This window comes from Plecotus auritus, assembly GCF_963455305.1.
Source record: "Plecotus auritus genome assembly, chromosome: 6".
Classification (NCBI taxonomy): Eukaryota; Metazoa; Chordata; class Mammalia; order Chiroptera; family Vespertilionidae; genus Plecotus; species Plecotus auritus.
Window position 1 is genome coordinate 144,392,510 of NC_137773.1, and position 250,667 is coordinate 144,643,176.

Genomic DNA, 250,667 nt, shown 5'->3' on the forward strand with positions numbered 1-250,667 from the left:
TGACATTCCCTCGCTTTACCGTAGTCTGTTTTGTTAGAAGGGAATTACAGCCCACACTCAAGAGAAGGGACACAGGGCATGAGAACCAGGAGGCTGCCTACACACCAGAAAACAAGGTAACAGCACATTAAAGCTGGGAGCACAGTTAGACATGAGGAATTGTGAGTCTGAGGTGTTAGGGAGGTAGAGAACTGTGCTGTCTATAGTCGGAACTTGTTAAAAATCAAGAACATGGAGCTGCCTGAGTTTGGCAGCTATGACAGTCCTGTGAAGGGCCCTTGTGACTTAGCCTCATAAAGGGCCTTGCACATTTAACAAACATACTTCTCAGTTAAAATGTTGGTCACCACCCAGATGTTACTGATTTGGGGACATGTCATGGATCCCACTCATTCGATGCATTCAGGAAACCTCTACAGTTCCAAGTCCTAGGGACATGGGAAAACGAGTCATATGGTGCCTGCCTGCCTGCCTGCATAAAGTCAGCATTTACCAGAAAGAAGGAATGGATGGGTAGTGCGTGATGGCACTGGATTCTCAAGGTAGATTGTTTTCTTCTAGCAATGGTCATTTACAACAGACTCTCAAGCTGACTTTGCCTTGTCCACTTGGTTAGACAAAAGATTCCATTTTCCCCATTTTTCAATAGAAAAGCAACTTGGCAATAAGAGGTGCCCCCTGCATAAACAATGGAGAGTAGAATTTTTTATTGCAATTGACATACATTATTATATTAGTTTCAAGTGTTCAACATAGTGATTAGACATTTATATAACTTAGAATGATCACCCCAATAAGTCTAGTACCCATCTGACACCATAGTTATTACAAGGTTGTAATAACTAATTCCCAAGTTGTTATAGGAAAAACAAGGGACAGAGGAACATGTGAAATGACAATGGGATTCGATCAGCAAATTCCAAAACAAAACTAAAGAACAAAGGATGTGATTTTTTTTCACGAATAAATTGCAAGGAAAAACTTTTCATCAAGACGGCAGAGTAGGTAACTCTAGTTGTAATATTCCCTCTGCCTGTGACTGTTCGTTTATTTTGTTCTTTAGATTCCACATATAAGTGAAATTATATGGTACTTGTCTTTCTCTTGATTGACTTGTGTCACTTAGCATAACAGCTTCTAGGTCCATCATGTTATCACAAATGGCAAGATTTCATTATTTTTTATAGCTGAGTAATATTCCATTGTATACATGTACCATTTTTTTTGTTAATCCTCACCTGAGGATATTTTTTCCATTGATTTTTTTAAAAATATATTTTTATTGATTTCAGAGAGGGAGAGAGAGAGAAACGTTAATGATGAGAGGGAATCATTGATTGGCTGCCTCCTGCATGCCCCACACTGGGGATCGAGCTTGCAACCCAGGCATATGGCCTGTCTGGGAATCGAACCATGATCTCCTGGTCCATAGGTTGACGCTCAACCACTGAGCCACACCAGTCGGCCTCTGTTGATTTTTAGACAGAATGGCAGGGAGAAAGAAACATCAATTGATTGCCTCCTGCACGCTTCCCAACTAGGGCCGGAGATTGAACCTGCAAGCAAGGTATGTGCCCTTGACTGGAATTCAACCCAGGACCCCTTAGTCTAAGGCTCCAACCACTGAGCCAAACCAGCTAGTGCTGACCATCTTTTCTTTATCCACTTGTGTATCAATGGAAACTAATCTTGATTAGAGTGTTTAAACCATTTACATTTAAAGGATTTATTGGTAGGTATGCAAGCTGGGTGGGGAGAAGGTTAACAAACTTTCTATTCAGAGCAAGTGAGTCTGAGTAAATCTGTGCACCAGCCCCTTAAGGAGAACCTGGGATTCCGGCAAGCAGCACTCTCACTCAGCCACAATCCCTGCCGGTTTTTACAGCCAGAAGTTATGGGGATTTCTCTTCCTGGCACTGGCACCCCTCCCTCCTGTACCCTGCAGCCCTGATATCCCCCCACCATCGGGGGTTCCCGCCCCATTTCTTAACTGCCACACTGATTGTGGGGCCTGCCCCTTCCACACCTCCAACCCTCTTATCAGAATTAATATGGCCTCTGAATATCCTTAATTACATAGGACTTCTGTTTAGCTAGTCTTCAGGCTGTTCTGAGGGCTTTGTTCTTAGTTTACTTGTAATTTTGATGAACCATAGTACTGGGAGGAGGTGAGCATAGTGTTTACCTACTCTGCTGTCTTTTTTTTTTTTTTAATATATATATATTTTTTTTATTGATATTTTACAGAGAGGAAGGGGAAGGGATAGAGAGCTAGAAACATCGATGAGAGAGAAACATCGATCAGCTGCCTCCTGCACACCTCCCACTGGGGATGTGCCCGCAACCAAGGTACATGCCCTTGACCGGAATCGAACCCGGGACCCTTGAGTCCACAGGCCGACGCTCTATCCACTGAGCCAAACCGGTTTCGGCTACTCTGCTGTCTTGATGAAATTTTTTCTTTGCAATTTATCGTGAAAAATATCACATCCTTTGTCCTTTAGTTTTGTTTTGGAATTTGCTGATTGCATCCCATTGTGTCATTTCACGTGTTCCTCTGTCCCTTGTATTTCCTATAAACTGGTAGCTATGGGGAGCTTTTAAAACTGTACATGTGTCCAGGCTTCACCCTAAAAATGTATTCAGTAGGACTGGTGTGGGTGCTGGGAATCTCTGACTTTCCTAAGATCTCTAGATGAGTCAGAGTCTGTTTGCATCGTTCCGTGCACCAAAAGGAGGCGAGTTCAATTCCCAATCAGGGCACATACCCAGGTTGTGGGGTTTGATCCCCAGCAGGGGGCATCCAGGAGGCAGCCAATTGATAGGGTGCTTTCACATCGATGTTTCTCTCTAAAAAATAAACTATTCTTTAAAATAAATAAACAAATAGGACACTTAGAAATATGAACAGATAATTGAAAAGAAAAACTCCTCAAAAGTTTGAGATCAGGTTTAAACTGGTCACATCACCATTGGCCAATGGTTTAATTGATTATATCTGCATACCAGGACCTCCATAAAATCCCCAAACAATGGAGTTTGGGAGCTTCTAAATTGGTGCCAGGAGGGTGGCTCTACCAGCTCCATGGGGACTGAAGCATTTAGGACTCCTGCCCTATGCACCTCTTCATCTGGCTGTTCATTTGTATCATTTATAATGAAAACATACACTTTATAATCTATGTATATAAAAGCCTAAGTGACCGAACGACCGATCACTATTACATGCACTGGCCACCAGGGGACAGAAGCTCAACGCACAGGATCATCTCCCTCCTGTCTGGATCAGGCCTGTGGGGATTGGGCTCCCTCCTTTCAGGATCGGGCCCGTAGGGATCAGGCCGAAACTGGCTATCCGACGTCCCCTGAAGGGTCCCAGATTACAAGAGGGTGCTGGCCATGCCAAGGTACCCCACCATTGCATGAATCCATGCACCAGGCCTCTAGTAAACTAATAAGAGTATTTTTTTTTTTAAGTTTAAGCAGTTTGCAATTAAAATTAATTTGAAGATAGTACTTTACCAAAATGCAGCATAGTCTATATACAGAGATTTTTTTTTTAAAGAACAAGTATTAGATATTGAAAATATATTGGGCAATTTCAAAGTAAGTTTAATATAGACCTGAAAGAAATTAGAAAAGAAATAATGGAGGGAAATACACAATTACTGAAAGATTTTGTCATTAGGTAGACGTTGCACACAGTAGAGAAGCTACAGAAAAATCAAAGATAACGCAAAAAAATCTTATATATCTATCTACCACGGAAAGAAATAACTTTTCTAAAACGAATGTGTCTCATTTTGTCACAGTAAAAATGACAGTGGAAAGCAGATGACAGGAAATATATTGAGTAAGAACTTCAAAATGCAGAGGTATCATAGTATCTGGTAGTTCCCATTAGAACCTATATACAATTAAACTTCTAGGGACAGAAAGCACAGGAATATTTGCAAATATACAAATAATATGAAATCTTACTACTTACAGAGCCTGTTGGAAATTTAAAAAGAAATTTTAAAGGACATTTTTTTTCAAGAAGAAAAGTTCATTTAGTCAGGAGCAGCTTCTAAGCTTCTGTGTAAGTCTGTAAAACTTCTTGGCTCTAGTTTAGAGTTCGCTCTTTAATGGCAGATCAAATCACCACCAACTGTGCAGTCTGTCCTATGGTCCCTGCAGTTCATGTCATCCTATGGGACTAGGTGTGTGGGGACCTGACAACGTGCTGATCTGGCCTGAATCCATTTGGGCTTGTTGCATCCTCAGGCTGGCTCTATGGAAATGTGGCAAGCCAACCTTGCAGCCGCAAAAGTGATCCCTATGACGCTGAGAGCCACAATGCCGCTGCTTAGGGAGTGCTTGACAGCAGGTAATGGAGAATGACAAGGTTATTGTAAATGTAATCATGCGGTGATGAAATTTGTTACTGTGGTTCTAGGCACTAGAGGCTTGCTTGCAGGTGACAGCCAGTGGACCTGGGTCAGCTGTAGCGTGGGGCATGGGGGCGTTTGATCCAGGCATGTGCTGTATTTTTTGGCAGATGCTTTATTAATAACATTTTTTAAAGTTTGTATTTAGGTGGCAGAGTTAACAATTACCTTTACTATCTGGACCTGGTGCTATATCCACTCTCCTCTCTATCATAACAAAGTCTTGGTGAACTTGTTCATCTTTATATGCCCCAGATCATCATGTTGGTTCATGATACCTTGCTAATGGGATCTGCTGAGCAGGCATTAGGAAACACTCCAGACGCCTTATTAAGTAAGACAATAAGTGTGGCAGATGGTGGGAGATAAATCCTGCAAAAGTTCAGTGGCATTGTCAAAATGATTAGAGTATCCAGTCCAAAATTCTGGAGCATGTGGGATATTCATTGGAAAGTGAGAGGTAAGTTGCTGCATTTTCTACTCTCTGTAGCAAAGAAAGAGACATAATCTTGGTGGGCCTCTCCGGGTTTTAGCGGCAGCATATTTCACTTGGGGACATGCAGTGCTGACCTAGTTACTGGGTAATCCAGTTTGGAATGGGACTCAGAGCAAGAAAGTTCTCTGCAATAGGAGCAAGTTGTGCCAGCAACCTGAATTGTACTAGAGCAGTGGTCGGCAAACTGCGGCTCGCAAGCCACATGCGGCTCTTTGGCCCCTTGAGTGTGACTCTTCCACAAAATACCACAGCCTGGGCAAGTCTATTTTGAAGAAGTGGCATTAGAAGAAGTTTAAGTTTAAAAAATTTGCCTCTCAAAAGAAATTTCAATCGTTGTACTGTTGATATTTGGCTCTATTGACTAATGAGTTTGCTGACCACTGTACTAGAGGTGTTTGTGGCGGACAGACTGCTGTAGGATTCCTCTGGCAAATCATACAGTAGAATCATAGTGCTGACCACAAGGAGTGAGCCTTTCTTTGCTGTCCCCTATTCTGCATTTTAAGTTACTCCTGCTTCCTGTGAACGCTGGGAGTGACTAAATATCTGACCCTGGGGCCCTGACCGGTTTGGCTCGGTGGATAGAGCGTCGGCCTGCGGACTCAAGGGTCCCAGGTTCGATTCCGGTCAGGGGCATGTACCTTGGTTGCGGGCACATCCCCAGTAGGGAGTGTGCAGGAGGCAGCTGATCGATGTTTCTCTCTCATTGATGTTTCTGACTCTCTACCCTCTCCCTTCCTCTCTGTAAAAAATCAATAAAATATATTTAAAAAATATATATATATATCTGACCCTGGGATAGCAAGTGGCCTGAACTTTTTATCATTAACTGGGTATGATGGGACGCACTGAACCACAAAATTGCATGTTAAGGAAACAGAAGTTGATTTGGCAATTGTGCCCATGTTTGGGCCCATGCCATTTTGAAAGACACAACAAGCACACTTTATGGGCTGGGAGCTCAGACAATCAAGGTTCTTATCCATAGTGCTTTACACTCTCTCCCTCAGTTCATAGAGGAGTTCCCTATGATCAGCTAGCAGTAAAGGGAAAAGTCCAGGGCCTGATTTATACGTAGATTTTCACGGTTTGCCAGCACCAGCTGGAAGTGGTCAGTTTTAGTACTGCAGTGTCACATGGGTGGCCTCTGACATAGAGTAGTGTCTTTGCTGATCAAGGCCTTGGAAAAAAACAGATTTGAACAATTGGTGAGTAGGAGGCCTTGGGGGAGGAATGAGGGTCAACCTCCCAGAGTAGGCAGAATGTGATGATTTATTACCACACAATTGCCCACAGAGGCACCAGCTTCAGAGATAATTCTTCATAATCAGCAGACACGATGACCTGTCCAGTGAATGTCACTCAGTTTCTTTCATATTCATTGTGACCGTGCATAAAATGGCCATGGCAGCAGGGACAAAGGCTCTGTATGGAGTGAATTTCATGACAGTCCACTCACCAGGGCTGATCTGGCTACTACCTCTTCCATGTGCCCAGCCTTTCAACCACAGAAGTTGATATATAATTTTGATATAGAAATATTCCATGCTGACAGGTTGAATATATTGACCTCTCCTATCATGGGGAAGGTGATGCTTTAGTCCCTGGGGTAGATATATTCTGAGGATGGATTTGATCTCCCTGACCTGCACAACCATTTGTGAATTTCCAAAACCCTGTGGGCTTGGGATGTTGCCACACACACACAGTATTGTATGTTCAATATATGGAGCTGATGCCCTAACCGGTTTGGCTCAGTGGATAGAGCGTCAGCCTGCGGACTGAAGGTTCCCAGGTTCGATTCCAGTCAAGGGCATGTACCTTGGTTGCGGGCACATCCCCAGTAGGAGGTGTGCGGGAGGCAGCTGATCGATGTTTCTAACTCTCTATCCCTCTCCCTTCCTCTCTGTAAAAAAATCAATAAAATATATTTTAAAATATATATATATATGGAGCTGCTTACTTCAAAGCTAGAGTGCACCGATCTGGGAACCAAAGGTGAAAGGTGGGCCCCTCTTATAATTACACTTTATAGTCCACGTGAAGAATTTTTGTTTCCTGTTACCACAACGTTGGGCTTGATGGGCTTGGAGGTCTCAGTGCCTCTGTATTGGCTTTAGAATCAGGCTACAGAGAAGGGCAGGACCAACTCCTACACCCTTATAAGAGGTATATCTGGCTGAAGTAGGAAATATCTCTTTTTCAGAACATAATACAAAGTTCATTTCCATGATAGACTCGTGATTGGTTCACATGGTTATCTATTAATCAGTCAATGTAGATGAGATAAGCTTCCTGACTCTGACCTATTTACCTGTCCTCTTGAATTCAGTGGTGGAGTCAGCTCTACAGAATTACAAGGAGTGAGGAGGTTGGGAAGGATGGTTTTTCACTGAGGAATTGAGATACCTTTCATCTACTGTACTCTCTGGCTCTTTTAATTTCTATAAAATAGTATTGCCTACGGTTTCCTCTTCCAATCATCCATTTCTAGGCCAAGTCTATCTACATGAGGGTCATACTTTCTGGGATGTCCAAACACCACACTCTGCTCTCCCACATATGTCTCTGATCCTCATAGGCCATCACTCAAAATTCCTATAGTACCCTTTAAATACTGCATCTGGCCCTGGCCAGTGTGGCTCAGTTGGTTGGAGCATTGTCCCATGCACCAAAAGGTTGTGGGTTCAATTCCCAGTTAGGGCACATACCTAGGTTGCAGATTAGATCCACAGTCAGGGTGCCTATGGGAGGCAACCAATTGATGTTTCTCTCTCACATTGATGTCTTTCTTTCTCTTTCCCTCTTCCTCTCTCTAAAATAATAAAGAAATACTGCATCTGTACTTCATGGCATTCACCATATTTATCTTTTACATTTACTTGTGTGAATATCTTAATGTCTGGCTCTCCAAATAGGCTATAAGCATTACAAAGGCATTACTGCATGTATTTTGTTCACAAATTTATTCTGGTTCCACAGGTACATACATATGTTCAAACTCATCTAATTGGGTGCATTAAATATGTGCAGTTTTTTGTATGTTAATTACATCTCAATAAAGCTGTAAAAAAATAAAAATGAAAAAAAAGTATCCTTGAAAGCCTTACTCAGCAGGTGGCATATTGAGGACTTAAGAATATTGTATAAATACATACATAAATGGGGAAAAAATGAAAGGCTGAAAAACTGAAAATGATTTTATCTATATATATAAAAGCCTAAGCGACCGTTACGACCAAACGACTGGAACGACCGGATGACCAGCTGGTAGCTGTGATGCACACTGACCCAGACCTTGCTGCTGGGGCCCTGACAGCCCTGAATCTGGTTCACCCGCACCCCGAATCTAGCAGGAGGGATCCCACCCGTGCCCAAATTCATGCACCTGGCCTCTAGTTTAGAATAAGTAGGGAAGAAATATAGGGAAGTAGGTGAGTTATCAGTTTCTGTAAACTACGAGAGCACAGATTAAGGTATGTAGCCCAGAGAAATAATCCAAAGTAGGGTGGCTTGGCTCAGAGCTTCTAGACACGGACAGGCTGGCGATAACTAAGAGCAGCTATTGGATTCTCAGAGGGAAACCAAAGAAGGAGAAAATTCCTTCCTTACCTTTCTGACTTCATGAAGTAACTAGTCCAAGATCATGCTGTAAATGGATAAGATTATTATGTGGGATAATGAGAAATGATGTTCATGCCTTTGAGAACTAGGAATTTTAGAAAATTTTGGAGCCTTGGCTGGTGTGGCGCAGTTGGTGGAGTGTCACGGAAAGGTTGCTGATTTGATACCTGATCAGGGCACATGCCCAGGTTGTGAGCTCTATCCCCAGTAGGGGACAGGTGATTGATGTTCTACTCTTGCATCAATGTTTCTCTCTCTCCCTCTTCTTTCCTCTCTCTCTAAAAGTCAATAAAAATATTTTTAAAGCCTGGCCATCATGGCTCAATGGTTGAGCATCGAACTATGAACCAGGAGGTCAGGGTTTGATTTCCAGTCAGGGCACATGCCCAGGTTATGGGCTTGATCCCCAGTGGAGGTGGGGGGGGGCATGCAGGAGGCAGCCGATCAATGATTCTCTCTCATCATTGATATTTCTATCTCTCTCCCTCACCCTTCCTCTCTGAAACCAATAAAAATATTTTTAAAAGAATTTTTTTGAAATATTAATCCTTTTTCAATTATATGTCCTACAGATATCTTTTCCAAGCTTGCAACTTGTTTTTCACTGTTTATGAAATATTTTACCAACTTTTAAACTTTACATTATAGAAAATTTGAAATATAAAGGAAGCAGAAAATAGTATAACACCAGAAGAAATAGAATGCTATCTCTGCTCTGTTGAACATCTTTTCATGTGCTTTTTTGCCATCTGCTTATCCTCTTCAGTGAAATGTCTCTTCATCTCTTTTGCCCATTTGCTAATTGGGTTGTCTGCCATATCTTTAAAGTAATATTTTTTTAACTTAAAAAAAATCAGTCCAGTGACTTAAGAAGTCATTACATAGGACTTTCAAATCCTTCTAGGTAAAATATATATAGCATTTGAACATGATTACATAATGTGCTGAGCAGAAGAGTTCTCATATTCCTTCTGTACTCTGCGCTACTAATACTGTATGACAGCAAAAAGTTTCAAATACCTTTACTTAGAATCTTAAGTGGGCTGTACGCATATGTATTACATAACTACCATAATGTTTCTAAGCTTTTTTATTTAAAATAAAGTGATTTGTGCCCTGACCGGTTTGGCTCAATGGATAGAGCATTGGCCTGCGGACTCAAGGGTCCCAGGTTCGGTTCCGGTCAAGGGCATGTACCTTGGTTGCGGGCACTCCCCAGTGGGGAGTGTGCAGGAGGCAGCTGGTTGATGTTTCCCTCTCATTGATATTTCTGACTCACTGTCCCCCTCCCTTCCTCTCTGTAAAAAAAAAAATCAATAAAATATATTTTAAAAAATAATAAAATAAAGTGATTTGTATAAATGTTTCAGAATGATTTTGTGGAAAATTAGTTCAAAAATTTCCTGTTTGTATAAGACAGTATAGATCCCAATTCATATGCATCAATAAATTGATAATCTTATTTCTCTGAAGTTATTTACAAAATTTATAGTTTCATTAAATATTTATTGAGACCCTCATAAACCATTGCTAAAATCTATAGATAAAATCTAGGATGCATAGCAATAGAAATATTTCTCAGGTGTATGCGAATTTTTCCCTTACCTCTTTGTCTACTTTAACTTCTGAATTTGCTTTTTAAGTTTACATAGAAAATCTTACTTAAAACTATTTTCTGTTTGTTTTCCGCACTTTAAGAAGGGAGAGAAATAAGCATATGCTAACTACAGTTTTGACTCGAGATAAATTTGGGCTTAATATGTTTAGAGAAGAACATATGTAACTGTGTCTCTTTAGATCCTATTTAGGTTTATTATTCCATATTCCACATTCTTGCACAAGGGAAATTACTAGAGAAGAGCGTTAATTATTTGTAGTGGGGAAAAGATGATATAATCTGTTGTGAAAATAAAATGTATTTTTAAATATTTAGAAAGATTTAGAATCTGTAGGAAAGATAATTTCAAATGTGAATATGATGGGATTAGCCTAGCAGCTGTTAAAAATCCCTTCTGAAAATTATCATCTAAAATTATTTGGGAAACTACCACGAAACAGTGAATGATTGATCTATACAGGTTGTGCATTGAAGCCATTTTTATTTAGTGTTTCTCTGCTCATTCTTTGAGCTTGCCTGTCTGCATAGTGACCTCTGGGTGGTGGAGGATTCAGTCAGACATTGGGATTCTATTCCATGATCATAGTGGATCCCATTACTATTTCTGAGCCCATGGCATCATTCCATAGCAGGGGATTGGAAGGATGATAAGTTATTAGAAGAGAGAGATAGACTTGGTTTTTATTTTATTTTATTTTATTTCAAAGTAATATTAGTCTAATGAGAAGGACAAGGAAGGGGGAGGCATTATGGAGATATATGAAGCTTACTTTTCTGAAATTTATCTATTTTATAGCAATGTTTTTAAAGAATCTGGCTTATGTAAAAGAAATGGTAAGAAAAAAGAAGTGAGGATGATATGGAGTAATAGTGGGATTCTTTTTCTATTTAGAACCCATTAAGAGGTGGAGAATGTAAGGCAAATACATTAGATTTGCTAAGTTCCCTTATCTTCCCCCTCCTCCATCACTTGGGCAAAGAATATTATCTACCAGATCCTAAGGAATTGTCCTTTGGTCTAACCAACACTTGTCCTGTCTGTCCCAGCAAGTCCTATCTCTGTCAGCATCCCAGCTTCATCACCAAACACTGTCAAGAACTGACAAAAGTCTGAAAGTTTACTCTTCTTGGAAACCAACAAGTTAGCCTTTCACAGTTCCCTGGATCCTGGCAGAAGATATGAGACTCCTGGGTCAGAGATTACAGACTTTTTTTTTTTTTTTTTAATATATTTTTTATTGATATTTTACAGAGAGGAAGGGAGAGGGATAGAGAGCTAGAAACATCGATGAGAGAGAAACATCGATCAGCCGCCTCCTGCACACCTCCCACTGGGGATGTGCCCGCAACCAAGGCACATGCCCCTGACCGGAATCGAACCCGGGACCCCCCAGTCCGCAGGCCGACGCTCTATCCACTGAGCCAAACCGGTTTCGGCCAGAGATTACAGACTTTATTACTCAAGCCAAAGCAAACATCAGGATCTTCATATTTGCGTTGGTTCCCCTTACGTTTCAACTCCTACTGAGAGCAGTCCAAGTTAATGCTGTGCACACAGTAGGTCTGCAGTACAGCTGAGGAATCTCAAGCTTAGGAAACCCAAGTCTTCTGTAATGAACTGCAAGTAAACCTGCCCAATGCTTGCTCCAGAGGAAATAATTTTTATTATACTGGATGGTAAAGAAAACTGCCCTCTACTCTGGAGGGAGACACTCTCTATTTTATTTTATTTTATTTTATTTTTTTAAACAAACATATTTTTATTGATCTTAGAGAGGGAGAGAGAGAAACACTGATGATGAGAGACAATCATGGATCAGCTGCCTCCTGCACGCCCCCTACTGGGAATCGAGCCTGAAACCCCTGACCGGGAATCAAACCCGGGACCCTTCCATCCACAGGCTCATGCTCTAGCCACTGAGCCAAACCGGTCAGGGCCACTCTCTGTTTTATAACAAGGCCTCAGTGCCTCTCCTTGTAAGACAAGCAGAAATGAGAGAGCCGGGTAGGATTGGCTCCCAACAATAAACTCATTATCTTGATTGTGGCAATAGTTTCATGGATGTATACATATGTCAAAACTCATCTTTTTATTTTATTTTAACTATGTTTAGTTTATTGTATGTCAATTTAACCCCAATATAATGGGAGAGGGAAAAGCCTTGGTACTTAAATATGTTGTTGGGACCAGTAGCCTTACTGTCATCAGAGTGCTTTTCAGAAAAGCAGAATTTCAGGCCTCATTCCAGAGCTTCTGAATCAGAATCTGTGTTTTGATAAGATTCCCCAGTATTTAGTTTTTAAACTTTTTATTTTGAAACTAGTGACCAGGTGCACAAAATTCGTGCACATTAAAAGAGGATTAATTAGAGGAAATAATTTAATATTGCTATTTGCCCTTTCTCTAAATAGAAGTGTCAGAGATGAAAGGAAATTAGTAAAATGTATATGAAAACCTTCCTCCTGTCAGAGTCTGGGGCACACCATGGGACCCAGAGTCAAGTTCCCGCCCACCCACATGCACCTCAAAATCGTGTGAGACCCAAACCCGGCTGCGCCCCCCCCCCCCCGCCATGGGGCTAGATCAAGACCCAGCCAGTCCCACCCTTGTCAAGCCCTGCTGGGCAGGGGGCGTAGCCTCAGGTCCCCTGGCCTGGCACTGGGGCGGGGAGCACAGCCTGAGGTCCCCTGTCAAGGCCTGCCAGGTGGGGGGCGTGGCCTGAGGTACCCTGTCAAGCCCCATGGGGGTGGTGGAGGGTAGCCTCAGGTCCCTGCTGATTGCTCGTTAAGGCTCCTTATGGGAACTTGGCCTCAGCTGTGGGTGCAGCCATCTTTGTGATGGAGTGATGGTCAATTAGCATATTCCCTCTTTATTAGATAGTATAATTTTAGACTTACAGAAAAGCTGTAAAAGTTGTACACAGAATTCCCACTTCACCCAGCTTCCCCTAACTAACATCCTATATCACCACAATACAATTATGAAAACCAGGAAATTTACATTTATACAATAGTGCTAACTAATCTATAGGCTTCATATGAATTTTGTTAGCTTTCCAATTAAGGTCATTTTTCCGGTCCAGGAATCAATCAGGATCCACATTGCACTTAATTTTCATGTCTCCTTAGTCTTCTCCAATCTGTGACAGTTCCTCAGTCTTTCTTTTAGGACCTTGACATTTTTTAAGAATACTGGCAGTTATTTTATAGAATGTCCCTCAATATGGGTTGGCCTGATATTTTCTGGTGATTAGGTGAAGGTTTTGATTTTTTTTAAATCCTCACCAGAATCATGCTTCAAGACAGATGATTCTCTCAAACAAAATGTTGAGCAAAAAAAATAATTTGCAGATGAATAATAAAGTTTGAATCCAAATATATGTAGTTAAAAACATGTAAAACTAAGCAATATATTGCTTGAAGTTACCTACATATGTGTTAAAATTATAAAGAAAATCAAGGAAGCCCTGGCTGGTTTGGCTCAGTGGATAGAGTGTCGGCCTGCAGACTCAGGGGTCCCAGGTTCGATTCCGGTCAGGGGCATGTGCCTTGGTTGCGGGCACATCCCCTGTGCGGAGTGTGCAGGAGGCAGCTGATTGATGTTTCTCCCTCATCGATGTTTCTGGCTCTCTATCCCTCTCCCTTCCTCTTTGTAAAAAACCAATAAAATATATTAAAAAAATAAAAAAGAAAATCAAGGAAATTATAACTTAGGATGTGGTGGTCATTTTTTTGGGGGGAGGCAGAGGGTCACATTGGTGAGGAACATAAGGGGTTCCAGTGATGTTAATATTTTATTTCTTAAGCTAATACATGGGGGTTTTTCGTTATTCATTATTCCATATACCTCACATTTACTTTCTATTTTTAGGAAAAATAGAATATTTTTTCATAAAAAGAGTTTTAGATTTGATATGAAGAAAAGGTTGTTTTTATTAAGGGTGACTGAAATTTTTTCACTGCCCTAACCAAGTCATTCCAGAAATGAGCTGAGGAGAAGGTGTGTCCCTTGCTGAGGAAATTCCAAGGCTTTGATTCTACTTTGCCCTACTCATGTGATTAAACTGCCCATAACAGGGCTGTCTTGGAAAGGCAAGCCTTGATTTAACACATTTTTCTCTTAAGTGTTATTTCTTTTATCAGTCATTGGATGGATTAAGTATGAAAACTGGAGGCTTTTTTTTAAGTCATATATGCAACTGTCCAGATAACTACAGATGGTTTTGTTTGTATAATAAAAAGATGCCACTAACCATATAATTTCATTCATATGTGAGAGCAACAAATGAACAAGACAAACAGACAAAAACACATGGACACCGACAACAGTATGGTGGTTAGCGGAGGGGAAGGAGGCTGAAGGGAAAGGAGAATATGCACATGGTCTATTATAGAATTGTATACTCAAAACCTATGTAATTTTTTAAAAATATATTTTATTGATTTTTTACAGAGAGGAAGGGAGAGGGATAGAGAGCTAGAAACATTGATGAGAGAGAAACATCGATCAGCTGCCTCCTGCACATCCCCTACTGGGGACATGCCCGCAACCAAGGTACATGCCCCTGACCGGAATCGAACCTGGGACCTTTCAGTCCGCAGGCTGACGCTCTATCCACTGAGCCAAACCGGTTTTGGCAAAACCTATATAATTTTATTAACCAATGTGTCCCCAATAAATTTAATTTAAAAATTCACGGTGTGCAATTTAAAAAAAAGGGAGCTACACTAAGGACCTTGTTACTCAAAGTGTGGTGAAGCAGCATCAGCACCAGCTGGGAGCTTGTTGGCAATGCAGGCCATACCTACAACCTCTGACCTACTGATTCAGAGTGTCAATTTTAATAAGATCTCCAAGTGATTGCTGTGCACATTAAAGTTTGAGAGGTCCAGGAGTCCTACAGCTTTACCTACAGAGAGCAGCACCAAGCACCAGGAGAGGGGCAGCACGTGGAAATTCCTCAGGTTTAACTGTAACAGATCTGCTTCTTCCATGGCCCACTCTTTGGTGGCCTGCATATTTACAAGTAGAGACTTGATATATTTACTGGAGGCCCAGTGCATGAAATTCATGCAGGGGGGAGGGGGTGTCCCTCAGCCCAGCCTGCGCCCTTGAGGGATGTCTGACTGCCGGTTTCGGCCCGATCCCAGGGATGGGCCAGATCCATGATCACCGGCCTGCCCTCTGATTGCTGCCTCTGGTTGCCTCTGGTTGCCTCCGGTTACAGGACAGGGGCAGCTCCTGCGTTGAGCATCTGCCCCCTGGTGGTCAGTGCACATCATAGCGACCAGTCCTTCTGCTGGTCGTTCTGCCATTCAGTCGATTTGCATATTAGGGTTTTATTATATAGGATGTCTCTCTCCTCTTTCCAACTGTGCTAGGTTGTGGCACTCTCATTCATTCAATAAAAATGTACAGAACTTCTCTTAAGCACTGAGGATAGTGAATTGGATGATATGGCTCCGGATCTCAATGAGCTGACAGTTTAACAGGATACAGATACCAAATGAATAGTTGCAAGTTTGACGAGTGTTAAAAAGACAAACAGGATTTCATGGGAAAAGAGCTGGAGATGGAGAGTCAGAGTAAGCATTTCTGGAGAAAGTGTTGTTTAAGCTTATGTGAAGGCACATGTAGGTGAGGTGTGGGTGACCTGGGAGATTATTCCAGGCACAAAGAACACCACCCATGAATGGAGTTATTTGGACATTTATGTTTGTATTTCCAATGCCTTGCACTGTTCTTGGCATACAATAAGTGTTTGCTGAATCAATAAGTGTTCTGCCATGTTTCAAACATCTGCTCTCTGCGCTGGAGATGGTGGAAGCTTTATTTTTCTATTCAAAAGAAATAAGATCCCTTAAGGGGGAAATGAAAAGAAAGAGAGAAAGCTGACTGTTGTACAAATTGCTAAATTGGAACTGTGAGTGGGAATGAAAAATTGATTTACATGAATTTTCCTCCCTGAAGCAACTTGACAATTTATTCTGTTCTGGAGAATTTTCAGTTTTTAGCTTTCAAAACCAAGCTGTTTCTTATTCTAAATTTCTTGGCCTGCTGTGAAACTAGCATTTAGTGTCTTTTACAGCATACTCTGATTAGGTCATGGAAATTCACAGCTAGATCAAACTGGGAAACAGCTAGATCAAACACAGCTAAATCAAAATGGAAAATTTGGAACATTCACTGCCCATTTTACTTTGTGCATAGCATTGGAAGGTGTTATAAGACATTGACTTTTAAATCATTTTTTAAAAGAAATATTATCAAATGATCATAATTGCTATCATTTATTGAACACTTACTATATGCATTACATAGCAAAATCCTTGTTAACTCTATATGAGATTAAGTTGAGGAAAATGAAAATTGCCAAATATTAGCAATTTTATATTGTTCAACTTAATATTATCTTCAGACTATCATTTTAGGAACTTATAAAGAGGTCAGAGAATCCCTGATAGCTGTAGCCTTACTGTAAAATTTAGTACTGAATTTTCTTATAGACAAAGAGATTCTGAGAGAGTTATAGCTCCTTAATAACCCCCCCTCCCAACTCCTATTGGCCCAAGGGCTGTCTACTTCTATTATGGTTGTTTACAATGCCTTACACTGTTTGTTGAGGTGGTTTACAATCCATCTCCCCTGCTAGAGTGAGTTCTTTGAGGGTGGAGGTTTTACCTGTATTGCTCATTTTTTGTATCTTTGTGCCTAGAGTGTGTGAAAAGAATTTGTTACCTTGAAACCTTAACAAAAACTCTGTGGAAACTAAATAAATCATTTAAAAAGAAATCCTATTGATTTGTTACTGAACAATGCAAGGTAATCAGTCACTTCATTGGGGTTTTGCATTTTAGAATCAGTCCGAGGAGTGATGCATTTGGCATTCTTGGACTCCTAGGAATTTATATATGCCCAATGATGCAGGAATTGTCTCTCCAACCCACCCCAGAGAAAGGGCCAAAGGCGCTCTCTAACCTCCCTCACCTCCTTTTAATAAATGGTGCCTTTTCTGCGCCTTCTCTGAACACCCTATTGAACAGAAGCCATTCTACCTTCTCTGCTTATATATTTTTACCTATAGCACGTATCAGCATGTAACAGAGTTTATATTTTGCTTATTTCTTTTGCATATTGTCTTGTCCATTCCACTAGAATGTAAACTCATACATGATTTTTCACATAGGCACAGAATTAATAGACAAATGTTTTAATATTGAATTAAAGAGACAGGTATTTGGGGTTATGTGTCACGATTTTATCTTCAGCTTCCACTTGATATAGTGACTTGGCCTGGTTTGGATCTTACTTGCCTATTCAAGATCCCACATCTCCATGGTCTCTAAACCACTGTCTGAATAATTACAGGGTGCCCTACACTTGCCCCCACACGTGGCTCACAGTCACTCCTCCCTATTCCCCTGCTCACTGCTCCCCGAGGGCGATTCATCAAAGGCTGTTTACCCTCTTTCTAAACTTTCTAAAAGGACGGGGTTTCCCAGCTTCAGGGCCTTGGGGATGGCTGTGGATGGGAAAGTCAAGTCTGGAGGAGTGGATGGGAAAGTCAAGCCTGACGAAGGGCGTGTCTATAAATATTAGGCCTCAGGCCTGCAGCCCACCCGGGAAGGGGTTGGGGAGCCGCATGGCAGGGTCATTGTAGGGGATCCATTGGGAAGCTCCGCTGAGCAGCCAGGGGGTTGGAGCATTATATCCCTTCACCTCGCGGCCCCGCCCCTTCACCTCCGGCCCCCTCCTCTCTTTGGGAAGACTGGGGGCGGGGTTTGTTTACTCCTTGCACGCACCGCCGCCCCGGCCAATCCGTGAGGAGAAGCGCCTTACGTTATTCATCCCGCGGGCCAATCGGCGCTCACCGTGCTGCTCCGCCGCCAAAGCTCGCGCGGGGGAAGCGGGGCAGTGGCCGGGCCGGTGCGGGCGGACCTAGCAGCCAGCGATTTCTCCCGCGGCGGCGGCGGCGGCTGCTGCTTGGCTCGCGGGGCGCGCTCTGACTCTTCCTCTCTGGGCAGGCTCGGGGGCGCGCGCACTGTCGGCGTCCTGGGACCTCGAACTCCAGGGCCTTGACTGGACAGGCCGCGGATCTCCCACCCCTGCCCCGAGAGTGAGTCCGTCGAGACCGGGCCGCCGCCAAGCAAGGGTGCCCCAGGCTCGGAAGAACAGCCAAGCGGGGTAAGGTATGGGGCGAGGGCGCGGGCACTTATGTCGAGGGCCTCTAGACCCGGCCCGGCGTGCTCTTGGGCAGGCTTCCCTCCCTGCGCCTCGGGGGCCCCCCTTGTCACCCCAGTCCTATCTGATAACCACGCATCCTTCCAGGCCTGGCCGGGTAACCTGTGAGTGTCTGGAGGAGAACACCCTTCCCCCCCCCCCCACACACACACTGCAAACTAGGGGGGAGGCCACGTCCCTGAGTCACGCCTCGTGGAGGAGAGGAAGGGCCGCTTTCTACTTTCTCTGTCTTTCAGGGGAGAAGGATGGCTTCTAAGTCTCGTTTTCTGACTTTTCCTTCTTTCATGACCCACTCGCCTCCCTCTGTCTCTACTAGGTGTTTTTCAGAGTTCCAAAGGTTTGTGTTCTTAGGAGAACCTCATATCCCCCATAAAGGAACTTTTCTCTAAAGTCGAGGATCACTTTTTTGGACCCAAACTCCTTTGAGAAATTCCAGAGAGCCATGGTCCCCGTCCACAGAAAATACGAAGGTTTTTGTAGGATCTTGCAGGCAATTAGTTCAGTTAATTGATGAGCACTCAGACCCTGGTACCAGCTGTGTGGCCTTGCATTGCCTGGTCTCAGGTGCCTCACCTGTCAAGCAGTAGTAACAGCCTCTTCGGGGCGTTGCGGAGCTGCAGGGTGTTGTGAGGAGTAAAGGTACTAACCTGTGGGACGCATTTGGAACAAAGCTCACAACATATTAAGTGCCATGCCTGAGTTAGGCATTGTTGTTACCGACTACCGTGAATGCTGGTTCAGAAACGTTCCCTGTATGGTTTATATTTTTCTGTTGAAACAGTTAACAGGCTCACCCCTTTCCATATTCACTGCTGAAGCTCCCTTTAAGCCTTTGAATACTTTTCCTCATTCTATCTCAGGGGGCTCACACTCCCTGTCCCATTTATTTGTTCTCTTTTTATTAAGTCAGTAGCTCATTCTCTTCCTTATCCCTTTTCCCCCAAGCCCTAGTTTTTTTGTGTTTTTGTGTTGTTTTTTTTTCATTTGACTTCTACAGCCTAGATTTTCTGGGCCACTTTTTTGTTTCTCTTAATGGCTTGAAATCATTTTCACTTGATAAATATAAGTTGAAGTTACTCAGCTGTTCTCTAACCTGTCTGTTCAAAATTAAATATAAAATAATATAGTTGAGCTGATAGTACACGTTGCTTTTCCATTTCATTGATTGGCATATAATTTAGCTAAACCTTGATCATTATCCTATTACTATAATAAATTTTTCATAGCAGTGTCCATTTTCAAGTAGGACCAAGGAGAAAAATCAGATGCCTGGAGCCTGGAGTCCCTCATACTTGTGTGCTGGCTCTTGATGCATGTTATTTGCTAGAACATCTTGTGCCTGTATCTGGAGTCTAGTCTAAGGGCAGACATGGTGTGTACAGTGCTGTTCTGGCAGGAGAGGTGCAATTTCAGCAATGTGGCACTTAACGCTTGCTAATAAAGGCTCAAGACCTACTAAACTCATAACTTTTTAGTTCTCTATTTCTAGTGGTTTAAGAGAAAATGGGCTTTTCAAGCATGGAATACTTTTATGACCATTTTGTGATCATGTAACTTTCCCTCCAACTCTTGTAGATGTGTAGCCCCACTGGCACCTTCAAGTTTTCCCTTTGCTGCCAAAATTCTTAACTGTCTGAGCTTTGTCCTCTCAATACAATTTAACACTGCATGTACAAAGCATTTATGGATGAACATTATACATTAAAATACACTCGATTCAAAGGTTGCTTTTTATAATTAGGAATTGAAATGTGAACATTTGCTTTTTTTTTTTAACATAGCTTTGTTTTCTTGCTGTTGATAATACATGAGTTATTTATATTTACAGAGCACTTCACCATTTAAAAATCCTTTGAAAAAAATAAATAAAAACCCTTTTAGGCCCAGCTGGCATGGCTTAGTGGTTGAGCATCGACTTATGAACCAAGAGATCATGGTTTGATTCCGGCCAAGGAACATGCGTGGGTTGCAGGCTCAATCCCGGTAGGGGGCGTGCAGGAAGCAGCCAATCAATGATTCTTTTTCATTATTGATGTTTTTATCTCTTCCTCTCTGAAATCAATAAAAATATATTGTAAAAAATAAAATAAAAAGCCCTTTTAAGTATATGAAAGTTTATGGAACAAGATGAGGAGATGGACTAATACAATATTAAATTCGTGGTAAAGGTAGTGAATGAGAACCTAAGTGTTCTGACTTCTAGTCCATTGTTTGTTGGTCTGTCAGTCTTAACAGTTAGCCAGGAACAAAGGATGAAAAGGGAGAGTTTAAGAAGAAGTTTTAAAGCAGGGGAAGGAAATTTCTAGTTTGGGCATTAAATATTAGGTATTGAGTTGTACATGAGCATCTTATTTTTTATCTTTAAACTTAGGCATATATCTTTTAAAGGTTGAATAATGAGCCATACTATCTATGAATTTACTCATAGTTTATATTGTCGCTAGGCAAACTTGACTTTTTTTGACTGTCATATTTAAACTCTTATTGCAATATGTATCATAATGGATCTCAGAAGAAATTAGAAGGCATAGAGTTGAGAGTTAGAATTTTGAAGTTGTAATGAGTTTTAAAGATTATTTACTTATTTATTTATTGAGTGGGAAACTAAGTTTTATTTAGGTAGAGAAAAAGAAAAAAACCAGGATTCAGGTTCCTGGAGACAGGATAAGGGGGTAAGCTTGGGAGTGACTGGCACTGCTCCCCTGGTTTCAAGTCTCAGATCATGGCTGTGAGAGAAGCAAAACATGTCCAAGTGAACTCATGAGTTAGTTGCTAAGATTATTAAATATACTTGCCTCTTTAACCTTGACCTTTTCGTTTTAATCTGGGGTACATGGCTCTAGAGGTGATATGCATAGATTTAAAAGTAGATTTTTGAACCCTTGGAAATTTAAAGCAAAATTATATGCATTTGCATATTTTTTCCTGGAGAGAAGATTCATAGTTTCATACTTTCTAAGGTGAAGGTTTTGGACAACTCTGACTTTTATAAAATTATTTCTTTTACTGAGCTAGAAGTTACATCTTCACTGGTTCTAGTACTCTCTTCTGTATGTGGATTTTCAAATATTTGAAGACTAGAGGCCTGGTGCACGAAATTGTGCACAGTTGGGGTCCCTCTGGGTGGTCTGCAAGGATCGGGCCGAAACCCACAGTTCAACGCTGCCTGCAGCTCCTACCTGCTTCTGCTCCTGCTCATCCCGGCCCAAGTGTGCCTGCCACGGGCTCGCACCCAATCAGTCCCGATCTGGAGAGGCTCGCGCTGCCACAGCATCGCTTGCCAGCCATGAGCCCTGCATCTGGCACCCTCCCAAGGGGAGTGGCCTGCGGGATCGGGCTGAAACCAGCTCTCTGACATCCCCCAAGGGGTCCTGGATTGCAAGAGGGCTCAGGCCAGGCTGAGGGACCCCACCGGTACACGATTGGGCTGGGGAGGGACTTCGGGAGGGCGCCAGGGTGTGTCCAGCCCATCTCGCTCAGTCCCAATTGGCTGGACCCCAGCAGGAAGCTAACCTACTGGTCGGAGCATCTGCCCCCTGGTGGTCAGTGCACGTCATAGCGACTGGTCGACCAGTTGACTCTCTGCCCCCTGGTGGTCAGTGCACAACATAGTGAGCAGTTGAGCAGCCTTAGCATATTATGCTTTGATTGGTTGTTCGGTTCTGCCGTTCAGTCAATTTGCATATTATCCTTTTATTATATAGGACTAGAAGCCCGGTGCACGAAGATTCGTGCAGGAATGGGCCTTCCTTTCCCTGCCGGCTCTGCCTTTCCACTCCAGCCCTGGAGCTGCCTCTTTCTGCTCCAGCCCCGCCTTCCCATGCTGCCCAGAGGCCCTGAACGGCTGGGGTGGTGTGGAACACCTGTGTCATCGCCATGGTGACGACACAAGCATCCCACCTCACCCCTGACCGCTCAGTGCCTGTGTATGCAAATTAACCCACCATATTTGTTGGGTTAATTTGCATACTCACTCCTGGTTGGCTGGTGGGCATTGTGAAGGTACGGTCAATTTGCATATTTCTCTTTTATTAGTGTAGATACTTATATTCCACTGACTCTTCCCATTTCTAGCCATAATCTTCTCAGTCTTTTTGTTTTGATTTGAGCCTCCTCACAATACTAATGGCTTATTCATGGATTTATTTCAATTCATCCTTATTCTTTTTAAAAATGTGGTTCCCAATATTAGATATTAACCAGTAGAGACCACAAGTTACCTCCCTGATTTTAAACAAACATTTTTTTGTTAATCCTCACCCAAGGATATTTTTCCATTGATTTTTAGGGAGAGTGGAAGAGAGAGGGAAAGACAGAGAGAAACATCTATGTGAGAGAAACATGTCAATTGGTTGCCTCCTGCCAGGGCCTGAGGAACCTGCAACCAAGGTAAGTGCCCTTGACTGGAATCAAACCCAGGACCCTTGGTCTGCAGGCCAACGCTCTATCCACTGAGCCAAACTGTCTAGGGCCTCCCTGCTTTTAAAGCATGCAGTTTAAGATTAGAGTAGACTTGCTACTATGAATGAAAAAAGAAGTTACATGGAAAGAACCTCACAGAATGATCCTATCTAATAAAGAGGGAATATGCTAATTAACCATCACTCCTTCACAAAGATGGCTGCACCCACAGCTGAGGCTAACTTCCCATAAGGAGCCTTAACAAGCAATCAGCAGGGACCTGAGGCTACTCCCTCCCCTGCCCCCGTCGGGCTTGACAGAGGACCTCAGCCCACCTTCCACACCCGGCAGGGCTAGACAGGGGATCTCAGGCCATGCCCCCCAAACCGGCGGGGCTTGACAGAGAACCTTAAGGTGCGCTTCCCGTCCTGGTGCTGGGCTAGGGGACCTCAGGCTGCTCCCCCCGCCCCAGCGCCAGGCCAGGGGACCTCAGGCCGTGCCCCCCCACCTGGCAAGGCTTGACAGGGGACCTCAGGCCACGCTCCCCACCCCGGCACCAGGCCAGGGGACCTCAGGCCACACCCCCCGCCCCAAGCACCGAGCCAGGGGACCTGAGGCTGCGCCCTCCTGCCTGGCGGGGCTTGACAGGGGACCTCAAGGTGCACTCCCAGTGCTGGGTCAGGGGAACTCAGGCCACGCCCCCCGCCCAGGAGGAACCTGAGGCTGCATCCCCCCCCTGCTGATGGGGCTTGACAGGGGACCTGAGACTGTTCCCCCCTCCTGGTGCCGGGCCGGGGGACCTGAGTCTGCGTCACACCCCCCCCCCCCCGCCTGGAGGGGCTTGACGGGGGACCTCAGGCCATGCCCCCCACCCAGCGGGGCTTGACGGGGGACCTCAGGCCATGCCCCCCATCCTGGCGCCGGGCCAGGGAACCTGAGGCTACATTCCTTGCCCTGTGGGGCTTGACAAGGGTGGGATTAGCCAGGTCTGGATCTATCCCAATGAGCGCAGGGGCCGGCTGGGTCTGGGTCTCACGCGATTTTGAGGCGCATGTGGGTGGACGGGGACTTGACTCTGGGTCCTGTGGTGTGCCCCAGACTCTAACAGGAGGAAGGTTTTCATATACATTTTACTAATTTTCTTTCATCTCTGATACTTCTATTATAGAGAAAGGGCAAATAGCAATATTAAATTATTTCCTCTAATTAATCCCCTTTTAATGTGCATGAATTTCGTGCACTGGGCCACTAGTTTGATCATAAATTCCTAACTGGGCAGGTCATGGTGGATAGTATGCCCCAGACCTATAACTTCTTTAGTGAAAGGTTTTAAGCCACCCCTGTCTTGTTGTTGTGCATATAGGTTAATGCACCTTTGAAATACCAGAAATAATTACCCTCGAAAGGGGTACTAACCCTCCAGGAAGCACATAATCTATCCCAGTGGTCGGCAAACTGTGGCTTGCGAGCCACATGAGGCTCGCCTGCTGTGGTTTGCCGCTCTGTTGACCAATGAGTTTGCCGACCACTGACCTAGACTCTCGATTCCAATAATTACAGGCTGTTGTTGTTCCTTATGATTAAGCCCCTATCCCAGTGGTCGGCAAACTCATTAGTCAACAGAGCAGCAAACCTCGGCTCGCGAGCTGCCTGTGGCTCACGAGCCGCAGTTTGCCGACCACTGATCTATCCCATAATCCTATCCCTGCCTTGCCTTCTCCCACCTCTATGTAATTTTCCTTACATTTCCTCCTTAATTTCAAATGCATAAAAGAAGCTGCAAAACTGTTATTCTCCGAAGTATTTGAGATCTTGTTCCCCAGTATATGTTTTTAGTTTGGCTCAAATAAACTCTTTAAAAAAATTCCCTAACGATTTGGACGTTCTTATATCAACACTTTTTTGGCAACCACATTGCACTGTTAATTCATAAATAATGCCCTGGTTAAGACTAATTCTGGGACTAGCCTGCCTGGGTTTAAATCCTGGCTCTAGAGTTTATTAGCTAGATGACCTTGAGTAAATTATGTAAACATTTTTGGGCCTCAGTTTTCTCATCTGTAAATTGGGTTTTTTATACATATTTTTAAGTTGATTTCAGAGAGGAAGGGAGAGGGAGAGAGAGAGAGAAACATCAGTGATGAGAGAGAATCATTGATTGGCTGCCTCCTGCACTCCCCCTACTGGGGATTGAGCCTGCAACCTGGGCATGTGCCCTGATTGGGAATCAAACCGTGACCTCCTGGCTCATAGGTTGATGCTCAACTACTGAGGCACACCAGCCAAGTGTGGTTATGTGTTTTTTTAAGTTGAACAAATCAATATTCAAAGATAATAGAGAGCATGAGCTGTGCAGGCATTCTAAGGATGAATGAAAATCTTTGTGAAAAATTCCATCATAAATGAAAAGCAGTAGAATACCTGCTGATGATAACATTCTGCCTGCAGTTTTTCCATTAAGTTCATGCTCTTCAAGACATTGTACTATATCACAGTTGCTATAAAAGTAATTACTAAACATAGATCTTAAAAGAAAATAATTTGTGGAAGATTAACCATAGTGGTCAGAAAAATTATTTTGGAAAGGTTTTCCAAGAGTACTTAACTATTTTTGATCTTGAAAAACTTACTTGAAAAGCTTTTAAGTCAGTAGTTTTTCCAATACAGATTTTCATAAGAGAATTATTTTGGTTGAGAAAGTGGTGGTAAGGGCAGCTTAAATTCTTATCTAATGAAATTCAATTACAATATGAATTATTTGATTATTATGTGAAAAAAAAGAGCCTAGCTGATCTCTCAAAATTTTTGTGTTGTTATAATAAAAACTTTAGACAGATATGTCAGGCAACTAAGATCACTTATTAGGCTTACTTCAAAATTGTAAAAATGGAGAAGCAAAAGGCAAAGAGAATTATTTCAATAAAGGTACCAAAATGCTAATCATTACTCAGATTTTTGTCTTTTTTTTTTTTTTTAAGTGAAGTGTTTAGTGAAACATAGAGATAACTAGAGTAGATGCAGCTGTTGATATTTCAACTATAAGAAATCCATAGTTTCTGTAGAGGTGTTCTGCTTCTTTCAAGTTTCAGCTTTTCAAAGCTGGAACTCAGGAAGACAACACTGAACAGGATTAGTGTGGAAACAAGTAATGCAAAAACATCAAAGAAAAACTCAATACCGAAATAGTTCAGTATTATCAGCGAGTTACTTTAAACCTAGAAAATGCTTTCCATTAGGGGGTATCAATATTTATTTAGGTGTTAGCAGACGTTGGATTCTTTTCCAATTAATATCAGAATGATTTTTGGTCTGTTAGAGGTAATAGCTTCTTCCAGGGACCTTGGCAAATTTGAGCAAAGACTTGCTAACTCAATTAGTAAACTAGTTAATTATAATGTAAAAGCGGCTAAATGTTTTAATTAATGAGCTCTCTCTAAAAGAACTAAAAAAAGTCTTCCCTCTTCCCAAATCAGATTTTCTTTTATTGTCAGATTCAATGTTCTTGGGATGGTCTGGACTATCAGATGCTACCACTTTGAGAAAGGTCTGTTCTGAGTTATTAGTTTTCTTAGCTAAAATTACACTCTGGGGAAAGAGTTCAAGACAATTGCATTTCCTCTCTGGACATAAGTGACATAAAAGAAGAATAAATTTCAAGAAACTGAAACAGTAATCTAAAGCATGTGAAACTAATGCTAAAAAAAGACTTTCTAGAAAGGGGTCACCACATAAAAAACCCTTCTTCACCATAAACAGAAAAGAATTCCAAGATGAGAGAGGTCATAGTAAATAAAGAAAATAAGAGATTCTTTTATATAAGCAGGCCATGGATAAAAAGTGCAATCCTGTTTACAAGGCTGAGCTGCAACCCATGAAATATATATTAGAAAGGATTCATGGTTTTTCATTTTATAAATAAGGACACAAGTTGTTTTACTGGGATCAGAAAGACAGCAATGGCAGAACTGGAGCTCAAACGTGAATCTATATGGCTCGAGTGCTAGCCACTCCGCTATTGCCTGGCTAAAATATTGTCTTAGGCCTTCAACATTCAAGCAAAAATCCAAAAATCTTTAGAGATTCTTCTTAGTTGTGTCTTTCTAGTATAGTTTCTGTTTTATCTGGAGTGTTGTGAATTCATTCAAATATAAATGAGGGATTTGAAAATTTACCATTGTTCTTGATTGATCATCCTTTCACTAGGGTCACTGTTTACCATAACTGAACAAATAGACCATTTCTGTGTGATGTATGTGATATCTTAAATTCAGTTGTATTTCAGTTCATTGGTTAAATCATGATTATGAGCTGCATGAATCTATTGTATACTGACTAGGTTAGTGTGAATAGAAACACGTACATACTCAAGATGTTAACCTAACTTCTTCGTAACGTAAGTATTTTACTTTTATTGTCAGGCTTATATTATGTACTACAAGTCCTTTTGACTTGTTCAAAAATTAAATATATGTAATAGTTATAATGAAATTATGTCACATCTTAAAGTTGTGATGAAGAAGAGAAAAAGGCTAAAAGTGTTCCCAAAACACAAGAAGAATAAAAATATAATAGCAAATAATAGTGCCATCTATTGTTGGTCACAGAGCAGAAGCACCATGTATTTCAGTCAAAGATGCTGTGGCTAATGATGCTGTTATCACCAAGGGTGTGGGTATGTCTGGTAAGTTGAATATGCAACAGGAAAATAAGTTTCTTTGAAAATAATGATTGTACAAATCTTGTTATTAAAGTAGAAAATATAGCACAAAGGATTTTTTTTTTCTCTTCACCTTTAGCTCTAGGTATATATGGAAGCATTCTGACAAACTGCTCAACAGAGCTCAACTATCTATCTACCTATCTGTCTTAGTAGCAGAAGTCTCTGACTTATTTAATACTTCCCATTTGTGTAAAATTCACTCCAGTATTTCACCTTGGAAAAAAAAAAACAATTTGACTGGAGAAGATGCAGCCTACTGCATCTAATATAATAGAGAGCTATTATATTAATTTGACTTACTAATTTATGTAAAACTTTTTCTGATTATTTTTTATCATTTTAACTACCTCAAGGGTAGAGTAATTCTCAGCCCACCATCTACTTGTTTAGTAAACCTCCTAATGAATAACTAGGCAGAATATGAAGCAATTTTTCATGTTGTAACTAATAGCAACTTTGATGAATTTTGCATAGTTAATCCACATCTATTGTAAGTAACCAGACCTTGCTAAACTTTTTATGTGCAATGTAAATATTGTAAGCTGTGACAATTTACATTTTCTTGTGCTTAACGTGTGTGAATCTTATTGTGTTTGATATTCCCCATTAAGACACTCCCTACTCTCAGTCTTAGCGCTTGGTTATCTTGTACAAATCCCACATTTCCTCAAGAGGAGTATAGGAGATCAAGTGCTAAGGACAAGGAAATAAAGTAGGCCATTTGTGTTTTCTGGATTCTTCTGGGCTTAGGGTCTCAAATTTGCCTTTTCTGATTTCTTGTACTAATATTCAACTGTTACCGATTACTGCATTAATATCCGGCTGTTACCAATTTCAAAATTTTCTAGAATAAAAGCATTCCTCATAGAGGTAAAACCTCTATAGAGGTAAAACCATGTATAAAAACGACTTTTATGGACAGGTGACAGATTTAAAAATTGCACTTAAAGCCCTGCTGGCATGGCTCAGTGGTTGAGCTTCGAACTATGAACTAGGAGGTCATTGTTCAATTCCCAGTAAGGGCACATGCCTGGGTTGCGGACTTGATCCCCTGTACGGGGCATGCAGGAGACAGCCAATCAATGATTCTCTCTCATCATTGATGTTTCTATCTCTTTCCCTCTCCCTTCCTCTCTGAAATCAATAAAAATATTTTTTTTTAAATTGCACTTAAATTTTAATAACTAAATAGCATCTCTGTAACTTACACCCTAGTGTCCCTTTCCAGTTATGAATCCCTCTTCCCCAAGGGAATTATTCTGACTTCTAACAGCATGAATTGGTAAAACCACCTTTCACAGTATCTACTTTTAGTTCTTTTGATGATTATCACTCTTAATGGTATAATTATTGCTTTACTTTTTAAAATATTTTTTTATTGATTTCAGAGAGGAAGGAAGAGGGTGAGAGAGAAACATCAATGATGAGTATCATTGATTGGCTGCCTCCTGCATGCCCCCACTGGGGATCGAGCCCCCAACCTGGGCATGTGCCCTTGACCGGAATCGAACCCAGGACCCTTCAGTCCGCAGGCTGACGCTCTATCCACTGAGCAAAACCAGCCAGGGCTGCTTCACTTCTTTTTTAAAAAAAAAAAACTTATTTTGAACTAATTTTAGACTTACAGGAAATTTGTAAAAGTTGTACAGAGTTTAATTATATTTCTCAGCCAATTTCCCCTAATGTTAGTTTACATTTTATATAACCACTAGAGGCCCGGGGCACGAAATTCGTGCACGGCGGGGGGAAGGGGGTGTCCCTCAGCCCAGCCTACACCCTCTCCAATCTGGGACCCCTCGAGGGATGTCCGACTGCCCGTTTAGGCCTGATCCCGGTAGGATCAGGCCTAAACGGGCAGTCGGACATCCCTCTCACAATCCAGGACTGCTGGCTCCCAACTGCTCGCCTGCCTGCCTTCCTGATTGCCCCTAACCACTTCTGCCTGCCAGCCTGATCAACCCCTAACTATTCCCCTGCCAGCCTGATTGATGCCTAACTGCTCCCCTGCCAGCCTGATTGCCCCTAACTGCCCTCCCCTGCAGGCCTGGTCCCCCCAACTGCTCGCCCCTGCAGGCCTGGGTCCCCCCCAACTGCCTTTCCCTGCAGGCCCGGTTGCCCCCAACTTCCCTCCTCTGCTGGCCTGGTCACCCCTAACTGCCCTCCCTTGCAGGCTTGATTGCCCACAACTGCCCTCCCTTGCAGGCCTGGTCCCTCCCAACATCCCTCCCCTGCTGGCCATCTTGTGGTGGCCATATTGTGTCCACATGGGGGCAGCCATCTTTGACCACATGGAGGCAGCCATCTTGTGTGTTGGAGTGATGGTCAATTTGCATATTACTCTTATTAGATAGGATAGGGTAATTATCAAGAACAGGAAGTTAACATTGGTATAATATTGTTGACTCAACTCCAGCCAAACCTTATTTGAATTTCACCAAATTTTTTCACTAATGACATTTTTCTTTTACAGGATTCTATTCAGGATCCCACATTATACATTTAATTGCTATCTCTCCTTAGTTGTCTCTATTCTTTTTAAAAAATATTTTTATTGATTTCAGAGAGGAAGGGAGAGGGAGAGAGACAGAAACATCAATGATGAGAGGCAATCATCAATTGGCTGCCTCCTGCACACCCTACACCAGGGATCCAGCTTGCAATGCGAGCATGTGCCCCAACCGGGAATTGAACTGTGACTTCCTAATTCATAGGTCAACGCTCAACCACTGAGCCACGTTGGCCAGGCAGTTGTCGCTATTCTTTAACAGCCTTCAATTTTTCTTTGTCATATGACCTTGACACATTTGAAGAGTGCTGATATAAAATTTACAGAATTTTCCTCTATTTGGGTTTGTCCATTGTTGTCACTGGTTGGAGTGTGGTTATGCATTTTTAGTAAAAATATCACAAAAATAATGTCTTTCTGTTTTTCACAGAGCATCATATCAAGGGGTTCATCACGTTGTTATGTTTTAATCATTGGTGATGTTTATCTTTGTCTCTTGGTTAAGTTGATGGCTGCCTGGCACCCGGGACCCGGGCTTCCATCACAGCCTGGCAGCTGGCCTGGGCCCTCGGAGCCCCGGCTTCATCCTGAAGGACGTCTGTCTCGTCTAATTAGCATATTATGCTTTTATTGTTATAGATTGCTGATGGCTAACTTCCTCCTGCCCCCTCTTTAGTCCATTTTTTCACTGAAAATGTGTGAAAGAAGATAGGAGCCTTAATTCCAACTCTACTTCATGTCTCCTGTCACTCTAAACCATTAAAAGCCAAAAGTTTTGGTTATTTATAGTGACAAATTCCCCCATGGCAGCTGAAAGCTTTGTTCTCTTGTGACCTCAGCATTTGAGGGAATATTTACTTTATCTAATATTTCTAAGTGGTTTGTTAAGATAAAGTTTATTTAGTTCACTGTGTTGCCAGAAACAAAAATATCATTTTTTTGGTATCATTTCCTTCCTTTTCTGGGATTTCTTTTTAGTTGTACCTTCTGGATTGGTGTTCTAATTTTTTTTTCCAGTTTTTAAAAAACTTTTTGTTCTACTCTGTGGGAATTTCCAACCCTTCCTTTACGTTCTCTTCCTCTACCCCCTTCCTTTTTATTTTCTTTCTATTTTGTTTATTAATTTGGTTTACTGCTGTTTTGTTAAGTTGGTCTCTTCATTTCATATGAGAGGCTTTCCTCAGTTGTTCAGTAAACTTGGGCCATCTGTTCAGATTAAAGAGTGAGGCAGTAAAAAGCTCAGTAAAAACGTTGTCCATGGGGAGTTAACAGGAAGTCTTTTTTTTTTAATTTTTCAATAACAGTTTGACATTCAATATTGTATTAGTTTCAGGTGTACAACATAGTGGTTAGACAACCCCAATAAGTTCTGTACTCACCTGACACCATGCATAGTGATTACAATATATTGACTACATTCCCTATGCTGTACTTCACATCCCATGACTACTTAGTGACTGCCAATTTGTACTTCTTAATCTCTTTATCTTTTCACCCAGTCCCCCAACCCACCTCCCATCTGGTAACCATCATTTTATTCTCTGTATCTATGAATTTGTTTCTTTAACTGCAAATCTTAACACAGGGTGATTGAGTGGTTGTAGGTCTTTCCCCTTGGGTTACATTTTCCATGGAAGAATGTCCTAGCCCCCTGTTTGAACAGCCTGTGTTCTGGAAGCTGATTTGAGGAACAGAGGTGGGGTCCACTGTTCAGTATGTAAATCTTTAATCTCCATGTGGTATGATATGACAGACAACCCCTGTGTGTATCTGGTTTTTACATTCTATCTGGTTTAGTGTCTTAAGAAAGTAAACCACTTGTCTCTCGCTAGGGTTCAGGAGAGGCAGTTTCTTGGATACGTGGTAAGGCTTCTGGGTGAAAACTGTTCCTTACAAACATTCAACCAGTATTCCTATTTTCAGCCCAACCTTGACCCCTACCTTCAGATTCTTCAGCCTTTCTGTTGTGCTTGCTTCTTACTGGTTTCATACCCTCACCTGCCCTCACATGCATGCGGTTGGCGTGTTCTGTTTTACAAAGCCAACGAAGTGTTATAGTATTTATACTAGAGGCCTGGTGCACAAAAATGCATGCACTCGGTGTGGGGGGTCCCTCAGCCAGGCCTGCGCCCTCTTGCAGTCCGGGAGCCCCAGGGGATGTCTGACTGACTGCTTAGGCCCGCTCCCAGTCTGGTCTCCCTCTGTGGGAGGCGACCGGGCAGGCCAATCAGAGGACGGTGTTGGCCGGTGAGTGGCCAGCCGCACCCCCGCCTCTGTCACCCCTTTGCTGCCTGCTGGTCGCCGCCGGCCCCTCCCTCTGCCCATGCCTTGGCTGGCCTGGTGCTGCCTGCCGACCAGTAGTTCCGTGATTCGATTGATTTGCATGTTACGCTTTTATTATATAAGATCTCTCATCAGCTGTTGTCTCCTTTCATGTTATATATGTTTTTTTGTGAGTGATGCTTTTTTAGCATCATTTTAGTGTAGTTTTAGGAGAGAATGGATATTTAACAAAGATAATCTTACATTTTAATTGTGTCATATTCACTTAAAAATAGTATTGTTATAAATATTATTATAAATTCAGGATTTCTTTTATCTTCCCTTTCCACTAACATTTATTTCAGTGTTATATCACGAGTGAAGAGTAGAAGGATAGGTAAATATAGGAGGGAATGGAGAAGGGCAATAAGATACACAAAGAGGAAAAACAGGTTCCTTACTGACAAAGGATGAGAGGCTTAGCTATTGGTACCAGTGAGGCTGTAATGAAGTAATATCGCCATCTTCTGGCTTTTTAAAAACTGTTTCTGGAATTTTATCTGGGAATGTGAGTTACAAATACTTTTTTCCAGATTTTTCTTATGACTTGCATTGTGTTGTTTTCTTCTATATCTATGTATACATTATACTCATATCAGTTTTTTTCTTTGATGACTTCTAGGTTTGGACTTATATTTAGAAAAGTTTTCCACACACAAAGATTAAAAAATCTGACTCCCATGTTTTTTTCTAGTAACCTAAAAAATGGCATTGAATTCTTTGATCCATCTGGAATTTATTTTGAATGAGGGGTAAATTATGGCCCCGTTAATTTTTTTTTCAGATGGTTACTAGTTCTCAGTGCTACTTACTGAATAATTCACCTACTAAACCAATTATAACCGACTGATTTGAACTTTGATACATATTATGGATTTGGGTCTCTTCTTGTACTTGTTTTTCTATTCATCAAGCTATATGCCTTTTCATTTAACAAGTGTAATATTTTAATTATTGTAACTTTATAACTTACTTTAATAATTGGAAGGGGGCCCTAACTGGTTTGGCTCAGTGGATAGAGCATCAGCCTGCGGACTGAAGGGTCCCAGGTTCGATTCCGGTCAAGGGCATGTACCTTGGTTGTGGGCACATCACCAGTAGGGGGTGTGCAGGAGGTAGCTGATCGATGTTTCTCTCTCATCGACGTTTCTAACTCTCTATCCCGCTCCTTTTCTGTCTGTAAAAATCAATAAAATATATTTTAAAAAATAAAAGTAAAATAATTGGAAGGGGCTAATCCATACTCTATGTTTCCAGAATTTGTATAGCTATTCTTGTTTATTTTTTCACATAAACTTTTTTTTTCTTGCTCATTCCCTACTTTATTTTCTGTCCATTAAAGAAAAATTTTTATTATGTAAAGTACACATAACATAGGTCAGTGCTCAACCACTGAGCCACACCAGCTGGGCCAGAAGTCTTTTTAAGATAATTTTAAAGTATACATAAAATAATTTATATTCTTCAAAATTTATAAATAATATAAATTTCCAATAATAAATGAATTCCACAGCAATATTGGAACTGATCTTTTTATGATATGGAACATGTATATAGTAACATCTCATTTACTTAAACTTGATTGTAAATTTTGGTTATATATGACCTTGGACAAGTTATTTAAATTCTCTGACTCAATTTCCCCTCCTGAATAATGGAGATAACATCTATAGGGTTATTTGAGGAATTACCATAGTAAATAGCTCTTATGATGATGCTGATTATAAAATTGTTTCATTTTCATTTGAATACAGGTTAATGTACTTACATAAGTACGGTGGTATTCTAAATGAGAATTAGAAATTACCCTATTTTCATCACAGTTACTTCTTTTTTATTGTCTTCATTTTTCTCTTCTTGGACTTTTGGATAAATGGAACATTTATGCATAGTTCATTGTATAGTACTTTGTCTGCAAATTTATATTAACACCCCAATGATATTTTAAAAACTCATGTATCCTGTTGTGATAGGTCAAGTAAGGATAAATCTTAACATTTGTATTTCTAATCTAAAGCTACGTTGATCTGGAAATAAGATTTTGCTAAAGAGCATATGTGCAGCAAATGATGTAATCTATGTAGTCATTGTGCATAAGTGAATGAATGGTTTAAAATCTGGCTTGTACTGTTTGATCAAATAACCTTTTGTTAGGTTTTTGGCAGGATCTTGAAGTGTGATTTTGTTCTAAATTTGGACGATCTCCTAGATTCTAATGTTGCTTCTTTGGACAGGGCAGAAATAAGTTTTTTTTGTTAGACTTTTATTTTCAATAACTAAGAACAAATAATGTTATAATCTATGACAGTGTTTGAAACAAAAGTATCCTTAGGTTTTATTGTGGAAGCATGTATAGGAACATGTCATTAATCCAGTTTTGCCTGGGAACAAGGGAAGAATTCTACTTCTGTGGATATACTTGGTGAAATATAATTCTGTGTCTAATTTTCTTTAGTATTAAGCTAACAGTTGTCAACGTACTCATCTGTGCCTGGACCATTTACTCCCTTTCTACTGAGTTTAATTTGCTTCATTCCTGGAAAATCAAGTAAATTTAATAAGAATTTATCTTACATATATATAAAAGGTTAAGCGACCTATCGTGCGTTCGTATGTCCGACTGACCAGCCGGTACATATGACGTCACGCACACTGGGAATTTAAAAATAAACATTGACTCGCGCATGCACAATACATATAAAGTTCTCGTTGCTGCCAATCGCGTGCGTGTGCTAGTATTTCAATTTGTCATTGTTGATTGTGAATGTGGTTGTTTTTGTTGACATTTCTATTATAGAGCAAGGGCGAATAGTGATATTAAAATATCTCTTGTAATTAATTTCCTTCCAATGGTAATTGAAATTAAAATCCATGCACTGGGCCACTAGTGTTAAATAAAATCAGTGAGATGAAGGAAGGCCTAAGGTCTTAAGTGACTGACTAGTGTATGGGTTTTGTGAAAGCTAATTTAGGAACTGGGAATATTCTTTTCACTTATTTCTGAGCTTTGAGTGTTGTTGCAATGGGTGAAGGTTGTTTTTTTAGGTAAATGGATTTTAAATGGTGAATATAAACTTACCTGGTAATAGTTGAGAAATGAATATGGCTGATAATGCTGGCTTTTAAAGAATTAGGATGCAAATACTTTTACTTAATCTTTGGTGAACATAATTTAGTCTCTCTCTAGTTTAGATGTTCAGCTTTCTACTTAAAATCTTTCTGAGGCTTCCTGCTAATCTGATTTTTTAAAAAAATATATTTTATTGATTTTTTACAGAGAGGAAGGGAGAGGAAGAGAGAGTTAGAAACATTGATGAGAGAGAAACATCAATCAGCTGCCTCCTGCACACCCCCTGCTGGGGATGTGCCCGCAACCAAGGTACATGCCCTTGACCAGAATCGAACCTGGGACCCTTGAGTCCGCAGGCCGGCACTCTATCCACTGAGCCAAACTGGTTAGGGCTGATTTTTTTTTTTTAAGTAATGTCCTGCTTTACCTGGCATCCAACCTCATCTCTTAGAAGCCCTCCCTCTTGCCCTTTATTTTCAGGTACATAGATCTTCCTTCAGTTCCTGGTATTTCCCTTGTGCTTTTCTTCTGAACCCTGTGCTGGCTGCTCCCTCTGGCTGTGATGTACCCCTTTCTCTTTGCCAGTGGTTTACGTTGTTTATTTGTTTGTTGAGCTCAGCTCAAACCTTACTTCCTCCGAGAAATCTTCTCTAAAACCACCAGAATCCCAGTCTTTTATGTTACATTCTTCTTTTGCATCTTTTTGTCTCTGTAGTAGCACATATAGTTATTGTCATTAAGAGTTAATTTTGAGCCGAAACCGGTTTGGCTCGGTGGATAGAGCGTCGGCCTGCGGACTGAAGGGTCTCGGGTTCGATTCCGGTCAAGGGCATGTACCTTGGTTGTGGGCACATCCCCAGTGGGGAGTGTGCAGGAGGCAGCTGATCGATGTTTCTCTCTCATCGATGTTTCTAGCTCTCTATCCCTCTCCCTTCCTCTCTGTAAAATATCAATAAAATATATTTAAAAAAAAAAAGTTAATTTTGAAATTTATTGTCTAAAGCCTGCCTTCGTTTTTTGTGATAATGCTTTCTTTTTAAGTAAAAAATGAATCATTGTCAAAACAAAATGTTTTGCCTCCAAATAATTTTTATTTTTATTTATTTTTTATTTTTTTTAAAATATATTTTATTGATTTGTTACAGAGAGGAAGGAAGAGGGAAAGAGAGTTAGAAACATCGATGGGAGAGAAACATTGATCAGCTGCCTCCCGCACACCTCCTACTGGGGATGTGCCCGCAACCAAGGTACATGCCCTTGACCAGAATCGAACCTGGGACCCTTCAGTCCGCAGGCCGACGCTCTATCCACTGAGCCAAACCGGTCAGGGCTCCAAATAATTTTTAAAGCATAAGGGGAAAGGTCATTAATGAGGAACATATTTTCATTTTTCAATGTTTTTATTTTATTTTTATTTTTAAGCTACACAGTCACTAAGCAGTTTTTAAACATAGGTTTCATGATCCTTTTGACTTCATGCTTTTAAAAGGAGTCATTTATCTTCAAACATAACAAATTTCAGAATCCATTAAAATTATTTTATTCAAATTATGTTTTCCAAAAGGGAGGGTTCTATGCTAGTCATCTTTGAAAGTTCTCATACCATTTCAGAATGAACGTTTGCTAGAATGAACGTTCCAGATGGACTTGGTGTCATAAGGGTCTGAGAGATAGCAAATGATGACGCAGAATTGTAGCCATTGTCCAATATCTTTTGTGTGAATTGTGTGAATGAATCAATTGAAGATACAGCAGCATTACCTACAGGACTGTCCAGTGATTCTACTGAAATTCCAATCTGAGCAACAGATGAAGTTCAGACAATGTTCATGGCTCCAAATGAGTGCCGGCTTCCTTCTCCAGCTTTAGGACCTGACATTTTGAAGATGGCACTTGGTTTCCCACTCGTGACAAATCCTAGGAGTTGCTATACTGGCATTCCATTTGAATTAGGATAGGCAAAGTAGACAGATCCTCCCATCCCCTCAGGAAATGGGATTGTTCCCAGCATAAAAACCACAACATGGTTAATATTTTCATAATCAGGCAAATCAAAAATTAATTTATCGTCTGCCACTTGCTGTGCAGCTGTTTGCACCAGCTTCCCTTCACTAAGCAGCCAAACATGGTGGTGGCAGCCTAATGCCTGCCTTCTTAGTGAGTATGCAGACTCCATGGAGGCAGGGACTGTTATTGTTTCTCGCTATGTCTTTAATGCTCAGCCTAGTGTTTGACATGCGGTAGGCAGTAATACTGAACAATAAACAAATGAGCAGTGCTCAGACAACATGATTCATTATTTCACTGCACTTATGTAGAAGACTCTGTTAAAAGTTGTCATTAATTGCTTGTAATATTAACCGGTTTTCATCATTGTAGAGTCCGGAAAAATTATTTTTCAATTTAAAAAAGTGAGCAATGAATATAAAGCAATTATCTTTTTTTTTAAGTGTGAAATGTCAGTGGTTTCAGCTTTTAGTTTGTAAAAGTGTTTTTAAAATTTTACCCTTGCCTACTATTCATTTTACCTTAAAATTAGCGAAATTAAATTTACCCTATTAAGATTTTTCCCCCTAAAATATAAAAATATAGTTGTATTGATTTTTAGAAAGAGAGAAAGGGAGAGGGAGAGAAAGAAACATCAACCGACTGCCTGCTGCACATCCCCTACCAGGAATTGAGCCCACAACCTGGGCATGTGCCCTGACGAGGAATCGAACCAGCAACCTTTTGGTGCACAGGTTGACACCCAGCCAACTGAGCCACACCGGCCAGGGCAGTTCTAAAACACTTTTTGTTTATGATAGGAAAGTGATAATCAAAATTCAGCTGTATAGCTTAGTGATATTTCAGATGTGTGAATATGTTAAATGTTTACATTTCTTTTCATTTTCTGCTGCCAAGTCATAGTAAGTGGGATTATCATACATTACTAAAGGGTAAAAATAAATATAACATTGAGTATATAATTTACTAAATAGTTCTTTAAAAACAAACAAAAAAATATTACTTGAGTTCTAACGTGCCAGACACTGGTTATAATAGGTAGGTTCCCTACCTCAAGGAACTTACATTTTAGTTGGCAGAGATAGACAACATTTTGATAATACACAAATGACAACCCGATGTGTACTAAAAAAGGAGAAAGTAGGAGAGAGCATTAAGTAGAGACCTCTGACCTAGTCTGGGTAGTGGGAGAGGAACAGTTCTCTCAGAGGAAGTGATATTTGAGAAGAGATCCAAAGGAGGAGGAATTAACCATTGGTGAAAGTTCCAGGCAAAGGGAACAGCATGTGCAGAGGCCCTGAGGCAGGAGGAGCATGTGTTTGAGGAACTGACAGAAGGCCAATGGAACCAGATCAGAGAAGGGTATGGGAAAATGGTTCAACACAGACCTGGAGAGATAGTCAGAGACCAGATCAAACATGAAGGATTGAGTCATTAAAATGTGATTACTGCCAGCTGTTTAGAAACAGGAATTCTATAAAGTGTTCATCAGCCAGGGACTAGTTCAGTCAGTCCTATTTAATAGAAGGGTAATATGCAAATAGACCGAACGGCAGAGCCACCGGTCACTATGATGCGCACTGACCACCAGGGAGCAGACACTCAAATCAGGAGCAGGGGGAGCACAGCTCAACCACAAGCCGGGCTGACGGCTGGTGAGCGCAGCGGCCCGCCTCCACAGCAGTGTTAAGAATGTCTGACTGATGGCTTAGGCTACTAGTTGGACATCCCCCGAGGGCTCCCGGACTGCGAAAGGGTGCAGGCCAGGCTGAGGGACCCCCCACCCCAGTGCACGAAAGTCGTGTACCAGGCCTCTACTTATGATATAATGATGTAAAGGACTCCTATATAATAAAGAGGAAATATGCAAATTAACTGTCACAAGATGGCTGTGCCCACAGCGGAGGTGGGGTTCCCATAATGAGCGATCATCAGGGACTTGAGGCTGTGTGGAGCCAGGCCGGGGCAGGGGACCTGAGGCTGTACCCCCCGCCCAGTGGGCCTTGACTGGGGACCCCAGGCCGTGCCCCACACCCAGTGGGGCTTGATGGAGGACCTCAAGGCACGACCCCCCAGCCCAGGCTGAGGGACCTCAGGCCACACTGTCCACCCTAGCGCCAGGCTGAGGGACCTCAGGCCACAGCCCAGTGGGGCTTGATGGGGGACCTCAGGCTGTGCCCCCCACCCAGCAGGGCTTGACAGGGGACCTCAGGTCGTGCCCCCTGCCCAGCGGGGCTTGATGGGGTAGCTCAAGGCACGCCCCCCGCCTCAGTGCCTGGCCAGGGGACCTAAGGCCGCGCCCCCTGCCCCAGTGCCCGGCCAGGGGACCTGAGGCTGCGCCCCCCATCCTGGCGCTGGGCTGGGGGACCTCAGGCCGTGCCCCCACCCAGCACTGGCCCGGGGGACCTCAGGCCGTGCCACATGCCTGGTGGGGCTTGACAAGGGGACCTGAGGCTGCACCCCGCAACCAGTGAGGCTTGATGGGGGTGGGGCCGGCTGGGTCTGGATCTCGCCCAATGGGTGTGGGGCCAGCCGGGTCTGGGTCTCGGCATGATTTCGAGGCGCGTGTGGGTGGGCGGGGACTTGACTTTGGGTCCTGTGGCGCGCCCCAGACTCTGACAGGAGGAAGATTTTCATATACATTTTACTATTTTTTTCTCATCTCTGACACATTATAGAGAAAGGGCAAATAGCAATATTAAAATATTTTCTCTAATTCCCTTTTAATGTGCACAAATTTCATGCACTGGGCCACTAGTGAAACTATAAAAAGAAATGAGGAACTTACTAAGAAAATTTTAATTTAATATTGAAATTAATAAAAGAAGGAACTAAAAAGGGTGAAAATCTGATCTAATGATATATGACTTATCCTATATGAAATTCTGAAGGCTTCTTTTGGTATAGTAAGATATTCTTTTATATGGGTTTATTAAAATAATTACATTTTTTGCTATATCTTGAGGATATATTCATTGTATCTCAAGTCAGATATATTTTGTAATTTAGTATAGTAGGTAAGAACATGTCTGCTAGTTTTCTTTGTGTGCGTTTTTTTTTGTTGTTGTTGTTGTTTTTTGCTAGTTCTTGGGTTGATCTGGCATTGCCATTTACACAGTTGGTTAACTGGGCAAATTACTTCAACTGTAAAGTTCAGTTTGTCATCTGTAAAATGCAAATAGTATATTTACCTGATAGAGTTGTGGTACGAATTATGTGAGATCCTACATGTGAAGCACTTAAAAGAGTGCCTTAGTATGTATATTTTCCAAACTTTGAAACATGAATTTGTATTTAAAATTAATAATATCTTCCACATAAATATACTGCCTTTGCTGAAATTAAAGTTTTAGTAGCATCTTTTACAGCAGTGTTAGGAAGTCTACAAACTCGGATTCAAGTGACGTTAATTCTACAAATGTATTTATAACTTTGCTTTTTTCCTTCGTGGTATTTTGATTAATGGTGTACCGTTTTAAAAGGCTTTGTGGCCAGAACTACTAAATTGTGGTTGGAAAGGAAAAGGGCTTGCATTTTGAGACCATCTGTGGGAGTTATATTGTCTGAAACTGACAAGAGATCGTGGCAGATGGTGAGGTCACAAAGATTGACTTTTTGAGCTTGACATAATGTGTTCATGAAGATGGAAGAAGAAATCCGATTTAATTTTTTTTTAACCAACAGAAAACTTGGTGACAGGAAGAAGTGTACAATAGTGGAGTCTGGGTAAAACATAATGCATTAGCTTATCTTTGAGAATTACTAGTGCTGTCCAAAGATGGCAATTTCTTGAAACACTTCATGCCATGTTTATTTACTTTCTACTTGGTTTAAGTCATACATTTCAAATAATTTGTAGCTTAAAGACAATGTAAAAGTCAAAAGCTTTAAAAATACTTAGAAATGTATACTTTTTAGTTTAAGAGCTCTAACTCAAAGCCAATATAGCATACTTATTTATTTGTAATCGAATGAAGCAGATCTGTCACAGTCCCATTTCCTTTTGTAACATTATCTTACTATAATTTTATATAATTTAAATTACATTTGAAGGTATATGCTGTTTCTCTCATTTACTAGTATATCTCCAGTACCTGTATTAGTGCCTTACACATAGTGGGCATTCAATGATTTCTGGATGAATAAATACATTAATGAATGAAGTTATTGCCTCATCTTGTTACTTTTAGAAGTTTTTCTTAACCACAATTATTCCTGTTTTAAATTGGATTTATGTTGTGGTATTTTTCACTTGCACTATGTGTGAATTGTGTATTATTTATTTTAGAGGAATAAACCTTAATTTGTCATGAGAAATCAATGAACTGCTTTTTTCCCTAACATGGGTTGAGTGCTAACCTTGTGCTAGGCAGTATCCTAATAATTTTTCATACCTTGACTCATTTAATTAAGTAGATAAACTATTGCTGTTTTGCAGATGAAAAAAATTGAGGCACAGAGACATTAAGATAAATTTGCTCAAGAAATTCATGCACTTTGGCTCTCTTTCAATACTTACCTTTTAGGTAACATTTAGAGGTTCCAATCTGCTAGCTCTGGAGAGAAGATACAAAGGGAATACAGTACTAAACAAAATTAAGTGGCTAAAGCAGTATTTTTTTGTTGTTGTTAATTCTCACCTGAGGATATTTTTTTCCCATTGATTTTGAGAGAGGGTGGAAGGGAGGGGAGAGTGAGGAGAGAGAGAGAGAGAAGGGCAGAGAGAGAGAGAGAGAGAGAGGCATCGATGTGAAAGACACATCGATTGGTTGCCTCCCACATGTGTTCCAATCTGATATCCAATCTGTAACCCAAGTACATGCCCTTGACTGGGAATCAAACCTGTGACCCTTTGGTGTATAGGCCAATGCTCTAACCACTGAGCATACCAGCCAGGGCTAAAGCAGTATTTTAAAAAATATATATTTTTATTGATTTCAGAGAGGAAAGGAGATGGGGGGGGGGGGAGAGAGAGAGAGAGAGAGAGAGAGAGAGAAACATCAATGATGAGAGAGAATCATTGATTGGCTGCCTCCTGCACGCCCCTCACTAGGGATTGAGCCCGCAACCCGGCCGTGTGCCCTTGACCGGAATCGAACCTGGGACCCTTCAGTCTACAGGCTGACACTCTATCCACTGAGCCAAACCGGCTAGGGCAGGGGTGGGCAAACTTTTTGACTCGAGGGCCACAGTGGGTTCTTAAACTGGACCGGAGGGCCGGAACAAAAGCATGGATGGAGTGTTTGTGTGAACTAATATAAATTCAAAGTAAAGGAGCGGAGAGGAGAGCAAGAGAACCCTCTGCTCTTTCAGCTCCGCGGGCCGGATAGAACAGCCGAACGGGCCGGATCCGGCCCGTGGGCCGTAGTTTGCCCACAGCTGGGATAGGGCAAGCAGTATTTTTATTCGTAGCCCATCACTATAGTGTGCTGAAATAGTAACACTCTTAATATCTTTTATTTGGGAGAATAGTACAGTGCCACTGAATAACACAGTCCTTAGGAAATTTAATACACAAATGAATACTAAATATAGTAATGAAGCATATGCATGGAGACAAGCAGCTCTTGCTATTACAACCATATTCTGAACATGAAGAAATGGGGAGAAGGGAAAAAACAAGCCAAATCTGGTAGCCCAGCCCAATAATGTCTGCTTATATTTCACTAGAGGCCCAGTGTACAGATCTGTGCACCGGTGGGGTCCCTCAGCCTGGCCTATGCCCTCTCGCAATCTGGGACCCTTCGGGGGATGTTGGACTGCCGGTTCTGGCCTGATGGCCTGCAGGGATCAGGCCGAAACCAGCAGTCCAACATCCCCCGAGGGATATAGTAGTGCCCAAAGCGGCAGGTGGCGAGGGAGGAGCCCGAGCCTGGGCCGGGCACTGCTCCGCTCCCACTTATCCTGGCCCTGCTGTGCCTGCTGCCGCCACTGCTCAGTAGTGCTGCCACGGAGGCAGGAGAGGCTCATGCCACCACAGCTGTGCTCGCCAGCTGTGAAGCCGGCATCTGGCGCCCATCTGTCAGTTGAGCGCCACTCCCACTGTGGGAGTGCACTGACCACCAGGGGGCAGCTCCTGCATTGAGCATCTGCCTCCTGGTGGTCAGTGTGCATCATAGTGACTGGTCAACCGGTTGTTTGGTCACTTAGGCTTTTATAGATATAGACTAGAGGCCAGGTGCACGAATTCTTGCACAAGTGGGGTCCTGCCAGCCTGCTCTAATTGGGGCTGATCAGGCCGGGCCGGCTGGGGGTGGGGCCGCGGGCAGTTGGCCAGCTGGCCCCGCCCCTGATCAGGAGGGGGCGACCAGGGTGGGGCCGGCAAGGGGGAGGGGCCTGGAGCTGAGCATGGGCCCCAGGCTTTCCAGGGAGGATGGCCTCAGCAAGAAAACAGAAACCACCAGAAGGCTCTGCAAACAGGCCCTGAGCTCCCTTTGGCCAGGCGGACTCAGAGCTGGTGTCTCTGTGTGTACATTAGACATAGCTTGGCACTCGCCTTTCTCTGTTGGTCAAATCCATTGCATCGAAAAACTTGTTTCCCTTCTTCTCTTTGGGCCCTTACAACAAATACAGGCCAATTGGAAGATGCGGGCCCCAGTGGCAGAGCCAAGCCCCACAATCACTGGGAATTTAGGCCTAAGACAACCAGGTAGCAATCTCCCTGGAACAGAACACACTGTTTTAGAGTCTTTAATTCTCCCCTAAAATGTGCCCAGCTGCTCCTTTTTAACCAGGAAAGACTGAATTAAGGAACCAAAGACTGAGTTTCCTTTGAGGTGGGATCCACCAGGAACCAGCTGGTGGCAAGGCCTTCCCCCCAAGCTCAGTGTGCTCTGAGCCAGTCCGTTTCTGGCGCCGGGTCCTGGGCTGCTGGTCGGGCAGCAGGTCCACAGGGTTTCTCTCCACCGCCTTCCTGGCCTTCTGAGCAGTACCCTCCAGCCAGGCATGCCAGGCAGCTGTCGCTAGAACCAGGACTCAGAGAGCGAAGGAGCTGGCCCGCGCCAAGAAGGACCCATAGGTGGCCAGGCTGCACCCTTCCCCCCCGCTTCTCAGTCTCACTTGCGTGGATCAGGTCAAAGCCCATTGCCCCAGACTGGTGCCACATGGGGAGGGTCGCAGCAGGGAGAGGGGTGCCCTGACCTGCCAGTCTTGGTGACAATCATCTCAGTGCCCAGCTGATTGAATTCATCCCACAGAGCCTTCATCTCAAGCTGCACGCTCATGCTGGCCACCTTTGTGTTGTTCTTTTCTGGCGCATTGGCGGCGGCTGCGCAACTGGCCCCGGGGCCTTAGGGCTCAGCAGTGGCACTGGTGGCAGCCCCTCCGGCCGGCATGTCATAGTGGCCAGTTGTTCCGGTTGTTCTGCTGTAACAGTCACTGGGCTTTTATTATATAGACTAGAGGCCGGGTGCATGAAATTTGTGCATGGCGGGGGTGTGTGTCCCTCAGCCCAGCCTGCACCCTCTCCAATCTGGGACCCCTTGAGGGATGTCCGACTGCCCGTTTAGGCCCAATCCCACCAGGCCTAAACGGGTAGTCGGACATCCCTCTCACAATCCAGGACTGCTGACTCCCAACTGCTCGCCTCCCAGCCTTCCTGATTGCCCCTAACCGCTTCTGCCTGCCAGCCTGATCACCCCCTAACCACTCCCCTACCAGCCTGATTGATGCCTAACTGCTCCCCTGCCAGCCTGTTTGCCCCTAACTGCCCTCTCCTGCAGGCCTGGTCACCCCTAACTGCCCTCCCCTGCAGGCCTGGTCCCTTCCAACTGCTCTCCCCTACAGGCCTGGGTCCCCCCCAACTGCCCTCCCCTGCAGGCCTGGTCACCCCTAACTGCCCTTCCCTGCAGGCCCTGTCACCCCCAACTTTCCTCCTCTGCTGGCCTGGTCACCCCTAATTGCCCTCCCCTGCAGGTTTGATTGCCCCCAACTGCCCTCCCTTGCAGGCCTGGTCCCTCCCAACTGCCCTCCCTGCTGGCCTGATCGCCCACAACTGCCCTCCCTTGCAGGCCTGGTCCCTCCCAACTGCCCTCCCCTGCTGGCCATCTTGTGTCCACATGGGGGCAGCCATCTTTGACCACATGGGGGCAGCCATCTTGTGTGTTGGAGTGATGGTCAATTTGCATATTACTCTTTTATTAGATAGGATAGAGGCCTGGTGCACGGGTGGGGGCTAGCTGGTTTGCCCTGAAGGGTGTCCCAGATCAGGGTGGGGGTTACCTTGGGGTGTGGGGCGGCCTGGGCGAGGGTCCTGTGGTGGTTTGCAGGCCGGCCACGCCCCCCGGTGACCCAAGCAGAGGCCCTGGTATCTGGGATTTATTTATCTTCTATAATTGAAACTTTGTAGCCTTAAGCGAAGGCCTGGGCCGGCCAGGGTGTGTGGAAAGCTTGGCTTCCTCCATCGCCAGGGGCAACTCAAGCCTCCTGCTCTCTCCAGCTCCGTGGCTGCCACCATTTTTGTTGGGATTTATTTGTTTTCTATAATTGAAACTTTGTAGCCTTGGGTGGAGGCCTAGGCCAGCCTGGGTGTGCGGAAAGCTTGGCTTCCTCCATTACCAGGGAAACCCAAGCCTCCTGCTGGCTCCGTGGCGGCAGTTATCTTGGGTTAATTTGCATGCTCATTCCTGATTGGCTGGTGGGCGTGTCTTGTGGGTGTAGCAGAGTGATGGTTAATTTGCATATTACTATTTTATTAGATAGGACTAGAGGCCTGGTGCACAAATTCATGCATGGGTGGGGTCTTGGCCTGGCTGGTGATCAGGAATAATCGGGGCCATCTCGCCCAGTCCCAATTGGGCCAATTAGGGCCGGGGCCGGCCGGCTGCAGGGAGGGTCCACGCAAGGTTGGCTGGCCGCAGGAGGTTGGTTGTAGGAGTGCACTGACCACCAGGGGGCAGCTCCTGCATTGAGCATCTGCCACCTTGTGGTCAGTGCGCATCATTGCTATCATCCGGTCGTAACGGTTGCTTAGGCTTTTATATATATAGATTGGCCAGAATTAGTCAGAATTACATCGTATGGTCAGCATGTCTGAGAGGGAAACTGAGAATATAGTGTTTTTAGTTGGACACATGGCCACCTTCAACTTCTAAGGAAGAAGAAAATGATATTGGGTAGCAACAGTGTCTGCCTTAGACAGATATGGCAGGTTTCTAAAATTTAATAGGTACTTTGGATGGGAAAGACCTTATTGATTTTTGTCATAACTACATTTCAGTCAGTAATAAGGTTAGGAGTATTCAGTGTTTATGTATAAATTGGAGGCATTTGGCACATTGCCTTGGTGGATTTGATGATTTTCACTTCAACTGTATCTAATTTACTCCTAACATAACCCTAAAAAACTCAGTATACCTATTTTTCAGATGAGGATACTGAAGCTCAAAGAGGTTAAGTCACTTGGTCAGGATCACACAGCTTAAAGTTTCAGAGCTGAGACTGAGCCTAGATTAAAAAAAAAAAAAAATCCATGCACTTCCCCTCCGCTAACAATGCTACTTTACTTATTAGATTCGTACTTCAAGCAAGGCACTTAAAACCAGTTGTTATTTTGATTTTTTTCCTATTTCATTAGTTCCTGCCCTTTTCCTTCTTCCTTTGAATTCCCAATTTTTAATTTGGGAATGTTTCTCAGGCTTCTTTTGTTTCTAGTGACACCAATATTTTACAAGAATTCAGTCTATTCTTTTACAGAATGTTTCTCCATTTAAATTTTTCTATTTCCTTAAAATTAGATTTAGATTATGCATTTTGGGTGGAAAATCCCAGAAATTATATCCATCTCAGTCCATTTGAGGAGATGCAAATGTTGGTTTGTCTCATTGTTAGTGGTCATTTGGTAGCTTTGATCACTTTGGCTAAAATGGTGTGTATCAGGTTTTTTACTGTAATATTTGAATTAATGTGTATTTTGTGGGGAGATATTTCAAAAGTATGTAAATATAATCCTCACCAATTCTCATTGGCTAGTTTTAGTATTTATCAATGATTCTTTTTTTTTTTAAATTTATTGATTTTTTACAGAGAGGAAGGGAGAGGGATAGAGAGCTAGAAACATCAATGAGAGAGAAACATCGATCAGCTGCCTCCTGCACACCTCCCAATGGGGATGTGCCCGCAACCAAGGTACATGCCCCCGACCGGAATCGAACCCGGGACCCCTCAGTCCGCAAGCCGACGCTCCATCCACTGAGCCAAACCGGTTTCGGCTATCAATGATTCTTGCCCAATCCTTTATAGAAAACCACAAATGGGGGTTTTTCTAACTCCATCACTCCTTTATACAGGGCGGGACAAAAATAAGTTTACAGTTTTGAGTACATGAAACACAGTTTATTCCTTTATTCTTATCTATTAATGAACTTGTATTTTCCATATGAACAACTGTAAACCTACTTTTGTCACACCCTGTATTTATTACTTGGCATTGTATTACAAAGAAGAGCTTCCCCTTCTTCCTCGTTCTTTGTTCATATCACTGTGGACTCCTGGAATATTATTTTATTCATTGGGTTTATAGTCTGTTATAACCTGTTGCTAGCAATATGTACTTTGGTGTTCATTATCCAGTTGTAAGCTCATTTTTTGAGCCCTTCCTTACTTTAGATACAATAAAATGTTCTAGGTTTATCTTGCACATATCCTGCCCCAGCCCTGGAATTGGCTATTTTTCCAAGAAACCCTGTTTCTTTCAATGGGTTGCCTAAAGCAGCATAGTATAATATTTCAAAACCCAGGCCCTATCACTTGTTAGCTGAGTTGGTTTGATCAAAATATTTAACCTCTTTAAACCCCAATTTTTATTTGGAAAATGGGGATTAAAATGGTACATATCTTAGAGTTTTGTTGTGAGGATTAATTTAAATAATTTACTTAAAGAACTATATATATATCACATAGTAAATATGACATAAATGTTGCCTATTATTATTATTACATTACTATTCTCTCTTTTTTCCTTCTTTAACAGGATGCTTTTTTAAGGAATTATTGAAGACGAAGTTTTTTTATTTTCTTAATGGCTTTACAGAATTTTAAACCGAATACAATTTGACATGACGGCAAAAAATGTAAGTATTTGTAAATGTTTTAATGTAAGTATTTTTAAAGTGAGTTGTACTTTTTCCTACTGGCATTTTTTTTTTCACCACTCAGGTTCCTCAAATTTAATTTACTGTCATTGATTTATAATTGTTTTTTTTCATGCAAAGAGTGAGATAGTAAACTTGAATGCTACTGAATACAGTACGCTAATGGGCATGGTAGCATTCTTATAAATTGCTGCGAAGTTGTTCCTTCTCAACAGCTACCAAATTGCTGTCTCCAGAAAGTTTCCCACCCTGCTCCTTTGTTGGGTACTGTAATAAATTTGCTTTGGTATTGCTGGAGCCTTTCTTACCCTCACTATTTTCTTTGGTTCAGTGTTTTTCTTTGGATTTACTCAGGGAAATGTGTATACTCGTGTATAGTTCAGAAAAGCCTGCTATCCTCCATGACATGACTCCTGAGGTGACGTTAGGACTTAGATGTTTTGGAGAAATTACTCAATTTTTGTTTGTTTGAAACTATCATTTCTGAATCTACTTTCTTTGAAGTTACATTTTATTGTCACCCTCTATCAATGGATTTGTTCTCAGTTATGGTGAAGGATTATGCCAGAAAATAAATACTAAAGCATCCAGGAAATAACTTACTATAATAGCTTTACTGTTCCTAGATTATTATGTTGGAATCTTTGATTGCAGGTTACAGAATCAGCATAGACTTAAACAAAAAGGGAATTTATTATAAAGATACAGGGATGTCTCAAGGAATTCAAGACCAGGAATTTAGTGGGCCCTCAGAAAGACCTGGATCCAGGAACTTGAAATCTACCAGGAATTGAGGCAATACTTGGTTTCCAATTGTCATCTCTGCTTGTCTCTGTGCACCTGCTTCATTACTCTGGCTCTCTGCATATCATCTTTCTAGTTCTCCAGTTAGCATCTCAGTCGACATGTTACAGAGCCAGCCTGTTCAGAGAGAAGTGTGAAAGGGAGAGACGGAGGCAGCCCGGCAGGTTCTGCCTGCCTAGGTCAGCTCCGGATTCCTTGGGAAGGACCTCTGGCAGTGCTTCAGCTTGATACCCACTAGAGGTTTGCTTAGTTATGACCAGGAGAAGCAAGCATTATATTGAGTAAAAAGGTCTCCTTGTGAGCCAGACAAAATACTAAATACTACCATTATCCATCTAAAGAATGGCACTAAAAAAATAAACCCTTATTACTTATCCCTGGTTTGCTGTTATTAACCTTGCTTTAGCATGCATTAGTAGCTCTAAGCTGATACAGATTTTTCTTTATTAACATTTAGTTAATTTTGTTGGGATAAATGATCAGGAGTAGTTTGCTTTACTCTAAGACTCATAGATATTTGTTAAAGTGCGGTTTGGGGAAAAGAAGCAAAATTTTAGTCTGTGATTTGGGATTTTCTTATAGGATATTACCTTGATTTTTCTCTTCTTTAGGAAAAAAAAAAGGATGTGAAAGTTATGCTGAGCAACAAGATGGTTAACATTTAAATAGCAAAAGTATATTTTGGATTACAATGTACTTTGAATCAAATATAATCTTCCTAGCCGTATGTACAGTTTGTTGTATTAATAAGTTGTTTCCTGAAAGTAACATAAAGCATTTGATCTAGTGATAATTGCACTCCCATTATTTTGTCTATATAGTTGGATAAATCAAACAGTGAGCATCATGTTTCTCCTTCTGCTATAGCCACCTGGGGACAGGGGGAAGGGTAAGTGATGAGTTGAACCTCTTCTGAAACCCTGCAGTTAAGGACATGGAGAGACCGAGCCTCAGACTAGGCTGAAGCCTGTGTGAAAGGATTAAAATAGGCTGCCTGAAAATATCCAGTCATCAGGTTTACTAGCCATTCTGCAGTAGATAAGAACATTTCTGTGGCCTTTAGCAGGTTTTGTCAAGATACTTACTAAAAAGATTGTACTAGTTTATGATGCTATGAGCAATTCCTTCTCCTCTCTCCACTGTTCTCCAACAAATACTAGGTGTACCAGTTAATAATGCAGATTTTTTTCAATAGATGGAGTTACACATATGTTTATATATATGCGATTTGATATGTATGCTATTTTGTTGTATTGACAACAAGCTTCAAAACTTCATATGTCAAATTTTCTGAAGGTGTTAACATCATAGATATTTTTACACTTAAAAATGTCAAATTTCGTGCCAAAAAGCATTTGTGAGAAGTTTTAATTCATTCCTTTATTTTGAAGAAAAGTGCTGCTGAATACTTTGGGAAGCTTATGGTGAACATTCTCCATCTCAAGATACTTGTGAATGCTTGTTTAAACGCTTTAAAAGTGATGATTTTGGAGGGAGGAAAATGGTGGCGGAATAGACAGACATGTTCCGAGCCTTTTCCCGGAGTAGAAAGAAAGAACAGCTGAGGGTCGCATGAGGAGTGTTTGTTGGCAAGTTAAGGGACAGCTAAACTCCAGAAGAAGTTGGGGGACTGCTAGACGGGGTTCCCCTGACCTGGCAGCCCTCACTGCGGCTGGGTACCCTCCTGGAGCTACGGGCTCCGACGAGGCGTTTGCGCCATCTTGAACGGGAAAGTGGAGCTTATCGGAAGCCTGAAAATCCACAACTGCGGCACCCATGTAACAGCTGCGAGCCCTAGAACACCGGTCCCCAATTGGCTCAAACACATGGATTCAGAGGAGCCTCTACACTCCACCACGGAAAGGAGAGAGAGAACTACATAACCAGACATCCAGAGAAGAGAGATCATGGGGAGACAAAGAAACAGCCTGCATATGAAAGAAAAGCAGACATCACCAGAAAAGGAAGTAAACGAAATGGAGGCAAGCAACCTTCCAGAGAAAGAATTCAGAGAAATGGTCATAAGGTGGCTGAGAATGGAAGACAAATTCGACAATATGAACAAGAACGAAGAGGAAATGAAGAAGAACCAAGAAGAAATGAAAAATGACATCGCTGCTGTAAAGAACTCAATAGAAAGCATCAAGAGTAGACTAGAAGAAGCAGAGGACCGCATCAGTGAGCTAGAAGACAAGATGGGAAAAAATACTCAAGTAGAGCAGCTTCTAGAAAAAAAAATTAAAAGGCAGGAGGAGAGCCTAAGGGAACTTTGGGACAACACGAAACAAAACAACATCCGCGTAATAGGGGTTCCAGAAGGAAAGGAAGCTGAGCAAAGAATAGAAAACCTGTTTAAAGAAATGACAGAAAATTTCCCTGATATAAGGAAGAAAAACCCCACACAAATCCAAGAAGCTCACAGAGTCCCAATCAAAATGAACCCCAAAAGACCGACACCAAGGCACATTATAATTTAATTGGCAAACACCAACGACAAAGTAAGAATCTTAAAAGCATCCAGAGAGAGACAGAAAGTTACATACAAAGGAACCCCCATCAGACTAGCAACTGATTTCTCAACAGAAACTCATCAGGCCAGAAGGGAATGGAATGAAATATACAAAGTCATGCAAAGGAAAGGTCTGAATCCAAGAATACTGTACCCAGCAAGGCTATCAATCAAAATTGAAGGTGAAATCAGGAGCTTCACAGATAAAAAAGGACTAAGGGAATGTATTACCACCAAACCAGCAGTGCAAGAAATGCTAAAGGGTCTGCTGTAAAAAAAATAAAAAAAAAAGAAATAGGAAGTGAAGAAGGAACACAGGGGTAAAGAATAAAAATGGTGACAAATAAGTACCTATCAATAATAACTTTAAATGTAAATGGATTAAATGCCCCAATCAAAAGACAAGGGTAACGGATTGGATAAGAAAACAAGACCCATATATCTGCTGTCTACAAGAAACCCACCTCAGAAAAAAAGACGCACACAGACTGAGGGTGAAGGGATGGAAAAAGGTTTTCCAGGCAAATGGAACTGTAAAAAAAGCTGGGGTAGCAATACTTATATCTGACAAATTAGATCTCAAAGTGAAGGACATAACAAGAGATAAGGAAGGCCACTTCATAATACTAAAGGGAGCAATCCAACAAGAAGAAATAACTCTGGTAAACATATATGCACCCAATACAGGAGCACCAAAATACATAAAAAAAAACTCCTGGAGGATATCAAGGGAGAGATTGACAGCAATACAATCATAGTAAGAGACTTTAGTACCCCACTATGATCATTGGACAAATCCTCTAAACAAAAAATCAGCAAAGAAACATCAATCCTAAATGACTCACTAGACCAGATGGAATTAATTGACATCTTCAGAACATTTCACCCCAAAGCCACAGAATATACATTCTTCTCAAGTGCACATGGGTCATTTTCAAAGATAGACCATATGTTGGGACATAGGCAAAGTCTCTTCAAATTCAAGAAGATAGAAATCATATCAAGCATCTTCTCAGACCACAGTGGCATAAAACTGGAAATCAACTACAATAAAAACAACCCAAAGAAATCAAACACATGGAGACTAAACAGCATGCTATTAAACAATGATTGGGTTACCAGAGAGGTCAAGGAAGAAATAAAAAACATCATGGCAACAAATGACAATGAAAACACTACAATCCAAAATCTATGGGACACAGCAAAAGCAGTCTTGAGAGGGAAGTTTATAGCTCTACAAGCCTACTGCAAAAAACAAGAAACAATGGTAATAAATTACCTAACCCTACAACTCAAAGAGTTAGAAAAAGAGCAACAAGAAAAGCCCAGTGTAAGCAGAAGGAAGGAAATAATAAAGATCAGAGCGGAGATAAACGACATAGAGACCAAAGAAACAATACAAAAGATCAACAAAACCAAGAGCTGGTTCTTTGAAAGGATAAACGAGATTGATGAACCTCTAGCCAGGCTCACCAAGAAGAAAAGAGAGGACCCAAATAAACAAAATCAGAAATGAAAGAGGTGAAATAACAACAGATCCCGCCGAAATACAAAGAATTGTTAAAAAATACTACGAACAACTCTATTCCAACAAACTGGACAACCTGGAGGAAATGGACATATTCCTAGAAAAATATAACCTTCCAAAGCTCAATCAGGAAGAATCTAAACAGCTCAGTATTCCAGTAACTATGGAAGAAATTGAAGCAGTCATCAAAAAGCTTCTGGCAAACAAAAGCCCGGGGCCAGACGGCTTCACAGGAGAGTTTTACCAAACATTCAAGGACGAACTAAAACCTATCCTCCTCAGACTATTCCAAAAAATTTAAGAGGAAGGAACACTTCCAAGCTCCCTCTATGAAGCCAGCATCACCCTAATACCAAAACCAGATAAAGACAACACAATGAAGGAGAATTATAGGCCAATATCCCTCATGAATGTAGATGCCAAAATCCTCAACAAAATTCTAGCAAATCGGATCCAGCAGTACATCAGAAAAATCATACACCATGACGAAGTAGGGTTTATCCCAGGAATGCAAGGATGGTACAATATCTGCAAATCAATAAATGTGATACATCACAGGAGAAACCAAGATGGTTGCATAGGTAAGCACCTAAACTGCTGCCTCGCACAACAATTTCAAAACTACAACTAAAAGACAAATGGACACCATCCAGAACCACAGGAAAGCTGGCTGAGTGAAAATTCTACAACTAGAAGGAAAGAGAAAAGCTCACAGAGAATTGGAAGTACGGCAAAGGGTCTTTGTGCACGCAGAGAGGAAGGGCGGCTGAGAGCCTGGCTGACTTTCTCTGGCGGAAGGGGGAAGGAAGCCCCCGATCACACTGAACCCCAGTTCTGACTGCACTGAACCCCAGTCCCGGGCGAAACCACGTGGACCCAGGCTCATACAGGGGGAGTCTGGATTGTCAGGTAGAGAGAAAGGCACTCGGAGACCCAGGGAGACCCGGGGGAGCCCTGGCAGGCAGGGTTCTGGAGACGCGCGCGCCAGTGTGCACAAAGGCTGCGGAGGTTGCCACAGGCTTTCCCTAGCAGAAGGGAGTCCAAAGCTCCTGACTGCACTGAACCCCAGTTCCAGGCGAGCCCCTGGGTACCCGCGCTCTTACGGGGGGGAATCTGGACTCTCGGGCGGAGACCCGGGGGAGCCCCGGCAGGCAGGGTTCTGGAGACGCGCGCATGTCAGTGCGCACAAAGGCTGCGGAGGTTGCCACAGGCTTTCTCTAGTGGAAGGGAGTCAGAAGCTCCTGACTGCACTGAGCCCCAGTTCTGACTGCACTGAACCCCAGTTCCAGGTGAACCCCTGGGGACCCACGCTCTTGTGGGGGGAATCTGGACTCTTGGGCGGAGACTCGGGAGCCGGGGAAGGCAGCAGTCTGGAGGCGTGCACGTGTGCAAGGGCAAGGCTGACGGGAAGCCAAGACTATCTGCTCCGCCCTGAGACTCCACCCCATCCAAGCTGAGCACAGAGGCTATTGCAATTTGGCAAGTCTAATCCTATAAGGCTGTCTCCAGCACTGAACTTCTCCCAGCGTAGACACAGCTGATCCTTACAACTGGCCTGGAGGTCAATTCCTCCCAGTGATACCAAAAACAATCAAGACTTAATTACAACAAGGTTGTACACACAGTCCACAAAGGGGTGCACCAAGAGTGTCCACCTCAGGTTAACTGGGGAGGCTGACCCACTGGGCCATATAGGAAACCTAGCACACAAATCTACCGTACCAACTCAGGGAAGCAGTGAAAATGCGGCGTCAAAGAAACAGATCACAAACGAAAGAAATGGAGGAGAACAAACGACTGGATATAGAGTTCAAAACCACGGTTATAAGGCTTTTCAAGAATATCCTAGATAAGGCCGACAAACATAACGAGACCCTCGAAGATATGAAAAAGGACCAACTAGAAATTAAACATACACTGACTGAAATAAAAAATATTATACAGAGACCCAACAACAGACTAGAGGAACACAAGAATCAAGTCAAAGAATTGAAATACAAAGAAGCAAAAAACACTCAACCGGAAAAGCAAAAAGAAAAAAGAATCCAAAAATATGAAGATAGTGTAAGAAGACTCTGGGACAACTTCAAGCGTACCAACATCAGAATTATGGGGGTGCCAGAAGAAGAGAGAGAGCAAGATACTGAAAACCAATTTGAAGAAATAATGACCAAAAACTTCCCCCACCTGGTGAAAGAAATAGACTTACAAGTCCAGGAAGCGCACAGAACCCCAAACAAAAGGAACCCAAAGAGGACCACACCAAGAAAACATCATAATTAAAATGCCAAGAGCAAAAGACAAAGAGAGAATCTTAAAAGCAGCAAGAGAAAAACAGTTAATTACCTACAAGGGAGCACCCATACGATTGTCAGCTGATTTCTCAACAGAAACTATGCAGGCCAGAAGGGAGTGGCAAGAAATTTTCAAAGTGATGAATAGCAAGAACCTACAACCAAGATTACTCTACCCAGCAAAGCTATCATTCAGAATTGAAGGGCAGATAAAGAGCTTCACAGATAAGAAAAAGCTAAAGGAGTTTATCACCACCAAACCAGTATTATATGAAATGCTGAAAGGTATTCTTAAAGAAGAGGAAGAAGAAAAAAGTAAAGATAAAAATTATGAACAACAAATACATATCTATCAACAAGTGAACCTAAAAATCAAGTGAATTAAAAACCTGAGGAACAGAATAAACTGGTGAATATAATTGAATCAGGGGCATAGAAAGGCAGTGGACTGATAATTCTCAGGGGGAAAGGGGTATTGCGGTGTTCAGGAAGAGACTGGACAAAAATCATACACCCATGGATGAGGACAGTGCAGGGGAGGTAAGGGCAGAAGGTGGGGTGGGAACCGGGTGGAGGGGAGCTATGGGGGGAAAATGGAGAAATAATTGTAATAATCTGAATAAACATTTATTTAAAAAAAATAAAAAAAAATAATCTGAATAAAGATTATTTAAAAAAAGTAAAAAATAAAAAAATGTGATACATCACATAAACAAATTGAGAGATAAAAATCACATAGTCATATCGATGCAGAAAAAGCATTTGACAAAATCCAACACCCTTTCTTGATAAAAACTCACAACAAGGTGGGAATAGAAGGATCATACCTCAACATAATAAAAGCTGTATATGATAAACCCACAGCTAATATCATACTCAATGGGCAACAATTAAAACCATTTCCCCTAAGAACAGGAACAAGACAGGGATGCCCATTCTCACCACTCCTGTTTGACATAGTACTGGAAGTATTAGCCATTGCAGTTAGACAAGAAGAAGAAATAAAAGGCATCCAAATTGGAAAAGAAGAAGTAAAGCTGTCCTTATTTGCAGATGACAGGATATTGTACATAAAAAACCCCGAAAGACTCCATCAGAAAACTAACAGATTTAATAAATGAATTCGGCAATGTAGCAGGATACAAAATTAACACCAAGAAATCTATGGCATTTCTATACACCAATAGTGAACTTACAGAAAGAGAGACTAAAAAAGCAATCCCATTTACCATCGCACCAAAAAAAATTAAGATACTTAGGAATAAACCTAACCAAGGAGGTAAAAGACCTATACGTGGAAAACTACAGGACACTGAAAAAAAGAGATAGAGGAAGATGTAAACAGATGGAAGAACATACCATGTGCATGGATTGGTAGAATCAACATCATTAAAATGTCCATACTACCCAAAGCAATCTATAGATTCAATGCACTACCCATTAAAATACCAACAGCATATTTCACAGACCTAGAAAGAACTCTCCAAAAATTCATCTGGAATAAAAAAAGACCCCGAATAGCCACAGCAATCCTGAGAAAGAAGAATAAAGTATGAGGGATCTCAATACCAGATTTCAAGCTGTATTACAAAGCCACTGTCCTCAAAACAGCCTGGTACTGGCACAAGAACAGACATATAGATCAATGAAATAGAATAGAGAATCCAGATATCGACCCAAACCACTATGTGCAATTAATATTTGACAAAGGAGGCATGAACATACAATGGAGTCAAGACAGTCTCTTCAATAAATGGTGTTGGGAAAATTGGACAGATACATGCAAAAAAATGAAACTAGATCACCAACTTACACCATACACAAAAATAAACTCAAAATGGATACAGGACTTAAATATAAGATGGGAAACCATAAAAATACTAGAGGAATCCACAGGCAGCAAAATCTCAGACATATGCCGAAAGAACTTCTTCACTGATACTGCCCCTAGGGCAACGGAAGCCAAAGAGAAAATAAACAAATGGGACTACATCAAAATAAAAAGCTTTTTCACAGCAAAAGAAACCATCAACACCCGCCGAAATACAAAGGATTGTTAAAAAATACTACGAACAACTCTATTCCAACAAACTGGACAACCTGGAGGAAATGGACATATTCCTAGAAAAATATAACCTTCCAAAACTCAATCAGGAAGAATCTAAACAGCTCAACATGCCAGTAACTATGGAAGAAATTGAAGCAGTCATCAAAGAGCTTCCGGCAAACAAATACCCGGGGCCAGACGGCTTCACAGGAGAGTTCTACCAAACATTCAAGGAAGAACTAAAACCTATCCTCCTCAGACTATTCCAAAAAATTCAAGAGGAAGGAACACTTCCAAGCTCCTTCTATGAAGCCAGCATCACCCTAATACCAAAACCAGATAAAGACAACACAATGAAAGAGAATTACAGGCCAATATCCCTCATGAATGTAGATGCCAAAATCCTCAACAAAATTCTAGCAAATAGGATCCAGCAGTACATCAGAAAGATCATACACCATGACCAAGTAGGGTTTATCCCAGGAATGCAAGGATGGTTCAATATCCGCAAATCAATAAATGTGATACATCACATAAACAAATTGAGAGATAAAAATCATATAGTCATATCAATTGATGCAGAAAAAGCATTTGACAAAATCCAACACCCTTTCTTGATAAAAACTCTCAACAAGGTGGGAATAGAAGGATCATACCTCAACATCATAAAAGCTATATATGATAAACCCACAGCTAACATCATACTCAATGGGCAAAAACTAAAACCATTTCCCCTAAGAACAGGAACAAGACAGGGATGCCCACTCTCACCACTCCTGTTTGACATAGTACTGGAAGTATTAGCCACTGCAATTAGACAAGAAGAAGAAATAAAAGGCATCCAAATTGGAAAAGAAGAAGTAAAGCTGTCCTTATTTGCAGATGACATGATATTGTACATAAAAAACCCGAAAGACTCCATCAAAAAACTAACAGACTTAATAAATGAATTCGGCAATGTAGCAGGATACAAAATTAACACCAAGAAATCTATGGCATTTCTATACACCAACAATGAACTTACAGAAAGAGAGACTAAAAAAGCAATCCCATTTTCCATCGCACCAAAAAAATTAAGATACTTAGGAATAAACCTAACCAAGGAGGTAAAAGACCTATATGCGGAAAACTACAGGTCACTGAAAAAAAAGATAGAGGAAGATGTAAACAGATGGAAGAACATACCATGTTCATGGATTGGTAGAATCAACATCATTAAAATGTCCATACTACCCAAAGCAATCTATAGATTCAATGCACTCCCCATTAAAATACCAACGGCGTATTTCACAGACCTAGAAAGAACTCTCCAAAAATTCATCTGGAATAAAAAAAGACCCCGAATAGCCACAGCAATCCTGAGAAAGAAGAATAAAGTAGGAGGGATCTCAATACCAGATTTCAAGCTGTATTACAAAGCCACTGTCATCAAAACAGCCTGGTACTGGCACAAGAACAGACATATAGATCAATGGAACAGAATAGAGAATCCAGATATCGACCCAAACCAATATGCGCATTTAATATTTGACAAAGGAGGCATGAGCATACAATGGAGTCAAGACAGTCTCTTTAATAAATGGTGTTGGGAAAATTGGACAGATACATGCAAAAAAATGAAACTAGATCACCAACTTACACCATACACAAAAATAAACTCAAAATGGGTACAGGACTTAAATATAAGACGGGAAACCATAAAAATACTAGAGGAATCCACAGGCAGCAAAATCTCAGACATATGCCAAAAGAACTTTTTCAGTGATACTGCCCCTAGGGCAATGGAAGCCAAACAGAAAATAAACAAATGGGACTACATCAAAATAAAAAGCTTTTGCACAGCAAAAGAAACCATCAACAAAACAACAAGAAACCCCACTGTATGGGAGAACATATTTGCAAATGGTATCACTGATAAAGGTTTAATTTCCAACATCTACAGGCAGCTTATACAACTTAATAAAAGGAAGATAAATGATCCAATAAAAAAATGGGCAACGGACCTAAATAGAAGCTTTTCGAAAGAAGACAGAAGGAAGGCCAAGAGACACATGAAAACATGCTCAAAGTCACTAATTATCCGAGAGATGCAAATCAAAACAACAATGCGATACCATCTCACACCTGTCAGAATGGCTATCATCAACAAATCAACAAACGACAAGTGTTGGCGAGGATGCGGAGAAAAAGGAACCCTCGTGCACTGCTGGTGGGAATGCAGACTGGTGCAACCACTGTGGAGAACAGTATGGAGTTTCCTCAAAAAACTGAAAATGGAACTCCCATTTGACCCAGTAATCCCACTCCTAGGAATATATCCTAAGAAACCAGAAACACCAATCAGAAAGGATATATGCACCCCTATGTTCATAGCAGCACAATTTACAATAGCTAAGATTTGGAAACAGCCTAGGTGCCCATCAGCAGATGACTGGATCAGAAAACTATGGTACATCTACACAATGGAATACTATGCTGCCGTAAAAAAGAAGGAATTACTACCATTTGTAGGCACTTGGATGGAATTAGAGAACATTATGCTAAGTGAAATAAGCCAGTCAATGAAAGAAAAATGCCACATGATCCCACTCATTTGGGGATAATGAAAAACATTATAAACTGATGAACAAAAAGATAGTTACAGAGGCAGTAAAGCATCAAACAGACTGTCAAATTACAGTGGTAAGGTTAGGGAGAGGTGGGGGAAATAAGAGATCAACTGAAGGACTTATATGCATGTATATAAGAGTAACCAACGGATGCAAAACATTGGGGGGTGAGGGCATGTATGGGAGTGGGGTGGGGGTGGGGGGCAATGGTAAGATATGTACACATATAATACCTTAATAAAAATTTGAAAAAAAAAAAAAAAAATAAATAAAAAAATAAAATAAAAAAAAAAAAAAAAAAAAGAAACCATCAACAAAACAATAAGAAACCCCACTGTATGGGAGAACATATTTGCAAATGTTATCACTGATAAAGGTTTAATCTCCAACATCTACAGGCAGCTTATACAACTTAATAAAAGTAAGATAAATGATCCAATAAAAAAATGGGCAACGGACCTAAATAGAATCTCTTTGAAAGAAGACAGATGGAAGGCCAAGAGACACATGAAAACATGCTTAAAGTCACTAATTATCCGAGAGATGCAAATCAAAACGACAATGCGATACCATCTCACACCTGTCAGAATGGCTATCATCAACCAATCAACCAACGACAAGTGTTGGCGAGGATGCAGAGAAAAAGGAACCCTCGTGCACTGCTGGTGGGAATGCAGACTGGTGCAGCCACTGTGGAGAACAGTATGGAGTTTCCTCATAAAACTGAAAATGGAACTCCCATTTGACCCAGTAATCCCACTCCTAGGAATATATCCTAAGAAACTAGAAACACCAATCAGAAAGGATATATGCACCCCTATGTTCATAGCAGCACAATTTACAATAGCTAAGATTTGGAAACAGCCTAGGTGCCCGTCAGCAGATGACTGGATCAGAAAACCATGGTACATCTACACTATGGAATACTATGCTGCCATAAAAAAGAAGGAATTATTACCATTTGTAGGCACCTGGATGGAATTAGAGAACATTATGCTGAGTGAAATAAGCCAGTCAATGAAAGAAAAATACCACATGATCTCACTCATTTAGGGATAATGAAAAACATTATAAACTGATGAACAGAAAGATAGATACAGAGGCAGTAAAGCATCAAACAGACTGTCAAATTACAGTGGTAAGGTTAGGGAGAAGTGGGGGAAATAAGAGATCTACTGAAGGACATTGGGGGGTGAGGGCATGTATGGGAGTGGGGTGGGGGGGGTCAATGGTAAGATATGTACACATATAATACCTTAATAAAAAAAAGAAATAGACCTATGTTTCTATGAAAAAAAATAATAAAAGTGATGATTTCGATGTGAAAGACAAAGAATGTCCAGGTAAACCGAAAAAGTTTGAAGACCAACAGTTACAAGCATTATTGGATGAAGATGCGTGTCAAACTAAAAAACAACTTGCAGAAAGATTAAACATTGCTCAGCAAACAATTTCCGATCGTTTACAAGCAATGGGAAAGATTTTAAAGGAAGGAAAATGGGTGCCACATCAACTGAATGAAAGACAAATGGAAAACCGAAAAGTCATTGGTAAAATGTTGCTTCAGCAGCATTAAAGAAAGTTTTTATTTTTGCATCGAATTGTGATTGGCGATGAAAAATGGATTTATTTTGAGAATCCCAAATGCACAAAATCATGGGTTGATCCAGGTCAGCCATCAATATCGACTGCAAGGCCAGATCGCTTCGGAAAGAAGACAATGCTCTGCTTTTGATGGGATCAGGAAGGTGTGGTGTATTATGAGCTTCTAAAACCAGGTGAAACCGTTAATATTGATCACTACCAACAACAAATAATCAATCTAAACCACACTTTGATCGTGAAACGACCAGAATGTGCTAGAAGACACAGCAAAGTAATTTTACTTCATAATGATGCACCATCACACACTTCAAAACCAGTTAAAGACACGTTAAAAGATCTTGCCTGGGAAGTATTAACCCACCCGCTGTACTCACCAGACCTTGCTCCTTCAGATTACCGCTTGTTCTGATCGATGGCATGCGCACTTTCTGAACAGCACTTCAAAACATGTGAAGAGGTGAAAAATTGGGTCTCTGAATGGTTTGCCTCAAAACAAGAAAAGTTCTATTGGGACGGTATCCACAAATTACCTGAAAGATGGGGTAAATGTGTAGCTAACGATGGGCATTAATTTGAAAAAAGCACTTTACACGTTTCTCTTGAAATTATCGTGTTTTCTTTGATTACAAAATCTGCATTATTAACTGATATACCTAGTATATGTGCACATCACTATTCTAGGGTCTTACAGTGTAGTGAGAAAAGACAGTGTTAGGTAATGATAACTGTTGTGAAGAAAAACAGGGTAAAAGGAGAGATTGACAGGGATGAGGGAGTGCTCTTTCAACTAGATGATCAGAAGAGTCCTCTTTAAGAGGAAATAACATTTAGAGTAGTGCTCTTGAATCTCAATCCAAGGAGCCAGCCATGTGCATATCTGGGGAAAGAGCATTCTAGGTAGAGGTAGGTGAAAGTGTGGTTGTTCAAGGAACAGGAAAATGGCCAGTTTAGAGATGGAACAGAGTAAGCAAGGGAGAGTGGCAGGAGCCTGATCATGAGGAGCCTTGGAGATTGGGGTGGGGGTATGTATTTTAAATGTCAATGAGGAGCTGTTAGAGGTTTTGAGGATAGTTGCATGGCCTGACTTAACATTTTTAAAAGTTTGTGTTGGCTACTGAGTGAATAGACTGAAGATGGGGATAGTAGGAAGCAGGGATTTGTTTGGTACTAACCCTCGTGGTTCAGACAACAGAGTGTGGTGATTTGGGCTGGGTAATGACATATTGGAGATGGGGAAAAGTGGCTGGATCTAGGATGTATTTCAAGGGACAGCCATCAGGACCTACTCATTAGGACACAGGGTCAAAGGATAGGTTAAAGACTTTTCGTATTTGTCTTGTGCAACTTGGTAAAGAGGAACTTTTGGGGTAGTGCAGGATTTTGGGGTATACTGAAAAATTGTTTTGAATATATTAAAGTTGAGGGACCTAATAACATCACAGTAGAGATATTGGCTAGGCAGTTTGGTAAGTGACTCTGGAGCTCAGGGTAAGGCTTGGGACTGGATATAGAAATTTTGGAGTCATTTCATATTAAGTTATTTTAAAGCAGAGGGACTATATGAGATTACATAGTACATGCATGGTTAGAGAATACATGAGGACCAAGGAGACTCAAGGAATGGCCAGAAAAGAAGGAGGCAGTGTTATCCTGATGATCTGGACACCCAGTGAAGGAAGTGTTTCAAGAAGGAGAAGAGTGCCGAAACCGGTTTGGCTCAGTGGATAGAGCGTCGGCCTGCGGACTGAAGGGTCCCGGGTTCGATTCCGGTCAAGGGCATGTACCTTGGTTGCGGGCACATCCCCAGTGGGAGGTGTGCAGGAGGCAGCTGATCGATGTTTCTAGCTCTCTATCCCTCTCCCTTCCTCTCTGTGAAATATCAATAAAATATATTTAAAAAAAAAAAAAAAGGAGAAGAGTGATCAATTATGTCACACGTCAATGAAAAGTGACTCTTTGATATAGAAGATAACGCCTGGTCTTACGGCGGCATCCTTAGACATATATTGTTATTTATGTCTTAATTTTTGTTTCCCATTTTGCAGTTTTTTTATGAGAATAGTTTTTTTGTGAGGAGTTACTTGCATGTTTTCCATGCCATACTTGGTCTCTTATGGATGCAAGCAATAGAAAGCCTGTTCAAAATAGCTATGGCAAAAGTGGAATATTTTGGTTCACATAACTGAAAGTGTGGAGTACTCTGGCTTCAGACACTGCTGGATTCAGGGGATCAAATGATGGTGTCAGGGCTCTGTTTTTCTTTTCCATCTCTTGCCTCTCTATGGTGGCCTAACGGCCTACATTGGCCTTAGAATGTTTGTCTCAGAGGAAGAGAGGGAAGTTTTCTTTTTCAGCATTTATATTTCTAACTCCACACGGAAGCTTTGGTTGCTTTCGTTACCCTGCTTGGCCTACTGCTTAGACAAGTGAGTGTGAAGAAGGAAATTGGTACCATAAATGGCCAACTCTGGTACCAAGGCAAAATTGTGGCACGAAGATGAAGAGTCCTACCAGAACTACATGGATTGTGGCATGGATTACTCTACAAAAGGAAGCTCTGCTGAGATGGCAATATATTCTATGTGTCTGGGATAAAATTGTTACCCAGTAGTACCTAGTATCCAGTGATAATCTTCTAGACCCAAAATGCACATGTGTCTAACTTAAGCTCATTCATTATATAATAAAGAATTGGAAACTTAACATAAGGTGTGTTTTGGTTTTTTTGCCTTGTCAAGAATTTTTTTTAAAAGTATGAATGCCATAATGCTCATCACAAAAAAATTAGAAAATACAGATAAAGAAAAGAAACTAGCCTACAGATTATGAGCAAAAATTTGGCTGGTATATATACAAATGTATATATATATCAAATGTATGTATGTTACATATTTTCTTAATTTTTATATATTTTATTTAACTTAGTTTCTCCAAAATATTGTCATGTTGACATGTAATCTGTACAAAAACTTTTTTCCCCTTTTATTGAATTTATTGGAGTGACATTAGTTAATAAAATTATATAGGTTTCAGGTGTACAATTCTACATCATCTGTATGTTATATATTTTTAGTAAAAATGAGGTCATGCTGTTTTGTAATCTATTTAGCTTAATCTCTATGATGAATGTTTTTTCTTGTCTTGATAACTCTGCAACATCATTTTAAATGGATGTTTTGTGTTATATGGACATTATACCAGTTTTCTAATATTAACCATTAAATTATTTCCATTTTTCTTTAATTTTAAAAAATTTTTTACTTGTTGGATTATTTCCATGAGGCAGAGTCTTAGGAAATTATTGGCTCCAAGGGTGTGTGCTTTCTGGGGACTTTTTAAAAAAAAAACCCACATATTTTTATTGATTTCAGAGAGGAAGGGAGAGAGAGATAGAAACACCAGTGATGAGAGAGAATCATTGATTGGCTGCCTCCTGTACATCCCCCACTGGGATCAAGGCTACACATGTGCCCTTGACTGGAATCAAACCTGGGACCTTTCAGTCCAAAGGCTGATGGATCTATCCACCGAGCCAAACTGCCTAGGGCAGGGGTGGGCAAACTTTTTGACTCGAGGGCCACAATGGGTTCTTTAACTGGACCGGAGGGCCGGAACAAAAGCATGGATGGAGTGTTTGTGTGAACTAATATAAATTCAAAGTAAAGGAGCGGAGAGGAGAGCAAGAGAACCGGATAGAACAGCCGGATCCGGCCTGCGGGCCATAGTTTGCCCAAGGCTGGCCTAGGGCTTTCTGGGTAGGCTTTTGACTCATATTGCTAAATTGCATTTCAAAAAGATTGCACCGCCCTGACTGGTTTGGCTCAGTGGATAGAGCGTTGGCCTGTGGACTCAAGGGTCACAGGTTCGGTTCCGGTCAAGGGCATGTACCTTGGTTGCGGGCACATCCCCAGTAGGGAGTGTGCAGGAAGCAGCTGATTGATGTTTCTCTCTTATTGATGTTTCTACCTCTCTATTCCTTTCCCTTCCTCTCTGTAAAAAACCAATAAAATATATATTAAAAAAAAAAGATTGCACCAATTTATGTATACACCAGTAGAGTATTAAAGTGACATTTCCATTTATTTTCTTTTTAATCCTTGCCAATCTAGTCAGTAAAAATGGTATGTCACTTATTACAGTTCTCTGCACTGCTAATTAGGTCACACTGGTATTCTCTATGTTTATACATCATTGGCATTTCTCTTTTATAAATTGTCTAATTACTGTTGAAGTGTTAAAAGCCACTGTCATTTGAATAACTATCTATACTTGAACATTGCTTTGCTGTCAACAAACATGTTCACATAATTTTTTATTTCATCCAGGAGCTCTCTGAGTTTTTCGTACACATATGAATTATCCCCATTTTGCAGCTACTGTTCAAGATCACCCTGCTTGTGAATGGTAGAACTCTGATTTTTTTCCTTTCAGTTATATTGATCTGAAATGTTAAATATTAGTGCAGTTATAATGCTGTTATTGGGGAATATGGTTTGATTCTTAAAAATCTGGCTTGGAGCCCTAGCTGGTTTGGCTCAGTGGATAGAGCGTCGGCCTACGGACTGAAGGGTCCCAGGTTCAATTCCGGTCAAGGGCATGTACCTTGGTTGTGGGCACATCCCTAGTATGTGCAGGAGGCAGCTGATCTATGTTTCTCTCTCATTGATGTTTCTAACTCTCTATCCCTCTCCCTTCCTCTCTGTAAAAAATCAATAAAATATATATATTTTAAAATCTGGCTTGGATATTTTTAATTGAACAGTTTATGACTGATTATTGTATGCAACACAGTGTTTGAATATCCACATAGAAAACTTTCTCAGGACCTTATTAGATGAAAAATTTTACATAAAATGAGTTTACTTTTTTCTCTTGCTCTGTGAAACATTATAGAAAGATTCTTTTTAAATAAGGAAAGAATAGATAACATTTTTTCTTTTTTTAAATTTTATTGTGTAAGGTATTACAAATAGTAATACATATGTCTCCTTTTTTTACCCCCATTGACCTCCCCCCCACCGCCTCTCCTACCCCCTGACACGTGCCTTCACCCCCCCACCCCCCCAGTGTTTTGCATCTATTGGTTGTGCTTATATGCATGCATACAAGTCCTAACATTTTAAAATGCCTTTTCTAGCAACCCTTTCTACTCTCAAACAATCTACTTTTTCTTTGAGTCTTTAAACTATAAAGTGTTTATGAAAGCAGAAATTAATATACTTTTGAAGTTTTAGTAAATAAATTTTGGTAGTATTTATATAAGCTCTGAATACAAACACCTTCCCTCCATCTATGACAGCAAAATTAGTAGACAATATTGACTCACAATTGACCTATTAGAGTATAATTTGTTAATTATTAAGGTGCAGGTGTACAGCTCCTTAAAAAGGTTCTAAATTTGTTTGCTGCTTCTCTGCAGAAGTTGGACATTAAGAGCAGGTGTTTAAACCTAACAGTAACTCAATAACTGAACTCTCGACTGTGAATATGTGGTTTTACTTGAGGTTTTTACCGTTAACTTTGTATAATAACAAAAAGGGATAAACTTACGCTTTTGAAATACATGTACAACAGTCACATTGTATTAAGCATGGAATATGTTGAAGGCTGCCTTGGCCTTCTTTCTTTTTACAGTGGAACACCAACAGAAGTTTGACTTTCTTTTCTCTTTATAGCAGAAGAGTTTGAAAGTAGAGGCATGTTAGTGATGCCACAGTAAACTCTTGGCATTTACAAATTGAACACTTAATATTAGGATTTGTGAGCTACTGTGGAGATGTATGTGGTGGTAATTTGCAAATTTAGTTGCAAAGGTTTTTCTTTACTTCTAACAGAATACTTGTAAGAAGCTAGACAGAAGTAAGTCTCTACATCATTTATCTACATAGAATTAAAAAGCTATGTTTAGATATCTTCGCTCAGCTGGCATCATAAAAATTTAATATTAGATGCTAGAGATAGGTTTGCATCAGAATTACTTTTCCATGATTTGCATGATATTTAGAAATATTTCTGATAACATCTCTTGACAAAAATAGAAACAGTTAGTAGAGCATTTGAATTACCAAATAAGGAAATAACTACCCTTACATCATGAAATTGTGAAGTATCAAATGAGTGCTTATGTAGAACATATAAGGTAAAGCAGTGGGTAGTTTAACAATGTAAGACAGATGTGCAGATATAAAGTTATAAAGCTTTGTGTGCTTTGAAATCCTTTTAGTGTGATAGTACTTTGAAAGAATAATTGAAGTACCAAATTAGCATTTATGTTTCATGATTACAAATCTACAAGGATTAAAACAATAATATAAGAGTAATAGCAGAACCATTTATTAGATGCTTGCTTTGTCAAATTTTCCAAAATGGAGTGCCCCCCCCCAACTCTATAATAAATTGAATATGGTGGTATCATTGTGTTTCATACCACCATATTCATTTCTTTTTTTTTAAATATATTTTATTGATATTTTACAGAGAGGAAGGGAGAGGGATAGAGAGTTAGAAACATCGACGAGAGAGAAACATCGATCAGCTGCCTCCTGCACACCTCCTACTGGAGATGTGCCCACAACCAAGGTACATGCCCTTGACCGGAATCGAACCCGGGACCCTTCAGTCCGCAGGCCGACGCTCTATCCACTGAGCCAAACCGGTTTTGGCCCACCATATTCATTTCTGATCCAAGTGGTCCAGTAGACACCTCATTAAATGAAATAGATTGTCTGAAGGTGAATTTATAAACACACTTGCTATAGGTAGTCCCTCAAGTATCATACTAATAATGAATGTTAACCTAAGCATTGGACTTGAGCCAGTGGACTTCACCTCTGCGTTGTGTTGTTATATTTTTTGGTAACTTTTTTTAAAAATAAATTTTTATTGATTTTAGAGAGGAAGGGAGAGGGAGAGAGAGATAGAAAAATCATCAATGAGAGGGAATCATTCCTTGGCTGCCTCCTGCACACCCCACACTGGGGATCAAGCCCACAATCTGGGCATGTGCCCTAACCCGGAATCAAACCATGATCTCCTGGTTCATAGGTTGATGCTCAACCCCTAAGCCATGCCGGCCAGGCGTGGTAACTTTTTTTTTCTTTATTTAAGGTATTATATATGTGTCCTTATCCCCCCTTGCCCTCCAGCCCCCAACCCCTGCTCATGCCCTCACCCCCCTGGTGTGTGTGTCCATTGGTTATGCTTATATGCATGCATACAAGTCCTTTGGTTGATCTCTCCCCTTTACCCCCACCCTCCCCTACCTTCCCTCTGAGGTTTGAGGTTCTGATCGATGCTTTTCTGTCTCTGGATCTGTTTTTTTCCTTTTTTTAAAAATTTCTTTTTTGATTAAGGTATCACATATTTGTCCTCATCCCCCCATTCCCATCCCAAACACCTCCCCATGCATGCCCCCAACCCCCTGTTGTCCGTGACCACTGGTTAGGCTTATATGCATGCATACAAGTCTTTTGGTTGATCTCTTCCCCCCCTCCACTCCCACCCTCCCCTCCCTTCCCTCTGAAGTTTGACAGTCTGATCGATGCTTCCCTGTCTCCGGGTCTGTTCTTGTTCATCAGTTTATGTTGTTCATTATTTCCCCTAGATGAGTGAGATCATGAATCAGTCTGTAGTGAGTTTCTTTCTGGGCCAACAGTATTTTTGAGTCCCAATTTCAATGTCAAACAGTTCCTTATGTGTATATGTCAGCAATGATATTTCAGTTCTGGATGGTGGACAAATGGTGGTAATGCAGGTCCGAACCTCTCTGGTTTGGTCCTGGGCAACCTGCAGCTACGCACAGCTGCTGACTGCTAGTATGGCAAGGCATCGTCAGCGTCTTCCATCTCTGGACTGTTTCTCTTCTGTCTTCATGGCTGGAGCAGTCCTGTCAATTCCTCTCTGTTGCAGGAATCCACATGGTCTTGGAGTTGTTTTCTGAAAATATACAAACATATTCTCGACCAAAAGTTAATAAAGGAGTCTTTTCTATAAATTTGACTTGGGATCCTTTTTCATTTTTTGCCCAAACGATTTTCCTTTGGCTTGTTTTGACACCGTGTGTGTTTTTCATGGGTGTCTTGCTGTTAGCATTACAAATGTAAGTAAAAATTTTCTAGATGTAATTTACTTACAGGATGTTTTTCCTTACATGATATTCTTCTACTACCCCCCTTTTTGATTTAAATATTAGGAGGCTTTTGGAAATTGTATAATGTAGTCTTGATAGCTTTTAAATTTTATTTTTTTGCACTAAAATATGACTGCTTTAGGTTCATTACATGTTACGCAATTTTACCATGAGATGAACTACCAATAAAAATTTTAGTTAACACTTTAGGAACAGCTTTTTGTCCAGTACCATTAATTTTTCTTTCTTTTTTTTTTTTTAAATATATTTTTATTGATTTCAGAGAGAAAGGGAGAGGGAGATGGAAACATCAATGATGAGAGAGAATCACTGATTGGCTGTCTCCTGCAGGCCCCACACTGGGGATAGAGCCCACAACCGGGACATGTGCCCTTGACCGGAATCGAACCTGGGACCCTTCAGTCTGCAGGCCGACACTCTATCCACTGAGCCAAACCAGCCAGGGCCAGTACCATTAATTTTTCTAGAATATTCGCTTATTTCACTTAGCCAATTTAAATTAGTCTGAAAACTTGACTACTATTTTACTGTCAAATTTAATACTCTAACAACAATCTTATTTTACCCTGTAAATATTAGTGGAAAGGATTATTGGCCTTCTTGAGTAGGCCCTGAGCATTCCTGGTGCTAGGCTGGATTTAGATATCAAAAACCCACTTCCCCACACCATGGGTACAAGACAACTCAAACAAGTCTTGTTGCAGTGAGAGGGCAGCTGCTGTCGGCCAAGTCTCTGTCTGTTACCTGGGTCCCGATTTGAGCTGGGCATGGGAAGCGAAGCAGCCATGGGGGCAGGAGACCTCCCTCAGAAGGGGTGAGGGTTCAGGCCCCTGCAAAGTTGGTGGGGTGAGGGTCTGTGCCCCACCTCTGTTGACCCCCAAGTTCTCTCCTGATGGCCCCTCTGCGACTGTGCCTGTCTTAGGTTGTTCCTTCCCTGAGGAATCTTACCCGTCTCTGGCTAACCAGCCATCCTCCAGGGCCAAGCAGGGTGATGTGAGGTTCAGTTCTGTCTCCTTGGTAGCCTATGCCCCTGTGGCCTTCACACCCAGTACCTGCCTTGGGATCCCCTCGCCTGCTGGTGGGGCCCCAGCACTAATCACATATCTTGGGGAACCCAGGTTTCTTCTCCCGGGAGGGCCCAGCTCACCCCACTGGGCGAGAGACAGATCCATGGTACCAGCCACCACAAGGCTTCAACCTTGGCATGAACAGAAAGTTCAGGCAACAGCTGTGGGCAATTGGATTGTGAGAAGAGGGTCCCTCTTAGCCAAAAGGGCAAGAGGGGCCAATATAGAATGCTCAGGTGCCCTTCCAGGGGGCCCTCTACACAGTGGGAAGGGATTAAATCCTTTCATGTCCTTTTTAAATTGCTGCCAGACATTCAAAGAATTAGTTTGTAAGTTTGTTTGGGATAATTGTACATTATGCTGTTGTAATTCTAAAATATCAAGAGATGTGTTACCTTTGTCTCCAAGCACCATAAAGATGATTTTTTATTCCCAAGGGTGCGAGGTACTATTATAGGTAATGGGGGTAACACAAATCTGGGAAAAATTATAATGACATTGTAGAATAATACCATGTAAGGATATTCTTTGCTCTAGGCCATGGCAATTCCATTTCAAACTGGCTATCAATTTTTTTTTTTGTATAGACAAGGTCTTAGTTACATTTTCTGCACCTCTCCCAGGAGCAAGTAGTGATCGTCCCTTCCTTTGTTGTCCACGCAAGCCAGAAACCTCTCTTTAATTTTACACACAAAGGAGCAGTGGTTTGATTTTGTGTCATACAAAAGGGAAGTTCGGGAGAAACCAAGATGGCGGCATAGGTAAACACCTAAACTGCTGCCTCGCACAACAATTTCAAAACTACAACTAAAAGACAAAACGTCTATCACCCAGAACCACGGGAAAGCTGGCTGAGTGGAAGTTCTACAAGTAGAAGGACAGAGAAAAGAGCATTGAGACGTGCACAAGCGCTGAAAAGCTGAAGTACGGAGGCACGCGAATCAGGCTGGCGGCAGGTGACTGGGTGCATTGCTTTTTTCAACCCGAAGGGAGACAAGCTCCCTATTACTCCGAACTCCAGTTTCTGGGGAGACACTGGGGACCCAAACTCCTACGGGAAGAAGCTGTACTGTCTGCCATCGGGTCAGAAAGTGAGGGTGACTTTCTTGCAGAGGTGCGCCAAGCAATCACTGTTTACTGCGTTGGGGCGCGGGACGTGGGGACTTGGAAACACGGGGACTTGGAAATGCAGAAACGCAGAGACAGCTGACTGGTAGCCATCGCTGTTTGCCACGCCCTAGCCTAGTGACTCCCTGAGACCCCGCCCCACACAATCTACAAACCCTCTCAAGCTCCACACAGAGGCTTTTGCATGTAAATGGCCTGCCCTATCACAGCTTAACCTAACAAACTGCAACTCTGGTCAGACAGCCCCAAACCTCCAAACCGCAAGCAAAGAGGAGAAAACTGTAGTTCTCGCTGTAGCTCCTGCTGGGTGGCCTCAGACAGTAGCTGACCTGCACCCCATTGGAGATCCAGAAGCTAGTGTATCTAGTGGTCAGTGTGAGACGATACCAGATTTTAACTACTCACATCCATAAGTGACACATTCAAGAGGCAGACTCAGCACCAAAGCCCCACTGAAACAAATCCTGCCCCATAAGCGTGTCTCCAGCACAGCAGTTCTTCCATTATAGACACAGCGGATCCTCACAGCCAATTGGCCTGGAGGTCAATTCCTCCCAGTGACAACAACAACTATCAAGACTTAACTACAACAAGGCCGTACACACAGTCCAAAAGGGGTGCACCAAGAGTGTCCACCTCAGGTAACTGGGAGGCCGACCCACTGGGCCATATAAGACACTTAGCACACAAAGCCACCCTACCAACTCAGGGAAGCAGTGAAAATGTGGAGACAAAGAAACAGATCACAAACGAAAGAAATGGAGGAAAACAAACGACTGGATATAGAGTTCAAAACCACGGTTATAAGGTTTTTCAAGAATTTCCTAGAAAAGGCCGATAAATTTAACAAGACCCTCGAGGATATGAAAAAGGACCAACTAGAAATTAAACATACACTGACTGAAATAAAAAATATTATACAGAGACCCAACAGCAGACTAGAGGAACACAAGAATCTAGTCAAAGATTTGAAATACAAAGAAGCAAAAAACACTCAACCGGAAAAGCAAAAAGAAAAAAGAATCCAAAAATATGAAGATAGTGTAAGGAGCCTCTGGGACAACTTTAAGCATACCAACATCCGAATTATACGGGTGCCAGAAGAAGGAAGAGAGCAAGATACTGAAAACCTATTTGAAGAAATAATGACAGAAAATTTCCCCTACCTGGTGAAAGAAATAGACTTACAAGTCCAGGAAGCGCACAGAACCCCAAACAAAAGGAACCCAAAGAGGACCACACCAAGACACATCATAATTAAAATGCCAAGGGCAAAAGACAAAGAGAGCATATTAAAAGCAGTGAGAGAAAAACAGTTAATTACCTACAAGGGAGCACCCATACGATTGTCAGCTGATTTCTCAACAGAAACTATGCAGGCCAGAAGGGAGTGGCAAGAAATTTTCAAAGTGATGAATAGCAAGAACCTACAACCAAGATTACTCTACCCAGCAAAGCTATCATTCAGAATTGAAGGGCAGATAAAGAGCTTCACAGATAAGAAAAAGCTAAAGGAGTTCATCACCACCAAGCCAGTATTATATGAAATGCTGGAAAGGTATTCTTAAAGAAGAGGAAGAAGAAAAAATTAAAGATAAAAATTATGAACAACAAATACATATCTATCAACAAGTGAACCTAAAAATCAAGTGAATTAAAAATCTGAGGAACAGAATAAACTGGTGAATATAATAGAATCAGGGGCATAGAATGGGAGTGGATTGATAATTCTCAGGGGTAAAGGGGTGTGGGGGGTACGGGAAGAGATTGGACAAAAATCGTACACCTATGGATGAGGACAGTGGTGGGTAGGTAAGGGCAGAGGGTGGGGTGGGAACCAGGTGGAGGGGAGCTGTGGGGGAAGAAAGGAGAAACAAATGTAATAATCTGAACAATAAAGATTTATTAAATTAAAAAAAAAAAGGGAAGCTCGGTGTCGACCCCTGTGTAATTATCCTTCCTTGCCCCACCCATAGTCCTCCTAGATGACCAAGGTCTTTGGTATTATTGGTGATCTGGATCTGTTTTTGTTCATCAGTTTATGTTCATTATATTCCACAAATAAGTGAGATCATGTGATGTTTATCTTTCTCTGGCTGGCTTATTTCACTTAGTATAATGCTCTCCAGTTCCATCCATGCTGTTGCAAATGGTAGGAGTTCCTTCCTTTTTACAGAAGCATAGTATTCCATTGTGTAGATGTACCACAGTTTTTTAATCCACTCATCTGCTGATGGGCATGTAGGCTGTTTCCAAATCTTAGCTATTGTAAATTGTGCTGCTATGAACATAGGGGTGCATATATCCTTTCTGATAGGTGTTTCTAGTTTCTTGGGATCTATTCCTAGAAGTGGGATCACTGGGTCAAATGGAAGTTTGGGCATGGTAACTTTTTTAAACAGAGAAAAAAACATACTCCTTGGGGAAAGGTGAGGGATTGAGAAGACAGGTCCTGGGTAAAAATTATTATGATAGCAACTTGAGTTGCTAGGCCTGCCTAGGAGAGAAACAAAGGCACTAACTACCACAGGAAACAGCTACCATCTGAGGCTCATCAGACCAGTTCATGCGCCACATGAAGCTATAGAGATGCAAGCCATAAAAATCTTCCAGCTCATCCTGATACAAGTCCCACTCGTCTTCAGAGTGCATTATGTTATTAATGGTCTTTATTTGGTCCATTACATATCATAATGTTGAAAAGCATCAGAGGCAGTGATTCAGAATAGTAAAAAGAGAAGTAGTGAGGGTGAGAAATTTTGGTATATCTATTGGCAATTTCTTGGCTGCCACATTGTTTACAAAAACTGTCAGTAAAATCTATAGACCTTAGTTCTCATAAGTAACATTTTAAAATTTTTACTTTATCTAGACCAGCCATGGGCAAACTATGGCCCGCGGGCTGGATCCGGCCCGTTCGGCTGTTCTATCCGGCCCGCGGAGCCGAAAGAGCGGAGGGTTCTCTTGCTCTCCCCTCCGCTCCTTTACTTTGAATTTATATTAGTTCACACAAACACTCCATCCATGCTTTTGTTCCGGCCCTCCATTCCAGTTTAAGAACCCATTGTGGCCCTCGAGTCAAAAAGTTTGCCCACCCCTGATCTAGACAATTCATATTTTCCTCATTTCAAGCAATATGGCAACATTTTCTTTTTAATCTTCCTGTAGTTGTAATTCATTTTTATGTGGCTATATTAATATTTAATATGGACCTCTAGTGGAAGGTATAAAATGGCTTATTAAGTGATTATCTAATACTTAGATCTTTTTAACTTTTAAAAAACTATTTTATTCAGGTTGGTTTGAGTTCCACAAATGCAGAATTAAGAGGATTTACGGATCAGAATCTCAGTCCGTCTAAAGGTAAGGACAATTGAATAAAATTTTCTGCATTGAGCTAGTTTTATTGCATTTTCTTTATAAAACATGAAGGCACATGCATTACTTTATGTGTAATAATATTTATATACTATTACTGTGTTGTTATCATTCACCAAATAACTTGTATAACATGAAAATCAGTTACCTCTGACAGGTATAGAGAGTGTGTATCTTTCTCCAACTCTTTCCTAAGAGGCCTCTAAGACCATATTTGATCAGTGATCCTATTACAATTGAAACTTTTTAAGTAATTTCCTTCTTGATTTTCTTGTTTGAGAGCCCTTCTTAGTGAAGGAACTACAATAGAATGATTGGATGTATTATTATCCTGTGTCTCATATATGGCTTACTGGAAGAATATATCAGAAATCTGACCCACCAGTACAGGAACTTGGGCAGGACACTGGTCATCTTTCAATATGTATTTTTCAGCAGTATCTTTTAGTATGTAGAGATAACATACTGAAATATTTATGCTTGAAATGATTTGCTATTGGCTTCCAAATAATCCACTGGGAGAAGAAGAATAAAGTGGGTGGAATTATAGATAAAACAAAATTGCCTATGCGTTGATTAATTGTTTAAACTGTGTGATAACTATATGGGGTTTCATTATTTATTTCTCTCTTCCTTTATATATATTTGAAATTTCCCACTATAAAAGGTAGGAGCAAAATGCATGCCATTACAATACAAATAACTGTGAGAGAAACATCAGCTTCCTCAAGGGGTTAATGCAGCCGTGGGCAAACTACGGCCCGCGGGCCAGATCCGGCCCGTTCGGCTGTTCTATCCGGCCCGCGGAGCCGAAAGAGCGGAGGGTTCTCTTGCTCTCCCCTCCGCTCCTTTACTTTGAATTTATATTAGTTCACACAAACACTCCATCCATGCTTTGTTCCGGCCCTCCGGTCCAGTTTAAGAACCCATTGTGGCCCTCGAGTCAAAAAGTTTGCCCACCCCTGGGTTAATGTCTAAGGTGAGCTATATACCCTGAAGAGAAGGCTAGAAAAATCTGTATTTCAGTATAAAAATGCTTGGCTTAATAATAATGATTTGTTGAATTACTTTGAGAGCTTATATATATATACTAGAGGCCCGATGCACGAAATTCGTGCAAGAGTAGGCCTTCCTTCCCCTGGCTACCAGCGCTGGCTTCCCTCTGGCACCCAGGATCCGGGCTTCCCTCTGGCCCCAGCTTCGTCTGGAAGGACATCTGGTCTAATTAGCATATTACGCTTTTATTATTATAGATTTTAAAGCAATAAAAGACATACTTCAACCCTTCATGCTTCTCAGTCCCATACCCCCTCCCCCCCGCCAAATTTTTACTGTGGTAAAATGCACATATAAAATTTACAACTTTAACCATTATTACATATACTAGAGGCCCCGTGCACAAAATTCGTGCACGGGAGGTGGTGTCCCTCAGCCCAGCCTGCACCCTCTCCAGTCCGGGACTGCTGGCTCCCAACTGCTCGCCTGCCTGCCTTCCTGATTGCCCCTAACCGCTTCTGCCTGCCAGTCTGATCACCCCCTAACTGCCCTCGCCTGCAGGCCTGGTCCCCCCCAACTGCTCTCCCCTGCAGGCCTGGATCCCCCCCAACTGCCCTTCCCTGCAAGCCCAGTCGCCTCCAACTTCCCTCCTCTGCCGGCCTGGTCACCCCTAACTACCCTCCCCTGCAGGCTTGATCACCCCAACTGCCCTCCCTTGCAGGCCTGGTCCCTCCCAACTGCCCTCCCCTGCTGGCCTGATTGCCCACAACTGCCCTCCCTTGCAGACCTGGTCCCTCCCAACTGCCCTCCCCTGCTGGCCATCTTGTGGCAGCCATATTGTGTCCACATGGGGGCAGCCATCTTGTGTGTTGGAGTGATGGTCAATTTGCATATTACTCTTTTATTAGATAGGATAGTTAAGTAGTATTGAGTACATTCATATTGTGCAACCATTACCACCATCCATCTCCATAACTCTTCATCTTGTAAAACTAAAACTCTGTACCCATTAAACAATTAAATTCATATTTCCTTCTCCTCAGCCTTTGACAACCACCATTCTATTTTCTATCTTTATGCTTCTGACTACTCTAGATACCTCATATAAGTAGAATTACACAGTATTTGTTTTTTTGTGACTGCCTTATTTAAGTTAGCATAATGACCTCAAAGTTTATCCATGTTGTAGCACGTGTCAGCATTTCCTTCCTTTTGGAGGCTTAATACTATTCCATTGTATGTATATACAGAGGTGGGAAAAAGTAGGTTTACAGTAGTTTGGGAAATAATAATACAAGAACAAACTCTTTCATGTACTACTTTTGCCCACCCCGCATAGTAGTCCCCTCCTTATCTACAGTATGGTTTCAGTTACCCACAGTCTGAAAATATTAAATGAAAAATTCTAGAAATAAACAATTCATAAGTTTTGAATTGTGTGCTGAAATTAAATTTTATGCTGTTCTACCTGGAGCATGAATCATCCCTTTGCCCCACCCACTTTCTCTATTTCCATTGCTACTATCTTAGTTCAGACCACTATAAACCATTTTCTGTGTCACTGCAGCTGTTTTATTTACTTCCAGATTAATTTCTTTGTATTTTATTCACTGTACTATAGCTACATACTTTTTTCTCAAACACAAATCTTAATGAGTCTTTTCATGTTAAAAAAAAAAAAAGCAAAAAACATTTAGTAGTTTCTTATTACCCTCAAGGTAAAGTCAAACTCCAATTTAAAAGATATGGTTCTTGCTTTCACTTTAGCATTATCTTAGACACCTATGCTTCTGGCATACTGAGCTACATTCTGTGTCTCACTGTATGCTCTTCTCTGTGCCTGGAATGTCATGCCTCCCTACACCATCTTCCACTCCACTCCAGATACACACACACACACACACACACACACACACACACACACTCACACTCTCACTCACTCTCACTCTAGAGGCCCGGTGTACAAAATTCGTGCACTGGAAGGGGGCCCTTAGCCCAGCCTGCACCCTCTTGCAGTCTGGGAGCCCTTGAGGGATGTCTGACTGACGGCTTAGGCCCGCTCCCCCTGGGAGCCGACAGTCGGACATTGTTAGCACTGCCACGGAGGCGGGAGAGGCTCCCACTACCACCGCTGCACTCACCAGCCGTGAGGGTCTGCCCCCTGGTGGTCAGTGCGCATCATAGTGACTGGTTGTTCCACCATTCGGTCAATTTGCATATTAGCCTTTTATTATATAGGATTTCACCTGGGTAATTTCTGTTCATGCTTTGCATCTCAGTTTAGGTCTTATTTCATCTCGGCCCATAAATCTCTAATATTTATCACACTGTACTTTACCGGTTCACTTATTGGTCCCCACCTGATTCCATGAAGTCAGAGACTTTGTCTAATTCATCATTGTATCTCTAGGACAGTATTTCAGAGTATCTGTCCCATAGGATATGTCCCAAATTAGGAACTTTGTCAAAGTTCTTATTAAATTCCTTGAACATCCTTATAACCATTGTTTTGATCTCTGTATCTGGTAGTTTACTTGCTTCCGTTTCATTTATTTCTTTTTCTACAGATTTCTTTCATTTTGTACCTCCTTGTTAACTGTGCCTCCTTTGTGTTAACCTTTGGACTCTGTACGTATTTTATTATTGTCCTGATTGCATTATATTGTATTTCTTTATACTATTGTCATTTTATTTACTAGACTATGAGCTTCTTGAAGGCAGGGTTCTTTTTCATGTTTGATGTTATATATACTAGACCAGCCGTGGGCAAACTACGGCCTGCGGGCTGGATCCGGCCCATTCGGCTGTTCTATCTGGCCCGCGGAGCCGAAAGAGCGGAGGGTTCTCTTGCTCTCCCCTCCGCTCCTTTACTTTGAATTTATATTAGTTCACACAAACACTCCATCCATGCTTTTGTTCCGGCCCTCCGGTCCAGTTTAAGAACCCATTGTGGCCCTCGAGTAAACAGTTTGCCCACCCCTGCACTAGACTCTAGCTTGATGTTATATATACTCAGTAAATATTAAACTGCAAAAGCTTGTTTGGTCATAACATTCCCAGTTTGAGTTAATTTTATGAGTGAAGGTCTGTGTCTAGATTTATTTACTTTTTTTGCTTGTGGATGTCTGTGTGTCCCCAGTCTCATTTGTTGGAAAGACTCTTCTTTCTCCGTTGAATTGCCTTTGCACCTTTGTCAAAGTTGAGTTAAATATATTTGTGTAGGTCAATTTCTGGGCTCTCTGTTCTTTTGCTGATACTACACTGTAGATTTATAGTAAGTCTTAAAATTGAATACTCTCAGTCTTCCAACTTTTCATCAATATTGTGTTGGTAGCTTGGCCAATGTGGTTCAGTGGTTGAGCATCAACCTATGAACCAGGAGGTCACAGTTCAATTCCCAGTCGGGGCACATGCCCGGGCTGTAGGTTCCATTCCCAATAAGGGGTGTACAGGAGGCAGCCAGTTGATGATTCTCTCTCATTATTGATGTTTCTATCTCTCCCTCTCCCTTCCTCTCTGAAATCAATGAAAATATATTATTTAAAATATATATATTGTGTTGGCTATTCTGAATTTTTTTGCCTTTCTGTAAAAAGTTTAGAGTCAGTTTGTTGACATCCACAAGATAACTGACTGGGTTTTTTTGTTTTTGTTTTTTTTAAAATAAATCTTTATTCAGATTATTACAATTGTTTCTCCTTTTTCCCCCCATAGCTCCCCTCCACCCGGTTCCCACCCCACCTTCTACCCTTACCTACCCCCCACTGTCCTCATCCATAGGTGTATGATTTTTGTCCAATCTCTTCCTGAACCCCCCCTTACCCCTTTCCCCTGAGAATTATCAGTCCACTGCCTTTCTATGCCCCTGATTCTATTATATTCACCAGATTATTCTGTTCCTCAGGTTTTTAGTTCACTTTATTTTTAGGTTCACTTGTTGATAGATATGTATTTGTTGTTCATAATTTTTATCTTTAATTTTTTCTTCTTCCTCTTCTTTAAGAATACCTTCCAGTATTTCATATAATACTGGTTTGGTGGTGATGAACTCCTTTAGCTTTTTCTTATCTGTGAAGCTCTTTATCTGCCCTTCAATTCTGAATGATAGCTTTGCTGGGTAGAGTAATCTTGGTTGTAGGTTCTTGCTATTCATCACTTTGAAAATTTCTTGCCACTCCCGTCTGGCCTGCATAGTTTCTGTTGAGAAATCAGCTGACAATCGTATGGGTGCTCCCTTGTAGGTAATTAACTGTTTTTCTCTTGCTGCTTTTAAGATTCTCTCTTTGTCTTTTGCTCTTGGCATTTTAATTATGATGTGTCTTGGTGTGGTCCTCTTTGGATTCCTTTTGTTTGGGGTTCTGTGAGGCATAGAACCCCAAACAAAAGGAATAGGTAAGCACCTAAACTGCTGCCTCGCACAACAATTTCAAAACTACAACTAAAAGACAGAACGGACACCATCCAGAACCACAGGAAAGCTGGCTGAGTGAAAATTCTACAACTAGAAGGAAAGAGAAAAGCTCACAGAGAATTGGAGGTATGGCAAAGGGTCTTTGTGCGCGCAGAGGGAAGGGCGGCTGAGAGCCTGGCTGACTTTCTCTGGCGGAAGGGGGAAGGAAGCCCCCGACTGCACTGAACCCCAGTTTTGACTGCACTGAACCCCAGTCCCGGGCGAAACCCCGTGGACCCAGGCTCATACAGGGGGAGTCTGGACTGTCAGGTAGAGAGAAAGGCACCCGGAGACTTGGAGACCCGGGGGAGACCCGGGGGAGCCTCGGCACGCACCAGTGTGCACAAAGGCTGCGGAGGTTGCCACAGGCTTTCCCTAGCAGAAGGGAGTCGGAAGCTCCTGACTGCACTGAACCCCAGTTCTGACTGCACTGAACCCCAGTTCCAGGCAAGCCCCTAGGGACCCACGCTCTTGTGGGAGAATCTGGACTCTCGGGCGGAGACTCGGGAGCCAGGGAAGGCAGAGCTCTGGAGGTGCGCGCGTGCCAGTGCACACAAAGGCTGCGGAGGTTGCCACAGGCTTTCCCTAGTGGAACGGAGTCGGAAGCTCCTGATTGCACTGAGCCCCAGTTCTGACTGCACTGAACCCCAGTTCCAGGCGAGCCCCTGGGGACCCACGCTCTTGTGGGGGAAATCTGGACTCTCAGGCGGAGACTCGGGAGCCGGGGAAGGCAGAGGTCTGAAGGCGCGCGCGTGCTCGCAAGGGCAAGGCTGACTGGAAGCCAAGGCTGTCTGCTCCTCCCTCAGACTCCACCCCATCCAAGCTGAGCACAGAGGCTATTGCAATTTGGCAAGTCTAATCCTATAAGGCTGTCTCCAGCACTGAACTTCTCCCAGCGTAGACACAGCTGATCCTTACAGCCAACTGACCTGTAGGTCAATTCCTCCCAGTGATACCAAAAACAATCAAGACTTAATTACAACAAGGCTGTACACACAGTCCACAAAGGGGTGCACCAAGAGTGTCCACCTCAGGTTAACTGGGGAGGCCGACCCACTGGGCCATATAGGAAACCTAGCACACAAATCTACCCTACCAACTCAGGGAAGCAGTGAAAATGCGGCGTCAAAGAAACAGATCACAAATGAAAACAAACGACTGGATATAGAATTCAAAACCACGGTTATAAGGCTTTTCAAGAATATCCTAGAAAAGGCCGATAAATATAATGAGACCCTCGAAGATATGAAAAAGGACCAACTAGAAATTAAACGTACACTGACTGAAATAAAAAATATTATACAGAGACCCAACAACAGACTAGAGGAACACAAGAATCAAGTCAAAGAATTGAAATACAAAGAAGCAAAAAACACTCAACTGAAAAAGCAAAAAGAAAACAAAATCCAAAAAGTTGAAGATAGTGTAAGAAGACTCTGGGACAACTTCAAGCATACCAACATCAGAATTATGGGGGTGCCAGAAGAAGAGAGAGAGCAAGATACTGAAAACCTATTTGAAGAAATAATGACCGAATACTTCCCCCACCTGGTGAAAGAAATAGACTTACAAGTCCAGGAAGCGCACAGAACCCCAAACAAAAGGAACCCAAAGAGGACCACACCAAGACACATCATAATTAAAATGCCAAGAGCAAAAGACAAAGAGAGAATCTTAAAAGCAGCAAGAGAAAAACAGTTAATTACCTACAAGGGAGCACCCATACGACTGTCAGCTGATTTCTCAACAGAAACTATGCAGGCCAGATGGGAGTGGCAAGAAATTTTCAAAGTGATGAATAGCAAGAACCTACAACCAAGATTACTCTACCCAGCAAAGCTATCATTCAGAATTGAAGGGCAGATAAAGAGCTTCACAGATAAGAAAAAGCTAAAGGAGTTCATCACCACCAAACCAGTATTATATGAAATGCTGAAAGGTATTCTTAAAGAAGAGAAAGAAGAAAAAAGTAAAGATAAAAATTATGAACAACAAATACATATCTATCAACAAGTGAACCTAAAAATCAAGTGAATTAAAAACCTGAGGAACAGAATAATCTGGTGAATATAATAGAATCAGGGGCATAGAAAGGGAGTGAACTGGTAATTCTCAGGGGGAAAGGGGTAAGGGGGTTCAGGAAGAGACTGGACAAAAACCACACACCTATGGATGAGGACAGTGGGGGGGTAGGTAAGGGCAGAAGGTGGGGTGGGAACCGGGTGGAGGGGAGCTATGGGGGGAAAAAGGAGAAACAATTGTAATAATCTGAATAAAGATTTATTTTAAAAAATTATCTAGTAAGCTTTTATTTTATATTTCTTTGAATAATAGGTATAAGCAACATTTGGTAGATATTCTATAAAGTTTCTTTGGCACCCTTCTAAATCTCAGGTCATATTCCGTTGAGTGTGGCCTCTGTTACTGTGCTAGGTTTAGTAAGAGATTGTATTTTAATAAACATAGTGAATCATTCTGGCTTTGTCTTTTGAATCTGGATTTGGTTTCAGCCTATTTAAAAATAGCTTAATGATATGAGTATAGACAACTATCCCATTCTACAAATAGTTTCATTGACCTGTTCATTCCAGTAGCTTGCTTTTCCTGAAGGACCTGTGTCATGTGTCTTTTCTCTCTTGTATTTTTCCTGTGTTTATCTACAAGATGTTTTACGTAAATAAAGTGTTTAGTTTATCATATTAAATAACTAAATAATAGAATTAAATAAGAATTACCTTTTAAAAATAAAATTTAAGGAATTCCTGATTTTAAATAGAAAATAAAGGAAAAAATTAAAATGTTTTAAAATAGGCTATAGTTACCACATCTCTTACCTTCCTGTAATTTCTTTCACAATGTATATTGTGGTTAGGTAGAATTACATAACTTTGCTGAGTGTTTACATTGCATGTTGTAGATTTATAAAGTTTTAACCGTGCAATGTTATACCTGAGCCACAATGAAATGGCTCCCCCCCCCCATTTTTTGATATACATTTTTATTCTCTGTTCTTGTTCATCTAAGTTGCTTTATTATAAAGAGTATGACATGATGATACCTATTTTTTATAGTTCTTAAAATGTCCAGTTACTATTTCCTGAGCAAGGTTGATAAACTAATCTTCTTCTTTTTGGAGGAAAGGATGTCTTCACTCTTGTTTCTCTAAATTCATTTTCAGTGACTCAGCTTGTAACTCAGTTGGCAGAGTTGAATACTCCTGAGATTACAAGGGTCTGTTTTTATGTGAATTTTTTTTTTTGTGTGATTTCTTTTTATTGATTTTTTTACAGAGAGGAAGGGAGAGGGATAGAGAGTTAGAAACATCGATGAGAGAGAAACATCGATCAGCTGCCTCCTGCACACCCCGTCCTGGGGATGTGCCTGCAACCAAGGTACATGCCCCTGACCGGAATCGAACCTGGGACCCTTCAGTCTGCAGGCCGACTCTCTATCCACTGAGCCAAACCAGTTAGGGCTGTGATTTCTTATTTGCTTAGTATTTTGAAATGAAAACCATCTAGTTGTCTGTTTTTATTTTCTATACTCATATGGTCCATGTCTTCTCAGGAAGAAAACCTTCCCACACCTTTAACTTTAGCTAGTCTCTTGCTTACTATTGGTAACAACTATTTTTGCTGGTTAATTTCAAACTAAGGAAGAAGGTAATTTTGATCGCCAATTGGAATTCTAAAATCAACCTCTTAAATGTTATCTTTTTTGAATTTCTTTATTTAAATTTGTCTTGTCATGACCATAAAATTTGCATAAGTTGCCAAATCCAAAAGCAAAATACCCAAAAACATGCCATAAAGTTCAACAGCTTTATTGCCAAAACAGTGTTTTAAAAATTAAATAAAGCAATTTATTTATTTAGTTATTTAGTTATTTTATTTTTTGTTTATCCTCACTAGAGGATATTTTTCCATTGATTTTTAGAGAGAGAGTGGAAGAGAAAGGGAAAGACAGAGAGAAACAGCAATGTGAGAGATACACATCAATTGGTTGCCTCCTGCATGTGCCCCAGCCAGGACCCATGCCGGGAAGGAGCCTGCAACCAAGGTACGTGCCCTTGACCGGAATTGAACCAGGGACCCTTTGGTCCGCAGGCCGACACTCTCCACTGAGTGAAACCAGCTAGGGTTAAATGAAGCAATTTAAATCACAAATGTTTATTATTCAGGAGAGATTAATTTGTTTATCCTGACATTAATCTGGTTCCTCCTCTTCTTTATAAAATACATCATAAATAAAAATTAAAATGCTGGCTAAAATATTTTTTAAAGGCTGTATGTGTCTTTAAAAATTACTAATGCCCTATCAGGGGTCCTCAAACTATGGCCCGCGGGCCACATACGGCCCGCTGAGGACATTTATCCAGCCCGCCGGGTGCCGCTGCCTATCCTGCTTAGCAGCCGACTCGTCCTGGGCCCGCAGTGCGCATGTGAATTTGTTCATAGTTTTTTTTTTAAACTATAGTCCGGCCCTCCAACGGTCTGAGGGACAGTAAACTGGCCCCCTGTTTAAAAAGTTTGAGGACCCCTGCGCCTAGCTGGTTTGGCTCAGTGGATAGAGCATGGGCCTATGGACTGAAGGGTCCTGGGTTTGATTCTGGTCAAGGGCACATGCCCGGGTTATGGGCTCGATCCTCAGTAGGGGGCACGCAGGAGGCAGCCAATCAATGATTCTCTCTCATCATTGATGTTTCTCTCTCTCTCTCTCCCTCTCCCTTCTTCTCTGAAATCAATAAAAATAGGTTTTTTAAAAAAGAAGAAAATGGTGGCTAACCATAGGTAAGTCCAAGAACAGAAGAGAAGGGTTTACATTTAAGGAAAAAGAAGAGGTTGGGAGTGGTTATATGGAAGATCAGGGTGTTAATAGCTTTTCATTGACTGAACGTAGCAGTTACTCATTGGCTGGGCTGTAACCAGGAAACCAGACCTAAAGACAACCAACTAAAGAGGTTCTGATAATGATTGACAAAGGAGGAGTCTTTTGATTGACAAGGAGAAATTCTTCCTTCTGGTGTGGTATGTCCTCCTGTTTGGGGTCTGGGTGACAGTGTGTGAGAGCTCCCCCTTCACGGCTTCCCAACTGCATTTTAAATAAAGTCTTCTTTATTTTTAACAATGTAATAGGTGCTCAATAAAATATTAATCTCTTCCTCTTTGCTTTCTTAATTGTTTCTTTGATAGCAGAGCCTTCATCATTGGGAGGAGGAGGAGGAGGAGGAGAGGGAGGGGGAAGCCTTTATCATTGTATTACTAGGTGATTTTAAAGTCATGTGATAGCTAATTTTGTACTCAAATTTTGCTTACGAAGAGAAACATTTTATTTTAAAAAATACATTTTTATTGATTTCAGAGAGGAAGGGAGAGGGAGAAAGAGATGGAAACATCAATGATGAGAGAGTATTATTGATTGGCTGCCTCCTGCATGCCCCACACTGGGGATAGAACCCGCAACCCAGGCATATGCCCCAACCTGGAATCGAACTGTGACCTCCTGGTTCATAGAGTGACACTCAACCACTGAGCCAAGCCAGCAGGGCTGAAGAGGAACATTTTAAAGATAGAAAATGCTTAATATACAATAATTATTTTATTTAGGGATGATATTAACATGTATCAGTGAGAAAAATTCTGCAATATATGTAGGTTACTTTATGAACAAAGAGAACCATTAAAAACATGGTGCTGCTGAAACCGGTTTGGCTCAGTGTATAGAGCGTCGGCCTGTGGACTGAAGGGTCCCGGGTTCGATTCCAGTCAAGGGCATATACCATGGTTGCGGGCACATCCCCAGTGGGAGGTGTGCAGGAGACAGCTGATCGATGTTTCTCTCTCATCGATGTTTCTAGCTCTCTATCTCTCCCTTCCTCTCTGTAAAATATCAATAAAATATATTTTAAAAAAACAAAAACATGGTGCTTAGCCCTGGCCGGCTGGCTCGGTTGGTTGGAGTGTGTCCCATGCATCAACCATTTCACAATATATACATATGCCAAATCATTATGTTGTATACCTAAAAAAAAAAAAAGGTTGCAGGTTTGATTCCCCCTCAGGGTACATACCTAGGTTGTGGTTTGATCCCCAGTTGGGGCACACAGGGGAGGCAATGGGTCGATGTTTCTCTCTCTCTCAAAAAAAAAACAAAACAAAAACCCACAGTGCTCTAAGAGGAGGAAAATAAAAGAAGTTCCAAATATAAGGAAAGAAAGCTGGAGGCAGAGAGACTTGGAGCAGTGAACCAGTCTGAGTAGCATCTGTTTATCCCAGATAATATTAAAGAGTTTTATGTTGAAAATTTTTTTCTCAACTCTAGTCTATTCTGGATCACAAAATTTTATAGTGTATAGTTTAGTTAGAAAAGAAAGCTAGCCCTGACCGGTTTGGCTCAGTGGATAGAGCATCGGCCTGTGGACTGAAGGGTCCTAGGTTCGATTCTGGTCAAGGGCATGTACCTTGGTTGCGGGCACATCCCCAGTGGAGGAAGCAGCTGATCGATGTTTCTCTCTCATCGATGTTTCTAACTCTCTATCCCTCTCCCTTCCTCTCTGTAAAAAATCAATAAAAAATATTTAAAAAAAAAAGAAAAGAAAGCTAATGTTCTAGAAATTGTTGATTATTTTGTTGCCTAATTTTTAAATCTTTGTTTGGTTTTTGGTTCCAGATTCTTAGACTATGAACCAACCCAATTATTAAGAAACATTGAATACAGTCAATGGAAAGTTTTAATGATATGTGTTGTAGTGGCTATAGAGAAAATGCATGGGGCTTAGTTGTGAAGTTCAGGATTTGTTTAATATGTATTTCAATTCTATATAATTGGTCAAAGCAAATATATAAAACTGCTACCTAATTCTGGAGAAAAATAGCTGAATATCTGTTGCTTTATTCCGTAATATTAGGTACTCTAATTCAAAGATATTCTAGATTTTGTTTTGATCACTGTGTTCCGTCTTTTAATATCTAGAATAAATATGTGAAAGTAATTTTTAAAAAATCTTTCTTGTTGAAAATATTACATAGGTCCCCTGTTTTCTCCCATTAACCTCTTCCAGCCCACTCCTGCCTCACCCCCTCAAAGTAATTTTTTAAAAATATTTTTTATTGATATTTTACAGAGAGGAAGGGAGAGGGATAGAGAGCTAGAAACATCGATGAGAGAGAAACATCGGTCAGCTGCCTCCTGCACACCTCCCACTGGGGATGTGCCCGCAACCAAGGTACATGCCCTTGACCGGAATCAAACCCGGGACCCCTCAGTCCGCAGGCTGACGCTCTATCCACTGAGCCAAACCAGTTTTGGCCCCCTCAAAGTAATTTTTAAAAAATATTTTTTTATTAATTTCAGAGAGGAAGGGAGGGGAGAGAGCGATAGAAACATCAGTGATGAGAGAGAATCACTGATCGGCTACTTCCTGCAGGCCCCACACTGGGGATTAAGTTTACAACCAGGTCATGTGCCCTGACCAGGAATCGAACTGTGATTTCCTGGTTCATAGGTCGATGCTCAACTGCTGAGCCATGTCAGCCTCAATATACCAAGGTAATTTTTAAACAAATTGCTTAGTTTAAGAACGAAATACTTTAAAATATTAATTTACATAAAAATTTCTAGAAAACATGGGTTAGATCAGACTTTACTTACATCAGTTAATTATACTGTCCTGGAGATGTAAGCCCTTTAAGTTCAATGTCTTTGTCTCAGTTTCTATGAAATTTGGATTGGGGATATTGTAAGATAATTATGATTTTTTTTTATAGGCCACAAGGAGAAAAGTGACCTCTGACGTATCTGAACCCAAACCTTAAAGGATTCTAACATAAACAGATACTAAGCTCATGTGGTATTGAACTGGCTTGGGGGGAAATATGCCATAATAGCATGAACCCTGAGGTGGTTTGAATAGAAAACTATTATATAGTCAAGGGGCAGTTGTCAAATAAAACTTCTAGCATCTTCCTGCCTCCAAATTTACTTTACAGTTATTACCCACTCCCTTCCAACTCATCCTATATTTTTGGAAAAGGAAGGAAATGTCTTTCTCTGATCATATTAGATAATTCAAATACAATCACTTTAACTTAATCTACTGGAAGAAAATAACATGGAATTCACAATACTGAAATTGTTCCCCTAAAGTACTCTTAAAAATTCTGGATTAGTTGATTAACCACAGTTCATAGCACATTATCCTTAAGTTTTAGAAATTCCTTTCTGAATGGGAGAGTTAAAACAACCCCGGAACAAGTTTATTTCTTGGTTGGCAGAGCAATATAAATTCTTAGCACACAGGAACTCAAGCTGAGAACCACAGCTAATCCAAGATTTGGAGTTTTCTTAGTGATTAAGCTGAACTCAGAGAAATATTTTTTTTATTTTCTTCTGAAAAGATCTTTTTTAAATTATTTTGTTTCAGAAAGGATATGCTATTAATAAACTTTTTGTTATCCTATGCGACCATGGGAATACACCATTTAGATCTCCTGCTGGTGAGAGGCATAATGACTGACAGTTGCAGCTGTGGGTCCTCTGGATCCACCACCTCATTCTTGCTGAGGCCACCCACCCTAGCCATGGCTGCTGTCAGCAATCAATGAGCATGATGGGGTAATAATAGTATAGGCCAGTGGTTCTCAACCTTCCTAATGCCGCGACTCTTTAATACAGTTCCTCATGTTGTGGTGACCCCCAACCATAAAATTATTTTCGTTGCTACTTCATAACTGTAATTTTGCTACTGTTATGAATCGTAATGTAAATATCTGATATGCAGGATGTCTTAGGCGACCCCTGTGAAAGGGTCATTTGACCTGCAAAGGGGTCGCAACCCACAGGTTGAGAACCGCTGGTATAGGCCATCCCTACAGACAGGATGCAGAACTCCTCTAATAGGCAGAGTATTACTTACCTATTGATGCATTAAAAATTCCCCAAGACCTAACCACTTAAAACAACAAACATTTATTACCTCATAGTTTCTGTGGGTCAGGAGTGGCTTAGCTAAGTGATTCAGCCTTGGGGTCTCTCATTTATTGTTATGGAGCTGTTGGCCAACACTGTAATCACCTGAGGGCTGGAAGATCTACTTCCAAGATGGCTCACTTACACGGCTCCTCCCTGGCCACTGTCAAGAGATTTCAGATTCAGATCCTTGCCATTATGGCTGTCTCCATAGGCCAGCAACACATTTGTTGGGGACAAGTGCATATTAAGTTTTCATATTAAGTATCATTTTCTCTGAGACACTTCTAAACATCATCCCTACTTAAGGGTGCCAGATGTAGCAAGTAAAAATACAAGACAATATTTGGGACATACTTACAGTTTAAAAAGTATTCATTGTTTATTTGAAATTTAAATTTTATTTATTTACTTATTTTAAATCCTCACCTGAGAATGTTTTCATTGATTTTTTTAAAATATTTTTTTTTATTGATTTCAGAGAGGAATGGAGGAGATAGAAACATCAATGATGAGAAAGAATCATTGATCGCCTGCCTCCTGCAAGTTCCCTATTGGGGATCGAGCCAGAGTGGGAATCGAACCGTGACCTGGTTCATGGGTCAGTGCTCAACCATTGAACCACACCAGGTGGTCTGATTTCTTTGTAGAGAGTGAGAGAAACATCTATTGGTTGCCTCCCCTATGCACCCCAATAGGGGATCAAACCGACAACCTTTTGGTGTATGGGATAATGCTTCAACCAATTGAGCCACCTGGCCAAGGCTAAAAGTTAAAATTAACTGGTTGGTCCTGGCCAGTGTAGTTCTGTGGTTAGAGCATCAGCCTACATACCAAGGTGAGGTGTCTCAATTCCTGGTCAAAGGCAGGTTTGATTCCCAGCCCTGCTGGGGCGGGTGCAGGAGGCAATCAATAGAGATTTGTCTCTAACACTGATGTTTCTCTCTCTGTTTCCCTCCCTCCCTTCCACTTTCTCTAAAAAAGCAATGGAAAAAATACCCTTGCATGAGGATTAATTTTTTAAAAATGAACTGGTCGTCCTGTAGCCCTTTTTCACCCCATCTGGGTTTAGTTTGTCTTGTCTGTGCTCATAAGGCACCCTGTGTTACCCCATTTCTACATTACTGCACTGTGTTTTAATTGTCTATTTAGTTGTCAGTATTTTCCCACTAGAATGAAACTTCCCTTGGGTAGGAACTGTGCCTTGTTTATTTTATTCACTGTTATATCTCTAGTGTCAAGCACTGTGCTTGACCTTTATAAGTGCTCAATAAATATGTGTGAGCTATTCAAAGAATGAGAATACTTGGTCTTATAATTACATGTACTTTTTCTCTTCCTCCATCTTTTCTTCTCCATCATGATCATGATGAATGTTAGAGGAATGCTGATGTAGCTAGATAAATGGCTAGGAATTCCAGGATTCAAAAACTTGCTTTATCACTTTTTAGATAAGTTTTGGAGGTAATACCTGTTTCCTGCCTACCTTAGATAATATCTACCTCCTTCCTGTCAACCATGAAAGAAAAAAAAATAAGCCTATTATTTTCTAAGAGCTGTGCTGGCTTTAATAATTGGAAGGTGAGCTGTTTATCATATATATACACACATATATACACATATATATATATATATATATATGCGCCTAATATGCAAATTGTCCCCTTGGGAGTTCATCCGGAGACCGGGAGTTCGATTGCTAGCTATGACGTGTGCCACCAGGGGGAGGCACAGAATGAAAGGAGGCCCTGGCTGGCAGCCAGCAGCCGGGGAAGGGAGGCCCCAGCTGGCAGCCAGAAGGCCCCGATTGGCCCTGATCACTGGCCAGGCCAAGTACCCTACCCATGCACAAATTTCGTGCATCGGGCCTCTAGTATAGTAATAAGCTTTAAGTAGCGCTAAGGACATGGAGTCAGATAGCTCTGAGTTTGAATCTTGGCCTTGTCACATAATAATGGTGACTGCTTGGGAAATTACTTAGTTGTGTTTCAGAATGTCAATTTTCTCACCTCAAAAACAGCTACCTCTGCCCAGCTGGCGTGGCTCAGTGGTTGAGCGTCAGTGTATGAGCCAGGAGGTCACGGTTTGATTCCCGGTCATGGCACATGCCTGGGTTGCGGGCTCAATCCCCAGTGTGGAGTGTGTGGAAGACAGCTGATCAGTGATTCTATCTTTGATGTTTCTGTCTTTCTCACCCTCTTTCCTGCTCTCTAAAATCAATAAAAATTTATTTAAACAAAAACAGCTACCTCCTAAGGGCTCTTGTGAAGATGAAATGATAAAACCTATGACCTTGCCTAGCATAGTGCCTGATTTGAGCACATGGTAGGTAGACAATGAATCCCTACTGAAGCTTCTTGGCCCTGGCATATTGTCGCTCCTTGAGTAATTCTGGCTTTTGATTCATAGGCATTCATAATTACGCCAACTGTGGATTCTCAGCCAAGCACAAGTACCAAATACCCGAACCTGTGATATTTCCTTTACTGAGATGAATTGTTAAGGCAATAGCACATTAGTAGAGTAAAACTAACCTATTTATATCAGTTAAAATAGCTAATTTTTTCTATATGCAGAGCTTGTTGAATCCTATTCCCAAAGATAGAAGGAAACAACATTGAAGGATCAAAAATGGATGTTTCAATGATTGCTTGTCTGCCACAAACCAGTTATTCCTGTGGTAACTCTTCTGATATCTCCTACTTAAAACCCAAAATATAAAAAGGCTCATAAGATCCCACTTTCTCAGTCTGTGTTTCTTCTGAAAAATCAAGTTCAAGTGTCACTTGTTGGCCCTTTGCTTCTCAGGAGGTTTCTGTCCTTAATGGCCTCCCATGCATTAGGATTGCTGTTATGCCAACACAATATCCCCAACTCTGTCTCTTCCATTTTCCCTCAGTGCTTTTCAGTTTAATGAATAAGTCTTATACAGATTAAGTGACTTTCCACAGATCACTCATGTAGACAACTGGGATTTGAACCCAGGTATCCTGACTCCACTGCAATATGTAGACAGTACTATATTCTAGTTATTTCATTGAATGAGAATTATGGAACCTATGCATTTGATATACAAATGTGAGGTGTTAATTTTTTAGTATTGTGAAGTACTATGCATAAATACACATATGATAACATCCACAGCAGAAGGGTTTGTAGTTGATTTAAGACTAGACACCTAAATTAAATAACAAAAGACAGTGTCAATGATTCATGTCACAAAAAAGCTACTGAAAATCAGAATTATTTCTATTCATGTTTAATTTGTTGATTTTTATTATCAATTGTGTCTAGATTATTTTTGTTAAATATTTTTATTGATTTCAGAGAGAAAGGGAGAGGGAGAGATAGAAACATCAATGATGAGAGAGAATCACTGATCAGCTGCCTCCTGCATGTCCCCTACTGAGGATTGAGCCCGTAGCCCAGGCATGTGCGCTGACCAGGAATCAAACTGTGACCTCCTGATTCGTAGGTCGATGCTCATCCACTGAGCAACACCGGCTGGGCTGTGTCTAGATTCTTATACTTCGGGTGATGCTTTTGAGATTTATTTATACTGTTGTGTGTATCAGTAGTTCTTTTTTACTACTTAGTATTCCATTGTATGGGTATACCACAATTTGTTTATCCATTAATGAGCTGATGAACATTTGTGTTGTTTCCAGTTGTGGGCTATTATGAATAAAACTGCTATGAATATTCAAATACAAGCTCATGTGTTGACATAAGTTTTCATTTCTCTAAGTACCTAGGAGTGGAATTGTTGGGTCATATGTTAAGTGTATGTTTAACTTTATAATAAATTAGAGGCCTGGTGCACGAAATTCATGCATGGGGGGGCGGTGGGGAGAGTCCCCTCAGCCCAGCCTGCACCCTCTCCAATCCGGGACCCCTCTGGGGATGTTCAACTGCTGGTTTAGGCCCGATACCAGGGATCAGGCCTAAACTGGCAGTCGGACATCCCTCTCACAATTCGAGACTGCTGGCTCCTAACTGCTCATCTGCCTGCCTGCCTGATCACCCCTAACTGCCCCCACCCCCTGCCGGCCTGATCACTCCTAACCACCTCTGCCTGCCGGCCTAATTGCCCCTAACTGCCGGCCTGGTTGCCCCCAACTGCCCCTCCTGCTGGCCTGGTTGCCTGCAATTGTCCCCCCTGCTGGCCTGGTCACCCCACACAGCCTGCTTGTTCAGTCGTTTGGTCATCCCTCACTAACCCCCTCCTGCCAACATTGTTGCCCCATGAAGCCTGCTGTTCAGTCGCTATTGTGAGGGTCCTGACCAATTTGCATATTTCCCTTTTATTAGTATAGATTATCAAACATTTTTCACAAAGTTTGATAATTCCCATCAGCAATTTATAAAAGTTCTAGTTGCCCTGTGTCGTTGTCAGCACTTGATATGGTCAGTTTTTTCTAATTTTAGCTATTCAAGTTGGTTTATGTGGTATCTCAGTGTGGTTTGAGTGACAAGTGATGTTATGCATCATTTCATGTACTTATTTGCCATCAACATACCTTCTTTGATGAATTGTTTAAATTTTTTACCCATTTTTAATTGGGTTGTTTGTCCTAGTGGGTTATTGTCTTATTCTGGACACAAGTCCTTTATTAAATATATTTTTTACAAATATTTTCTCGCAGCCTGTGGCTTGCCTTTTTATTTGATTAACAGTAAATTTGGAATAGCAAACATTTTATATTTTAATGTGTAATTTATCAATTTAAAAAGATAGTTTGGCCCTAGCTGGTTTGGCTCAGTGGACAGAGCTTCGGCCTGAGGACTGAAGGGTCCCAGGTTCCATTCCAGTCAAGGGCACATGCTCGGGTTGTGGGCTCGATCTCCAGTAGGGGGCGTGCAGGAGGCAGCCAATTAATGATTCTCTCTCATCATTGATGTTTCTCTCTCTCCCTCTCCCTGCCTCTCTGAAATCAATAAAAAGATATTTTTTAAAAATAAAATAAAAACATTTTTAAAAAAAGATAGTTTGCACTTCTTTATGTCCTATTTGAGATCTTTGCCTAAACCAAGATTATTAAGATTTTCTCCCATGTTTTGTCTCAGAGTGTTATAGTTTTTGCTCTTACATTTAAGTCTGATAACTTTTTTTTAAAAGAATATATTTTTTATTGATATTTTACAGAGAGAAAGGGAGAGGGATAGAGAGCTAGAAACATCGATGAGAGAGAAACATCCATCAGCTGCCTCCTGCACACCTCCCACTGGGGATGTGCCCGCAACCAAGGTACATGCCCTTGACCGGAACCGAACCCGGGACCCTTCAGTCCGCAGGCCAACGCTCTACCCACTGAGCCAAACCGGTTTCGGCAAGTCTGATAACTTTTGAGTTAATTTTCGTGTATGGAATGAGGTGCATATGAATAGCCAATCAATGCAGCATCATGTATTGAAGTTTACCCTTTCCCATAGAATTGCTTTGTACCTTTGTCAAGTACCAGTTGACTATATAGTTGAGGGTCTATTTGTGGATTCTATTCTGTTCCATTGGGCTAAATGTCTGTGTTCATGTCAGTGGTTCTCAATGAAGGGCAATTATGCCCCTCAGGGGACATTTAGCAGTGCCTGGAGACACTTTTGATTGTTACAGCTCAGGAGGATTTGCCTCTGGAAAGGTTACAGGCCAGGGATGCTGTTAAACATCCTACTGTGCACAGGACAGTTTCCCAACAAAGAAACAGCCAGTCTGAAATGTCAATAGTACCAAAGATGTGACTTGGCTGTGGCTGTATATTGTCTTGAAATCAGGTAGTGCAAGTCCTCCAACTTTTTTCTTTTTCAAATTTGGTTGGCTATACTAGGTCTTTTGCATTTTTATATAAAGTCTAGAATCAGTTTGTAAATTTCTACAAAAATGCCTGTTGAATTTTTTACTGGTATTGCACTGACTCTGTAGATAAATTTGGAAAGAACTGACATCTTATCAATATTGAGTCTTCCAGTTTATTTATTTATTTATTTATTTATTTATTTATTTATTTATTTATTTTTAAATATATTTTATTGATATTTCACAGAGAGGAAGGGAGAGGGATAGAGAGCCAGAAACATCGATGAGAGAGAAACATCGATCAGCTGCCTCCACACCTCCCACTGGGGATGTGCCCGCAACCAAGGTACATGCCCTTGCCCGGAATCGAACCCGGGACCCCTCAGTCCGCAGGCTGACGCTCTATCCACTGAGCCAAACCGGTTTCGGCTAGTCTTCCAGTTTATAAGCATGGTTTACCTGTCCTTTAAGTCTTTTGTAGTTCTCAGTCAAATGTGATTTTCATTGTACAGAGCTTGCACATATATTGTTAAATTTATCCCTAAGTTTTTCATATTATTGATGTTATTATAAATTATCATTTATTTCAATCTCTGATTTGTTAATTGCTGGAATATAGAAATACATTGATTTTTGTATATTGACATTGTTGCCTGTGAACTTGCTTACTAGCATCCTATATTATAATAAAAGGCTAATAACGCAATAGACCAAACGGCGGAACAGCTGGTTGCTATAACGCACACTGACCTCCAAGGGGCAGACGCTCAATGTAAGAGCTGCTCCCTGGTGGTATGTGCACTCCCACAGGGGGAGCGCCGCTCAACCAGAAGCTAGGCTCACGTCGCGCGAATGCAGCAGCGGTGGCGGGGGCCTCTTCCGCTTCCGCAGCAGCACTAAGGACCCCTCAAGGGATGTCCTAAGCTAGCAGGCGGACATCCCCCGAGGGGTCCCAGACTGCGAGAGGGCGCAGGCCAGGCTGAGGGACCCCCCAAGTGCATGAATGTCATGCACCAGGCCTCTAGTATTTTTATAGGTTTCATAGGATTTTCCATACAGACCAACGTTTTGTTTTACTTATTTCTTATTTTTATGCCTTTTCCATTTTTTTCTTGACTTATTGCATTAGCTGAGACTCCTGTTCAATGTTGAAGTAGTGAAAAGTGGACATCATTATCTTGTTCCTGATCTTCGGGGGGAGGCATTCAATTTTTTTACCATCACATGTGATTTTTAACTATAGATTTTTTGTTGATGCCTTTTAGCACATTGAGGAGTTTCCCATCTATTCCTTGTCTGCTCAAAGTTATTATTATGGCTGAGTATTGAATTTTGCCAAATACCTCACTGGATCAATCAAGATGACAGTGTAGTTTTTCTTTTTTATTCTTTTTATACACAGTGAATTACATTGATTGATTTTTTTACTTTAAACCAACATTATACTCCTAGATAAACCTCACTTAGGCATGACATATCCTTTTGATATATTCTTGGATTCAATTTGCTAAAATTTTGTTTAGTATTTTTGAGAGATATTTGTAATTTACTTTTAATCCTATATAATAAAAGCGTAATATGCAAATTGACCGAATGGCGGAACAACCGGTCACTATGACACACACTGACCATCACAACTGGCAAGTGCAGCAGCAGCATCAGGAGCCTCTCCTGCCTCTGCTACAGGCGGGCGGTAAGGAGCGAGTGGTCCCAGACTGCCAAGAGCCCTGGATTATAAGAGGGATGCCTGACTGCCGGCTTAGGCCTGATCGGGCCTAAGCCAGCAGGCGGACATCCGCTGAGGGGGTCCCAGACTGCAAGAGGGCGCAGGCCGGGCTGAGGGACCCCCCACCACCACCAGTGCACGAATCTTGTGCACCAGGCCTCTAGTGTTTTATATTTGTTTTGATTCTTTTTCTGAAGTACCTTTGACCTTAGTTGCCACCTTGTTTTCTCTCAGCGTTTTCAAGGGATTAACCTCTGAAAGAAGAGTTCCATCTACTTTTTATAAAAATCCTGCTGTGTTTTGAGTACTATTTGCCAGAAACTGTGCTAATAAGCTTGTTATGTTTCTTATTTCATATAATCTGCACAACTGCCTTGCAAGAGAAGTACTATTAATACACCCATTTTCGAAAACTGAGACTCAAAGCAATTAAATTTCCCAAGTGGTAGAGACAATTCAAATCACATCTTTCAGATCAGAGGTCAGTCTTCTTGGCACATTGCTCTGTGTGCATGTCTTTCTCAGGAAATCTTTTATTAACATGGAACATTATTGACAAGACCAGAGAAATTTAAAGAAGTATACCTCTAAGTAATCTCAGTCCACCCCATTGTGCTAGTTGCTTTTAATACTATTTGTGTGCTCACTCTTTTTTCAGTTTATTTTAAGAGTGTCTCTGATAACTGATGTATTAGCTCACTAATTTATGAGTTTTATCATGTGCACTTTATTATGGAGAAACTTGAATATTTCTAATTGGTAGCTACAATGCTTTGGATTAAACCCTACATCCCTTGACAGTTTCTTGATATTGTTAATCTTGTTTAGAGCTTTCTTGAGAGAAAACACTTTTTTTTACTATGCTCTATTCTATATGCTCAATATCAATAAGCATATTACGTCTATGTAAAATTGTAGAGTGGTTGAGAGTTAAGGGAGGCAAGAGTAGATCAGAAGCTATTTCTTCCACTTATATGCTGTTCATAGGTTGAACATGTGCCAGATTATTGTAGCACCTTTTATTTTAGCCTCAGTAATTCAACTCTGGGAAGACTGGGGTTAGCGTGCAGCCGAGTAGGGAGACCCATCTCTTCTGTTATCCCATAGTTCAAATAGGTGAAAATACACAGAGAAGCAGAGTTGCAAATAGAATCGGAAACTAGAAATATAAATTAAAATATGCCAGACCTGAGGATTTTCTATAAGTAAAAGTAAAGACAGATCCTTGAGAATTAATAGCAGGGGCAGGCAGGAAAAAAGTAGACTTTCTACCCCTCTTTACTGCATCCCACAGTTTAAGGAAGCCGGCTCTTTGCCAACCAGAAACTTAGCAGCTACCTGCTGTGATGTTGCAACTGCTATCTGCAGCATCCAGGGCTCTTTTTCTCCCTCCCACATCTCTTATCATTACCTCTCTGCTTCCCTTGGTGACCACAGTTCTGTAAAGGCAGGGGCGGGAGTGGACTTGTTATGGTGCATTTTCAGATGTGAAGGGAATAGGAGTAGGAAAGGGCAGAGAGAAGAAAATTTGGGGGTGTGGTATGCATTTTTTCAGGCTCTACTTCAAATGAACACATAAGTGACGCTTTTTATTATGGAAATTTTCATATATTTATAAGAGTAAAGAGAACAGTTTAATAATTCCCTCATACCAATCACCAGCTTAAACACCTCTTGGTTTGGCCCTACTTTTGAAAACTGTGTTCTGTTCACAGTGTCCAGGATTAAATAACCAATCACATACATCACACAATGAGACGGTGGGATCAGGAGAGCCTTCTTTAGTTCATCAGAGCCATAGTAAATCAGGGGATTCTTAATCTGGAATCCACGAATTGACTTCAGGCCATGACAGACTGAATTAGTAAGCAAAATTCTATGTTCTGGAGAGAGAGTATATAATTTTCATGGGATCCCAACAAGATCCTTAATCTCCAAAATAAATGGGAACAATAATATTATATGACTGCTCAACACCAGAAATTTGACTAAGAGTTGTATGAATCTATCTTTTCTCTAACTCTGGACTGAAAATTAAAGTCAAATAATACCCATGTGGACAGTTAAGGGGAGAGGCCAACTAGAATTTACTGAATGTTTTTCTTAGCAAACACCAAACCTAGATAATTTTTTCAATTTTCAAATAATGGACAGTATTTTTTTAAAGCCATCATGGGCTTATTAAGAAATTCTGGCCCTAATTGGTTTGGCTTAGTGGATAGAGCGTCTGCCTGCGGACTGAAGGGTCCCAGGTTCGATTCCGGTCAAGGGCATGTACCTTGGTTGTGGGCACATCCCCAGTAGGAGGTGTGCAGGAGGCAACTGATGGATGTTTCTCTCTCATCGATGTTTCTAACTCTCTATCTCTTTCCCTTCCTCTCTGTAAAAAAATCAATAAAATATATGTTTTTTAAAAATTCTGCAAAGTAAAAGAAAATCTCATACTTAAGGTACAGAGGAAAATCATACTTAGAAAATATTGAGAAAGGAAACAAGATACCATTAGATGCTATTTTCTTTCTTATTGAAATTATTTAGTGAATCTAAAATAGTACGTAAAAGACAACAGATTGACACAGAAGGGAACCAACTGAGATATCAGCAGATTATAGTAATAATAGCTAAATATTTATTGAGTACCAGATACTGTATTAAAATCTTTCATTAATTAGTTAATTAAATCTAATTAAATTATTATTCCCAAGAAAGTTAAAGTAAATAGGTTAAATCACTTCCCCAAAATCTACAACTACTAAGAGGTGGATCCCAGATTTGAATCCAGGTGGAGTGACTCCAGGGCCCTCTACTTAGGGGACATAGGATGATTACAAAGGATCTTGAGTCATTAATGTCTTCAAGACTCCTCAAAACCCATAAACGTTAAAATTAAAGATATTATTAAAATCTACAATGTAGGAGTCAGAAGATAATCAGTGCTGAAAATCACGTCATTGTTGTAGAAAAGCAGTTGAAAGTCTTCCAAAATAAAGCAGTGGAAAGGATAAAAAAAGATGAAAATGGTAGGTACAGAGAATAAAGACTCAGTATGTAGATAAACAGTATTCCTGGATAAAGGAGAATATTAAATAGAAGAGAAGCAATAATCAAAGGCAAAATGGAAGACATCCTTGAGGTTAAGGAAAACCTAAGTTTATAGTTTAAAGGATTTCACTGATATATGGAGAATACTGGATATAGCAGGTTGAAATTTTTGAGAATTAAAAGATATACTATAGCCCTGACCAGTTTGGCTCAGTGGATAGAGCGTAGGCCTGCGAACTAAAAAGTCCCAGGTTCGATTCCGGTTAAGAGCATGTGCCCGGGTTGTGGGCTCGATCCCCAGTCGGGGACTTGCGGGAGGCAGCCGATCCATGATTCTCATCATGGATGTTTCTCTCTCTCCCTCTTTCTTCCTCTCTGAAATCAATAAAAATATATTTTTTAAAAAAAGATATACTATAGCCCAGCTGGTGTGACTCTGTGGATGAGCATCAACCTATGAACCAGGCAGTCAGGGTTTCATTCCCGGTTAGGGCACATGCCCGGGTTGCAGGCTCAATCCCCAGTAGGTGGTGTGCAGGAGGCAGCCCATCAATGATTCTCTCTCATCATGGATGTTTCTATCTCTTTCCTTCCCCCTTACTCTCTGAAATCAATAAAAAAATATTTTTAAAAAATGATTTTTTAAAAAAGTAGACCTACACAAATATAGTGAACTGATCTTTGACAAAGGAAGAATGGCAATTCAATGGAGAAAGGAGAGTCTTTTTAACAAATGAGGCTGGAAGGAACAATTGAAGCCCACATACTAAATAGTGAACCTAGAGACAGCCCTTAAACTTAAAATGGATCCTAGACATAACATAAAACAAAAAGATAAAACTTCTAGACGAAAAAATAGGAGAAAATCTAGGTGACTTTGGCTTTGGCAATGACTCTTTAGATACAACAGCAAAACACATATCTGGCCAAAACCGATTTGGCTCAGTGGATAGAGCGTCGGCCTGCGGACTGAGGGGTCCCAGGTTCGATTCCGTTCAAGGGCATGTAACTTGGTTGCGGGCACATCCCCGGTGGGGGGTGTGCAGGAGGGAGCTGATCGATGTTTCTCTCTCATCGATGTTTCTGACTATCACTCTTCCTTCCTCTCTGTAAAAAATCAATAAAATATATTTAAATAAACAAAAAAGAAACAACAACAAAAAAACACACATATCTGATAAAGGACTTTGTAAAGTTAGCTAATTGCAAAGTTAGCTGTGTACAAAGGCTGCCCGTACTAGTTCAAGGGTCTTCAAAACGATCTTTAGGTTTGATAATTCTCTAAGGACTCACAGAATTCATTGAAAGCTGCTATACTCAGTTACAGTTCACTTTAGTTGAAGGATACAGACTTAAAAAAACCAGTCACGTGAAAAGGCACATAGAGCAATCTAGAAAAGTATTAAATGTGGAGCTTCTAGTTGCTCTTCTCTCATGGAGTCAGGTACAGCTTTGCTTTCCCAGTACCGATGCTTGACAGCGTGCACAGAGTATTGCCAGCCAGAGAAGCTTACCTGAGCTTTGGTGTCCAGAGTCTTTACTGGGGTTCAATCATGTAAACCTGACCAGGTACTCTTGTAGCTGATTTCCAATCCCTCAGGAGGTTGAGCTGATACCACGTGACTCAAATGCTCCCACCCTGAATCTCATTGTAGGTGTGACGCAAAGCATCCACCCTAAATCACATTGTTACTGTCTGGCTGGCCCAGTGCCCCCAGTTAAAATAAACAAAGACACTTTTTATCAGGCACAGCATTCCAAGGGTTTAGAGATAAACTCGCAGGAGCTAAGGGCAAAAGTCAGACCTTTCTTTGGGTAAAATTAATTTACTTGACTACATAAATTTGTGTCAATATATATAAAAAGAACCCATGAAGTAGGCAAAAGACCTAAACAGACACCTCACCAAAGAATATATACAGAAGGCAAATAAACATATGAAAGATAACTCACTATCATTTGTCATTAGGGAATTGCAAATTAAAACAATGAAATAGCACTAACACCTTTTAGAATGGCTAAAATCCTAAAAAGTTGACAGTACCAAACTGCTGGCTGCCATACAGAGCATTCACTGGTGGTGGGAATGCAAAATGGTGCAGGCACTTGGAAGACAGTTTGGTAGTTCCTTGTAAAGTCAAATAGTCTTCTAAAAGAAGTCCTTCTGGCTCCCATTATTATTTATATGTTTACTTATAAACGTATAAACTTTATATATGTGATTAATCTCCCATATATAACCAATTTTCTATCTCTGCCACCCCCTAAGTGAACACTGCTCAAATTACTTCTACTCCCACACTCGGTACCTTATAGAGAATGTCTCTCAAGCTTTTCTAGAACATTTACAGAAGGTAACCATAATAGAAAACAGAAACATTTTAATATTGTCCATAAAGCAGAAATTTGGTAGGTCCTTATATCTGACCACATTGCAATAAAATGTGAAATTAATGCTAAAAGTATGCCTGTCACTTCTTTCCCCAAATAGCTATCAAGTCAAAGCAGAAACTTCAACTGCAATGACTTAAAAATAACAAGAAATTATTATACACACACACACATATGGGATGCAGTAAAAATTGTGCATATGCTTTATTATTTTAAAATGGAACTTAACAAGCAATGAACTCACCTCCCAGAGTTAGGCAAAAGTTAGAAAGAAGAGGAATATAATAAAAGTAAAAACAAAATTGAATAAAGCCAGAAGATAGAAATATGGTAAAACTGAAAGAGCTGGTAGATTGATTGTAATAAGCAAACAAAATCTAGGAAGTAATTTAGCAAAATGTTGGAAATATTAGCAACATTAGAGGAATATTAGGGAATTTTAAAAAATGATTAGATTATAGCAGTTAAGTTTGAAAATATTGCTGAAATAAATTTTTTTGGGGGAAATATTATTACTAAGATTGATTGTTTTTAAGTAGAAAACTTAAAAAGTCTATTGTGTTGGAAGAAATAGAAAATGTCCAAAATATCACTTTAAAAGAGTCTCTATGTAAAAGAAATAGAAAATGTCCAAAAAAAATCACTTTAAAAGAGATTCTACAGTTTTATGGGCAAGCTTTTTCCTGTTTCTATGAATAGATAATCCAGGCAATAAAACAGAGTATAAAACTAGAGGTTTCCAGGTACATGGAGCAAAACTGATTTAACTAGATAATAAAAATCAACAGTACAGGAAGTTATCAACCAGTCTCACACTATAGAAGCAAAAACCTAAGTATTAGCAAATAAAATTAACATACTAAGAGAACTATATACTTTGAACCAAGTAGAATTTGTCTCAAGAAAATAAAGATGGTTGACTTAATATCAAGAAATTAACAATAATATTTTTACATAGGTCAAAGAACCATATTTTTGTCTGAAATACTTTTCATGTTATATTTATTTATTTTTAATCCTCACCCAATAATTTGTTTTTATTGATTTTCGAGAGAGAGAGGAAGGGGGAGAGAGAGAGAGCGAGACATTGATGTGAGAGAAACATAGATCAGCTGCCTCCCATACCCTCCTAAACCAGCTAATGAATGTCTTCCTGGTATTTTAAGGCCTAGGATAAGAGAGAAGATCAATGAAATCTGTAAGACATAAAACTAATGCAAGTGAAGAATGCTGAATTATAGTGAGAGAGAATGATGCTGACATGAGAGAAACTCAGAGGCAACAGACAGACACAGTCCTGTCAACCTTAGAGTTCTTGAGACCTACCTGCATCCTTGACCCTCCTATTTACTAGTAGTTATCTAATCCTTTCTTGTTTTTTTTAAATCATTTTAAAATTTTTGTTATAGTTGACACAATATTATATTAGTTTAGATGTACACCCCATTGATTAGACGTTATATAACTTACTAAGTGATCATCCCAATAAATCTCATACCCCCCTGACACCATACATATGCTATTAGAATATTATTGACTATGTCCCCTATGCTGTACTTTACATCCCCATGACTATTCTGCAGCTATCAATTTGTACTTCTTTTTTTTAAAAAAATATATATATATTTTATTTATTTTCAATTTGTACTTCTTAATTCCTTTAACTTTTTCACCCATCCCCCCAACCACTCTCCCATCTGGTAACTGTCAAAATGTTCTCTATGAGTCTTTCAGTTCTGCTTGTTCATTTATTTTATTATTTAGATTCAATTATTGATAGATATGTGTTTATTGTGATTTTATTCATATTTTTATCTTTTTTTTTCTTCTTCACTGGAAAGCTCTTTATATGTCCTTTGATTCTAAATGATAACTTTGTTGGATAGAATAACCTTGCTTTTTATCACTTTGAATATTTCTTGCCAATCCCTTCTGGCCTACAAAGTTTGTGTTGAGAAATCAGCTGACAGTCTTATGGGAGCTCCCTTGTAGGAAACTAACTGCTTTTTTCTTGCTGTTTCTAAGATTCTCTCTTTGTCTTTAACCTTTTGGATTTGTAATTATGATGTGTCTTGGTGTGGGCCTCTTTGGGTTCATCTTGTTTGGGACTCTGTGCTTCCTGGACTTTACCTTTACCAGGTTAGGGAAATTTTCTGTCATTATTTTTTCAAGTAGATTTTCAATTTCTTATTTTCTCTCTTCTCCTTCTGGCATCCCCATGATGTGAATGTTGGCACACTTGAATTTGTCCCAGAGGCTCCTTACATTATCCTCATTCATTTTAAATTCTTTTTTCTTTTTGCTGTTCTGATTGGGTACTGTTGATTCCTTGTAATGCATTCTTCATTTCAGTTAGTGTATTCTTTATTTCTGACTGGTTCTTTTTTTTTTAACATTTTTTTTATTGATTTCAACCCTGGCATGTTACCTGCCCAGGAATCGAACCAGTTACCTCTTAGTGCATGGGATGATGCTCAATCCACTGAGCCACACCAGCGGGCTAGTGACTTGTTCTTTTTTATGGTTTCCTAGCCCTTTCCTGAATCCTGTGAGCCAGTTGAGCCAACTGATTTCCTTTCAAGTCAAAGTAGTTTGAGTTGAATTTCTATCCCTTGTAACTAAATTAATACCTGAATTTGTATAAAGCGTTCTGACTCCAATGTTCTTTATCAAATGTGCCATATTCCTTCTCTAAAGCAGTTATTGTCTAGACCAGAGCTGTTTAATGGACTTTCTGCAATGTTGGAAATGTTTTGTATCTGCAGTGTCCAATACAGTAACTGTTAGCTATGTGTGGCTATTGAGGTCTTAACATGTGTCTAGTGCAATTTGGAAATTAAAATTCTAATTTAACTTTAACCAATTTAAATTTAAATACCCACATGTGGCTAAGGCTACCAATATTTTTGATACTGTAGCTCTAGACATTGTGAGGACATTAGAAGTTGTATCTTTTATTTCTTTTGTTTTGTTTTTCAATCAGGGAAGTGGTGTGTGTTTAGGGAAACAAGATTAGACATTTTACTTGAAAATGTGCATATGTATAGGAAATCAGCATGGCTAGTTTCCATTCCTTCCATAATATGGATGTGGTAGATAGTTTAGCAGAAATGGGGCAAATAAAAACTAATATTGTGCTATCATAGTGTCATTTCTGTCTATAGAATATAAATGTATTTGTAAAATGTGGTTAATATTTGTTCAGGTTGCCAGGAAACATAGCAAACTCTAGTCCAAATAAATTAGCATATAAATCTGGGTGAGAGAATGTCTAGCCCCCTTTGGTGTTTTCCAGCTAATCAACCTTTGTAAATAATATTTTGCTTAAGTGGATTTTCTATGTAAGATTAAATAAATATTATTTGAGAGGATCTACATAAGGTGCATTTTATTTCTGCACAGTGTGTCATTCACATGTGGGGAACAAGTCTAAAAGAACACAGAAGGTAGTGATTATGCTGCCTGCCGAGAAAGGCTTGGGAACAGAGTGAAGGGCAGTGTGTGTGAAGAATTGGGACTAGGGCAGTGGTCGGCAAACCGGCTTGTGAGCCGCCGTTTGCTGCTCTGTTGACTAATGAGTTTGCCGACCACTGGACTAGGGAAAGGGTACTGGCAAGGAAAGCAAACAGGGAGAAGGAAATATATGAAAGACTAGAGATAGGCTTAAGGTCAGATCCATGGAGCAGGTCAGTTTGTCTAGCTCAGTGCCTGGTGCTCAGTGCCTGGTGCTCATTGCCTGGGGTTTGTTGAAGGAAAAAATGAATGATAGCTAAGGAAAAGAAGAATTGCTCTTGCAGGAACTATGGAATCCTACTTTGGCCCCACCTTATTTTGTCTATACTTGATCTCAGCCATCACATGTATTCCTGACCTTGAGTTGCTATTGGGGTTATTGTTAGAACACATACTAAATGTGTGAATATTATACTTAAACTTATAATCATTGTTTAGCTCTGGGGGGTTGGGGTGGAGTGGGGTGAGTGTACTGGGAAGTTTAATTTCCTTCTCTTTTAAGAATGTAACAGATGCACTAGACTGAGGATCCTCAGATGGAGGGTGGCGGGTGGAGGGTGGTAGGGAAGAGATCAACCCAAGAACTTATATGCATACTAGAGGCCCGGTGCACGAAATTCGTGCATGGAGGGGTGTCCCTCAGCCCAGCCTTCACCCTCTCCAATCTGGGACCCCTTGAGGGATATCTGACCACCCACTGGGATCAGGCCTAAATGGGCGGTCGGACATCCCTCTCACAATCCAAGACTGCTGGCTCCCAACCACTCACCTGCCTGCCTGCCTGATTGCCCCAACCGCTCCTGCCTGACAGCCTGATCAGCCCCTAACCACTCTCCTGCCAGTCTGATTGATGCTTAACTGCTCCCCGGTCGGCCCGATTGCCCTTAACTGCCCTCCCCTGCAGGCCTGGGTCCCCCCAACTGTCCTCCACTGCAGGCCTGGTCCCCCCAACTGTCCTCCCCTGCAGTCCTGGTCCTCCCCAACTGCCCTCCCATGCTGACCTGGTCTCCCCCAACTGCCCTCCCTGCTTGCCTGATCGCCCACAACCGCCCTTCCCTGCATGCCTGGTCACCCCCAACTGCCCTCCTCTGCTCGCCTGGTCACCCCCAACTGCTCACAACTGCCCTCCCCTGCAGGCCATCTTGTGGCGGCCATCTTGTGTCCATATGGGGGCAGCCATCTTTGACCACATGGGAGCAGCCATCTTGTGTTTTGGAGTGATGGTCAATTTGCATATTACCCTTTTATTAGCTAGAATATGCATAACCCATGGACACAGACAATAGTGGGGTGAAGGCCTGGGAGGGGATAGGAGTGGGGAGAAGAGGGGTCAAGGGGGAAAAAAGAAAGGGGACATCTGTAATATTTTCAACAATAAAGATAAATTTAAATTTTAAAAAAAGGAAAAAATAAGTGCCTGATGGAAAAAAAAAGAAAAGAATGTAACAGAGTAGGTATCTAGCCCCTGAATATCCTGGCCTTGGGTAACATGCTGAGCACTTCTGGCTGATCTGATAAGTTAGAGGCGTGCGCTTATTTTCTGTGTGGTTTCTAGAAGGCAATCAAGATGACTAGAAGCAAGGTGGAGAGTTAAACATTTTTCATATGAATCTGTAAATGGATGTAAACATGTAAGATTTTAATACACGAAACTGATTCGGTGCTGTATAATAAATGGTTAGGCATGCATCTTTTTTTATTAAAATGTCCTCTGAAATCTGATAGCCCATAAAAACTTAGTGTATAGAATTTTAACCGATTCCTTTACTCACATATTATAGTGATTTCACATCTGATAGTGAAAACAGATTTTAGAATCTGAAAAAATACAAAGCTGTATATAGGTTGTATCTTCAATTTTATGTGAATATATATATATATATTTGCAACCCAATTTAATTTGCACCCTTATGTAGTATCATTCTCTATCGGTATGTAAGAGTAACTTGTGGTACATAGTCTGTTTGCAAAGAAAAGTTTGACTAAGAAAAGCCTCTCTTTGATCTATTTCATTGAATATATGTTTGAGTGTCTAACAGGCACTGTTTTAGACACTGGGAATATGGCACTGAACTAAGCACAATCCTCCTGGAGCTGTTGGCAAGGCATACTGTCAGAGGGCATCATTCAGATTAGGTGGTAACTGAGTAAGCAGAGGTGCCTTAGTCATCTAGGAGAGATGCACAGAGAGCTCTGATATAAACTAATAAACTCACTGAAGGCAGGAGTCTTTGTTTGGCTTTGTCTGTTGTGTTCACTGCTCTATCCCCAGAGCCCAGAATAGTGGTTGGCTCATAATAGGCATTCAATAAACATATATTGTTGATTGAAGAGCTTTTTGTTTTGAATTTGTATAATCATAGACATGTACTTTAGTGAATAATTTTTACATTTAGGTAGTTGAAAGTTTTATAATCTCAGTTACCTTATTTTTATGTTTCTTACCTACATTTTGTTTCTCCTTGTGCCCAGAAATCCGGAAGCAGGAAAAATTTATTAATATTAATAATAAGTCCTATGGTAACCTGATATGGCAAAGGATAGATTTTGAAAGCACCTTAAGAGATCATCTTTTGTTCGGTTTTCTGCCCAGGAAAAACTGAGTAAAATGGTTAGGTCTGTATCTTTAATTAATTATTTAAAAACTAGGACAACATAATTGGGTTCTCTCTTGAGAAAATGGAGAAAGGTACTTAACCCTAGATATAAAGGTACTAACCTGAAAATGTTAGAACTTCTGTGTGGGAAAGTGAAAAAAAATCGAGCACAACTAAGCTGCTCTTTGTTGATATCAGAAATGGGCCTGTCATTCATTTTGGCATTGAAGCATAGCCTCCTATCTCAGGGGGCAGGACCAGGACTTTTTTTTCCTCCCCGAAGAGCTGGACAGTTATTACAGGTTGAAAAGCCCTGACCAATTTTTCAAGAGTTTGGCCTTTTCTCTCTCTCTCTCTCTCTCTCTCTCTCTCTCTCTCTCTCTCTCTCTCTCTGAAACTCATGGTGTTTTGCTCTGCTTTCAAGATGCGTTAAGTTCTCCTGCGTTTTGACTGCTTTGGAGCCAGCCAGTATCCTGACATGTACAATTCGAATTATGCAGGTTTCATGAGTAAGTTTAATCTTATTTTTTAGCTAGTTAAAATTCAAGTGTTTTTTAGAAAAACAGGGTTAGGCATTTTATTTCACTACTTTTATTTTAGGTATATTTTAAGCCACCTTTACTTTAAAAAAGCAAGTTTTTACATTAAAATGTTCCTTTTGTCTCTAAGAGCTGCACTTTCAGTTTCTTTTGAAGTGTCGTTTTGTATTAGATAGTATTCATATGTCTTCTGAAAGACAGTTAACTCACCAGTTTTCTTGAGCATCTTTTTAGTTTTACTAAGTATTTTAAATTGAGCTTCCTGGGCTCGATTGCTTATGTCTGACACAGTCTCAAGTTTCCAGTGAATGGTAACAAAGACTGTAGAGTGTTGTGGGTACTGCAGTGAGAGGCATGCTTCTTTAGACCAGGTAAGAGAGATCATTTTGTTTCTTACTGCTGGGTGAGTTTTTACAGCGCTTATTTTATATTCTTTCAACTGCAGCAAAATTACATTGATAAATAGCCAGGAGCATGCTGAATTCAAGACGTCCTTGCTTGTTGCAGACAGGAAAACTAGAGTATGGGGGTTGGGGTTGAGGGGGAGGGGTAGAGTAAGCTTAGTTTACCACTCAGTTACTTATATAAATCAATTAAAATGAGAAAATAATTCCGAAGCTCAGTTTTCTTCATTTAGGAACTAAGGAAGCAGTTGAGGAAATGCATAATTTTAAAGGTACTTCATGGTTATTGCTTGTGAATGCAATTCAAATGATAGTTTTTACTTTCATTTCTTTCCAGTAGTTAATAAAATAAGCTTTGCCCGCAACTATGCACTTTTTTCATTTATGAAAACTTTTAAATTGTCAACAGTAAAATATGCTTCCTCAGGATCCTTGGAATAAACCTGACACTTAAAAAAGCATTTCAGCTTCTATAGCTGTTTCATCCTCCCCCCCCCCCTGCCCCCCCGCCGCCCCAGTACGTTTTTCTTAAAAAGTATTTGTGCTTTGAAAATGTCAGCTGTATTCTAATGAAGCTCGGGCATTGTTTGCACATAAAGGGGCCGGTGCATTCCACAGCTTTATGGTTTATTATGAGGCACAGTGTGAGAGTGTGGGTGGCACCATTTGCTATCTGCCTCTTGGGGTAGTGACTGCCATTATGTTAGCGTTGGATTGGCAAAGAATATATAACATGCAAGATCCTATGTGAATCTGGATACTGTGAAGAAAATCTTAACCCTAAACAATACCAAGTGAACCCGGAATGTGTGACAACTTGATTGAGTTGGTCACTTCAAGAATACTCTTAAAGTCTGCGTTTGAGTTACAATTAATACTCTGCCAGTCACATCTCTTGTTTTTGGATGTATATAACATTCTTTGAACTTTAATAAGGAAATCAATGTTTCTAAGTAAACTATGACATTTTAAGTAGATGCAGTAAAATGTTAAATAATACATTTATTTGGAAAAAAGTTTTAAGCACAACTTAGTGTGGGTGGGGAGGGGGAGTGAAGAGGGAGAGGAGGTCAGGCAGAGAGTCTTTCTTTCAGTTAGGAAAGCTCTGGTGAAGAAAAAAGCAACAGATGTTTCTTCTGTTACAATTGAGGCTGTTTCATTCAAAATTCACAGTAGCTGAAATGGGGAGGGGAGGTCATAAATCTGACTTAATCAGCGAATAAGTAAAACTTAGTTATTTAAATTTATTCTTTTATGTTCAGGATTTGAGAATCAGTATAGGGTAACATATTCTGAGTAACATACCTTTTGAAGAGGCTTCTTAAAATCTTAAACATTTATATGTAATAAATGGAAATGTGAGAAAGTTAATTTTAGTGCATAAAAAATTCATTAAATCATGTTAGGGAAAAATCATTATAAAATATGTAAGGAATACTGAAGTTGCAACAGTTTGTAATTGCACAATAGGTACTAAGGCTCAAAATGAAATTGCAGTATGAAACATCATTTGCGTATAGTGGTATATCATTTTATCTTCAATAAGAAGCATGAAGCTTATTCCAGAAGGTCTTTGAATCTTCTTTGTGGGAGAAATATTTTAAGTTTATTTGAAATGATGCGTTCCAGTTTGCCTCTAAAAAGAAAGACCATAAGCTTAGATTTGGTTGCTAATGGAAAGAGGGGAAGAGGGAACTGTTTATCTGCTCAAAAGAGTGGGAAAGAAGAACTTGGAAGCTGTATGCATGCCATGAGAGCTGTAAAGAAATCTATGTTGAATTTGTGGGATAAATAATAAGTCACATAAAAACCTTTCCTTTTACTAGTAACATGAAGAGAAGTTCTGTGCTCCTGGAAAGTATGCATTTAACACGCATTACAACTTTATGCAGTTTCTTAAAAGTTACCTCTTGTAAAACCAGCGTGCCTGATCTTTCGCTTATTAGGCACTGATTAAAAATTTGACATATGCTACACTGTGAAATTAGTAAAAATATGTACTAGTAATAGCCAAAAAATTATTTGAGCCATTTATGTATGGAGCAAATAGTAAATGGTTTTCTAAATGTTTAATTGGTCTAAGGAGAAGACTGGAAAACATATTAATATTCAAGGAGATTATTAAATTTTTCTCTTGCTCTTAACTAGGACCTGTGGTCTACCCTGAAGATTTTCTTTGCTTTAAATAATAATGACAGAAGTTAGAGATTTTGAAGCTTTTCAGATCATTGTTTTAATTAAGATTGAGATTCTAGCCCTAGCCGGTTTGGCTCAGTAGATAGAGCGTTGGCCTGTGGACTAAAGGGTCCCCGGTTTGATTCCAGTCAAGGACATGTGCCTGGCCTGCAGGCTCGATCCCCAGTGGGGGGTGTGGAGGAGGCAGTTGATCAGTGATTCTCTCTCATCTTTGATGTTTCTATCTCTCTCTCCCTCTCCCTTCCTCTCTGAAATCAATAAAGATATCTTAAAAAAAATTTTTAAATTCTATGCAATATTTTAAAAAAAGACTGAAATTCTAAAATTGATGTAAGTACATTTTGCTTTTTAAAGGAATAGCATTATGTAGCAATTGAGGATTTTTTTCCTTTTTAAGATAAGTAAAACAACTTACTTGGAGTTTAAAGTAGATTTATGAACTATAGATTTGACTAACGTATGAAATATATATATATATTTATAACTTTGATGGAATAGACAGCCCTAAAAAAAAAGTTGGTGCCCCCTCCATGGGGACAGATAACTGTGGCAGCATCATAGATTGTAGTTATCAAAAATGGGTGTCACTTTAAAAAAAATGGGTGTCACTTATGATTATAAATGTGGGCATGAGTTACTTAACAAGGAAAACAGTATCAGCCACAATAATGCAGAAATAGCTGAGACTATTGACCCTTCAAATTAAGAGGAATATACTGCAAGGTTTCTGGAATAAGGTGTACCTATGGTTCTTGCCTTATATATGAACTCTTTAGCACAAAACTGAGGTCTGGGGAATCTGAGCCTTACCTACTTATTCTCCAAGTCAAAATACCGAGAGAGTGACTGATTTAGATATTCTCTCTGCTTTACATATGTGTGTGCAATTAGAAACAATCTCTGGGGAAGATTTGTCTGATACCTGTATTTTTTTGAAAAGAAAACTTTTATTTAGGAGCAGGTAAAATAGTATGTGTACTGTGCTTTAAGTATATATTTAAGTATATTAACTCTATTGTATGAAGGGGTCCAAGAACCTATCATGTAATAGAATTATTTCTTTCTACCAAATTTCAAACAGCCAATTATGAAATGAACTTTTTTGGATCTTGACTCTGAAGCTAGAGATCATCAATAGGGGGGCTTTGTTTTAGGCATTTGCTCACTTGTGTTGCAAAGTTTGATAACTCTTGGCAATTTCTCTGACAAAAATATGAGGAGACTGTTAACTGAGCATTTACTGTGTGCTAGGTAGACCCAGTAGAGGTTTACAAAATCTTTTAATGGATAAAATTTTAATACAAAAGATTTTGTTGACATTGATGTCTAACTTTAAGATTTCTTGCTTCACTTGGCTGGTGTGGCTCATGCACTGAAGGATCACGGGTTGGATTCCTAATCAAGGGCAAATACCTGGGTTTCAGGTTCAGTCCCCTTACCCTGGTTGGTGTCCCTCTTTCCCCCTCTCCCCCTCTCGCTCTCTTCCCTCCCCCCTCCCCCCTTTTTCCCTCTCCCCCCCTCCCCTTCTCTCCCTCCTCTTCCTCTCCCCTCCCTCTCCCTTTCCTTTTCCCCCTCCCCTCCCCTCCCCTCCCCCTTTCCTCCCCTTTCCCTCCCCCTCCCTCCTCCACCCCTTCCTTCCACCCTTTCTAAAAAATATCCTCAGGCAAGAATTAGCAAAACAAAAAAAGTAGTTTCAGTAATAGCTCTCAAGTGGAGCATGTTGAAATAACAATATTGATAACCTGCAATTTTGAATGAGCTACTTAGTATAGTATTATGGAATACAATGATTCCCTTCTTTAATTTGCTAAGGAATGGAAAGAACTGCTTTAAAACTCTTAATTCATAGGTCTTTGGTCTGAGTTTGTGTCTTAAAGTTTTAAATTTATTTTAAGAACAGAACTTTTAAATTTTAGATCTGTCTGCAGTCTTTGGCACCTTTCATAAATATTAGAAAAATATCTCTCTTGACTGTAAATTTAAAATGATTTCTTTGTTAGCACTGTCTGGGGCAGGGTGCCATTTCAGAGGGGTGTGGGCTTCTTCATGAGGATTTCCAATGAAGAGCTCTTGGGTATTCTAATACTCAGAAATTCTGATCCTTGTGGTTGCACCCAGCTGTCTTGATCTGCTCCAACCGTTCAGTGGCTGTTGGTATAAGATAAAACGCTCTGCTTTCCGCTCACTCTCTGTTACTGGGCATGCAAACAGTGTCTGTGTGCCATCTGGTGGGTGTACCGGCTGTGGTGACAGTGTTAAAAGTAGTGGTTGAAAATAGGTTAGACCAGTGGTCGGCAAACTCATTAGTCAACAGAGCCAAATAGCCACAGTACAACGATTGAAATTTCTTTTGAGAGCCAAATTTTTTAAACTTAAACTTTTTCTAACACCACTTCTTCAAAATAGACTCGCCCAGGCCGTGGTATTTTGTGGAAGAGCCACACTCAAGGGGCCAAAGAGCCGCATGTGGCTCGCGAGCCGCAGTTTGCCGACCACGGGGTTAGACATTGCAAAGATAAAACATTTACAAAAAAGAGACTGAAGAAATGAGGGTCACTCAGCCCTCTCTCTTTTTAAAATGAAAATAGAGATAAGTGTAGTAGAAAGAATCTACTTATACTCCATTATTTCCTTCACTTGAATAAAGAGAAAAACTTGAAACAATCTTTCCCAATCTTGTGTGATCATAAGAATCATCTGAGGCATTTGTTAATAATATGCATTCCACCTAGTTTCAGATTCTTTTTTTTTTTTTAAATATATTTTATTGATTTTTCACAGAGAGGAAGGGAGAGGGATAGAGAGTTAGAAACATCGATGAGAGAGAAACATCGACCAGCTGCCTCCTGCACACCTCCCACTGGGGATGTGCCCGCAACCAAGGTAAATGCCCTTGACTGGGATCGAACCCGGGACCCCCCAGTCCGCAGGCCGACGCCCTATCCACTGAGCCAAACCGGTTTTGGCTAGTTTCAGATTCTTTAGGTGTCAAGTGGAATTCAGGAATGTGTGTTTTGAATAAGAGGGTCACTACCCTCTCTAACTCCCCTCACATGTTGCATTTTATAACCAGATACATTTGGGAAGAATTGCTGTGATGAATTGGAATAACCAAGTTTGAGGCCATATGGTAAATGTAGTCAATTATTAATCAGAAGATACATTGTTCCAAAATGGGGAATTCTAATTAAGCAGGTGGAAAAGAAATAACATTCAGAATTAAAAGGTTTCCTTGACTGAGCAAGTTAATAGAATAAGGACAAAATGACATGTTTTAACAAAAGATGAAGAAGTCAGTGAAATAGCAGTAGGACCAAATTTGTAGATGAGACAAATGTTTTTGGATGAACATTTAAAAAATACTGAAAGGGAAAGGTCCCATCAAAGAAACCTAGTGAGAATGGATTGAATGATTTCTAAGATCTTTTAGCTTTGAGGTTTGATGAATTAAATGAAAGCAACTCTAATAGCCCAGATACCAGAGCTTGAATTAAGGAGTTCCTTTAAGAAATGAAGAGGTGCTGTTTAAATCCTGGCTTGTGGGAAGATGGAGGGAGAATTTTTTTTCTCCTTTCAAATGGAAAAATCCAGGGCATTTATGGTTCTGTATAGCAGATAAAGAAGGAGCTTGCTAATCATCTTAAAAGATGTCCTCTAAGTCAAAATGCTTATCAAAGCCAAGAGAATAGATTTGATCCCCCAGGGAAAGTATGTAGAAAAGACTGACATAAAAGATTTAATGACTCATTTAGGAGTATACCCTTAGGGCTGGGGCTATTTCTTGTTATGGCCATTTCAAGAATCCTTTCTTTGGTTCATGGGAAGATTCTGGTTAGGTGCTCCGTTGGAGGAATCCTGAAAGTCCTGCATTCTGACAGCTGCAGAAACAGCCAGGCTCTTGCTTCCATGCCTATGACCTGTAGGAACGTGCATTTCAGATCTTCTGTCCTTTTATAGGATGTTTGCTCTCTATTTTGGAACCAAATACAGAGGGGGATGTTCTAGAGGTCACTTTAACCATTATACTTGGAAGAGGTTATGAACTTTTATCTTCTATTTCTCACTCCTCCCATTTATAGCAATATTGTGGTCACCCCAAGTTAAAAAGTTTGGTAATGGTGATGGCCTTTAGATTTACTCTTAGGAAGTTTGGTGAATATGATTGAGAACAAATGCAATAAAATACAACATAACAACGTTAAAATGTGCAGATCTGTAATGCACATTATAGCTATACTAATAGCTACCTATAAATAGAGTAAAAACTTAAAAATTTGAATATGTTTAATTATAAAAATGAAGGCAGTCAGAGTAACTACAAGGTTACTCTGAGTTACTGGGCATGCAAACAGTGTCTGTGTGCCATCCAGTGGGTGTACCGGCTGTGGTAACAGTGCTAAAAGTAGTGGTTGAAAATAGGTTAGACATTGCAAAGATAAAACATTTACAAAATGTTTAATCCTGACCTGCACATTATACATGGATATGCTATTTTACTTACAGGTTTGGTATTTCTAGTTAGATATGTTACCTTTTTACATTAAGCATGAGTTATTAATACATGTTTCATTTATAAGATAATGCTGTTGATCTATGGGGCCTGAGTATTTTCTAAATAAAGATGATTGCCATCCCCTGAGCCATCATGTTATTTCTCCCTAGTCCACTGTCTCAGTGACATATACTGCTTTCTAGGTGGCTGGCTGAAGGTTGTGGGATCTTTTCTCCCTGCAAAGTGAATTGGCCTATTCCAGAACCAGTCTGTGACTTGATCTATTTGAAGTGAATCAATAGTCCTTTACAACAGGTATTCATAAGTGGTTAAAAGGAAATGTTCATCTAGTGGAAATGTTAATCACTAGTGAATAAAGCATGTGATGCTGTCACATAAACAGCAGATCAGTGGAGCAGAATAAAAAGGTAATAAATGATCAAGGTTGCATTTCGTATCACATTGTGGAGTGGGGGAGTAGATTATTTATTAAAAGTAAGTAGCCATCTGGAAAAAAGAAAATCGGAACTTGCACTTCTCACATCAAATAATTTCAGATGGATCAAGCATGTAAAACTTTAAATGAAGGCATTTAAATATTACAAGAAAACATAGGGGAATATTTTATACCATCTTAGCATATAACTAATGAGAATTAATTTTAAAAACAGCATTTCCAACTGGAAATACCAAACCTGGAGGCAAGTAAAATATGCATAGCATGTTCATGTACAATGTACACCTCTAGGGTATAGAGGAATGATAAATTTTGTAGTTACTCTGACTTCCTTTATTTTTATGTTTAAATATAGACCTCTTTATGTATGATATAAAAGTCATAAAAGGAACGAGCTATAAAATTGACTGCATTTTTTTTTTAATATTTTATTGATATTTTACAAAGAGGAAGGGAGAGGGATAGAGAGCCAGAAACATCGATCAGCTGCCTCCTGCACAGCCCCCACCGGGGATGTGCCCGCAACCAAGGCACACACCCTTGACCGGAATCGAACCCGGGACCCTTCAGTCCGCAGGCCGACGCTCCATCCACTGAGCCAAACCGGTTTCGGCTGACTGCATTTTTTAAATGTGCAAAGAAAATCATATATAAAAAAGCAAAAGACAAAAGATCAAATTGGTAAAAATAATTGCAGCATGTATAATAAAGAATATACTTATTCCTTCAATATATAAAGAGGGTCTATCAATTAAAAAATCACTAACAGCCAATAGAAAGATGGGCATAATTCTCAGAAAGGAAAATTTAGATGACTTTTAAACAAGTCAGCCTTATTCATAATAATAAAACCAAAATAGAATAAAATAGTATCTACTATTTTTAACCTAAAAATTGACAGAAGTAAAGTTTGATAACACAGAGTTGGGAGCCAGCAGTCCTGGATTGTGAGAGGGATCCCAGATTGGAGAGGGTGCAGGCTGGGCTGAGGGACACCCACCACCACCCCCCCCCCCCCCCCCCGTGCATGAATTTCATGCACTGGGCCTCTAGTAATTTTATAAGCAAGTAAATATAAATATGTTAATAAGAGATAAGTACAGGCCTACCTCGTTTTATTGTGCTTTGCTTTATTGTGCTTCACAGATGTTGCATTTTTTTACAAATTGAAGGCAAGACCCTCTACCAGCAGAAAGCTTACGACTCACTTTATTATGATACTCACTCTATTGCGGTGATTTGGAATGAACCCTCAATATCTCTGAGGTATGCCTGTACTCTGGTGAAAAAATCATAGTAAATTAAGAAGTGCTGATATAGGCTGGTCAGAAATCTCTGAAGCAGTGATGACTGAGCAGAGCCATGAAGGAAGCTGGAGAATACGGCACAGCATGGCACACGTAGAGATATCTGGGGGAAGAAAGTTGCAGGCAGAGGAAACTAAGAATAGAGGTCATGAACCATAAATTTGGTAGGCATGTCTTGAGGAATAGCCAAGAACTCTGTGAATGTAGTGGAGTGAAGTAGGGAGATGGACGGGTGATGAGGTCAGAAATGAGTGGTACAGGTAGCATAGGGCTCGGCTCTATAAAGCTGTGACAGTTTACACTGACAGGTGCAAGGCCAGCGGGAATGTTTTGAAGATAGTTGCTCCACATAGCAGAATTACTCTGACTGCTGGGTGGGGGTAGGACAGTGTTCATCACTAGAATAATGTGTGAGCTGCTTATGTAACTTAACATTTTCTGGTAGCCACATTTAAAAAGGTAAAAAGAAACAGGTAAACTTCACTTTAATGATAGATTTTATTTAACCCAATATATCTGAAATACTCAATTCAGCATGTAATCAACATAAGCAAATTATCAATGAGATATTATACATGTTTGGGATACTTAGCCTTCAAAATCTTATGAGTATCTTACACTTAGATCTCAATTTAGATGTTAAATTTTCTCAACAGTTAAGGTGAAATGTAGTACTTTCAAATGGGAAAATATTTTATACTGCTTTAGTTTTTGTTTAATTAAAATTGAATAAATTTAAAATTTCAAGTTCTCAGTCACACTAGGCACATTTCAAGTGCTTAATAGCCACATGTGTCTAGTGACTACTATGTAGGACAGCATTAGAATAGAGTTGGGGGCAGAGGTGGGAATGCAGAAGCAGGTTGATGAATCAGTAATAGTGACTTGGACCAGAGTGATAGCAGTGGAGTGGGTGAGAAGAGGTTGTATTCAAGATAAATTTTAAAGATAGAGCCGACGGAACTTATTATTGGAGTGGATGTAGGATATAAAAGAAAGGGAGAAGTCAACAGTGATCTTGGAGGAATAGAGTTGGCATTTACTGAGATAAAGAGAGATGGGAGAAGGAGGCTTCGGGAGGGATGGGGAGCAGTCAGGAGTTAGATTTGGGGTGTTAAGTTTGAGATACTTACTAAACATAAAAATGGAGATACAAGCAATGATAGCTGGATATGTAAATCTGAAGTTTAGGAGAGAGGTTTAATCTGAAGAAATATATGTGAGAGACATCAGATCACCTAGGGAGGAAGAATTGACGGAGAAGAGTTGGAGGACCAAACCAAGGGGCTTCCGAATGTGTTTAGAGGAGAAGCCAGCAATCAAAACTAAGAAGAAGCTGGTGAGTTAGAAGAATCAATAGAGAATGGTGGTTTGGATGCCAAATGAAGAGTCTCTCAAAGAAAGGTATGAATTTTTTTTAAGCATCAAATAGTTGGAAGGAACTTGAAAGCTGAGAGTTGACCATTGGATTTAACAACATGAAGATGATCTCAACAAGAACTATTTTAGTGAAGTTGTTGGGAAGAAGTGGGAGTGGGTTAAAAAAAAAACAGTGGAGAAATGGAGATTGCAAATGTTGATGGGTTTTGTGAATTTTGCTGTAGAGTGCAAAAGAAATGAGTTGGGAGGCAGAGAGTTATGCATTATTTGCTTTTTTAGATGAAAGAAATAAGGTGTTTCTGTGTGGATGAGAATGATCTAGCAGAGAGGGAAAGATGGTGATGATTCAGGAGACTTAAGAGAGACAATACCTGGAAGGATGTCATTTAGACCATTACATGAACTACCTGTTTAAAAAATAGCCCCAATTGAAATAACAGAAGAGGAGAAACAAAAGGGTTGTATTATCTGTAATTAGTCTCTTACTAATAAATATAAAATTGTGTAGGTCACTTTTCCCCATCATTTTTTTTTTAATATATTTTATTGATATTTTACAGAGAGGAAGGGAGAGGGATAGAGAGCTAGAAACATCGATGAGAGAGAAACACCGATCAGCTGCCTCCTGCACACCTCCCACTGGGGATGTGCCCGCAACCCAGGTACATGCCCTTGACCGGAATCGAACCCGGGACCCTTCAGTCCGCAGGCCGACGCTCTATCCACTGAGCCAAACCGGTTTCGGCACTTTTCCCCATCATTTTTTTTTATTAAGGTACTAGAGGGCCCAGTGCACGAATTCATGCATGGGTGGGGTCAAGCCACCTGCCCCAATGGGGGCCAATTGGGGTTGGGCCGGCAGGGGGGAGGGGATGCAGGAGGTTGGCCGGCCAGCCCCGTCCCCGGTTGGGGTGGGAGGGGCCAATTGGGGGCCAGGCCAGGTGGGGGGTGGGGCCCTGCAGATGGTTGGGCGGGGCCGATCAGGGCCCTGCTTGGATTGGTTGGCCACTACAGTGCACATCATAGCGACCGGTCGTTCTGTCGTTCCAGTCACTTGGCTTTTATATATATCGATAATTTACATGTAGTAGAATTACATTTGATAAACAAATACACCACCACATCTAGGTCATATTAAAACTTCTATTTAAGACTGTAGGCTAGCTTGTCCTATGAGGTTGGACCCTGTACATATGTGATATACAACTATTTCTGCTTTGACATATTTGTAAACCCATAAAATAGGCATATTCTTTTCTACAGTAAGTTACTAATTTGGTTCTACCAGGAGGTTGTGATACAGGCTTGGGTTAGGAAGGTTTCTCCAAAAGCTAATTCAGACAAGAAAATGTTTTTTTCCAGAAAGTCAGTGCTGGGAAAAAATAATTTACACTGGCATCATGTAGACAAACCACAATTATTTGACTGTTTTTTTTTTGTTGTTTTTGTTTTTCATTTTAATTGGACATATTGAAGGTGTCTAACTGGAACTGGAAGAATGGTGAGTGAAAGAAATCACTGCTGTCTAGACAATTCTAATGGAAAACAGAAAGATTCCTTTTACTCAAGAAATTGAAATAAATTTTGAGTCAAAATTTTGTGCCTGTGCCAAGATTTGGCATAAGGTTTTACCTCTTTTTCCTAGCCATTTCCCAAAGTGATTGATCTCATTTAGTTAATTCAGGGAATTGCCAGAACCAAAACCCAGGCAGGTCTTTAAGTTTTTGTTTTTAATAAGTGCATCAAGTGCCAGGAATTGGCTTCTGGACAGTATTGTGTCCCTGTTGCCAAGAAGCTGGGAATTATGGCCAAGCCATTATGCAGAAATGTTTAGATGTGGTTTGGTTTTACTTCTCTTAACCTGACAGGTATTTCAGGGGACTGAATGTTTGTAACCTGTGTAAATATGTCCTTTTGACCTATTTATTATTTTGACATAGTTTATTCAGTGAAAGTAAATTGTGTAAATACGTGCATGGCTTTTATTTTTGAATATTAAATATTACAACTATTGAAATCCCAGTGGAGCCCCTTTAATTGCTCCTAAAACAGATTTTATTTTTACCGATAAAAATATAATGCAGCCTGACCTGTGTGGTTCAGTGGTTGAGTGTTGACCAATGAACCAGGCTGTCACTGTTCTATTCCCTGTCCAGGCACATCTCTGCCAACTCAGGGCATTATCTACCTACTTAATCTTCGTCAATCTGGTAGATGAAAATTTTTCTCTTTTTTTAAGTTTTAATTTTTTATTATTAAAATCAAGCATTTTTTATATGATCATTGACATTCCTATTTCTTCATGTATTTAGCTTATTTTTATATTAGGGTATTGTCTTATTGTTATTGATTTATAAGTGGGAAGTTAAATAAAAATTCTTAAGGATAGTAATCCAATGACCTATGTGTTGTAGATTTGTTTACCAACTTTGAGATCTCTTTTAGGTATATTTGGTTTGTTGTTACTTAGAAAATACTTATTTTTAGGTAGTCAAATCTGTCAGTCTCTTTTCACAAAGTTTTAATATGACCTAGATGTTGTGGTGTATGTGTTTATCAAATGTAATTCTACTACATGCAAATTATCGATATATATAAAAGCCAAGCGACTGGAACAATGGAATGACCGGTCGCTATGACGCGCACTGTAGCGGCCAACCAATCCAATAAAGATTTCTAAATTCTGTAACATGCTTGGAAGGGCCTTCCTTATCCCTAAATTATTAAAAAATATATAGTTTCACTTATTCTAATACTTCTATGGCTTTAATTTTCTTTTTCCTTTTTTTTTACAGTTTTAATTTTCTTTTTTCTTTTTTTTTTTTTTTTTAAATATATTTTATTGATATTTCACAGAGAGGAAGGGAGAGGGACAGAGAGCCAGAAACATCGATGAGAGAGAAACATCGATCAGCTGCCTCCTGCACACCTCCCACTGAGGATGTGCCCGCAACCAAGGTACATGCCCCTGACCGGAATCGAACCCGGGACCTTTCAGTCCGCAGGCCGATGCTCTATCCACTGAGCCAAACCGGTTTCGGCAACAGTTTTAATTTTCATACTTAAATATTTTATCTTCCTGGAATTTTTTTTTTTGTGCAAGATGAGAAATTGAAATGTAAGCTTTTGTTTAGTCAGATGGACAATTTTTTGTTTCAACAGTGTTTCTAAAGTATTCCATCCTTTCCTCATTGGTTTGAAATGCTACCTTTACCATATATAGAATTTTCATATAGAGATGAAGTACTTTCTGGACTTTAATTTCTATTTTGTGAATCTATTTATCTGCTTCTTAGCCAGTGTCACATTCTTTCAGTCACTTTAGCGAAGTAATAATTTTGAAATCTGGTAGGCTAAAATTCCCTTCTTCCTCATTATTCCTTTTTTTCAATATTCTTGGCTGTTCTCTGCCTTTACTCTTCTACTTTAGAATCACTTTTGTTAAGTTTCCTCTAAATTCTTTTGGTATCAATTGACATGATATTTCTCTTTTTGTTTTTGACCAATGTTTTTTATATTCGTTGTGGGTTTTTTTTAGTGTTAGGGTTAAAATTGGGGTCAAGCGGTTCCTAACCTTAATTATCTTTTTTTGTTGCTTTACGGTTTTTTGCAAGTTTTTTGCTTTTGCTCCTAACAGTGTATCAGAGATGACCTCATCTTAAACATTCAGCAGCATTAAGATCATTTTTAAAATCTATCTGAGCCCTAGCTGGTTTGGCTCAGTGGATAGAGCATCGACCTGCGGACTAAAGGGTCCCAGGTTCAATTCCGGTCAGGGCACATGCCTGGGTTGTGGGCTCCGTCCCCAGTAGGGGGCATGCAGGAGGCGGCCAGTCAGTGATTCTCTCTCATCATTGGTGTCTCTCTCTCCCCCTCTCCTTTCCTCTCTAAAATCAATAAAATATATTTTTAAAAAATCCATCCGAGAGCCTAACTTTTCCAGGCTGTTCTTCTTCACATGGATCTGTGGTGTGTTCTTTTGCCTGGGGCTGAGCTTATGGCATGTATGTATCAGTTACATAGCTCTTCCTCCCCTAGAATCATAGATTATTCTCCAGTTTGGCAGATTCTTAAACTATTGAATAACCATATTTAGAGAGTTTTTATAATAATCTTTAGCAATTAATATGATGTTATTTTTTAAAATATTTTTTTATTGATTTCAGAGAGGAAGGGAGAGTGAGAGAGAGAAACATCAATGATAGAGTCATTGATCATCTGCCTCCTGTATGGGACCCACTGAGGATCAAGCCCACAACTCGGGCATGTGCCCTGACCAAGAATTGGACCATGACTTTCTGATTCATAGGCTGATGCTCAACATATAAGCCACGCCGGTGGGGCAGGACTGGGTATTTAAATTTACTTCAAACTTAGTGTAAGCTATGATACCTGTTAAAAAGTAAGAAAAGATACAATGTAGGTTACATTACAGGAAGTATGGCATCCAGATTAGAAAAGGTAATAGCTCCAATCTATGCTAATCAGTTTTAATAGACTCATACAGTGATTTTGTACCAGGGACTAAACCAGATGCTAGGGTACGAAGCTGAGAGACATAGCCCACTTATAGTAGAACTATAGGTAAATGATAATAGGCTCTATGAAAAGCCAGAAGAAGGGGATCCAGGCCCTAGACCACAGAGGCTGGGACAGCATTTAAGGAGGAGGTGCCACAGGCTGGAGAGATGGGGCCTCACCAGCTATGAGACCTTGTACAAATCATTTAACCTCACTCTGTCTCATTGTCTTCATGTTTAAAAGGAAGTCAGGAAAAAAACAAAACAGTAGCAATGTATTTCACACGGTTGTCCTAAGCATTAATGCGGTGATGTATATATATGGGAAGCCTCTAGAGTGGACTCTGGCACACAGTAGTAACTCAGGAAATGGTATGAAATCCCATTTTGAAGTGTTAGAGGTAGTTGTTCCATCAGAGACAGACTTCCCAGCTGAAGCAATGGTGTACACCAAAGCCGGGGGAATTAAGCTGGCCTTTTGGGGACTGCAGAGTATTTCATGATTGGAGTGTGGGGTGCTTGAGGGGAGTCGCTAAAATAAAACTGGGAAGGGAGGCTTCTGTTTGGAGACCAGGAGCTTTGTGCTGTGTTGATGAATCTGAGAGGCATTTAGGAAGTGTCCTGGGGTCTTTGAAGGTCTGAAGTTGAAGGGGGGTGTCCAGACCAGTTTCACCACTTGATAGACTGGTTTGTTGTAGATGTGTGGAGCGGGAGGGGAGCTGTTTGAAGTAGGCTATGGGTTAGAGCTGGTGCTCAGCCCTGGCTGCACTGGGAACCACCTGGAGAACTTTAAGGGGTCTGGTGGCCAAGTTGCCTCTATATCCGTTATATCAGCATTGGACCCAGGCATTGCTTCCCAGACAGTTCCACTGCACAGCCACAGTTGTGAGCCATGGTAACTGCATTCAAACCAGATTTGATAAAGTTCCCAATTAAAGAAGTGCCCACTAATTAAAGGATCCAGGGTAGAATGATAAGTCAGATATGGTGGCCAGTTGATTGAGGAAGGGGTTGATTATTTCTGGAGTGGGTCTCTGGGTGGATGTTGATCAATGCTCAGTTGTATACCAAGACTGAGAATGTGAAAGAGAAGCAGATTTGGGTCTGAGGCTTTATTGAGTGAGCATGAGAAAGATAATGTGATTTTAAAATGTGGATATCGAGGGAAAATAATACCCAACAAATGGGCAGAGAGGGAAACTGAAGGGGAGGAGCCAACGGTATAGTTGAAAACTCAGGGGAAAGAGAGTACATAATTGATGACTAAGATGCTTGAGGAGACTGGAAGTGTAGAGCAGTCATGAAGGAAGTAATTTATATGAGAATTTCCGTTCAGAGAGACATAAGTAAAAGTATGTGAGGGGCCGAAACCGGTTTTGCTCAGTGGATAGAGCGTCGGCCTGAGGACTGAAGGGTCCCGGGTTCGATTCCGGTCAAGGGCATGTACCTTGGTTGCGGGCACATCCCCAGTGGGAGGTGTGCAGGAGGCAGCTGGTCGATGTTTCTAGCTCTCTATCCCTCTCCCTTCCTCTCTGTAAAATATCAATAAAATATATTTAAAAAAAAAAAAAAGGATGTGAGGGTGCAGATAGGTCACAGGTTGAGGAAGAAGGGCTGTCAGTCTAATGGTCTGTTATCCTTACTGTAGGGGACATGAGTATCTGCTGAGAATCAGAAGGTGAAAGAAGGGGATTAAGGAGTATGATCGAGCTTAGCGAGCTGAGGAAGGGGCTAATGAGGAAGAAAGTGTCTTTGTAGTCCTGCTCTTAAATGTTTATTTTCCCCCAGAGTTTCAGGATTGACTCTCCTTTACATACATACTTGCTGGGTGATCTTGTTCGTTACATCATATTACACTGCTACCTTTTAGGAGAAACATTGATAAACTGAAGTTTGGAGCAGTTAAGTAGTTGATATGGTATTTCAGAAGATTATTGGTTGGCTTGGACAGGGGGCGATGCTTTGATACCATAACTTAAAATTTAAAGTGTTGAAATCACTTGAAAATCCCACAATTTCCAACATTCTTAACCATCATATTTTTTTCTCTATTGTAATGAAACCTCAAAAAGTACCAACTCGATATTTTGAAAATATGTTAACTTTTAGTATAAATATCTTATATTTATATTGTAAAGAAATTCTAATATGCTTTCTACTTTTTTTTTTTGCTTTCTACTTTTTTTTGTTTTATGTCTAATAAAGATCTAACTGAATTTCTCAACTCTGATATAAACTACTAGAGGCCCGGTGCGTGAAATTCCTGCACTCGGTGGGATCCCTCAGCCCAGCCTGCACCCTCTCACAGTCCGGGAGCCCTCGGGGGATGTCTGACTGGGGGATGTCTGACTGATGGCTTAAGCCTGCTAAGCCATCAGTCGGACATCCTTAGTGCTGCCGCGGAGGCGGGAGAGGCTCCTGCCACCATCGCTTCACTCGCTGGCCTTGAGCCCAGCTTCTGGCTGAGCGGCACTTCCCCTGTGGAAGCGCACTGATCACCAGGGGGCAGCTCCTGCGTTTGGTGTGCCCCTTGGTGGTCAGTGCGCGTCATAGCAACCAGTCATTCTGACGTTCGGTCCATTTGCATATTATCCTTTTATTATATAGGATGCTTTGCATTATGTATTCTCTAAATATTTTTTCCTCCATAAAACCAACTAAACATCTAGTAGTTAATTGTCAGACTGAACTGTTAATTTTACAGATTTCCTATTCAGCAGAACTAATTGTATTCACTACAACAAAGCAATTGTTGATATGGCTTTTCAGTAAGCCTTCTTGTTTATAATTTAAATTATAAAGTACTTGGTCAAAACTGGTATTAGGACCATGGGGTTAGAAGGTGGCCTTGATATTGCAGAACATTAACCCAGTGTTTTGATATTATTTCAGGTAACATTTCATTGGTTGCTTTTCCAGTTTCCAGCACCAACTCACCAACAAAGATTTTACCAAAAACCCTAGGACCAATAAATGTGAATGTTGGACCCCAAATGGTAAGAAAACCATCAAATCTTAGAATTTGAAAATTTACTAAATATGGATGGTCACATATTCTAGTTAATTTCTCATCTCAGTCAAGTTTTATTTTTATCTGAATGTAACTGATTAAATCTTGAGAAAAAGAAAGGCACTCTTCAGTGTTTAATTTTTTTTTTTTTTTTTTACATTTTATTGATTTTTTACAGAGAGGAAGGGAGAGGGATAGAGAGTTAGAAACATCGATGAGAGAGAAACATCATTCAGCTGCCTCTTGCACACCCCCCACTGGGGATGTGCCCGCAACCAAGGTACATGCCCTTGACCGGAATCGAACCCGGGACCCTTCAGTCCACAGGCCAACGCCCTATCCACTGAGCCAAACCGGCCAGGGCAGTGTTTAATTTTCATACATTTGTGGGTTCTGGATGTGTAATTAGGTTTGCTCTTTATGTGAGGCTTTTCTTCTCATTGTTTGGTTAAATTGATTTAAAATCTGTTATGTTTTATGTTCTCTTCAGATTATTTCTTATAAAATAATCTTTACCACCCTAAACTATGCACTCATATAAATTGAACATGACCCATTAGTTAATCTCTATCTGGAGCTATTAATTTGAAATCTTTGATTAAAGGACATTTGGGGGAAAACAACATGCCAATTCATTTACATTTTTAACAGAAATAATGAATGAAAAATATTTAACTTTCTCTGTAAGTAGTTCATTAATTATGTTAGAGCTTGAAGTAGATAGCACTTTTAAAAAGCCTTATTTATAAACAAAGTCTCATGCAACTACTCTAAAAACTATACCAAATTTGCCCTGGCTGGCGTGGCTCAGTTGGTTCGGTGTCGTTCCAGGCACCAAAAGGTCACCAGTTTGATTCCTGATCAGGGCACAAGCCCAGGTTGTGGGCTCAATCCCCAGCAGGGGGACATGCAGGAGGCAGCCAATCGATGTTTCTCTCTTTCTCCCTCTCCCTTTCTCTTTCTCTAAAATCAATAAAAACATATTTTAAAAACTCATGCCTAATTTAAATGGCTTCACGCACCATTAGCAAAAGTGCATAAACATTTGAATAATAACTCTTCATTGTCAGTGCTTACATGTTCTCCTCTATAGAGCAACAAAGATAAAATTTGCCCATAGTATATACAGCCCTGTGGAGAATGTTAAACACAAAATCATTTCGACAAAAATACCTTTTAACATACTTAATGGCTCCAGAAAGTCTTTACAGTTTTTAAGACATTCTAGACATGACATTTTTCCTGATTGCTTGAGGACTGTTAATTATCTACAGAATCCAAGCCAAAGATCTTACACAATTTACTATAACTATGTGAAGAATGTGATCTAGCTCCAAACTTCATAGAGACTTGAGCTCAGGTAAGTGTTCCCATTTCAAGGCAGTTCAGGGTATATTTTCCAACATTTGCTCAGCATTTGCCCCTCACCAGCCACTACAGTAGGTACAAGTGAGATAAGACACCTGCCTGTAAAGTCTGTATTTTGAAATGTGATAATATAAGCACCAAGATTAAACAAACATACCAGAACTCTTATGTGTTTGCCAAAAGTCAGTGGCACGTTGTTTTCCCCTTACAGTACTCCTCTGGTTTTGAGATACTATTTTCTATTAGTATTTTAGTGTGCTGCTATGGCGCAAGTTCAGGTTTCTCTTTTGGAGACATGTAATTTCTCTTTCCATTGTTAGTTTTTACTAATGTACATGAAAGTCTTTACACACTCCAGTTCTGACAGTAAGTAATCAGGTTACTGTAATCAGGTATACATACTACTTAACCAGTTACTGCAGAATCAGCAAAAAAAGGTCAGAAGGAGAGGAGATCTGGGGCTCTCCTTTAAACCAGGCCAACCCAAGGCCTTTTATTGTCTCCCTAATTCTCGGGTGCTTTTTGCAGTTCTTGGGACTTGGACCGGAATCACAGTAACTGTTTTATTTTGGGATACTTGCCCTTTTCCTAAAGGTTTCTGCTTATATATATAAGATACTCTCATGGTTATCTTTATTTTCATTTGATTAAAACTGCATGATTCTTATATTGAAAACTAAAATTTTGTTAAATAATGGAATCCTTGTCCTGGCCTGTTTGGCTCAGTGGATAGAGTGTCAACCTGCAGACTGAAGGTTCAATTAGCAAGTTCAATTCTGTTCAAGGGCACGTACTTTTTTTGTAGGCTCCATCCCCAGCCCAGGTTGGGGGGCGTGCATGAGGCAACAAATTGATGAGTCTCTCACATAGATGTTTCTCTCTCTCTGTCTCTCCCCCTCCCTTCCACTCTCTAAAAGTCAATGGAAAAATATCCTCGGGTGAGGATTAACAACAACAAAATGGAATTGTTTAACATTTTGTAATTATATAGTTTTTTCTCCTTCAAAATACATTTTCCCTTGGCCTTTCTTAACTGTAGATGGCAGTAGAACATAAGATATATTGATTGAAGGTGGAAAATCTCTAGAATGAGGTTCAATCGCTGTATGATTTTCATTGGGTAACTGTAATCTATTGTCAAAAGAAACCACGATTACATTTAAATTAATGTTGTCTCTGGTTTTGGGGGGGTGAAATTTAAATATTCATTTTCCTTATCAGATCAACAGAATAGTAGAAGTAGTTATCTCTAATTATCTTTCATTTTAATTTGGGATTTCAAAATTAAGTTTCAGTTTTATAAAGTGTGTTTGACTCATCACCTACATAGTTTTCCTGTTTAATGGTTAATCAGTTCTGTTGACTTTCCTTTGGTTTTCTTGCTTTTTTATTTATTTATTTCTTTATTGATTTCAGAGAGGAAGGGAGAAGGAGAGAGAGATAGAAACATCAATGATGAGAATCACTGATCGGCTGCCTCCTGCATGCCCCCTACTGGGGATCGAGCCAGCAACCCAGACATGTGCCCTTGGCCGGAATCGAACCTGGGACCCTTCAGTCTACAGGCTGATGCTCTAGCCACTGAGCCAAGCCGGCTAGGGCTGGTTTTGTTTCTTAAGACTCACTGTCCTAGTTTAAGAACTCATTGCATTTCACATGAACTTCTAACTTGTCTTTCCAGTTCAAGTCCATCATCTCCAATTTGTTCATTCAGGAAATGTTTATTAAGGACTTACTGTGTATCAGGCCCTTTGCTAAGAGAAGGGAACAGAGTATTGCTAATTGCTCTCAGATCAGAAGAAAATATCTGACAATCTGACAAAGAGGAAGAAAAAATAAACTAGAACATAGCAGTTCATTTCCAAAGTCATTCTCAGTAATGATAACCATGTTTTCCTATGCTTCTTTCCCTTCCTTCTTTTTTTTTTCTACAAAGCCCTTTAAATCAAGTAAAACGGAGCCTGTAGGCTACTAATAACAGATACAAAGAAATAACTCCTTAGTAATAAAACTGCACAAGTAATGCAGTCTGTTTCAAGGGTAGATTGGAACACATAGAATTGCTTTTTGGACTCCCCTGTTCTTGAAAGAATAGACCAGAGACTGATCAAATACTCAAATTTTCCTCCTTAAGCTGTTGCACTCAGTGTGTTTGATAGAGGACATTTGAATGTGTGATGTAGTGATTGGTGAAAACTGTCTTTTATATTGTAGAGTATTTTTCTTATTGGATTTTATATAGTCCTTTCTAGCATATCAGTGAATAAAGAAGCTACTTTTTTTTTTCATCATTTTAAAAGCTGGTTCGTTTCTCTCAGTTTAGTAAGTATTTATTGCACTTTCCTGTAAGCACTGTGCTAGGCCCTGGAAACATTCTCTGTCCTTGAAGATCTTGCACTGAAATAGAGCTGTGGAGGTGGGATGGGATGCATGGAGGGGTGGAGATCCAAATACATTGTCTAGCCCTGACTGGTTTGGCTCAGTGGATAGAGTGTCGGCCTGTGGACTGAGAGGTCCCAGGTTCGATTCTGGTCAAAGGCATGTACCTTGGTTGCGGGCATATCCCCGGTAGGGGGTGTGCAGGAGGCAGCTGGTCGATGTTTCTCTCTCATCGATGTTTCTAACTCTCTATCCGTCTCCCTTCCTCTCTGTAAAAAATCAATAAAATATATTTTTTAAAAAAAACCCACAAATACATTGTCTAGTTTTCATATTGTCACACAAGGCAAATTTCTGAATGCCCTGTTTGATCATCCTTGGCTTATTGTAGAGAATAGAATTCTCTAGACATCTTTATCCTTGTTTATTGTCTTTTGTTTTTATTTATTTATTTTAAAATAGATTTTAAAGAGAGAGGAAGGGATAAGGAGAAAGTGAGGAACATTGATGTGAGAGAGAAACATCAATCAGTTGCCTCTCATATGAACCCTGACCAGGATCAAACCTGCAACCTGAGTGTCTGCCCTGACCGGGGATCAAACCTGTGACCTTGCATTGTATGGGATGAAACTCCAATCAACTGAGTCACACTGACCAGGGCCCAAGGAACTTTTTAAAAAAGTCTGTATTCTGTCCTGGCCTGTGTGACTCAGTTGGTTGAGCATTGGCCCATGCACCAAAAGGTCTCTGGTCAGAGTACATGCCCAGGTTGCAGGTTCAGTCTCCAGTCGTACGGAGGTAACCAATGGATATTTCTCTCTCACATTAATGTTTCTCTCTCTCTCTCTCTCCTTCTCCCTTCCTCTTTCTCTAAAATCAATAAAAACGTGTTTTTAAAAAGCAATAAACACCCTAGCCGGTTTGGCTCAGTGGATAAAGTGTTGAACTGCAGACCGAAGAGTCCTGGGTTCAATTCCAGTCAAGGGCATGTTACCTCAGTTGCAGGCTCCTCCCCTGGCCAGGGCTCGTGCAGGAGACAACCAATCCATGTGCTTCTCCTGTCTTTCCCTCTCTCTTCCACTCTCTAAAAATCAATGGAAAAATATCCTCGGGTGAGAATTAGAGAGAAAAAAAGCAGTAAATAAAAAGTCCATATCTTTAGTTCCATTAATTCCTTTCCTGAAGTCTATCCTTAGCAAACAGAAATTAAGGCCAAGATCATTGTACAAAAATGTTTATCACAGCATTGTTTATAGTAGTGAATAATTGAATATCCATATATCTAATAGGGAATAATAAATTTACATGATGGAATGTTTTACTGACATATTTAAAGAATATGTCATTAAAGAATATTTAATGACATGAGAACATGCTCTTGAAAAAAAAGAGAAAGAGATAAAGTTGCATCTGTATAATAATCCAAATTGTGTAATGTTTTTGCCTATATTTTGGACTGTGAAGATCTGATTTACTGTTACCCAGTTCTAGTAAATCAAGCTTGACTGGAATTAGGTTCTGTAATTGCAAAGAAAGCTTTTCATTTTTCTGATTTTTAAAACATTGTCAGTTGCCAGCTAATCCTTCCAAATTGCTCTTCACTTGCTGAAACCTGCATTATGACCTCATGTCAGTATAAGATCCTAGAATATAAATGAATCAGAGGTATTGCTTATGTTTTAGATGATTAAGCATTTTAGACAATAAGGTTTCCTCCTTGTAAGGTTAGCAGTCAACATTATTTTGTGCCTGTAGGCTTTTCATAATAACTAAGGATATTATTTTCTTTGTCCTAACTTCACAGATTATAAGCACACCTCAGAGACTGACCAGTTCAGGAAGTGTTCTGATTGGGAGTCCATACACCCCAGCACCAGCAATGGTCACTCAGACACACATAGCGGAAGCTACTGGCTGGGTCCCAGGGTAAGAGTGTTGTTACAAGTTACCATTTTTAAAATTAAAAAAAGTTCTGACCGTTTTTTCTTAGGATCTTGTCTTCTGTTCTTGTTTTATGTTAGTCTAGTCCTTAAAAATGAATACATTTCCTTTAAAATTACCTATTTTATTTCACTTCATATCTTAGATATAAACCATTTATGGAGCAACCATTTTAAAACAGAGAAAAACATTATAATAATAACTTGTACCTGAATCTTTTTACTTTTTTTCAACTCTGAAAGAGAACTACTTTTTATTATTATGGCATTTAGCTGCTTTGGAGACATCAAAACTATATTTTATATTGTTTTAACAAACAAAAGATAGATTAAGTGTTGGTTATACTGAGAATTTCCCCTATGAGTTCTTGTTTCCTTAAGAAAAAATCAGAAAAGGAACTAGGGAAAAGAGGCCAAATATATTAAAATTTTCATTGAGTTTTCCCTTGATTCTTTTGAAACACTGGGCAATTAAATCAATATTTCTTCTATGTTATTCAGTTGCCGCTTTTAGTATCAAACCTTCACATCTTTGTAAAACACCCTTACCCAAACTTTCTCCTTTGCTTATCATTTTAACATTTCATCTTTCCATAAAATAAAAGGAAATAGTAAAATTAATGACTCAAAACTTTATTCTGTTACTTTAGAAGTTATTTAAATTATTATTTAAATACTGCATGGGTAGTTCCATCTTTGACTTACAACTGTGAGTTCTAACAAGCAGACAATAAATCTTGGTTGAGTAAGAATTCAAGAATATTAAATGAGCCTGGCAAGCGTGGCTCAGTGGTTGAAGCTTCAGCCTATGAACCAGGAGGTCACGGTTCGATTTCCCGTCGGGGCACATGCCCGGGTTTGGGTTCCATCCCCAGTTGGGGTGGCCTGCAGGAGGCAGTTGACCAATGATTCTCTCTAATCATTGATTTTTTTTTTTAAATATATTTTATTGATTTTTTTACAGAGAGGAAGGGAAAGAGATAGAGAGTTAGAAACATCGATGAGAAACATCGACCAGCTGCCTCCTGCACACCCCTTACTGGGGATGTGCCCGCAGCCAAGGTACATGCCCTTGACCAGAATCGAACCTGGGACCCTTCAGTCCGCAGGCCGACGCTCTATCCACTGAGCCAAACCAGTCAGGGCTAATCATTGATGTTTTTATCTCTCTCTCTGAAATCAATAAAAAAAAATATTTTTAAAAAAGAATATTAAATGAATTAATGAAATAACAGTCCTGGCAAAGTGTTTTAAGCCATATACATATTCAAACACCTACACATATATTAGAGACAGAAGAGTTTCATATATAGTCATACTTTTCCATTATCAAGTGAGATGACATGACAGTCACCTGTCATTCCATGGCCTTTATTCAGTCCTTGTGAACATTCTCAGGTAGATATAAAAATTACCTTGGATTTCTTCACAGCCCTGAGAGGTTATAACATGAAAGCGTGCCTATGCCAGTGGTTTGGAGATGACCAGGGTTTGGATATTTCCAGCCTCAGCTGTGCTTTATGTTGGAGGTGGTATGACTGTCGTGTTTTTATAGTCAGTCATTCCAGAGTAAATCAAACTTCTCTGTGCCTTTTCTTTTGTGAACCTGTAATGTTTTCCTCTTAAAGATTCATTGAACTCATTTCAAACTAGGTTATCCTATTGTGATTTCTTAGTCCTTTGAAAAAATTTAAGTTTTTATTTTATGGGCATATCTTTTATATTTGTTAGTTTTTGTGTTTGGATATATATATTGTGGAATTAGACAAGTTACAATAAATTATTCATGAAATAAAATAGTGTTTATATATTCTTTTTATGCTTTTTTTTTCTTTTTAGTGATAGAAAACGGGCTAGAGAATTTATAGACTCTGATTTTTCAGAAAGGTGAGTATGAGTGTATTTTGTTTGGGAGATGCTACTACGTAAAGGTTTGGTACCCAGACTCTAGGTTAAGTTATTGAGATGTGTTTATCCACACAAATTTAATAACTTTATTGAGTTTCTACCATTATTCTATACCACACACGGAGTACTTTACTTCACTTGTCTTACATAAATTTAGTATTATATTTTTATTTTTATGATTTCAAAACTGAATAGATTGGCTATTGGTAATATGTCATTTAGCTCCTTCCCTCCTTTTGGGAAATGCAGTGTTCTACCAAGGTGAACACTCCACCTGACCTCAGCATGCCCAAACGTTTTAAAAACAGGTTTGATTGAGCACATTTAAAGATCATAGTAAATTCTCGCTTCTTTCTCTAAATAATACATGGGAGTATAATGTAACCTTTCTTTAGACTGTTAGGACAGTGGTTCTCAGTTCTTGGTGTGCCTCAGAATCCCCTGTGGTTTGTTGAAAAATATAGATGCCTGCCTACCAAGTGAGAAACTCCAGGATTAAAAACTCTCACTTTACGGTCATTATTTGAGCTTAAGTTCAATATTCCATGCAAGTCACTACACGAGGTACAATATTAATGTTGCACTGTTAAAATAGGATGCATAGTGTTAGAGGTAGTTGCATTCTGTAAGATTGTTACTATTTTAAATAAAACCTTGCCAGTTACACTTTTTAAATTTTATTTTTGGTTCTAAGATTTTGTAATTTCCCTTTTCAGTGGATTTCAGTCTCCTTTGTCCTGTTAGGTCATCTGTTCTCAATATAATAGTTTTCTGTCTTTTCCATTTTCTAGTTTGCTATCTCCAACTTGCTAGGCAACTAGGTGGCCAGTTGTGTTAGAATTCAGTCTAAAATAAAAGTGAATAGGCTCTGAGTGAGGACCTCGGGGCTATATATTCTAAAAGTGTGTTTTCTTGCATTGACACTGGCTTTGCTTTAGTTCCTTGGTGGCTTTTGTTCCTTGCATCTTGGCTCTTAACTGTTTTGAACACAAAGTCATGTCTGAGGAACTGCTGTATCATATAGAAATATGTAGCAAAATGTTCTTTTCTCTCTAATGGAAATTCCTCTTCCCAAACTCATACTGTCTTTGTGTTTATCCTAGGAAAGGGTAGCAGTGTAAGTTCTTATAGATGTATTTAGCAATGTTTAAGGCCTTAAAATAGGGCTTGTTATTAGTTATGATTGGTGGCACCTGTGTACTACAAACAGTATAAACAATAAGATTCTCTTCATATTCTCCTTCATAAGAAAAAGATCTCTAAAGATCACATTAAAAGTGCTAGATTAAATTAGTGGGTGTAACCATTGATTCCGCTTTCCCTTTCTGCATCTGGGTTCAGTGGCGTTTTGGGGTGAGGGTTGTGCTTTTATTATTCTTTTATTTTTAAATATAACCACAAACATTACTACATGTGGCTTTTATTGTTGTTCTTACAAATGTTTCTTTTTCTCCAAATTTATTGTATTTTTCTATAACGCTGTGAAAAGTTTTGTTTCCCCCCTCCCAAGTGTTTATGTTAGAAAAGACAGCTCTGAACCATAGACTAATTTTTATCTCTCCAATGTCTCGTATGCTGATTTAGTATGATATCTAAATATTTATATTGGTTTTCCTCAGAAATTTATACATCAATATATATAGACATATACAAGCTCTTTTTTAAAAAAATATTTTTTTATTGATTTCAGAGAGGAAAGGAGAGGGAGAGAGAGATGGAAACATCAGTGATGAGAGAGAATCATAGATTGGCTGCCCCCAACATGCCCCACACTGGGGATCAAGCCTGCAACCCAGGCATGTGCCCTGACCAGGAATCGAACTGTGATCTCTAGGTTTGATGCTCAACCACTGAGCCACACCGGCCTTTACAAGCTTCCTATCCTTATCGTATTACTTGACAGTACAATTTTAGGTCTGTTTTACACAACTGTTTCTTGGTTAAGGCCATTTGCAGAAGCAAGTCAGTTTCTGAAGAAATCTTGTTTGGTGGGTGAAGGATGCATTGAGATATTCTCATTAGTTTTCCCCTGTATTCTCATCCACTGGAGTTCTTTGCACAGAGCTTGCAGAAGGAGCTATGAAAACCCTCTTTCTGGTCTTGCCTGGGGTTTTGATCCTGGAAGATGTTTGTTCACTTTCTCTTTTTACCTTTGGACAGAATCTGATGGTGTCTCCTAAATCTCTTTTCCAAATAGGTCTGCTTTCGCTTTGGGATTTCTACTGGGGGAGGAAAGTTCTTAATATCTTTTTTCTCTTGGAATTTAGTTAAAATATTATTTATTTATAATAAATTAATATAATTTAAACTATAATACACTAATAATAAGAATCAAAATCTGTATAGTTAAAAACAAACATCCTTTTAGACTGTGATAGTTGGCACACAAAAAAATAAGAAGGGGGTTTGTGGATTATTGGCAGGATGGTGGCTGCCTTAGAGCAGGCTCTCTAAGGAGATAACATTTGAATGCAAAGAAGTCAAGCATGTAGCTAGCCTGATCATGGTGGGGAGCCAGGGATTCAGGCAGAGGGAATGAATGACAAATGCAAAGCTAAATGAGGAACCAGGTTGGAGTGTTTGGGGAAGCAGAGTGGCTTGGAGATAGTAAGAAAGGCAAAGTATTATGAGACTGGGGGCCCAGTGCATGAATTCGTGCACCTTAAAAGGAACCGTGGGCCTTGAGGCTGCGGTGGGCACAGGGGCGGGTCTCGGCCCATCCTCTGTGCCCCCGCCTGGCACCTCCCACCGAGACCCCTGTCCCCTGTCTGCTGGCAGTCCCACTCCATGTGCTGATGGCGCCGGCCCCGGTAGCACCTGCTAACTGCGCGGAGCGAGTGGGGCCGGCGCCAGCAGCAGGTGCAAGCAGGGCCAACACCTCCAGTGGGTGTGAGTAGCAGCTGCTGCCCTGATCGCCCCTCAGGAGCAGGGGAGGTGGAGAAGCCCTTAGGGGCGATCAGGGCCAGCAGGCTGGCAGCCACCGTGTGTACCCGCTGACGGCACCAAACAATCAGGATTGGTGCTGGGCGCCGGCAGCGGGTGTGAGCAGGGCCGGCACTGGCAGTGGGTGCGAGCGGCAGCTGATGGCTCTGATTGCCCCTCAGGAGCACGGGGAGGTGGAGAAGCCCTGAGAGACTATTGGGGCCTGTAGCCGCTGCTCGCACCCACTGATGGTGCCGAGTGATTGGGGCTGGCACTGGGCACCGGCAGCAGGTGCGACTGGGGCCAGCGCCGGAAGCAGGTGCAAACACCAGGTGGGACCATGGCGCGTGTTAGCAAAGAATTTTCAGTAACCATCAGAGGCTCACCCTGATGATAGCAACCAGCGCCCCGCTGTGGCCTGGTGCCCCTGCTCACCTGCTCCACCATCCTGCTGTGGCCGATGCCTGCCATGTTCCGTGCACTGCTGCCTGCTGTTGATGCCCGCCATGTTCCACACACACACCCCCTGATGGTCAGAGCATGCCATAGCGACTGGTTGTTTGGTTGTTCCGCCATTCGGTCTATTTGCATGTTAGGGTTTTATATATATAGATGAGGGTGGAGAGTAGGCAGGGGTCAGATCATGAAAGGCCTGATAGGTCTCAGTAAGGAATTTGTTTTTATTTTAAAAAGGGAAATAACATGCTAATTTACACTGGCTGCTGAGCAGGAAATTGATTCTAAGGAGACTAGAACAGAAGCTGGGAAATCAGTTACAAAGCTATTGCAGGGGCTGTGGGTTGGCAGTAGAGATGGGAAAAAAATGATTTAATTTTGGAGGTAGAATCAACAGGATTTATTGATAGATTGAATGAAGGAAAAGGGGCAATAAAGGATGGCTTTTGTTTTTTTTGCACAAATAGCTGGGTGAATATTGATGCCATTTACATTTATTGTTGCTAGGAGTAGGTTTGGGGAGGGATTGAATTTTGTTTTAGACATATGAAGTTCAAAAAGTTTATTAGTTATCTAAGTGATTAATATCATTAAGCCTATAAGTAGTGCATCAGCATGTAAATGGTCACAGGCCTAGATAACATACCCCAGGAGGGAGAGAAGGTCCATAAGGAATAAACATTTATTTCCCATCTCAAATCCCCATCCCCACCCCCAACACATACACAATGGATACTTACAGGAACATAAGGGTGTGTGTTTTTTCTAAATTATTTTATCAAATTACTAAATTTTCTTGTTTGTAAATGTTCTGGTTGACTCATTTTAATGAGAAATAAAGTTTTTATTATATATTTTTATAATTTAAATGAAATATGCTTATTGCAACTTAAACCCGGGGTATACTGTTTTATACTACAAATTTTAGTTTTATATTTACTTTCTAAAATTAAATTATTATTATTAGGAAAATGTAAAAAGATAGTGGTTATGGGTTCCAGTTAAGTGCCTGGAAAGATAAATAACTTTTTTCTTTTTTTATTTATTAATTTTAGAGAAAGATAGGAAGGGAAGGAGAGACAAACATCAACCCGTTGTTCCACTCATTGATGCCTTCATTGGTTGACTCTTGCATGTGCCCTGATCAGGGATGGAACCCACAACCTTGGTGTATCGGGACCATGCTCCAGCCAACTAAGCTACCCGGCCAGAGCATAGATACTTTTCCTTTATTCTTTGGGCACAATTTTTTTGAATACTTGAAATGAAATTATTAATAAAATGTAACATGCTTTTTAAACTATATTATATTAGTAGGTTTTTTTCCCTTTTATTTCTCAATTTGGTTTTATTTGGTAAAGAATGCTTCCTATGTATTCCACATCCTGTGGTGAAATTTGGTGTAATTTAGAAAGGGGGCGTTGGTGTTTCAAAGAGCTCGGGTTCTAAGAAAGTGTGTAAACTCTTTATTTAAGATTTAGATAGAGAGATTCCAGTTTAAGATGGTAACTGAACACCATGTTTGCACCACAATGGCTGAAATCCTGTTGACATTCTTATGTAAAAAATAATAAAAGGAGCCCTAGCCGGTTTGGCTCAGTGGATAGAGCATCGGCCTGTGGACCAAAGGGTCCCTGCTTTAATTCTGGTCAAAGGCATGTACCTCAGTAGCACACTCCTCCCCAGCCCAGGCCCTGGTTGGGGTGCGTGCAGGAGGCAACCAATCAGTGTGTTTCTCTGACGTCAATATTTATTTCTCTTGCATGGAATGGAATTGCTGGGTCATATGATAATTCTTTGGCCTTTTGAATAACTGCCAGACTATTTTCCAGAGTGGCTGTTTTCACCAACAAAAATTTCCAGTTTCTGTACATCCTTGCCAGCACTTATCTGTTTCATTTATTTCACAACCTTGTGGATGTGAAATTATATCTTTTCTTTTTTTTTTTTTTAAATATATTTTATTGATTTTTTACAGAGTGGAAGGGAGAGGAGGGATAGAGAGCTAGAAACATCGATGAGAGAGAAACATCGATCAGCCGCCTCCTGCACGCCCCCCACTGGGGATGTGCCCGCAACCAAGGCACATGCCCTTGACCGGAATCGAACCCGGGACCCTTGAGTCCGCAGGCCGACGCTCTATCCACTGAGCCAAACCGGTTTTGGCATGAAATTATATCTTATTAGGATTTTGATCTTTATATCCTTAACTAGAGGCCCAGTGCATGAAAATTCATGCACTGGAGGGGGGTCCCTAAGCCCGGCCTGCCCCCTCTCACAGTCCGGAGCCCTCAGGGACAGGAGGCGACCCGGCGATCAGGGGAAGGCGACGCCCCATCACACCTCTGCTGCTACTGCCGGCAGCACAAACCTCGGCCAGCCCTGGTTACCTGAGCCTCGGGCAGCCCTGGGTGGCTGGGCAGCCGCCATCCAAGGCTTGCCTGCACTTCAGGCCGGCCCTGGGCGACTGGGGGGCTGAAGGGACTGGGGGACTCCGGAGGCAGGCGCATGGAGCGTCCGGGCCTACCTGGGGGTGGGCCGGGCCTTGCCGCACGCCTGCCACACTGGTGGGGTTAAAGGGACTGGGCGCTGCCATCTTGTGGCTGTGGGTGCTGCCATCTTTGAGGGCATGGCAGTCAATTAGCATATTCCCTCCTTATTGGCTGTGGGCGCCGCCATTGTTGAGGGGGGGCAGTCAATTAGCATATTTCTTCCTTATTGGCTGTGGGCGCCACCATCTTTGCGACAGCATGAGGGTCAATTAGCATATCCCCTATTTATTAGACAGGATGGTTGATAATGTTGAGCATCTTTTCATGTGCTTATTGACCATTTGTATATCTTCTTTGACCAACGTATGATCAGATCCTTTGGGTTGTCATTTTATTATTGAGTTGTAAGAGTTTTGTCAGGAAAAGGCACACCTTTTCTGATTGTGGCAGTAATAGTAATAAACTAGATGTGACCATGGAAGTGACTTAAAGAATGAAGAATAGCCCTAGCTGGTTTGGCTCAATGGATAGAGCATCAGCCTGCAGACTGGAGGGTCCTGGGTTCAATTCTGGTCAAGGGCACAATGAGTTTGTTGTTTTATCCATAATTAATGATGAAATGCTAAAACCATATCATCTTACAGAGATATACTGGCTAATGAAGCCACTAAGCCATCAACATTTAAGCATAAATGACAAAACATAAATAAGTTCAAAACCAAAAGAACCACTGAAAAAATAAATTATTGTACAACTATTACCACTACCCATCTCCAGAACTTTTTGACCACCCACCCCATACTGAAACTCTGTATCCATTAAGTAATAACTCTCCACTTCCTATGGTTCAGTAGCCAAAGTTTTACTTTCTGTCTATAAATTTAACTGTTCTAGGTATCTCATATAAAAGGAATCATATAGTTTTTACCTTTTCATATTTGGCTTATTTCACATATCAGGTCTTCAGGGTTCATTCATGTTGTAGTATATATCAGAATTTCATTCTTTTTTAAGGCTGAATAATATTACATTATTATTTTTTTTTTATTCATCTGTTGATGGATGTTAGAGCTGTTTTCACCTTTTGGATATTGAATATTGCTGCTATGAACACTCTGGTGTACAAATATCTGTTGGGAGTCCCTGCTTTCAATTCTTTTGCTATGTATACAGAAGTAGAATTGCTGGATCATATGGTACTTCTGTGTTTATTTTATTATTATTATTTTAAATATATATGTGTGTATATATATATATATATTTTATTGTTTTCAGAGAGGAAGGGCAAGGGAGAGAGAGATAGAAACATCAATTATGAGAGAGAATCATTGATTGGCTGCCTCCTGCATGTCCCCCATTGCGGATCTAGCCCGCAACCTGGGCATGTGCTCTTGACCAGAATTGAACCCGGGACCCTTCAGTCCACAAACCGATGCTCTATCCACTGAGCCAAACCGGCTAGGGTTGTCACTTCTTTCTATGTTTAAATTTTTGAGGAACCGCCATAATATTTTCTACACTTGTTTTACATTCTCACAGCAATGCACAAGGGTTCCAGTTTCTCCATATCCTCACAATACATCTTGTTTTTGTTTTGTTAATAGCCATCCTAATGGGTGTGAATGATATCGCATTATGATTTTGATTTGCATTTCCCTAATGGTTAGTAATGTTGAACATCTTTTCATATGCTATAGACCATTCATATCTCTTTTTTGGAGAAATGTCTTTTCTATTCCTTTGCCCATTTTTTAATTGGGTTGATTTTTTTTTTTTTTTTTTTGGTTGGTCAGTTGAATTGAGTTCTTTATATAGGCTTTTACCTTTTAATGTTCTTTTACTAGAGCCATTGTTCATTTGACTTTCAAAGAAGTTTTTATAGAATGGGTTGCCAGGTCCAAATCTCCTACCTGTGTACTGCAGGTGTTGACTATTCTCACTACTATAGAATTTTAATGTAGACATTGATTGGTTATTATTGTTTTGGGCACAATGCTTTAACAGCCTTCAAAGAACAAGCTTAATTTCTTGATTCAGCCAATGTTGAGTAGTACCCTTCAGTTTTGTATTGGTTATGAAAATCCTAGAGCTCATAAAGAGGAAAATCACCTAGTGGTACCAAACATTCTATGCATGCTATACCATTTAATCCTCACAGTATCCTTGTGAGAGCAGTATTTGTGTCCCCATTTTTCTGATGGATGAGGACTCTGGGTCAGTTAAATGAGGTAAACTGCTCAAAATATATAACTAACTAGAGGCCCGGTGCACGAGATTCGTGCACTGGTTGGATGGGTCCCTCAGCCCGGCCTGCATTCTCTTCGCAGTCCGGGACCCCTCGGGGGATGTCCACCTGCTGGGGAGATCGGGCCTAAGCCAGCAGTCAGACATCCCTATTGCAGTCCAGGGCTCTTACAGTCCGGGACCCCTCACTCCTTACCGCCTGCCTGCAGCAGAGGCGGGAGAGGCTCCCGCCACTGCCGCTGCACTCACCAGCCATGATCCCGGGCTTCTGGCTGAGGCGCTCCCCCTGTGGGAGCACACTGACCACCAGGGGCAGCTCCTGTGTTGATCGTCTGCCCCCTGGTGGTCAGTGCGCATCATAGCAATCGGTCGTTCCACCGTTCGGTCGATTTGCATAGTATGCTTTCATTATATAGGATAAGATAGTTTACCAATGTTGATATTTAACCACAGTTCTCCTCAAGTTTATTATCAATGCATGCACTGAACTAATCTTATAAAACTTTTATATGTAATCTTGTATTTATGTTTCAGGAGTATGTTCTTCAGCACTTAAAGTTTAGCCGTTCCTGTTTAAGGACTGTGTTTCACTTTTTTTAAAAATATTATCCATGTATGACTACAGAGGACAAATAAGCCAAACTAGCCTATGATTATTTTATTGCTCCCTTTTTAAAAATACTAGAATTAGCCTGACCGGTTTGGCTCAGTGGATAGAGCGTCGGCTTGTGGACTCAAGGGTCCCGGGTTCGATTCCAGTCAAGGGCATGTGCCTTGGTTGTGGGCACATCCCCAGTGGGGGCTGTGCAGGGGGCAGCTGATCGATGTTTCTCTCTCATCGATGTTTCTAGCTCTATCCCTCTCCTTTCCGCTGTGTAAAAAATCAATAAAATATATTTAAAAAAAATTTTTTTTTTTAAATACTAGAATTACATGAAAAAGAACACCATGCTTTATCGCTGGCTTTTAAAAAGTATATAAACACAGAGTCGAGAATTTTATTTAAGCCATTATCCAGTTCTTAGCATAAATTAAAAATCCCATACACAACATATTTTTTTCAAAATAACTCCTGTGCTCCTATTTTTAGCAACTCTTATTTACTTTTGTTGCCTGACTTGTACGAATGATATTAACTTATGTGTGACTAGCCATTTGTATCTCCATGCACCAGACTAAGGGCATATCAGCCTAGAGTGGGTTTTGTGTGGAAATGGACACAGCAAATGGGAATTGGATTCTTTTCCAAAATGAAATGACTTAGGACAGTGACATGACAGGGTTCATGTGGAAAGTTCACCATGATGGCCATGTCTGGAAAGACTGGAGTGCCTCTAGAACAGTTATGAGGTCCTTGTTAAGAACTGGATAAGGACTTAAAGTAAATAAAATAAAACCACCACCTATTTGCCTTAAAGGACTCACTTTCAGCACTCACTCCCTGGGTCTCTTTCAGCTCAGTATGCAGCATCTGTGCTTGTTTATATATCACTGCCTCCGAAATGGCTGTCACTAATTAACTGCTTTTCCTTTATCAAATCAACAAGTTTTTCTGCCTCTTCAGTTGCCTGTGATCAGTTTCTTTCACACCGTTAGCAATGTTAGCACTCTTGATGGCCTCTATGTTTTAAAATTGTGCTATTCGGTGATTTCCCCAGCAACAAAAGCATTCTCTCCTTTGTTTGTTGCCGGAGAGACTCTTTTTGTCATGCTGAGGTATCAGCTTGAAAGGGTTGTCAGTTCGAAAACCGAAGTTTGGTTCCACAACCTAGATATATTTTCTGTGAGCAACTGGGTGGGGATGGGAGATGTTCAAGAAATGAGGTTTGACTGTATTTTATGAACACTTTTTTCAATTATTAGCATTTAATGTTTAGACTCTATTCCCTTTTATTTTTTTATCAGATACTCTTATTGTCAGTATATTCTTTGCCTCTCTTCAATATTAATCATTTTCTCTTGAATATCAGTTGTGGGAGTTATGCAAAATAGATTATTGTGACCTCTTTAGTCCTTACTTTGGTTCCCTTGCACACAGCTGATATTGAAGAGGGTGAAACTCCTCATTTCAACTGCTGCTCTCAAATTGGCCTGCTTGTGCTTTCTAGTAAGTTCGTATTGGCTATTTTGGGATTACTGTTCTGATTTCCATTAAATGCAGCCCCATTGAGTATTTCTTATTCTGCTCACTACCTGGTAGGCCTTTGGCCGTTGGTATTGTATTCTGAGGATACCTTATCTAGTTTTGCTGTAAATATTGTCATGAGGTTTGCATTTTGCTGTCTAGTTGCTCTATCTGTTTTTATCTGGGGATTTGGAGAGTTTGAAAACTATGCTGCTCTCTTGCTATCTTCCTAGACTCCCCCATAACTGGGGTGTGTGTGTGTGTGTGCATAGTCTATTTGAATATTAAATATTAAATTGACATGTCTTTTATAATCTTGGCATATAGTTGGCACACAGATTAGCAGAACTAAACTGAATCCCTGAAAATTTAATCAAAGTTTAGGCCTAGGCATTAACCAAACTTGAAATAATTACATAAGTATTGACCAATATATAAACTACAAGGGCAGAGTTTTTACCTCTTCTTCTCATGGATTTATTCCCAGTATGTAGAACAGTGCCTGGCATATAATAGTAAATAACTGCTCAGTAAGTATTTGTTGAAGAAATAGATGGTGTGTGTAAGAGAAGCACTCTAGCTTTATATTTTACTAGAGGCCTGGTGCATGAAATTTGTGCACAGGGGTGTGTGTCCCTCAGCCCAGCCTGCACCCTCTCCAATCTGGGATCCCTCTCACAATCCAGGACTGCTGGTTCCCCACTGTCGCCTGCCTGCCAGCCTTATCACCCCCTAACCACTCCCCTGCCAGCCTGATTGATGCTTAACTGCTCCCCTGCCAGCCTGTTTGCCCCTAACTGCCCTCCCCTGCAGGCTTGATTGCCCCCAACTGCCCTCGCAAGCCTGGTCCCTCCCAACTGCCCTCCCCTGCTGGCCATCTTGTGGTGGCCATCTTGTGTCCACATGGGGGCAGCCATCTTTGACCACATGGGGGCAGCCATCTTGTGTGTTGGAGTGACGGTCAATTTGCATATCATTCTTTTATTAGATAGGATTATATCAGCCGTGGGCAAACTATGGCCCGCAGGCTGGATCCGGCCCATTCGGCTGAAAGAGCGGAGGGTTCTCTTACTCTCCCCTCCGCTCCTTTACTTTGAATTTATATTAGTTCACACAAATATGCTTTTGTTCCAGCCCTCCGGTCCAGTTTAAGAACCCATTGTGGCCCTCGAGTCAAAAAGTTTGCCCACCCCTGGATTAGATGGATAGAGGTCTGGTGCATGGGTGGGGGCCGGCTGGTTTGTCCTGAAGGGTGTCCCGGATCAGGGTGGGGGTTCCTTTGGGGTATGGGGCGGCCTAGGTGAGAGGCCTGTGGTGGTTTGCAGGCTGGCCACGCCCCCTGGCGACCCAAGCAGAGGCCTTGGTATCTGGGATTTATTTATCTTCTATAATTGAAACTTTGTAGCCTTCAGTGGAGCCAAGCCTCCTGCTTGCTCCATGGCCGCAGCCATTTTTGTTGGGATTTATTTATCTTCTATAATTGAAACTTTGTAGCCTTAAGCGGAGGCCTGGGCCGGCCAGGACTGCGGAAACTTAGCTTCCTCCATCGCCGGGGGGAACTCAAGCCTCCTGCTCTCTCCAGCTCCGTGGCTGCCGCCATTTTTTTTTTTTCCACTGTCACATATTTTATCTCCATTGATCCTAAAAAGCAAGAAAATGAGTTAACATCAGAATCATCCCCACTTTACTTATTTTTTATTTTTTTTAAGTCTTTATTCAGATTATTACAATTGTTTCTCCTTTTTCCCCCCATAGCTCCCCTCCACCCGGTTCCCACCCCACCCTCTGCCCTTACCTACCCCCCACTGTCCTCATCCATAAGTGTATGATTTTTGTCCAGTCTCTTCCTGAACCCCTCCATACCCTTTCCCCCTGAGAATTATCAGTGCACTCCCTTTCTATGCCCCTGATTCTATTATATTCACCAGATTATTCTGTTTCTCAGGTTTTTAATTCACTTGATTTTTAGGTTCACTTGTTGATAGATATGTATTTGTTGTTCATAATTTTTATCTTTACTTTTTTCTTCTTCCTCTTCTTTAAGAATACCTTTCAGCATTTCATATAATACTGGTTTGGTGGTGATGAACTCCTTTAGCTTTTTCTTATCTGTGAAGCTCTTTATCTGCCCTTCAATTCTGAATGATAGCTTTGCTGGGTAGAGTAATCTTGGTTGTAGGTTCTTGCTATTCATCACTTTGAATATTTCTTGCCACTCCCTTCTGGCCTGCATAGTTTCTGTTGAGAAATCAGTTGACAGTCGTATGGGTGCTCCCTTGTAGGTAATTAACTGTTTTTCTCTTGCTGCTTTTAAGATTCTCTCTTTGTCTTTTGCTCTTGACATTTTAATTATGATGTGTCTTAGTGTGGTCCTCTTTGGGTTCCTTTTGTTTGGGGTTCTGTGTGCTTCCTGGACTTGTAAGTCTATTTCTTTCACCAGGTGGGGGAAGTTTTTGGTCATTATTTCTTCAAATAGGTTTTCAGTATCTTGCTCTCTCTCTTCTTCTGGCACCCGCATAATTCTGATGTTGGTATGCTTGAAGTTGTCCCAGAGGCTTCTTACACTATCTTCAACTTTTTGGATTTTGTTTTCTTTTTGCTTTTTCGGTTGAGTGTTTTTTGCTTCTTTGTATTTCGGTTCTTTGACTTGATTCTTGTGTTCCTCTAGTCTGTTGTTGGGTCTCTGTATAATATTTTTTATTTCAGTCAGTGTATGTTTAATTTCTAGTTGGTCCTTTTTCATATCTTCGAGGGTCTAGTTATATTTATCGGCCTTTTCTAGGATATTCTTGAAAAGCCTTATAACCGTAGTTTTGAACTCTATATCCAGTCATTTGTTTTCCTCTGTTTCTTTCGTTTGTGATCTGTTTCTTTGACGCCGCATTTTCACTGCTTCCCTGAGTTGGTAGGGTAGATTTGTGTGCTAGGTTTCCTATATGGCCCAGTGGGTCGGCCTCCCCAGTTAACCTGAGGTGGACACTCTTGGTGCACCCCTTTGTGGACTGTGTGTACAGCCTTGTTGTAATTAAGTCTTGATTGTTGTTGGTATCACTGGGAGGAATTGACCTCCAGGTCAGTTGGCTGTAAGGATCAGCTGTGTCTACGCTGGGAGAAGTTCGGTGCTAGAGACAGCCTTATAGGATTAGACTTGCCAAATTGCAATAGCTTCTGTGGTCAGCTTGGATGGGGTGGAGTCTCAGGGTGGAGCAGACAGTCTTGGCTTCCAGTCAGCCTTGCCCTTGCGCAAGTGCGCCTCCAGACCTCTGCCTTCCCTGGCTCCCGAGTCTCCGCCCGAGAGTCTAGATTCCCCCACAAGAGCATGGGTCCCCAAGGGCTCGCCTGGAACTGGGGTTCAGTGCAGTCAGAACTGGGGTTCAGTGCAGTCACGAGCTTCCGACTCCCTTCTGCTAGGGAAAGCCTGTGGCAACCTCCTCAGCCTTTGTGCACACTGGTGCGCGTGCCTACAGACCCCTGCCGGCCGGGGCTCCCCCGGGTCTCCCCCAGGTCTCCGAGTCTCCGGGTGCCTTTCTCTCTACCTGACAGTCCAGACTCCCCCTGTATGAGCCTGGGTCCACGGGGTTTCGCCCGGGACTGGGGTTCAGTGCAGTCAGAACTGGGGTTCAGTGCGGTCGGGGGCTTTCTTCCCCCTTCCACCAGAGAAAGTCAGCCAGGCTCTCAGCCGCCCTTCCTCTCTGAGCACACAAAGACCCTTTGCCGTACCTCCAATTCTCTGTGAGTTTTTCTCTTTCCTACTAGTTGTAGAATTTTCACTCAGCCAGCTTTCCTGTGGTTCTGGATGGTGTCCGTTCTGTCTTTTAGTTGTAGTTTTGAAATTGTTGTGCGAGGCAGCAGTTGAGGTGCTTACCTATGCCGCCATCTTGGTTTCTCGCTGCCGCCATTTTTGTTGGGATTTATTTATCTTGTATAATTGAAACTTTGTAGCCATGAGCGGAGCCAAGCCTCCTGCTTGCTCCGTGGTTGCTGCCATTTTTGTTGGGATTTATTTATCTTCTACAATTGAAACTTTGTAGCCTTAAGCGGAGGCCAAGGCAGGCCAGGGCAGGCAGAAAGCTTGGCTTCCTCCATTGCCGAGGAAACCCAAGCCTCCTCCTCTCTCCATGGCTGTAGCCATCTTGGTTGGGTTAATTTGCTTATTCGCTCCTGATTGGCTGGTGGGCATGGCTTGTGGGTGTAGTGAAAGTATGGTCAATTTGCATATTACTCTTTTATTAGATAGGATTAGGCTTTTAAGGTAAAAATTAAATTTAAGGCCGAAACCGGTTTGGCTCAGCGGATAGAGCATCAGCCTGCGGACTGAAGGGTCCCGGTTTCGATTCCGGTCAAGGGCATGTACCTTGGCTGCGGGCACATTCCCGGTGGGAGGTGTGCAGGAGGCAGCTGATCGATGTTTCTCTCTCATCGATGTTTCTAGCTCTCTATCCCTCTCCCTTCCTCTCTATAAAAATATCAATAAAATATATTTTTAAAAAAATTTAAAACATTTCCTCATGCCGAAACCGGTTTGGCTCAGTGGATAGAGCGTCGGCCTGTGGACTGAAGGGTCCCAGGTTTGATTTCGGTCAAGGGCACGTACCTTGGTTGCGGACACATCCCCAGTAGGAGGTGTGCAGGAGGCAGCTAATCGATGTTTCTCTCTCATCGATGTTTCTAACTCTCTATCCCTCTCCCTTCCTCTCTGTAAAAAATCAATAAAATATATTTTAAAAAATATTTAAAACATTTCCTCATCTCTAATTCAATTAAAACTTACCACTTGAAACAGAAATCAAATTACTGTCTTTTCATTATTTTCTACTTTTGTAAAGGAAGTCTCTAAGTAAGTATAATGGAGTATAAATATGTTTTCTTCTCTTAGTAAACGAAGCAAAAAAGGAGATAAAAATGGAAAAGGCTTGAGACATTTTTCAATGAAAGTGTGTGAGAAAGTTCAGCGGAAAGGCACAACGTCATATAATGAAGTAGCTGATGAGCTGGTATCAGAGTTCACCAATTCAAATAACCATTTGGCGGCTGATTCGGTAGGTAGATCATGCACTTGACATTGACTGTGATGAGTGATGCAACAGTGTACCTCTTTGGGTTATCCGTGACATCAATATGAGGACTCGGACAAGCTAGGGAATTCCCAATTCCTCCTTTACTTGAGGGTTTCATAAGGTCTGTTGGGAATTTTTTGTTGTTGATTTTTTGTTTTGTAAAGAATTCTTTTATTATTTATTTCAACATACAGATGAACAAATATTTTTAAAATATAATTTTGGGGGTTCCTGAGGGAGCATACTGATATTTGTTATGTTATCATTTCTGCAGTGTCAGAATTTCTATTTACATTCAGTTCTAGAACTTAAACTTCCCATTTATTTATTATTTTTTAAATATATTTTTATTGACTTCAGCGAGGAAGGGAGAGGGAGAGAGAGAAACATCAATGATGAGAGAGAATCATTGATAGGCTGCCTCTTGCATGCCCCACAACTGAGGATCGAGCCCACAACCTGGGCATGTGTCCCAACTGGGAATTGAACTGTGACCTCCTGTTTCATAGGTCAGTGCTCTGCCATTGAGCCATGCTGGCCAGGCAAATCTCCTTTATTTAAATTTAGTTCTACCTTTAAATGGATTCAGTGTTCTCCACCATCCTTTATTATCAGGGCATTTGATTGATTGGATTTTGTTCTTAGGATCTACCCATACACAATAAGATAAAGGGCTTTTTCCACAATGCAAGTTAACATACTTTTCTTCATTGAGAAAGTCTTGCTACCCACCCCCCTCAAAAAAGTCAGCTGAATTAAACAGTGTTCTTTAGTTAGTGATCTATGTGATTGGCATTTGGGTGCAAGTTCCCTATTTTCATTGTAAGCTAAGTAAGAGTATGTGGATTAGTATTAGTCTATGGACCACATTTTGAGATGCACTGTTTACCTAGAGCTTAAAACATGCATCCTTGACTTTTCAAAGTCGAATATCCTCCCAGACCATGCAAGGCCTTAATTCACATTAATTTCATTACCCATTTGTGCTATATATCCTATTGTTGTCATGTATATTAGTTCTATATATATTCTAGCCTCAAAAAGACATTCTTGTTTTATTTTATTTATTAAAAATATTTTTATTGATTTCAGAGAGAAAAGGAGAGGGAGGGAGAAATAGAAACATCAGTGATGAGAGGGAATCATTGATTGGCTGCCTCCTGTGTGCCCCACGCTGGGGATTGAGCCCATATGCCCTGACTGGGAATCAAACTGTGACTTCCTGGTTCTTAGGTCAACACTCAGGCCACGTCGGCCAGGCCATTCTTGTTTTATACAGAGATTGTTAATTGAAATTTTTCTTTTGAGTTGGTCTTCATTCCATCCTACTTTTCCATGCTCTATCTCAGTTACATCATCTTTCTTCTCCCTGAAGAAGGCCCGTTAGCATTTTTTAAATTTAGATCTGTAGGTAACATAATCTTTACTTTCTTTAGATTGTTCTATGTTTTAGATTGTTTGAAAATGTCTTTATTTTTCTTTACTTTTGAAGGATAGTTTCACTGGGTATAGAATGTTTCAGCACTTTGAAGATGTTATAATAATACGAATTCGTGCACAGGTGAGGTCCCTTGGTCTGGCCAGCAATTGAGGCCGATTGGGACCATCTCTCCCAGTCCTGATCGGGGACAATGGGGGCCGGCCGGCCAAGGAGGAACCATGGGAGGGCTCCAGGGCATGTCCAGCCCATCTCATTCAGTCCCGATCGGCCGGACCCCAGTAGCAAGCTAACCTGCCGTTCAGAGCGTCAGCCCCCCGGTGTTCAGACACTTAGCATATTAGGCTTTTATATATATAGATTATTAATTAAATATTTTAATATCTTGTGACTGTTATCTTAACTCTTAACTTTTATCACTTAATAAATGTACTTTTTAGCAGGCTTATGACCAGAAGAACATTAGGCGAAGAGTTTATGATGCTTTAAATGTGCTAATGGCAATGAACATAATATCAAAAGAAAAAAAAGAAATCAAGTGGATTGGCCTGCCTACGAATTCTGCTCAGGAGTGTCAAAACCTGGAGGTAAGAAAGGAAAATCTGATTATACAAAGTAGTTTGCTTTGTTTTACATCAGAGGCATTTTAATTTAGAAATGTGGTTACATACTAGTAATATATTCCTAATTATTTATGTATACTGTGTCTTTTTTAAAAATAGATTCTTCTACGTAGAGTTTTAGAACTGGAAGAAACTTTAGAGATATGTAGTCTGACTGATGTCCTAATGAAACAAGGAGCATGGAAATTAAATGGCTTGATTTTTACTGTTTCTTAGAGAAGATTTTTATTCTAATTCAATTCTGAGCACTCTAATAACTTTTTGGTGATTCATGTAACAGAAATACTATCTCAGTTTTGATATAATGCTTGCTTTATGGACCCCCAAAATATGGGTGAAGCTGTCCGTTTGCTTCTTATGTTTAAACTTTTACTGTTAATTCTAGAATCAGTGGCAACAGAATGGTATTTCACTCGTGTCTTTATCAGAATGGATCAGATGTTTAGCAGTAACATGAATTTGGACATGATGTGTACAAAAACATTTTTATTCTGTTAACTTTAATCATTATAGGAAATCTTTCCTAAATGAACATGTTCCTTGGCATAGTTTCCAAATCTGACATATTTTTATGGTCATGGCCATAAAGGGAATAAACTGAGATGACAGGTAGCTTACGGAGATAAATGTGGTTGATTTCATGTTTTTCTCATGATTTGGTATCATTATACTTGTGGATGGAGGGAGAAACCAGACATTTATCAGAAATTATAACTTTATTTATATGGTGCAGTGGAAATGCCCTCCTCTTTTCCTTTTGTTAGAGTGTAAGTTGAGCATCATTTTAATTACAGGTAATATTAAGATGATAAGAAAAATCTATTAGCATCTGCTAGCTATGCGCTTAACCAAAGATTGTACAAGACAAAATCTCTGACTCCAAGGAGCTTTCATTCTAATTAAGAAGGAGAAATGTAAAAAGTGTTACCAAAAATGTTATTACTACTATGAAAGAAGTAGGTACAGATTTTCTGGGTGATAAGGGAGGGCTTTACAAGAAAAAAATCCCTGAGCTCAGTCATGAGGGAGGATTAGGAGTTTGCCAAGTGGTTTAGGGCAGGGAGGGCCTTTCAGGCAGAGGCCTGCATGGGCTGAGGCAGGCATCTGAAAGCATGCCCACAGCGGGGTGTGGCCAGAGTACAGGCAAGGAGAAAGTGCTAAGCTATTGGGACCTGATCCTATAAACTAGGGGAAGCTCTTGAAGAATTATAAAGAGGAGGGCTGATGGGATGTATTCCGAAGTATCACTCTACTAGAGGGTTGGAAGTTGGACAGACAGGAGGATGAGGAGGGAATGGAAGGGTAGATTGGAGGTGGCCTGCATTAGTTATGGCAGTGGCATGAGTTTGGAGAAGTGTTCTAGAGGTAGAGTCGGTACAACTTGTGTGTGCAGGAGGGGCAGGTGGGGGCCTTACCTGTCACGCTTCAGGTACAGGGTGAAACTCCTACATCTTTTCAAATGTTGAGGGCCACACTGATTTCACAGTCAGCCCAAAGTAATTTAGGACTAAAGTGTGGTAGTGGTTAGAGGAATAATGAGAGGAAATTCCTGGTGCAGACTAGAGTGGATGGGGAGCAAATAAGAAATATTCTCGCCGAAACCGGTTTGGCTCAGTGTATAGAGCGTCAGCCTGCGGACTGAAGGGTCCCGGGTTCGATTCCGGTCAAGGGCATGTACCTTGGCTGCGGGCACATCCCCAGTGGGGGGTGTGCAGGAGGCAGCTGATCGACGTTTCTCTCTCATCGATGTTTCTAGCTTTCTATCCCTCTCCCTTCCTCTCTGTAAAAATATCAATAAAATATCTTTAAAAAAAAAAAAAGAAATATTCTCTTGGAGTAGACAAGAAAAATGTCTCATTTGATATCACTGACTTTTTGCCCAAAGAGACCGTTAGGAACTCGTCACAAGGAAAATCAAACCCTAAGATCTGTTTTCCGGATAGTCTTAAGAGTGAGGAAAATAATAGTCCTTTGAAGCTGGGAAATTTATCCCATAAGCATGTTTCTTACTACAGACAGGAATTGGATTGTATATTGAATATATATAAGCTATTTGTATTAGCAGCTGTGCTTATTTCTTTTTAAATACATTTTTATTGATTTCAGAGAGGAAGGGAGAGGGAGAGCGAGATAGAAACATCAATAATGAGAGAGAATCATTGATTGGCTGCATGCCCCCTACTGGGGATCGAGCCCGCAACCCGGGCATGTGCCCTGGACTGGAGTTGAACCTGGGACCCTTGAGTCCGCAGGTCAATGCTCAATCCACTGAGCCAAACCGGCTCGGGCCAGGTGTGCTTATTTAAGTCAGTCAAAATACAGTATAGCAATTTTCCACCAATAATAAACTAAAATAAATAAAAGAAGAAAAGGAAGGAAGGAGAAAGAAGGAAAAGGAGAAATCTGACATAATTTCTGTTTCAGGAAAGTGATATTTACACATGTGAAACAGGAAATGATACAAGATACGATAGGATTAAAAGTTAACTTCTATGTGACCAGGGCCAAGTATGGACCATTAGAAGGTCCTGTGCACCATCGGAAGGAGAGTGTTAGTACTGACTGGGTTATTGGGAAATACTGTTACTAATGAGAGTGCAAATTGGTAAAAAATTTTGGAGAGGACTATATGTGTATTCTTTGACCTGGCAATCAGCCATGTGAGGTTTTTTTTTAAGCAAATTAATTAATTAAAAGTAAAAATAAAGGTCAGACTGAGATCTTACATCATTCTTGGTGGATGGGGAGGGTGAGCATAATATAGCAAAGCAATTAATATTAGGGTCTCTGGAACCAGGTGGCTAGGGTCCTTGCCAAGCACTAAGCAGTATGCCCTGGGGTAGTTACTTAACCCTTTGTGCCTCCATTTCCTTACATGCAAATGGATAACGACATACATAGGGTTTGAGAAGAGGAATTAAGGTAATGTGTGGGGAGTTCTGAGCTGGGTGTTGGCACATAGAGGAAGTGTTCCTAAGTGTTAGCTCTCACTCTTGGAACTTAAGTAGTAAATAGCAGTGCGTCCTACACACCAGGTATTCCTTAAGCCCGTGGTCGGCAAACTGCGGCTCGCAAGCCACATGCGGCTCTTTGGCCCCTTGAGTGTGGCTCTTCCACAAAATACCACGGCCTGGGAGAGTCTATTTGAAGAATTGGCGTTAGAAGAAGTTTAAGTTTAAAAAATTTGGCTCTCGAAATTTCAATCATTGTACTGTTGATATTTGGCTCTGTTGACTAATGAGTTTGCCGACCACTGCCTTAAGCAGATGGTTTCATTACTGATAATAGCTGCCGCGATTCTGCTGAATTGTCTGCTCGCTTATCCCAACCCCTGCCCCCCAAAGAGGTGTGTCTTGCCTTTATTGATGTTGGTTTGCATCTCTCTAAAGAAAATTCTTGATATCTCAGAATTGGGACCTGAAATGAGCAGTGCTTTATACCCTACACATCTTCATGTTATTTTGTGACCTGTGTTTTAAAGATAGAGAAGCAGAGGCGGATAGAACGGATAAAGCAGAAGCGGGCCCAGCTGCAAGAGCTTCTCCTGCAGGTAAAGATGCTGTGGGATGCCTTCCGTTACCTTCCCTGCCTGGGTCTGCTTCTCTGCTTACTTGCTTGTTTCCTACTTTGGGTGCCTTTGAGGGAGTGTCTGGGACCACAGGAGGGCAGCCTCCCACAGGCAAGCCCACTGCCATCCCGTGGTCTGTTTCTCAGCTGGTTCCGTCTCTCACCAGCATCAGGGCCCCACAGCCCTCACCTGCCCTGTGGGTGGCATTTTATACAACAGTTTACTTTGACACTTATCTTTACTCTGAACAGAAACTATTAGGAGTGTGTGTGTGTTTTAGTCCTAATGTGGAATACTAAGAAGTAAAGCTAGTTAAATTTGGGGCACATTGAGTAAAATAATTAAATCCACCTGTAATACTCATTATCTGTAAGTAAGAGAATAACATGCAATACTTACAAGCTTTGTAAAAATACCCAACCTTAAAATGCATTTATGTTTAAAAGAAAATTAAATTTATAGTGTAATAAGGATCTCTCTATTTTTATTTTTTTTTTTGGATAATTGCCTAGAATTTGGATGATTTTTAAAAATATAATAGAGCCTTTGTATGAAGTTATGGGAGGTAAAAATCACAGGGTAGATGGACTTTCTTTTCTACTTTTGGTCATTGCAGTTGGTGTAAAAATTCACTTTGAGCCATACAGTGGAGCTATATTCAATCCAGCCAAAAACTTGTAAAATGAGTCAGGGAATCTTTATGCCTTTGCTGTTTTTCCCTGCAGCAAAGCAAGCAAGAATCTATTAGCCACAGCAAACACACTCTTAGGACTGTGACGCCAGGAAGGGCATAGAAGCAGCTACGGGAGAGCCGAGGCTGCGCTGCTTTGGCTCACTGGGAAGTCGGAAAATGGGGCCTTGGGCACGGGTTTATGGGGTGAGCCTGGGATGAGCTGCCGCTGCCCATTGCGCCACTGATTGCAAATCTCATGGGCTCCCTTTGAGTTTAGGAGATACACGTGCCTGTAGGGGAAGGAGGGGGAAAGGAATGGCACGGGCGTGTTCCCGGGAGGGAATGCATGCCTTTATGCCGTTGCTTTTATCTGCAATTTTATTTGAAAAGCTTTCAGCCAATCCTAAAATCAACTTTGATTTTAAAAACTGTAAGTCATTTAATTTTTGGTGAAGTTCACTTTTCAGAAGTAAAGATACCAAGGGGTTACTAGGTTTTCCCTCTGAAATAGTCACTTGGTCTGAAGGATAGAATGTTAAGTACTCCTAAATAGTCCAGGTTTTTGTTTTACACTTTCTAGATGCTTATATTTGTGTGTTTTCTTTCACATTCGTGTATAAATCGGAGGGGCAGGAGAAGACCGGTCGCCCTTCCGAAGGTCTGTGCTGTTCTGAGCAGGAAGCAGGGCCGGGGCAGGGGAGTGGCAGCAGGTGGAACAGAGACTTTCCCAACATAGGGTCCCCGGAGACTGGGCCGTTTCTTCTTTTCTGTGTTCTGTGTCCGCTTTTCATACTGAATGAACCCCATAGGACCTATCGCTGGAGGAGGCATTTTATGTTTTTCATATTGAATGTCCAAATAAGATTTTGTTGGAAGAGACTTGCAGCTTTAAAAAAGCTGACCCTTGATTTCTTTTCCTGCAGCTGCTCCCTGCAGCATCCTGCCTTCCTGTAGACCTGGCCAGCCGGCCCTCTCGTCTTAGCTCCTGCCCTGCACCTGCTTCCCCTCGCTGCCTCTCTGTGGTCCCCGTCCCTGCACAGTTTGCTGCGGGAGTTCCCTGTCAACTCATGTTCCCCAAGCTCCGTGCTGAGCCTTTTTCAGGTTTCCTTGAGTGTCATGGAACATTTTGGAGCTTGATTTTTGGGATATGTTATATTTAAAATCTGTTTCTCAATAGACTTGTATTTATGTGTTTATCAGAAAGAATGGTGCTAGCCAAGATCGCTCTCATGTGTATTTTCTTAAGTCCTAAATTTTTCCCCCTCTATGATCTCTCAAACCAAATATTTATAGATGATTTCAACCCGGAGCACCCTAGCTGTCAGCATTTATAAAAGCAGGTCTCTCTATTGAAATGAAACCCAAAGTATAACAGGAAACAGCCACTTCTTGCTCTTTCATATCTTATTTCCTCCTAGCGTTTTGTTCTTTCCTTCATCAAAAAACAGGGATGAAGTTGTCTTAGAAAGAAAATTAAGTCCCTGAACAATAATAATTTGCCATGGCCTACTTAGCTTAATTTTTTTTTAACAGTATAACAGCGCACTGACATCACATGGCACAGGTGAGTTATGCTTGCGTGCCACTGCCTCTTTTGCATATCATTGGGCTAGACCCGTGGTCGGCAAACTGCGGCTTGTGAGCCACATGCAGCTCTTTGGCCCCTTGAGGTGGCTCTTCCACAAAATACCACGGCCTGGGCGAGTCTATTTTGAAGAAGTGGCGTTAGAAGAAGTTTAAGTTTAAAAAATTTGGCTCTCAAAAGAAATTTCAGTCGTTGTACTGTTGATATTTGGCTCTGTTGACTAATGAGTTTGCCGACCACTGAGCTAGACTAAGTGATGTATTCAACCCTGAACTCTTGGGCGTCTGTGGTGGGTGAGGGGAAAAAAGCTCGCTCGGTGTCATTTTCCCTGTCACTCGCTCTGAGGAGAGCTGCAGGTGCCCCTGGCTCTCAGATTTGTAAGGTCCCATTTCTATGGATAGGGAAAACCATGGGCCCCATTATTTACATTACAATGATGGTAGACACTATTTAAACGTAATTTTTTCCCTTGAAATATATTGAGTTGAATTATTCTAATCTTTTTTCTTAAGTGTGTAATTCACTACAGGTGGAAGGTCTGTTTAAACTCTCTAATTTTAAACTATACTCTAAGAGGATTTTCTTTATTCATTTAATTCCAACTCACTTATCCATATTAAATGACTATATTTTTTTATTGATCCATATTAAATGACTATTTTTTTATTGATCATTACAGCAAATCGCTTTCAAAAACTTGGTACAGAGGAATCGGCAAAACGAACAGCAGAACCAGGGCCCGCCAGCTCTGAACTCCACCATTCAGCTGCCATTTATAATCATCAACACAAGCAGGAAAACAGTCATAGACTGCAGCATCTCCAGTGACAAGTGAGTGCAGAATGGGGGCAGTCCTGTCATTTGCCAAAATAAGAAGGGTGTACTCCATTCTCTGAGTCCTCCAAGGCTGCCTCTTTGGGGCGTGTGAAATACCTGTCCTACATGGAGTGCTGTCAGCTTCTGGCCTGTGCTCCATCACTCGCCCTCCACAGCCCCCAGTCACGTGACCGGCCCTCTGCTGCCTGTTATGCGCAGGGTGGTGCCTGGACCCAGACCAGGATGTGCACGTATGTACATGTACGTGGTGTAATTGGGCAAGAACTGCAGTGAGTCCCTAACTGGTTTGGCTCAGTGGATAGAGCGTTGGCCTACAGACTGAGGGGTCCCAGGTTCAATTCCAGTCAAGGGCATGTACCTTGGTTGCAGGCACATCCCCAGTAGGGAGTGTGCAGGAGGCAGCTGATCGATGTTTCTAACTCTCTATCCCTCGCCCTTCCTCTCTGTAAAAAAAAAAAAAAAAAAGAGCTGCAGTGAGGTAGTCCGTCAGTGCTGGTGATTCGCTGACCTAGTTTATTGTGGAAATATTTTAGATCAACATGTGGCACAAAAGCAGTTACTTCTTTCACTCTACCACAGTTGAGTGGGCTTCTGTTTACTAAGGGATGAATAAACATGAAAATACCAGGTGCAATCCCTGCTTTTTAAAAAAATCTTATAATTGGAAGTTAATACTTTTGGCCACCTTCATGTATTTTGCCCCGCTCCCTCCTCCCCATCTCTGGCAACCACCAATCTGTTCTCTGTATCTATGAGTTCAGTTTTCTAGGTTCCACCTTAAGTGAGATCATTCAGTATTTGTCTTTCTCTGAATTATTTCACTTAGCATAATGCCCTCAAGGTCCATCCATGTTGTCACAAATGGCAGAGTTTCCTTTTCTTTTTTTATGACTGAATATTTTATTGTATATATACATTTTCTTTATCCATTCATCCATCAATAATACAGAATTCATGTGTAATTTATTTTACCCTCCATGAAAATAGTTAATTCATTGGTCTTCAGGCTGTGACCAGTATCATGAGACAGTTGAGGGCATGGGGTGCAGAGTGAGACAGACCCAGGTGTGGAAGATGGCTCCCCTCTTTAACTGCTCCAAAGCTCTGTTTTCCGGAAAACAAATGGGGATGATACCAGGGCCTCTGTCACTTCCCAGCCCTGTGGTGAGGGTTAAATTAGATAATGCCTATAAAGGATTGGACTCAAAGCAAGCAATTTAAAAATGTAAAATGCAAAGCATCAAACAGACTGTCAAATTACAACGGGAAGGTTAGGGAGAGGTGGGGGAAATAAGAGATCAACCGAAGGACTTATATGCATGCATATTAAGAGTAACGAACGGATGCAAAACATTGGGGGGTGAGGGCATGTATGGGAGTGGGGTGTGGGGGCAATGGTAAGATATGTACACATATAAAAGGAAATAAAAATGTAAAATGCTTTTATAAAGGAATTGCAAGAAATCGGGGAGTCATTGCCTTAAGGGCTTTATGGCTTCTATTCATCCCTGGCTGGGGTCTAGTAAGGGTTCCATTCTTGGGTGGTATCTGACTCATGCTCTTCCCCTGGACGGAAGGAGACTCTAAGAAGCTTGCAGCAGTTTGTTCAAGGTAGGTCCTACAGCCTTTCTTTCACTCATTTTGGTGATGCAATCTTTTCCCCTTACTTAGCCAGGCAGCTCATTAAATTGACCAAACTAGCCCTGGCTGGTGTTGTTAGAGCACCAGCCTGCACACTGAAGGGTCTCAGGTTCAATTCCCGGTCCAGGCACATACCTGGGTTGTGGGGGTTCCTGTGCCCCCACATCCCCAGTTAGGGCTCATTCAAGAGGCAACCAATCCATGTGTCTCTCTTACATTGATGTTTTTCTCCTTCCTCCCCCTTCCTCTCTCTCATGAAAAGCAATGGAAAAATATATACTCTGGTAAGGATTAAAAAAAAGAAAAGTATTGGATTTATGCCCTAGCCCCGTGGTTGGCAAACTGCGGCTCGCGAGCCACATGCAGTTCTTTGGCCCCTTGAGTGTGGCTCTTCCACAAAATACCACGGCCTGGAAGAGTCTATTTTGAAGAAGTGGCGTTAGAAGAAGTTTAAAAAATTTGGCGCTCAAAAGAAATTTCAATCGTTGTACTGTTGATATTTGTCTCTGTTGACTAATGAGTTTGCCGACCACTGCCCTAGCCGGTTTGGCTCAGTGGATAGAGCGTGGACCTTCAGACTTAAGGGTCCCAGGTTCGATTCTGGCCACGGGCACATGCCTGGGTTGCAGGCTCGACCCCCAGTAGGGGGCATGCAAGAGGCAGCCAATCAATGATACTCTCTCATCATTGATGTTTCTTTCTATCCCTCTCCCTTCCTCTCTAAAATCAATAAAAATATATTTTTAAAAACCAACAGTATTGGATTTAGACCAGAATTTCTGCCTCCAATTTGCAATTGCTTTAATGAGGGCTAAAGTTTATGGACCTCTTTTGTCTGTCACATGGAAGTTATTTTAATTGAGAAAGTGATGTATTTAAGATGTCTCCTGAACACAGCAGAATGACCCTTATTGCTATAAACGTCGATAATTTCTAGTACTATAGCTGAACTTAGGCCCTCATTTTTTTTTAAAAAAATATATTGATTTTTTACAGAGAGGAAGGGAGAGGGATAGAGAGAAACATCTATCAGCTGCTTCCTGCACACTCCCTACTGGGGATGTGCCTGCAACCAAGGTACATGCCCTTGACCGGAATCGAACCTGGGACCCTTGAGTCCTCAGGCCTATGCTCTATCCACTGAGCCAAACCAGTTAGGGCTAGGCCCTCATTCTTTTATGTAATATACAGGGTATAAAACTCTTCAGACCTCCCCAACAGCATGGAAGCCCCTTACCAACTTTGTTTCCTGGTGCAGGTTTGAATATCTTTTCAATTTTGACAACACCTTTGAGATCCATGATGACATCGAAGTACTGAAGCGGATGGGAATGTCCTTTGGTCTAGAGTCAGGCAAATGTTCTCTGGAGGATCTGAAACGTGCTAAGTCACTGGTGCCAAAGGCGTTAGAAGGTTATATCACAGGTATGTTAACGGATGCTTTCACATGTTGTCCCTGATTAAGTATGTCAAACCCTAACATGTTAAAAACCTTTCTCCTTTTCTCATAGAAAATTAGTTCAAGTCCACTGTATGCTCTCCCTTGATTCTGAACCCTTTACTACTTTAACGTTTTGAGGAACTGCCATACTATTTTCCAAAGCAGTTGTACCGTTTTACAGTTCTACCAGCAATGTATGAGAGTTTGTTTTCCACACCCTTCTACACCTTGTTGTTGTCTACCTTTTTATTATAGCCGTCCTAATAGATGTGGTATCTCACTGTGGATTGATTTGCATTTCCCTACTAACGATGTGAGCATCTTTTCACGTGCTTATTGGCCATTCGTAAAACTTCCTTGGAGAATGTCTATTCAGATCCTTTGCTTGTTTTTTAAATTGGGTTATTTTTATTATGGATTATAAAAGTATGCTTGAATATACTAACAACCACTATTTTGCATGTTATATAATTCAGATTTGTTTCACTAATTCTGACATCTCACTAATTCTGACATCTCTTACTAAGATTATGGTATATTCTGCACTTAGAATCTGGATGTAGCAAACAGTGCTTCTGCCTTTGCTTTGGGCCGTTCCCTTCATTATAAGTATTACCTCCTAGAATTGCACATCAGTTTTTAAAGGCATTTTAATAAGTTCTAAGGTTATTAAATCAGATATAAGCAAAGTAGTAGTTTTTGTTTTGTGGTTTGGCTCTTTGGTCACAACACAAGTGTCTATTGAATGAGACTTTGTTTCTGTTGGATGTAGTTCTTAAATTGGCATCACTCACTCCTGCAAATGGGACCCCATCTTATTGCCCCTCAGCCAGTATGTCCCCCCATCCCTGCCCATTCCCCCTGCTCTCTCCCAGGGCGGGACCGGCTCTTTTATTGGCAGCCCAACAGCGGCTAAGGAAAGGGCTTTTCAGTAACTCACCACAACTTTAGTCCATTCTCATTGTAAAAGCTCAGGCAGGCCCTCTGGCTTTTATCTCTTCCTGACCTCATTGGCAGCCTGGGTCACAGACTTTCTGGTTAGTTCAAAAGAACAAACGTGTGCCTTGGTGCAAAGGACAGAGGGTTCTTGAGTACGGTGGTGAGAACCACTGTGTGGTGTCTAGAATGATGTGAATGAAACACAGGCTTTCAAAGCTGTTGTGAAGGGAAAGTGTAATGTGTTAGGCAACTAGCTGAGCTCTGACAAAGTGTCCACGTAGGCCAGTTACTATTCGGATCAGGATTCTGGCTTTAACGTTATCATGTGCAGACTTGTTATTTAATGTATTTAAAGGCTGCTGTTCTTAGGACTGAAGTTCTTTTTTTCACAGCTGCCTTGTTAGCCAGTGAGAAACCTTCTAAAATCAGTGTAGAGGCTTCGTTTACTTTTTCCTCCTACGATGCCTCTCGCTTGGCCCGACAGTGCCGGATGGCAGTTTCCACTCTTCACACACATAGCTTTCTGGGTTTTGCGCAGCAATTATAAAATTATTTTGATTAAACATAATAAGCGCTCGTTTTGGTAAATTACATTTTTCAAGTGTACATTCGATCTTATAATGTAATTCTAAGAATTTCTTTTTAGAATTGTATTTCTAATAAGTACATCACCTTCTTTGTAAGCTCACTATTGAAGAGACTGTACTTATTCATTAACATTTAGATCTTATATGTCCTGTCACTGCCTTCTCTGAGCTGACATTCTAGATAAGGAGGTAAGCATTGAACAAGTGAAATTACAGTGAGAATTGGTCAAGGTTATGATAGGAGAAATACGATGTATGTATAGAAAACAACGTGAAAGGATAGACCTAACATCTTCATGCAGACTGAAAAAGTGGTGTCTGTCTCACCCTCACTGAAAGCATGACTGTTCATGGCCTTTTAAAGTAAGAGCTAGTTTGAGTTATAAACAAACGGAACCAGGAGAAAGAATAGGTCTTGGATGATAGTAGCACCGAGTTCACCAGGGGGGCACTTGAAAAGATGGATTCAGTGGGGGCTTTGGCAAAAATGTGTCTGTCCTTCGTACCTCCGATATTTCTGACTTGACTTCCTCTGCCCACTGCTGGCTTTGGCTGTCACCACCACCATCAGGGTCCCGAGTCTTCCATCGTGAGGACAGCAGGTGTCCACGGTAGCCCAGTGATTGCTGCCTCTTGAGGTCTTAAGAGAATGAGAGCCCACAGTTGGTTTGAGTTCTTTCTTACTACAATCAGCCGTCATGTCCCCCGCCCCCCTTATGATTTAGAAATGTCTTTTCTCAGCTGAAGAAACCTGGCTCCTCCCCAGGGCAGGAGGCTTGTGTGGCTGTGACTGAGAACAGGCTGATGCCCTCACTCGTCCTCTTTCTTCCCACGGGAACAGCAGCCGCAGAACTGCAGGACCCACCCCTCCTGTCTTTGTTTTTCCCTGTAGATATCTCCACAGGACCGTCATGGTTAAATCAGGGACTGCTTTTGAACTCTACCCAATCAGTGTCCAGTTTAGACCTGACCACTGGTGCCACCTTGTCCCAATCAAGGTACGTATGTTTCACGGAGCCCGGCCCCTTCGCGGGGGAGGCAGCATGTCCCTGCCCAGGCTCCGACAGAGCTCTGGGCGGCACCTCCTTTCCCCTGCTCCATTCCCGTGTGTTAAGAAGCAGAAAATGTTCGCCACGTTAACGAGCCTGTGTGTTTGAATTGTTTGCTAGCGTAAACCAGGGGTTCTGCTTGGATGCTGAAGTGGCCTTAGCAACGGGGCAGATCCTTGCCCCAAACAGTCATCAGTCCAGCAGTGCGGCCTCTCACTGCTCCGAGTCCCGCGGTGAGACGCCCTGTTCGCTCAACGACGAAGACGAGGAGGAAGAGGAGGACTCCTCCTCCTCCCCAGAATAAAGACAGGACGAAACCCACATTTTCCTGTTGATGCTCATGTGTGTTTTTAGTGTGAGCTCTTGTTTTTGAATTGATTGCTTCAGTCCTTGCTTCTGTTTGCACTGTGTGTCCAGTGGAAACTAGGGAAACACAACCCGCGAATTACATGCAGGCTGACACGCTTGAGCTGGACGTTACTGTATGTGGATGAGAACTGACAGTAGGGTAGTAGGTCACCTCTCAGAGCGAGCTTTCTACGGTGACAGCGGGGACAGTCCTGGGAGAACTGGGCCGCATGAACAAAGCTCATTTACCTTCCGCAAGGTGGGATCTCTCTGTTCCCCACACCCACGTGACCCTCCTTAGAACCAGGATTGCTACAGTGATCAGGTCTCTTGTGCATCTCTCGGATGGGCGTGAAAAGCTCCGGGGGGCTAGCGGTGCAGTGCGGGAGGCGGGCCTGGGCCTAGGCTGCACTGCTGAGCTAGCTGAAAGCCTAGTTGAGGTGCTTTATGCATCAGCTGCCTTAGACAGCTTCTAGAAAGGAGCGCGCTAACTCTTAAGTACTTAAGTGACATTTAGAATAATTTATAGTGAAATGGAAATGATCACTATTAGCCAATGTATTTGGTGCATAGAATTTTTTAGGGCTACTTCTGGAAGCCAAGGTAGAATAGCCTTTCCACGTGCATTAATACTCCGCCAGCACTGCCTTTGCCAGCATTCTCAGTCGGGGTTTCACAGGGAAGGAAAGTGTCATTTTAATCAGAACGATGCATTCCATGCAGCGCTTTCCTTTGAAACTGAGGAACACAGCCCTCCGACCAGACTGCTTGCTTACCGTTCCCTGCAGCAATTGTGTGATTTCACCCAGTGTGCAGCCGATGAAAATGAACCAAGTGTCAGTTCCTGAACATGAAAGCACTGTTTTCCTGTCCATGTCACCTTTTATACATTTTCATTAATCAAAATGGCCTGAGTTATTCCTGGGTAAACTGCGTTCAGACTCACCTGATGTCGCATTTTGAAAAGTGGCGAACTCTGAATGGTTGGGGTTCTGGCTGTGCAGTAGCGGGTGTGTTGTTTCATAGCCAGAGATGCCGCAGGAACGCTGTGCTGGCACGTCCAGTCCCTGCTCCTCCAAACAGGAGCATGGAGACACCTGCCCCCACGGCCAAACCCCAGCCAGGTCTCACAGCCAGGCCTGGAAAAGAGCCAATAACAATAGGAAATTCGCTCCATGGCTTTGCCTTGGCCATTCGGATTTGCCCCTGGATTATGCATCGAGCACCTCTGGGCTCAGCCTAGATCAGTCCTTTTCTAACTCCCGCGGGGTGAGTGCAGGTGCCTCGTGCTGCCTTTCACAGCTCTGCCCCTGTGCTTACAGTGAACCGGGTGGAGTCCTGGCTGGCCTGGAGCTGGCTTAGGCCCGTGGTTGGCAAACTGCAGCTCACGAGCCACATGCGGCTCTTTGGCCCCTTGAGTGTGGCTCTTCCACAAAATACCACGGCTTGGGTGAGTCTATTTTGAAGAAGTGGCGTTAGAAGAAGTTTCGTTGTACTGTTGATATTTGGCTCTGTTGACTAATGAGTTTGCTGACCACTGGGTTAGGCCATAGAAGCGAATACACAAAAACATACAACTTGAACTTGTTTCTTTCAGACAAAACTCATTCTGTCAGAAATAAGCTGTAGTGCAGACTCAGAGTGCAGAAATAGAGGCAGTTTTTAGAGAATTCAGTCTCAGCCTGAGTTCCAGGAACCTGTCTTAGGCTGGGCAGATGGGAGGTGCCCGGAGCAGCCAGGTCCCCGCGGGCCTCCAGGAAGCACTGGCCAGGAGGGCGTCAGCTGCAGGCAGGAAGCACCAGGCTCCCTCCCCACTGTCCCTGAAGAGGACACCGCCTCCTCCACCAGCCCCTACCTTTCTCATCTCTCCACCTGAGGGGCCCAGCCGGGACCTGCAGAGGCCAAGGGCCACAGCTAGCTTTTCAGTCCTCCGAGTATTGTACCGCAGGTCCCAAGACCTGTACGTCAGCATTCATGGCAGTCCATCAGTCGTAATCTGACCTCTACCAAGTAGCAAAATCCTCGCTAGAGATTTTGGGAACTGCTTCCTCTCTCTCCTGCTGCTACAGTGCTTTAAATGGATAAAATATGGGTTTAAAAGAAAAAGTAACCAAAGACTCACTACGATTGGTGCCCCATCCCTGGCCGTCCAGCCGTAGGTGTGGTGTTTGGCCAGAAATGGCCCCGAGTCCTCAGTAACGTTTGAGGTCTCTACTGAGGACATCTAATGGAGTCCTCCCGAGGGCATCAGTACAGGCTGGTGCAAAGCCTTCCCTGGCAGAAATGAGACTGAGAGAAATCCTGTTTCACTCCATAAATCCCCTAACAGATCATCTGGGTCTAAAATTCCACGCTCAGGCACAATTTCGAATAGACATCAACGTGAAAAAAACCGTTAGAAAATAGTGGTTGCAACATCAGGCGCCTTTCTAGGAGCCGCACCTGGGGTTGTTTGCGTGGATACGTGCACACATGGACATCTCTCCCAGAGGGGGCGGCCCCTCTGATTTGGGGGAGTTTAAGAGGCCTTTCCCCCTCGGGGGTCGGTTTACTGTTACGCTTTCAAGTGTGTAGAATCATCAGTCTGTACATTCTTGCTCCATTATCACTTGTGTGGGCTCCTGGCCGGCCTTGGACCTTTGGTCGTGGGAAGGGCAGTGCTTAAGGCCCCTGGTGCCTGCCCAGGCTCCCCTTCCCCTCCCCCACTGTGCATCTAATCACCTTCAGGAAGACTGACGCAAACTGTGCCTTAGGATCATGGAGGCCCTCAGTGAGCTAACAGTGACTTCTCACCTCGACAGCCCACTGCCCCTGGAAAACTTGACAAATAATGACCATGTGTTTCATTTCCTTCAACTTAATACTGTGTGGAAGTGGTGGGGTGAAACAGTGGTTTCTACCATTTTAATAGGATGAAAGAGGGTAATCCCCCTCTACTCTGCTGTACCTGAAAATAATGCCAGCTCAGCCCTCCAACTCCAATTAGCCCGTCTGATCAGTCAGGTGGAGGTACTCAGAGGAGGGCTCAGGTTGGCCGTGCAGACCTCCACAGCTTGGCTGTTTGCTAAACCACAAGTCTCAGCCACTTGGGTCCTGGAGGCAGCCAAGTTGCTTCAAGCATAGTTGGGACAGGCAGAACACAGCGGGGGCACCCAGGTGTGCACGGGGGCAAGGCTAGCAAAGGAAGGAACGGCCTCGGCTGTTTCTACCATGGCCACACTCTGAGGGAACCCTGCTTGGCTTTACCAATAATGCACCTCAAGGGCCTTTTAAATACCTACCTGTTCGCTCCCCTCAGGCATAGAAAAGAGGTGTGTCCCAACCCCAACATTCTGAGAGGTGGACATTGAGACTGCTGCCTTAGCAGTGAATGGAAAGATTGAACCCTTCAGTAAGCATTTGAGCGAGTACAGAACAGAAAGCATTCAGGTCGGTTAGTGCTGTGGAAAAGAAAAGGGCAATGGGACATGGGGGAAAGGCTGCTTTAGTAGGGGGTGGCCAGGGAAGTCCCCCTGGGAAAGTGACATTGGTCCTGAGTCAGGCCGTTGAAAGACAAGCATCTCCATACCTTCGTACCATGACACACTGTCCCATAATATGCACCTGGAGTCGACTGAATTCCAACGGCCACACTGCTCCAGTTCTAAGCATTTTGTTTTACTGATTTTAGAGAGAGGCAGAAGAGGGATATAGAGAGAGAAACATTAATGAGACACAAGCATCACATCGATGGGCTGCCTCCTGCATGCCCCCTACTGGGGATCAAGCCTACAACCCGGGCATACGCTCTGACCGGGAATCAAACCAGTGACCTCAGTTCATGGGCCTATGCCCACCACTGAGCCACATCAGCAGGCATAAGCATCCACCCTGGAGTCTGTTAAATAATTGTTAGTATTTAAAAGAAAACTTAGCTACCAGCAGTACCCATAAACCAAGAGAAGATCCTAACCCATGAAGTTCTCATTAGCTTTTCCGTCCAGTTGAAAGGTAGAAAAGTAACTACTTTTCTAGGTGTTTTCTAGTTTTACAAGTCATTGGGTACATAAAGGTCTTTTTAGATTGGACATATAAAAGGTCATCTTTTTTCTGCATATATACTGGCATTGGTGGAGCTAAAGACTATATAAGAACCACTTTCCCAAACAGGTTCCTCACTTGCATGTACCCCAGCACTGATGAACATCCATATGAATTTATCGAAGGCCCACAGTGCGTGCCTGCGCCATGCGTGAGGGACCCTCAGAAATGTGCCTGTTTCTTTAAATTCCACTCTAGCCAAAAACTCAAAAGGAAAAAAGTCTGATATTTGCTTAAAATTTTACCTTTAAAAAGTTGAGCTAAATATTCACACAAATTGTAATATTTCTCAGGAAATAGCCCCTTTCCACAACCAAGACAGCTCTAAAAAGTTATGCTTAGATCGCCTTTGAGATCCAGTTTCCCACAGACCTCTACACGCACATAATGCTAAGGAAGAAAAGGTGGGGGACACAAACTGACCTCCAGTTAAGCCCTGGGAACCCCTGACAAGCACAGAAGTTTAACATGTCCATCCATGCACGTGGTGTCGGGAAGAAGGAGGAATGCGCAGTTATTTGTATTCTGTGCTGTGTTCTCTCGGGCGAGGTAAACTTGTCTCATCCTTCCATGGCCTTTGCTTTACGAAAGGCCCGTATAATTGACCCCTTGCTGCTCCAGCAGGACGGACCTGGGCCTCCTTGCTTATAGCGGCTTTGGGAGTTGATGTAGCCGAGACAGGGCAGGACACTCCTTCACCGAGGGCCTCAGAACAGGAGAGAACATCTCTCCGCCCCACTCATTAAGACATCACTTGTCTACCGTCCCTCAGACGGTGTGGCTGAATCTACCCACCAGAATTCCTCCCTCCGGGAGGACCACATGGCCTCCTGAAAACCTCGCCCTCCCCCCAGTCCTCCCAGGTGGCTCTGGGATTAGCATCAGCCCTGTCACACCAAGTGCTGCACAGCCAGGAGTGGGAGTGGGACTTTGCCCGGGAGGCTGTGGTGTCAGCTTTGGGCCTCTCCGCTCAGAAGACCCCAGGTCTAGACACATCTGGGAAGAAACGCCTCCATGGGCAAAGACTGGCACACACACTGGCCATTGGTCACTGGTAAGGGGCTTGAGGTGAGTTACCCACTCCCCTTCTCTACCACATTAGCTTGTTTCTCTTTATCTCAACATAACAAGGATACACTTCCCCAGACTGTGCTTGGGTTTCACCACCAATCATTTTGTCCCCGTGTGTCATCTTCATATGCCAGGCATCATCTAATGACAAATGGTCTGATTTTGTTTGTTCATGACCAAAGTCAAGATTTTTTTTTTTCATACTAAAGGTCTCCGAGGACCCAGATACTTTTCTGCTAAAAAAAACTTCTGAGCCGTTGCCTCTCTTTCTCAATTAGTACCATGGTAGGTCCAACCCTCCAGTGTCCTAAAAAGGACCTACCAACCAGCCACCGCCCTGGCTGCTCAGGAGGCCTGAGCTCGGGGCACAGTTCAATACAGAGTTCCTCGAGCTATTTTGTTTACCACCATCACACTTGACTTGCAGACGAAAAAGAAAAAGGCTGTGAGCCCAAATCACCCACTGTTCACCTTTTCATTTGGAGATACTGCACTCTGATCATGTGTTCCAGAAAATATATTTCTGTTTGTTTGTTTGTTTCTGCATGAAGGAAACCTCATGGTGCCACATGCTCTAAGCAGTTTAACAAAGTGAAACAAGGGGGATATGCAAACACCACATCTGACTTTCCTGATGCAGACTTTCTTAGATTGGAGTACCTAACCTGATATGATGTATTATTTTGTAGCATCTCAAACTTTGTAAATAAATACCGTTATTTTTATATGGAAATTTTATAGAAGAGCTATTTCTGTATACTTAATTATTCCTTGATTTTCTGAAATTGCTTCTGGTAGATAACAGACAAGTCCTAAGCAGTGTTCCTCTAAAGATGGTTCAAGGACCACCTGCAGTAGAAGTGACAGGGTTTGAGGTGGGGGTTAAAATTTTGCATTCCCCGTCCCACCCCAGACGCTCAAGACGCTCTGGGATTGGGGCTTGGGAAGCTGTACTTTTAATAAACTCCCAAGTGATGTTTTTGTCCATATAAGTGTGAGTATCTTTGTCCATCCTGTAAGGTTAAAAGAAGGAAAGAAAGAAAAAGCATCTGAAATGAGGGTCAGTTGTGCTTGAAAGGAAAAATACGTATCAGACTGTTGTATGATTTGAATGAGATGCACTATAGAAAAAAATAAATATTTAAAATAATGTTGGCCTCATTATTGGTGGATGGGGGTTAGTGGATATTGTGGTACATTGCCCAGCTCCCCTACGTTCAGACCGAGATACTCCCCAATTGCTGAGAACCTCCCCCAGGAATTGCAGCCAGTGAGGGGTATGAAGCCAAGCCTTTTTGCCCCAATTCGGGGTATCTGAAGGGTCACCCCAACTTCAGAGTTCCTCATGGAATTCGTCAGTTTCTCTGGCAACTGTATCATGTTTCAGCTTCCTGCTCTGCCCCATCCTGCTTCCCTCACTACTTTACAGGCAGTGTTCCCAGGAGCACTCTCCAGGACATGGACACCACCTGTCCCACCTATGATGGAAATACTCAGATATCTAAAAGATTTTCTATATCTACTCATAAAGACATGCACTCCTGCCCTGCAGGTGTTGCTCAGTGGTTGAGCATCGACCTATGAACCAGGTCACAGTTCAAATCCCAGTCAGGACATATGCCTGGGTTTTGAGCTCACTCCCCAGTAGGGGGCAGGCAGGAGGCAGCCGATCAATTATTTTTTCTCATCATGGGTGTTTCTATCTCTCCTCCTTTCCTCTCTGAAGTCAATAAAAATACATATATATATATAATAAAAGAGTAATATGCAAATTAACCATCACTCCGCTACACCCATAAGCCACGCCCACCAGCCCATCAGGAGTGAATATGCAAATAAACCCAACCAAGATGGCTACGGCCACAGAGAGCAGGAGGGAGGCTTGGGTTTCCCCGGCAATGGAGGAAGCCAAGCTTTCCGCCTGCCCTTGCCGGCCTAGGCCTCCACTCAAGGCTACAAAGTTTCAATGATAGAAGATCCATAAATCCAAACAGAAATGGTGGCAGCCATGGAGCTGGAAAGAGCAGGAGGCTAAGGTTGCCCCCGGTGATGGAGGAAGCCAAGCTTTCTGCACACCCTGGCCAGACCAGGCCTCCATTAAGGCTACAAAGTTTCAATTATAGAAGATACATAAATCCAAAAAAAAAAATGGCTGCCGCCACAGAGCAAGCAGAAGGCTTGGCTCTGCTCAAGGCTACAAAGTTTCAATTATAGAAGATAAACCCCAGATACCAGGGCCTCTGCTTGGATCACCAGGGGGCGTGGCCGGCCTGCAAACCACCACAGGACCCAGGCCCAGGCCGTCTCATGCCCCAAGGGAACCCCCACCCTGATCTGGGACACCCTTCAGGGCAAACCAGCTGGCCCCCACCCATGCACCAGGCCTCTATCCTATCTAATAAAAGAGTATTATGCAGATTGACCATCACTCCAACACACAAGATGATTGCCCCCATGTGGTCAAAGATCCTGCCCCCATGTGGACACAAGATGGCCAGCACAAGATGGCCAGCAGGGGAGGGCAGTTGGGAGGGACCAGGCCTGCAAGGGAGGGCAGTTGGGGGTGACCAAGCCGGCAGAGGAGGGAAGTTGGGGGCGACCAGGCCTGCAGGGAAAGGCAGTTGGGAGGGACCCAGGCCTGCAGGGGAGAGCAGTGGGGGGGGGACCAGGTCTGCAGGGGAGGGCAGTTAGGGGTGACCAGGCCTGCAGGGGAGGGCAGTTAGGGGCAAACAGGCTGGCAGGGGAGGGCAGTTAGGGGCAAACAGGCTGGCAGGGGAGCAGTTAGGCATCAATCAGGCTGGCAGGGGAGTGGTTAGGGGGTAATCAGGCAGGCAGGCAGAAGCAGTTAGGGGCAATCAGGAAGGCAGGCAGGTGAGCAGTTGGGAGCCAGCAGTCCTGGATTGTGATAGGGACATCCCTCAAGGGGTCCCAGATTGGAGAGGGTGCAGGATGGGCTGAGGGATACCCCCGCCCCGTGCACGAATTTTGTGCAGCGGGCCTCTAGTATGTGTATATATATATGTATGTATATATTTTTAAAAGACATGCAAGTAGCCATAACCAGTTTGGCTCAGTGGATAGAGCGTCCACCTGCGACTAAAGGGTCCCAGGTTCAATTCTAGTCAAGGGCATGTACCTTGGTTGCAGGCACATACCCAGTAGGGGGTGTGCAGGAGGCAGCTGATCAATGTTTCTCTCTCATCAATGTTTCTCTCTATCCCTCTCCCTTCCTCTCTGTAAAAAAAATCAATAAAATGTATTTAAAAAAAAAAAAAGACATGCAAGTGGTTAGAGTGCCATCCAGACACACCAAGGTTTCCGGTGGGATTCCCAGTCAGTTAGGGCACATACAAAAATCAACCAGTGAATGCATAAATAACTGGAACAGCAAGTCAATGTTTCTCTCTCTCTCCCTCTCCCTTCCTCTTTCTCTACAATCAAAAACTTTATTAAACTCCATGAGAGATTAAAAATTGTGGCAGAGTAAGTGGATGCCACTAGACATGCTCCCATGACCAAACTGGAATTACAACTAAAATACAAAAAACATCTAGAACAATCAACTGAAGACTAGCTGGAGAGAACCCTGATAACCAAGGACCAAAAGTAAGAGACCACATAGAGACTAGCAGGAAGGGTGGAGGTGCAAAAGGGCTGGACAGGCTCACAGACAGCAGCTGAAGTTCCAGAGCAGGCGTCCTCAAACTATGGCCCACGGGCCACATGCGGCCCGCCGAGGACATTTATCCAGCCCGCCAGGTGCCGCTGCCTGTCCTACTTAGCAGCCAACTCGTCCCGGGCCCGCAGTGTGCATAGGAATTTGTTCATAGTTGTTTTTTTTTAACTATAGTCCGGCCCTCCAACGGTCTGAGAGAGGGGGACAGTGAACTGGCCCCCTGTTTAAAAAGTTTGAGGACCCCTGTTCCAGAGAGAGACCTCAGCTGTGGGGGGTTGCCACTGATAACTCTGGGTCTAATTTCCAATCTGGGTCCCCCAGCAGAAAGCACCAGAACTGAGAAAGGTGCCCACATAACATCTGGCTGTCAAAAGCAGCAGGCTTGCTGTCTACCAGGGCAAGACAGTTGGAAATGCAGGCACCCTCTTAAAAGGCCAATGCACAAAATTCCATGTGCAGCCACTCACCTTGTGCTCCGACAGAGGAAGAGCAGAGTGAACTGGAGCTGTGTGAGCAGAAGCCAGGGTTGGGGGCTTTGGGGTTTGAGTTCAGAAAGCAGATACCCTGGTTTCCTGTGCTAAGTTGTTTTCTCACATTGTGGAGGTCATCTTTCTCACACAGACATTAGCTATCCGGGGGAAGACAGTGGACTGCCCTATTGGAAAACACGTGGTCCCATGATGTGGTGTTACCAAGGCCCATTAAGAGACTGAGAATAACAATTAGCCTCCAGACAGGAGCAATTTCTCCACCCTGTTGACAAAACTCTTGACACACCTATGAACGATTGCCTGAGGGCTACTCAAAACTAAATCAAATCAGTCTACAGACAGGCAGTCTCTGGAGGCCTTGAGTCTTTGCCTGATCTAATTAGTCAGAAACTGTGTTTGACACTGTCCTTCTATAGAGACTGAGATGCATGGCATATCTACCTAATACATAGTCAAAAACAGGCAGCCAAAATGAGACAAAAAAATAAGGAGCACTTAAATATATAAAGAAATGAGGAGTACCCAAGTATTTAAAAAAATGAGGAGCACCTAAATGCATTAAAAAAACTTCTAGAGAGAAACCAAGATGGCGGCATAGGTAAGCACCTCAACTGCTGCCTCGCACAACAATTTCAAAACTACAACTAAAAGACAGAACAGACACCATCCAGAACTACAGGAAAGCTGGCTGAGTGAAAATTCTACAATTAGAAGGAAAGAGAAAAGCTCACAGAGAATTGGAGGTACGGCAAAGGGTCTTTTTGCGTGCAGAGAGGAAGGGCGGCTGAGAGCCTGGCTGACTTTCTCTGGCGGAAGGGGGAAGGAAGGCCCCGACCGCACTGAACCCCAGTTCTGACTGCACTGAACCTCAGTTCCGGGCGAGCCCCTGGGGACCCACGCTCTTGTGGGGGGAGTCTGGACTCTCGGGCGGAGACTCAGGAGCTGGGGAAGGCAGAAGTCTGAAGGCGCGCGCGTGCCAGTGCGCACAAAGGCTGCGGAGGTTGCCACAGGCTTTCCCTAGTGGAAGGGAGTCAGAGGCTCCTGACTGCACTGAGCCCCAGTTCTGACTGCACTGGACCCCAGTTCCAGGCAAGCCCCTGGGGACCCATGCTCTTGTGGGGGGAGTCTGGACTCTCGGGCGGAGACTCGGGAGCTGGGGAAGGCAGAAGTCTGAAGGCGCGAGTGTGCCAGTGCGCACAAAGGCTGCGGAGGTTGCCACAGGCTTTCCCTAGTGGAAGGGAGTCAGAGGCTCCTGACTGCACTGAGCCCCAATTCTGACTGCACTGGACCCCAGTTCCAGGCGAGCCCCTGGGGACCCACGCTCTTGTGGGGGGAGTCTGGACTCTCGGGCGGAGACTCGGGAGCCGGGGAAGGCAGAGGTCTGCGCGTGCGCGCAAGGGCAAGGCTGCCGGGAAGCCAAGACTGTCTGCTCCGCCCTGAGACTCCACCCCATCCAAGCCGAGCACAGAGGCTATTGCAATTTGGCAAGTCTAATCCTATAAGGCTGTCTCCAGCACCAAACTTCTCCTAGCATAGACGCAGCTGATCCTTACAGCCAACTGGCCTGGAGGTCAATTCCTCCCAGTGATACCAACAACAATCAAGACTTAACTACAACCAGGCTGTACACACAGTCCACAAAGGGGTGCACCAAGAGTGTCCACCTCAGGTTAACTGGGGAGGCCGACCCACTGGGCCATATAGGAAACCTAGCACACAAATGTACCCTACCAATTCAGGGAAGCAGTGAAAATGCGGTGTCAAAGAAACAGATCACAAACGAAAGAAATGGAGGAAAACAAACGACTGGATATAGAATTCAAAACCATGGTTATAAGGCTTTTCAAGAATATCCTAGAAAAGGCCGATAAATATAACGAGACCCTCGAAGATATGAAAAAGGACCAACTAGAAATCAAACATACACTGACTGAAATAAAAAATATTATACAGAGACCCAAAAACAGACTAGAGGAACACAAAAATCAAGTCAAAGAATTGAAATACAAAGAAGCAAAAAACACTCAACCGAAAAAGCAAAAAGCAAAAAAAAAAAAAAAATCCAAAAAGTTGAAGATAGTGTAAGAAGACTCTGGAACAACTTCAAGCATACCAACATCAGAATTATGGGGGTGCCAGAAGAAGAGAGAGAGCAAGATACTGAAAACCTATTTGAAGAAATAATGACCGAAAACTTCCCCCACCTGGTGAAAGAAATAGACTTACAAGTCCAGGAAGCGCACAGAACCCCAAACAAACGGAATCCAAAGAGGACCACACCAAGACACATCATAATTAAAATTCCAAGAGCAAAAGACAAAGAGAGAATATTAAAAGCAGCAAGAGAAAAACAGTTAGTTACCTACAAGGGAGCACCCATACGACTGTCAGCTGATTTCTCAACAGAAACTATGCAGGCCAGACGGGAGTGGCAAGAAATTTTCAATGTGATGAATAGCAAGAACCTACAACCAAGATTACTCTACCCAGAAAAGCTATCATTCAGAATTGAAGGGCAGATAAAGAGCTTCACAGATAAGAAAAAGCTAAAGGAGTTCATCACCACCAAACCAGTATTATATGAAATGCTGAAAGGTATTCTTAAAGAAGAGGAAGAAGAAAAAAGTAAAGAGAAAAATTATGAACAACAAATACATATCTATCAACAAGTGAACCTAAAAATCAAGTGAATTAAAAACCTGAGGAACAGAATAATCTGGTGACTATAATAGAATCAGGGGCATAGAAAGGGAGTGCACTGATAATTCTCAGGGGGAAAGGGGTATGGGAGGTTCATGAAGAGACTGGACAAAAATCATACACCTATGGATGAGGACAGTGGGGTGAGGTAAGGGCAGAAGGTGGGGTGGGAACTGGGTGGAGGGGAGCTATGGGGGGAAAAAGGAGAAACAATTGTAATAATCTGAATAAAGATTTATTAAAATAAAAAAAAAAACTTCTAGAGAACTTTAAGGGAGAGATTGACAACAATATAGTTATAATAGGGGACTTTAACACCCCTCTAACTTTAACTGGATAGATCTTCCACACTCTAAAAACCAAACAAAACAAGGAAACAGTGACTCTAAAGAACACACTCAATCAGATGGATTTGACATTTATAGAACATTTCATCCCAAAGCTGCAGAATATACATTCTTCTCAAGTGCACATCGGTCATTCACAAAGATAGACCACATGTTAGGACACAAAACAAGTCTCTACAGGTTCAAGAAGATTGAAATCATATCAAGCATCTTTTCAGATAACATGGGAATGAAATTAGAAATCAACTACAGAAAAAAACATTCAAAAACAATCAAACACATGGAGGCTAAATAGCATGTTATTAAACAATGAATGGGTTACCAATGAGATCAAGAAAGAAATCAAAACTTCCTGGAAACAAATGAAAATGAACAGACAACAACCCAAAATCTCTGGGACACAACAAAAGCAGTCCTGAGAGGGAAGTTTATAGCACTACAGACCCACCTCAAAAAAACAAGAAAAATTAATAAACTATTTAACCCTACAAATGAAAGAATTTGAAAGAGAACAACAAGAAAATGCAGAGTAAGCAAAAGGAAGGAAATAATAAAGATTAGAGCAGAGCTGTAGCTGGTTTGGCTCAGTGGATAGAGCGCCGGTCTGTGGACTGAAGGGTCCCGGGTTCGATTCCGGTCAAGGGCACATGCTTGGGTTGTGGGCTCGATCCCCAGTGGGGGGCATGCAGGAGGCAGCCAAATCAATGATTCTCTCTTATCATTGATATTTCTCTCCCTCTTTCTTCCTCTCTGAAATCAATTATATATATATACTAGAGGCCCGGTGCATGAAAATTCATGCACTGGAGGGGGTGTCCCTCAGCCTGGCCTGCCCCCTCTCACAGTTCGGGAGCCCTCAGGGGTGGGAGGCAACCTGGCAATCAGGGGAAGGCGACGCCATCACACCTCTGCTGCTGCCACTGCCGGCAGCACAAACGTTGGCCGGCCCTGGTTACCTAGCCTCGGGCGGCCCTGGGCGGCTGGGCAGCTGCCATCTGAGGCTTGCCTGCAACTCTGGCCAGCTCTGGGCAGCTGGGGGGCTGAGGGCGGGTCTGGCTGCACCATGAGCCTGCCGCCCCCCTGGCTGGGCTGAAAGGACTGTGGGACCGAGGGGACTGGGAGCACCATCTTGTGGCTATAGGCGCCGCCATCTTTGTTGATGGCATGATGGTCAATTTGCATATTACTCTTTATTAGATAAGATACATATGATTAGAGTAGAAATAAATGACATAGAGACTAAAAAATAATAATAATACAAAAAAAAATCAATGAAACCAAGAGCTGGTTCTGTGAAAGGATAAACAAAATTGATGAACTATTAGCCAGACTCATCAAGAAACAGAGAGGACCCAAATAAATAAAACTGAAACAAAAGTGGAGAAGTAACCATTGACACCACAGAAATACAGAGGATTGTAAGAAAATACTATGAACAGCTATATGCCAACAAGCTGGACAATGTGGATGAAATGGACAAATTCCTAGAACAATACAATCTCCCAAAACTGAATAAGGAATAATAAAAAAACCTGAATAAGCCAATAACAACTGAGGAAATAGAAGCAATAAAAAACAAAACAAAAAACAAACAAAAAACACTACCAGCAAACAAAAGTCCAGGTCTGGATGGCTTCACAGGGGAGTTTTACCAAACATTTAAAGAAGTAACACCTATACTCCTCAAGTTATTCCAAAAATTAAAGAGAAAGCAACACTTTCAAGCTCTTTTTATGAGGCCAGCATTATCCGAATTCCAAAACCAGACAAGGACACTACAAAGAAAGAGAATTATAAGACCAATATCCCTAATGAACATAGATGCTAAAATCCTCAACAAAATATTATCAAATTGCATCTAGCAATATATTAAAAAGATCATACACCATGACCAAGTGGGATTTATTCCAGGGATGCAAGGCTGGTACAATATTTGCAAATCAGTAAATGTGATACATCACATAAACAAATTGGAAGACAAAAATCAAATGATCATATCAATAGACACTGAAAAAGCATTCAAAAAAATCCAACACCCATTTTTTATTAAAACTCTCAGAAAAGTGGGAATAGAGGGAGTATACCTCAAATTGATAAAAGCCATATATGACAAACCTACAGCCCACATCATACTCAATGGGCAAAAACTAAAGAACAGGAATAAGAGGGATGTCCACTTTCACCACTCTTATTCAACATAGTACTGGAAGTCCTAGCCACAGTGATCAGACAAGAAGAAATAAAAGGCATCTAAATTGGAAAGGAGGAAGTAAAACTCTCATTATTTGCAGATGACATGATATTGTACATAGAAAACCCTACAGACTCCACACAAAAATACTACTAGATTTAATAAATGAATTTGGCAATGTAGCAGGATACAAAATCAACACCCCAAAATCAATGGCTTTTTTATACACCAATAATGAATTCTCAAAAAGAGAAAATAAACAATCCCATTTACCACTGCAACAAAAAAATTAAGATACATAGGAATAAATTTAACCAATAACGTAAAAGACTTGTACTTAGAAAACTATAGGACATTGAAGAAAGAGATAGAGGAAGATATAAACAAGTGGAAGAATATACTGTGTTCATGAATTGGTAGAATTAATATCATTAAAATGTCCATACTATCCAAGGCAATCTACAGATTCAATGTAATCCCTATTAAAATACCAACAGCATATTTCACATATCTAGAACAAATACTCCAAAAATTTATATGGACCCAAAAATGACCCCAAATAGCTGCAGCAAACTTGAGAAAGAACCAAGTTGGAGGAACCACAATACCAGATATCAAGTTATACTACAAAGCCACTGTACTCAATACAGCCTGGTACTGGCACAAGAACAGGCATATAGGTCAATGGAACAGAACAGACACCCCAGAAATCGACCCAAGCCATTATGCTCAATCAATATTTGATAAAGGGAGCAAAAGCATATAATGGAGTCAAGACAGTCTCTTCAATAAATGGTGTTGGGAAAATTGTATATATGCAAAAAAAAAAAAAAGAAACTAGACCACCACCTTGCACCATACACAAAAATAAAATAAAAATGGATAAAAGACTTAAATGTAAGTCAGGAAACTACAAAAATCCTAGAAAAAACCATAGGCAGCAAAATCTCAGACATCTCTGGTAGCAATATGTTTATGGACACATCTCCTAGGGCAAAGGAAACTAAGCAGAAAATAAACAAATGGGACTATATCAAAATAAAAAGCTTCCAGACAGCAAAAGGAACCATCAACAAAACAAAAAGGGAGCCCACTGTATGGGAGAACATATTTGGCAATTATACAGCTGATAAAGGGTTAATATCCAAAATATATTAAGGAACTTATACAATTTAACAAAAGGAAGACAATCAAATTAAAAAATGGGCAAAGGACCTAAATAGACAGATCTCCAAAGAGGATATACAGATGGCCAAGAGACATATGAAAAAATGCTCAAAGTCACTGATCATCAGAGAGATGCAAATTAAAATGACAATGAGGTATCACCTTACATCTGTCAGAAAGGCTACCATCAACAAATCAACAAATGACAAGTGCTGGTGAGGATGTGGAGAAAAAAGAACCCTAGTACACTGCTGGTGGGACTGGTGCAGCCATTATGGAAAACAGTATGGAGTTTCCTCAAAAAATTAAATATGGAACTGCCATTTGACCCAATGATCCCATTTCTAGATATATAGCCTAACAACCCCAAAACACCAATCAGAAAGAAATGTATGCACCCCTATGTTCATAGCAGCACAATTTACAATAGCTAAGCTCTGGATACAGCCCAAATGCCCATCAGCAGATGAGTGGATACAAAAGCTGTGGTACATTTATACCATGGAATACTATGCAGCAGTAAAAAAGACGAATCTCTTACCCTTTGAGACAGCATGGAGGGACCTGGAGAGTATCATGCTAAGTGAAATAAGTCAGAGAAAGACAAGTATCACATAATTTCACTCATATGTGGAATCTAATTAACAAAATAAACTGATGAATGGAGTAGATCCAGAGACATGGAAGCATGGAACAGAGTGGGGAATCTCGGAGGGAAGGCGGGGGAGGGTGGGTGGGTGGGTGGATGGAAGGTAATCAACCAAAGACCTTGTATGCATATATGCATAACCCATGGATACAGACAATAAATAGAGTAGTGAAAGCCTAGGGTGGGGGTGGGGGTGGGGGTGGTCTCAAGGGGGTCAATGGTGGAAAAAGGGGGACATATGTAATACTTTCAACAATAAAGATTTTTTAAAAAATTAAAACTAAAAAAACAAACACATGCACTCCTATGTTCATTGCAGGATTATTCACAATAGCCAAGATATGCAAACAACCTAAGTGCACTTTGACGGATGGTTGGCTAACGAAGATGTGGTACATATATACAATGGAATACTACTCAGCCATAAATAGATGATTTTTTGTAACAACATGGATGGATATGGAGAGTATTGTGCTAAGTGAAATACGTCAGACAGAGAAGGACAAGAACCATATGCTTTTACTTATGTGGCTTATAAAACAGAAAACAACCACCAACCTCACTGATGCAGACAACAGAAGGGTGGTTACCGGAGGGGAAGGAGAGTGGGAGGAGGACAAAGAGGGTCAAGTACAAGGTGATGGAAGGAGAGTAGACTTCAGCTGGTGAGCACACAATAACAGTACACAGATGCATTATAAAGTTGTACAGCTGACGTTTATATAATGTTATCAACCAATTTACCCCAATTAGTTTTAAACTGGAAAAAGGTTTTCTGTGCTAGAGACCTATGACTATATCTCCTTAAGGTCACTTTGGAAGATAACATCATAAAGAATAGTGCCTTTACAATTCCAGAAACTATTGACATGAATAGATTTTTTAGGGAAGTTGCTTATCTCCCCTTTACACCAAACCAGCATCCAAGAGAACAGCTATCAAGGTGAGTACAGGCCCCAAGCAGAACTTCACCTGCCTCCAGATCACAGTGCTCCCTCAGCCTCTGCCCTCGCCTTTCTGCCTGCCTCAGGGAGAGGCACAAGCCCCCCAAAGCACTATCATCTCCTCTGTTCCAACCAGCTGAGCAGGGTGTTTCGTGGGCTCAGGGGCCGTAAGAAGGAAGGTACAGAAGAGTTTGGAGCAATTTGGGAATCAGAATGAGGTCAGGTCTTGAAGATACACTATGAGATGATTAAGGAAGGCATTTTCATATAGACTCTCACTGAGTTCAATAGATGGACCAGTAAGTGGTGGTGATGGTGGTGGTGGTGGTGGTGATGGTAGTGGTGGTGGTGGTGGTGGTGGTGGGTTGGTATGGCATGTGATGGTGATAATGGTGATGATGGTGATGGTGGTGATGGTGGTGGTGGTGGTGGTGGTGGTGGTGATGGTGGTGATGGTGGTGATGGTGGTGATGGTGGTGATGGTGATGGTGATGGTGATGATGGTGATGGTGATGATGGTGGTGATGGTGGTGGTGGTGGTGATGATGGTGGTGATGGTGGTGATGGTGGTGGTGGTGGTGGGTTGGTATGGCATGTGATGGTGGTGATGGTGGTGGTGGTGATGGTGATGATGGTGATGGTGATGGTGGTGATGGTGGTGGTGGTGGTGGTGGTGGTGGTGGTGGTGGTGGTGGTGGGTTGGTATGGCATGTGCAGTGTAGAAGTGAGGAACCCTTGCCCACACCCTTATCCCAGGGATTTCCTGGAGCTATGTCCCGAGCTGGGGTCACGTCCCCTCTGTTCCTTCTATCCCACAGTGCCATTTCTTAGTGCCATTTGGTCAATGTGTCTAAACACCATGGGCATAACACTGAGTCACTTCGTCATAGGAAAGTGCCTTTGCTCTGTGACCATGTGGGAGACGGGAAGGACAGGTGGGAGTGTCGTTGCTAGCCACCAACAGCCACTGGACACTCTGCTGGCCAGGGAGGATGTCTGCGGAGCCCAGGAGTTGCGCACTTCAATGCCCTTCCTGAGCTGGGCTCGGCGGCGGAGGTGAGGAAGCATCGGAGAGAAGATAAAGCATCAGAAAGAAAAGCCTCCACCAAGAGAGCCTCCCAGGAGACAGCCCCACTGACACCCAAGTCTCAGCTCCTCCTTCCAGAAGCTCCTTTCCCCTTCCTTCGGGCAGGTGGACTACTGCCGAGGGGCGGTACTCCTCCCACTTCTGTCTTCATCGGAGCCTGGCTCCTCTTACTGCTCCTGACACACAGCTCCCCCCTCCCCGCACCCCCGCACCCCGTCCCGGGTTCTTGCCTGTAAGGAGGGCTCCTCCATCTGCTCTCACTGTAGCCGCTGCCAAATGCCCGGGGGCTCCCCATCGCTGCCAGCTCGACCTCCTTCCTGGGAGGCCCTCCCAGCTTCTTGCTGAAACTTGCTTTTAGGTAATTGTCTCCGATATTAAAGGCACCTGTGGCGAGGGACGGCCCGCGTCAGGGTGGGCGGAACCAATCCCACTGAATGCCAAGCAGAGCTGGTCATAACCACTTTCTCACTTTCATGCAAATCCCTTCCTGACGTTTCTGGCTCTGGCGCAGTGACCATTACCCAGCCACTTCCTTCTCGCGGGCGCAACTCCTGCCTTGCTGTGCTAAGCCCAGGATTTTTTCTTCCTTCACGCCCTAGCCCTTGACTGTGGGCCCCAACGCCAATTAGAGTTCATGAGAAGAACGTGAGCTGAAGCCCGCACCGCGCCATCTCCACAGGTTCTGCTAATAAATAGGTGTGTTTTCAGCCTCCAGGGTTTGCGTTGGATCTTTTTCTAAGTCTTTATTGTTGAAAGTATTATAAATGTCCCCCTTTTCCTCCCACTGACCCTTCTAGCCCGCCCCACCCCCACCCAGGCCTTCACCACCCTATTGTCTGTGCCCATGCGTTATGCATATAATTGTGTGGATCTCGACTGTGAATATGTCAAAAAGTGCTCTTACAGGATGTGTTTTAAAGCATCCGAGTCTTGTCCGTGGAGGTGAGGCCTTTTCGCCAGGAGAGCGATTATTCTGCAGAAAGGGCCCCAGTCCGTCTGACCTGCATCTAACAGTGAACAGTTTCCCTCAAGTTTTATCAAAATTCAGTTAACAGTTAAAGATGGGAACAAACGTGACAGATTTCTACGGCAGTAAATACTTTTGGAAATTACGTTTAAGAACAAAAGCCAACACGAGTACAATGGACCTCCTGGAAGTCGGATAGAGGCATGTAAGTCACACAGAACCTCAAACCGCATTGCAACAGGCAGTAGCATCCCCCCCATCCTCCTCCCCTCTGACAAGCCAGGGCGAGCCAAGGGGACCTGCTACCCCGCCACGTGGTGCTGACTCAGACCTGGCATCTGGGCGGAGGAGGCAGGAGGCACAGTTTCCACACTGCTGGGCTCTGGCTCCGTGCTCACCTGGGTCCCTGGAGGCGGCCAGGAGCAGAGTCTGTCTTCAGAGCTGGTGCCTGTCAATGGGCAACACCGGCTCCAGGGCTTTCAGAGAGTTCTTCCAAAGACATGTCTACCGTGAGGAGGCTCAGGACCACTAGCTCAGGGGCAGCTGTTACCTCCCTGCTGGGCCCACACCGGGAAGCTTGTCTATGTAGATTATGCCTGATTACGGCGATGGGAGACAGGCCTGGCCAAGGGAATCAGATTGCCCGGAATCAAGGGTTCCTCCGTATCCCCACCTTCCTGCTGAATCCCTTCTGAAAGGTTTCTCAGCGCCTGGAGGGCAAAAGCATGAGCTCACTGCAGGGTTGGGCATTGGCCCGAGGCAGGTTTCTGCGGGGGCACCTGGGACCACCCCCAGTCACCCTGACAAGGGGCAGACAGAGAAGCAGAGGGAGACAAGCTGGGGAGAAATACCGCGGGCAGAGGAAGCTTGCAACCGAAAGCCACGTGGCACGGGGGCGCTGCAGAGCCGAAGGGCCGCCAGGGGCAGCTGCTGTGGCTTCCTCCAGGTGCCCAGGAGGACGGACACCCCAGCATCTGCTGCAGCTGCTAGTAACCAGAAGCACAATATCTTTTGTGTTGTGTCTTGTTTAGGTTTTGTTTGCAAGACTCAGCAAATACCAATGGACCCACCAGGAGTCCCTGGTTCAGTTAAAGTTCTGCTGGTGATAAATGGATGACTTCTACTATTTGATAAACGTGGATGAGCTGCCATTTGAGGAATTTTAATCATATATATTCATTCTACCCCTAAAATAATTCCTATGCATAATCCTATACCAAAATCCTATTTTTCCCTGTCAGATTTTGTCGTGCTCAATAAGCAGTTTTAGAACACACTCTACAGTTGATAACTTTCGTGACCAATTTTTAAGAGAGACATCACCCTCAGTAGGAAAAGGGAGGGAGTGGGTGTACTGCGCACACGTTTGCCCGTCTGCCTCCCTCCTGTGAGACATTGTGTGTGTGCGCACCCGCACAGACATTGTGGGTGGCTGGAACGCTCCAAGGCTCAGGCACGGAGTCAGCGCCCATGTCACTTACATGTCAGGAATTCTCAAGGTTCGCTGTCAGCTGTGAGGACAACCGGTGAAAACCTTCATTTATTGGACATTAGAAATCCTATGAGAATAACCTACAGTCCGGAAGTTGTTATACATGGACTTTCATCTTTATAAATTCAGGGTCTGGTATAGTAGCTGATGTATGATGCTAGGTTCTCAGTCTTTATTGAAAGAATGAACGAGTGTGAACTAACCGTTCTCCCCACCGCTGGATTTTTCCACACTAAGTGTGGGCGGCTGTTAACAAGAGAACACCTCCTGGGGAAGCCAGGGAGCATGGGAAGGAAGGGCTTTTGTATCGTCAAGAACAGATGAGTGAGAACTTGCTCTGTGATGGCTCCTCCCGGGAGAAGCTGGCTGTAGAGGAGAGTGACCATCCCAGGTCATGAAACCACCAAATCACTTGCAAAGTGAGGCTCTCAGTTCTGGGGTCCCAGCCAGAGCTTCCCCACCGATCTCTGTCTTCAGGGAGGGAAATGCCTTAAATACCATAGAAGCCAACACCAGGCATCAGTTGCTCCAGCTGAGGCCTGAGGGGCTTGTGAACATTCACCCCCACCCTCTTCCTTAAGTTCAAAGACAGTCGCGTTTGAGATCCCGGTTTAAAAAGGGAAGAGACCGGGGACATTCGCTCAGAGCCAGGCACAGATTGTCCCCTCATCTGCACCCACAGGGGTATTCACAGGCCAGGGATGCACCTCTTTTGGGGCAAAACTCGTCCAGCCATTGGTTTGTGAGTGGAACTAGCCACTAGTCTTTGACTGAGCGAGATGCTTCCCCACTGCTCCAGGAACTGCCGCAAACCCTGAGCGAGACCCCCAAGCTGAAGAGCTGGCGGGGCAGTGTGAGAGCAGGAAAGGTGCTGGGCAAAGGAGGGCGCCTGTGGGCAGAGCATGAGCACAGCAGGGAAGAGAGCAATATTGTTCCCAATAACTAATACGTTGCTGAGACATATAGCGCTAATTTCCAGGCACTATTCTAAGCACTTAGAACTATTTGACAAACACACACTTGAAAACAGAGCGGTTACGTCATTGTCCGAGGTCACAAAGCTTGAGCAAGGGCAGAGGGAAGGATTTAAAACCAAGCAGTGTAGCTCCAGACTGTGCTCTTAAATAGATTCGAGTTGATCCAAGCCCCTGGAAGGCAGTCTTCAAATCTGGTAAGTGAATGGCGTAAGTTTTTTTTATACAGACAAATCCAGGTCAGATGGGTTGTCTGTCATTTGGCACAGAGTTGGTGGGAGGTGGTCAGGTCTTCGGGTTTAGAGGAGGATAAAGATGACGAGAACCGTGAAGAGGGCTCAGAAGACGAAGGGGACGTGCAGGGTGTGGATGAGGTGAGTCACCTCATGATGAAGGGGTCAAGGAGGTGGCCGTGAAAAGCAGTGCACAGAACCAGGACGAGTGGATGATCTAGGTAAACAAGGCAAGGTGACCTCAGGGAGACTCCAGGCCAGGCCAGCCCAAACGACCCAGTGCCCCTGCAGAGCCAGCTGGTCACCCCCGTGCCCAACTATCACTCTTGGGAACCAGCAACCCTTTGGTGCATGGGACAATGCCCACCACTGAGCCACACCAGCCAGGGCAATACAGGACTGAAAGTTTATAAAATTCTGAAATACCCAAGGAACTAGAGCATATTTAAGATGGCCAGAAGTCAGTACCACAGAAGACAAACACAGGCACCATCTGAGGGAGGAGACAGGGGCCACCAGGGTGCAGGTTCTTGCCCTTGAGGGGCTGATGATCACAACTGAGAAAAAATACACACTTCTCAGACCTGATACATCGGTGTCACCACACAGCACGAATGATCAAGTGTGAACGTTAGACAGAAGCACTGACCAGCAAAGGACCCCCACCCAGGCAGCTTTGAGCCACATGTCCCTGGGCAAGACAGGGCGGTGCCGGGAGGCACACTCCAGTGGACCCGGTGGACATGAGTCACAAAAGATGGCGACGGCGCATGGAGAGAGGTTAAAAGGGCGACAGGCCATCGTCTGAAGGACGGGTTGTGTCGGGACCTGTGACCGTCAGGGAGCAGACTGCCATCTCCTGTATTGGGGGGCCTCCCCTGATCAGAAAGCATCTGGAAAAGACGTCCACGAAAACCATTCTGTCCAGAGAAAACGGGCCAGTGGCTGCTATTTGCACCTGCCGTTTCTTCAACTAGTCGGGGCTCCCTGAATCTGGCTGATGCTTGGGGCTGTTATAGAACCACCTGATTCCAGACGCCTTATTAGCAAGCTCCCTCGGATGGATTCTGGGACACAGCCTCTTAAAAATAACTGCTTCTTTGCAGGATCTAGACGACAGTCACAGTATCACATGTGAGGTTTTTCCAGGGGCCCTGGCACTACTTTTAGACCCTTATACTGGAGAACCAAGATGGAGGCGCAGGTAACACCAGTACTGGCCGCCTCCCACCATCACATCAAAATTACAACTAAAATACAGAGCAATCATAATTCAGAACCGCCTGACAGCTGGCTGAATGGAAGTCCTACCACTGGAGAAACACAGAAGAAAGCACATTGAGACTGGAGGGGCAACGGAGCAGAATGAGCTGGTCCGACACCCACGTGTGCGTTTTTTTTAATCGGGAAGGAGCTGTCTCTGCATGAGGAGCAAGGGGTCTCAGCGGCACACCAGACCCCCAGCCCAGGGACGAGAAGCCCTCGTAACTTATGGCCATAAAAACCAGCAGGGATTGGGGCTGAGTGACAGAGGCTGCTGGAGACCCAGGTGTTCCTTTGAAAGGTCTGGTGCATGAACTTACGAGGTCCTGCTTCCTTTGGGCTCCAGTGCCGGGTGGTGGCTCTGGGGGACCAAACACATACGGGAGGAAATGGATTGTCTGGCATCAGGGCAGGAACTCAGGGGCGACTTTCTCCCAGACAGGGGTGCTCACAGGGCTCACTGTTCCTGTGCTGGGACCTCCACTATCTGAGTTTCCCCCCCGCCCCAACCCCCCACTATCTGAGTTTTCATCAGCATTGCCCACACTGTTTGCTCTACCCTGGTGATTCCCTGCGACCCTGACCCATCCAATTCGCAACCCCACCCAACCTGTTTGCAGCGGCTTTTCCATGTGAATGCTCAGGCTTCAGACTTTGCTAAAATCTCAAACAAGCTGCAGCTGGTGTCAGCATGCCCCAAACCTACCAATAAAAGGCCTAAGACCTGGCACTAGCATAAGCCTACCTTGCTTCACAGCTGAGGCTCGCCTGGGCACCTTCAAGTCCAATACAAATAACTCCTGCAGGGTGGCCCCAGGCTGTGGCTGACTTTGCAACTCTCTGGAGGCCCTAGAACAGCCTTGGGCAAACTACGGCCCGCGGGCCGGATCCGGCTGTTCTATCCGGTTCTCTTGCTCTCCCCTCGGCTCCTTTACTTTGAATTTATATTAGTTCACACAAACACTCCATCCATGCTTTTGTTCCGGCCCTCCGGTCCAGTTTAAGAAACCATTGTGGCCCTCGAGTCAAAAAGTTTGCCCACCCCTGCCCTAGAACCAGTGTACCCAGTGGACAGCTTCAGACCATAGCAGATTACAACCCTACACTCAAGAGGCAGACTCAGTGAGCACCAAAGCCCCACTGAAGCAAGTCCTGCTCCATAGGGATGTTTCCTGCACAGCAGCTCTCCCACTGTAGCCACAGTTGGCCCTCACAGCCAGTTGGCCTGGAGGTCAACTCCTCCCAGTGATACCAACAGCAATTAAGGCTCAACTACAAGACTGTGCACACAGCCCACACAGGGACGCACCTAGAGTGACCGGCTCAGGTGACTGGGGAGGCTGAGACACGGCCCTACAAGACACCTGCTCCACAAGGCCACTCTACCAACTCCAGGAAACATAGCAGCTCTACCCAATACATAGAAACTGACACAGGGAAGCAGCCACAATGCGGAGACAAAGAAACATGTGACAAATGAAAGAAATGGAAGCAAGCAAACTATTGGATACAGAGTTCAAAACCATGGTTATATGGTTATATGGTTACTCATGAGATTTTAAAGATCTTAGTGAGAAATATCAAAGACACGAGAAAAGAACAATCAGAAATTAAGCCTACACTGACTAAAGTAAAGAGTAATTTACAGGGATTCAACAGTAGAGTAGAGGAGTCCGAGAATCAAATCAATGATTTAGAATACGAGGAAGTAAGAAACACCCAAGCAGAAGAGCAAAAGGAAAAAACCCAAATATAAGAAGATAGTGTAAGGAGCCTCTAGGACAACTTCAAGCGTACCAACATCTGAATTATGGGGGTGCCAAAAGGAGATGAGAGAGAGCAAGATATTGAAAACCTATTTGAAGAAATAATGACAGAAAACTTCCCCTACCTGGTGAAAGAAATAGACTTACAAGTCCAGGAAGCGCACAGAACCCCAAACAAGAGGAACCCAAAGAGGCCCACACCAAGACACATCATAATTAAAATTTTAAGGGTTAAAGACAAAGAATATTAAAAGCAGCAAGAGAAAAGCAGTTAGTTACCTACAAGGGAGCCCCCATACGACTGTCAGCTGATTTCTCAACAGAAACTTTGCAGGCCAGGAGGGAGTGGCAAGAAATATTCAAAGTGATGAATAGCAAGAACCTACAACCAAGATTACTCTACCCAGCAAAGCTATCATTCAGAATTGAAGGTCAGATCAAGAGCTTCACAGATAAGAAAAAGCTAAAGGAGTTCATCACCACCAAACCAGTATTACATAAAATGTTGAAGGCTATTCTTTAAGAAGAGGAAGAAGAAAAAGAAGGAGGAGGAGGAGGAGGAGGAGGAAGAGGAGCAGGAGGAGGAGGAGGGAGAAGGAGAAAGAGGAGGAGGAGTTAAAATATGAACAATAAAATGGCAACAGATACATGTCTATCAACAATTGAATCTAAAAATCAAAATTAACAAGAAATCAAATGAGCAAAATAAATGATAAAAATAAAATAGAATCAGAAGCATGGAAGTTGGAACAGACTGATTAATCTGAGTGAAAGAGGGTGGGGGGAAAAGAGATTAACCAAAGATCTTACCTATGGACACAGAGAGTAGGATGATGAAGGCCTGGGGTGGGGTGGGAACCAGGTGGAGGGGGGGAATGGGGGGGGAGGGGGACGTCTGTAAAGGGGGGGACAACAAAAAAAGATTTAAAAAACCCGTATACTTGCAGCACACCTATAAACATCATAGTATTCTCTTCCAGCTAATATGGATTTTTAACTTCTGCTTGCTATGCAGGCTGACCTTCTTGTCCTTTGGAGTTATTTTTTAGGATCTGATGGGGCCTTCTGCAATCCTTTATTGTCTTAGAGTATAAAAAGCAAGTGTCCTAAAGATCGTGTTGGCAGGCACTGTTACTGCCATCCCTCTGGGTGGCTCCCGCCTCAAAAGAATTTATGATCAGTTGCAACTTGTCTCCTCAGAGAGACTCCACCAACCTGCTGACTGCTGGCAGCGAGCCAGCCCCGTGCACCTGGGACCGAAGGCGAGCCCTCCTGTGACCTAGCACACCAGCCTCCTCTGGCCCCAGCACTTGGCTTCCAGAGGCCCCTGCCCTCTAGTAAAAGCAGAGAGGACACCTGCCACTCAGCGCGCCCACCAGAAATGGTTTTAGCCTCGCTGTGGTTGCAGTTGCTGGGGTGTAAGCTCCAGGAGGTCAGGGATCTTGTTTTGATGCCCAGTGTATCCCAACCTCCTAGTACGTGCCTGGTACACACTGGGTGCTCAATAAGCATTAAAACAAGCAAACAAACCTGACTGAGGCCATTTCTTCTCAGTAAGTACTGATAGTAACTTTGCACAGCTCTCTTCACTCAAGAGGTGCCTGCTTTACACCTCCAGGTGGTGCCCTCCAATATCTTGCACGTTTTCCTTAGTTGGAAGAGAGGAGGGGCTGGTAAGGACCTTGTTAATGGTCAGGCCTGCACCATACCATCCTCAGAAAGCTGGACTCATGGTTGCAGGCCCTTGTCTTCCTACAGGGCCACAGGAAAGAGCAAAGACCATGACTATGCCCCGTCCGTACTGGCTTGCTGTGCAGGGTTGCCTCCTGTAGCTGCAGGCCAGGGGCCCACCAACAGAGGGCGCCACTCCTTCTCGACTTTTGGTATTTCACAGCTGAGTAGATTCTGTTCCAGGCCTTTGTTCCCCGATTCCCATTTCCTCCAGCCTGTGCCCTGGCTTTGAATTCCAGGCCTGCACCGACCATGATGGCACACAAGAGCCTTATGCTGAAATGTGGTCCTCCGAGCAGCAGTGCCTGGGGACTTGTTAGAGATGCAGAATCTCAGGCCCAACCCAAGCATTGCTGAACCAGCCAGCATATGCAGTTTAAACAGGATCCCCTTGCCAAAACCGGTTTGGCTCAGTGGAAAGAGCGTCGGCCTGAGGACTGAAGGGTCCCTGGTTTGATTCCGGTCAAGGGCACATAACTTGGTTGTGGGCACATCCCCAGTGGGAGGTGTGCAGGAGGCAGCTGATCGATGTTTCTCTCTCATTGATGTTTCTAACTCTCTATTCCTCTCTGGAAAATATCAATAAAATATATTAAATAAATAAATAAACAGGATCCCTTGAGTAATCATAGGCCGGCTAGGTTTGAGAAGTACTGAATTGGAGGATATAATCTTCATTGGGAAAGTGGCCATATTAGCTTTCTATTTGCTGCCATAACAAATGACCACAAATTTAGTGGCTTCAGACAGTACACTATAGACCTCCCATTTCTGTCAGCAGCCTGGGCTTAGTGTGGCTCTGTCGAGCTCCTCTGGAGCCTCGAAGGCAGATCTGACTTCCAGGATTCATTTCCTCTGGTTTTCCACATGGTGCCCTCCACCTGCAAGAGAGCAGGTGTATCCAGTCCTCCTCAGCTTCACTGGACTTCTGCTTTAGTCTCTTGGGATTGCATCAGGCCTCTGGTAACCAGCACAATCTATCCCAAAGCCAGCTGATCAGTAAGCAACCTTAGCTTTATCTTCAAAGTCCCTCTTGCACCTGATGCAACATAACCACAGGCATGACACCAGCGGCAATGGGTCCAAATCAAGACTCCTCATCTCAGGAGGGGACTCCCAAATGCTTTGATTTTTTTTATTGTGAATTTTATAGGTCGTCTGTCCAGCTTTAAACCTCCTACATCCCGTTTGCTTCTTCCTCCTGGGTCCTTGGTTTCACTCATTAGCCACTACCCACCACCCACCCTGCTAGGCAGTGTCTCTCAACACATCCTGGTTCCCTCTCACCGAGCTCTTATCGGAGGGGCACAGAATTCTGCAGGAAGTCCATCCTTCTTACACCATCCCGAGCCACCTATTCCCTGCAGGGAATGTGGCTAATAACAAAAAAATATGATGCTTGGCCCGTGTAGCTCGGTGGTTGAACTTTAACCTATGAACTAGGAGGTCATGGTTCGATTCCCAGTGTAGGGCATGCAGGAGACAGCCAATCGATGATTCTTTTATCACTGAGTAGAGGCCCAATGCACAAAATTCGTGCAAGAGTAGGCCTTCCTTTCCCCAGCTGCTGGCACTGGTTTCCCTCTGGTACCTGGGACCCAGGCTTCCCTGGCAGCCCCGGCTTCATCCAGAAGGATGTCCAGTCTAATTAGCATATTATGCTTTTATTATAGACTAGTGGCCCGGTGCATGAAATTCGTGCACGGGGGGGGGGGGGCACGTGCGTGTCCCTCAGCCCGGCCTGCACCCTCTCCAATCTGGGACCCCTCAGGGGATGTCTGACTGCCGATTTAGGCCAGATAAACAGGCAGTCGGACATCCCTCTCACAATCTGGGACCACTGGCTCCTAACCACTCACCTGCCTGCCTGCCTGATCACCCCCAACTCCCCCTCCCCCTTCTGGCCTGATGACACCTAACTCCCCCCCTTCCAGCCTGCTCACCCCCAACTGCCTCCCCTGCTGGCCAGATTGCCCCCAACTCCCCCCCCCCCGCACCTGTCTGCTTGCCCCTCACTGCCCTCCCCTGCTGGCCTGATCACCCCTAACCACCTCTGCCTTGGCCCCACCACCATGGCTTTGTCTGGAAGGACGTTCAGGTCTCTGATCTAATTAGCATATTACCCTTTTATTAGTATAGATGTTTCTTTTTCTCCTTCTCCCTTCCTCTCTGAAATCAATAAAAATATATTTTTTAAAAATATGGCAAGTTGTGCCTACTATGTCACCCTCTCTCTTCCTCAGCTCCTACATTCAACTTGGGGCTGTGGCCTGCTGGGCAGGAGCGCTGGGCAAGTGTGGCATCACCCCAGGCTCATCGGAGCTGGCACCCAGCCTAGCCTCCTGGTTTCCTGGGGTCTTTTGTCACCAGCAGGACTGCACACTGCTCCAATTCCAGAGACTCACATTTGAGTAGACAGAGTGGTCAGATCTTCAAACAAATCCAGAGCTAATGACAGCCTGTCACTAGCTGGTCGGTCACGCGTCAAATCCAATTGGTTCTCCTGGCGGCTCTTCAGAGTGATGCCAAGGCCACACAGGACCTGAAGACTGATTTGGGAGACATCCTCTCATGCTGTCTGTGTTTCACGCCTAACTACCAGCCTGTACCAGTCTCGACTCCCAAGTGAGTTTTGTTTGTAAAAAGTCCGTCCTTAACAGACAGGTCCTGCCGCTTCTGACCAGAGTTAAAACTATACTCCTGACTCCTGATGAAGCATAGTAACCTCCATCTCGTATAAAAACTGCTGTTTGAAATTCTCTGCTATTGTTATAGTCCCTTGTTCTGTAAACTCTGTCATTTTTAGACAGTCTTTTATTCTGTCTATAGAATAAATGTTTTAGTTTGAATAGAAGAGGATAAAAACTTAACTGTCTGAACTTGCAAGCTATCCATCTAACGTAATGGACTAATACTGATAATTCCCATATTCTTATGCCAAATGTTTGTTCTTTATGTATCCAAGATGACAAACTGTAACAACAACTCACACAGAGCCCTTTGTAAAACCTGCGGACAAAGAGCTCAAAAGGTATAAATACAGGAAACTTCCGGTGTGACTTTGCTCAGAGATTTGGAAGAACACCTCCCTCTGGGCCGCATGCAATAAACGACTCCTAATTGGCTTATTAAGGCGTCTTGTATCTCACTTGCTGATTTACGATACAACACTGAAAGTAAACCCCGAAGTCATTCCTGAAAGTTCTGAAGGTTGAAACATGGTAGCAGTTATCTAAAGGGGCTTATTTGAAGGACAACAGTCACTGGGATGTGAGAAAATTGGGTTAAAAAAGCAGACACACTGCTTTCTAGTCATGCCCGACACCCCTCCTTGCCAGCAAGGGCATGAACAAAGCCTTCCTGCACAGTCTCCCTCTGGAAGCCACACGGAGGCCTGCGTGCAGAGCACGTGAGGATGCACCACCCAAAACAATTCCCCGCGCGGGGCTAGGGGATTTGGAAACCTCTGAAATAAAAAAATTCCACGTGGACCATTTCGAATTCACATATTTGTGACTCCCCCTTTCATACAAACCTGCTGCACGCCCAAGGCAGACTTCCAGCTCCTTTCACCGGGGAAACAAGGGCTCCAGCACAGCAGCCAAACTGGAAACAGGAAAGCAAGGCTCCGGAAGTCAGGAACCTCAAGAGGGGAGCCCTTGGGAAGGGACAAGTGCGTGGACTACATGCTGGCACTGTGTGCACATTTTCTCCTTCAACCCTTGCAGCTCTCAATTTACAGTGAAGAGAACTAAGATTCGTAAGCACCAAATGTAAATCAGGGTTTAAAGCCAACTCCTCCTCTCTCTGCCCCCAAATGAACGCTCATGGACAGGTCCTGTGGAAATCTCTCTTCCAGGAGACGCGACAGACGCTGGGAGTCCTCCCAGGCTGCACCTTCAGTGCCAGACTCACTCCCTGAGGAGGCAAAGCCGCCCGTCTTCAGACCCTGGTGCAAGCTGTGGTCTACGAGCAAGCAGCAGACACCGCACTTACAGGTTGCTGGATACGCAAAAGCTCTCATCGGGAATCAGAAGCTGCATTGAAGACGCCCAAGGAAGCTCCAAGGAAAACCTGAAATGTGGCAGAAATGGACTGCAACTTCCGGGGCTCCCTTCGTTCCCAGCCACGCATCTGACTCAGACCCAGCTCCTCACACCCTGCCCGCCCCTTAACCCTAACTGCCGTCACCGTGGTAACACGCCACAGGTCTCAGAGCCTGTTCCCTCCTAATTCAACATCCTCGAGAGACCATGTTTTTTCATCTCTGTAGCCTCAGAGTCCAGCAAATCATTACCTGGCACACAGCAGGCCTGAGATAAAGAGTTGAACTCCCCCAATTTTAATAGAAAACGAACAGGAAGAATTGGGTTGGTCAACCAAGGTCAGAGACAGCCGTCAGTCTGAGCCACGCCCAAACCACGCAGGCACGACTACAATTAAGTGACTTAGGTGCATTCCCATTCTTCTCTCCCAAACCCAACACTCCCCCACTTTGGATGTTCTTGTTTCAGTCTGAGAACAGGCTTGCTTTTATCTAAGCTCATTAAAGCAAAGTAGACCCATAGACTACTTTAAAATACACCAGAGAAATGCAATCATATGCTCAATCATACGAATGTCACATAAGCCAAAGTCGACAGCTGCTGGGGACCTGGCAGCTCACCCTAGGCCGAGTGATGCCCTGGCTGCAGCCATGGCACTGGGCTAGTGTCACTGCATTTTTGACCCTTGTCTCACTCTTAGGAGACAGGACAGAGAGGACAAGCGAAGCCCAGAAAGTGCTCGCTTTATGAACAACTCCAAGAATCATCATCTTCAGTTGCTAAGACGCCTAAAGTGAAAATCTGCTGTCACTAAGATCCGAGTGCAGCTTCGGAGGGGGCTGAGGGCCCAGTACCTGTGTGGAGGCCACACCTTGGGAACCAAGGCCCACATGCCAGCCGAGGCCCAGAGCACTCGTGTTCTCCCCAGACACCCATCCCCGAGCCAGCCAGTGGGGCCCACTTCTCCTGAGTCTCATCAACACAAAAACCTCGAAAATATCAGTATTGCGTTTTAAGGAGAAAATAAAACAGTAAGCACACCTTTTTTCGATAAAGGAGAAAGTACCTCACATTGTGATAAAGGCTTGTAACAGACTCCTGGGGAGGAGGGAAAATTTCAGTGACACCAACCAAAGAATGCTGAAATAAAACTCTATTGTTTGGTTGGAAGTTTTGAATAAGTTTCATGTTTTACATTTTACAATTTATGTTTTTTTATTAGAGATAAGTCTACTAAATAAAAGTAGTAACAAGATATTTCACAATTTAAATCTTAGTAATTTAATTTCATTTAAAAAAGTAGGTGCATATTCATACTGGGTAACCTAATGATGCTGCTTCATCTATGGTCTAACATACTTTTCATAAGAGATTTAGTCCCAGCCGAAACCGGTATGGCTCAGTGGATAGAGCGTTGGCCTGCGGACTGAGGGGTCCCGGGTTCGATTCCGGTCAAGGGCATGTACCTTGGTTGCGGGCACATCCCCAGTGGGAGGTGTGCAGGAGGCAGCTGATCTATGTTTCTCTCTCATCGATGTTTCTAGCTCTCTATCCCTCTCCCTTCCTCTCTGTAAAATACCAATAAAATATATATTTTTTTTTTAAAAAAGAGAGATTTAGTCCCAGCACTAATAATCCCATCAATACTTTTTTTTTTACATGTTTTATAATGAACAGTTTGTGTTCTTTTACGTTTTAATAAAAGAGAGAAATATTGATTTGAGAGAAACAAATCAATTGGTTGCCTCCTGCACGCACCCCGACAAAGGCCTGGGCCAGGGAGGAGCCTGCAACCAGAATTGTGCCCTTGACCAGAATTGAACCCGGGACCTTTCGGTCCACAGGCCAGACACTCTATCCACTGAGCCAAACCGGCCAGGGCAACAGTTGTTGTTCTTAATAAAAAAGATCCACAGACTAATTCAGCATGTAAAAAAATAACTTTACAATAAACCCAAGACAACCTTTCAAATCCGCTTTTTATTTTCTTTTTTCCTCCTCACACACAGAGCTTCCCCCCACACATTTCTTGCAGCTGTAAAGTCACTCCATGTTGGTCAGGTACCATTTCACCCCTAAAACTCGGTTGGCATCAATATATGACAGTTACCAGTGTTAAATCTATAAAATATTTACATGGCACAGCACATTAAGCTCTAGACACTTGGCAATTAAACCACATAAAAAAATAGGACAAGACCCACATGTTCAGAATCAGGTGTTCACAGTCCCCGTCTGACGACTGTACAATGGTTCCAAAGGCAGCAGAGGCAACAGGCAGTTACTTCAGAGGACACCGAACACTACGACTGGGAAGCACATTACAATGTTACCGCAGCGTCATGTACCACCCCACCTCTCTCAGGTGGTCTCCTAATTCTAGAATGTCAGGTCCGGCTGATGCAAAATAAAGACAGACAACACAACATTGACTCTGTGGACATATTCTAGCTCCTACTATGCACGCATTGTGATTTTGAAAGCAACTCGTCCTAAAAACTTGTCACGATCATCATAGTTTTTCAGGTTTTTTGATCCAACAATCTTGCACTCGACTGTTACTTCTTTTGGGGTACTGCTAGCAGTATAGTTGAGCTGGACAGCAACTAATGGCTGTAGATAACTCGCCTGGTAAATAAAGGAAAACGTATCAATTCAAATTCAAAGTAACCTCATCTACACTTCATCAAGAGTTGGTTTATTCTGTAAAATTTGAAACCAAAATTTTAATCTATTAATTAGATCTATTATTTTCCATTCTCTACTTTTCCCCCTTAAAACTGGATGTCCATTTATTTTCACTTAATTTTTATTGATAAGAGTATTTATGACTATGAATTTTCCTGAGTACTGCTTTAAAAGTATCCCAGGGGCTGTGATTATAGTTTCATTACCAGTATTTTTTAGATATCCTACAATTTTTGTTTGAATTTTCCCTTTCTCTCAAGAGTTGTTTAATAAAAATATTGACTCCCTCCCTCTTTTGAGAAGGGCCCTTTTTTTTAAAAATATATTTTATTGATTTTTTACAGAGAGGAAGGAAGAGGGATAGAGAGTAAGAAACATCGATGAGAGAGAAACATCGATCAGCTGCCTCCTGCACACCCCCCACTGGGGATGTGCCCGCAACCAAGTTACGTGCCCTTGACCGGAATCGAACCTGGGACCTTTCAGTCCGCAGGCCGATGCTCTATCCACTGAGCCAAACCGGTTTTGGCGAGAAGGGCCCTTTTATTAATTTCTTTGGTTAATCCTCACCCGAGGATATTTTTTCCCCACTGATTTTTAGAGAGTGGAAGGAGGTGGGGGCATCGATGTGAGACACTGATGCCCTTGACGAGGAATTGAACCCATGACCCTCCAGTGCATGGGCTGATGCTCTAACCACTGCGCAACTGGCCAGGGCTAGGATGTATTTTTTAATGGTAAATTTTTGTGACTGTTCCAGGTGTACTTGAGGATCAGTATTGTATTACCTCCATATTATTTTGTTTGATAAATGTGCATAAGATCCACCTTACTGATTACATTTGTTAGGTCTCCTATATCCCCACTTAGGATTCCTGTGTAACGTGGCACAAATACACTCAGTTGCTGGACTATCATTATGATTTCTAAACAGAATTCTTCACTAAATGGCACTAGGGCCTGATTCCAGGGTTGGGAAGGGAAAGAAAGAAGTGCTCAAAGAATCCTGGGGGCATGTCAAAAGGACGGAGAAGCCAGCCTGAATGTTTCTTACAGGCCAAATCTGGGACAATTTTAGCTCCCAAATAAGTGATTATAACAGATTATACATAACCCCTGAATAAAGTAAGAATCCATGAAAACATAATGATACACATAAATAATAAATGATGGAGAAGAAAAAGTTCTTAGAGTAGAATGCCATAGTAAATGAAAAAAGGAGAGGTGGAATTAGAAAAACATTTGGGCCCTAGCTGGTTTGGCTCAGTAAATAGAGTGTCAGCCTGCGGATCAAAAGCTCCCAATTCCGGTCAAGGGCACATACCTCAGTTGCAGGCTCCTCCCTGGCCTGGGCCCTGGTCAGGGCATGTGCAGGAGGCAACCAACCAATATGCCTCTCTCACATCAATGTTTCTCTCTGTCTTTCCCTCTCTCTAAAAATCAATGGAAAATTATCCTCAGGTGAGGTTTTAAAAAAACAGAAATTTGTTAAAAAAAAAAAAAAAGAAAAACATTGGGAACTGCTCTATTATTAACTGATTTATGCAAGAATCAACAAATGCTAAGGCTGTGAGAGAAACAATTTTACAAAAGACTCAAAGTATTCTCCCCAGATAATATTTATTGATTACAGTGGAGAAACCTGACCGACACCAGTTGGTAACCAGGAGTTCAAGGTTATTATCACCATTAATGGGACTAATCAACACCAAGTCTCTCCTGAGGGGCAGTCTGAAAAGGACGTAACATTTCCTCTGAGGCATACCTGCCAAAAATGTGCAACCTGCTCTTAATCATGAAGCACACCAGACAAGCTCAAACCGAGCAACACAAACAAAACAAGACGAGAGAGGCCTGTCCGGGGCGTGAGGAACGCGCCAGGTCACGGGTGACTGAGGATGCTCAGAGTGGGATGTCCTGGGGCCGGAACACACTTTTCCTTTCCAACGAAGGACATTACTGGAACAACTGGTGGAATGTCCACAAGGCCTACGACTGGGTAATAGCACTCCAATCATGTTACCTTCCTTTGATGACTAGATTATGATTACATAAGATGATGTCTTTGTTTTTAGGAAATGACACTCAAGCATTTAGTGTAAAGCGACATCATGTTTATAACTTTGTCCCAAATGGTTCAGGGGAAAAAATTATATATAAATGGAGACTGATAAGAAGACAACTGAGGTAAAATAGTAACATTTGGGAAATCTGGGCCAAAGTCTATGGGAATTCTTTTTACTATTTTAACCACTTTATGTTTTGAAATCATTTTAAAATAAAGTTTTCTAAGTTTACATACAGTATGATCCTAATTTTATAAAATGAGTTATTTATACACATATATTTAAAAAATATGAAAGAAATTAGACCACAATATAGTTATCTCTAGGTAATGAGCTTTATTTATTTCTTTGACTACTTACTTCTCTACATTCTCTAAATAAACACATCCTAAATAATTAGGTGGTAATGGTATTTTCTACTTGAATATTCTGTTTTGAATTGTAGACATGGAACCTTCATTTGCCATCACCATTTGTATTTAAAAACAAGAACAAATGATGCACAAGTTACACAAGACAGGTCTACCTGTCCCAGACAAGTGACATTTTAGTACAGATGTGCCTGTTCCCACGTAAGAACTTCTAAATACTTACATGCAGTTTTTTCCCATAATATGGAAAATACTTTAAGTCTATGTTTCCCTCAGGAGGATAAGCTGGTAGAGTTGTTGTGTTTTCACCCTAAAGTTGAAAAAAAACCCTCTTTAAGTCACAAAAAAGCGAATTAAAAAATGTATTTATTACACAGCAGTATCAGTTATGAACAGTATGGGGAGACTCCAATGCTACCCCAAGGACATTAACCACAAGTGTAGTTTCAAGGAGACTTACTCACCTTGATTTAACCCCCCTGAAACAAACTGTCTTTACTCTTCTTACATTTCCTGTTGCCCTGTATGCTTTCCCAGGAGTACCTCCTATAGTACAGCCAGATCTAGCCACACACTACCTGTGAAATCTTACTTGTCCTCCGACCCCTAAATGCCAGTTCCTCGGCCACTTGGCAGCAGGAACGCACCGCAGATCTAGGACCAATGCATTCCTGAAACGGATAAAACGCTGTGCTTCCAGCTGGGAGGCAGCAGCTGCCACAGCCCAGAGTGTAGTGCTCAGGCCTGGGAGGCAGCAGGTCCCAAAGTTTCAGGTGATTAATAACCACGGTAACTGTAACCAGAGGGGGAAACGATGGTGACATGACAAAAACTATTAGGAAAAAAGTGAAGTAATCCAAGCAAAAAACCACACTTAACCAATTTAAATACCACATTTCCCTTAAATAAATTTCTGAGCACGTGTATATCAATTAAAAGTATTGTGAGTCAGCTGGGATTATATTCCATGTATTTAAAAACAGATGAACAGATAGCCCTGACCGGTGTGGTTCAGTGGACAGAGCATCGGCCTGCGGACTCAAGGGTCCCAGGTTCGATTCCGGTCAAGGGCATGTACCTTGGTTGCGGGCACATCCCCGATGGGGAGTGTGCAGGAGGCAGCTGATCGATGTTTCTAACTCTCTATCCCTCTCCCTCCCTCCCTGTAAAAAATCAATAAAATATATTAAAAATATAAAATAAAATAAAAACAGATGAACAGATAAATCTAATCACCATCTATAAGCCAACTCATTCATGTTATTTATTAGCTAACTCTGGTATTCTTCTTCATTTTTAAAATATATTTTATTCATTTCAGTGAGAAAGGGAGAGGCAGAGATAGAAACATCAATGATGAGGGAGAATCATTGGTCAGCTGCCTCCTGCACGCCTTCTATTGGGGATCGAGCCCAAAACCTGGGCATGTGCCCTGACCAGGAATCAAACCGTGACCTCCTGGTTCATAGGTCAACCATCAACCACTGAGCCACACTGGCCGGACCAGTATTCTTAATAAAAGACTTATGAAAAATCTCGTGTAACACATTTGAAAGAGGTCTAATTTTAATGACTGTAATTTTAACACATACTAGATAATGAACAATTATTAAAAATCAGTGGTAAGTTCACTAAATACAAATTAAAATAAAGCCTTACTAAATGCTTGAGTTCTAGCCTTAACTGGTTTGGTTCAGTGGCTAGAGCGTTGGCCTGCGGACTGAAAGGTCCCAGGTTCGATTCCAGTCAAGGGCATGTACCTTGGTTGCGGGCACACCCCCAGTAGGAGGTGTGCAGGAGGCAGCTGAATCGGTGTCTCTCTCATCGATGTTTCTAACTCTCTATCCCTCTTCCCTTCCTCTCTGTAAAAAAAAAAATCAATAAAATGTATTAAAAAAAATAAAAATAAAAAATAAATGCTTGAATTCTAGATTGGAGTAGTAATTTCTATTTTTGAAAGCACATGGGACACTGCAGCGTAATTGCTAGCTGTCATGAGCACATGTGCCTGGGGAGGACGACACAAAAGCAGTGATGACGCTTCACAGGAAGGGAGTTCTGTGGGCCAGGGCGCAGGGGTGCGGGAAGAGCAGCGAGAACAAGGCTAAGAGCAACGATTCCAACACCACCCTAGATCTGTACTCACTTAACATTAAAAAAAAAAAAAAGTCTAAAATAGCATCTTATCTCAGAGAAAAAATAACTGTTTGGTTATGAGTGCTTTTCTGCACTGCTTTGTATGACCTAATTCACAGAAACACAGAGGTGGTCCCTAAAATATAAAAAGTTTCCTTTAGGTCACAGTTTATTGTGCACTTCAGGGTTTATTTCCAGCCACATTTAGCTGATATTTACCTCATTCATCGAGGCCTAACAACCCTTAAGAGGGCAGGAGCCTCAACTGGTTTAGCTCAGTGGATAGAGTGTTGGCCTGCGACTGAAGGGTCCTGGGTTGGATTCCGGTCAAGGGCACATGCCAGGGTTGTGGGCTCGATCCCCAGTGTGGGGTATGCAGGAGGCAGCTGATCAATGATGTTTCTATCTCTCCCTCTCCCAACTTAATTAAAAATAAAAAGGGGCAGGATCAATTATGGAGAGGGGACCTAAGTTCAGAGATAAGGTCACAGATTCGAGATTGCCCACCTGTGACAGACTCTTAATTGTTTTCTTGGTCTGTACCTAAATCACACTGTTGGCAGGCTTTTACTTAAACTTGTATTTTATACCTTCTGTAAAAATAAACATTTAGAGATGATGAAATATTGAAATGCATATCTGAATGATGATGAGCTACTGTAGAGGAAAGCATCCGTGTCATATTTTCTAAGCATATAAAATGGTACCATGGGGACCCTTTCCCCCTCCCTATGTGGGAGTCTTCCCCTCTCCCCATGTGGGTGGGAGTCTGTACTTGTTCTTCAATAAATCTCCATCTTTGCTATAAAAAAATAAAATAAAATAAAATAAAATGGTACCATATTGGAAACTGTAATTAAGTACAAGAGTTTATTAATAGCCACTATGTTCTACTGAAAACAAAACAAAGTTTTAAAATTAAAGTATTTTCTTTTATACAATCCTAACCCATAAGCTACTTAAAAAATACACATCAAAAGATTTAAATAGCGATTATTTCTGGTTAGCATTTACCTATTTTTTTTCTTATGTATTTAAAAAATTTTCTCAAATGAACATGATTCATTTTTGTAAGGAAATAAAATACTGAAAGAACGAATGACATAAACATGTTAAAGGCCACCCGTAAGAGCATGTTCTGTCACCAGTGTTTGTACAGCAAATGTTTCCATCTGCTCCACAGAGACACTAAAATGTATGGACTCCTGATCGCGCCTCTGTGACTAGCCTGGGAGTAAAACGCAGTTTTACAAGCATTTCTTCCAATTCCGTGTGCTTTTTCTCAAAACAAAAATATTCCACAACTTAAAAAAAAGCAAAGCAAAAAACTCCATCTGTTTTGATTACTTTATGTACTGTACACATAACAAAAACCATCTGAAATCGGAGTCATTAAGACCAGGATTTTTCATTAACATTTTCCCAAACTCTTCTAGAAGCAAAGGATACAGAATAGATAAACAAGGAGAAAAATCCATTTAAAATCCTAAGGGATGAGTTACAGTATGGAGGTTTTTTATATTGGCCAAAGGTTTATAAAACTGAAACCTTAGTAACGGGTTCTATAAAGTGTTTGCCCTTCTGGACTAAATGTGGGTGTGTTTTCCCTTCTTGGTGGTGCTGGCTATATAGACCACCATTCCAAGCTTATCTATGTAGTCTGATCACATACAAAACCAACAGCTCCTGCATACACAGGTACACTGTCAGGAAATGAACACTTTTACCTGGCTGAAGCCTAGCAACCCAGCCTCAGGAATTTCTACTACAAAGACTTGCAAGCAAGGAGGTTCATAAAGAGTTACAAAGTACAGCTTCTAAATGTAGCTTATAGCCACAAGGTTTTCTTTTGTCTTGAGAGATGATAAATTTTTAGAAGGACTTGTTTATCAGAAAAGCTTGGCTTCAATGTAGCATCTGGTTTTAAGTAAGATTCTGGCTTTTTATCCAGTTTCCTGATGAGCAGAATACGGCACAAAGAGATAAAGGGAATTGCCTATGGTGACGTGTATACCTCCAACCTAGATGAGAAACCACAAACTTCCCGATTTTTTTATTGTACTCAAAAGGAACTAGTAAGGATCCTCTAACGCAGAGGTTCTTGAGTGTGGGCCCCAAACTGGCAGCATCACCTGGAAACTTTATGTAAACTGTAAATTTTGGGCCTAACCCCAGACGAATGGGGTCAAAAACTTCAAGAATGGAAATCAACAAGCTCTCCAAGTGGTTCTGTTGGATGATCGAATTTGAGAACCACTGAGTAAGAAGTTTCTTCCCAAATACAATTCCATTCATGGTTAAAAGGAATTACAATTTTTTCCATAAGCAACTTGAAAAGTGATTTCAATGTAACATTTCAAGTAAAATATTTCTGACACAACTGGAGTTAGAATGTCAATATTTTGCACAATGATAAAATTAAGTTTAGAACTTAAAAAGTTTTCCCTCAGAATTCTTACTCATATTTACATATTTCTTAGTTGCACTTGCAGCATGGAGAGAAAACAAAACAAAACACTGAGATGAAAACTGCACAGAACTCTCAAACAAACAAACCCAAAACAATCACACACAAAGTCGGGACAGGGGAGAAAAACAATGCCTCTACCATGTTTCATTAAATCTCAGGTGTCACTGATATACACCAATTGATGTACTATTAAGAAAAAAAACCACATAAGACACCATTAATTGTAAAGCCAACCCCAATTTCAGTGTTATGAAGCTAGAAAAAAGGTGAACCTTAGAATCAATGAACTGTGGTATATGGTGCTGTAAGGCAATGTATGTGAAATCAAATGCACATGGAAAGCAAGTCTTTTTAATTATAATGAGCACACAGAGAAGGGCTACCCACCAAGTTTGGTGAAATTTCATTCTTCTAAGAATGGCACTGCAGAGGACTTTTAACATGTGACAGGAAGGGGGGCAATGACTAAAACTCATTAGACTTTTAAAGTATTCAGACACACTAGAGCTTTAACAAAAGTTGGGTTATTTCTTGAATACTAACCTTAGAATTACCAGTGCATTTTATCGCTGGTTTTCCTTGAGGCTTTAATCCAATTATCTAAGGTGGAAAAAAATTGATTAATTGAAACATCACAAATGTATACCATAGGAACCAGGAGTGCAAGGGTTGAGATGAAGAGTAATTCTGTATATTGAAACCCCATTACCTGTGCCTTTTATGCTAATTTCATTTTAGAGGAGAATGGACTTTTCAATATAATAATCTTACCAACTGGTTGTCTTATTACTGTACTAAGGCAAGTCAGGAAATACATCAGTTACCAAAGAATTGACCAAAATACAGTATTGCACTTGCTACCCTTAAATTAAGAAACAACCAAACAGACACCTTTAAGTTTCATTATTTATATGAGCAAATAATGCAAATGATAAGAATTGTAGAGGCATAATATAATTACCTTTCTTCATGAAAGTATGTTAGGTCACAATCCTCACATTTCCATCATGTTTCCAGGGAGCCTGATCAGAGTCCACATCTATCTATCCCACAAAACGCACACACCGGGGACAATCCCATTAAGACTCTCAGCACCATTCAGTTGTATGGAATGAGGCTACCTGCATGTTTGTAGTTGACATAACTAGCTCTTGTATGAATGATAACAGATATTTATTCATCTATTTTGTGAGGATTTTTGGCATTCTGAATTTATATGCATTTTATATGTGAATGCCTGAAAAATGTAAATATTTCTCACAAAGACATTACATTATGCTTGCTTTGTTAACCTTGATTCTTAACACAGTCTGCCTGGAACACCCTCAATCACTTACTGGTGCCTACTATGTGTCAGGCAGTGTTTCAGAACGACCTCTAGAGTGCTGTGGGATGAACAGACGCTATCACGGTCCTCTGGGGGAGGGGAAGGACGGAGGCTGGAGGGTGTCAGCATGGGTGTTTTAAGATCTAGCTGGTTCTCCCTCCAGGGAAACTCCTTATTTAGCAGTGCCAACTTCCGAAGACTTAAGCTGTCCTTTTATTAAGGATGGTAGCAATTTGCTTATTGGATGGGATATGTGAACTCATGATCTTCTACACCTATTTATGAAACTACCCTTTCTCTGAGTAAATGTCCAGGAATGACCTCACTTTTCAAGGGGAGACCTTGTTGGCCTCAACAGGTTAACTGTATCAGAACACAACTCCACAGGACAACATTCAGAGAGCAGCAGGGCACGGGGGTTAGGGATCACTTCATTGCAGGAGGGAAGCAGCGTCCTTTGCACCATGACAGAGAGTTTTATCACTTACACAGGAGAGAATGTTAGTTTTTTAATTTGCTGATGGCTATACAATTCAGGCACCACATAGCAAAATACTAGTAACTGGCTACAACTGAGCTCATTATAATGCAGCTTTATTTGTATTTCTACTATTTAATTGTACAGTGTATTATAAAAATGTGCTTTCCTACTAAATCTAAGTCAAAACTTCGTATATTCCCCACTAGAGGCCCGGTGCATGAAAATTCATGCACTGGACGGGGGGGGGGGGGGGGGGGGGGGAGGGGGTCCCCTCAGCCTGGCCTGGCCCCTCTCACAGTCCGGGAGCCCTCAGTAGCGGGAGGTGACCAGGCAATCAGGGGAAGGCGACACCCCCATCACACCTCTGCTGGCAGCGTAAGCCTCGGCTGACCCTAGGCAGCTGGGCAGCCGCCATCCGAGGCTTGTCTGTGCCTTGGGCCAGCCCTGGGCGGCTGGGGGGCTGAGGGGACTGGGGGACTACTGAGGCAGGCACGCGGAGCGGCTGGACTCACCTGGGAGCAGCTGGGCTGTGCTGTGTGCCTGCCACCCAGGCAGAGCTGAGGGGACTGGGCGCCGCCATCTTTGAGAGCGTGGCAGTTAATTAGCATATTCCCTCCTTATTAGATAGGATGGGATTTTAAATTGCTTTATAACAGTCTTCAAAGATGATACTGCACATTAATAAAACCATGTTTTGGGAATGACACCCAGAACACCTGCCCCTTGAGGCATTCATCTATGCCTGCATGCATGCAACTCTCTCCAAAGGGGAAAAGCGGAAGTTTTTTTACTGCCTAAACCAGACATCCTCAAACTGCAGCCCGCCAAGGACATTTATCTGGCCTGCCGGGTGCCGCTGCCTGTCCTGCTTAGCAGCCAACTCGTCCCGGGCCCGCAGTGCACATAGGAATTTGTTCAGTTTTTTCTTTAAAACTATAGTCTGGCCTTTCAACGGTCTGAGGGACAGTGAACTGGCCCCCTGTTTAAAAAGTTTGAGGACCCCTGGCAACTTGTGAACCAATCTTGTTTGCCTCCTGTATTAATTTTTCCAAAGGTCAATCAGTATCACTGTTAGCCCTTTACACAAGCTACCCCAAATGAGACATTTAAAAAATACTTGACAGCTTCTTAATAAGGGTATTAAGAGAAAAGCAGCAACAGCAGCAAAATATGTACATACTCTGTTCATTTTCACAAGAATACAAGGGTGTCCTTGGGAGTAGCCGAAGTCAGGATCATTCTCCCCACTGCATGCTTCAAGTAAGGTAAGAGGAAACTGACATGCTTCATAAACTGGGCCCTTCTGTTCAAAGAGGACTCCATCATCATGGCAGTTTTTGAGATTCTTCTGTGCTTCCGAAGCATATGCTACAAAGGAAACATATATGTGTGCACAGATCAGCCAAAAAAGATCTTAAACACAACTAGGAATATGTCCTCCTTTGGATAACATTCTTGAAAGACAAAAACAGCGAGGCTAATTACTAGATAATTTTAGGGGAAGAATATTAAGTCTGTTCCTTTAACTAACTGTTAAGAGCTATCTAGTGCTATGAAGTTTACAGCATTTCAACACTGGTACAAGCTGGATTATAGATCATGAGGTGGTCCCAGCCATGGCTACAGCATTATCTGAATGCCGCCTCTGCTCCCGGCCCCATATATGATAATGAGGACCTAAAAGGGCCCTGTTGCTGCCCTTATGGAGCTTACAGTGCAGTGGGGAAGATAGGTGTTAAGTATAAGGTCATAATCGAAGGGTCTCAAGATAGACAGTGCTATGCCGTCTATACTAACGGGACCTGCAACAGAGCTAATGTTAACTTAGAGAAAGGCACTGTAGCAGAGATGGAGGTAACTATTGACTCCAAAGTGGTAAAGGAGTAAAATGGTTACAACTTGGAGATGGGGAAGAAAGGAGAGGGAGAAATACAAATGGCTTGTCAAATGCTTGCTCTGCACTGGCACAGCATTAGGCAACAATGGTGCAACCGTGAGCAAGCCTGCGTGGTCCCTGCTCTCAGTGAGTGTAGTGTATTGGAAGATACCACTAAGCAGGTTATATACGATGCAATAGTGCCCCCAAAAGAACGACTGGTGTGTGGCTATAACTGAACTGGAGAATTTAGTTTTCATCCTGAAAGACTCCCATGAAGTTCCAGCAAAGAGACACGAGGCCTTTCCAGCCCACCCTTCAAAACTGCAGCCTTCCCAATTCTCCCTCCCTCCTTCCCTCCACTGCTCTGTTTTCCTCCACTACACTTACTACCTTCTAATCCACCACAGGGCAATAGTGCCACAAAGACATTTTTCTTTTGTTTATTGATGGAACCTAGAAGCATGCTTGACACAGAAAAGGCATTCATAAAAGTATGTGTTGAATGAATAGAACTGCAGCTAGAAAGGTGAGGCAGGAAACTACTGCTTTTATTACAGACCTTTCTTGACTATTGGGTTTTTAAACCATGGTCATATCTCACAAAAAATAAGAATATATTTAATTATAAAAGGAAAGAGACTTAGGAAAATAGCTAATGGAAGATGTGGGATTCAAAAGAGGATTTTGATTTAAAACGGGAGAGAGTTGAGAGCTTTTGCATGCTGAGAGGAAAGATCAATGAGAGGCTAAGTGTACATAAGAACTGTAAATAGCATGTTTCTGAGACAGTGAGAGGGATGAGATCCAAAGCCTGGCTGGTGGTACAGGTGACCTTAGGTGACAGAAAGGCAGCTCCCTCATCAGAGCAGGAGGAATACCAGACAAAATGGCTACAACTGTCGGTTTGTTTTACTAATAATGGGGAAACTGGGGGAATTCCTATCTGAGCTTCAATTTACTCGTGAAGCAGAAATATAGGTTACTAGAGGCCCGATGGATGAAAATTCATGCACTGGGGGGAGGGGGTGGTGGTCCCTCAGCACGGCCTGCCCCCTCTCACAGTCCGGAGCCTCAGGGGTGAGAGGCGACCTGGCGATCAGGGGAAGGCGATGGCCCATCACACCTCTGCTGCCGCCACTGCTGGCAGTGCAAGCCTTGGCCAGCCCTGGTTACCTGAGCCTTGGGTGGCCCTGGGCAACTGGGGGACTGAGGGGACTGGGGGCCTCTGGAGGCAGGTGCACGGAGCAGCCGACCCGCCTTGGGGCGGGGGCCTGGCCGTGCCACGCGCCTGCCGCCGTGCCAGGGCTAAGGGGACTGGGCGCTGCCATTTTGAGGGCGTGGCAGTCAATTAGCATATTTCCTCCTTAATGGCTGTGGGTGCCTCCATCTTTGAGAGTGGGGCAGTCAATTAGCACATTCCCTCCTTATTGGCTGTGGGTGCCACCATATTTGCGATGGTGTGAGGGTCAATTAGCATATTCCCTATTTATTAGATAGGATTCTACCACTTGCCACTTAATGATGGGGGTCTGTTCTGAGAAGTGCAACCTTAGGTTAGTTCATCACTGTGCAAACATCATAGAGTTCACTTACACAAACTTGTATGGTATAGTCTACTACACACCTAGGCTAGAGGGCATAGCCTATTGCTCTGTAGGGGAGAAAAAATGATTTGTCCTGGCCTTCTGGGTTCTTGGCTGAAACATCCCTATAATAAAAGACAGATGAACAGGAGAAAAACAAACAAGTTTAAAAACATGTATACCTCCCGTATACATGGGAAAGACCCAGGGAAACTGAGCAACTTGTCGAAATGACCTGAAGCTACCACCTTATATGCCATCTTCAGCTGAAGAGAAAGAAGATGCCGGGCTGGGGGGTGTTAGCTATGGGAGGTCACTTGAGAAAGCATGGTAAACAAGGGTAAGGTTGCTGTGCAGGTCTGCATCTCTGTCTTCTGCATCGATGAGAGTGTCCAGAGTAAGGTGGACCCCTTGCAAATGGGGATCACCTGTACGAATGTAAAGGTCTTTTACCCAGGGCCACTTTGAGTTGGTTGTAGAGCTGCCCCCCAGCTGCTGTTTCTCAAAATTAACCAGCCTAAAGTAATCCTTATGTCAGAGACATTTTGGGGCGACAAATTCTGTTCCCCTATAGCTCCTAGGCTACAAATTTGCACAGCACATTGCTGTATGGAATACTGTTGGCAACTGTAAAACAATAGTATTTGTGTAATGTGTTGCCCTACCGGCCTTATGATGGCTACTGTGTCACTAGGCAATAGGAAATTTTCAGCTCCATTACAATCTTACGGGACCACTGTGGTAAATGCAGTCATTGACTGAACCATTGTTATGAGTTCTAAGGGGGGCAGACTCTAAGGAAGAGCTTCATCCAGGAATCTTATGGCTTCATCCATTTGCAATTCATGACCAATAGATTAAGAGAGGCAAGGGATTTTAGAGTAATGGCAAGAGTGAAAAGCCATGGAACTAAGCTTGATAAGAAGGGAAATAGGGGGATTGGCTGGGATAAAAGGGCCGTGGTTTGAAAGTCCCAATGAGGCCAAAACCAGTTTGGCTCAGTGGATAGAGCGTCAGCCTGCGGACTGAAAGGTCCCAGGTTCGATTTTGGTCAAGGGCATGTACCTTGGTTGCGGGCACATCCCCAGTAGGAAGTGTGCAAGAGGCAGCTGATCGATGTTTCTCTCTCATCGATGTTTCTAATTCTCTATCCCTCTTCCTTCCTCTCTGTAAAAAATCAATTAAAAAAAAAAAAAAAGTCCCAATGAGGCAGAAGAATAGTGAGGGAAAGTTAAATAAGCAAACTAGAAGGACAGAGGTTGTGGTAGAAAGCCTCACAGTGATTTTGGCAATGGAGTCCTACATGCTAAAGGAGTGGCTGTAAGTGTGCAGCCAAGGAAGAGGTGAGGCAATCAAGAAACAAGAGGCCAGGGCATTTGATGATTTATTCATATGACCATATGAATGTTAATACCATAGAATTAGGACAAGCAAAACGTAAGAAAAAAACTGGGCCAGGGCGGGAAAGATTTAAAACTGGTTAACTCCAAAAAACTCAAAACTGATACATAGATTTCTTTTCTTCTTCTTTTTTTAATGATAAGCAACATTCCTAGTCCCCCCAACAAGCACAACACTGGATGCAAAAGATCCAAATACTTAGAGGCATTATTTTATATAATATAGCTTTGCTCTACTACTCAAATACTTTCCATCTTAATGCAGATATAAATGTTATGTCTCAATGAACTTACTTACGTACTTCTTATAGGCTAAAATAAATAAATAAATAAAAGCAACCACTTTTGGCTTAGACCCTTATGTCTTTCCATAAGTTAGAATATTAGAATATCATGACTAGTCATGAAATCTACTTATAAGTCCTTAGTTGACTGTTTGACAGACAAAAAAAGGGCAAAATAAACTCTAAGAATGATGTTCTCAATGTAATCATAATTTTGTATTACTTTCCACAATAACTAAAAACTTTTACTCACTCTAAGAAAAAACACTTACGCTTTAGAAATTTCTTAAGGTCTTCAATATACCCTTTATAGGACTCTGGTTCAGACACACTAAATGAATATTCCAATGCTGTCACTGGTTTTGGAAAAACCGTAAGTCCTATAAAGAGATAAAAGAGAAAGGGGTAAATTAACTATAGTAAATTCCTTCTCTCCTCTTACCCCTAAAAGGACAGATCTCAGTAAAGGACATGGAAATTTGTGTTCACAGGTAGGTTGAAACTATCAAGAACTTCCCACTTCTGACTACGAAGGTCAACATTTACAATGAAGAGAATTCCAAATCCTCAAAGTCATCTCAGACCAATTAGATACCTCCCTAAATCTGATTGGCTACAGTTAATTATAATTGCTCTGTTCCTTAAAAGATGCAAATTTTACTTTGTTCTTTCTATATTCATTTTTCTATCAAATATTTTTAGGTTTTGCCTACTTGTTATTAATATATGGAGAAAATTTTTAGCAAATTAAATCTAAACACTTTTATCATTCAAATTACAGCTGTATGGGAACATTCATAAAGAAAACTTACCTTATTCAGTAAAAGAGGCCTATACAATTTAACTCTATGGTTAAATATTCCTCCTTTAATAATAAACATTGCTCTAAAGAATGTTGTTTCTCATACTGAATTTGGAGTAGAAACACCAGCAATTTATCAGGAGTCATCACCCATGTGTATAGAACATGTTGCATGAGTTTATTAACAGAAATGTAAGCATATTTATTTACCTGTAAGCAATATAATCAGGCCTCTACCTTTAAGCTTTCCTCATTTAAAAAGCATTAGATCCAAGTCCTGTCTATTGTATCTGTGCACCTAGTTAACACACCTTTCAAATGACTTTTTTACAGACCCCTCTGGAGGGTTAACCACCCTCAAGAAAACAAGTAATTTTGTTAGTAATTTTGTTAACTATCTTGTAATCAATCCCCAGAGCCTTGCTTTCTCTCCCCTTCTTGTAATCTTCCTTACATTCCTTCCTTAAACTGCAAACTATCATTCTGGGGAGCATCTGAGATCTTGCTTCCCAGCAATCCCATCAGTTTGGGCTAAAATAAACTTTTACTAAAATTCTCTACAGGCGTGAATGTTTCTTAGATTGACAATAGAAATAAAACCTCTGACGATCCATTGTAGGAGAGGACAACCTGTGTATGTCAGGTAGTTTGTTTTTCTTAAGATTTTATAGCAGGAATGAGACATACTATACTGCAAATAGACCAGTAACAGAGTCAAGGCAGCTTGCATGTAACTATAAAAACATCTAACTTTTGCCCTGGCTGCTGTGGCTCAATAGTTAGAGCATCAGCCTGCAAACCGAAGGGTCTCAGGTTCAATTCCCAGTCAAGGGAAGGCATGTACCTGAGTTGCAATTTCGTTCCCTGGCCCCCAGTTGGGGTAAGTTCTGGAGGCAAACAATCGATGTGTATGTCTCTCTCTCTAACCCGCTCCTTCCCTCCCTCTCTTCTACTCTCTCTAAAAATCAATGGCAAAAATATCCTTGGGTTTTCTTTTTTAAGAAAACCCAAAAATAAAACATGCAGATTTCTAATTTAATTTTAAGTAAAACATGAAGATATCTATGCTATTTTAAAATTGCAGTACTTTACATGACTAATTTCTAAGAGAATTTAAAAAAATAATTCAACTTACAAAAACTAGATGTATGAACATCTAAAACTGAATTTCTGATACCAGCTACTTCTGAAATTGCCTAGCAATGCTCTCAAGAGTCCTAGTTCCTGCTATTTGACAACCCATTTGAAATTCTTAAGTAAAGAATCCACAGCAGGAGAGTGCAGTACAGCTGCGTTTTTGACATAGTAAACTCTAAATAAAGATCTTAGCTTACCCCAAACCAAGAACAATAGAATGTGAGGTCTACAGTAACTCTTATCTCTTTCCAATTTACACCATTGGGATATGAGTGTGTGTATGTCTATAAGGGTATGGCTAGGCAGTACCTAGTTTGTGTTACATGAATGAATATATATATATATATATATATATATATATATATATATATATATATATATCTGCACACCAATTTGAAACTAGCATTTTACTGGGTACAAACACATTAAATGATGGTCATGGTCTTAAAAAAAAACCCTGCCAAAACCGGTTTGGCTCAGTGGATAGAGCGTCGGCCTGCGGACTGAAGGGTCCCAGGTTCGATTCCGGTCAAGGGCATGTAACTTGGTTGCGGGCACATCCCCAGTGGGAGGTGTGCAGGAGGCAGCTGATCGATGTTTCTCTCTCATCGATGTTTCTGACTATCTATCACTCTTCCTTCCTCTCTGTAAAAAATCAATAAAATATATTTAAAAAAAAAAAATAATAATAAAATAAAAAAAACCCATACAACTTAGAAAATACAAGTAGAAGAAAAACAAAAATTGCCCATAATCCCTTTATGAAGAGAAAAATCATGTTTAGCAAACTAATGGTATCCACCTAATATATATACATATGAATGTGCGTGCATATACATTTATTTATTTATTTAAAGTAATGATACATTAAGTACCATAATACACTTGGTAAACAGTTTTAAGAAACTCAGTTTAAAACTGTGTACTTAACTATATTAAACATATTTTACTGCTTATATTATTCATGCAATTATAAACAGAGTTCAATATTTCTGAAATAGATCAGATTGTGTTCAATGGTAATTGACAACTTTAGCAAAAAAATAATTATCTTAGAATTAGTCTAGGTTGAAAGAAAATAGCTACAATGAGAGATGAGGGAAAATTAGCATGGAGCTCGTCTGATACTCAGTCAAATAAACTGAAAGGGTTAAAAATTTTATTTATGATGTTTTAACAAATACTAGCTGCAAACAAAGGAAAAGCCATTAGAATAAACTGATGAAAAAATAGTTGGGGAAATTGGTTCAGTTTGGCTGCTGATAGGGCTCAGAATCCATGCAGTGATCGAGGATCCAGATCTGGGCTCCTGTCTTGGCATTACTAACATGCTAACTGGGTAATTCTTTGTTGTGGTGGGTGGTCCTGTGCATTGCAGGATGTTTCATTTAGCAACATGCCTGGCTTCTCTACTCCCAGTGGCACCACTCTGGTGTGACAAACAAAAATGTCTCCACACACTGCCGAATGGCCCCTGGAGGGCAAATGCCTGCTGGAAGAGAACCACTGCTCCAGACAGAAACCTCCGGCTAGATCCCCACCTTCCCCGGCCTGCCTGCCATCCAGATCCCACTTCTCCATTAGAATCTTCCATCCCTACTGTCTCCACAAGTTGTTCACATTTTAGGGAAGATACATTGGGATTCTGGCACATTAGTATTTTCTATAAAAATTGCCAGCGCCTTGAAGACAAGTGTCATATCCAACAAAGGCAGAGCCGGCGGCATTCAAAGACTGTTTCAGCCCTAGCCAGGTAGCTCAGTTGGTTAGAGCAGTGGTTGGCAAACTGCGGCTCGCCAGCCACATGTGGCTCTTTGGCCCCTTGAGTGTGGCTCTTCCACAAAATACCACGGGCGGGCGCGCACATACAGTGCAATTGAAACTTCGTGGCCCATGCGCAGAAGTCGGTTTTCGGCTCTCAAAAGAAATTTCAATCATTGTACTGTTGATATTGGGCTCTGTTGACTAATGAGTTTGCAGACCACTGGGTTAGAGTATTGTTCCAAAGCCCTGGCCAGTGTGGCTCAATTGTCTGGGCAACATCCCTTGCACTAAAAGGTTGCTGGTTGCAATATCCCGGTTAGGGCACATGCCTAGGTTACAGGCTAGATTGCCAGTGGGAGGTGTGCAGGAGGCAGCAGATCAATGTTTCTCTCTCTCCCTCTCCCTTCCTCTCTCTTGAAGAATCAATTTTAAAATCTTAAAAAAAAAAAAAGAATGCCCAGCCAGTGTGAGCATCGACCCATGAACCAGGACTGGGTCTGATTCCCAGTCAGGGCATATGCCCGGGTTGGGGGCTCGATCCCCAGTGTGGGGTGGGCAAGAGGCAGCCAATCAATTATTCTCTCATCATTGATGTTTCTATCTCTCTTTCTCCCTCTCCCCTCCTCTCTGAAATCAATAAAATTTATATTTTTAAAAAGGATCAACCAATGAATGCATAAATAAGAGGAACAATAAACCATTTTCTTCCTCCCTCGCTTCTCTCTAAAATCAATAAAAAAACAAACAAACAAAACAGAAAAAGGGAAAGAGGGTTTAAAAATAACCAAAAAACAGGAAGACAACATGATTTAAACAATGTTTCAGTTAAGATTTTTTTCTGTACTAAAGTATCCTGGAGTTTTTTTCCCCCTTAAGATTATTAATAAAGTAGAATACTTTTGTTCTCTATTGATGTATCATTATTTAATATTTACCACTTCCATACTAAGCAATTAAACCATGAAGCATGTATTTTATAAGACCAAGGCTCTGACCTGAGTTAGAACTAAAATACATACTTTATAAGTAAATTAATTCAGGACAAAGTGAAACTGCCACACGTATTCATAAAGGCCATTCATACCTATAATTACATCGGTCAAATTTGGCTTCACTATAATTCTCAATATTTATGTCTGCTTACTTCTGGCAAAGGATGCAAAATTTATCAGCACAGGTCTTTGTATCAGTGTGTAAATATTAACGGTCTTTGTATGCGTATGTAAATATTATACAACAAACAAAAATCAAAATGTTCTCATTACCTAAGGCCAAGGTTAAACTATCTTATCTGCTATGTAAAACATGTGATAGAGATAAAAGCCACAAGAAGTACAAGTTCATTACCTGGACTAGAAATCTGGTCTCGATATTTTGGAACTTCATCATTCAGAGTCTGAAGCATAACCCACATTGTGAATGTGAAGAGTGCAGCCAGGAACCCATAAAAGACTAGGTAGAAGAGCAAGATCAAACCTGTAAAAGAAAATAAAACTTACGAAATTTTGGAAATACACACATAATTGTGTGTGCATGTGTCCAGATTAAAAAAACCAAGCCAACCACGGCAAGGCCAGGATTCCAAGCTTGCCATGCACACAGCCAAAATGTCTCCATATTCAGAATATGAATTTGCCCAAGCAAAGAGTATTTCAGCAGGTAGCACCCACCCACCCTGTGACCCCCCGCCTCTCCGCTAACACGTCCAAGTACAAGTAGCTTCTACAGAGCATTCTCCACTTCAAGGTCAGAGCTTTAAATTCCAGCACAAAGGGGAATGTTTCCCAAATTGGAACTTGATGCCCTCCAGAATGATAAAAGATGATTTTAGGTGGGACAAACCCAATCTGTACATGTTCCTTTAAGTGGCAAACAGAAAAGAATTAGTGCACCAACCCATATTTCACACAATAATTATTTGCATAAATTTGTGTTGAAAAGTGATTTAAAAGAATAGCCAGGAAATGTGTAGGAAGGCAAATCACGAAGATGGTATCTCAATGAAAAGTTTAGGAAACACTGGTTGAATGGAAGGCTCATGCGAAAGTGAAGAGGACAAGGCCAGAAACAAGCACCCAACCAATGGGACTTCACTACTCTACTGCTGAGCACAAAGCAAGAGATAGCAGATGCAAGTCTCAACATCAAGGGCTTAATCTTGTTTCCTTCACAATCTGAAAACACTATGATAAATCTATCCTAAACCCGTGATTTATTTTGAGAACATCTAAAAATAATTATTTCTCTCAAATGTCTATATTTGAAGTTCTAATGTCAGATGTGGTCACCATCAGAATTACATATTATAATATTAAAGTCACACATTTATACTTAAACATTTAAAAATTGATCAAAGAATATTGAACAAATCCTCAGGTATAGCAATCGTGAAGAACACTTAATTCCTCACAGTTGATTAGCATCAGTTTATTTCCCACTCTTAATAACCTACTTTTTTGTTTTCTCACTCTATTCTATCAGAGGGGCTAGAGCAGGGGTTCCTAACCTGCAATCTATGGACTTCCTCACCCCCACTCTCTAGCAAGGATTAACTTCAGTGCTTCTGAAGTCTTCTATAATAATATATTTCTAAATACCCATCCTCCCCCCTGCCTCCCAGCAGCTCTAAATATTCTTCTGATTCTCAAAAGACTCCATGACCTCAAAGCAGATTGTGGTAAAAGCTAGGTAACTTTTATTTCTGCAGGCCAGGAAACTGTCTCCCTTTCCCTCCCTTTTCAAGTAATGGGGAAATAGTTAACACACTTTCATTTTAATTTAGATTAGCATTCCCCCATCCCACCCTGCCCCAATTACCAGGAGGCCAAAATAGGGAGCGAGAGGACAGAAGGAAGAAAGGAGAAGAGCATGTCACCTTCAGACAGCATCACTTCCCTACCACATGCAGCGATCCTGTTGCAGAAAAAAAAAAAAGGGAAGACCAATCTCAATGAAGTGATCAGTAAAGTACAGAAGGAAAAGAAACACATGCAAAGCCCAAAGGCTAGTTTAAGACATTAGAAGAGAAGTGAGTCTTTCAGATCTACATGTTTGTTGGAGCTACGGATAAAAATCTCCACATTGCAGACCAGAGTGGACAAATACATAAATTTATAGAGTGTGGGCTGTGCTCCAATGAAATCTCATACAAAAACAGATTGAGGATATAGTAGTTTGTCAACTAATTCGGTGGCTATTAAACTGGAGAAGTTTCAAACAAAAGTGCTGAGTTTAATTATTTAGCACTGTTTTTAAGTCACCTCAAAATTTTTTTATCATACCATTTTCAAAACTTGAATTTAAACTTCCAGGAAAAATACCGTAAACAAAATTTATAAACATGGTTACAAAACAAATAAACAGACAGCAGACATTGGTAAGTTGTATCCAAATATGGTTTCTAAGGAATCATTACACAATGAAAAATGTGTTCAAACTTCCTATGAAGAGTTAGGTTCATAACACAGATACACAAATTAATAGCCATGTCCCAAGTCTGATGCCATATACTTGTGCATTAAGTTAACTTTGAATGTAGGGAGTGTACAAACAAGTAAATGAGTCGTTTCCAGCACTGAAGCAAGTGCTCCTACTAGATTAAAAAAAAAAAAAAAATCCTTTTGCCAAGAGACCCAAATTTAACATTTAAAAAGTAAAATTAATCTCACTTATAAATCTCATACATGAAAAGACGGCGGCAACACTTCACCTCCTCTCCCCTACCAAGAAAAACAGAAAATAAAAACAGAAATTGTAAATTGCCACTCTTACAGGGGTAAACTTGTAGTTAGATATGCAGATGCAGTTTCCTGATGGGCTTAACACAGTGATGGAGACCAAGCTGGGGGTGGTCCTAGGTGAGTAATGGGAAGACTCTTAGTGGGCCCTGAGGGAGGATGGTACCCAGAGGGACCAGTACCTTGTTATTGGAGGGAGCCCTGACCTCCAGGGAGAGAAGAGGAGGGAGCGGGAGATTTGAGTTCAATGATGAGGTCAGTGATTTAGTCATACCTACCTAGTGAAACCCCAATAACCACTCTGGATACGGAAGCTTAGTGTAGCTTCCAGGTAGGGGAACACAGAATGGGGGAGGGAGGAAGGGTCTGAAGGCTTCATCAAGAAAGGCCTGTATATAGGCACAGTTCCTAGTGAGATGCTGTGACCTGACTCCCTACTCCTGCAAACTTCCTAGTTACCGGAGAGTGCCTAGACACCAGAAAGACAGTGCCTCTCCTCAGAGAATTCTGATAACTAGAAACTACTTCCCCTTGGCAAGTAAATTAGCATTCTGTTTCCAGTTTTGAAATGTAGAGCAGGGGCAAATATAACTTTAAAAAAACCCAATTACATGGACAAGTACAAGTTAAAAATCCTTTTCACGTTTAATTTTTAAAAATAACTTTTTGTTGAGGTATAAGTCACATTCTATTCACCTATGAGTGGAATTGCTAGGTAACTATGTGTAGCCTTTTGAGTAAGTACCAGACTGTTTTCCAAAGTTTTTTGTGCACAACAGGAAATATTTCGCTTTCGGAGAACAAGAAAAATAGGTTTATTTGCATTATGGTTATTAATTTGTGCAGTTATTCAGTGTCTAGTAAGTTAATGTTCAAGAAAAAATATTAATTTTTATTAAAATGCTCTATTATTTTATGTTAACAATTATTCATTTATTTCAGCCCTTTGTATTCAGCATGTCTCTATTGAAATAAACCTACATTTCTATAAAAATTGAAGCTTTTGTTTTTTTTGCGGCCCACGTAAACTTAGACCTTGTTTATTTGGCCTGTGTTAGCCTTTGAGTTTGACATGCTTGTCCTAGATGGATTGGTAAAACACCTAAAGGAATTTACATGTGCTACATACCTACATCCTCAATGCTGTGACAAAGTGGAAATACAAACAGGAGGACCACAGAACCAATAATTAAAAAATATGTGAGAAAAAACTAATCCAATGAAGTATCAAATTCAACAAAGAAAGTAACATCTGAAAAAAAACTGGGTCATAACAGCAAATAGAGCAGGGAGAGGAGAAGTGTAAATAATTAAAATATAAACCAGAAGGTGAAAGGATGGTATTTTAAAAATTAGTTTTCATATTTTGATTAAAATAAAAAACTTAATAGATATGCTGAGGAGCAAGTGAAAACTACCCTGAGCTACCATTGCATGTTCACCAGATGCTAGGAATTTTAAAGACTGTTCGTACCAAGTGATGGCCCAGGCGTGGAACAACTGAAATTCTCATACACTCCTGGTGGGAATGTACCAAAACACAACACAACGCTATTTTATAAAACACTGACAACTTTTCTAAAAAGTGGGCAAACCATGCCTATGATAAAATTCAGCCAATATATTCCTAGATGTTTGACCAAGAAAAATGAAAGCACATGTTCAGTATATAAATACTCACTGATGCTTTATTTGTAATCACCAAAACCTGCCAACAACACAAATGCACACCAACAGATGAATAAATTCTGCCTTATCCACACAATGGAATACTATTCATGAACTACTTCTCAAAATAATTAAGCTGAATGAAAGAAGTCAGTCCACTCCCCGCAGAGTACACATACACTACATGACTCCATGTATTTAAAATTTGAGAAAGCACAAACCAAAGTGTCAAAAAGTAGATCTATTTTTGCCTAGAGACCAGGGAAAACACAAAGGGGCTAGAGGGAATTTGAATATGTTAATTATCTTGATTAGAGTGAGTTTCATGAGCACAGTGTATGTATGTGCTTATATGTGAGTATATTACAAAACTCAAGTTGTATACTTTAAAGACCATATATCAATTATACCTCAATAAAGCTATGGAAAAAAACAAAAACTTGAAAAAATTAATCTAGAGAATTGACCAAAGAAAAAAATCAGTGAGCTGAAGGATCAAGCCAAGGTATTCTACAACACTGGATAAAACAGTAGAGGGGGAATGTATGTATGGAAATTGTTGAGATGTGGGAGCCAGAACCAGAATATCAACAAATCTAATAGGAATTCCACCAGAAAAGAGGACGGGAAAGAATGCTCAAAGAAATAACAAATTTTGTATCTAGATTGGCAAAGACTGAAAAATATTGGAAAACATTCTGTATCTAGACACAAATAGGTGATATTTCAGGACACCAAAAATAAAGACAAAAATTCTTAAAGCTTCTAAAAAGATAAAACAGGTAACCTATGGCAGAGAAATATAACAGATATCAGATCTCACTAAGTAAAAATGAAACAATATGTTCCAAATGGAGGAAAAATGATTGTGAACTAAAAATATCAATCTACCAAGAAAACAAAAGAACATTTCCAGACATACAAGGACTCAGAATTACCACCCTCAAATCCTACGTGAAAGAATCCTATCCTATATAATAAAGAACTAATATGCTAAATTAGACCTGATGGTGGAACAACCTTCTGGAACGACCAGTGGGCAGGGCCACAAAGCAGGCGGGGCTGCAAGGGCCTACTCTTGCACGAATTTCGTGCACCGGGCCTCTAGTTGGCCATATAACACAAAAAACCCTAAGTGGAAAAAAGTAACCTCAAAATGATACATGCCACTTGCTTAAATTTAAAACACTCAGAGTTATAGAATTCTATAAATGTATGTATAAAGAGTGGTTTTTAATGGATCATAAACGTACAAAGTAAATTCATAGTGATTACCTACTGAATAGGAGAGGGGTTAGAATTTCTTTCCTAATCAGGTCTAAGGAATAATTTGCATACAATAACTTTAATTGATTTCAACTGCACAACTCTAGTGAATGTTGACTGTTGTATAACCTGTGAAACCACCACTACACAAAAAATACCGAACACTTTCATCACCTCCAAAAGATTCTGTGTTCTCCTTGGCAATCCCTATATCCCTGAGTTAGCCAATGATATTTGTCACTATATTTGTATTTTACATCAAGTTAAAAATTTAAATTTGTTTCAATTTAAAAACAAACTAAATCCCCCAAATAGTATAATAGCAATAATTTAGTAGTAGTCAAATAATAAAAAAACATTCTCGAAGTGGGTTTAAAAGATTCCATTAAAGGCTATTTATAGAAGAAAATCTAAAATTAAAACATAATGGTTGAAAATAAAATGGCTCAAAAATAAATGTAGATGTGGTATTTTTGCTGTAAGTAAACTAGAATTCAAGTAAAAAAGCATTAGTAAGGCAAATATATTTTGTATCAATAAAATGTAAATAAAAATCAAGACAGCATAATAGCCATGAAGCTTCATGATGCTAAGTGCTTAAAATATATAAAACAAAAGTAGAATTACAAAATTCAACACTATCACAAGTAGAGATTTTAACATACCTTTTAAAAAAAATCCTCACCTGAGAATGAATATATATATACTGGGGTGTGTGTGTGTGTGTGTGTGTGTGTGTGTGTGTGTGTATTTCCCCCCCGAGGATATATTTTTCCCACTAATTTTTTTGGGGGGAGGGAAGAGACGGAGAGAAAGAGAAAAATGGGTGTGAGAGAGACACATTGACTGGTTGCACACCACCCCCCCCCCCCACCCGCAACAGACCAGGGCTGGGGATTCTGGAGATTGAACCTGCAAAAGACACATTCTCTAAATTCAAAGTAAATATAATTTTAAAAAATCATAAACTTCTAAATAATCTTTGGATTAAAAAGAACAACAAAATCTGAAATACTAAAAATTCAAAACAATTATGTAGTCAGAGCAGAACACAAAGGAAAATCCATACCCTTACAGGCACTCATCAAAAAACAAGTAAGACTAACATGAAATCCAGGATTTTAATTCAAGACTAAAATAAATTCAAGGAAAGTGAGAGATTTAAGATAAAAGCACCATTTAATACAAACAAATGCAAAAAAAAAAATCAAAATTTTCAAAAAATAGACTCTTTTCTACACATAAACTATTCTTCCTGTATGTTTCATAAGTTACCTAAGTGGTTTTTAAAAAAATACATATTTTTATTTATTTCAGAGAGGAAGAAAGAGGGAGAGCGAGGTAGAAACATCAATGATGAGAATCATTAATCGAGTGCCTCCTGCATTCGCCTCACTGGAGAACAAACCTGCAACGTGGGCATGGCCTCCTGGTTCATAGGTTGATGCTCAACCACTGAGCCACCTCGGCGCGGCACCTAGTTAGCACTATGCAAACAGCAGAAGTGGACAGCACTCACACAAACCACACATTTATTTCAAACACTTACATAGAGCTTACACAGGACTGGAGATACAGATCAACAAAATATAATATCCAGGAAGGAATCCATATAAAATGAATATTTGCATGTAACAAAGCTGGCAAATCATTATCAGTGAGGAAATATTTTGGGGTAATTAGGAACAGCCCATAAAAAATTGTTAAATTTGTGATGATGTTTTTTTAAAACAAGGAGAATTAAAAAAAATAAACCAGGGAGGAGGCGGAGGAGGGCGGGGAAGAAAAATAAACAAACAAACAAACAAACAAAGTAAGAGACAAAATAGAGCAAAAAGATGAGTGACCGACTGAAAAGAAATGGAAACTGAGTAAACATAAAAATATGCTAAGTTGCAGTTTTTAGAGAAATCGGAAATTAAATGAACCAGATAGATACCAGCATCCCATAAAACTGGCAAAATTTTTTAAAAGTGTTAATGTCCAAAGCTCAGAAAGTTGAAGGGAAACGGGTTCTTTTTTATCTGCTGCTTGTGGGAGTATAAACTGGTACACTTTTTTAGAGGATAGTCCAGTGGTCGGCAAACTGTGGCTCGCCAGCCACATGCGGCTCTTTGGCCCCTTGAGTGTGGCTCTTCCACAAAATACCACAGCCTGGGCGAGTCTATTTTGAAGAAGTGGCGTTAGAAGAAGTTTAAGTTTAAAAAATTTGGCTCTCAAAAGAAATTTCAATTGTTGTACTGTTGATATTTGGCTCCGTTGACTAATGAGTTTGCCGACCACTGGGATAGTCTAATAATAATAAAAACTAAGCATATATTACAAACTGCTGATGTCATTTCTCAGCATCCAACCAAAATAAATAGTTGCACACTGCAGCAATTTTACGAGAAAAAAAAGGAAAAATCTAAATATTCATCACAAAGAAAAATACATGTATTTTGGATATATATATATATATATATATATCTACAATGTGGAATATTATGCAATGATTCAAAGAAATAAGATAAATCTATGTTTAATGACATGGAAATATGGCCAAGACATAGTAAGTGGAAAAAAACAAAGGGCAAATTCTAGAAGATACATTTTTCCTATTACTCATGTAAACGTGGAAAAGAAAATTACTTATTCCTATTCCTATAATTTCTACACACACATATATACATATATAAATACATTGAAAAAGGATTGGTAGGAAAATTGATAAACAATAATCTTCAGAAAAGACTCCATGATTGGGGGAAGGCAATCAAGAGAAACATGAATGTATTCATGTATTCCTTTTTCTCCAAGATTCAGTTAGGAATATTTAGAAATATTCAGAGGAGTTGAACAAAATGTAAAGATCCATAAACCCATAAACCCACCTAGATTCTCCAGTTTAACTCTCTATCATACTTATAACTAGAGGCTGGGTGCACAAAATTCGTACACAGGGGGGTGGGGGTTCCTCAGCCCAGCCTGCACCCTATACATTCCAGTACCCCTCGGGGGATGTCCGACATCCCTCTTGCAATCCAGGACCACTCCCTCCTAACCGCTCACCTGCCTGCTAACTGCCCTCCCCTGCCGGCCTGGTCGCCCCTAACCGCCTCTGCCCCCGCCACCATGACTTTGTTCAGAAGGATGTCCGGTCTAATTAGCATATTACCCTTTTATTAGTATAGATCACATATATTCACCATTTATCTATTTTTTATGCATTTCAAGTTGCAGATGTCAGTAGACTTCACCCCTAAACACTTCAGCACCCATATTAACTAAAATTGAGAGAGAAAAAATTACATTAGTGAAACATACAATTCTCTAATGTACCAATAGGTGTCTTCTGACAAATGCATTCACTTATGATTCAACCCCCTCCCAGTCAATCCCCATGCCCTAAAGGTAAACACCAATTTGGGCTTTTTTTCATCACAGGTGTTGCTTGTTATAGAAATTCGCAAGTGAAATCATACAGTATGTATTCTCTTTGGTAAAGCTTTTTTACACTAAGCCTAATTGTGAGTCGTCCAGGTTTTGTGTTACCTGTAGTTAGTTCCTTTTTACTGTTGAGTAGTATTATATTGTGTGGACATACCAGTTTGTCCATTCTCCTGCTGATTCAGGGCACTTGGGCTGTTTCCAGTTTGGAGCTACTATGAATATTCTTGTACAAGTATTTTAGTGGATATTATGTTTTCATTTCTCTTGGGTAGACACACGTAGGAGTAGAGTTGCTGGATCAGGGGTAGAGGTATGTTTACTTTTGTATGAAACTGCCAGACCTCTATGGAAAGTGGATACAGCAAGTATTATATTTTAGAAAGTATTACAGTTAATTAACAGTGGTTACCAAGGGAAGAAGCTGAGGATGACAATAGACTTACTGATTATCCACATCTAAATTGTAAAAATTCAAACAATAGTATTACTTTTGTTATATGAAAAGAACAAAGCCAAGAGTCCACATTCCACTTAAGACCAGGTTCAGGTTTCTGAGGTCAGTCCAGACCACTCTTAAGTTCTAAAGCAGAGGTCAGCAAACCACGCTGCTGCTTGTTTTTGTAAATAAAATATTGAGAAACAGCTAGGCCCATTAGTTTATATATTGTCTGTGGCCACATTAAAGCTACAATAGCAGAGCTGAGCAGTTGCCACAGACACCATGTGGCTGGTAAAGCCTAAAATATTATCTGGTCCTTTATTATTATTATTATTATTATTATTATTATTATTATTTTAAATAATAGAGAGCGATAGAGAGTTAGAAACATCCATGAGAGAGAAACATCGATCAGCTGCCTCCTGCACACCCCCTACTGGGGATGTGCCCGCAACCAAAGTACATGCATGCCCTTGACCGGAATCGAACCTGGGACCCTTTAGTCCGCAGGCTGACGCTCTATCCACTGAGCCAAACCGGTCAGTGCTATCTGGTCCTTTAAAGAAAAAGTTTGTCATCTCTTGTTCTAAAGCATTTATATAAGTTTTGTTTTTCATTTCAAAGTGACATTTGAAACTGTCCCATATAGAGGAAGCTAAGATTTTAAATGAGTGATCTAAGCTAAGATGGAGAGGTGGAACTAACATTTAGGTCTATATTCTGAGTCCTCATTAGATCATCTTCTTAGTATATTTGTGTACTTCTAAGATTCATAAGTAAAAAAATGTATTTATCCCAGGCTCATTTTCACTATGAAGCCCTACCTGGACATTGCTAAATGAATTACAAGTTTAGGAGGACAGACTCCTCGTGAGCTATGGGGAATTAGCCTTCATGTACAAGTATGTATACAAATAGACTTTCAGTGTGCAGCTGTACCAACTGACCCACAATACTCCCAACTGTAGCCCAAGCAATAGGTGAATCACAAGCTGAAACTAATTAAATGACAATTTGTCCATTAAAAGAAGAGTAAGGGGGAGCATTTGAAATTGTGCTCCTCAGCATATATCATCAGTTTGGCTCAAATAAAAGCATAAAAATTCTCTTAAAAAATAAAAATAAGGCTGTACTATGTGCTAATTGTTGTAGGGATATAAAATGTAGATGTAAATCATACTCTGTGAGAACATCTAGTTAGTAGGAGCAATATCTATATATATCTATATATATCTATATATATCTATATATATCTATATCTGTATCTATCTATCTATATATATATATGCAACTTTAACCCATGATACAAAGTTTTAGGTGCCATATGAGACAAATGTGACATTATTTTCATCTGGGCATCATCAGAGACAGCTTAGGGCAGTGGTCGGCAAACTCATTAGTCAACAGAGCCAAATATCAACAGTACAACGATTGAAATTTCTTTTGAGAGCCAAATTTTTTAAACTTAAACTTCTTCTAACGCCACTTCTTCAAAATAGACTCGCCCAGGCCATGGTATTTTGTGGAAGAGCCACACTCAAGGGGCCAAAGAGCCACATGTGGCTGGCGAGCCGCGGTTTGCCGACCACTGGCTTAGGGCATGGCTGCCACTAAAATTAGGTCTGTGAGTAGGAAAGAATTTGTGATGTAGAGAATGGGCTGGGAGAGGGAATGAGTATGGTATTCCAGGCCAAGGGTGTTCATCCAGCCGTGGGCAAACTACGGCCCGCGGGCCGAATCTGGCCCGTTCGGCTGTTCTATCCAGCCCGCGGAGCTGAAAGAGCCGAGGGTTCTCTTGCTCTCCCCTCCGCTCCTTCACCAGCAGCAGTGTTAACATGGCAACGTCGGGAAACACGGCCACAGCTCCTTCTTCTGAGTGGGCGGATTTATATCCCCCATTCAGTAGAAGGAACAACCTCTCAATCTTCCAGAGGCTTCTTGTAATGCCCGCGGACGCGTCCCCCCACATCACCCTGGGAATGCGTAGACACGTTATCGTGGTGATGTAGGGAGACACGCCCCTGGAGAGCACAGTATCAGAGCATTAGCTAAAAAGGAGACCAACAACACTGTTCCCACTGAAGTTGATGTTTTAAAGACCAAAAACCTTTCAACCCAGTCTACATTGCCATCTACATCTACGTCCCGGGCATAATTTGGAAGTTGCATTAAAGAAAATGTTTAATTTACTGTTTACACTTTTTGTTCTTTTCTATTTGTTTTAGTTTTAAATTATTTTATTATATTTAAGTTTAATTTGAAAGGCTTTTGTACCTTTCCTTTGTTAGGCAATTTTATTTTGCCTTTGCCATCTTCAATATAAGGTATGTTATTGTGCTATGATTCCTCCATTTTTTCAAGTTTCAAATTATAATTAGTGTTTACATTCTTCTTGTTAAAATGTTTGAAATGAATAAAACTATTGAAATAATAATAAAAAAAAGACCGTACCCTTTTATGTAATGATGTTTACTTTGAATTTATATTAGTTCACACAAACACTCCATCCATGCTTTTGTTCCGGCCCTCCGGTCCAGTTTAAGAACCCATTGTGGCCCTCGAGTCAAAAAGTTTGCCCACCCCTGATCTACACCCATTTGACTAGGACAGTGGTCGGCAAACTGCAGCTCGCCGCTCTGTTGACTAATGAGTTTGCCAACCACTGGACTAGGATATGTGGTGAATGGGAAATAAGGTGGGAAATGACAGGTTGTAATGTTGGATATTGAGTTTTAAGACAGTAAGCTGGGAATGCCAGGCTGTCTGGAACTTAAAACCTTCTGAAAGCAGTAGGGATCCATAGTTTTGAGGTATGGGAAATAGCATGATCAAAGCTGCAGCCTTAGAAATAATCCGGTAACAGTGAGGTTATACTGGTTTAAGTCACAATGACTACAACTGATTCCTTGGATCTTTCTGGGGATGCAAATAAGTTAAGAGCCAACCTTCCTAGAGTCAACAACACTATTATTTTTTAAAAAGCTGGAAAGGCAATGCTCTATGTTAACTTGGAATGACTTTTAAAAAGTCACAAAAGCTCTTTATCTGGTGCTTTAAGATTTTTAATCAGAGAATTGATAAGAAAAGGCACGACCAGATCTTGATAAAGGGGCAGAGTTTGGTGGAAGTCTTAAAAGCTAAGAAATTTCTAACAGGTGGTTACTAATATGAAGCTAAGAGAAAATTAATATCCCAGGCTCCCTGAATGTGTGCTCTCACAAAATTGCAGGCGGGGGAGTGTGGGTGTGCAGGGTGAGTAGGTCAGATGTTTGAAAATAGAATTGGCATAATTTGGCCAGGTTTTAAGCCCAGATGACAAAAAAAATACTGATGTTGTTTTCAAAAATTGCAAATAGCCCTAGCCGGTTTGGTTAAGTGGATAGAGCGTTGGCCCATGGACTGAAAGGTCCCGGGTTTGATTCTAGTCAAGGGCAGGTACCTAGGTTGCAGACTCCATCCCCAGCCCTGGTCAGGATGGGTGCAGGAGGCAACTAATCAATGGAAAAATATCCTTGAGTGAGGATTAACAACAAAAACTGCAAATATAGGAGCAACGCAGAACTGCAGTGGAGGAAGGGGAAAGAGATCCTTTACTAGGTGACATATACCAGTTAGGCACTAGAGTTACCTAAGCCTCACTCACTCAGATTTATGGGATATGCACAAAGCAACTGGAATCTGAGAGATGTTAAACCAAGAATTAAAATCTGTGAGTGATCTTTGGAGTTATTTTATGAGATTGCAAGGAAAGACCAAGAAGAGAAAACAAGGCCGAAGACACCTGGGAAATATATATTTAGGAAACAGAAGAAGAGCAAACAGGAAGGAACCAGGAAAGAAATGTGTAGGGAAGTATGGAGTTGGGTAAGGGTATATATACTAAGGGCCACATTTTATGTGCCAGTTGCTAGCCAAAGAAAAGTACCTCATGCTTTGGACAAGGGTCGGTTGCAAAGTCATACCTTACCATGGCACCAGCAAAATACTAAAAGGAAGTCATAAATAAGAGCCAACTCCACAAATGACTTAGTAAGAGGTGACAGATATGTGGGAGGCTAAGTTAGAGAATTCTTTTCAGAAATATTAGTAATAGCTGAGTCTCTACTGCAAAAGAGAAAATGATACTATTAATTAAGCCCTCATTAAGTTTGAGAGCAAGTAAGCTCTAAGGAAAAAAAAAAAAGCAATAAAGCAGGAGCTGGGAGGCCTGAATAATAATGCTGGTTCTGCTATCCTAATCAGATGCAGGACCAAGGTCACAAACTCAGCTAAGTCTCCAACAAGAAAGTTAAGTGGAAGCTTCTTCAGAACACTGAACTTCTATGAAAACCCATCAGTGCTATAGCAAAAAAGAGTAGGGGGGAATGCCCAAACCTTAGGGAAGTGTTATACTATGATACACCAACACCACCCAGGACATTAAAAACATGCTGCAGAAGACTAACTACATGGGAACATTTCACAATAGTGTTCATTCATTCAATGCATTTTTATTACATTCCTAAATGCCAGGCAACAGGCTAGGTATTAGGGAATCAAGATGAGTAAGACATGAATAGTATGTTTATATATAGGTCCAGTAAATGGGAAACAAGTCATAAATGTTATAATAGAAAGTGGCATTATGGGAGCACTTGATCCAGTCTTAAGGCAAAGAGGGTTTCAAAAGGTTTTCCAGAGATCAGGCTATCTAAGCTGGTACCTGAGTATCCATGCCAAGGTGAAGGAAAGAGGCTCAGGAGCTAGGAAACTATGGAGTTTCCTAGGAGAGAATTAGGTGGAATGGTAGAGATGACAGGAGAGGAATAAGTCAGATTATAAAGAGAGCCTCTGAGGACAATGGAAATTTACATGAAGAGGTGCTATGAAATGAAACATCCAACCAAAGATTTCTAACATTTGGAAATCTTAATATTGGTTATAATATAAAAAAGCCATATGGACTAGAGATGCAAATTTGGGAGTCCTAACACAGAGATAGTAATTAAAGCCACCAGAATACATAAATTCCAGCAGAAATGTGGAAGGTGCCCACAGAGGTGATAAAGAGGGCCAAGGATACCCCCACCCTATCAACCTCTAAAAAGGTGGCAGAGGAATAAAAACATTATCCTTAAACATTAAGTGATGGAAGTAGGCATCTGTTTAAAATTTTTATGTATTATACATTAAAAAATTTTAATTTACATGTAGGAAAAAGATATTAAAAATGTTAGCCCTAACCGGTTTGGCTCAGTGGATAGAGCGTCAGCCTGTGGACTCAAGGGTCCCAGGTTTGATTTCGGTCAAGTGCATGTACCTTGGTTGCGGGCACATCCCCAGTGAGGGGCGTGTGGGAGGCAGCTGATAGATGTTTCTCTCTCATCGATGTTTCTAACTTTCCCTCTCCCTTCCTCTCTGAAATCAATATATATTTTTAAAATGTTTAAAAAAATGTTAACAGTGAATATTCTTTTTTTTTTTTTTTTATATATTTTATTGATTTTTTACAGAGCGGAAGGGAGAGGAGGGATAGAGAGTTAGAAACATCGATGAGAGAGAAACATCGATCAGCTGCCTCTTGCACGCCCCCTACTGGGGATGTGCCCGCAACCAAGGTACATGCCCTTGACCGGAATCGAACCTGGGACCCTTGAGTCCGCAGGCCGACGCTCTATCCACTGAGCCAAACCGGTTTTGGCAACAGTGAATATTCTAAGTGGTTAAAGACTACAGGTGATTTTATTTCAACACAATAAATGCATAATTAGAATATAATATAAATTTATCTTTCAAAGTTAAATGATTTTTCTTCCTCCTATAACACAAGTAATAAATGACTGGTTCCTAGTCATTTATAATGATAAAGCAAGGACAAGATAGAAGGGTTTTTAAAGTTCTTTTAATATAGCTAATTTAATTCTAGAGATATAAATTAAAATTTCAATTGCAAAGAAATAAAATTATTTCAGGGGTTGGGAAATTGCCTTTTAATAACAGTAAAACACATATTATAGTAATTGCAATGGTGTCTGGAACACAACACAAAAACTTACCCCTTTGCCCCCTAGCCACTACTGGTCCAGAAAGTACTGTCTCCTGCTAGGTGATGGCTTAGCATGCCTCTGCTGCTACCTCTACCACACCCACCAATGACCTTCATTTATAGGCTGCACAGAGGGTAAGGCAAGTTCTATTACTTTCCCAATGGTGCACAGATCTGTAAAGTTTAATATGTCACATTCCACAGGACAAAGAACAATACCATACAAAACTATGTAATACTGGGAAAATAAACTCGCCTCTGGGGACCCCTATAGTCAGACACCCAAGGCGAGATGGTGTCTGATATCCAAAGCCGAGCATTCATTGAGGCATGACCCACAATGGGAGCAGCTGACTGAGAAAATGGCACTTCACTGCTCTATAATCATGAAAAGAGAAGGCACATGAACAAACTATAGGTGATAAATAGTTTGGGTCCAGAATCTTGATTCTGCTTGTACATCAGTAACTCAAGTTTTAACTTAATCCCATATAATAAAGAGCTAATATGCTAATTAGACAGAGCAGAACAACTGTCTGGGCGACATTCCCGACCAAGCCAGGGCGAGGGCCAAGGCAACCGGAGCTTGGAGGGCTGAGCCCTTTGCATGAATTTCATGCATTGGGCTTCTAGTAGTAATATAAAGCATCCATTAAACTTAATGACCTTAACCTAATGAATTCCAATAAGCCCACAAGCAGATGTCATTAGATGAGGTCATGTAATGTCATAGTTTTTCTGGCCTTGGAGGCCCTCTGAAGGCCCAAGGATTCTGTCACTAACTCAGTGAATTTTGACTAGTCAGATCTGTGGGTTCAATTTTCTCACCTATGAAATGATGGTACAGGGCGAGCTTAGTGGTTTTCAAGCTTTTCTGACTCTGAGCCACAATAAGAAATACATTTTACATTGGGTTATCTATATATACAAAATACAGAAAAGTTTCATTGAACAGCATCTTTCCATAGACTGAACTTATTAGGTAGAATAAACTTTGATATTTTTACCATTCTATTTTATTATTTTTAAAAAATGCCAATTGCAACACATGGTCCACTATCTACAATTTAAATAACACTGGATAAGTTCTAGGATCTCTTTTACTATTTTCATTCTAATTGTATTTAATGCACTTAGGCTTAATATTAGCAACATCAGCCACAAAGTGCTAAATTTTCTTTCTTCTGTTTTCATAAAATAAAAAGTGCCACCTAAACAAAACAAAAAAAAAGGAAAAAAAAGTGGCATCTATTTATTCCCGATGTGTCCTTACTCTTCTGCTTAAGAAACCAGCACTACGGCGTTCCCACCACGAAGGGCTGTTTTCTGACAGTGGTGCGTTTTTCTGGGGGCGCCCACACCTTTGTACAAATGTGTAGGTTACACTTTCCGCGGCTTCTGCTTATGAATAAAAGATGCATCGATGGTTAAAAAACAACAAAACCCCCCAGCTCTAAGCATACTTTTGATCACTCACACTGTGTGCTTTAGGAAGTTGTTGTGAATATCAAATAAAGTGATTATAAGTATTTAAGCATTTTAAATTGCTGTAACTGCACTAGCCAGTTTGGCTCAGTGGAGAGATCCTTGGCCTGTAGACTGAAAAGTCCTGGGTTCGATTCTGGTCAATGGCACATGCCTGGGTTGTGGGTACAACCCCCAGTAGGGGGTGTGCAGGAGGCAGCCAATCAATGAGTCTCTCTCATTATTGATGTTTTTATCTCTCCCTTACTCTCTGAAATCAATAAAAATATATTTTAAAAATAAATAAATAAATAGCTGTAACCAAGTATAAGATTTTAGTCAGGTATTCAAGTGGTTATTCAAAATCCTTACATCTAACACTTTTAAATAAAGCAATGTGATGTAACATGCAGTATTTTCACTGTATCTCAAATGTAAATGGCAAGCATGTGTGCTTTTAATACATCTAATGACCTTAAGAGAGGAACCTCAGATTACAGGACAAATGCACTGAAGACTGCAATATAAAAAATAAAATCAGGAGCATCTTAAATGAATGTCTTTATAAAATCCCTGGGGTAGAGAAGGCCTTTCTTTACACACCAGTAGACCCAACAACTTTACCAAGATCAAAAAAAGATGTTAGCACCCCCATCACCAGTTACATTAAATTCAAAGGCAAGTAGAAAAAATTTTGCACAAATGAGTTTTCTTCTTAAAAAGCTTAACATGTTTTCAAAATGCAAAAGTTACATATATTATACTTGGCCTAAATATTCCACCAACAGAAATATCTCAAGGAAATAAGTTTGTTAACATGTACACACAAAGATAAAGGGAACAGGAGGAAGGACCAGTACATACACTAATGCACTAGTTTAAATAAAAAAATAAAAAATCAGGAGTCACTTATTTTCCCCTGCGTATCTCCTATGCATACATGATGTATACATATTAATAAACTTGTTTAAAAAAATCACAATAGCCGAAACCGGTTTGGCTCAGTGGATAGAGCGTCGGCCTGCGGACTGAAGGGTCCCGGGTTCGGTTCCCGTCAGGGGCGTGTGCCTTGGTTGTGGGCACATCCCCAGTGGGGGATGTGCAGGAGGCAGCTGATCGATGTTTCTCTCTCATCGATGTTTCTGGCTCTCTATCCCTCTCCCTTCTTCTCTGTAAAAAATCAATAAAATATATTAAAAAAAAAATTACAATACATCTAACTATACCAGGGGTGGGGAATGCCTAGCCCAAGAGCCGTATAAGGCCCAGGATTTGGTCTAGCCCTGCCAAGGCATTAGGGGTGAGTTAATTAAATGTTTGACCAAATACAGAAGGCTAGTTTTTAAGTTGACAGCTTTGTATGGCCCTCAAATGTTGTTATAAATATCCAAATGGCCCTTGGCAGAAAAAAGTTCCCCGCCCCTGAACTATACAACAGATCACTAGTAGGCTATTAAAAATGGTGATAAAGATCTTTATTAACATGGGAAGATGACCACAATATACTCAGAAGATTATAAAACACTATCGTGTATTTTTGTTAAAAAAATGTTTCAAACATTTCTCAACTCTGCCCAGTTACATACCTAAATACTAATAATGGGCATCTCTGGGGGTGATGAGATCAGCTAGCTCACAAAATGCCTCTCTGAAAATTAGAACAAGATACCTCCTTTCTCCAGGCAGACCCCCACGCCCCAGGGCACACAGCATGGTGAGCTGAATGTGGATTTCAGCCTCCACACACCACTCCCCCCTTGGAGGGATGCCCTTAAATTGAGATAACTGGATAATATGGATAACTGTCATCTATTTATGCCATTCTGCACGGGCATACTATGACTACAATAAACAGAAATTTGCTGTTTGTTGACCAACATAATACTTTATTTTCAATTTTGAAAAAGGTCATGCCCTCATCCTGTGAAAACTAATCCCAACTTGCCCTGGCCGGTTTGGCTCAGTGGCTAGAGCGTCGGCCTGAGGACTGAAGGGTCCCAGGTTAGATTCCGGTCGGGGGCATGTGTCTTGGATGCGGGCACATCCCCAGTGGAAGGTGTGCAGGAGGCAGCTGATCAATGTTTCTCTCCCATCAATGTTTCTGACTCTCTGTCCCTCTCCCTTCCTCTCTGTGTATTTAAAAAAAAAACAAAAAACTAACCCCAACTTGACTTGTACTGCTACCACTGTCCTTACAGAATGCCCTATCTTTTGATAATTTGTTCATGTCATCTACTTAAATGCATATACAAATAATTCTCTACCCAGTATCTAATAATACAAAGGTTAGATATAAGGAGAAGAAAAGTCATGCTAACACTAAAGTGAAGATACTTATCACTGGAAATGGGAAGGCGATGAGGAAAGGAGGAAGGAAGTTAATTTACAAAAACGAATCCCTCTCAAAAATTCCTTCAGCAAAAGTTACCAGACTCTAGAAACAATAATTGTTCACTTCCCCACCCCCATTTAACTCTAGATGCAAGATATATTTCCTCATAACACTACTGGGTTCCCAAAAGACAGCCATTTAAATAAAAATTGTGAGTGATTACCATGCAGTTAGGCAAAGCATCTGTAAAATAATACAACCGCTGGACTGGGATTAAAGGAGGATTGGGTTCTTTCCTTGGCTCTGTGGAATATGTAATTTTACACAAAGCAAAATCACAACCTCTCCAGATCTTTTTTTCTCCTCTAACGTGGGGGTTGGGCTAAAAAACCTCCAAGGCCCCTTTCGGCTGGTGATAGGACCTAAGCCATCTTTCCATCCACTCTGGAGGCGCCGATTTCAGTCAGCAGCAACAGTTTATTTTCTAAGCCATGCCTGATTTATTCTCTTCATGCTTCTCTTAAAAAATGGGTCCAAATAGTTCTCAACTCTAGAAATTTATTCTCACTCAGAAAAAAAAAAAAAATCTGTCAAAAACCACTTACAAAATTATTTTCCAAAAGGCCCTCAAAGAGTAAAATTCGTTTACTTGATTAATTTTTCGGAAAAAAGAGGCACCCTAGAGCAGCCCTACACTGGTGAATGGTTTAAATATTTCTTTTAAAACAAAGAACTCATGCCTAGAAAAACTGCTAACATATACAACCATCACACGTTTTGAAGGCACAGAAAAACATTGTGCCATTCAGATAGGATTTACTTTCCCCCAAAGAAGCAGTTTTTCTAAGAAAGAAAACCCCCGTAATTAAAAAGGAGTAAGTGTCTTTTCACTGTCCAAATTCAAGTGCATTTCCGTGGACGATGCACTTATGTGATTAACTCACCGCGGCATTCATGCAACCCACACACTTAACACTCACTGGCACTCTCGGTTGGGGTGGCAGCGTGGAGTCACAAGATAGCGGCGGGAGTGGAAATTTCCTCTCCCCGGGCGTGGGGCAGGGTCTGGCTTCCCCGAACCGCTCGGCGCCGCTGGCGCCTCCTTCAGGGCCTCTCCCGGCCGGCGCGCTCCGTACAAAGGAGGCCCCCCGCACGCTCCGGGCTCGGCTCCGGGCTGGGGTCCCCGGCTTCCGGCGCCGCTGGCGGCGGCAGGCCCGGGCAGCACGTGCGCTCTGGGCCGGGAGGAAGAAGCTGGAGCGGTAGGGCCGGGTCTGCCCGCGGTTCCGCAGCCTCGGCCGCGGGCGACGGCCCTCCCGTCCCGCGAGAAATGAATGGGCCGCGCTCCGCCACAGCCCCGTTTAGAGTCTGGAGGCCCGAGGAGAGAATCGCTGCGGGCGGCGACGGCGGCTCCTGGGGCCCCCGCGCAGGAGCCGCCTCCGGCTTTTTCTTTCCCATCCGACCCCGCCCGGCACCTCCCGGACCGCGGCCGGCCTCGGGCGCCCAACCGCCGCCCGCTCACCCCAGCTCTTGGCGGTGCGCCCCAGGAACTCTCCGGTGGTCGGGTTGTAGATGAAGAGCTTCCACTCGGCCAGGCTCTGGTTGAAGGACTTCTTGTCTTTCTTCGTCATGGTGTGCGCGCCGAGGGCGAGGGGAGCGGCTGCCGCGGGGGTGGAGGCGGCGAGGAGCGCGGAGGCGCGTCCCGGCTCGAGCGGCGCAGCCCGGCGACGGCGGCAGAAGGTGGAACGGCCGAGGACACCTCCTCACTGCCGCGGGCACTCGAACCGACTGCGCCGCGCGGAGCCGGGCTGCCGCTGAGGCCGCGGGAGCCTGACGTCTCCGCCCGCCGCAGCCAATCCGCGCGCCGCTGCACCCGCGCCGCTGCCGCCGCCGCCACCGCCTCCCGCCCGCGGCTGGCGCAGCCCCAGGCGGCGAGGACGCCCCGCCCTCAGCCCCGCCCACGCCGCCCCGCCCCGCCCCGCCCCGCTCAGTGATTCCGGGCCTGGCTCGGGAACGCTTTGGGATGTGTGCGCTCTGGCCGGTGAATGGAGAAATTACGCAGAGCGGCTTTAAAAATCTCGAAGGCTTAATAAGAAGCAAATTTATAATAAGGAGCAAAAGGTGGCGTCCCCCACTCGCCCGTTTCTCAGGAGGAGGAGTCGGGGGAGATGCTTGGGGCAGCCGTCCTCGCGGCATCTTGCCTGCGGCGGCGCGCGAGTAGCAAGCACGGAAACGGCTCGACTCCCCCTGGGACGTCCTCACCCAGCAGGGGACTCAGCCTTGCGCTCCCCCGCGCCTCTCACGCCGTCTCCAGGCGCTCTCCTTTGAGCTCTATGACGTGACTAAGATAGGCTGCTTGTACAGACCTGTATATTGCACATATACTGCTGCTCAGAGAATGGCCGTCCTTGGCTCTTCCGACGGGTGAATGGGAATTTCATTCTAAATACGCCAGTCTTAACTAAACGGAGTGCAATTTTTCTCCAGAATTGATCACGGAAGTCAGCATACAGTACATACTTTCCTGAGGTGCCTGTCAACGAAAACTCCTTTGCCTTTTCTCAGACACTGAGACTTAATCAACAGGAAGTCAGTTCTTCGTTTAGTGTTGATGCCTAAGTTACGTGCCCGGCTTCTCCGGTTTTCCACTGTCGTGGATGCTCCCCTCGGTCGGAGCTGCGGGTGCAGTCCACCTTTTCCGTCACTAGACGGAGCTGACGAGTACCGTGCCCTCCGACTGCTGTGACAGGATGAAAAGTCTTCAGGAGGTTGGGCAGAAGGTGCAGGTTTTTGGAAAGGGAAATGCAGCGCTGCCTCTGTGTTTTGTTTTTCTATACTAGCAAATAAAAAAGTACGGATGAAGAAAGGTAGCACACATCGTAATGTTTGGAATGGTGCATTATAATCCATCTAGAAACGTGCACAGCCTGCAAATGCTAGAGGACTTCGGACAGTTCTCGTTTCCTCACTTTGCTTATCAAAACTAGGAATTGGGAATTACGTCTCCCACAAATGGAAAAGAGAGAGAATACAATATTATAAAGTGATTCTCCCCCCGCCCCACTCCCCGGAATTAGGAGAGCTAAATTTATAATTATGACCTTGGGAATAACCAAAATCCAGTTACTTTTTAGCCAGTGACATCAAAAGATTTGTAGAAGCATTTTGTAAAAACTGGCATGAAATTAGAAGAAAGCTAATATTGATACAATTGATAATAGGCCTTTTAGTTTTTGGTAAGCGGGAAGATACAAAATCTGTTTGGAATAAAATACAAAACCCATCTGCTTTATTTATTTTGGGTGTGTGTGTGTATGTGCTAATACACACACTGAGAAATAATTACTTGGCACACACAAAGAAAGCATGGAAAACAAGAACATTATGAAATAGTGTTTCAAAGATATTGAATGCTGTCAGACATTTGTGATTTGCATATTTTTAGTGGTGATTAATATGACTCATTATTTAGTGATTTGTGATTTTCCAAATAAGGATTTAACTAAAAATATAATTCAGTAATTTCAAAACCCGTGTCTAACTTAATGTAGTAACTAGATCCAACAGATTTCAGTTTGGAGAAATTTTTATATTCTACTCCAAAACATGGGAACTATTTGTGTCTGATATCTGATACTTGAATATTACCTGAGCTTATCAGGGGATAGTGGACTCTGAAGTCTGAGCAGATTTAGTATAAAATTTAATCAGAGCTTTATTCCCTATAGGTTTATTTCACTATACCCAAATCTCCCTTTTAAAAAAGAAATGATTGTGGTCTCGGTGGCCCAGCTGGTTAGTGCATTAGGCTGTTAATCGAAAGGTTGTTGGTTCGAGCCCCCCAGGGACACATCTGGCATTGTTAAGAAGTAAAATCCTTTGTGACTCTCTCCTCTGCACATTCTCTCTCAGCCATTACCTGTGAGAGGCCTCCTCCACTAAAAGAGAAATGATTTTGCCAGGTACATAATGGATTTTAATGTAAATTTTAGTGTAAGTATACTCCATGCAACATATGGAACATACTTAGACTAAAAAAAAATAATCTTGTCCATCTCAAATTCAAATTTAATTGGATGCCCTGTATGTTTATTTGCTAAATCTGGCTATCCTACCTGTGGAGGATACCTATGAATCCCACTGTAATAATAGCAACAATCATTTATACATACTTAAGTCCTAGGCCCTATACCACTTGCTTAGTATCATTTCTTTCTTTGCCCATCTCCACTACCTCTGCAGTGAATGATGGCAGAGCTCTGGGGAAATTTCACAACGCTGAGGAGGCCGAATGAAAGAAACTGTTGTTGGCCAGTGATTGAGTGTACTCTCCGGCAAGGAGAATACATTTTCTACTTTCTATGGGCACAAATAAGATATTTGGGCTCTTACTTTGCTAAAACTCTTAGTTTATTCCTGAAGTTCAAACTCTCGTGTACAGAAAAAAGTATTTCGGTTCTCATAGCAGCATCTTATTTCTTACCTGGTGTTATAACTGATGTGACTATGGTACTGAATCACTAAAAGGCTATTATTTGTCTCTCAGAGAAGAGATATTAAGATGTCCTTAGAGCTCTAGCCAGTTTGGCTGAGTGTATAGAGTGCCACCCTGCGGACTGAAGGGTCCCAGGTTCAATTCCGGTCAAGGGCACATGCCCGGGTTGTGGGCTTGATCTCCAGTAGGGGGTGTGCAGGAAGCAGCCAATCAATGATTCTCTCTCCCTTTCCCTTCCTCTCTGAAATCAATAAAAATATGTGTGTGTGTTTTTTAAAAAAACAAAAAACATGTCCTTCCTCACAAGCAGCAGCTATGATTATGTAGGCATGTTATTGTACCTGAAAAACACAATCATGAATACAGACTTCTCTCCACAGAAAATGTATTTTTCCATACATTGATCTTAATGTATATTTTTTTACTAATCCTTTAACAAACAGCATCTCTATATCCTTTGCAGATTAAAGAGCAGACACAGTATTATTATTAATTAATGAATGAATTTACTTATTTATTTTTTAATCCTCACCAGTAGGATATTTTTCCATTGATTTTTAGAGAGGGAAAGACAGAGAGAAATATGATGTGAGAGAAACACATCGATTGGTTGCCTCCTGCACAGGCCCTGACAGGGAGAAGCCTGCAAAACTGAGGTACATGCCCTTGACTGAAATCAAACCTGGGACCCTTCAATCCACAGGCTGATGCTCTGTCTGCTGAGCCAAACCAGCTAAGGCTCAGACACTTGCATTATTGATCATTTTAAGTTAAATAAACAATGTTTTGACCCTGGCCAGTGTGGTTCAGTTGGTTGAGAATCGTCCCAAGCACCAGAAGGTCACCAGTCAAACATTTAATTAACTCATCCCTAATGCCCTGGCAGGGCCAGACCAAATGATTTCGAGGGCCTTGCCTGCGGGCGGGACGTTCCCCATCCATGGCCTAGAATGACAGCTGTACAGCAGGGCAAGGGAGCAACTAGTTTTGAATGGACAAGAATGTCTTCAAGCAGAAAGTTGATTCCATGCCACAGAGACAGGGATTAAGGTCCTGGATAAATTTAGTCATATGGTGAAGGCATACACTTTTGTTAAGAAGGAAAATGGAAAGCAATTGAAAACATCAGAAAACAATGTTCCAAATATAAAGCAAACTAAAATGTGGTATTATTTTGAGCAATTAATAAAGTGTTAGAAAATGTCATTATTTGAGCTTGATGTTTGGAGCATCCTTATCTATTGGCACAAAGTTAGCACTATAGATTTACCTTTTTTATGCTAACTGATGTATTTTGTTCAACAGTGAATACTCTTTACATAATCAAAATAGTGTAATTGCAGTGTATTGGCTTTCAATACTTAGAATCAACTGAATGAGTATTCACAGAACAAATTCCACCCCCCCCCACTTTATTTTATTTATTTATTTTTATTGTCTATAGAACAAAATTTAAATGTTGTAGACTGCCCTAACCAGTTTGGCTCAGTGGATAGAGCATGGCCCATGGACTGAAAGGTCCTCGGTTCAATTTCCATCAAGAGCATGTACCTGGGTTGCAGGCTTGATCCCTGGCCCTGGTTGGGGTGCGTGTGGGAGGCAACCAATTCACATTGATGTTTCGCTCTCTCCGTCTTTCCCCCTCCCTTCCACTCTCTCTAAAAATCAATGAAAAAATGTCTTTCAGAGAGGATTAAAAAAAAATTTTAACCCCAAAGAACTCTGTCAAAAACACAAAACCATTTTATTATTTTTAAATTTATTGTTGTGACATTGGTTAATAAATGTAGATATGTTTCAGGTGTACAATTCTATAATACATCATCTGTATGTTGTGTGTTCACCATCCCAAGTCAAGTCTCCTTCCATCATCATTTATCCTCCCTTTAGCCTCTTCCACTTCCCCTCACCTCCCTTTCCCTACAAAACTACTTTTTTAAAGGCTATTTATTGATTTTAGAGGGAGAGGAAGAGAGAGAGAGAAACAGGGATTTGTTGTTCCACTTATTTATGCATTCATTGGTTGCTTCTTGTATGTGCCCTGACCGGGAATCAAACCTGCAACCTTGGTGTATTGGGACTATGCTCTAACCAACTTAGCTACCTGGCCAGGGCCAGAACTATTTTCAGTCATAAAAAGGAGTAAGCCATTAATCAGTCTCCAGTGAGTTTTGGTATACTTTTGTTTGATATGTCTGTTACAAAGCAGCTATCCTTTCAAATTTGAAACTAAAAGGATGTCACATGAAGCCATCCATTAAATAATCAGGTTCCTTGGACTTGCAATATGCTGAAGTAACCCATACTACAATATTTCTAATCTTTCATGAATGTACTAACTAAAGAGGGAACAAAAAGAATTTCCTTGCACAAGGGCAAAAGAACTTACAGTGTGTCACACTTAGTCATATTACAGTAAGCTTGATAGTATCTGGTTCTCAAAATTTTGCTCTAGGCCTTTAAAAAAGAAGAAAACTCATGGTCCCGATAAATTTGAGGTATTTGATTTCCTAATCAAGAATCCTTCATGAGTATTGTCATTCTAAACCTGACAATTTATTTCTGACTGTTACCATAGAGGACTAAAAACTATAGAGAACGTGTCGTTTCAAATTGTAGTTCTTGATATTATAGTAAGATAAGTATTGTGTATTGCTTATAGACTCCAATATCTCCAGGGAAGGGAACCTGAGATCAGCGGGTTGAAGCTCCTTTGTTCACAGAGGCCTGAGAACTTTAGCCCACCGAGAAAGTCAGTGAGATCCATAATGACTAAAGAGTGTCAGCTCCTGGTGAGACCTTCTTTTATAGTGTGCAGTTTTCTTAACTCAGAAAAACGCTATAAAAAATATCAGTGTTGAAAAAAACCTAATAAATAGTTTAAAATGGGCTTTTTGTAAGCCTAGGTTGATTCTCCAGAAATGCTGTAAATAAAAAAATGTTGCCCTTCAGAGGTCAGGAATAATGATGGTAAACAAAATACTTTCCATATCCTGAAGTCTAGGACATCCTTCTATGAATAAAGAAATGTGGTACAAAAGAATAGCAGGTCCTATCTTTTCATATTCCATCTGTATTTGAACAAAGATATCTCACAAATAGTGATCAGGACTCATTTCCCTCTATTCAAATAAGCTATGGGTTTCTGGTGTGGTTTGCCAGACAACTCCTAGGGCAAAGTTGGAGCAATTCAAAACTTGAACCCAGTTTTCTACTTGCCAGGACTGCATTCTCTGATAGTATTTAATAAATAACTGACATTATTTATTTTAAAAAGCTCTTTTCCTTTCAGTTTGATGTTTTACTTTTTGTGGAAAGGAATTGTGTTCTTTTAAGCAGGAACTATCTGTCACAATCTGACTAAGAGGAACATGAGGGAAAATTTAAATATCACTTTAGGCAATATCTCAACATTATTTCCTAAGAGACTTGATAATGCCTCCAGGGGCGTGGGAATTGAAGTTCCTTGAACTAATTATTGTGTTGCAACCAACTCACTGTATGACCAAAGCTTAATTGTTTTTACACAAATGCATTGTGTTCAAGGATGCAACTCTGCCTTATTGGGGATATTACAAGGAAAATGGTCTTTTGGTTAAATATTGGTTTGGGAGTTCAGAAAGCTCTGTAAATACATATTGTGTTTCAACTTCCTGCAAATCACATGAGCTTATATTAACTAATAACGTTTCTGTAGCAAGAAACAGAAAACAAACTCAAGTGGATTTAATAAGGAGAATTTATAGATGAACATAGCTTCAAGTCCAGAGGTCAAGCCTTTGGAAAAGGCTTCACCCAGTGCCTATATAAAGTAAATAAATCCTGGATGCTTGCTCTCCATTTATTGGTTCCATTACCATAGGATTTGTTTCAAGAAACTGGGCCTACTTCCAGGTTCAAATCCAGAAGAAAAGAGAGACTCAACCTGCTCAACAGCTTAAAGAAAACTCCCAAATTAGTCTCACCGGCCTCTTTGGCCTCCTACTGGCCTGACTTGGGTACTGTGTTTGTCCTAACCAACCATGAAGGCGGGGGAGAGGGGATCCACTGATAGGGTCGTGATCAGGAAGGTCCACTCTTGACCTGGGGGCCCCATCAATCCTTCTCAAATACAAGGTTCAGAAGTTTGGAATGGTGTTAGGAAAATGGAAGGGGAGATAAATCCTACAACCTTCCATATAAATGCCTTCAAAAACGAGTACCTCAACTTTCATTCATTCGTCTAACATTTCTTCAGGGCAACTCTATGTGAGGTCTCAACTCCATTCTCTTTTACTCCATTTCCAGGCTCCCCGGTAAGAGCAAGCGCCAAGAACTGGAGCTCAAACTGGGGGCAGAATTACGAGAGCGACTAGGAAAAACTGGTCTCCCAAGAACTTCCATATTTTTAGGGCTCATTTTCTAGTTTTTGGGAAAGGAAGAGAAACAGTCATTTACATATCCTACCCAGGCACATCTTACTGCTGTACCAGTAACACTCTGGGTGGTTAAGAGACTGCTTCAAGTCCATTCACAAGGCCCAGGTTAAGAACACGTGGGCTATCTGATCATTAAAATATATAGAGACCCACTTCTGGATATAAGGTTTACAATAATATGATGACTTGGCAGTAACATTTGCAAACATAGTCTTACTTTTCTTAATGGCCAAGGAAAGATAAGCACATTTCTTGGGAGAGGTGACTCTTTACCTAAATGGAGGGGAGGAGTAGTTATAGCATTTAGTGGTTGGACTTAGGTTCCCAAATGCTACCCACGTCCTGGGTGGAGTTAAAGCAGAACACTTAATCTCTATAGCATGTGGGTTATATAAAATAGGAAGGGACAGAAAGTGTTCATATATTTTGGATGTTCCCACTGACTGAACAGGAAACAGCAAGAGTAATAACAGCTGATCAAGCCTTTCTCCCTTTGAGAAAGCAGCCTTTGGGAAAACTGGTATAGAAAACAGGTATAAGACAAGTACAACTGAAATGTTTCCAACCATGCTATGACTGTGCATACCCTGTGTACAAAGCATTCTGAAATAATTAAATAAGTTGCTCCACATCTAGGATACCAGGAAAAGAGGGAGGTCCTGGTGTTTGTACCATGGCCTGGTGTTAAGCACAGTTCTCTCTCTCTCTCTCTCTCTCTCTCTCTCTCTCTCTCTCGCTCTCGCTCTCGCTCTCGCTCTCGCTCTCTCTTTCTCTCTCTCTGGCTTGCTAAATCTGAGGACCCTGGTAGTGCCTTTCCTACAGGGCAGAAAGCTTTGGTGTTCAACAGGATGCCCTGACCCTCCTGGTGTAGACTCTGGAACTTGTTTGAGGGTAGACACACCTAGGGTAAACTTGGAAGGTAAGAGAGAAAATGGACAAGAGAAGATAAATTTGAAAAGTAGAGAAAGACAACAGCAGCCCTTATGACCCACCTTGGCAAAATGGTAGAATGTAAGATGCTATTTGATTCTTACCAAGGTTTGACTCGCTATGTCTGTAATACACGCTGTCAGAAGCCCTTTGAGTGTTGTTGTGGGAGAAAAAGGCAGTGCAGTAGAAAGGTGGGATCTTATTTCTAAGAAAATTCATGTTGGTCAGGAGGAAACTCAAATCCAGGCTTTACTCCCCTTTTTGACCCCATGCTCTTCTTCTGCAGGACACCCCCCCACCCGCCCCCAGGAGCATGGTTCTGAGCTGGCACTTCCACTCACTGCCCGTGGCCTTTCAGGATGGATTCTTTCCAATAGGCTAACACCAGTAGAGATGAATTTCCTCTTGTGTCCCCCAGATTTACAAATAGAACTGATCCTGTTACTTTGAAAGCTACAGAAAGTGCTAACTTGCAAGTCTTTGTAATAGGAGCTTAGCTAGGTGATATCTTTCAGGCATTTGGGACTTTTTGGATGAACCAGCCTTCTACAGTGAATGTAATTTGATTTCTGGAGTTAACTTGGGGATTGGAAAGGGGTTTACACACACTAAACACAATACTTATTATCTTTAAAGTTTTATCCCCAGAGTCAACGCCTTTTAGACCGAGGAGATAAACGGGTCTTCTCTTAGCAGTAGTCTGTCAGCCTTTTCTGACTGCAGTTGAGATTCTGAGGCAGGAGTTCACTTGTCTGGTGCAGGGGTCCTCAAATTACGGCCCGCGGGCCACATGCGGCCCGCCGAGGACATTTATCCGGCCCGCCGGGTGCCGCTGCCTGTCCTGCTTAGCAGCCGACTCGTCCCGGGCCCGCAGTGCGCATAGGAATTTGTTCATAGTTTTTTTTTTAAACTATAGTCCGGCCCTCCAACGGTCTGAGGGACAGTGAACTGGCCCCCTGTTTAAAAAGTTTGAGGACCCCTGGTCTGGTGTAATGAACTTGTCTTGGAGCTTTTGCTTGGCTCCTAACTACCCTGCCTCCCATCTGCAAGGTCAGTGCTGCCTCCAACTCTAGGGACAATGCTCATGGGCAGGAGGTCTCCAGAGCCCTGGTCTCCCTAGCTCAGGATCGAGTTGGTCTTTCTCTTTCTGCCACTGCCTTCACCTTGGTTTGCGGTTCCTGGAAATCAAGTACCTGCCTACCGCTTGTTCCTGGCTGACCCTTGCTCTGCTCCAGAGTTCCTGGTAATTGTGTTTCCCTCCCAGTTCCTTAGTGAGGTTATTGCCCTCTCTTCCCTCAAATTCTCTAGATATTTCTGACCTTGAGTCCTAAACTCCTATGGCTGAGTCATCTGCATCCATTTCCCCCCTCCTGTCTCTGTTTTGTCTTTGAAACAGCTCAATAGCCCAATTGCAATAGAGGATTTAATAGGAAGACTTTGGCCCTGACCGGTTTGGCTCAGTGGATAGAGTGTCGAACCTATGGACTGAAGGGTCCCGGGTTCGATTCCAGTCAAGGGCATGTACCTTGGTTGCGGGCACATCCCAAGTCGGGGGTGTGCAGGAGGCAACTGATCGATGTTTCTAACTCTCTATCCCTTTCCCTTCCTCTCTGTAAAAAAATCAATAAAATATATTAAAAAAATAAAAGGAAGATTTCATTTAGAAATGGTTTATCAAAGTATCTAGTTTTCATATCAGGATTATGTAAGACCAACACATGCAAAATGAGCTGTAAAGTTCTTGAACTTTTTTGAACTCTGTAACTATTTTTTTAAAAAATATATTTTATTTATTTTTTACAGAGAGGAAGGGAGAAAGATAGTTAGAAACATTGGTGAGAGAGAAACATCAATCAGCTGCCTCCTGCACACCTCCTACTGGGGATGTGCCCGCAACCAAGGTACATGCCCTTGACCAGAATCGAACCTGGGACCTTTCAGTCCGCAGGCCGACGCTCTATCCACTGAGCCAAACCGGTTAGGGCTGAACTCTGTAACTATTGATATTATCTGGGGGCATTTACGTTGTAAAAATTTGACAGAGCACACCTATTTTTGTTAGGGTGTTCTCCGCTTCTAGTAACACGTAAAAAAAAATCAAAGAAAAATGCTTTATACAAGAAGAATATATTTTTCTCATGTAGGAGGTCTCAGAGTTGGCTCAGCACTCAACAATATCGTAGAGAATCCAAATTCTTCCCATCTCATTCTCAGTGAGTCCATCACTTGTTCCCTTTGGTCACAAGAATGACGGCGGCAGATCCAAAGGGACATGTTCCCAGGCAGGGAGGGAGAAGGGTCTCCTCACATATTCCTCTCTTTTCATTGGAGAAGAAAACCTTTCCCCAAAGCACATACCTCTCTCTCCCCTTTCTTTCATTTCATTGACCGGAACGTGGTCGTATGGACCTTTAGCTTAAGAGTGATAATCTGCTATTGGTAAGCATTCCACCTTTTACTAAGCCGTGGGTCACTTCATGTTATATGGGCTTTCTCTCCTCCTTGGAGTTTTGGCAGTATTCAACCTTATGGGCCATGTGGGCTTGTTTTCTTTTATTTTGAAGGTAGATCTTTGACTGCCTATTCTGTTATTATTGGTAAGTTCAAACTTTCTATTTATTTTTAATTTTTTAATTTTCATTTATTTCAGAGAGGAAGGGAGAGGGAGAGAGATGGAAACATCAATGATGAAAGAGAATCATTGATTGGCTGCCTCCTGCACGCCCCTTACTGGGGATGGAGCCTGCAACCCTGGCATGTGCCTTTGACCGGAATCGAACCTGGGACCCTTCAGTCCGCAGGCTGACGCTCTATCCACTGCGCCAAACTGGCTAGGGCCAGCTTTCTATTTCTTGAGTCTATTTTGGTAACTTACACTTTTCTAGAAAGTCACTCCCCATTATCTGGATTTTTAAACTAATTGAAATAAAGTTGTACATAGCATTAAAAATAATTTTTTAAAATCTCTACATCTGTTTTCCATTCTAATGTTACTGTTTCTTTCCTTTCTGGATCACACTTGCCAAAAGCTTTCTATGTTTTGATCTTGTAAAAACAGAATTTAAGTCTATTGTTTTTGGGTTTCTATTTCATATTACCTACTTTGTGTTTGTTAATCCTATCCTTTTATCTTCTTTGGTTTATTGTTTTTCTCTAGAATTGAAAGCTAAGTTTGTTTATTTTCAACCTTTCTTACATCTGGATTTGACATTGTAATTTGCTACCTGAGAAACAATTTTGTTACGACTCAGAGTCAAAGATGCTTTGTTTTCATTGTCACTGATTTCTAAATAATTCTACTGCCCCGCCCTGTGGGAGAATCATACCGCTTTACTCCATTCTAGGCTTGGCCATGGGACTTGCTTTAGCCAATATAATGAGTGGAAATAATAGCCACATTTTAAGAGTCACAGTGTGGTTCCATTGTCTTTATTTTCCTTCTGCAACAATGTCCTAGACAGGACTGCCCCTTCAGCCTGCATACCAGACTGAACATGGTGAGCAGTGGCAGCTGATCTGGCACGATGATGCAGTGCGAGAGAGAAATAAATCTTGGCTGTTCTAAACTCCTTAAATACATCAGTGTGCATTTCTAAAGAATAAGAACAGCCTCCTATACAGCCCCAAAAGACATGTTACATCTAACAGAACTAATAATGATTTCTTAATACTATCTAATACATACTACATATTCAAATTTCTTCATTTGGCCCCCACATGTCCTTTATAGCTGGTTTGTATAAACCACAAACCAATCCAGAACCACACATTCCATTTACTTATGTTTTTAAACTTTTAACCTAGAACAGTTTCTTTTCTAGTTATAGTGATTTATTGAAGAGCCCAGGCCATTTGTTCAAAAGAATGTGGTACCTTTTAGATTTATTTGATTCTCACTATTGCTGCTCAGGTTGTCCTTGTGTGGGGAAGCATGGGACTTGGCTGGAATGTCTGTAAGGAGGGTTCTCCCAGAGGTCGGGGGCCTCTAAGGGGACCTTGTGGAAGGCCGCAGCCCCTACCTTGACTTTTCCAAACAAGTCCGATCCTCTGGGGTGTTTTACTAGAATCTCTATGTTTAGTCTTTAAAGACCCGACCTTATAGAAGCATATACTTTCTTAAGGATACTTACCCTGCTGATTGTATCTAGAGGTTAATTTT

At 41.7% G+C, this 250,667-nt stretch overlaps 2 protein-coding genes, 1 long non-coding RNA gene and 1 pseudogene across 31 annotated transcripts; 2 read left to right on the forward strand and 2 right to left on the reverse strand.

The window, feature by feature from the left end:
- Positions 1-18,043: 18,043 nt before the first annotated feature.
- TFDP2 (transcription factor Dp-2) lies at positions 18,044-165,944 on the forward strand (the record flags this gene model as incomplete). 27 transcript variants are annotated; one of them, XM_080674145.1, is made up of 15 exons in its annotated part: positions 18,078-18,353; positions 48,406-48,505; positions 75,563-75,629; positions 118,352-118,471; positions 119,699-119,916; positions 127,305-127,408; positions 132,974-133,095; positions 134,949-134,996; positions 150,133-150,295; positions 152,192-152,338; positions 155,856-155,924; positions 158,880-159,031; positions 161,937-162,103; positions 164,538-164,643; positions 164,815-165,944. In XM_080674145.1, 11 exons carry the CDS (start codon positions 119,895-119,897, stop codon positions 164,996-164,998), a joined length of 1,284 nt encoding a protein of 427 aa, XP_080530271.1. In that variant the 3' UTR covers positions 164,999-165,944. The 27 variants fall into 27 exon arrangements, with proteins under 27 accessions (XP_080530245.1, XP_080530256.1, XP_080530265.1 ...); XM_080674120.1 differs by having other exon boundaries at positions 152,195-152,338; XM_080674125.1 differs by lacking the exon at positions 119,699-119,916 and having other exon boundaries at positions 18,055-18,353.
- On the reverse strand, positions 36,978-37,556 carry LOC308250787 (protein Hikeshi-like; annotated as a pseudogene). The gene has a single exon. The product of its transcript is annotated as a protein Hikeshi-like (transcript).
- A 1,470-nt stretch (positions 165,945-167,414) lies between the features above and the next one.
- Positions 167,415-170,391, forward strand: LOC308251096. The gene is made up of 2 exons (XR_013960901.1): positions 167,415-169,032; positions 169,068-170,391. It is a non-coding gene; the product is annotated as an uncharacterized lncRNA (long non-coding RNA).
- Positions 170,392-197,878: 27,487 nt separating this feature from the next.
- ATP1B3 (ATPase Na+/K+ transporting subunit beta 3) lies at positions 197,879-238,576 on the reverse strand. Of its 2 annotated transcripts, XM_080674608.1 has the most exons (8): positions 238,188-238,536; positions 219,181-219,218; positions 217,653-217,781; positions 212,875-212,982; positions 208,637-208,824; positions 206,192-206,248; positions 201,266-201,352; positions 197,879-198,545 (listed from the first exon to the last, which is right to left on the reverse strand). In XM_080674608.1, exons 2-8 carry the CDS (start codon positions 219,191-219,193, stop codon positions 198,375-198,377), a joined length of 753 nt encoding a protein of 250 aa, XP_080530734.1. In that variant the 5' UTR covers positions 219,194-219,218; positions 238,188-238,536; the 3' UTR covers positions 197,879-198,374. The 2 variants fall into 2 exon arrangements, with proteins under 2 accessions (XP_080530734.1, XP_080530733.1); XM_080674607.1 differs by lacking the exon at positions 219,181-219,218 and having other exon boundaries at positions 238,188-238,576.
- Between the last annotated feature and the right edge of the window lie 12,091 nt (positions 238,577-250,667).

Excerpts from the sequence above, each read along its gene's own strand:
- ATP1B3 (XM_080674607.1), bottom strand. The coding sequence starts at position 238,296 with ATGACGAAGAAAGACAAGAAGTCCTTCAACCAGAGCCTGGCCGAGTGG. Across the intron at positions 212,983-217,652 it reads AGACCAGATTTCTAGTCCAG|GACTTACGGTTTTTCCAAAA; the intron begins GTAATGAACTTG and ends ATCTCTTTATAG. Across the intron at positions 208,825-212,874 it reads CCTTAAGAAATTTCTAAAGC|CATATGCTTCGGAAGCACAG; the intron begins GTAAGTGTTTTT and ends TTTCCTTTGTAG.